Genomic DNA, 288,358 nt, shown 5'->3' on the forward strand with positions numbered 1-288,358 from the left:
ATCGCCCCATCTCCCTCCTCCCTTTCCTATCCAAGATACTTGAACGTGCTGTTCACCGCCGTTGCCTTGACTTTCTTTCATCTCAAGCTATTCTTGATCCACTTCAATGTGGCTTTCGCCCCCTTCATTCAACTGAAACAACACTTGCTAAAGTCTCCAATGATCTGTTCCTAGCCGGATCCAAAGGTCTCTATTCTATCCTCATCCTCCTTCTCGATCTATCTGCTGCTTTTGACACTGTTGATCACAGCCTGCTCCTTGATACGCTGTCCTCACTTGGATTTCAGGGCTCTGTTCTTTCCTGGTTTTCTTCTTATCTCTCCCAGCGTACCTTTAGTGTGTACTCTAGTGGATCCTCTTCTAATTCTATCCCACTGTCAGTTGGTGTACCTCGGGGATCTGTCCTGGGACCTCTTCTTTTCTCCATCTGTACTTCTTCCCTTGGTACTCTGATCTCATCCCATGGTTTTCAGTATCCTCTTCTTACGCTGATGACTCCCAGATCTACCTCTCCACACCAGAAATCTCAACCGAAACCCAGGCGAAAGTATCAGCCTGCCTGTCTGACATTGCTGCCTGGATGTCTCAGCGCCATCTGAAAATAAACATGACTAAGACTGAGCTTCTTATCTTTCCCCCTAAACCAACCTCTCCTCCTCCCCCATTCTCTATTTCTATGGATAACACTCTCATCCTTCCTGTCTCAGCTCGTAACCTTGGGGTCATCTTCGACTCCTCCCTCTCCTTCTCTGCACCTATTCAACAGACTGCTAAAACCTGTCGTTTCTTTCTCTAGAACATCACTGAAATTCGCCCTTTCCTTTCTGAGCACACTACCAGAACCCTCATCCACACTCTTATCACCTCTCACTTAGACTATTGCAACTTGCTTCTCACAGGTCTCCCACTTAGCCATCTCTCCTCTTCAATCTGTTCAAAATTCTGCTGCACGACTAATATTCCACCAGGGTCGTTATGCTCATATTAGCAAGTCACTTCACTGGCTTCCTATCCGTTTCCGCATACAGTTCAAACTCCTCTTATTGACCTATAAGTGCATTCACTCTGCAGCTCCTCAGTACCTCTCCACTCTCATCTCTCCCTACATTCCTCCCCAGGAACTCTGTTCACTGGGTAAATCTCTCTTACCTGCTCCCTTCTCCTCCACCGCTAACTCCAGACTCCGTTCCTTTTATCTTGCTGCACCATATGCCTGGAATAGACTTCATGAGCCAGTAAGTCAAGCTCCATCTCTGGCCGTCTTCAAATCTAAGCTAAAAGCCTACCTTTTTGATGCTGCTTTTAACTCCTAACCCTTATTCACTTGTTCAGAACTCTTATTTTATCATCCTCACTTTAATATGCCCTTTTCTCTTGTCTGTCCTAATTAGATTGTAAGCTCTGTCGAGCAAGGACTGTCTCTTCATGTTCAAGTGTACAGCGCTGTGTATGTCTAGTAGCTCTATAGAAATGATAAGTAGGAGTAGTATTGGTCCATGAAGTCAAACATACTAACAGCATTTTGTGCTACTTGCCTAAGCAGCCAGCAGATCCCAAAAACAAAAAGACCATTGTGTATTCCGTCTCTCAGACTTAAAAAGTAATGACAACTATGTCTAATAACAGAAGCATTTGCCAGGCCATATAGGTAATACACACAGAACTGAATAGCAACATCCTTAACGTGATAGCTGTAGATAAAGTTTTGCTAAATACAGAGGTGGTAATTTTCTGCAGACCTAAACTGCATGTATAGGTGCTACCAGTCCAGCCTTCCTCCACTGTATACACAATAATCAAGCACCTGAGATATTGTTTGAGCCTGGTACTTATACACATACTGGACCATATTAAGTGTTGCAGTAGATAACTGCTGCTGAAAATGCCCGGTTAGCGCCAAAAATGAAGCCGGTACCTTTGGGGGTATTCAGAGGATGTGACCAGTTATGTCCCGGTAGTCTGAACTTAACAGACCAGGCCTATCTTTGTCCATTAAGCCATGGCTTGGTAAGTCTGAATATCCACTTAACCAGTCATGTGCTGATCAGCATTGAAAAACTTGGATATTCAATGCTGCCAGCATTGAATGGTGGCAGCAAGCAGTCAGTGCTGCCTGATGCTGGCTAGCGGGAAGACCACTTTTTAAAAGATATAGCTAAGAAATTATACTTCTACTGGCTGCCAGTAAATTGATAACGTCCTTTAAAAATTGACCTGTTATTTGCCTGCTTGCACAGACCACATGCTTAATTGAGAGGAGATCATGTATCAAGAGATGGCCAAGACCAAATGAGCTTCAGCATGTACCATTTTGAAAATCAGATAAGCCTAGGCCTCAGGCACAGCTAGCTTAATACAGGCTCTAACACTAGAGAGAAAGGTGGCATAAAAAAAAGCATCCAATCAGGAAAGAGGTGAGAAAATATTCAGTGTAAAGTTGGAAGCATGATGACTTTGAAATGCAATGTGGTGAGAGTTTCCAGAGAAAAAGGCTACGCACCAAAATAATATTTTAGAATCATCTCTTAGCCCTTGAAATGAGCTATAAGGACTCAATCTTATTTCTGGGACTGGCCACGCTTCTGAGACAGGATACTGGGCTTGATGGACCTGCATCTAGGGCCTCTTTCATGCTAGCATTTTTAGTGCATGCTGAAAATTAGCATGTGCTTAACACTGACGCCCATCTTAGCGCACGTGAATTTTTAGCATGCTCTAAAAACGCTAGAACACCTTTGGAAAAGATCCTCCTAATGCTTAATGTTTCTGGCTCTAAAGGAGTTCGGGGCCATTATATAAATTATCTATCAAGGGTATGTAATGAAACAAACCCCTGAAAGATGTACAAGGGCAAAAGGTTTTAACTACACCCCTGTAATTCATGGTGTTTGTTAGAGTAAGAAATACAAAACTAGTTAAAATAAAACAGGAGCAAAAATGAGAACAAAACACAGAATGGAGGCATTTAGGGGTCCTTTTACCAAGCTGCTGGCATCGGCAGATGCTTTTGGTGCACACTAAGGCCCTTTTACCACAGCAGGTAAAAATTTTTTTAAGAAATGGCCATTTTGGAGGTGGGGGAGCACTTACCATTGAGGTGGACTTAAAAGGCTCCCACAGTAATCCAGTGGTTTACAAGCAGTGCCTGATTATCACCGAGTAAACACCAGCACTACAAAAATAAAAATAATTTTGGAGCACCGGAAGTGGCTCAGGCTGGAGTGGGAACTACTGCAGTAGCCCAGCTGTAGTTCCAGATTAGGGAGCCATAAACCTGCCTTGGGCTTAGATGGCAACTCCAGTAATCGGGAAGCAACGGGGTCTGGGCCCTGAATGTGGCAAGAAAAGATCAAGTATGCATATGTGGTATTGCATCATACTGTATGCTATGAGTTTATCTTGTTGTATTACAGCAAATAACACCAGGCAACTAGTACATAGTTAAACTACTTTTCAGTAATTAACTCAAAAATAGTTGGTAGTAGTTGCCCATTTTATGTAGTTATTTACTAAGTAGTATAGCTACATTTTAAGTAGTTAAAACAAACAAAAAAACATTTCAGTTGTGTTTGTAAGTTCTGTACAGTTTGCTTAGTGGCTTAACACCCCAGCTAGTGCAGTTGTAATATAATATATTTGGTTCCGGAGCAAGTGATTGGATAAAATGAGAAACTGCAATGTGATTGGATGGATATGAAGGAAGTACTAGTTTATGACTGGATACAATTTGAAACTACATTGCGGACATTTCTTATGGTTTATGTTGATTTTAGGACTTAATTACTGTTTGTTTAAATCGTTTTTATTATTGCTGAACTAAAAGTAATAGCATGGACACAGGCAGCGCCAACAAACATATCAACAGCAAAGGCATCCAGCTAAAGACTATAAACCCTGTAAACAAAGGAACAGCATATACAGGTAACTTCCCCAACCCTCCTCCTACCGCTCCCACTCAAAGATGATCCTGCAACAAAATAACAATTAATGAAGGTAGGACTGCAAGGTGAATAGAAAAAAAAGTGTTCAAATGTTCAGCAACCAGCTTCTGGCTTAAGACCTAAGTCTGCCAAAAATGCTTCCCAGACTTGGCGAAAGCAAATCCCCCTGTAATCTGAGATATCATGGACCTAAAGATGATCCACGCACAGTTATAGAGCATGTAGGAGCACTACTGTGGCCCAGATGCACCACAGGAGCCATCCAAGAAAACAAAGTTTTTATGGCCATCAAAACTGCCATTCGCAAATAGATATTGCAACCCGGCTGGACAGGGCCATCAAATATGTTGATATCAAACAAAAGTGGAGGTTGATGAACAGTAATGGACCACAATCGGTGAAACCCTGCTAATAGCTCTCCCCAAAACATGTGGCCCAATGTACTCAGCTGCCCACATTTTGGACACATCCCACTACATGCAAATCTCTCTCATGAATATTCATTGTGGGCATCCTGAAAACCCGACTGGCTGGGGTGCCTCCAGGACCAGGTTTTGGAACCATAAACGAAAGCTCTCTGTTCCAAGCAGCCACCACTGTATCGTAATTCATGTCAGCAGTGGTATCTGTCTGCCTAAGGGAAACCAATAATTTACATTCGGGAAACCAAAATCAGGAGGAAAACACCTTACTTTAAACCACAGGTTACTTTTTGAAGCCAAACGGCCAGAAGGAGGGGAATTTGAGATGCTTTCCTAAAATAAACTTCCTTCTTATTGTTGGATGTTGAAACAGATGAAAAGGGAGAGAGCTGAGTGGCTGAAGATGAATCCCCAGCAGCGGATGGCCCAGATAGGAACAGACAAGGAACTGAGTGACCTGCTGGACTTCAGTGCGATGTTTTCACCACCTGTTAATAGTGGGAAGACCAGACCTACTACTCTATGAAGCAGTCAGTTCAGTGGATCAGGATCATTAACTAATAGGAATTAACCAACCTGACGTGACGCACTCTGATGGGATGATGGCCAGTATTTAAGATCATCGCAACGTGAGCAACGCATGGATCAGAGTGGCTCGTGGTTGGACGGCACTGCCCCGCTCCTCATGCGGCCGATGGCAGACGGGAGCAGCCCGTGCCACCAGCGAAGGTGACCGAGGTTGGCCAGAGACGACGGGTTGCAGAGCAACAGAACAGAATGGAGCAGACTTGTGCCTGCACAGTTTCTTGCCACCAACCATTGTTACAGCTCTCAGAGTCACTGAGACCCTGCGCCATGGAGCAACACCTCTAATGCACCTGACTGAGTAAATTATCTGTATTTACAAAAAAATAGGAAAAAAACCAAAGATCCTAGTCCAACCACATACCCTATCGTGCACAGTATACCAGGAGCTTAACTTGAACTGGTACCAAAATGAATACCATCAAATTACTCCTAACAATTTACTCCATATCACTGATCCAACTAACACAAACTACCCCACTCACAGAAAGTAGCATCATCCCCATACTACACAATCACCAAAGACTGACTAGATACACCCCACCTCATCAGACAACAACCAAAACAAAGGAAAAACACCAACATGCTGACAACCCCAACAGAAGGGAAAGAAACCCTATAATAAACCCACAATAACAAAGGAACGATAACAGAAATACACACACCACCAAACACAGACAAATGGGCTACATCAACGCCAGATCCGTAGTAAACAAAACAACAACAGTAACAGACTGGATCACGTCAGAAAACCTTGATCTACTTTTCATCACTGAGACCTGGCTCCATGATCAAAAGGACCCCATAATCCTAGATCTCTGCCCCCCCAGGATACAAAATCGTTCACTGGACCAGAAAGGAAAAACGAGGTGGAGGCATAGCATTAATCTATCGATCACAATGTACTATCGAAACCACTGCCAAGTCCATAACACCCCGACTTGAAATTGCCTCAATCAGAATCCACAGCAAAACCCTGCTTGAATTGTGTCTTGTTTTATAGACCACCTGGTAATTGGAACGAAGGTCAGGCAATCTTCACTGATTTCATTTGAAACATATGGCAACCAACGCTAACATACTAATATTAGGAGACATCAGCCTTCACCTAGAAGACCCAAACTCTACAAACGCATGAGAATGCAAGGAATTCCTCTACTCATGGGATCTCAGATGGCCACAAATGCAAGCAACCCATGTCAAAGGGCATACACTCGACCTCATCTCACACAAACTGCCAACAGACCAGAACCTAACAATAACAGATATCAAATGGACAGAAACACCATGGACCGATCATTACAAACTAAACCTATCCCTAAAATGGCGGAAGAAGGGCTCAAACCGCACACAAGAACCTACAGCACCAGAGGCCAAATAGACCCAAAAACATTCTAGCTACCGATCTACAATAACGAATGGACAGTACAAACGGACTCCACACACTATCTCACAGAATGGGATAAAAGATGTAGAAGTATACTAGACAAAATAGCACCCATATGAACAAGAACCTCACGTAGGCATAACTCTATACCATGGTTCAACGATGAACTGAAAACATTAAAAACACAATCCAGGAAACTCGAACGAGCATGGAAAAAGATAAAAGATGAACACACAGTCAAGGCATGGAAACAGATACAAAGAAAATACCAATACGCAATAAGACATTCCAAAAGGACATACTATAAAATTAAAATACGGCCTGACCACAAAGACACAAAGAAACTATACCAACTCGTGAACAAACTACTAGACACTACGGCAGTCACCACAACCAATACGGACATTCCATCTGCAGATAAACTTGTTAAATATTTCGAAGAAAAAATTACAAACCTACGCAACACACTACCCCAGGACAATACCGATATCGAAAACTCATCAATCGCTGGAGAACACCCAGCTGACCGAACTTGGTCAAACTTCACTCTCCTTACCGCCGAAACAGTCACCTAGGCGATCAAAAGGTTCTCTAACACCCACTATAAATTGGATACCTGCCCCAGCTACCTAATAAAATCTGCCCCTGACCGCTTCATAACTGACCTCACATCCTACCTAAACTAAACTCTTCAACAAGGCCTCTTCCCTAAAGAAAACGGGAACATCCTACTCATCCCAATACCAAAAGAATCCAAGAAAAATACAAACGAAATCACCAACTACCGACCAGTAGCATCTATCCCACTGGTAATCAAACTGATGCAAAGCATGGTAACCAAGCAACTTACTGATTAAACAATTTCTCAATATTACATGAATCACAATCAGAATTTTGCCCCCTCCATAGCATGGAAACAGTACTAATCACTCTCAGCGAAATTCAAGCAAGAAATAGCAACAGGCAAAAGCATACTCCTCCTCCAATTCGACATGTCCAGCACATTCGACATGGTAAACCATAATATACTACTAGGACTCCTAGACTACTTCGGGATCGGAGGAAATATACTTAGCTGGATCAAGGGTTTCCTAACCACTAGAACATATCAAATGAAATCCAATTCAAACATATCACCGTGGAAAGCAGACTGCTGAGTACCTCAAGGATCACCACTATCACCGATCCTCTTCAATCTAATGAGGACCTCAATAGCCAAGTCTTTTTCCGACCAAGGTCTTAACCCTTTCATCTACGTGGACAATGTCACAATATACATTCCTTACAACCACGATCCGACAGAAATCACTAACAAAATTAAGCTCGGCTTGAACATCATGGACTCATGGGCTAACGCATTTCAACTAAAACTCAACACAGAAAAAACACACTGCCTCATCCTCTCATCACAATACAACATGAACAACCCCACAAATATAAACACCCCAGACTACACCCTCCCCATCTCAGCCTGAACTCCTTGGCGTTGCAAGTACAGCACCTGGACATCCAGATAAGTGATGACAAATTTCTCTGCTGTAACAAAACGTTAAGCACAGCCATAACATTGAGTGTACCGTCTGGTACTCGATCCTATATACAAATGAGTCAATCGATGTCTTGGAGTATAATATGAAGTTATGAGGTAATCATACCATTAAACACAAGAGATATACAAGTTTGAGAGATTTATAAAAATATATAAAAATCTTGCACAAAAAAAGCAAACACAAAAATCACAAATATAGGTAGGAAGGGGGTCAGTCGATGATTACAATTGTCACAAAACAGGGGTTCACCTATATTGGTGGGTCAAACTGCCCCAGTGACTCTATGAGACTTCCCCTTAGAATACTATAGTGTTATACATAATTAAAGACATTCGACACTCTGTTGGATATTCTACTATTTTTTGTATTGTACATTTGTTAATGGTAGCAGATCATCGCCACTAAGATTGACAGTTATTTCTAGGATAAGCAGCATAAAATGTATTGTACTGTTTTAGTATCTTCCCAGGTACTTAACCTGGATTGGCCACTATTGGAAACAGGATGTTAGGCTTGATGGACCTTCAGTCTGTCCCAGTATGGCAATAATTATGTACTTCCAACAGTGGCCAATTCAGGTCACAAGTACCTGACAGAATCCCAAACAGTAGCAAAATTAATTGCCAGAGAATGTGGTAAAAGCAGTTAGCTTAGCAGGGCCTAAAAAGGTTTGGATAATTTTCTAGAAGAAAAGTCCATAAGCCATTATTAAGATGGACTTGGGAAAATCCACTGCTTATTTCTGGGCTGGCATGGATACCGGAGATATAACTAAATGTTGACAAGTGAAACCTTGGAAGCACAAGAGATCCATAATCATATGAATGTGAAGTACAATAAAGAGGCTTGTAGCTTCCAGCAACATTAAGATGTTAATTATTTGCATTATAACCAAGTTTACTGCAATAGCGTTATAGTTTTTTTGAATTTTAGAACTTTAACAGTAGTGCACAAAAAAATACAAAAAAATGAATTGATGTGAGCACAATAGACATTTATATTTAAAACACAGCAATAGGAGATTCACTATAAGCAAAGAGTGTGCACTACTGGAGGTTGGGGGCAGTCTATGATTATATAGAGTCACAATTGCAGAGGCTTGATATAAGCATGACACAGAGTGCCTGCGTGACAGTATGAGACGACCCCCTACAAATAATATACTGCTGTTGGAGTAAATTGCTCTCCCTACTTATAGTTGTGTATTTTACAAGATTAATAAGGTAGAGCATTGCCATTTTTTCTATTTCTAGGATAAGCAGCATAAAATCTGTTTTACTTTTTTGAGATCTTGCCAGGTACTTGGGACCTGAATTGGCCATTGATAACGGGTTCAATGGACCTTTTTGTCTGTCTCTGTATGGCAACGCTTATGTTCTTATGATCATCATGTATACTCCCTGCCAGTAGATGAAGCCAGAGAAAAACAGCTCAGAAATGATTTCATTCCCTTATGGTGGGCTGGCGCTGCCTTCTGTTCCTGCTCCTTAGTATCATATACCCAGGGCCGGTCTTAGCAAGTGCGGGGCCCTATGCAGACCAATTTGGTGGGGCCCCATCCTAGCCCCACCCCCACCCCAGCTCCACCCCATTGATAAAATTATTCCATTTTTAGAACATTTTTTTATTTATGAAATTTCAAATAAAGACAAATGAAGCTAAACTTGTACAAAAAACTGATTGAAATAATAAGCACAATGCTATCAAGAAACCTCCCCTCCCCAGAAATTATTCAGTTCAAGTCCACTACAATTAGTAGTTACAATTCTCATAACAAAGGAGAATAAAGGAAAAATATTAAGAAAAGATTCAGTACTTTCAAATTCCCCTATTACTCTGTAACCCATATATGCAATAAAATAAAAATGAAATGAAAAGATATACAATAAAATTAAGTGATATGTAAAATATAATGTACAATATAAAAACATATAGACCACCAAGGTACTAAAATTGTTCTAAAATATATACCACAACTCTCTGACTCAAGAAGACTCCGACTCTGTCATCCATAATTGTCTGACAACACACAGAAAAAAATAAGTAAAAAAAAAAAATCACAATTAATACCTTATATACCAATATACCAGCCATACGGAAAATGCAGATTATCAACAATATGAAGCTAGCAAGGGATCATAATATCACAATTCTCATGTAGAGCCACAAAACACCCTTTTAGAGATAGTGTGTCATGATTTAGGCTCTACACCCTTTCCGATGTTTGGTGCTACCTTAGTAAGGCCAACACACAATCTCTCCACTGCAAAACACTATACACAAATGTGTGCAAAAACACACTCATAACCTTAACAAACCATAAACAGCACTAATTCCAAGGACAGGACGAGCTACAACCTTATGCGTGGCGTGGAAAGGCAACTGTAATTACACCGGGCTCTAAAACACCAGTGCACAACCTAGTGAAAAAAAACAAAACAAAAAGGGCTGCAAACTATACGCTAGCAGAATACTGCACCTTCCTTGATCACACCTGAAAAACACATGAATGCAAAATACTGAACTGGAAAGTTACCTCAAGAAGTCAGACTCAGCATGCAGCAATACTACAAAAATTAAAACTTACATGAAAAATATCACAGATGCACATTTCCAAAAACTAACATATTCCAATTAATAAATCCTGAATAAAATAGTTTTTTCTACCTTTGTTGTCTGGTGACTTTGTTTTGCTATCTGTCCTCTTAACTCCGTTTCCAGGGCTTCCTTTCCATTTATTTCTTTACTTTCCGCCTTTCTTCTTCATTTCTTGCTCTGGGTCCTCCGCAGACTTGACTGTCCAGTGGATCCAGCTTCTGCCTATTTTCTTCATCCATGTGCACTTTTTCTCCTCTCTTCCTTTTCCCTCACCTCATCTCCTTCCTCACTCTTCCCTCGCCTCCATCCATGTCCAGCATTTCTTCTCTCTCCTCCATCCACCCATGTCCAGCGACCCTCCTGTCCCCCCTGCCATCCATCTATGTCCAGCAACCCCCCTGCCCCCTCTGTCCCCCCAGCCATCCATCTATGTCCAGAAACCCCCCTCCCCTGCCACCCACTCATGTCCAGCGACCCTCCTGTGCCCCCTGCCCTCCCCTGCCACCCACCCATGTCCAGCGCCCCTCCTGTGCCCCCTGCCCTCCCTGCCATCCACCTATGTCCAGAAACCCCCCTCCCCTGCCACCCACTCATGTCCAGCGACCCTCCTGTGCCCCCTGCCCTCCCCTGCCACCCACCCATGTCCAGAAACCCCCTCCCCTGCCCTCCCCCCATGTCCAGCAACCCCCCCCCTGTCCTCCCCTGCCACCCACTCATGTCCAGAAACCCCCTCCCCTGCCCTCCCCCCGTCCAGAAACCCCCTCCCCTGCCCTCCCCCCATGTCCAGCAACCCCCCCTGTCCCCCCTGCCCTCCCCTGCCACCCACTCATGTCCAGAAACCCCCTCCCCTGCCCTCCCCCCATGTCCAGAAACCCCCTCCCCTGCCCTCCCCCCATGTCCAGAAACCCCCTCCCCTGCCCTCCCCCCGTCCAGAAACCCCCTCCCCTGCCCTCCCCCCATGTCCAGAAACCCCCTCCCCTGCCCTCCCCCCATGTCCAGAAACCCCCTCCCCTGCCCTCCCCCCGTCCAGAAACCCCCTCCCCTGCCCTCCCCCCATGTCCAGCAACCCCCCCCCCTGTCCCCTCTGTCCTCCCCTGCCCTCCCCCCATGTCCCGCGACGCGAGTCTCCTCGTTCCCCTGCTGCTCCTCCTCCCTCCAGCCACCTGAGACATCTCCCGTCTGACTCCCCCCCCCCCCCCCCCCACCTCACCTGACCCGACCCAGCATTTCAAAAAAAACCTCCACGCGGCGGTGCTGAGGGCAGAAAACTCGCTTGGTCGTTGGCCGGCCTTCCCTCGAGTCCCGCCCTTGCGGAAGTGACATCAGAGGGCGGGACATGAGGGAAGCGCTTTTGCTTCTTCTAGTCAGACGCAGGCAGACGAGCGCGTGGTCGGCGAGGCGCGCGGGGCCCTATGCGACCGCCTCTGCCTCTACCAAAGCTAAGGCACGTGGTCAGAGCCAACGTTCCACCCAGATCAGCCATCACAATTGAGCTCCTAGAGAAAGGCTGCAACACAAGTAAAAGCATGGTCCTCCCTCCAAAAACTCCAATACAACGAAATGTGCTCAGTCACTTTAGCAGGGGTTCAATAGCAACAGTATCCGCACTAGAGTCAAACTTTTCTACCAATTTAATTGGATCCCAGAGCCTAAGCATGGGCCATGTTTCGCAGGCGAAGCTGCATCAGGGCATCCTGTAAAGCAAATGAAACTCTTGTCTTGCACAAGACTTCCCCACGTGACTCAAGTAGATGGAGATCCTGACCGACGTGCAGGGCCAAGAGCAGCAGTTTGAGGCAGCGCTGCGAATACAGACTGGGTGAAAGCTGTGGGAGGGGAGTTATGCAGAGAGATAATGATGAGGACCTAGGTTGTGATGATATGTGAAACAAAAAAAGAGGCATCTAGAGGGTGCTATCACAAAGCTGACAGCCTGCTTTGGGAGAGACTATCAATTTCTGCAATTGATTAGCAGAGGTATCTTACGGAACTGATTTACTGAAAGTTTCTTTGCCCATAGACACGAAATAGGGAAAACAAATCTTAAGTAAATTTCTTAAAAGAGCCCAAAGACACCCTCAAAGATGCAAGGAAGCAGGCTGTGAGGGCCAAGGACTGGAGTTTGGGATGCAGAAGAGATCCCTTGTTCTACATTATGAGGGGTCAGAAAACACTCCAAGGTTCTTTGGAGGATAACTCCAGAAAAGGGAACCAGATCTGCCTGGGCCAATAAGGGGTGATCCAGATCATGGTTCTGTGGTCTTGGCTGAGTTTCAGCAAAGACTTCTCCATGAGAGGGATGGGAGAATATGGATACAGAAAGCAGTTCCCCTAATGGAGGAGGAAGGAATCCAACACTAGTCTATTGTGTGCCCTGAACCTGGCAAAGAGATCCACCGAGGGAGAGCCCCACATTCAGCACATCTCACAGCAATGCCCATGCTAAGTGACAATTCGTGCACTTGCATAACCCTGCTCGACCAGATTGTTGGATTTGCCCACAAGGTAGGTGGCTCTGAGAACTATCCCATTCTATATGGTCCATTGCCACTGCCAGACAGCCTCCTGCCACAAAGGATATGATCCAATATCCTCCTGCTTGTTCGTGTAATATGTTGCAATCGGTTCATTTGAATGAGTACAATTTCGTTGAACAACCAATCTCTGAAAGCCTTTAGAAAGTCCCAGATTGTCTATAGCTCCAGAAGGTTGATCTGAAGATCTGTCTCTTGAGCTAACCAATTACCCTGAGTGTGAAGTCCATCCAAGTGAACTACCCACCCCAGGCGGGATGCATCCATTGTCAGCATCTTCTGGGGCTGAGAATTGGATCAAATTGTCCACCAGAGGAGAGACTGAAATAACTCCAGTGTTACCCAGATGACATTGAGAAGCTAGGATCCACTGGGTGATTCTCATGTGAAGATATGTCAAGGTAGTGACTGCACGGTGGAGGCCATGTGGACTAGTAACCTCAGCATCTGCCAAGCTGTCACGTACTGGCTGGCTCGAACCTGAGTGGCGAGTGCGATTAGAGCATCCGCCCCTGCACAGGGAGAAAGGCTCATCCCTGCTGCATGTCTAGCAGGGCTCCAATGAACTCCAATTGCTGAACCAGGAGCAGATGGGACTTGGGGGTAGTTTAAAACAAACCCTAGTAGCTCTAGAACCCAAATAGTCCTGTGCATGGACTCCTGAGCACCGTCCTTCCACATGCTCTTCGCTAGCCAATTGTCCAAGTAGGGAAACACATGGAGTCCCAGTCTGTGTAGCAATGCTGCGACTACTGCCAGACACTTGGTGAAAACCCTGGGAGCCGATGCAAGGGCAAGCAGCAACACACGGTACTGAAAGTAGCGTGTTCCAACCTGCAATCTGAGATACTTCCTGTGGGCTGGAAGTATCAGGATATGAGTGTAGAGAGATGCATGGGAACAGGGACAGCTGGAATCCTGCAGTGACAGACCCAGGTCCTGCAGAGTTCCCTTCCCCTCCTCCACAAGTACCTCTATACACCCTGGTGGTCTAGTGGTCGCTTTGGGATGGGAGGGGGGAATCCCCATTCTTTCCTGCCCCACTGCTGCTAATCTATTTGCTGCCACCATTTCACTAAAATGGCTAAAGAAACTTCAAGCAGCAGCCTAGATTTCGGCAAGGCTTTTGACACAGTTCCCCACAGGAGGCTCTTGAACAAACTGGACAGGCTGAAGATAGGACCCGAAGTGGTGAACTGGATTAGGAACTGGTTGACGGACAGACGCCAGAGGGTGGTGGTAAATGGATTTCGCTCGGAGCAGGGAAAGGTGAGTAGTGGAGTGCCTCAGGGATCAGTGCTGGGACCGATTCTGTTCAATATATTTGTGAGTGACATTGCTGAAGGGTTAGAAGGTAAAGTTTGCCTTTTTGCGGATGATACTAACATTTGTAACAGAGTGGACACCCGGGAGTGGAAAACATGAAAAAGGATCTGCGGAAGCTAGAAGAATGGTCTAAGGTTTGGCAATTAAAATTCAATGCGAAGAAATGCAAAGTGATGCACTTAGGGAGTAGAAATCCACGGGAGACGTATGTGTTAGGCGGGGAGAGTCTGATAGGTACCGACGGGGAGAGGGATCTTGGGGTGATAGTATCTGAGGATCTGAAGGCGATGAAACAGTGTGACAAGGCAGTGGCCATAAGTAGAAGGTTGCTAGGCTGTATAGAGAGGGGAGTGACCAGCAGAAGAAGAGAGGTTTTAATGCCCCTGTATAAGTCGTTAGTGAGGCCCCACCTGGAGTATTGTGTTCAGTTCTGGAGGCCGTATCTTGCTAAGGATGTAAAAAGAATTGAAGTGGTGCAAAGAAAAGCTACAAGAATGGTACGGGATTTGCGTTACAAGACTTGCTGACCTGAACATGTATACCCTGGAGGAAAGGAGAAACGGGTGATATGATACAGACATTCAAATATCTGAAAGGTATTAATCCGCAAATGAACCTTTTCCGGAGATGGGAAGGTGATAGAACTAGAGGGCACGATACGAGATTGAAGGGGGGCAGACAAGAAAAATGTCAGGAAGTATTTTTTCACGGAGAGAGTGGTGGAGAGGAAAACGGTAACGGAATTCAAACATGCGTGGGATAAACAAAGGAATCCTGTTCCGAGGGAATGGATCCTCAGAAGCTTAGCTGAGATTAGGTGGCAGAGCCAGTGGTGGGAGGCGGGACTGGTGGTTGGGAGGCGAGGATATTGCTGGGCAGACTTATACGGTCTGTCCCAGAGCTGGTGGTTGGGAGGCAGGGATAGTGCTGGGCAGACTTATACGGTCTGTGCCCTGAAATGACAGATACAAATCAAGGTAAGGTATACACAAAAGTAGCACATATGAGTTTATCTTGTTGGGCAAACTGGATGGACCATGCAGGTCTTTTTCTGCCGTCATCTACTATGTTACAACTTAAATCTCCCAACGTCGGGATAACCCTAGTGAGTGTTGTGAAACGACAAACACACAAACGAGACACACGCTGTTCAAAATCTATTCACACCAATAATGATGAGCAACGGGCACATAAAAGGCTTCCTACTTCTCATAATGCTCCTAGCCCTTGTGATCTGTTCAACTGGTTTTCAAACTCAAGAAGGGTTAACAATCCCCATGCTCACTTCATCATGCCACATGAAAAACCACACCACACACAACACGAAATCAACCAGAGCACTCGATCATACAAAATCTGAATGGATATGAGGCATGAAAAAAGGTATTACAGGAAGAAAAAAAAAACACTCAAGGAAAAAGACACCTGATCCCAATTCAATGCAAAAAACAGTCGATCAATACCTACCAATCCCAATAGGGTATGCCATCAGATCCATATCAAACAAGACAAAAATCATTAAGGACTAGGTGGAAGAAGAGACAATAGGGGTCATGTTCCTCACTGAGACCTGGCTGAGAGACATGGAAAAACCCATCCTGAAAGAAATCTGTCCCCCAGACTACAAAAATCACACACATGGTCAGAAGCAAGAAGAAGGGAGTGGGCATAGCAATGATATAAAATCCTTCCTCTTGGTCAAGGTCATTTCTAAATACCACTCACCTCATTTTTTTTTGTTACATTTGTACCCCGCGCTTTCCCACTCATGGCAGGCTCAATGCGGCTTACATGGGGCAATGGAGGGTTAAGTGACTTGCCCAGAGTCACAAGGAGCTGCCTGTGCCAGGAATCAAACTCAGTTCCCCAGGACCAAAGTCCACCACCCTAACCACTAGGCCACGATTCAGGACATCACATTACTGGACCACCTATGCGGCATCCTTTGCTACCGACCCCCGAGTAAATGGTCAACGTCACAAATGGATCTCTTAGACTTCATCTTCAACGTATGCATGAACCACCCAATGTAATGCTAGTTGGTGACATTAATCTACATCTCAATAACTTGAAAGACAATGACACTAAATCGTTCCAAGACTTTCTACACCACTGGGCCTTCCTAACTGCAAACACAACAGCCACTCACATAAAAGGACATACACTAGACACAGTGGCCTACAGGCTCTCAGATGCCCAAGCTTTTGGCATTGACTGTATTAACTGGAAGGAGGTGCCATGGTCAGACCACTTCAGGCTGACCCTGACCATCAAATGGAAGAAGACCAGCAATGAAAAATTAACATACACCAGTTCACTTCAAACAACAGGTAGAGCAGATGGAAACCACTACTGGGTCCACCTATACAACAACCAATGGCCCCCAACACCAATTCCCCCAACTTCATATCAGAATGGGACCATCGGTCCTAGAAAGCACTTGATCTAATTACTCCAATGAAAACCAGAAGGTAGCCCCCTGGTTCAACACTGGGTGACTTGAAACGGGACTGCCGAAGATGGGAATGTCAATAGCGGAAAATTAAATCGGAGGCTAACAAAGAAACGTGGAAGACGACTCACAGGATATACAAGTCCGCCTTAAAACAAGCCAAATTCACTTGTTACAAAGAAAAAAACACGGCAAGGACTACAAAAACACAAACTGTACAATCTGGTCAATCTCCTCAACACTAAACCACTAACCACCAACAATGTCAAAGCTCCAACAGCAGACGAGCTAGACAGACATTTTGAGAACAAAGTACTCAACCTAAGGAGTGGTCTTATGGAAAAAGTTAGATACAGAACATTTCAAAGCACTGCACAGCGTAGGTACTATTGCTGCAAACTGGACCTGGACATGACAACACCCCAATCCCAAACAGTACAATATATGCTTACCAGATTCTCATCAGCCTACTGCATGCTAGACCCCAGCCCTAACTACATAACAAAAAAGATGCCCGGACCCAATTTGTACAACACCTAACAATACCTAGACTATGTTCTCCGAGGGGCTATACCCCTCAGAGAAAGGCAACATACTGCTAACCCCTATCCCCAGTGCATATTTTCTAGCGAAAAAGGTGCCGTTACTCAAATGGCAGGCCACCCTTCAGGGGTGGGAGTGATCACTGAGAGATCCACTCCACAATAGCCAGGCCCCCTGCAACCAGTAACAGAACCTATGAGAAGGTAGAATTGTTGTGTAAAGCCTGAGCTCTTTTATTAAAACTTGGAGACCATGGGTCAATTTTAGCAGAGAATGGAAAAGGTGCCGGTACTCAGTACTCCCTCAAAAAAAGCAACATCATAAACTACAGGCCGGTGGCATCAATCTCATCAATAGCCAAGCTCTCAGAAGGGATCATCACGGAACAATGAACTACCTAAACACTCACACGAGTCACAATCAGGTTTCAGACCCCAATTCAGCACCAAAACAATTTCAGGCAGGAGATAAGCAAAGGAAAAAAGATACTACTATTACAATTTGATATGTCCCCCCCTTTTGACATGGTAGACCATCAAATCCTGCCCAGTCTTCTAGATGAAATTGGTGGTATGATCCTCAGCTGGTTTCGGGGCTTCCTAATAGATAGTACTTACAAGTGAAGATGAACCAAACACTGTCGACACCCTGGAAAACAGTATGCTGAGTCCCACAACTCTCCAACTCTTCTGAACATAATGATGATCACACTGGCAAAATTCCTAAGGCCTACACCCTTTCATCTAAACAAATCTAAACAAAATAAAAGGAAAAATTAGTCAGGGGATCAAATCACTAGAAACCTGGGCAACCACCTTCAAACTAATAACAAACAAGGAAAAAACACAGTTCCTTGAGCTCACGTCCCCACACTGCAAAGATACCTACTCGAACATCGAGATAGATGGAACCGAATTCCCCATCTCAAGCAATCTAAATATTCTAGGGTTTACACAACTTACCAAAATCTCACCCTAAAAAAATCTGACAGGAACTGTTACAACCAAGATGTTTCAAACTCTCTGGAAACTTAGAAGGGAAAATTAGGTTCTTACCTTGGTAATTTTCTTTCCTTTAGTCACAGCAGATGAATCCATTAACTGATGGGTTGTATCCACCTACCAGCAGGTGGAAATAGAGAACACTGAAAAACCATAGTGCCTCTTGGACGGCTAGCCCCAACTGCCTCCAGTATTTGAGATTTCCAAAGCAGAGTGAACCATAAAGGTAGAATAACAAACTTTCCTCACAGCGAACAAACACCCCAGAACAGGCGCAATAACCATACAAAGGAGGGATGAACTCAACCTCCTGTAGTAGAACATCATGAAGAAATTTTGAGAACTGGTATCCAACTTCTCCCAATGAGATCTATATCTGCATGAAAGAACTGAACAAAAAACATGTCAGACAGGGAGGGATCATGGATTTATCTGTGACTAAAGGAAAGAAAATTACCAAGGTAAGAACCTAATTTTCCCTTCCTTGTCATCAGCAGCAGATGAATCCATTAACTGATGGGATGTACAAAAGCAATCCCTACTTAGGGTGGGAACAGACCACACCGCGAGCAAGCACTTGTGCTCCAAAAATAGCGTCCTGCTTCGCTGCAACATCCAGCCTATAATGCCGGACAAATGAGAGCTGAGAAGCCCAAGTAGGCGCACTACAGATCTCTTGAAGAGAGTGCACCCATTTCAGCCCACGAGGAAGAAACCGCTCTCGTGGAATGCGCCTTAAACGCTTCAGGTGGAGACAGACCTGAAAACAGATACGCAGCAAAAATGACTTCCTTGAGCCAAAGGGCTATAGTGGCCTTAGACGCCGGGCCTCCACGCCGAGGACCTGACAACAAAACAAAAAGGCGATCAGACGTCCTGAAGTCATTTGACATCTGTAGATACTGCAACAGTGCCCTGCGTACATCCAGAAGATGTAACTGCCCAAAGGAGTCTGGGAACTCTTCCCTAGAAAAGGAAGGAAGAAAAATGGCTTGGTTCAGGTGAAACACTGAAACCACCTTAGGCAGGAAGGAAGGCACTGTACGTACCCGTTACTCCGGACTCTGAAAATTGCAGAAAAGGGTCCCGACAGGACAGCGTCTGCAGCTCAGACACGTGTCTAGCCAATGTCATGGCCACCAAAAAGACTGTCTTGAGAGTCACATCCTTCTCCGAAGCTCGCTTAAGCGGCTCGAAGGGCGAACACTGAAGAGCCTTCAACACCAGCCCCAGGTTCCAGGCTGGACAGGGCAACTGGACGGGAGGATGGAGCCTAAGCACCCCTCAGAAATCGGGCAATGTCCGGATGAGCAGCAAGGGACAAGCCAGCGACTTTCCCTCGATAGCATGATAATGCTGCCACTTCCACCCCACAGGGAATTGTAAGCCCTCCTGCAAAAAGTCCAGCACTGTCGAGACTGTAGCCCGCGTGGGTGTGATTGCCTTTGAAACACTCCACGCCTTAAACTTGCGCCAGATCCGAGCATAAGCTGCGGAGGTGGACCGCTTGTGGGCCTGCAAGAGAGTGGAGATGACCTTGTTAGAGTAGTCCTTGTCTTTCAATTGCGCCCTTTCAATAGCCAGGCTGTAAAACCAAATCGACAGGGATCCTCCATAGACACCGGACACTGAACCAACAGGTTCGGCACCAGGGGCAAATGCACCGCAGCATCCACCAACACCCGGCGGAGATCCGCATACCACGGACACCTTGGCCAATCTGGAGCAATGAGAATCACCAGACCTCGGTGCTGTCGAATCCGCAGTAGGACTTGCTCTATCAGGGGCAAAGAAGGGAACACATACAGGAGCTCCGAGGACCAGGGTTGAGCCAGAGCATCCAACCCCGCCGAGTGAGGATATCTTTCTGCTGAAAAAGCGAGGTACTTTGGCGTTTGCACTTGACGCCATTAGATCCATTCCGGCAGCCCCCCATTTGGCACAAATCTGAAGAAAAACGTCTTCTGCCAGTTCCCATTCCGCCGGGTCTATTTCATGCCTGCTGAGAAAATTGGCTTGCACGTTGCTCTGACCTGCTATGGGAGCTGCCGACAGAAGCTGCAGGTGGAGCTCGGCCCAGTGGCAAATCTCGGCAGCTTCTTCGGCCAGGGCCCTGCACTGAGTGCCTCCCTGACGATTTATGTATGCTACTGCTGTTGTGTTGTCTGACAGAACCCAGACAGCAAGCCCCTTCAGAGTCTTATGAAAGGCCATAAGAGCCTGGAATATCGCTCTCAGTTCCAAGCGATTGATGGACCACCCCGCTTCCATGGGTGTCCACAGACCCTGAGCATAGCTTCCCTGGCAATGCACTCCCCAGCCTAGAAGACTGGCATCTGTTATCACCAGGCACCAAGAAGGAAGTGCAAGAGGCATTCCTTGGCGCAGCATCCTGTCGGAGAGCCACCACTCCATACTGAGCTGGGCTGCAGGGAGCCACATTAGTCTGCGTTGATATTCCTGGGACATCGGAGACCATTGTTGAAGCAGGGCAATCTGCAGAGGCTTCATATACACTCTCGCCCAAGGCACCACACCTCCAAGGTGGCCGTCATCGACCCCAGCAGCTGGACAAAGTCCCAAGCTCACGGGCGAGGCATCCGCAGGAGCAGACGGACCAGATTCTGAAGCTTGCACTGCCTTTGGTCGGGGAGAAAGACAAACCCTGATGCCGTGACAAACCGGACCCACAAATACTCGAGAGACTGAGAGGGGGTCAGGTGACTTTTGGATATACTGACCACCCAGCCTAGCGCCTGCAGGACCGCCACCACTCTGGCTGTGGCAAGAAGACGCTCGGTTGCCGAATCCGCTCTGATGAGCCAGTCGTCGAGATAAGGGTGAACTCTGATACCCTCTCGCCTGAGACAGGCAGCTACGACCACCATTACCTTGGAAAAGGTACGGGGAGCTGTGGCTAGGCCGAAAGGCAAGGCCTGAAACTGGAAATGCTTTCCCAACACCGCAAAGCGAAGGAACCGCTGGTGTGGAGGCCAGACAGAAATGTGCAAATAAGCTTCTTTTAGGTCCAGAGACGTGAGAAACTCTCCTGGCTGTACCGCCGCAATGACAGCGCGCAGGGTTTCCATGCGAAAATGTCGTACTCTGAGAGCCTCGTTGACTCTTCGTAAGTCGAGGATCGGTCTGAAAGACCCGCCTTTTCGAGGCATGACAAAATAAATGGAATAGCGGCCGCGGTCGGCACCGGGATCACCACTCCGAGGTGCAGCAAGACTTGTAAGGTCTCCTCTACCACCGCCCATTTTACGGCAGTGCTGCATCGGGACTCCACAAACACGTCTCTCACTGGGGCACCGAATTCCAGTCAGTAACCTTCTCTGATCAGGTCCAGGACCCACTGATCTGAGGTAATCTTGGTCCACTCCTCTAGAAAGAGGGAAATACATCCTCCTATTGCAGGCAAGGAGGGGTGAACCGGCATCCCATCATTGTGAAGGCCACCCCTGAACTCCTGGCCTTGAACTGGCCCCTGCAGAACGTTTGTCCGAGCGAAAGGAGTTCCTCTGCTGAAAACGAGCACGTTGAAAAAACCCAGCAGAGTGCCCTGGGCGATACATGTGAGCTTCACGGAAGCAAGCTCTGAAAGAGGAGGGAAACACAGAACCCTTGGAAGAAGGCCTCGGCCTATCCTCAGGTAACCGCTGGGGTTTAGATTCCCCCAGGTCTTTCACAATCTTCTCCAATTCCTCTCCAAATAACAGGAGGCCCCCGAAAGGGTAGCTCACCAGCCTTTGCTTAGAAGCCATGTCAGCTGCCCAATGCCGCACCCAAAGAAGGTGGCAGGCAGACACCGCCACAGACATCTGTTTAGCTGAAGCTCTGACCAGATCATAAACGGCGTCAGCCAAAAATGACAGGGCCGACTCCATCCGTGGGGCAACCTCAGAAAGGAGGCCCGCACCATTGGCGGGCTGTTCCACCGCCTGCTGTAGCCAGGAAAGACATGCCCGGGCTGCATAGGAACTGCAAATAGACGCCCTCAAGGCAAGGCCAGTAATTTTAAAGGACCTATTCAGCGCGGACTCCAGCCGCTGGTCCTGCATGTCTTTCAAAGCGACCCCTCCCTCTACTGGGAGAGTGGTCTTTTTTGTCACCGCCATGACCAATGCATCCACTTTAGGCATCCCCAAAGGGGCCAAGTGCTCCTCACGCAGAGGGTAAAGCTGACCCATAGCCCTGGCCACTTTCAAAGGCCCATTGGGGTTAGACCATTGAGCAGAAATAAGCTCTTGGATGGAGTCATGCACCACGATGAAGTTGCTGACATTTCTGCAGATCAACTGAAGAACCTTTTTCCAAAGACACACAGCCCTACGATATTAAGTAAACAGAGACCAGGCAGTGTACCAAGCATGGAGTTTAGTGGAATGGCGGGAGCAAAAGGTTTTGGGGGTAATCGTATCAAGACCTTGTTCTAAAATGGAATGTCAGGTATCAGTCTGATCATCTAAGGATTTAAAAGAGAAGTCAGGTGCTTGCATGTAGTCCCCCTTACCACTCTTTTCCAGCCTCCCTCCCTGCACTCCCCTTTTTTTTTTAAACTGCCCCCTCACCTCTCTCAAATTTTTTTTAGCTCCCTTCCTCCACCTTATTTACAGCCCCCACCTATCCACCCATATGCCATCTCCATCTTTTCCTCTTCATTTCTGCAGGTAACCACCCCAATGACAAACCCAGGGACGCATCCAGGTGATTAGGCCTACACATCTAGCTACAGCATCAGCCTAACCTCACCATCTGCTAGAAGCAGAGAAATGCTAAGAATTCCAGCAGGCACCAGCCCTTATACCGGTAATGTAACTGAAATAGTTTAGAATCTCTACCTCTGTCTGCTGATCGGCACATTAACTCACTGGAATGGACTGGTCTAGTCAGATGAAAAGGAATAAGTTTCTAAACATTCCTGGAGAAAAGGTCTATTATCCCTAGGTGTAAGGAACAAAGAATGATCTACTCTTTGGGGTCCTGTTGGGTACTTGTAACCTGAACTATGAGAAAAGATGCTGAACTTGATGGACCTTTGGTCTGACCCAGCATAACATTTCTTAAGTTCTCATGCAGTCAAAGAAAATCACACATATCTAAGTTTTAAATGCATTTAATAGTTTACGAATTGGTACAATAAGATTTTTTTTAATATGCAGAAAACATGAATAAATTTTGTTTTACACAGTCTGAGAGCAACAAATCTTACTGTAGAACACAGAGCGGTATTTATATACATTCCTTTACTGATTTGTTTCAGTATCTTCAGTTAACTCCTACAGTCTGGGAAGTGTTTTCTCCAAATGCAGCCTGAACATTGTTCTTATGAAATTGATGCTTGCCTTCATGTCAGTATATTTCAATGTGAAGATAGTGATAGCACCTTCAGCACTGACTTGGGGGATGCCTGAATAGGCAGGACAAGAAAGCAACCAATTACATGATACAGTGGAAAGATAAAAAGGCCAGTTACAGCCAGTTGTGGCTTGTAAATCTATCTTCCCCCCCCCCCCCCCCCCCCCCAAAAAAAAAAAAAAAAAACCCAACCCAAACACAATATAAAATTTTGCACCCTCTGGTTGCAGATTTATCTCCAGTTGAAAATGAATTTTGAAATATACCCTCCCAATATCTTTTTAATATAATGGATACTTTAATTACAGCTGGACAAGAGTATACTGTACCAGTTTGAGGGTCTTCTTGTTCCTTCATACAATTGAGTGGCATCTTTTTAAATTACTTGTTGAAGATTTAGCAAGCCACCACTGTTCAACAGAAGCAAAATATAAACTCTCTTTAAATAGCTTTGTCAGAGGAAAAAAGCTATTTAAATAGTAATATTTACTGATTAGTTTAGCTAAAAATAGAGGCAAACAGAAGTCAGGGGGAAGTGACAGTTGTAAGACTGGGCTTGGTAAGTCTACAGCCAAAGCTTTCGAAGGACTACAATGTTTAACAGCCCTTGGACAACTTGCTAGCAACTAGGGGATTTTTTTTTTTTTTAATTAGCGTCCAGGGCACATCATTGGTCACACCACACACAAAAGCAGGATGGCTCTATCTTCTAAAGTGCAAGACCCTGTAAGATATCAACATTTTTTTTTCCTTTTTAGCAAGGCAAACATTTTGCACTTGCTTTGGGTACACAGTAGGTGGCACAGTAATGTGTCTTTCTAGCTCCTGAAACTCAAAGCAAGTCCTGTATGATATTTCTGAATATCCTTCTGCTATTCAGATGTGAATTTTATATTCAAGTCAAATGCTCTAAAGACAACAGACAAGACAGCAGTGAACCACCAAGCATTTTCATTTCAAACCAGAACCCATATCAATACCACCACCATCTTCATAAAGGCGAAGGAGTGCATACTCAACAAGAGAAAACCATCTGCAGCAAATACACATCAGTATTATACTAACACTGAGTATCTGATTTGGGGGATGCAGGACACATTCATGCAAAATTATCCCTGAGATCAGTCCTCACTGCTCAAGGCATAAGTGTGTTCTCAGTTAATATTTGTATTTTTATTACAGCTTTCCGCAACCCCTACTTCTCCAAATACCTTCCCCTTGCTCTCATTCGTCATTAATGACACAAAGTACCACAGAAATCAAATTAGAATTAGGTTGATTTTATACATTTCGAACACACTTGTAGTTAAAGCCACAGCTAGTAATAATATCTGAACTTCTTTGTTGGGGAATAGTCTCTATTATCAGAGGTTCCCAAACCTGGTCCCGGAAGCATCCCAGACAGTCAGGTTTTCAGGATATCTGCAATGAATATTTACGAGGCAGTGCACGTAAATCTTTGACTGGCTGGGTTGTGTCCAGGAACAGATTTGAGAATCACTGCTCTATATGCTGTAGAACTGTTTTGGGGAAGGATATGGGTTAATCCCTGTTAGAGTCTTAAAGTCTTTTCAGCAAACACTGGCTGAGAGCAAAATTACAAAGTTGAAGCTTGAAGTTGGGACAAGAAAGCAAATTTGCTTCAACAGATTTTCAAGCTAAATTAACTGTACAAAGTCTTTTCAGACAAACGCCACACACAGAAAAAAAAAAAAAAAAAGGATAAATTTACCCTATATTAACTTTTATGATATTAGTAGGAACAGGCTGAAACTACATCTGGTTAAAGATATTTTCTTTTCCAGTGACAAAAACCATTTGAAGTGGACATTCATCAAGTTATCACAACACAAAAATAACCATAGCTTCATCTGTACTGCTCTTCAAGGCCAATTCTTAGAAAAGGCATACTATTTTTACATGAGACTTTTCCCACTTATTTCAATACACTCTAACAGACATCTAAGTTATACCATTCCCCAGTGGCACAGGCCTACTCAGCAGTGCTGTATCTTTGATGTGGCTGGTAGCTGAAGACTTCCAGCATCTTTCCCTCCCTCCCCGGTCTCTCAACTCCACCCCCTCTCCTCTATAACCTGTAAACGCCTAAGTTCTTCACCAGCAGTGAGCAACTTATACCCATTGCTCACGCCAGCCCAGCGCCTTCCTTGTGATGAAACTTCCTGTTTCCACACAAATAGGATTTCAACAGAGGGAAGACTCTGGGTATGAGTCACTGCCAGTGAAGAACAAAATTGGGGGGGGGGGGGGGGGGGGGAGAGGGAGTTGAGAGACATCCAACTGCCTGGGGACATGGTTCTCATGCCCACCCCCCCTTTGGACTCAGGCCCACCCATAATTGGGTGCCTGGCCCTGCTATCTCCATGTCCTGAAGAGTTAAAACTGTTTTATAACTTAACTGTTATAGATAAGGTGTTAAAATGACAAAGTAGTATTATATTTGAAAGATTATAATAACTTTAAGAATTATCACTGCAACCACCTACAAGGATGGATGTTCCTATGGGGAGGGGAATGAGAAGTTTGATACAGTATCCTAAATAAGAACCTTCTGTATGTTTTATAGTGTTGGATTAGTAGGAAGTTGACTTAACAGCAGACACAAAACTCAAGCCACATTAATTCAACTTTGCAAATGGAGTTCCATTTCTGCAGCAACATCAGAAGTCAGAGTTCCAACTGTTGCACCTCTTTTGTTACCAACCATGGGCACTCGGCTAAGAAGTTTGTTTTAAAAATTATGCATTTTAAAAAGATAATTACCAAAATTATCTCCTCTTATGGTATATTTTAGGGTTTGGTTAAGCAATGTTCTTAAAAACATGAACAGTGGTTCCCTTTTTAGTATAAAAGATCTATATTTGTAGTACTCAGCAAGGCCATCTTTAAGGAATGGTCCAAACACTCGCATGAAAAGGATGACTACTGCAATCTTTCTATCAGTACACATGATGTGCATCCAGATGCCATTCAATATGTTGCATTATTAATTTTTACCTTTACTTACAATGCTCCCCTCCTATATACTCAAAGGCAGCTGTGTTCAGAATAGTATCACAGACACCCACCAAATGGGACCGTTTCAGACTAGTTAAGATGCCACACCGATATGCACAGAAGGAATCAAATCTTGTACTGCCATAAGAAACTGACATTTAGTGATATAATTGCTCCTCCGAAATTCAAGGGAGTAGCAAGGGAATGGCTCAGAACAATTAAGCAGAGGACTTAAAAAGCAATTTTAACGAAAAGTGTTACTCTTGCTACTCATGTATACATCTGAGCTAGTGTGTGTGTGTGTGTGTGTATATATATATATATATATATATATATATATATATATATAAGCTAGAGACATTACATTAGAAAAATGCACCTGGACTAGAGAGAATTTTCTAACAGCACCATTAAATATTGTATAGGACAAAAAGTCCCATTTCCCCCACCACTTCCATGACACCTGCATACAGCAATAGTTTTTTTTATTTTAAAATGAAACTGAACTGAAGCAGGAGATAGTCTTACTGAGTTAAAGATCAGGCACATAGTTTGATTACTACATTCGCGTTCCTTATGTCACCAGTCTTCAACTATATACATACACAACCCTACATGTGGCTTGTATACACATACAACTGTTCTCCGTCTTATTTTGTGATAGATCATTTTAATCACAAATATTAAACTTTAAGGGATGTGCAAATCTTCACTGGCACAGTTAATTCAAGGTAGAAACTCCTCAATGAATACATGAAGCTTTATTCGCCTAACATTGTAATTGCTATGCTTCAGCAATTCAGTAAATGCTGGAAAAATTACAGAGCAAATAAGATTGAGACAAGTTTGTATCCAATATCAGATAGTACTTTTGGTGATACATCTTGGTGCTCATTATAAATATCAATACATTTCAAGCATTTCATATGAGCTTCTTTACAAGAACCTGTGGACAGAACATAAATGTGAATGTTCAACTAAAGGGAGTAAAGAAACACAAATACATTTCGATGCAAACTCTACTAAATCTTGTCATCTGTAAAACATCTTCCTCAGTTTCCAAAGCCCCCCCCCCCCCCCAAAAAAAAAAAAAGTGAAAAAAAACCTCCCTTCCCCTCCAAAATAAAGGAAACTTAAGTGTTTCAATTTCCCACCATCATTACTTAATGAGGCATTGCACATCCCTAATAAACCACATTAAAACCAAGTCATGGATTGTACCATGATACATTCTCAGAGAGAACAAACCATCTTTTCATATCACAAACTATGTATTCTCTTTCAATAAGGATTCAACTCAGAAAATCTCAAATGTGAAGCCTAAATAGTATCAGTATTATAGTGAAAGAGCTGACAGTGGGAACAAACACATTCCTAGTGTCAGGACTGGAATTTTGTTTTGGGTATTTTATGTTTGACATCAGTATTTGGTTTGTGTGCACTAAAAACAGAGAGTTAACAGCTGTCTGTTTTTCTCTATTTGAAAGGTGAAATTTCTGCAAATTGCCTATATGGTTCGAAAGATGCATTTCTGTTTTTGCTACAGGAGAGTAAGCACACTTAAGTGATATCACAGATATATTTTTCCATTCAAAGCCCTACAAACAGTTTTTAAAATTATTTTCAATGAGGCTATCAGTCCAGGCACCAAAAAACATCAGAAAAAAGTGGTGAAGAAACTGGACATAAAACATTGTCTGCCTTTCTGTTTAGTGCCCTGTTTCAAATCCCCAACCTCTGCCTTCTTAGGTCTGATGTGACCAATGCCAGCCCGTGTTCTTAAACCTATGGTACTTCTAGACAATGTATGTAAATTTACAGTATACAATTTGGATTCACCATGCATGAATACTTTTTGTGTAACATTTAATAAGCTCAATCTACATCCAGAATAATTTACATGAAAGGACAATAGTTATTTAAACAGAGCTTGATGGGTAATCATGGTATCCGAGTGCATCCAGAGGAGGAGGAGGAGTGGCGAGTCCAACATGAACTCTATCAACGGCACTCCCACACTTTCACTGTTTGATCTACACTTCCAGTGACCACATATGGTGCAGTCTTGTGGAAATCTGCATGGAGGCAAAAAAAAAAAAAGATTTAGAAGTAAACATTTTTTTTTTTTTAATATATTGATGACAATACAAAAGAACTCAACCACACTTTGAACACACAACATTGCAGGTAAGAAGGTTATTCAGTAATGGTAAAATAGTACATTCTGTCATCAAGCTTTTGCCACCCCCCCATACATTCTATGCAGCATTTTACATCCATTCCCTTGAAGAACTGTCAACTGTAAATAACTTGCTGAATAAACTACAGTCAGTCTTGAATCTCCTACTGCTTGATTCTTCTGCCTTAGTACTGAAGTTAAATGGAAGTAAACATTTTATAATTAAACAGACCTTAACTTACCATGTGTATTTTATTTAGAACTTGAAACAAAAGTGCTCACATACTGGTCCCCAATAGAACCAAATGTATGCTGACTACAGAAGTGTGTTTGGTGTAATCTGTTCCTAAAGCTCTTTTATGCTGCATAGCTAGACAGATTTGTGATTTCACCTACTTTAAAATAAGGAAGCAGTTGGGCCCAATAAACTGTTGAGAACAGATTGTCTTCTGACATACTGACATAGCAAGAGCGTCCTGCAATCCCCTCATTTAAGGGTGTGCTATGGCCCAGTAAATCAAAGATTTGCATACATCCCAGTAGTTTGGGAAGAGGTAGCTATAGTCTCCCCTGACCCCCAAGAGGCCACAAACTCGAAATACCTAACTACATCCACATGACTATCTTTCTACCACCAACTAGTTATACCCATCACTAACAGACTACTACTTGGAAACTTATGCCTAGTAAATACCAGGTCAATAAAAATAACCACTTTCACAGATAACAAATCTTGGGAATTTTAAGTTACTCACCTGAAGCAGGTGTTCTCCAAGGACAGCAGGAGGCATTCTCACATATGGGTTACCCACTGAGCTCGGCAAGGAGACGCTCCCAAGCATTTATTTACTTGCAGAACATTTTGGCAGCATCCACTGCATATGCACATGCCTTCTTGCCTGCCATCCACACACAGGACAAAGGCAGTCTAATGAAATAGCTAGAATACAACTCCAAGGGGAGATGGGCAAGCATTTGGGAACGTGTGTGCTGCTGTCCTCAGAGAACACTAGCTACAGGTAACTTCACGTTCTCAGAGGACAAGCAGATCATCATATACTCACAAGTGGGATACCCAAGCTACCAAAATTGAAAAAGGGTGGGGAGAAAAAGCAATGTGGGCTGCAACAAAGCAAGGTCCAAGTTTTTTTTGTGGGGGGGGGGGGGGGGGGGGGCACAGAAGAAAGAGTTTGATTCTGGAGCCCAAATAAATGATGTAGGCTTGTTTGACCAAGCTGGCTGTTGTATCAGGAATCATGATTAACATATTAATGATATGTGAATGTGTGGACAGATGACCACTTCGCAGCTTTGCAAATCTCAATGGAGGCTGATCTCAGATGGGATACTGACACAGACATGGCTCTAACGTTATGAGCTGTGACATGACCCTCTAAAATCAGTCCAGACTTGGCATGAGAGGAGAACATGCAGTCTGCTAGCCAATTAGATAAAGCGAATGCTACATACCTGTAGAAGGTACTCTCCGAGGACAGCAGGCTGATTGTTCTCAATGATGGGTGACGTCCACGGCAGCCCCTCCAATCGGAATCTTCACTAGCAAAAGCCTTTGCTAGCCCATGCGCGGCCGTCTTCCCGCCCGAAACCGGCTCGTGCCGGCCAGTCTCATATGTAGCAAGACAAAGAGAAGGGAAGACAACTCCAAAAGGGGAGGCGGGCGGGTTTGTGAGAACAATCAGCCTGCTGTCCTCGGAGAATACCTTCTACAGGTATGTAGCATTCGCTTTCTCCGAGGACAAGCAGGCTACTTGTTCTCACTGATGGGGTATCCCTAGCCCCCAGGCTCACTCAAAACAACAAACATGGTCAATTGGGCCTCGCAACGGCGAGGACATAACAGAGATTGACCTAACAACTTATCCAACTAATAGAAAGTGTAGCCTGGAACAGAATAAATCATGGGCCTAGGGGGGTGGAGTTGGATTCTAAACCCTGAACAGATTCTGAAGCACTGACTGCCCGAACCGACTGTCGCGTCGGGTATCCTGCTGCAGGCAGTAATGAGATGTGAATGTGTGGACAGAAGACCACGTCGCAGCTTTGCAAATCTCTTCAACAGTGGCTGACTTCAAGTGGGCTACCGACGCTGCCATGGCTCTAACATTATGAGCCGCGACATGACCCTCAAGAGCCAGCCCAGCCTGGGCGTAAGTGAAGGAAATGCAATCTGCTAGCCAATTGGATATGGTGCGTTTCCCCACAGCCACTCCCCTCCGGTTGGGATCAAAAGAAACAAACAATTGGGCGGACTGTCTGTTGGGCTGTGTCCGCTCCAGATAGAAGGCCAATGCTCTTTTGCAGTCCAATGTGTGCAGCTGACGTTCAGCAGGGCAGGAATGAGGACGGGGAAAGAATGTTGGCAAGACAATTGACTGGTTCAGATGGAACTCCGACACAACCTTTGGCATGAACTTAGGGGGAGTACGGAGGACTACTCTTATGATGAAATTTGGTGTAAGGGGCCTGGGCTACCAGGGCCTGAAGCTCACTGACTCTACGAGCTGAAGTAACTGCCACCAAGAAAATGACCTTCCAGGTCAAGTACTTCAGATGGCAGGAATTCAGTGGCTCAAAAGGAGGTTTCATCAGCTGGGTGAGAACGACATTGAGATCCCATGACACTGTAGGAGGTTTGACAGGGGGCTTTGACAAAAGCAAACCTCTCATGAAGCGAACAACTAAAGGCTGTCCTGAGATCGGCTTACCTTCCACACGGTAATGGTATGCACTGATTGCGCTAAGGTGAACCCTTACAGAGTTGGTCTTGAGACCAGACAAGTGCAGAAGGTATTCAAGCAGGGTCTGTGTAGGACAAGAGCGAGGATCTAGGGCCTTGCTGTCACACCAGACGGCAAACCTCCTCCATAGAAAGAAGTAACTCCTCTTAGTGGAATCTTTCCTGGACGCAAGCAAGATGCGGGAGACACCATCTGACAGACCCAAAGAGGCAAAGTCTACGCTCTCAACATCCAGGCCGTGAGAGCCAGGGACTGGAGGCTGGGATGCAGAAGCGCCCCTTCGTTCTGTGTGATGAGGGTCAGAAAACACTCCAATCTCCACGGTTCTTCGGAGGATAACTCCAGAAGAAGAGGGAACCAGATCTGACGCGGCCAAAAGGGAGCAATCAGAATCATGGTGCCTCGGTCTTGCTTGAGTTTCAACAAAGTCTTCCCCACCAGAGGTATGGGAGGATAAGCATACAGTAGACCTTCCCCCCAGTCCAGGAGGAAGGCATCCGATGCCAGTCTGCCGTGGGCCTGAAGTCTGGAACAGAACTGAGGGACCTTGTGGTTGGCTCGAGATGCGAAGAGATCTACCAAGGGGGTGCCCCACACTTGGAAGATCTGGTGCACCACTCGGGAGTTGAGCGACCACTCGTGAGGTTGCATGATCCTGCTCAACCTGTCGGCCAGACTGTTGTTTACGCCTGCCAGGTATGTGGCTTGGAGCACCATGCCGTGACGGCGAGCCCAGAGCCACATGCTGACGGCTTCCTGACACAGGGGGCGAGATCCGGTGCCCCCCTGCTTGTTGATGTAATACATGGCAACCTGGTTGTCTGTCTGAATTTGGATAATTTGGTGGGACAGCTGATCTCTGAAAGCCTTCAGAGCGTTCCAGACCGCTCGTAACTCCAGGAGATTGATCTGCAGATCGCGTTCCTGGAGGGACCAGCTTCCTTGGGTGTGAAGCCCATCGACATGAGCTCCCCACCCCAGGAGAGACGCATCCGTAGTCAGCACTTTTTGTGGCTGAGGAATTTGGAAAGGACGTCCCAGAGTCAAATTGGACCAAATCGTCCACCAATACAGGGATTTGAGAAAACTCGTGGACAGGTGGATCACGTCTTCTAGATCCCCAGCAGCCTGAAACCACTGGGAAGCTAGGGTCCATTGAGCAGATCTCATGTGAAGGCGGGCCATGGGAGTCACATGAACTGTGGAGGCCATGTGGCCCAGCAATCTCAACATCTGCCGAGCTGTGATCTGCTGGGACGCTCGCACCCGCGAGACGAGGGACAACAAGTTGTTGGCTCTCGCCTCTGGGAGATAGGCACGAGCCGTCCGAGAATCCAGCAGAGCTCCTATGAATTCGAGTCTCTGCACTGGGAGAAGATGGGACTTTGGATAATTTATCACAAACCCTAGTAGCTCCAGGAGGCGAATAATCATCTGCATGGACTGTAGAGCTCCTGCCTCGGATGTGTTCTTCACCAGCCAATCGTCGAGATAAGGGAACACATGTACTCCCACTCTGCGAAGTGCCGCTGCTACTACAGCCAAGCACTTCGTGAACACTCTGGGCGCAGAGGCGAGCCCAAAGGGTAGCACACAGTACTGGAAGTGACGTGTGCCCAGCTGAAATCGCAGATACTGTCTGTGAGCTGGCAGTATCGGGATGTGCGTGTAGGCGTCCTTCAAGTCCAGAGAGCATAGCCAATCGTTTTCCTGAATCATGGGGAGAAGGGTGCCCAGGGAAAGCATCCTGAACTTTTCCTTGACCAGATATTTGTTCAGGGCCCTTAGGTCTAGGATGGGACGCATCCCCCCTGTTTTCTTTTCCATAAGGAAGTACCTGGAATAGAATCCCAGCCCTTCCTGCCCGGATGGCACGGGCTCGACCGCATTGGCGCTGAGAAGGGCGGAGAGTTCCTCTGCAAGTACCTGCTTGTGTTGGAAGCTGTAAGACTGAGCTCCCGGTGGACAATTTGGAGGTTTGGAGGCCAAATTGAGGGCGTATCCTTGCCGGACTATTTGAAGAACCCACTGATCGGATGTTATGAGAGGCCACCTTTGGTGAAAAACTTTCAACCTCCCTCCGACCGGCAGATCGCCCGGCACTGACACTTGGATGTCGGCTATGCTCTGCTGGAGCCAGTCAAAAGCTCGTCCCTTGCTTTTGCTGGGGAGCCGAGGGGCCTTGCTGAGGCGCACGCTGCTGACGAGAGCGAGCGTGCTGGGGCTTAGCCTGGACCGCAGGCTGTCGAGAAGGAGGATTGTACCTACGCTTACCAGAAGAGTAGGGAACAGTCTTCCTTCCCCCATAAAAACGTCTACCTATAGAGGTAGAGGCTGAAGGCTGCCGGTGGGAGAACTTGTCAAAAGCGGTATCCCGCTGGTGGAGCTGCTCTACCACCTGTTCGACCTTCTCTCCAAAAATATTATCCGCACGGCAAGGCGAGTCCGCAATCCGCTGCTGGATCCTATTCTCCAGGTCGGAGGCACGCAGCCATGAGAGCCTGCGCATCACCACACCTTGAGCAGCGGCCCTGGACGCAACATCAAAGGTGTCGTACACCCCTCTGGCCAGGAATTTTCTGCACGCCTTCAGCTGCCTGACCACCTCCTGAAATAACTTGGCTTGCTCAGGAGGGAGCTTATCCACCAAGCCCGCCAGCTGCCGCACATTATTCCGCATATGTATGCTTGTGTAGAGCTGGTAGGACTGGATTTTGGCCACAAGCATGGAAGAATGGTAGGCCTTCCTCCCAAAGGAATCTAAGGTTCTAGAGTCCTTGCCCGGGGGCGCCGAAGCATGCTCCCTAGAACTCTTAGCCTTCTTTAGGGCCAAATCCACAACTCCAGAGTCGTGAGGCAATTGAGTGCGCATCAGCTCTGGGTCCCCATGGATCCGGTACTGGGACTCGATCTTCTTGGGAATGTGGGGATTACTTAATGGCTTGGTCCAGTTCGCCAGCAATGTCTTTTTGAGGACATGATGCATGGGTACTGTGGACGCTTCCTTAGGTGGAGAAGGATAGTCCAGGAGCTCAAACATTTCAGCCCTGGGCTCGTCCTCCACAACCACCGGGAAGGGGATGGCCGTAGACATCTCCCGGACAAAGGCCGCAAAAGACAGACTCTCGGGAGGAGAAAGCTGCCTTTCAGGGGAGGGAGTGGGATCAGAAGGCAGACCATCAGACTCCTCGTCAGAGAAATATCTGATGTCCTCCTCCTCCTCCCACGAGGCCTCACCATCGGTATCGGACACAAGTTCACGGACCTGTGTCTGAAGCCGTGTCCAGCTCGACTCCGTGGAACCACGGCCACGGTGGGAGCGTCGAGAGATAGACTCCCTCGCCCGCACCGGCAAAGCTCCCTCCGCCGAAGTCGTCGGGGAGCCTTCCTGGGAGGCGACCGCAGTCAGTACCGCAAGCGGCACCGATGTCGGAGACCTCACCCCGGGCAAGGGGCCAGCCGGCGCCTCACTCGACGGTACCGGTGGCGCAAGCACCCCCGGTACCGGAGGGGAAGGGCGCAACAGATCTCCCAGGATCTCTGGGAGGACGGCCCGGAGACTCTCGTGCAGAGCGGCTGTGGAGAAAGACGTGGAAACCGATGCAGGTGTCGATGTCAGAGTCTGTTCCGGGCTGTCCATAGTGGAGCGCATCGACACCTCTTGAACAGAGGGTGAGCGGTCCTCTCGGTGCCGATGCCTACTGGGTGCCGACTCCCTCGGCGACCCAGAGCTCTCGGTGCCGATACGGGAAGGGGACCGGTGTCGATGCTTCTTCGACTTTTTGGAACGAAGCATGTCACCGGAGCTTCCCGGCACCGACGAGGAGGACGTAGAATCCAGCCGTCGCTTCCTCGGGGCCGAGGCGAAGAAGGTCAGTCTCGGGGGGGCTGTACCGCAGGAGCCCTCAGGGTAGGGGGAGACCCACCCGAAGGCTCACCGCCACCAGCAGGGGAATGGACAGCCCTCACCTGCACTCCAGTCGAAGCACCACCGTCCGACGACATCAGCAGAAGAGGAGGTCCCGGTACCACCGACGCCGCCTTCTGATGTCTCAGCCCCGATGCAGAGGGTCGATGCCTCGATGCACTCAATGCAGTCGCGGCCGAGGACGGAGGTCTGGACGCTGTCGACGTCGATGCACTCGATACTCCCGGTGCCGATGAAGAGCCCGAGAACAAAACGTTCCACTGGGCCAATCTCGCTACCTGAGTCCGCTTTTGTAAAAGGGCGCACAGACTACAGGCCTGCGGGCGGTGCCCAGCCCCCAGACACTGAAGACACGACGCGTGCCTGTCAGTGAGCGAGATTACCCGGGCGCACTGGGTGCACTTCTTGAAGCCGCTGGGAGACTTCGATGACATGGGCGGAAAAATCACGCCGGCGAGATCAAAACTCGTGATTGCGTAAGGCACCAAAAAGAGGGGGAGAAAAAAATTTGACCCGAGGCCTCAAAAGGGCCTACCCCGAAGACGAAAAGAAACTTACCGGGGCAAAAACTGAAAATAGAGGAAAGGGAAAAAGACCGAAAAGGTCTTCTTCCGAAATCCTTTTTTTTTTTTCTTTTTTCTGTAGCGAAAAGTCAAAAGAGACGCGCGAGGTCAACTTAAGGGGCGCGAATGGCGTAACACGACTGTACCGAGCGCGGACAAAAGAAGACTGGCCGGCACGAGCCGGTTTCGGGCGGGAAGACGGCCGCGCGTGCGCATCGGCGCGCGAGGGCTAGCAAAGGCTTTTGCTAGTGAAGATTCCGATTGGAGGGGCTGCCGTGGACGTCACCCATCAGTGAGAACAAGCAGCCTGCTTGTCCTCGGAGAATATAAATACAAAAATATATTCAAAATACATTAATAAAAATAATTAAAAACAAGTTATAAAAACTTCTGCACTCACAAAATAAAGCGAGACCATGTATATAAAAACATTAGCATATGTTATCATGTTAATAGTACATAAGAATGTGATATGTTTGAAAAGCATATATTATCTTGCCAATAGTGCATAAAAAATAATGAACTACATGAAATATGATCCTTTGCTGTATAAAGCATGTTACCTTTTAAATTGAAAAAAACACTGTAAAGCAGTCTAGATAACAATGGAGACTTACATAAGACTTACATAAGATTAAGCTGAAAAGCCCTAGCCTTCTCAGCCTCTTTCCTATGAAGAGAGGCTGAGAAGGCTAGGGCTTTTCAGCTTGGAGAAGAGACGGCTGAGGGGAGATATGATAGAAGTGTATAAAATAATGAGTGGAATGGATCGGGTGGATGTGAAGCGACTGTTTACGCTATCCAAAAATACTAGGACTAGAGGGCATGAGTTGAAGCTACAGTGTGGTAAATTTAAAACGAATCGGAGAAAATTTTTCTTCACCCAACGTGTAATTAGACTCTGGAATTCGTTGCCGGAGAACGTGGTACGGGCGGTTAGCTTGACGGAGTTTAAAAAGGGGTTAGATAGATTCCTAAAGGACAAGTCCATAGACCGCTATTAAATGGACTTGGAAAAATTCCGCATTTTTAGGTATAACTTGTCTGGAATGTTTTTACGTTTGGGGAGCGTGCCAGGTGCCCTTGACCTGGATTGGCCACTGTCGGTGACAGGATGCTGGGCTAGATGGACCTTTGGTCTTTCCCAGTATGGCACTACTTATGTACTTATGTACTTATGTACTAATACTGCACAAATATAAGTGTAATTAAAGAAATATATTCAGAACTGAAACAATATGTACTATACTGATCCAAAAAGACCTCTTCATACCTCAAATGCTGCACAAAGATGTGTGCGCATGCAGATCGGGATGTCAGAAAAAAGGAAAGTAAAGATTATGCTTCAGTGTCAATTTAGCTCCACATCATTTAAAAACAAAAATTGTGCTGCGGTCTTGCAAAATACTCTTGAAATAACTGTGGTGGATTACCATACAGAACTAAAGTTATTGTCACAATCTTACTTATCCTTCCAAACTTAGTCTAAACAGCAGTGATCAGCATGATATAAATGTTGGTTTTGGTGCCAAAACCTCTAAACTAAATATAAAACATTAATATAATTGGAAAATGTTATTTTGGCTAAAAGTGGAAAATGTATACAGTAAAAACTCTATGATCCACAAACCTAATACTTGATTCGTAGAATATGAAAATATGTAGTTTCCAAAAGACACGTTAGTGAGCTCTTTGAAAGTTATAGCCTCGTGGATATAACCTATACCCTTGGATGCACTCATAGTCTAAAGTGATGAAATCTATATTCCAAAGATGTCACTCACCCATGCTTGAATCAGCCGCTGCTACTCTATGATACAAAAATCAGTCCAGAAAACCGGTGACGTAATTCATGCAAAACGTGTCAGAACATATCAAATTTAGATAGCTAAGCTGATGTAAACGTGACATGCAAATTACTTGAAATCTGAATGATATATGAATAAAAGTATTTAAAGACACATTTATCAGCTATTTACATTGACACCGCTGCATAATCATTACTTTCCTTTTTTCTGACATCCCGATCCATATGCACCACATTTTTGGGCGGCGTTTGATGTATAAAGGTCTTTTTGTATCAGTATAGTATACATTGTTTCAGTTCTGTATTTCTTTAATTACGCATATTTGTGCAGTATTGTTTAATCTTATGTAAGTTTCTGTTATCTAGACTGCTTTACAGTGTGTTTTTTCAATTTAAAACGCAAAGCAACTTAAAAGGCAAAGGGCTAGGTTTACTAAGTGGCGCTATAGGCGTGTGTTTTTAACGCACGTTAAATGCTAACATGCCCATAGAAATGTATAGGCGTTAGTGCTTCACACACCTTAAATTTACAGGCGAGTTAAAAACGCTAACGCACCTTAGTAAACACACCCCAAAGTGATTTACACAGCAAATGACTAATCTTCAGATTCAAAGCTCCTTTTTACCAACTTTGGCTTGAGAGGTACCTTGGTCTATTATTACTATGGGCACTTGCGTGGTTATCTTATTTCTCTCAAAGAACCTTATATTCATCCATACTTTTAAATCATGTCACTTTTTCCAAATAGATATATTTCTTTAAATAGATATCACATTTCATGTAATCCATTATGTTTCATAAACTACTGGCAAGATAATATATGCTTTTCAAACAGATATCAAATTCTATGCATTTTTTTATGTACTATAAAATATGTCAATGTTTTATATACATGGTCTCATTTAATTTGATTATTTTGTGGGTGCAGAAGTTTTTATTTTTTTATGATTTTATTGATTTATATTTTGATTGAATATATCTTTGTATTGTATTTATATTAAAATATGCAATCGTTAGTATATACTTCTAGTCATACAATTTTATCTTATCATCACTAGGCTTGTTGACCCCTGAGGCAGGCTCACAAGCAAAAACATGGCCGTGTCTGGTCCTTCCAATTGCTACAATAAAGGTCCTTGAATATCAGATATCCTCTTGGTATTCGCCTCTCTCTTTTGCTTGATGTTTACTCTCCCGTGCGGGTTCTGTTTCCTTTCTCTTTTTTTCCTCCAGCCAATATCAAAATACATGTAGACAACACAGAATCGCTTTGTAGTGTGAACACTGAGGCAGTTGGTGTCTCATATTAAAGTGACTTTTGATGATTTTCTCAATTATAACGACTGCCTAACGTACAGATATTAAATACCAGATACAATGGCTACAGAGGCAGGCATTTTATTGCCGAAACATGGTTCTGTGTTGGTCTACACATATTTCGATATTTGTTAAATAAAATTTGCTGTAATCAACTTCTGGATCTCTGTTTTATCGGTTGGCCTATGATCCTTCCCTACTACTTTGGCTTCACCTTTTAAGGTGCATCATTAGTACTGTGCTGACGTATCATTTATGCTATATGAATATTTTTTTTGTTACGTTTGTACCCCGCGCTTTCCCACTCATGGCCGGCTCAGTGCGGCTTACATATTGTATACAGGTACTTATTTGTACCTGGGGCAAAATGGAGGGTTAAGTGACTTGCCCAGAGTCACAAAGGAGCTGCCTGTGCCTGAAGTGGGAATCGAACTCAGTTCCTCAGGACCAAAGTCCACCACTTGCCCACTCCTCCACTGTTGCTACTATTTGAGATTCTACATGGAATGTTGCTATTCCAACATTCCATGTAGAAGTCGGCCCTTGCAGATCACCAATGTGGCCGCGCAGGCTTCTGCGAGTCTGACGTCCTGCACGTATGTGCAGGATGTCAGACTCACAGAAACAGAAGCCTGCACAGCCTTCTACATGGAATGTTGCTAGTGGAATAGCAACATTCCATGTAGAATCTCCAATAGTAGCAACATTCCATGTAGAATCTCCAACAGTAGCAACATTCCATGTAGAATCTCCAATAGTATCTATTTTATTTTTGTTACATTTGTACCCTGCGCTTTCCCACTCATGGCAGGCTCAATGCGGCTTACATGGGGCAATGGAGAGTTAAGTGACTTGCCCAGAATCACAAGGAGCTGCCTGTGCCTGAAGTGGGAATCGAACTCAGTTCCTCAGTTCCCCAGGACCAAAGTCCACCACCCTAACCACTAGGCCACTCCTCCACTGTTGTTACTATTTGAGATTCTACATGGAATGTTGCTATTCCAACATTCCATGTAGAAGTCGGCCCTTGCAGATCACCAATGTGGCCGCGCAGGCTTCTGCTTCTGTGAGTCTGACGTCCTGCACGTATGTGCAGGACGTCAGACTCACAGAAACAGAAGCCTGCGCAGCCTTCTACATGGAATGTTGCTAGTGGAATAGCAACATTCCATGTAGAATCTCCAATATTCCATGTAGAATCTCCAATAGTATCTATTTTATTTCTGTTACATTTGTACCCTGCGCTTTCCCACTCATGGCAGGCTCAATGCGGCTTACATGGGGCAATGGAGAGTTAAGTGACTTGCCCAGAGTCACAAGGAGCTGCCTGTGCCTGAAGTGGGAATCGAACTCAGTTCCTCAGTTCCCCAGGACCAAAGTCCACCACCCTAACCACTAGGCCACTCCTCCACTGTTGTTACTATTTGAGATTCTACATGGAATGTTGCTATTCCAACATTCCATGTAGAAGTCGGCCCTTGCAGATCACCAATGTGGCCGCGCAGGCTTCTGCTTCTGTGAGTCTGACGTCCTGCACGTATGTGCAGGACGTCAGACTCACAGAAACAGAAGCCTGCGCAGCCTTCTACATGGAATGTTGCTAGTGGAATAGCAACATTCCATGTAGAATCTCCAATATTCCATGTAGAATCTCCAATAGTATCTATTTTATTTTTGTTACATTTGTACCCTGCGCTTTCCCACTCATGGCAGGCTCAATGCGGCTTACATGGGGCAATGGAGAGTTAAGTGACTTGCCCAGAGTCACAAGGAGCTGCCTGTGCCTGAAGTGGGAATCGAACTCAGTTCCTCAGTTCCCCAGGACCAAAGTCCACCACCCTAACCACTAGGCCACTCCTCCACTGTTGTTACTATTTGAGATTCTACATGGAATGTTGCTATTCCAACATTCCATGTAGAAGTCGGCCCTTGCAGATCACCAATGTGGCCGCGCAGGCTTCTGCTTCTGTGAGTCTGACGTCCTGCACGTATGTGCAGGACGTCAGACTCACAGAAACAGAAGCCTGCGCAGCCTTCTACATGGAATGTTGCTAGTGGAATAGCAACATTCCATGTAGAATCTCCAATATTCCATGTAGAATCTCCAATAGTATCTATTTTATTTTTGTTACATTTGTACCCTGCGCTTTCCCACTCATGGCAGGCTCAATGCGGCTTACATGGGGCAATGGAGAGTTAAGTGACTTGCCCAGAGTCACAAGGAGCTGCCTGTGCCTGAAGTGGGAATCGAACTCAGTTCCTCAGTTCCCCAGGACCAAAGTCCACCACCCTAACCACTAGGCCACTCCTCCACTGTTGTTACTATTTGAGATTCTACATGGAATGTTGCTATTCCAACATTCCATGTAGAAGTCGGCCCTTGCAGATCACCAATGTGGCCGCGCAGGCTTCTGCTTCTGTGAGTCTGACGTCCTGCACGTATGTGCAGGACGTCAGACTCACAGAAACAGAAGCCTGCGCAGCCTTCTACATGGAATGTTGCTAGTGGAGTAGCAACATTCCATCTAGAATCTCCAACATTCCATGTAGAATCTCCAATAGTATCCGTTTTATTTTTGTTACATTTGTACCCTGCGCTTTCCCACTCATGGCAGGCTCAGTGCGGCTTACATGGGGCAATGGAGGGTTAAGTGACTTGCCCAGAGTCACAAGGAGCTGCCTGTGCCTGAAGTGTGAATGGAACTCAGTTCCTCAGGACCAAAGTCCACCACCCTAACCACTAGGCCAATATTATGCATATCATTTGTATTTTGCTGATATTTCTATTGTGCAAATGCTCTACTGTGCTGCTTTAATATGGATATTTTTGATACTGTACTACATCACTGCTACTACTAGGATTTAATATGAGTTAACCTTGAAGGCCAAGCTTTGTAATACAAATTTGCCTAACTTATGAGGAGAGACTGAGCACATGCTAATTTCTTTAAAACAAGCAGCATCTTACCCCAGCAGACAAGTTACACCAAACTAGGGGGGGGGGGGGGAGGTGGTGGAAGAGAGAAAGAGAAGGTTGTCAAGGGATAGAATCACCAAAATCTGAAAAGGTGAACAGCCAGAGTAATCCAAAAACCAGAGGACCCAGGAGAAACAGGAAGAGCCCTCCAAGTGAATACTAACCTCAACCTGGACTGCCAAAAAGGCCTTGCCCCACAATATGAAGGAATACCAAGGAGGCAATGCAGGGCAACAGGACATAAGGACATAAAAATAGACATACTGCTTCCAACAGTGGACAATTCAGGTCACAAGTACATGACAGAATCCCAGATAGTAGCAAGATTCATGCTACTGATCCCAGGGACAAGAAGTGGCTTTCCCCATGACTATCTCAATAGCAGACAATGGTCTTTTCTTCCAGGAACTTGACCAAACCTTTTTTTAAAGCTAGATACATTGACCACTGATATCACATCCTCTGGCAACGACTTCAAGAGCTTAACTATTTGTTGTGTGACCCGTCTCAATTTTTGAAAGAGTAAAAAAAAATTGATTTACATTTACCCTGTTAATGAATGTGACTGTTGGGCAGACTGGATGGACCGTTCAGGTCTTTATCTGCCATCACTTATTATGTTATGTTACCTGTTCTAAGCCGCTCAGTATTTTGTAGACCTCTATTATATCCTCTCTCAGCTCTCTCCAAACTGAAGAGTCCTAACCTGTTAAGCCTCATATGAGAAATTCCTTTCCCTTAATCATTTTGGTCGTCCTTCTTTGAACCTTTTCTAATTCTGCTATATCTTTTTTAAGAAACAGCGACCAGAACTGCACACAAAACTCAAGGTATGGTCGCACCATAGAGCGATACAGAGGCATATCATCATCGTTGGTCTTATTTTCTATCCCTTTTCTAATAATTTATAGCATTGTTTGCTTTTTTGGTCTCTGCCAAAAAATGGGCAGAAGATTTCAGTATACTGTCCATTACATCTAGATCTTTTTCTTGGGTGTCAACTCCAAGAGTGGAACCTCTAGCATCAAGTAGCTATGATTTGGATTATTCTTCCCAATTTGCATCACTTTGCACGTGTCCACATTAAATTTCATTTGCCATTTGGATACCCAGTTTTCCAGCTTCCTAAGGTCTTCCTGCAATTTTTCACAATCCACAGGCATTTTAACAACTTTAAATAGGTTTGTGGCTGCAAATTTAATCACTTCACTTGTCATTCCCATTTCCAGATCATTAATAAATATATTAAACAGAACCGGTCCCAGTACAGATCCCTGCAGCACTCCACTATAAAACTATTCTCCACCAAGAAAAATGACCAAATGGTAGATATGATAGAGATGAATACCTAGATGGTGTAAGTGCACAGGAAGCGAGTCTTTTTCAATTGAAAGAAAGCTCTGGAATGAGGGGGCATATGATGAAGGTTAAAGGAAACAGACTCGGAAGGCTTTGCTAAGATCTAAATACACCGCATCTAACACTCCCCCTCAATCAACTCACTGGTCATCCAGTTAAAGAAATGAATCAGATTTGTCCGACAAGAACTGTCTCTAGCGAAACCATGTTGCCTTGGGTCCTGTAATCATTGAATTCCAAAAAAAAAAAAAAAACAACTTTACTATTCTTTGTTTTAAAAGCATTCCCATTAATTTATTTACCACAGAAGTCAGACTTCCTGGCCTGCAGTATGGATGGGCAGACTGGAAAAGCCTCTGCTATCCTGTTTCTATGTTTCTCCCTGCTCCTACAGTAGGCTGCCCAGTATGAATACAGGAATGCTGGCTATGATCTCATGGAGGCAGTCAAAAACCTCATTCCTGGCTTTGGTCACAGAGCTGGTTGGGGCTTTTGGGCACTTTTATTTGGGGCGAGAGCAAGAATCTTGTCTTTCTTGGGATGCGCGAGACCGAGGATACATTAGCCACTGAGAGAAATAGTAACATAGTAGATGACAGCAGAGAAAGACCTGCACTGTCCATCCAGTCTGCCCAACAAGATAGACTCATATGTGCTACTTTTTGTGTATACCTGACCTTGATTTGTATCTGCCATTTTCATGGCACAGACCATAGAAGTCTGCCCAGCACTAGCCCCGCCTCCCAACCACTAGCCCCCGGCACTGCCACCCAATCTGCCACCCAATCTCTGAGGATCCATTCCTTCTGAAAAGGCTTCCTTTATGTTTATCCATTCTTTATGCATTTTTGCATTCAGTTACCGTTTTCATCTCCACCATCTCCCGCGGGAGGGCATTCCACGTATCCACCACTCTCTCCATGAAAAAATACTTCCTGACATTTTTCTTGTCTGTCCCTCTTCAATCTCATTTCATGTCCTCTAGTTCTACCACCTTCCCATCTTCAGAAAAGGTTCTTTTGCGGATGAATACCTTTCAAATATTTGAACGTCGGTATCATATCACCCTTGTTTCTCCTTTCCTCCAGGGAATAAATAAAAAATAGGATCTTTTCCTTCCATATTGATACCTTCTAGAAGAGAAGATTAGATTTGTAAGCCTGAAGAGTTTTAAGAGAAAACATTTTGCTCATAATCAGAGTCTCAGGAGCACTCAGTCAGACCCAGAAAGCACACACCACTGGAGAAGTCTCAGTCTCTGCTTGTCTTAACCTACTAAAATCAGTCAGGCCTTGGGTGTTGAGACACAGAGGGATCACTGATGCACAAGTGTCCTGCAAAACAGACTAGAAACAGATACCCATGTGGAAGATCTTGTTCCAAAGACCCTCTGAGGTCTCGGTGACTCTCTCCTGTAGGTAGTATATGGGTTTCGAGGACTGGATGGACATTTCTCTGCCTCAACATTGATGTGACTTTAGTGTCCGCCTGTTCCACCTGTCGCCTAATACACCCCCCCTCTCTGTCTGCTGCTCCACAGCATCGTGCTGGGGAAAAAAAAATTCCACTTGCCTCTCAAATTTCTTCACAAGCGTTTCCTTGAAACTTGGCATTGACAAAGGAGTGAGGAGTACAGTAGGTGTAGCCACATCCTCCAAGTCACCTAGGAATATTATATACAAGGTCTTAGGGGCATAGAGGCTGTCACCACATCTAAGATGTCACGGAGAATGCGTGTGTATGGGTGTGTGTGTGTGTGTGGGGGGGGGGGGGGGGGGGGGTTCTCAGTGTAGAACTCTAATGACACATGATGTTACCTTGACACTCCTCCTCCAGCCTTTCAAAATCATGGTCCGTTCACACTGATAAAGTCAAATCCTTCCTTTTTTTGGCCAGCATTTTGAAACGAATGATCCCAATGGCTTCAATTGATGCTAGACATTGAGAGTAATCAAGGCACTCTTGATGCTGCTATATCCCCTGTGTCTGCTGCAGCTCCAGAACCACGGAAACCAATACTTTAGATGCCGAAAAACGATTGAAAAAGCTAGGTAAAAGACGCTAACAGGAAAAAAAATGCACAACAGTGAAAAGACAGAAGAAAACCTACAAACTTCAAATTATTCAGAAAACAATATGTGACACAAACTCTGTTCACATGCACCCAACTAGCTCCACAGAAAGACAATGACTGAAGTCGTCCTGGGCAGCAATGGCAAGTGACATGCACATATGATCATCCTACTCATAATACAAACTAAGCTGGAGAAGCATTTCCTTTGCCAAGCTCTGTAGGTGACATTACCCATGTTGAGGACTTGCCATCCTGCTTGTCCTTGGAGAAAACTTTCTGAAAATGTTTTCCAAAGTAGTTATAATAAGCTGAAGACATGGTTTCTATTCTGATTTTACTATCATGACATGAAGTTCCTTTTGTTTTTCCACCCCTTTTTGGGGTATGAGAGATTTAATAAATCAAACCCTAAAAAACATTACATTATTCCATATTTCATATGTGATAGGCTAATTACAACCAGTTCCAGTGTGACCCATTTTCAACTGCTACAGTATGGCTATAGTATCCAGGAAATGCTCCATTATGAACTGTAGGAAGATACATACCCAAAGAGGTAACAAAGTGTTCATGCGCATTGAGTGTCTTCATGCATCGCTTGTTTTTGTAGTCCCACACACGGAGGGTCTTGTCATCAGCACAACTCAAAATAAATTTGCCTCCAGGATGGAACAGAACACCACGTACCCAATTATCATGGCCAACCTTATGAATAAAAACAGAACTAGTGTAGTAGGTCTATAATAAGCTTATTTCAGTGACAGTCTCCTAATCCATCTCAGTTAACACCTATATTGGAAAGCTTACAAACACCTCTACAGAGACAGCTATACAGGAATAACATGTATAGAATGTTTGTACGTTTGGGAAGCTTGCCAGGTGCCCTTGGCCTGGATTGGCCGCTGTCGTGGACAGGATGCTGGGCTCGATGGACCCTTGGTCTTTTCCCAGTATGGCATTACTTATGTACTTAATGTTTTCAAACAGTAGACAGATTATTTCCACTTAAGGCCTTTTATTCTTGGGTTTACTTCTGAAGTAATAACTATGATTTTATCAATACTCAAGGTATGACACAAGAACATAGGATGGGCTCAAGGGCTCAATAATAATGCTGAATGTTACCAAGCAGTGAGACTGGTTCACACTCCATGCTCAGCTGCTTCTGCTTGGTGCAACAAACTATGCAGCCACACTTTGGAAGCAAAGGGGAACTGGTATTACTTAAGTCTGATCTTTATATGCAGACTCTCTGGGACAAATTACATAGGGTTTTGAGAGAGCTAGCTTATCTCTTCGCTAGTGTGAAGCCCCTGCAATAATGTGACAAAGAGGGGCAAAGATCAGGACAAACAGAAAGGTTGCTGTGGCAAAAACAAAAGAATCAAACTTCAGTAAAAATACAAATAAGACTAATTTTGACATACTTACAAGTGTCATAAGGCACATGCCAGTACTAATGTCCCACATCTTAATGGTCTTGTCTCTGGATCCAGAAAGTAGAAAAGGTCCAGGTTTACCACTCTTCTTAGTCTGGGGAAGCAAAAAATATTAAAACTGGTTGCCAAGCAGTAAACAGCATTAACACCTTAACAGATTGCAATGACTTGTCCTTCAGTGACCAGCAATTATCAGTACAGTAATTGAACAAGTGGTACAAATCGCCTAGAAGGAACCTACACAATCAGTAACTTAAGAAATTCTCCTTATTATATTTATGCTATTTAGTCACTATAAACCAGTCTGTTCTCGTATGTGTTTGCCTAACAAATCATTGATAAAAGGTGTTTCATAATTTTTTTTACAAATAGCGAAAGCTACATACCTGTAAAGGGTATTCTACGAGGACAGCAGGCTGATTATTCTCACGATTGGGTGACGTCCATGGCAGCCCCCAGGATCGGAAGATCTTCCTAGCAATAAAGGTTTGCTAGCTCTTGCGTGATCCGTGCACATTGCGCATGCGCGACCGTCTTCCCGCTCGAACGCGAGCTTGCCTGCTAGTCAAATAAAAAACAAAAGACAAGGGAAGACACAATTCCAAAGGGGAGGTGGGCGGGTATGTGAGAACAGTCAGCCTGCTGTCCTCAAAGAATACCCTCTACAGGTATGTAGCTTTCGCTTTCTCCGACAAGCAGGCTGCTTGTTCTCACATGTGGGGTATCCCTAGCCCCCAGACTACAACAAACATTGGTCAATTGGGCCTCGCAACGGTGGGGACATAACTGAGATTGACCTAAACAACAACAACTAACAGAGAGTGCAGCCTGGAACAGAATAAAACATGGGCCTAGGAGAGTGGAGTTGGATTCTAAACCCCAAACAGATTCTGCGGCACAGACTGCCCGAACCAACTGTCGCGTCGGGTATCCTGCTGCAGGCAGTAAAGAGATGTGAATGTGTGGACTGAAGACTACGTCGCAGCCTTGCAAATCTCTTCAATAGTGGCTGACTTCAAGTGGGCCACTGACGCTGCCATGGCTCTAACACTATAAGCCGTGACATGGCCCTCAAGAGTCAGCCCAGCTTGGGCATAAGTGAAGGAAATGCAATCTGCTAGCCAATTGGAGATGGTGTGTTTCCCGACAGACACTCCCCTTCTATTGGGGTGAAAAAAAACAAACAATTGGGCGGACTGTCTGTGTGGGCTTGTCCGCTCCAAATAGAAGGCCAATGCTCTCTTGCAGACCAATGTGTGCAACTGACGTTCAGCAGGGCGGGTATGAGGCCGGGGAAAGAATGTTGGCAAGACAATTGACTAGTTAACATGGAACTCCGACACAACCTTCGGGAAAAACTTAGGGTGAGTGCAGAGGACTACTCTGTTATGATGAAATTTGGTATAAGGAACACGAGCTACCAAGGCTTGAAGCTCACTGACTCTACGAGCTGAAGTAACTGCCACCAAGAAAATGACCTTCCAGGTCAAGTACTTCGGATGGCAGGAGTTCAGTGGCTCAAAAGGAGGTTTCATCAGCTGGGTGAGAACGACATTGAGATCCCATGACACTGTAGGAGGCTTGAAGGGGAGCGTTGACAAAAGCAAACCTCTCATGAAGCGAACAACTAAAGGCTGTCCTGAGATCGGCTTACCTTCCACACGGTAATGGTATGCACTGATTGCGCTAAGGTGAACCCTTACAGAGTTGGTCTTAAGACCAGACAAGTGCAGAAGGTATTCAAGCAGGGTCTGTGTAGGACAAGAGCGAGGATCTAGGGCCTTGCTGTCACACCAGACGGCAAACCTCCTCCATAGAAAGAAGTAACTCCTCTTAGTGGAATCTTTCCTGCAGGCAAGCAAGATGTGGGAGACACCCTCCGACAGACCCAAAGAAGCAAAGTCTACGCTCTCAACATCCAGGCCGTGAGAGCCAGAGACTGGAGGTTGGGATGGAGAAGCGCCCCTTCGTCCTGTGTGATGAGGGTCGGAAAACACTTCAATCTCCACGGTTCTTCGGAGGACAACTCCAGAAGAAAAGGGAACCAGATCTGACACGGCCAAAAGGGAGCAATCAGAATCATGGTGCCCCAGTCTTATTTGAGTTTCAACAAAGTCTTCCCCACCAGAGGTATGGGAGGATAAGCATACAGCAGACCTTCACCCCAATCCAGAAGGAAGGCATCCGATGCCAGTCGACCGTGGGCCTGAAGTCTGGAACAGAACTGAGGGACCTTGTGGTTGGCTCGAGATGCGAAGAGATCTACCAAGGGGGTGCCCCACACTTGGAAGATCTGGCGCACTACTCCGGAATTGAGCGACCACTCGTGAGGTTGCATAATCCTGCTCAACCTGTCGGCCAGACTGTTTACGCCTGCCAGATATGTGGCTTGGAGAAACATGCCGTAACGGCAAGCCCAGAGCCACATGCTGACGGCTTCCTGACACAGGGGGCGAGATCCGGTGCCCCCCTGCTTGTTGATGTAATACATGGCAACCTGGTTGTCTGTCTGAATTTGAATAATTTGATGGGACAGCCGATCTCTGAAAGCCTTCAGAGCGTTCCAGACCGCTCGTAACTCCAGGAGATTGATCTGCAGATCGCGTTCCTGGAGGGACCAGCTTCCTTGGGTGTGAAGCCCATCGACACGAGCTCCCCACCCCAGGAGAGACGCATCCATAGTCAGCACCTTTTGTGGCTGAGGAATTTGGAAGGGACGTCCCAGAGTCAAATTGGCCCAAATCGTCCACCAGCAAAGGGATTTGAGAAAACTCGTGGACAGGTGGATCACGTCCTCTAAATCCCCAGCAGCCTGAAACCACTGGGAAGCTAGGGTCCATTGAGCAGATCGCATGTGAAGACGAGCCATGGGAGTCACATGGACTGTGGAGGCCATGTGGCCAAGCAATCTCAACATCTGCCGAGCTGTGATCTGGTGGGACGCTCGTACCCGGGAGACGAGGGACAGCAGATTGTTGGCCCTTGTCTCCGGGAGATAGGCACGAGCCGTCCGAGAATCCAGCAGAGCTCCTATGAATTCGAGTCTCTGTACTGGGAGAAGGTGGGACTTTGGGTAATTTATCACAAACCCTAGTATTTATCACAAACCCTAGTAGCTCCAGGAGTCGAATAGTCATCTGCATGGACTGTAGAGCTCCTGCCTCGGAAGTGTTCTTCACCAGCCAATCGTCGAGATAAGGGAACATGTGCACTCCGAGCCTGCGAAGCGCTGCTGCTACCACAGCTAGGCACTTCGTGAACACTCTGGGCGCAGAGGCGAGCCCAAAGGGTAGCACACAGTACTGGAAGTGACGTGATCCCAGACGAAATCGAAGATACTGTCTGTGAGCTGGCAGCATCGGGATGTGTGTATAAGCATCCTTTAAGTCCAGAGAGCATAGCCAATCGTTTTGCTGAATCATGGGAAGAAGGGTGCCCAGGGAAAGCATCCTGAACTTTTCCTTGACCAGATATTTGTTCAGGGCCCTTAGGTCTAGGATGGGACGCATCCCCCCTGTTTTCTTTTCCACAAGGAAGTACCTGGAATAGAATCCCAGCCCTTCTTGCCCCGGTGGCACGGGCTCGACCGCATTGGCGCTGAGAAGGGCGGAGAGTTCCTCTGCAAGTACCTGCTTGTGCTGGAAGCTGAAGGACTGAGCTCCCAGTGGACAATTTGGAGGCATGGCGGCCAAATTGAGGGTGTATCCTTGCCGGACTATTTGGAGAACCCACTGGTCGGATGTTATGAGAGGCCACCTTTGGTGAAAAACTTTCAACCTCCCCCCGACTGGCAGATCGTCCGGCACGGACACTTTGACATCGGCTATGCTCTGCTGGAGCCAGTCAAAAGCTTGCCCCCCTGCTTTTGCTGGGGAGCCGTGGGGCCTTGCTGAGGCGCACGCTGCTGACGAGAGCGAGCACGCTGGGGCTTAAGCCTGGGCCGCAGGCTGTCGAGAGGGAGGATTGTACCTACGCTTACCAGAAGAGTACGGAACAGCCCTCATTCCCCCCATAAAAAACGTCTACCTGAAGAGGTAGATGCTGAAGGCTGCCAGCGGGAGAACTTGTCGAAAGCGTTATCCCGCTGGTGGAGCTGTTCTACCACCTGTTCGACTTTTTTTCCAAAAATGTTGTCCGCTCGGCAAGGGGAGTCCGCAATCCGCTGCTGGATTCTATTCTCCAGGTCGGAGGCACGCAGCCATGAGAGTTTGCGCATCACCACACCTTGAGCAGCGGCCCTGGACGCAACATCAAAGGTATCATATACCCCTCTGGCCAGGAATTTTCTGCACGCCTTCAGCTGCCTGACCACCTCCTGAAACGGCTTGGCTTGCTCAGAAGGGAGCTTGTCCACCAAGCCCGCCAACTGCCGCACATGGTTCTGCATGTGGATGCTCGTGTAGAGCTGGTAGGACTGAATCTTGGCCACGAGCATAGAAGAATGGTAGGCCTTCCTCCCAAAGGAGTCTAAGGTTCTAGAGTCCTTGCCCGGGGGCGCCAAAGCATGCTCCCTAGAACGCTTAGCCTTCTTTAGGGCCAGATCCACCACACCAGAGTCGTGAGGCAACTGAGTGCGCATCAGCTCTGGGTCCCCATGGATCCGGTACTGGGATTCGATCTTCTTGGGAATGTGGGGATTAGTTAGAGGCTTGGTCCAGTTCGCCAGCAATGTCTTTTTTAGGACATGATGCATGGGTACTGTGGACGCTTCCTTAGGTGGAGAAGGATAGTCCAAGAGCTCAAACATCTCAGCCCTGGGCTCATCCTCCACGACCACCGGGAAGGGGATGGCCGTAGACATCTCCCGGACAAAGGCCGCGAAAGACAGACTCTCGGGAGGAGAAAGCTGCCTTTCAGGGGAGGGAGTGGGATCAGAAGGAAGGCCATCAGACTCCTCGTCAGAGAAATATCTGATGTCCTCCTCCTCCCACGAGGCCTCACCATCGGTATCAGACAAGTTCATGAACCTGTGCCCGACTCGACTCCGTGGAAACACGGCCACAGTGGGAGCGCCGAGAGGTAGACTCCCTCGCCAGCACCGGCGAAGCTCCCTCCACCGACATTGTCGGGGAGTCTTCCTGGGAGGCGGCTGCAGCCGGTACCGAAGCCGGAGACCTCACCCCGGGCAAAGGGCCAGCCGTCGCCTCGCTCGACGGTACTGGTGGAGAAGGGCGCAACAGCTCTCCCAGAATCTCTGGAATAACGGCCCGGAGACTCTCCTGCAGAGCTGCTGTGGAAAAAGACTGGGAAGCCGATGCAGGCGTCGAGGTCAGAATCTGTTCCGGGCGTGGAGGCGGTTCCGGGCTGTCCAAGGTGGAGCGCATAGACACCTCCTGAACAGAGGGTGAGCGGTCCTCCCAGTGCCGGTGCCGACTCCCTCGGCGGCCCAGAGCTCTCGGTACCGAGGCGGGAAGGAGACCGGTGTCGATGCTTCTTTGATTTCTTCAAGCGAAGCATGTCACCGGAGCTTCCCGGTACCGACAAGGAGGACGTAGAATCCAACCGTCTCTTCCTCGGGGCCGAGGCCGAAGAAGGTCGGTCTCGGGGGGGCTGTACCGCAGGAGACCTCAGGGCGGGAGGAGACCCACCCGAAGGCTCACCGCCACCAGCAGGGGAATGGACAGCCTTCACCTGCACTCCAGTCGAAGCACCACCGTCCGACGACATCAGCAAGAGCGGAGGTCCCGGTACCACCGACGTCAACGCAGCCTTCCGATGTCTCGGTACCGACGATGCAGAGGGTCGAAGCCTCGATGCCGTCGATGCCGTGGTCGAAGACTTCGATGCTGTCGACGTCGATGCACTCGATGCGTCCTGTGCTGTTGTCGTCGAAGAGCCCGAGAACAACACGTTCCACTGGGCCAATCTCGCTACCTGAGTCCTCTTGTAAAAGAGCGCAAAGACTGCAGGCCTGCGGGCGGTGCCCAGCCTCCAGACACTGAAGACACGAAGCGTGCCTATCAGTGAGCGAGATTACCCGGGCGCACTGGGTGCACTTTTTGAAGCCGCTGGGAGACTTCGATGACATGGGCGGAAAAATCACGCCGGCGAAATCAAAATTCACGATGATGAAAGGCACCAAAAATAAGGGAGAGAAAACCCGTATCGAGGCCAAAAAGGCCGATCCCGAAAGCGAAAGGAAACGTACGCTGGGGGAAAAAACTGGACACACGGGAAGGGACAAAGACCGAAATGTCTCTTTTTTTTTTAGCAAAAATCGCGAAGACGCGCGAGAGTCAACTTGAGGGGTACGAAATGGCGGCAAAACACGACTGTCCCGAGCACGGACAAAAGAAGACTGACGAACACGAGCCGGTTTGGGCGGGAAGACGGCCGCGCATGCGCGGTGCGCATGGGCGCGCAAGAGCTAGCAAAGGCCTTTGCTAGTGAAGTTTTCCAATTGGAGGGGCTGCCGAGGACGTCACCCATCAGTGAGAACAAGCAGCCTGCTTGTCCTCGGAGAAAAATCTTTCAACCAAGCACCTACCATAAATAAAGGATGGGCCCTGACATTTTCATTAGGAAGAGTAGCCCCGGGCCTTATACCACCGTCCCAGCCACCATGTCTGCCTCCAAGAAACGACTGAGCACGCAGGAAGCAACGTGACTTCTGAAAGCCAGCACACCTCGAATCACTGCCACATCCTCTACCAAACCTTAGACTCGCCTAGACTCTTGACCAACTTATCCAACTCATCTCCAAAGATCCTCGAAAGGGAAATTTACTGAGCTTGGACTTAGAAGCTGCATCCGCAGACCAACCACAAAGCCAGAGAGAACAAGCTGCCACACTTAAAACAGACTTAGCAGATGCCCAAAGCATATCAAAGCGCGTTGGACAAGAAGACTGATGCCATTTAAATCTAGCTACTTCCTGTTCCACCATGGAAAAATCATCCAAGACCCTATCTAACACCCTCTCACACTATATAAAGCACACTGTCCACCAAACCTCTACAGATGGCTGCTTGTACCACCAAAGCTGAAACATTGAATCAATGCTTCAAAAGCGTCTCCACACGGCGGTCCTGAGGGTCATTGATGGCCATGCCTGTCTACAGGCACTGTCGTCTTCTTAGTAACTGCAGAGACCACAGCATCCACTACCGGGGGGGGGGGGGGGGGGGGGGGGGGGGGGGGCTTAAGCAATTCCTTATCCTGGGCTGCACCAGATTAAGTCTAAACATGGAAAAGCTTGCTCATTGCACTGTCTCCTAAAGGCTGTTCCTCCAGATCCCCCAAATCAAACTCCACGGGAGCTTCCTCCTGCTCCTCTTTCCATACTGTATTTGGATGTTTGGAACCCAAGGGAGCACCTCTGGAAGGTCCCGGATGCACCTCCGACAGAGGTTTGGATTGCTTGAGCACAAAAACCTTGTATATCGCTAGACAAATTCTGGAGGAAATCCCCCCTTGGGGAGTCCTCCCTGCAGTTCAGAAGGGTCTGACGCAGAAGCAGCAGTCTGCTGCGAGAGCCACTCCCCTGCTGTGACTGGTGCATTCAAAATGGAGGAGTTTCCTGCCGAAATCTGACCTGCTATACTGAGAGAAGATGATCCTAAACCCAGACTCGAAACTACTCCATAGACCTACACCTTGAAGCTGAGATTGCAAGCTCCGAAGCTCCGGCTGACTCCGCACACCGGCGCAACTACTCCACAATAATGATACAGGCACCTGAAAACCAACCTGGGCCCAAGACCCTGCAGGGAGACAGCCATGAAAACCAGGACAATTGCAATGCTGAAAGAAACAGCGTTTCCAAGCTCAACTTTTTTTTTTTTTTAAACAGTGGCTGCTCCCCGCAGCTCTACAAACTCCCTTTCCTCGAAGGGGTTGAGGCCAGCAATGGATCTAAATCCACCCTTGGCCCATGGGCACTCAGAGAATGCTCGGGGATAGCACGTGGGAGGGACTCTGCCTCCAGAGTTTGGTACCCCCAAGGTACCAGAGAAGCCCCATGGGCCTCAGCTTTTGCCAGCAAAACCAACCTAATAGCACACAGATGCAAGAAAGAAACACTTAAGACAATATCTCTCTCTCTTTTTTTTTTCATAAATTAGAAAAAAAAAAGTAGAATCTCTGAGATCAAGGGGCTCACCACCTGCTACAGACTGATAATACTGAGGCTTTCAGGGGCTGAGCAGAGGTCTTCTCCACCTGCTGGTAGGTGTGTACAACATATCAGTCGTTCTGGGCCAGTCCGGAAGAACGCTAAGGAAGCTTAGGTTTGATTTCTTCCAATACTGATTTGTTTTTTAGGCAGTCTATGGTAGACACAGTATTCATTAACAGCACCATACTTTGCAGATACTGATTTTTCCTCATGTCTAGCTTCTTCGCTGTCCAAATTTAAAAATCATATAGTTTGAAAGGGAAAGGGAAATGGGACTTGATATACCACCTTTCTGAGGTTTTTGCAACTACATTCAAAGCGGCTTACATATATTCAGGTACTTATTTTGTACCAGGGGCAATGGAGGGTTAAGTGACCTGCCCAGAGTCACAAGGAGCTGCAGTGGGAATCAAGCTCAGTTCCCCAGGATAAAAGTCCACTGCACTAACCACTAGGCTACTCCTCCACTCCAACAAGTCCAATCTTTGTATGCAGAAACACATTTGAAGAAATTTTCTAGGTCATTCATCGGATTTCATGACTTTCATTACTGATCTGAGCAGGTTGAGATTATCTACTATTGATTTTACCTGTTGTCAGGATCTTTGCCTTCTTCATGTTAAGGCCTTTTTTGAGACTATGTACCTTAATGTTGATAAGCAGATGTTTCACACTGCCTTTAGTTTCAGTCAGTAAGGTTGCACAGATTGTTATTCTACAGCCTTTACCAGTTAATTTAAATTTTAAATGTAATCCAACATTTATATTATAGTTAAGCATCCCTATAACATTTTCACCATCCCCTCCAATGCATTTCCCAATGTCATAAATTAATATACAAAACCCAGCATTATCCAGATGTAAGCCTTTACATTAATAAAAGGCTCCCTAAATCTTTAAATTCATCCGTCTCTCTTGGGCTTCATCTCTATTGGCATCACAACTGGGATCTGACTTTGGGAACCTTCATTTGAAGGTACCTAGGGAATTTACCCCTATTTCGTAACTTCTGCTTAAACTCCCAGTCCCCTGAATATATCTAGTTAGGTTAGAGTATTGACAATATGTTGTTTGGAAGCCAAGAAGTTCCCTCCAACAACCAGGGAACAAGACACTGACTGAACTATGAACCTTCTATACAGTACTGTTACTGTCACTGAGCCACCTGGTCAGTTTTATATAAAGTTTTAATGAAGTAACTGGACTGCAAGTGCATGCTGCTCTGTAATGAATCTAAATCATAATGTTCTGTTGCTTTACATTACTGATCTACACTCATTTATGTAATTACTAGTAAAAAAAAAAAAAGCAGGCCTGTTTCTCACACAAATGAAACGGGCGCTAGCAAGCTTACCATGTAATGGCAATTATGTTTTCAAGGGAACAGTTAGGAGAAATGTTCTTGTCATGATAAGTAATAATTGGGAAGGGTGTATAATGAGTAATATGCTCCAGGGGTATGAGATACGGATTGTTTTATCTATGTTTTTTTTTTGTTTTAATCTTTCTTTTTTTGTGATTTTTATTTATAGTATTTTTTTTAAAAGATAAAGAGTACGCAGACTCCATCCACGTTCAGCATTTCTCCTCTCTTCCCTCCCCTCAATTCATGTCCAGTATCTCTCTCTTCCCTCCCCTCCATCCATGTGCATCTCCTTCCTGACTTCCCTCCCCTCCATCCATCCATGTCCAGCAACTCTCCATTCTCACCTGCCATCTCCTCCATCCACCCATATCCAGCAAATTTCCTCTCCCCTGCCCCCATTCATCCATCCTTGTCCAGCAATTCTCCTCTCTCCCCTGCCCCCCCTCCATCCATCCATGTCCAGCAACTCTCCATTCTCCCCTGCCCTCTCCTCCATCCATCCATGTCCAGCAACTCTCCATTCTCCCCTGCCCTCTCCACCATCCATCCATGTCCAGCAATTCTCCTCTCTCCCCTGCCCTCCCCTCCTGTCATGTCTAGCGATCTCTTCTCCCCCTGCCTTCCTCGCCAATTCCAGCCATCTCTTCTCTCCCCCTGCCCTCCCATCCATGTCCAGCGATTCTCCCTGCCCTCCCTCAACTCCCTGACAGCCCTCCTCTCCGTTCCTCCTCCCGCCCCCCGCGCGCGCAGCGACGGCAGTGAAGAGGACAACACAGCTTCTCCCTTCCCTCACACAGTGTCCCGCCCTGCGGAAACAGGAAATGCATCATCGCAAAAGGCAGGACACTGTGTGAGGGAAGGGAGAAGCGAGCCCGCTGTGTTGTCCTCTTCACTGCCGTCACTGCGCCTGAAAGTAAAAGGGTTAAACACGTGCAGGGGGGGAAAGGAACAGAGAGGAGGGCTGTCGATCGGGGAGCTAAGAGCAGGAAGGAGCAGAGGGACCGCCCGAGAGCTGCCTGACTGCAATGCCAGGCAGCCCTGTGTTTTTTTTTTGGGGGGGGGAGGGGGGGGGCAGCAACCAGGGGAAGGTCACGGTTGGGCTGGGGAGGCTTAGCCTCCCCAAGTCTCTTATACGGGGTGCCTATGACTGTCCTCCCATCCCATCCATGTCCATAAACTCTCCTCTGTCCTTCCTCCCTCCCCTCGATATCTCACGATTCTCTCCTCCTGACATGTCACCTCCAGCGTTCCCTTCCCCCTCATTGTTCCGCCCTCTGACGTCATTAAGTTTTGATGCGAGGGTGGGGCAATGAGTAGGAATGGATGTTACAAACCCAGGCATCCACACGTAGAATGTTGGAGGTGCAAATTATTATATAGGATTACATTAACCCTGACACATAACTATAGTAAGATCATTCAAATATCTGTTCTATAAGAAGTGCAAATTATTGCAATGCACAATCAAGTTAACTGACTGGATTTTTAACCATGTGGCTAACAAGTAAAGCCCTCACTACAATACTTCAGACTGTTTTCCGATTCATATAATCCAAAACCCTAAAGAGAATATATGTAGGCTTATAATCAACAAAGCATTTAGCGTCTAAACATTACCTCAGATCCTGTAGCATCCAATATATTGGAGTACGAGCTCTCAGGAGCCCAGGAAATGCATTCTACGACATGCTCGTGCTCTCGGAGTTCAGCTTTGCATTCCTTGGTTGCTGCCACCCACACACGCACTGTCTGGTCATTGGAACAGCTGGCAATCAGGGTACCATCCTGATTAGGCCGCACCATGCGTACCCATTCTCTATGTCCTGTGAAAGTCTTTACACAATACCTGAGAAAACCCAAACATCACTATTTATTTTTTCACATAGAAGCAGGAGTTGAGTCAGAAGAACAGTACCCTTCCCACTATAAAGCTGTCAATTTTAAGCAATTTTTTTTTAACTTTCCCCCTCTAGTATGAACTACCAAGATGTCAAATACTATACGTGCATATATTGACTGGGAAAGAAATTAACAGACTCTGGTATTTTCTTGTTCTATAGATAAAGCAAAGACACTTACCTGTAGCAGGTATTCTCAGAGGACAGCAGGCTTTATATTTCTCACACGTGGGTGACGCTGACCTGTCAAGTTAGGGCAGTCTAGGTTTCCTGAATGGAGGTATGGTGGTTAGGTGCTGAAGGCAACATTGAAGAGATGGGCTTTGAGTAAGGATTTGAAGATGGGCAGGAAGGGGGCCTGGTGAATGGTCTCAGGGAGTTTATTCCAAGCATGGGGTGAGGCGAAACCGAAAGGGCAGAGTCTGGAGTTGGTGGAGAAGGGTACTGAAAAGAGGGATTTGTCTTGAGAGCGGAGGTTAGGGGTAGGGACGTAGGGGGAGATGAGGGTAGAGAGGTAGGGAGGGGCTGCAGATCGAGTGCATTTGTAGGTTAGTAGAAGCTTGAACTGTATGCGGTACCTAATTGGAAGCCAGTGAAGTGACTTGAGGAGAGGGGTGATATGAGTATTTCGGTCCAGGCGGAAGATAAGACGTGCAGCAGAGTTCTGAATGGACTGAAGGGGGGATAGGTGGCTAAGTGGGAGGCCAGTGAGGAGTAGGTTGCACTAGTCAAGGCGAGAGGTAATTAGAGAGTGGATGAGAGTTCAGGTGTTGTGCTCAGAGAGGAAAGGGTGAATTTTGCTAATGTTATAGAGGAAGAAGCGACAGGTTTTGGCTAACTGCTGGATATGCGCAGAGAAGGAGAGGGAGGAGTCAAAGATGACTCCGAGGTTGCGGGCAGATGAGACGGGGAGGATGAGGGTGTTATCAACTGAGATAGAGAGTGGAGGAAGAGGAGAAATGGGTTTGGGTGGGAAGACGATAAGCTCGGTCTTGGCCATGTTCAGTTTCAGGTGGCGGCTGGACATCCAGGCTGCAATGTCGGATAAGCAGGCCGATACCTTGGCCTGGGTTTCCGCAGTGATGTCTGGTGTGGACAGATAAAGCTGGGTGTTGTCGGCATAGAGATGGTATTGGAAACCGTGAGATGATATCAGGGAGCCTAGGGAAGAGGTGTAAATTGAAAAAAGAAGGGGTCCAAGGACAGATCCCTGAGGAACTCCAACAGAGAGTGAGATGGGGGTAGAGGAAGAGCCATGAGAATGTACTCTGAAGGTGCGGTGGGAGAGATAAGAAGAGAACCAGGAGAGGACGGAGCCCTGGAACCCAAATGAGGACAGTGTGGCAAGAAGTAAGTTGTGATTGACAGTGTCAAAAGCGGCGGATAGGTCGAGGAGGATGAGGATGGAGTAGTGGCCTTTGGATTTACAAAGTTATAGCTAGAACAGTTTCCTGCTTATTCCTCCACTCCAATATTTAGCAGTTTCCCTCGACATAAATTTTTCTAGTTTGGTTATTTAACTTCCTGGCAACACTATATTGCATCTCTCTCACTCAGATGTATCCTGCCATTCTTTGGTGCGTTTTTAAAATGATTTTTTTTTTAATGTCACTCAATATAAAATGGAAAAGATTTGAAGGATTTCCACGGTGGAAAAAAGCAACATTTAAATTATTATTTTTTTTAAATGTATAATATTTATTAAAGAGCAAACAAAGAAGTTCACAACCACTCCACCACGAAGCCATAGGCCCCGTCTGCAGTATCACTACAGTTTACACAAACTCTAAACCATCAAAAACAATTTTATTTTTCCCTCCCCCCTTCCTTCAACCCTCCCTCCCTCAACTCGTATCGCCCCCCCCCCCCCCCCCCCCCCCCCCCCCCCCCCAGGAGTATCTTCAATTGAATCCACTCCCTAGCTTCGGGCTTATATTTCCCCTGCCTTTTGTCCATTAATTGTTCTAATGCAGACAGAACCCTCAATTTTGTCTGCCAATCATGAGTTGACGGTCCCAGTGTCTTTTTCCAATGCAAAGCAATTATGGACTTCACAGCCGCTAGGGCCCATCCTTTTAAGCCTGCGCTGCCACTTCTGATTACCCCAGCCCAACAAGCAACACTTAGGTTCACAGAGGAACACTTCCTCCAAAGCCTTAGTCATGTCCCCAGTTACTGCCTTCCAAAAAGTTCTGCAACTTGATGCACTCCCACCATATATGAAAGAAAGTTCCCTTCCCTGTCCCACATCTCCAACAGTTATCAGAGGACCCTGAGAACATGGCTTTTATTCTAACTGGCGTATAGTACCACCTGCTCATTACCTTATATGCATTTTCTTTAACCAACACACACACCGAGGCTTTCTTGGCCTCCATGCATACCCTCTTCCATTCCAAATTTGTTAGGTCCTGGTCCATGTCCTTCTACCATGCCAGCATATATTGAAATTCAATTGACCTCCGCCCTCTTAAATGCCCATAAATCCTCAAAATCCCCTTCCCTATCTATAACCCCCCAGATGTCCTCAAACCTTTCCACGCTAATAAGGTCCACCTTTGTCCATTGTTCCTTCAATATGTAATGTTTAACCTGTAAATAAGCATACCCATCCTTCTCCGAGATCCCGTAATATTCTTGAAGCTCCGCAAATGTCTTCAATCTTCCATCAGTGATAAGATCTCGGAACCGGATCAACCCCTTTTGAAACCAATCTCCATATACCTTACTTTCCCTCCCTGCAGGGAACCCTGGCTCTTGAGTCAACCAAGTGTACGATGATCTATTCCTTGTTCCCCTCAGTTTAAATTTCAAATTCCCCCACAGTGTCAGACGATGAGAGACAAAGGGATTCAAAGTTAAACTCTTCTAGGTTGGATTTGGAAGAGAAGCCCATAGCAACCCCTCCAATGCCCCCTCTCTAACAAAGACTTGTTCTAACCTGGAAATTGGGGAGAATTCTACTTTGCACCACAGTGCTATTTGCCGTATTTGGGCCACCCAATAATACCAGTATATTTGGCATGCTTCTCCCCCCTTCCTCAACCGTCCTGCACATGATCTGCCTAGACAGCCGGGCCTGGCGCCCTTCCCAAACAAACCACCCCAATTCTGATTGTAACCATAGAATCTCTCCCTTAGGGACATTTATCAGTAATGTCTGAAACAAAAATAGCAGCCTTGGCAAGATGTTCATTTTTACCGCCGCTATCCGCCCCCACCAGGATATCCACCCTGTCTGCTGTCTTTGCAAATCTCTCCATACTTGTCTGAATGGGGGGGGGGGGGGGGGGGGGGTATAATTTATTTAAATCTTTAGAGATCAAAATACCCAAGTACCGGACGCTCGTGTTTGTCACTCTAAAGGGAAATGCCTCCTGCACACTTTCTATTTCCTCCTCTGAGATAGTAATGCCCATTAATTCAGACTTATCATAATTTACTGAAAATCCTGATAAATGTCCAAACAGTTTAAGTTCTTTTACTAAACTGGGCATCGTCAGTAGTGGGGAAGAAATAAAGAACAAGATATCATCCGCAAATAGTGCGATTTTGTGTTCGTGCCCCCCTAACCTGACCCCCCCTTATATCCCTTGTAAGTCGAATTTTCTGGGCTAGGGGTTTAATGGACATCGCAAATAGTAAAGGCGATAGTGGGCAGCCTTGGCGTGTACCCCTTTGAATACTAAACTGATCTGAATACCCCCCATTAACTTTAATACGAGCTACGGGTGCCGCATACAGCCCCTTCACCCACTCCACAAATGCCCCTTCCAACCACATTTCCCTCATCACCTCCCATAAATATTCCCCATTCCACCCTGTCGAACGCTTTCTCAGCATCTATAGTGAGAAGCGCCAGTGAATCCCCCCTTCTCTGGGCCCCCCCACATAATATTCAGGTCCGACGGATGTTATCTGCTACCTGCCTGTTGGTTATAAAACCAGATTGGTCTTCATGGATAAGGTGAGGCAGTACTTTGCTTAAGCGGTCAGCCATAACCTTAGCCAAAATTTTTATGTCAATATTTAACAGCGATATGGGCCTATAAGACCCGCATACTGCCAGGTCTTTGCCTGGTTTTAATAATACTGAAATTCCCGCAGCATGCAAGCTCGGTGGCACCCCATTCCCCTCGAAACAAGCATTTCCCACCCTCACCAAAAGAGGCACTAGAGCATCCCCTAAGATTTCATAAAACTTCCCAGTAAACCCATCTAACCCCGGCGCCTTCCCCCCTTTTAGCCCTTTAATGACCCCTACTACCTCTTTCACTGTTATCATTGCTTCTAAATCCACCCTTTGGGCCTCTGTTACCCTCTTCAAATCCAGATCCTGCAAATAGTCTCTTATCGCCCCCTGGGGGACCCGGGCCCTTTTGGTATCTAATGTCTTATAGTATTGCACAAATTGGGCTCGAATATCATCATCTTGGTGGACGACTTTGTCCCCAGGACCCTTGAGTTTTGTTATTGTGTTCCTGATCTGCCTTTGCCTTAACCCCCTAGCCAATAAGTTCCCCACTTTATTGCTGAATTCAAAGAATTTTTGTTGCATCCTGGCATACTCCATCTTTCTCATTTGTATTTTGAATAGTTCCGCTCTGCACTTCTGTAGCTCCTGAAATGACAATGCATCCCCCATTTCCTGATGAGCGGCCTCTATCTTAGCCAAATTCTGTCTAATAGACACCTCATGCACTGCCCTTTCCCATTTGCGCTGAGCTCCCCTTTTTATGAGATGCCCCTGAACCACTGTCTTGAGGGCAACCCACAGGATCCCTTCTGTGACTTCTCCATTATCATTATATTCTAAATACCCTTTGATTATATTTCTCACCTCCTGATAATCTTTCTCCGCATATAGCAATGATTCATTGAGCCTCCATACTATATTTTTCAGAAATCCACCCAACCCCCCTCATTGTTACCCATACAGGTGCATGATCAGAAATGTGCATACTATCAATCCCCGAATCCCGCACCTCCCCCCACATGGAGCGACTACTCCATATCGCATCTATTCTGGTGTAGGTCCGCTGAGCATGGGAGTAGAACGAGAAAGTCTTCTGCCCCAGGTGCTGTAACCTCCAGACATCTACCAGATCTAGTTCTTTCATTAATTGGGAAAACTTCCCCCTTATATATTGTGTATCTCTATCCCGTCACTTGGAGTGATCCAACTTACCTGCCGAAAAATTAAAATCCCATCCCAAAACTATTTGAGTACCTTCAAACCGTGCTAAGTCAGATCTCAATGACTCAAAAAAGGCCCCCTGCCCTCCATTAGGTGCATAAACATTGATTTATTTATTGCACTTGCATCCCACATTTTCCCACCTATTTGCAGGCTCAATGTGGCTTACACAAACCTGTTATGGCATTGCCATTCCAGGGTGAATACATTTGGTGTTACAAAGGATAAAGATACAGTTGGTGTTCCACAAGATAACAAAGAGAACTAATCAAGCAGTTATATAAAGACTAGTAAAAATGGCCCATTTCTGAGACCCATGAAACGGGCGCTAGCAAGATTTTCTTTCGAATGTAGCCCTGTAAGGTTTTGCGACCCTAAATAGCCCACAGAAATGACTTCAAACGGCCAGGAGCCATTTCTTCCTGTTTAAATCACTTTCAATATTGGAACCTGAACTTAAGTGAATTGTGTAAATATAAGTTTGCTAGTGTGAAGTTATTTTTCTGTTTCCTGTAATATCTGCAAGTGTTTGTAATAAGAAGTGTGGAGGGGATTAGAAGGGTTAGGAAGCAGAGGAAAGATTCGTTTTATATTGATATATGACGTCCACGTGTTATGCCTTTAAGAAGGCAGTTGGTTTCAGATCTGCCTAACGAAGCATTTTGAAGGAGGAAGCGTGAGAAAAGCGTCCAGAAAAACGAAAGGTCGTCATGTGATCTGCTGCCTGCAAGGTTTGTGCTGAGGTGGTTCTGTTTTTGGAACGTGGCTAAAGATTATTGCACAATAAGAAGGGGGTTTGGTTCTTCTCAGTTCTCTAAACAGTCCTTGAGGCTGCACTTTGGAGCAGCCTGCTCAGTCATGAATCAGAGCAATTTGTCTTCTGGCACTGAACCGATTCCCCTCTGATTCGAACACCACCACCTCCTAACTCGCAGTTCCGTTCCTCCTTAAGGAGTCTCCGGGCTCTTGTTGCTGCCAAGATTCCCCTCTGATTCCAACAACAACACCTCGTAACTCGCAGTTCCGTTCCCCCTTAAAGCTTGTGGCCTCGGCTGTTGTCCCTTCCCCCAGCAGAGTGTTAGCATTGTTTCCAAGCCGTGTTTTCCTCTGATGCTGGCCTTTCTGACAATGTTGGATATGTTGGCAGCCGTCTGCAGTTTTGAGTGTTGTCGTTGTATACTTTTCCCATGTACGCAGTTCGGCTGTGACGTCATGACGGTCGACGCAAGGGCGTGCCCGACAGACATGGTGAGTAGAGAGGCTTTACCACCATGAACTTACGAACCATTAACGGACGTGGGCGGAGCTTGGGGGCATCATTCGAACGTTGGGGTTGCGAATTATGTCGGGATGGGGCGTAGCTGAGGCGTGTGTATGAGTGAGAGTCAGAGTGAGTGGTGCTGAGAGGCTACAACAGTGCAGGGCTTCAGTGTTTCCCTGCCACACTGTGAGCTTCAGAATTGGAGGTGAGAATTATTTATATAGAAGAGTTTCAGGGAAGGTTGGAGTGGTGAAGTGTTATAATTACGCTATGGATTCTTGGGGCAGGCTTTGTTGAAGAGGTATGTTTTCAGAGATTTGCGAAAGTTAGTTATTTCGTTAATTGTTTTCAAGCTAGTTGGTAGTGCATTCCACAGCTGCGTGCTCGTGTAGGAAAAGCTGGTCGCATGTGTTAATTTGTATTTTACTCCTCTGCAGCTGGGGAAGTGTAGATTAAGAAATGTGTGGGCAGATTTTTTAGCATTTCTGGGAGGGAGGTCTACAAGGTCTAGCATGTAGGACGGGGCAGCTCCATAGATAATTTTATGAACAATCGTGCAGATCTTGAACATGGTACGTTCTTTAAGTAGGAGCCAGTGTAGTTTTTTTCTTAGGGGTTTTGCACTTTCATATTTTGTTTTTCCAAATATGAGTCTGGCTGCAGTATTCTGAGCTGTTTGGAGTTTGACAGTCTGTTCTTTGTAGCCGGCAAAGAGTGTGTTACAATAGTCTAGGTGACTTAATACCAGTGACTGTAACAGGTTGCGAAAAATGGATCTTGGGAAGAAAGGTTTTACTCTTTTGATTTTCCACATGGAGTGGAACATCTTCTTGGTTATATTCTTCACGTGACAGTCGAGTGTAAGATTTCGATCAATGGTAACTCCCAGAATTTTCAGAGTGTTTGAGATGGGGAGGGAAACGTTTGGTGTGGTGATGGTAGAGAACTTACTAGTGTTATGTTGTGAGGTGAGTATAAGACATTGTGTTTTTTTCTGCGTTGAGTTTTAGCTGAAATGCGTCCGCCCAGGAGTGCATGATTTGGAAGCTTTGGATAATCTTCTTGGTGATTTCCTTTAGATCATATTTGAACAGGATGTAGATCGTAACATCGTCTGCATATATGTATGGATTGAGGTTTTGATTGGCTAGTAACTTGGCTAGGGGTATCATTAGGTTGAAGAGGGTTGGCGAGAGAGGGGATCCTTGGGGGACTCCACATTCAGGTGTCCATGGGGCTGATATAGTCGAGTTAACTGTTACTTGGTATGTCCTTGTGGTCAGGAATCCTCTGAACCAATTAAGAACGTTTCCTCCAACTCCAAAGTATTCTAGGATATGTAGTAATATTTCATGGTTGACCATGTTGAAGGCACTGGACATGTCGAATTGTAAGAAAAGTATGTTGTTGCCAGTTGCAATTGTTTGTTTAAATTTATTCATTAAAGTCACTAGTACTGTTTCAGTGCTGTGATTCGACCGAAATCCTGAGATTCATGAAGAATTGCATGTTTGTTTAGGTAGTTAGTGAGCTGTTTTCGTCACTGCGCCTTCCATAAGTTTGGTTATCAGTGGAATAGATGCCACTGGGCGGTAGTTGGTTAAGTCATTTGTACTTTTCTTTGCATCTTTTGGTAAAGGGGTAAGTAGAATGTTTCCTTTATCCTTTGGGAAGAGCCCATTTTGTAGCATGTAATTCAGGTGCCTCTGAGGTCTGCTTTGTGTAGTTGAGGGGCAGATCTTATAAGGTTATTGGGGCAGATGTCCAATTTGCATTGCGATGTGGCGTATCTTCCGAGCGATTGGGACATGTTGTCGATCGAGAGTATGTCAAAGTTGGTCCATGATCGGTCTGCTGGGTGTTCTCCAGGTATTGGGTCTAAACATTCAAGGAGGTTTGAATAATCAGGTGTGTTGATAGGTATCATGAGTCGTAGCTTTGTAATTTTTTCCTTGAAGTAGTTGGCAAGATTGTTTGCTGATGGGGTGTCTATGTTGTTAGATGTAACCGGTGTGGTATTTAATAGTTTGTTTACGAGCTGGAATAGTTTGTGTGTGTGTCCTTGTAGTCTGGTCCAATTTTGGTTTTGTAGTATGATCTTTTAGTTTGTCTGATGGTGTATTTGTATTTTCTTTGTAGTTGTTTCCAGTTGTTGAGTGCAGTCTCATCTTTTTTCTTATTCCATGCTCACTCTAGTCTTCTGACTTGTGTTTTCAATTCTTCGCTAAACCATGGTATTGAGTTTTTTCTGTGTGAGGTTCTGGTTTGGATTGGTGCTATATTGTCTAATATGACTTTGCATCTGTTGTCCCATTCCTGAAGAAATTGGGGTGAGTCTGTAGGTGTTGACCATTCGTTATTATAGAATTGTTGCCAGAATATTAGCGGGTCTATTTTGCCTCTCGTGGTGTAGGTACGTTGTTCTTGTTTATGTTGTGAATCTTTTGTTCGCCAGTGGAGGGAGAGGTTTGCTTTGTAGTGATTGGACCATGGAGTAGCTGTCCATTTTGTATCTGTTAGTTCAAGATTTTGTTCTGATGAGAATGTGTGTGATTATGTCTAGTGAGTGTCCTTTAATATGGGTGGGCTGCATAGTTGGCCAATGAAGCTCCCAGAGTTGGATGAAGTCCTTGCATTCAGATACATTTGGTAGGTTTGTATCCTCAAGCTGAAGGTTGATGTCTCCTGCTATAAGGAGATTTTGCATGGAAACACATGTATTCGAAATAAAATCTATGAAATGTGTTTGGCAGTCTTGCCAATTGCCTGGTGGCCTATAAAACAGGATACGGTTTAGGTGGTCATGTAGGGTTCCGGTGGTTGATTCTAACTGAAGCTATTTCAAGTTGGGGAAGTATGGATTTGGCTGTTGTTGTGACAGTGAATTGGGATCTATAGATTATAGCTATGCCTCCTCCTCTTTTTCCGTTCCTTGTCCAGTGGGTAATTTTGTACCCTGGAGGGCATAGTTCTAAGATTATGGGATCTTTGAGGTCATGGATCCAAGTTTCGCTAATTAAGAAATCGAGATTGTCTGTTGTGATCCAGTCGGATATTGTCGTAGTTTTGTTAACTACCGATCTGGCATTTATGTATCCCATTTGTATTAGTTGGTAGGGTTCAGTTGGGGTCGAGGCTGTCATAATTTTTATTAGTTGTCTATCCTCTTGATATTTAAGTTTGTTTGTCCCTTCTTTACTTCCTGTTGATTGTGTCCGTAGTTGGTAGGTTTTCCGTTCCATTTTTTTTATTATTTTTTGTGTGGGTGTGTTTTGTTCTTGGGTTGTGCGCATGGTTTATGTGTTGTGGGTAAATTGTTGTCTGTGAGAGGGGTTGTCAGTGCATGGTGGATTAAGGAAAGACAGTAAATGATTAGGAGTAATTTGTTGGTGTTCATGTTGGTTTAGTATGTGTGGTGCGGCAGGAGCGGATGTACGTTAGAGTTCAGCAGTGTAGTGTTGATTGATTGGAATTTACAGTCGATTGTGCAGTTCAGTTCCGTGTGCGCACTTGTAATCCGACGTTCAGTTCAATATATTACAATTTAGTATATTACAATTCAGTATACTAACAATTTACAGTCCTACAATTCATTATAAATGTAATGAGGTGCTTAAAAAGACCTAAAAAAGCATTGAAAACTTTAAAGTCGTTAAACACTTCAGTGATAAATAGGTTCTGTGATTTACCCTGCATGTACTACATAAAATAACCAGCATGTTAACTCAGGGAGCCATTCAGCATGCAGCAAGACAATAGAATTGGTTCAGTGAGACATGCACAAAAGCATCCAGCTTTCCCTAACCCCTTATATGTAATTAAGGATTCCTCCCACTTTCCTTATGTGAGTATCCTATAGCATTATCAAATCCCAGTTCATTCTACGTAATTCCTGAACAATACTCTGTTTCCCTGGGTTATTTAAGCCATTAACATTCCAGACCCCTATCTGCAACCCTCCCTCCCCCCTCCATCCATCCCTTCCCTCTCCTTTCTCTCCCCTCCCCCCGTTATCGACCCCTTCAACCGGCCTTTGTCCCTTCCAGCCAGTTATATCCCTGAGGAAGCGAGCCCCTGCCAGAGACCCGCTCATGCAATCCAGCCCTCCCGTGATCACACCCCTCCTCCCTTAGTTACCATCTTACCGTCCCACTCAAACATTAACCCATTGTCCTCTGGGCGCATATTTCCCTAATAATTACAGCCCTCATGCAGTGTTTTGAGATTGATAGGGTATGCAAGTCTACCCTCTCAAAGTCCATATCAGGTCACTTTCGACGGTGATCCTCTCCTGTCTCTTCCCGCTCTTTGCCATCCAGAGCGCTCCCTAGGGGTCAAGCCCTCCTTCTGAGGTTGCCTTTTATCCGCCTCGCTTGGAAGATCCGAGCAACCCATGTCTCTCAGCATAGTCCAGGCTCCCTCAGGTGATTGAAGTCTTCGAGTCTTGTCCCCCCCCCACTGCGATTTGTACTACTGATTGGGGACCTGAACCTACACCTAGAGGACCCCAACAATACCCACACTCAAGAATTCAAAGGACGTCATCTCTGTGACCTTGACCTCCCTCCTATACAACCTACCTACAACAAAGGTCACTCACTAGACATCATCTCTTACAAATTCTCCACAAACCAGAACGTCCACATCTCTGATAATAACTGGTCTGCCACCCCCTGGTCAGACCATCACAAAGCAACACTATCCCTACAATGGCAGAAAAAAGGTCAGCTTATTAAACAAGACCCAATGACAATCATCACTAGAGAACGGCTCGACAAGGAAAGGTTTTGGCAACCTAACTCATACCACTTTCCTCACTGAATGGGACAACAGATGCAAAACTATACTAGATGAAATAGCCCCATTACGTAAAAAAAACCTACACAGATGCAACCTTGTACCATGGTTCAATGACCTACTAAAAACCCTAAAATCACAAACCAGGAAACTAGAAAAGGCATGGAACAAATTTAGAGATACAACCACCTACAATACATGGAAACAGTCACACAGGAAATACAAAAATGCCATCAAACGAGCAAAAAGATCCTACTACACACAAACAATTCTAACCAGCGGCAAAGACATAAAAAAACAATACCAAATCATAAACAATCTTCTTAACACCAACCCAGTCACATCATCCTCCACAAACTGCCCATCGGCTGACCAGCTAGCAAATTACTATGACAAAATCACCAATCTTTGCAGCACAATTACACAAAACTATACTAACAATGATTCCTCTCTCAACGAACTGGACCCCTATGGAGACGAAATTCCAGCCGACCGTTCATGGACAAACTTCACCCTCCTTACCACGAAAGAAGTCTCTGTGGCACTCACCAAACTTTCCAAATCCCACTGCCAACTCGACCCATGCCCCAACTACTTAATGGAAGATGCCCCAGAATGCTTTATCATAGATCTCACCTCCCATCTAAACCTTCTGCTACAGCAAGGTTCATTCCCCACTGAACATTGCAAGATACTGCTTACACCAATACCGAAAAATCCTAAGAAACCAGCGAACGATGTCACCAACTACCGGCCCGTCGCCTCCATTCCTCTACTAATTAAATTGATGGAAAACAGGGTGACCTCTCAAATCAATGACTACATACAAATATTCTCCATTCTACATAAGTCACAATCGGGCTTCCATCCAGCCCACAGCACAGAAACTGTCCTACTCACCCTAATATCCAAATTCAAACAAGAAATTGCATTTGGAAACAACATCCTCCCTTCTACAATTTGACTTATCCACTACATTTGACATGGTAGATCACAACATACTAACCAAACTACTGGACAAACTTGGAATCGGCGGTAACATTATTAACTGGATAAAAGGATTCTTCACCTCAAGATCCTATCAAATTAAATCACCCACTGATATCTCACCGCCCTGGTCACCAATCTGCGGAGTACCTCAAGGATCCCCTTTATCACCAATACTCTTCAATCTAATGATGATCCCACTAGCCAAAGCCCTATTCAGACATGGTCTAAACCCTTTCATTTATGGTGATGACGTTACCATATTCATTCCCTTTAAATCAAACCTAACAGAAACCTCTTGATAGAATATCCATGGGCATGAACATCTTAACCTCCTGGGCCAACGCCTTTAGGATGAAACTGAACAAAGAAAAAACACAATGCCTAATCCTTTCATCTCAGCACTCCGCAATCCCCCCATCTAATCTCTCCACCTCCGGCACTACAATCCCCATTTCTGAAAACCTGAAAATCCTTGGAGTGACACTAGACAGCCACATCATTAAATGGATAAAAAGTTTTATCACCACCAGAATCTACCAAGTCAAATCAACCTCATCGATATCATCTGCGTGGTCCTCACAATGCGGAGTTCCCCAAGGATCGCCTCTATCCCCGATCCTCTTCAACCTCATGATGATCCCTCTGGCTAAGTCCCTATCCAAAGCTGGCCTAAACCCCTTCATCTATGCTGACGTCACCATATTCATCCCTTTCCAATCCAACCTTACAGAAATCTCTGATAAAGTAATCACTGGCATGAACATCCTAGCCTCCTGGGCCAATGCCTTCAAAATGAAACTGAAGAAAAAACTCAATGCATAATCCTCTCTTCAAGACACTCCACTCTACTCCCAACCACCCTAATCACCCCCAACGTTACAATTCCAATATCCGACAACTTGAAAATCCTAGGAGTAACATTAGACAACCATCTAACTCTAGAAACTCATGCAAAAGCCATGACGAAGAAGATGTTCAACATGATGTGGGTATTGAAAAGAGTAAAACCATTCCTCCCCCAAAAAACATTCCGCAACCTGGTACAATTCACAGTACTCACCCACGCTGACTACTGCAACAGTATCTACGTTGGATGCAAAGCTCAAATCCTAAAAAAGGTTCAAACCGCCCAAAACACAGCAGCGAGACTCATCTTTGGCAAATCACGATTCGAAAGCGCAACACCACTACGGAAAAAACTTCTTTGGCTCCCTATCAAGGAACACAAACTTCAACGCCCACACAATGATCCACAAGATCCTCAATGGCAAATCTCCAAGCTACATGTCCGACCTGATCGATCTTCCAGCCAGGAACTGGTCCAAATCTTCCCGAACATATCTCAATCTTCATCTTCCTAGCTGCAAAGGCCTCAAATACAAAACTTACTATGCATCCAACTTCTCTGTCATAGGCAGCCAACTCTGGAACGCCATACCTCGACATCCGAAAAACCACTGAACATACCCTTCCGAAAACTGCTGAAGACTTACCTCTTCAAACAAGCCTATCCAAATGACCCATCCTAACTCTCAAACCTAATTCCACACCACTAGTATTACCCATACTCCAATCCTTTCCCCATATCTCTTACTAATGTCCTACTCTATGCAATTATGTCATCTCTGTTATACTTGTTCCATACTTTGTATTATCTCTGTGATACTTTGTATCACACTTTGTAAGCCGCACTATCGAGCGGGAAAGAGCGGGGTATAAATGCCACAAATAAAAAAATTAAAAAAAACCTCTCCCTCAAAAATCACGCCACATCCACCACAAAGAAAATGTTCACAATGATGTGGATATTGAAACGCGTAAAACCATATCTACCTCAGAAAACATTCCAGAATTTAGTGCAATCCACAGTACTTACCCATGCTGATTACTGCAACAGTATTTTCTTAGGCTGCAAAGCCCACATCCTGAAAAAACTTCAGACTGCCCAGAATACAGCAGCGAGACATCTTTGGCAAATCACGTTTTGAGAGTGCAACTCCTCTCCGTGCAAGATTACACTGGCTCCCAATCAAAGAACGTATCAACTTCAAAACCCAGACTTTAATCCACAAGATAATACACGGAGAATCTGATCGACCTCCCAGCAAGAAACATGTCTGTATCCTCGCGAAAGTACCTCAACCTGCACTACCCCAACTGTAAAGGTCTCAAGTACAAAACTTATTATAGATCCAATTTTTCCTTCCTGGGCAGCCAACTCTGGAACGCTCTCCCTAGACCTATCTAAGCAATCCATGACCACCTACCGTTCAGGAAAACACTAAAAACCCATTTATTCAAACAAGCCTACCCAAAGGACCCAGATTAATCTTATGAACCCATCTACCTTACATATACCAAAGAGAAAATGACATTGACCCTGACTCTATCTCCCACCTTACCTTCCTCTCTATCACCTATCTCTATCTACCCATCCATCCTATTACTGTGTTATACTTAATTTCCTACTTTACATAACAAAATTCTGTGTTACCTATTACTATGTAAGTCGCATTGAGCCTGCTTTTAGTGGGAAAGTGCGGGATACAAATGTAATAATTAAATAATTTGTATTCCAAACGGGTATAGCCAACGGTATCTCAAGCCAGCCTTTTGCAAATACTGCGTGATCTCTTTGAACTCTCTTCTTTTCTGTAGTGTCTTGCTAGCTAGATCCTGAAAAACCATAGGTTTACAATTATTCCAGGTACAGTCTCCCATTTTTCTAGCTTTTCTCCATACTTCTTCTTTAATCCTGTAGTCGTGGAAGCAGGCAATGATATCTCTAGGCTGGTCTCCTCTCTGTGGGCCTAAGCTCCGGCGTGCTCTGTTCACTTTAACTCTGGTCAAGTTCTGTTGTTCACCTCCATTATCTGGCCCCAGAAGAAATACACACAGTTCTTGCACTACTTTAATCGAGTACTTAAACTGGTCTTCTTCAGGTATCCCTTTTGAAGCGCAAGTTGCAGCGGCGAGACCTGTTTTCCAGATCTTCCATCTGTGTCTCCAAGTCTATTCTCAGTTGTTTCTCTTTTTTGAGTGCCGCCTATAAGCTCTGCACTTCCACCTCCATGTTGTCAACCTTCTGCTTATTTTGAGGGGTAAGCCACTTAATAGCTCTAGCTTCAGCCGAGCTCCACTTTCAAGCGGCCATCTCTGATCGCTGACGTCACTTCCTCAACATTTAACTTATTTTGGCACACATAACCTAGAGATATCAGCATGCGTGTCAGCCACACCCACAAGCCTATCGTGGAAATTCCTTACCACCTTCATTTCCCTCCACTTGTTACTTGACTCTGTCACAAACTAAACTGGACTTGTTTTTCAGTTTGGTTATTTAACTTTCTGACAACACTATATTGCATCTTTCTCACCAGGAACTATTCTGCCATTTTTTGGTGCTTTTTTAAATGTCACTCAACATACAATGGAAAAGATTTTAAGGATTTGCACTGTGGAAAAAGCAACATTAACTCATTTTGGCACACAAGCCAGAAATATCAGGATACTTGTCAGCCAAACCACAAGCCCATCCTTCATTCCCTCCACATGTTACTTGGCTCTGTCACAAACTAAACTGGACTTGTTTAACATCTATAGGTCAGAGACAGTCATTTATTGGCAAACTATTTCATTATTAAATGCAAATGATATATAGAATGGATACCAAAATAAATTTGAATAGAATAAAAAAAGAAAAGCAATGTACTGGAACTCAGCAGAGGGCGCTCTAGATTTACCACTGGCAAGAAGAATGATATTCAAAATAAATGTATTTTCAATACCTTTAATGTTAACAGCTTTCAATTAAACTTGAAACACTTACCCAGTCTGCACTTCCCACATTTTTATGGTTTTATCCCTTGAGGCAGAAACTATATGATCTCCATTGGGCATGATGGCTACTGAGGACACATTGTGATCATGACCTAAAAAGAGGACAGGAGAAAAAGTTTCATTTTCATGTATTCCCAAATTCCATGCTTACAGGGCACAAATGGCTCAACACTGCATACTCTTGCATGTGTGGACATCTTCCCACATGAAGTTTTATTTCAATTAGGTTTTATTGAACGCTTTCAAAAAGGCAATAAACTGTTCAATAACAATTAACAAATATCACTTAACAACAAGTATAAGTAACAGTGCTCACGAAAAGAAGCCCCAGGCGTAACAAATACTTCACAGATTTTAGAATATTTTTTTCAATAACCCCCCCCCCCACCCAAAATGCAAAACTATTCTCTACAGTATCTCTCCCCCCCCCCCCCCCCCCCCCCCCCCCCCCCAAATGGGTACATCTGTTTGACCTTAAGATAAAGGAAAATTCTTTGAAGGACCCCACATTTTCTTCCATATGGGCATACAATTATGCCTCAGCCGTGAGCTGCTGCATCCTATAAATATAACTCAGTTTAGTTCTCCAGATATGCAAAGGGGGCAGTTTGACCTGATTCCAACATGTCACACTGGTCAGTTTAGCAGCATTAAGCAGGTAGCCAACCAGTTTCAACTGAGCCCACTTCAAACCCGGGAAGGCTTTATTAAATACTAGTAAAAAAAGGCCTGTTTCTGAAAGAAATGAAACGGGCGCTAGTGTCACGGTTGTGCCCATGTTTCTTGCTCTCAGTCACCTCGCCCCCCCGGTGGTTAGACCTGGTGGCTGCTATGGACTGACTTGCTTGCTGTTTCCCATGTTCCAGAAGATATTCCGGTCCGGATCTTCCAGCCTTGCAGATTGTTTTTGCAGTTTTTTGGAACTAAGCAGTACCCATACCTGGTGAACTACCTTGTATGTTGCCTTTATTAATCACCTGGGAAGCTTTCTAGTTTGCCTTGCAACAGAGGTCGTCTGATGAGTTTCTCGTCGGTGAGTGTTGTTGCAGTGCTACCGTGTGTTACTCTTATCCTGGCTTTGACCCTGTCTGGTTTCTGGAGTATTCTACTGCTTGCTGCTTGCCTTTGACCCTGTCTGGTTCCTGGAATATTTTTCTGCTTGCTGCTGTCTGGGACCCCGGTTTGGTTTCTGGAGTGTTCTGCTGTTTGCTGGCCGGCTGCTGAACCCTGCAGTTCTGACTTCCTCCTCGGTCTCTTAGTCCTGCCGGCCGCCTGCACCTGGGGGCTCAACTCCTAGGGAACGGCGGTCAAGCGCAGGTGAAGTTTGACTGATTTCCTGTCCTGCTTGCTCCAGCTTGCGTTGCCTCAGCTGCAGTTTTCATCTGGTAATTCCAGTCCTGGGTTTGTCGGTACGTCTGTTCTGCCTTGTCTTGTGTTTGGGTGATTCTCCTGCCGCTGCCACTCCTCGGCAGTGGTCCAAGGGCTAACTAACCCAGTGGTTCCGCGAGAACCCTGACAGCTAGCAAGGTTGTCCTCTAATGGCAATTATGTTTTTAAGGGACCTGTTAGGAGAGAGTATGTGTGACAGAGAGTATGTGTGAGAGAGTGAATGAGTATGTGTCAGAGAGAGAGAGAGCGAGAGAGAGGCAGAATGTGTGTGTCTGTGTGTGAGTGAGAGAGTGTAGTATGTGTGCACCAATTATGCTCTGTCCCCTCCATCCATCCATGTGCAGCATCTCTCCCCTGCCCCCTCCATCCATTGTGGTACAGCAATCCTCCTCTTTCCTTTGCCCTCCCTCCTAGCTCCAGGCCCACCTCCCTCCCTCCGAGTTCCAGGCCCTCCCTCCCCTCTCTCTCTCCTTTCCATCCCCCCTCCCTCCGAGTTCCAGGGCCATCCCTCCCTCTCTAAGTTCCAGAGCCGTCCCTCCCTCTCTGAGTTCCAGGGCTGTCCCTCCCTCTCCGAGTTCCAGGGCCGCCGTCCCCCCTCCGTCCCTCCCAGTTCCAGGGTCCACCCTCCCTCACTCCCAGTTCCAGGGTTCCCCCTCCCTCCGAGTTCCAGGATCGTCGTCCCTCCCTTCCTGTTGCAGGCTCCCTCCCTCCATTTTTGAAAACTCACCTTCACTTACCCCGTCGGGGTTACGGCGGCCGGCAGCAGTGGTACAAAGCGTGCAGGCTTTGCCCTTCTGTCTCTCTCAGCTCTGGTCCCGCCCTCATTTCCTGTTTCCGCAAGGGTGGGACCAGAACTGAGACAGAAGGGCTGAGCCTGCACGCGATGTATTGCTGCTGCCAGCCACCGTAACCCCGACAGGGTAAGTGAAGATGACTTTTCAAAATCGGAAGGAGGGGGCCTGGAACTGGAAGGGAGGGACGACGATCCTGGAATTGGGAGGGAGGGGGGACCCTGGGGTACAGGCATTAAAAGTTAGCTTGCGTCCCCTCCCTCCTTACTGTTATTCCGTACTTCAGCGCAATGCCCTGCACACCGGTAACTCTGGAGGGAGGCTGCTCAGTGTGTCAGTGCCGTCAGACAGTCTCGAGCGTTTTCTGTTTTTTTTTCTGTCAAATATGCGCCTGCCAGTTTTTTTTTTTTTTGGGGGGGGGGGGGGGGGGGGGGGGACAGTAGATCAGCTGTGAGGTCCCCCCCCCCAGGTTCTTGTCATAATAGGTCCAGTGACATCAGCCAGGGCTTCGGAGCCTAGCAGACCAAGTCTGAAGAAAGTCACGGACACAGGCAGCCAGACGCATAGAACGTTGGAGGTGGTAATTATTATATAGGAAGAGCATACCCGAATCCTAGGGCACCCAATGACCAATACAAAGATAAATCTGATACTGCACACTCTTCCAGAAAGCTTTAGGACATGACCACCAAATATGGTCTGGAGTACCCCTATGACCACAGAGCCAACAGCAGGCTGGTGAGGCTTCCAGAAACCAATGGTGGATCCTGTCCAGGGTCAAGTATCATTGATACATAATCTTCTAATTATTCTCCTGAGCAGCAACTGCAACAGTGGTGTGCGCTGCTTACATAGTGTCCCAGTCAGAAAACTTATAAGAAACTCCCAGTTCATGTTCCCATCTCATGCGGCATTACAAAGCTGGTGCAAGTCTCATGATACCTATAGAGAGCTGCCAAAAGATGTCTTGTAAACCTAAGCCTTCACATATATTCTCTAATTCAGTATATTCCCCAAACAAATGTGGCTCAACATGCTTACTCTGCAGAAAATGAATATTAAGCAAAATAGTGTTCCCCAGAAAACAAACTCCCGCACTAGGGTATCAAAGAGCACAAACTTATCCACAAATTGACCCGAGCCAGCCCGCTAGCTTCCCAGATCTTAAACATACCGTTGGTCATCCCAGGAGGAAAGAACTTGTGCCTGAGAGAAGTATACCTGGAGTTTGGAAAATCCTTGCGAGTACCCAAAGAATCCCATATCCTCAGTGTATATAAATAGCAGGACTAACAGAGTCCTCTAACACTCAGCTTCTTCTAGGCAACCACATAAGGGAACTCAAGGGAATTGCACCCACAAACTCCTGCTCTAGCCCTATCTACAATTTACAGGGGTGGTTCTAAAATCATTCTACAGCTGCTCAAGCTTGAGCCGCTTTACAGTACAATCCCCTATTTATAAAAAGGATCCTTCAAGTAAATCAAGGCTTCTGACCCCCACCCAAGATAAACTTTAAAAGAAGATCTTGCAATGTGTCCAGACACCTCCTAGGGATCTCTATAAGTAGGCCCTGAAACAGGTAAAGCTTTGGTCTTACTCATGTTAACCTCAAAACCGGAAGTTAGGGAGGAAAAAGCATATATTCAAACTGGGAAGGGATACTATCGGGTTAACGTAAGCAAAAAATCGTCAGCAAATAAGCTGATCTTGTATTCATAATGCCCTATACGAACATCACCCAACATCAGGATTAGTTGATATAGCAGTGGGGGGTAATTCTATCGTATTTTGAAGCTCTGCAGATAATACGCCGGTTGATATTGTATATCTGGATTTTCAGAAGGCGTTTGACAAAGTGCCGCACGAAAGACTCCTGAAGAAATTGCAGAGTCATGGAATCGGAGGTAGGGTATTATTATGGATTAAGAACTGGTTGAAAGATAGGAAGCAGAGAGTAGGATTGCGTGGCCAGTATTCTCAGTGGAGGAGGGTAGTTAGTGGGGTCCCGCAGGGGTCTGTGCTGGGTCCGTTGCTTTTTAATGTATTTATAAATGACCTAGAGATGGGAATAACTAGTGAGGTAATTAAATTCGCCGATGACACAAAATTATTCAGGGTCGTCAAGTCGCAGGAGGAATGTGAACGATTACAGGAGGACCTTGCGAGACTGGGAGAATGGGCGTGCAAGTGGCAGATGAAGTTCAATGTTGACAAGTGCAAAGTGATGCATGTGGGTAAGAGGAACCCGAATTATAGCTACGTCTTGCAAGGTTCCGCGTTAGGAGTTACGGATCAAGAAAGGGATCTGGGTGTCGTCGTCGATGATACGCTGAAACCTTCTGCTCAGTGTGCTGCTGCGGCTAGGAAAGCGAATAGAATGTTGGGTGTTATTAGGAAGGGTATGGAGTCCAGGTGTGCGGATGTTATAATGCCGTTGTATCGCTCCATGGTGCGACCGCACCTGGAGTATTGTGTTCAGTACTGGTCTCCGTATCTCAAAAAAGATATAGTAGAATTGGAAAAGGTACAGCGAAGGGCGACGAAAATGATAGTGGGGATGGGACGACTTTCCTATGAAGAGAGGCTGAGAAGGCTAGGGCTTTTCAGCTTGGAGAAGAGACGGCTGAGGGGAGATATGATAGAAGTGTATAAAATAATGAGTGGAATGGATCGGGTGGATGTGAAGCGACTGTTCACGCTATCCAAAAATACTAGGACTAGAGGGCATGAGTTGAAGCTACAGTGTGGTAAATTTAAAACAAATCGGAGAAAATTTTTCTTCACCCAACGTGTAATTAGACTCTGGAATTCGTTGCCGGAGAACGTGGTACGGGCGGTTAGCTTGACGGAGTTTAAAAAGGGGTTAGATAGATTCCTAAAGGACAAGTCCATAGACCGCTATTAAATGGACTTGGAAAAATTCCGCATTTTTAGGTATAACTTGTCTGGAATGTTTTTACGTTTGGGGAGCGTGCCAGGTGCCCTTGACCTGGATTGGCCACTGTCGGTGACAGGATGCTGGGCTAGATGGACCTTTGGTCTTTCCCAGTGTGGCACTACTTATGTACTTATGTACGCGCAGCAGTATTTTGGATCGTCTGTAATCGTTTTACATTAAGTTTTGAAATACCTGCGTAGACAATATTACAATAGTTTAATCGAGATAAAATATAAGCATAGGTTAGTGTACATAGTGAGTATTTGTTTATGGAATTCCGAATTGAACGTAATTTACGCAGATGATATAAAGATTTGTCAAATCAGATATTTGCTCACTAAAAGATACAGACGAATCAATAATAATACCTAAGATAATCTTGAAAGACTGCTCTATATCCCTGCACTATAGCTTCATTCTTAAGCAATTGTATATTCAGAGTCCAGTATTTATCCCTAGTGTCTTTCAAATCAAGCCAGCAAGGGGAATGGTCAGTGTAATGTGACTGATATCTGCACCTATCAGGAGTCCTCTTGGGGCCTTATCTAAAAAAAAGTGGTGTATTCTAGAATACATAAGATGTGCGGGTGAGTAAAGCGAAGATACTTGTGTTTCATGGGCATAACATGAACTGTGGAAGCCATGTGCCCCAAGAGTCTCAACATCTGCTGAGCTGTGACGCTCAAACCTTGAACACTAGGAACAGAAGGTTGCCTGCTCACGCCTCAGGGAAGATAGGCTTGAACTGTTCTCGTGTCGAGCAATGCACCAATGAACTCCAATTTCTGAATCGGAGTGAGATGGGACTTTCAATAGCCAATCGTCGAGATAAAGGTACACATGCAAGTTTCCACATTAGGAGTCACGGACCAAGAAAGGGATCTAGGTGTCTTCGTTGATATGTTGAAACCTTCTGCTCAGTGTGCTGCTGCGGCTAAGAAAGCAAATAGAATGTTAGGTATTAGGAAAGGAATGGAAAACAAAAATGAGGATGTTATAATGTCTTTGTATCGCACCATGGTGTGACCGCACCTCGAATATTGTATTCAATTCTGGTCGCCGTATCTCAAAAAAAGATGTAGTGGAATTAGAAACGGTGCAGAGAAGGGCGACGAAAATGATAAAGGGGTTGGGACAACTTCCCTATGAGGAAAGTGGCTAGAACTCTTCAACTTGGAGAAAATGCGGCTGAGGGGAGATATGATAGAGGTCTATAAAATAATGAGTGGAGTGGAACGGGTAGATGTGAAGCGTCTGTTTACGCTTTCCATAAATACTAGGACTAGGGGACATGCAATGAAGCTACAATGTAGTAAATTTAAAATAAATCGGAGAAAATATTTCTTCACTCAACGTGTAATTAAACTCTGAAACTGTTGCTAGAGAATGTGGTAAAGGCGGTAAGCTTAGAGGAGTTTTAAAAAAGGTTTGGACGGCTTCCTAAAGAAAAAGTCCATAGACCATTATTAAATAGACTTGTGGAAAAATCACTATTTCTGGGATAAACAGTATACAATGTTTTGTACTTTTTTGGGATTTTGCCAGGTACTTGTGACCTGGATTGGCCACTGTTGGAAACAGGATGATGGGCTTGATGGACCTTTTTGGTCTTTCCCAGTACGGCAATATTTATGTATTTATAACTCTTCTAGGAAATCCTCTTCCCGAAAAGAAGGAAGAAACAAGGGTTCATTGATATGAAACACTGAGAATCTTTGGAAAAACGGAAGGGACCATCCTCAGAGTGACGCCACACTCAGAAAATTGCAAGAATGGATTGTAACAAGACAGTGCCTGCAATTCCGAGACTCTCCTCACCAAGGTCATAGCCACCAAAAATACTGCCTTCAAGCTTTAAAGGTGCTTCTTGCAAAGCCTTAAGGACCAAATTCAAATTGCAGGTTGGGCAAGGCTGGCAGCCAGAGAGGAAACCAATACTCAAACCCAGGAAACAGGCCAAAGCCAGCCCCTTCTGTAACCCAACCTGCAAACAGACCAGGAGCTGTGCCACAGAAGCACTGAATGGAGATCAAGCTTGGTCCAACACACCACAAACAGGTGCCATACCCAGGCATAGGCTGTGGAAGTAGATCTCTTCCAAGCCTAAGGTAGCAATAACCTCATTCAAATAGCCTTTTGTCAAACACAATTGCTCAAGAGCCAGGCCGTAAGACCAAAGTGGTAAGGATCCTCTATCTGAACTGGAACCTAATGCAGAAGGCCGGGACTTACCGGAAGTCGAAGGGGACAAGGAAACGAACCAAGTCCGCCTATCACAGGCACCACAGCCAATCCAGGGCTACCAGGATGATCTGACTTCAGTTGACAGCAGAACCCTGCCTATCAACGGCCATGGAGGGAACAAGTAGAGAATGACCTACGACACTGCCAGCACGTCCAGGCACCTGAAAAAGACTGGCACCCTGGCATCGTCCCAGGTCGCCATCAGGTGCATCTCCATAACACCCCATTTTTGGCAAATCAGGTGAAAGGAGTCCTCGGATAATTCCCACTCCACTAGATCTAGGAGATACCAACTGAGAAATTCCACATGCACATTACATCGCCCCACTATGTGAGCTTCACTGCAGATGGGCTTTCACCTACTCTAGGAGGTGGGCTACCTCAACCGACAGACCCCTGCTCTGTCACCCAAGCGAATGATGTATGCCACCACCGTAATGAGCCAAGCAGAACCCGATAGACATAGGATGAGCTGAAATATGATGCCAGCTAGCTACATTCTGCACAAAGAGCTGAGCTGTGCACTACAGAACGCCAGAGGTGCGCTCCCTAGCTAGAACAGATTCCACAACAAAGTGGGAAAGTCAGATGACATCCAGAGATGCTGCTGCACCCCACAGCCAGACAAGGAGCAATGCGCCATAATCAGAGATCGAACTGAACTACAAATCCAGAGACAGAGGTTTGGATAACTCCAAGGATGAAGCTATGAGGCATAACTAGAGGAAGGATAAGGTCCACTTCCTGCAAGTGAAACCTTGCCTCAAACTCAGAGGTGGAGTTGGGCATACATGCCCATAAACCCAGGAGGAAGTTGTGTCCCATAGACAGAAGGAACCAACTGTACTGGAGCGATATAGAAGAAGCAGAGATAAAGACATGCTGTGCACCCAGAGATAGCGCCGTGCTCTACGTACAGAGAGGGAGTTGTGCACTAAATTCAGAAAGAGAATGTGTTTCGCTAGATAGATATGCATGACGGAGCTAAGCCCATTAAGCAGAGATGGAGCTGCGCCTAGTCATCAGAAATGGAACTGTGCCCCACAAAGGAGCCCACCAGGCACAGGCAGTTGTGCTCAAAGTCAGGATTAGGGCTGCGTTCCACTCAGAAAAAAGGAGGTGTTTGCTCCCCATTCAGATATGAAGCCATTCTAAATCGACAGAGGAAACTGGGAACAGTATCCCAAGACAGAACCAAACTGAGACTGGGACCACTGAAGCATGAGTTAACCTTGCTAGATACGGTGATGAGGCCACCAAGTGTAGCCAGAACCGTGCTCCACAGCCAAATACCGAGTAGTGCAGCATGTGGAAAGGGGAAGCTGTGCTGTATAAACAGTGGAGCCATGCTCCACACGTACCACCAGAAGAAGCTCAACAGCCACGAAAAACCAAATTCTACCAATACCATATAGAGCCATGAGCTAGCCAAGCAGCTGCAGCCATGAACTGAACTGAAGAAATCACTGAGAGGCAAAGGTTGACAATGCCCATAAGAATTGCTGGAAGTTGACCAGCTTGAGCTAACAGTGCCTACAGAAGCAAAAAAAAAAACAGACAACCACACTACATGCCCAGCAGAGAGAGGACACTCGAACCTAACAGTATGCAGTGGGTAGTGAGACCAGGCAACGTGCACTGCCCGACACAGAACAGCAGCCATGAAGAGGCCTGGTGCCACATACTGGCTTTCCCCCAATCAGCAGCAAACAGAAGGCTGCAACCTACCAGATGCCCAGGGTCATTCCACCCAGCACCTACTCCAAACCACAAGGCTACAGTGGCCCCAAGGCCCATAGTGCAAGCACTAAATAATCTGACGGGGAATCGCCCATCCCAAAATGGCCTTAAGATGGCTAAAAGTGCAGAAAGCTGCAAGATGGAAATACCGCCATATGCTGAAGTCGAAGTCTGCGAATGAAGTCAGGAACTGAAGGCTGACAATGCCGCAAGGGAACTACTCCAAGCCACAAGTCTACAGTAGCCCGAAGGCCCATAGTGCAAGAACTAAGTAATCTGAAGGGCAAACGTCCATGCTGAAATGGCCTTAAGGTGGCCAAAGGTACAGAGAGCTGCAAGGTGGAAATGCTGCTATATGCTGAAGTTGAAGTCCGCGAATACAGTCAGGAGCTGAAGGGTGACAATGCCGCAAGGGACCAAAAACAGGTCAGACAACCAGAAATCTAAGGCTCCCAAACGCCACATGGGACTGTTGCCTTAAGGAGGCCATGCCAGGATGGCCAACATGCCTCGAAGGCAGCCGCTTTAGCAACATCACTAGATGCTCATGCGGACACGAACTGATAGCTGCCCCTGCATCAGAGAGTAAAAAAATGTCAATTTCTCTGGAAGGAGAAAATACAGTCCAAGTAGTACAGTCCACAGCTACCAAAATAAGGAATTCTACAATTCAGTACCTGGAGTAAACACAGCAGAGGGCAGCAAATGCCCTATGCGAGGGCACAAGCCAAAGACTGTCCATGCAGCCAGGAAAGAGCAGACCAAGCAACCATGAGGACACGCTGCCCCTTAACTCGAAGCAAGAAAGGAATACACTCCCTCTAGAAAAAGAGGACAGCCTGTGCCAGCATAGTCGAAACCTCAGAAAGAGAAGTGAGCAGCAGACTAGAGAATGACACAAGGACGGGGAACCGCAGTAACCACGGGGATGGGGACAGGGGACAAACTTTGTCCCCGTGTCATTTTCTACTTTGAAGCCTATTAATGAACTGGACTGTTATTTATGTTTAAGTGATGCCTAAAAAGATATTTAGATTTTTTGGAAAAACAAGCAAACATACTGGCCACAACTAGCAAAATTTGCATGGGAGATCCTGTACATCCTGCTACCAACACATCTTCTAAGAAGACAAATTCTATTCCAGGAAGGACTGTGGAAGACAGGAGAACTAGATTGAATCCTGAGATTGTTGTTGATTTCTTATTTATCCACAGATTAAAAAAAACATAGTGCTTTATAGGGCATATAGAACGGGTTGTATTTTATACCCCTGGACATTTTAACAGTGTGACTTAGGATTCCTTGCTGTAGTAGAAATCACCTATTGTTGGGGTTGGAAGGGTAGAGGGTGGTGGTGGGAAGGAGGGTCATTATAGCTGCTCATTATTATTCTCTATTTGTAATTTATACACAACAGTTGCACAGCATATTGTTCCTTTTTATATTTTAATAAAAAGCTTTATATATAAAATCATAAGTGTTCGAGGCTTCTGCAGATGAGGACAGAGGCCATGGGGACGGGACGAGGACAGAGACAACCCTTGTCCCCGTGTCATTCTCTACAGCAGACTGAAAATGCAGCCAGGAGAAGACTGTCAAAGGGAAGGCTGCAAGGTAAGCCAAGAGTGTCCTGGGAGCAGCAAGGTCCAGGCTTCTGGCCTAGACCTCCCCAAGCTCAACTGAACCAGGGAGCCCAGAACAGGAGCCACAGTAGCAGGAAAAACCAGAAGCTTGTCAAACACCATCCACCGTCTGCTAGAGATAAAGAATACTGACTGACCAAGGAGAATATCGTGGAGAAGCCAGTGCAGTAGCCTAAGAACCTGGGTTCTTTTCCCACTGCAGCTCCTTGCGACTCTGGGCAAGTCACTTAATCCTCCACTGCACCAGGTACATAATAAGTAACTGTATATAATATGTAAACCACTTTGATTGTAACCACAGAAAGTCGGTATATCAAGTCCCATCCCCCTTCTCATATCCCCCAATGTGGTAGAGTTTAGTTTGGTACTTTATCACTACCTGCAGCTGAAAGGTCATAACCCGCAAGTCTCTGGATTCATCTGCTGCAGATGACCAGGACATATGGATTAAAATCAACTGGACAGCTTGAAGGCCAATTAATTTCATCCACCAAGGCTAGATTCACTTACTAGATTATTTCTGTGCCAAATCTCATTAAGTCCATGAGTTTGGTCACAGGAATAAGCTACAGTAAATGAATCTCGTCTCGGTGAATGAAATTAACTACATAGCTCAAAACTGACAAACAAAATGGATGGAGTTTTCAAAAAGTGTTCAATTGTTAGCAACATAGATTGCTTTAAATGAACTGATCCATCAGAAGACCAAAAAGTCACTTTTGTATTACAAATATCAATATTATAAACATGGAAACAAAGTGGAAATATGCTGGCATGCTTGACTAGGCAGTGGGAAGTACATTAAAAAAAAAATTGAAAATGCTAAGAAATAAAATAAAAAAAAGGAAGTGGAGATATCCGAACAGGAAATTAGTAATATATTTTATATGAAAACCTATATTTATTTGTTGCATTTGTATCCCACATTTTCTCACCTATTTGCAGGCTCAATGTGGCTTACATTGTTCCGTCATGGCGATCGCCATTTCCGGAGTGAGTGATACAAGTGGCATTACATTAGAGATCATGATTGGCATAGAAGATTAAACATTCAAGTATAAAGAGTTCATATTCGGATTTAGAGATAGAGTGGCACTGTGTTAAAGTTCATTCGAGGTAGAGTAGACTTTGGTAGTCAAGTATAGAGAGTTGGGTTTTATCTAGTTCAGGCTTGAGGTTCACTGTGGCATGCCTTTTTGAACAGGCTGGTCTTCAGTGATCTCCAAAAGTTAGTTAGGTCGCGGATTTTTCTCACGGCAAGTGGCAGTGCATTCCATAGCTACGTGCTAACGTAGGGGAAGCTGGATGCATATGTTAATTTATATCTTAGCCCTTTGCAGCTAGGATAGTGGAAATTCAGGAATGTGCGTGCTGATCTTTTAATGTTCCTGGGTGGTAAGTCTATGAGGTCAGACATGTAGCTTGGGGCCTCTCCATAAACGATTTTATGGACCAGAGTGCAGATCTTGAACGTAATACGTTCTTTTAGTGGGAGCCAGTGTAATTTTTCTCTTAGAGGTTTGGCACTTTCGTATTTTGTTTTTCCAAATATGAGTCTGGCTGCTGTGTTTTGGGCTGTTTGGAGCTTCTTGATTTGTTCTTTACATCCAGCATAGAGTGAATTGCCGTAATCTAGGTGATTTAACACCATTGACTGCACCAGGTTGCGAAAGATTTTCCTTGGGAAGAAAGGTTTTACTCTTTTGAGTTTCCACATTGCTTGGAACATTTTCTTTGTTGTATTTTTTGCATGGCTTTCTAGTGTGAGATTTTGGTCAATTGTAACTCTGAGTATTTTCAGGCTATCTGAAACAGGAAGGGTATATTTTGGAGTGTTTATAGTGGTGGGTTTGCTTGTGTTTGTCACTGCTCGAGGACCTTGGCATACTGTCAGGCTTCTTCCCCAGGAGCACTGGGTTCGTGAGCCCATGGGCCACTACCGTGGAGCGGCAGTGGCAGGCAAGATCACCTCCAAGGTAGAGATGAGACAAAACTGGACCGGAACCCCGGACTGGAGTTCTACACCGGAATACACGGAACTGGAACGCACCGGACGAGTGCGCACTGGAGTGGAGCCCGCTGGACTGGAACACACTGGACCTAGGCTTCACCTACGCTTGACCACCTTTCCCCGAGGGTTGAGCCCTCAGGTTCTGGCAGCCGGTAGGACTTACAGGAAAACCCGGAACTGGAACTTGCAAGCAGGAACAGCAGGAATGAAGATCCAGGAGTGCCCCCTGGCACCTAGGCGCAGGCAAGGCCGACAGGCAGGGACTGTCCGGGTTCTGGCAGTCGGCAGGTTTAAACACAATGACTAGTAAACTGTACCTAGGCTAATAGAAACGCTATACCCAGGCAAACCAGTCATACACAAGAAACATACACAGAGCACACTCAGGAGACTTGAAAGCTATACACCAGCTAACAACAAAGCTGTGCCCAAGCTAACAAGTCATGCACTGGAAACAAACACAGAGCACTAGCAAAGCTATACACAGGCTAACAAGCCACACGGTGCCTAAGCTGGCTAGTCTAAACAAACACAGAGCACTAGCAAAGCTATACACAGGCTAACAAGCCACACGGTGCCTAAGCTAGCTAGTCAAACATAGAAACTCACACAGAGCAAACACTGAAACAGTGTACAGAGCACTCTATACACCAGGGCCCTAGATGAAATGCAAAGGCCAGGGCTGTAGTCTCAAAGTGATTAATAAAGCCTTTCCACACCAGAGGCACAGCTGCAGCAATCACCTTGTATCCAAACAGAGGCTTGACACACAGAGAAGTCAGCCCAGCAGGAGCCATCTTGGATACTGGCATAGAGGAGTCGGCGGCAGCCATCTTGGAAAAGGCATAGCCCACACAGGTGAGGTTCAGTAGGGCAATCAGCACACAGAGCCAGAGAGAAACTAAGACAGAGACAGACACAGAGACAAGCAGAAGCCAGCACAGCCACTGACTCCCAGAAACAGGGTAAGTCTGAGGGTGGTCACGGCCACAGACGTCACAGTGTTGTGATGAGAGGATGAGGCATTGCGTTTTTTCTGCATTAAGTTTTAATTGAAATGCGTCCGCCCATGAGTTCATGATTTGGAGGCTGTGATTAATTTCATTAGTGATTTCTTTTAGATCTTTTTTGAACGGGATGTAGATCGTGACATCATCTGCATAAATGTATGGATTGAGGCCTTGGTTGGATAATGATTTGGCCAGAGGTATCATAAGGTTGAAAGGGTCAGTGAGAGTGGTGATCCTTAGGGTACACCGCATTCTGGTTTCCATGGTGCTGATGTATTCAAATTAGATATCACTTGGTATGTTCTTGCGGTTAGGAAGCCTTTGAACCAGCTGAGAACGTTTCCTCCAATCCCAAAGTATTCTAGGATGTTTAATAGAATATTATGGCTTACCATGTCGAACAAGCTGGACATGTCAAATTGTAGGAGAAGTACGCTGTTGCTAGTTGCAATTGCTTGTTTGAATTTGGTTAGAAGAGTGACCAGTACTGTTTCGGTGCTGTGGTTGGATCGGAATCCTGATTGAGAATCGTGTAGTATTGAGAATTTGCTTAAGTAGTCGGTAAGCTGTTTAGTTACCATACTTTCCATTAGTTTGGTTGCCAGGGGGATAGATGCTACCAGGCAGTAGTTGGTTATGTCACTTGTTTTTTTCTTTGAATCCTTAGGTATTGGGGTTAGTAGAATGTATCCTTTATCCTTTGGGAAGAGTCCTTGTAACATAGTTCAGGTGCATCATGAGGTCTGTTATGAATCGTTGAGGGGCGGATTTTTTTAGGTTATTGGGGCATATGTCGAGTTTGCAGTGGGACTTGGTGAACCTGTTGATCGCTTGGGAAATGGTATTGTCGATAAGTATGGTGAAGTTTGTCCAAATTCGGTCTACTGGCTATTCGTCGGGGGTTGGGTAAAGATAATCAATGAATTGTTCGTGATCAGTAGTATTGAGTGGTATCGTGAGTCATAACTTTATGATTTTCTCATTGAAGTATTTAGCAAGGTTGTCTGCTGATGAGGTATCTGTATTGGTTGTAGTCACCGGTGTGGTATCTAGTAATTTGTTCACGAGTTGGAAGAGTTTATGCGTGTCTTTGTAGTCTGGCCCTATTTTAGTTTTGTAGTATAATCTTTTGGTTTGTCTAATTGCATATTTTTTTTTTTTTGTTACATTTGTACCCCGCGCTTTCCCACTCATGGCAGGCTCAATGCGGCAGGCAATGGAGGGTTAAGTGACTTGCCCAGTCACAAGTTGCTGCCTGTGCCGGGAATCAAACTCAGTTCCTCAGTTCCCCAGGACCAAAGTCCACCACCCTAACCACTATTTGTATTTTCTGTGTGTCAGTTTCCATGCATTGAATGTAAAATAGTCTTTCTTTTTATTCCATGCCCGTTGAAGCCTCCTAACTTGTGTTTTTAGTTTTTTCAGTTCTTCGTTAAACCATGGTAATGAGTTGTATCTTCGTGAGGTTCTAGTTTGTAGTGGTGCTATGTTGTCTAGTATACTTCTGCATCTATTTTCCTATTCTAGGAGATAGTGTTTCGAATCTGTTTGTGCTGTCCATTCGTTCTTATATATTTGTTGCCAAAATGTTACTGGGTCAATTTGGCCTCTCGTGGTATAGGTTGAGTGTTCTTGATTATGGTGTGAAGCTTTTTTTCGTCATTGTAGGGTGAGGTTTAATTTGTAGTGGTCTGACCATGGTATGTCTGTCCATTTTGTATCCGTTAGTACGCGGTTTAAGTCAAAGGATAGTTGGTATGTGATGAGGTCAAGTGTATGTCCTGAGTCATTCTGTGTCAAGTGGACCAGGGGTCCCCACCTCACCATCTCAGATTTTGATGAAATTTGGTACATAGTTTCTTTATGATAAAAAACTAAGCTGTGCAAAATTTTAGTTCAAAAGACTACAAATTGGAGGTTCTAGGGGACCTCAAGTAAAGGGTTGCAAAATGTCGCCTGAGCAAAAATGACATTTTGGGCCAACTTCCAGAAGCTGTAAAACTGAAAGTTTTAGTAGTACAAGGGGGATATTTGGAGAACCTGCACTACTTTTAGGGCTTAATGAACTGGAAAAACCCCATGTTCCTAGTCCTCTTACATTTTGAATGGTTTAGGCTCAAACTTTGCCAAAAAAAACGGCAAAAATCAATTTACAGCGATGTTGAGGCTGCTGTAGTTTCTAAACTAGTTGGCCTTTCAGGTTGATTTTTGGTAGGTGTACTAAATGCACGGCTGTAATGAGGCATTCCAATTTGCAGCACTTTCCTTCAAGTGGTTGAAAATTTATAAGCGTTCAAAGTTGGTATAAAAAGCATTTTTCCCATTTTGGGCTATCTTTGATGCCCTTGATCTCCAGTGGGACAGCTTCAATATTCTTTCTTTTAGCACCATTAGAAAGAGCAGATTTCCTTCTATCAGAATATGTAGTTTTCATTTTGGATTGCCCTCAAATGTTTGCGGGCAGCAGCCTGTGACTTCTTCACTACACCCTTGATACAAGTGTAGTAAAAGTGATTCTTCTTTCAAAAAGCACCAATTTTTAAAAATAAAGAACACATTACGTTATAAAACTGTATTCAAGAAAACTAAAAAACAGGAATGTTTTTTAGGATGTGGAAGGATGAGGCCAGGTTTCATAACAGGTTTAAAGAAAACTGCAGTCAGTTAGGATGACCGACTTGGCCAATTATGATTGGTGGACCCTGTTGCAAGGCGTCTGAGTGTCTGTTGCTGGTGTTTCTTCACCCTTGCTACAGTTTGACCTCTTAGTGAACTGTAGGCATCAAAGTAAGCCTAGCAACAGACACTCAGGAGCCAGGAGGTACCAGAAGCATACAATTCTGCCTTGCAACAGGGTTCACCAATCATAATTGGCCATGTCTAACTGGCTAAAGAAGTTTTCTTTAAACATTATGTTATAAAACTGTGTTCAAGTAAACTAAAAAACAGGGTGGAAACCATTGTATACGTACTTCTTGTTGAAGAAACTCGCACCTGCACCGACAAGCTCATTTATATTGAATTAAATGCCACAAATGAAGATATTAATCACTTTAGACTGAAGTAAAATTTTACCCATTGAAAACCTGATTGCAAGAATAAATGCGTTTGTTGAACTGATGCTAATGGTCATCAATGGATCCAGAAAGATCAGATGAATTTCCACTTTGCTCAGTTGGCTGTTCAAGTACATCAGAGTGTCATTTACTGACATACAATAAAAATAAAGGTTTGAAATTAATTGAAGAGCTTCTGCCTGATCAACAGAAGTTGTTACAAGAACGTTCTGGTCAACTTTTCGATGCTGGATCAACTATTTGCCTTCATCATGAATCCTTACTGTTGAAAAAGTATGAATTTTTGCAAAGAACCTGCTGTAACCCATTTTCCAAAGGTGGTCATAATGCAAAAAGGGGCTTAAGAGTGCTGGATGACACACTAGCAGCCCAGCTAAAGGCCTTAACAAGCTAAATATTTGTGCCGGGTCAGAAACTATGTCCATCTTGTCGAAAAGACGTCAGTAACAGAGCTGCTGATTCTTTATCATCATCATCAACAGCAGATGATGAACACAGTGACATTTCTGGCAAGTTGAACACAAGTTTGACATCTCTTGGTATTTCTCCATTAAAGTTCAAAAAAGTCAGCAAGCGTGATGTACGAGGCTACACCAAGCGCAAAATCAGGCGAGTGCAAAATACTTTGAGTCATCATCTTGCAGTTGCTGGTGGCTTAGACCTAAATGAGTTTGAAACTCAACCTTCTACCAGTCAGAAATGTGACAAATGTTCTGATTATGATCACCTGCTAAACGAGTTGAAAAACAAAGTCCAAGTTTCTGCAAATCATGCAGAAAAACTGCAAATACTAACTTTAGCACCAAACAGCTGGTCTATTGAAAGAACTGCCTCAGAGGACAAGCAGGCTGCTTGTTCTCACGAATGGGTGACATCCATGGCAGCCCCCGAGATCGGAAATCTCCCTAGCAACAAAAGTTTGTTAGACCCTTCCATCTCGTGCGGGCATGCGCACCACGCATATCAGCTTCCCGCCCGTCGTGCGAGAGTCCCATCAGTTTTTTTCTTTTTCCACGGTAGACAGAGATTGTGTAGATAGCCGCCTCTCTCTGTGCCTGAAAAAAGCCTTCATTTTTAGCCGCGAGTTCGCGCTATTTTCTTCGTTCTCCTCTTGTAAAGTAAATATACATAAAAAAAATTTAAAAAAAGCTAGTAGTTCCCTTACTTTTCTAGTTGGGCCCTGGTAAGTTTTCTTTCAATGTCATTGCGGCTCCCTTTTGGGCTGCGCATTCGCGTTTCTCTTTTTGTGCCCTTTTTTCTTGGCACCATCGCAAATATTGACTTCGCCACCGCTAAATTTCCATCCATGACATCGAGGATTCCCAGCGGCTTCAAGAAGTGCGGTCGGTACAGCCGGGCAATCTCAGGTATTGATCCATATTCGTGGTGTATCCAGTGCCTTGGGCCCGCCCATCGCCCAGACGCATGTAAGTTGTGTCTTAGCCTTAAAAAGCGGACACAGGCGTTGAGACAGGCTCAGCGGGAACGTCTGTTTGGAGCCCTGCCTGGCACTTGTGTTGACATCTACAGCAGTACCCAGGACGACGGCGGCGGCACTGGAGATGGCATCGACATCGGGAAAGCAGGTAATACCTGTCCGGAGACCACCGCACGCTGGGAGCAGTGAGCCGTCGAGTGGGTCGCCACCAGTCTCGAAGGCTCCTGCTGCAAAGGCCCATCGGGACCGACCACTTTCGGACCCCACCCCGAGGAGGCGTGTGGATTCGACGTCCTCCTTATCAGTACCGAGTACCGATGCCGTGCATCGAGCGAAAGCTAAGAAGCATCGGCATCGATCTCCTTCCACACACAGTACCGAGAGCTCTGGGGCGTCGAGGGACTCGGCACCCGAGAAGCGTTGATGCCGGGAGGTCCGCTCGCCCTCCATCCAAGAGATGTTGGTGCGTTGCTCTTCGGACAGTCCGGTACTGCCTCCTTCCTCTGCACAGGCTCTGCCTCCAGTTCCCACACCAGCCCCACAGCCTTTCCCGGCAGACACTCTTGACGAGCGCCTCAGAACCATTCTTCCAGGTCTCCTGGAGGGGCTGCTGCGCCAGTCTGTTCCGGTACTGGGGGTGCTTGCGCCTTCGGTACCGTTGATGGAAGTGGCAGTGAGCTCTATGCCTGTGGTGCGATCACAGACACAGATGTCACTTGCGGCTTCGGCTGCCACCCAGGTCGACTCCCCGTCAACACCGCTGGAGGGAGCTTCATCACCACCAGCACGGGAGTCGACTTCTTGAAGTCATCATCGAGGACGTGGTTCCTCGGAGTCGAGACAGGCCCGGTTTCGGACTGCTGTTCGTGAACTCTTGTCAGACACCGAGGAAGATGCCTCGTGGGGAGAAGAGGAGGATCCAAGATATTTCTCTTCTGAGAAGTCTTGTGATCTTCCTTCTGATACCACTCCTTCGCCTGAAAGGAAGCTCTCTCCTCCGGAGAGTCTTTCTTTCTCCTCCTTTGTGCAGGAAATGTCAGTGGCTATTCCCTTCCCGGTGGTATCTGAGGATGAGTCCAGAGCCGAGATGTTTGAGGTCCTTGACTATCCTTCACCACCTAAGATGTCGTCCACTGTTCCTCTGCATAATGTCCTTAAGCAGACATTGCTGAAGAACTGGGCAAAACCATAATCTAATCCCACCATCCCCCAAAAAGATGAGTCCCAGTATCGAATTCATGGGGAGCCTGAGTTGATGAAGTCGAAGTTACCTCACGACTCTATGGTTGTGGATTCTGCTCTCAAGAGAGCCAAAAGTTCTAGAGATTTTGCCTCGGCGGCCCCCGGGGCAGGAATCTAGAACTCTGGACTATTTTGGGAGGAAGGCTTATTAGTGCTCCATGCTCATGTCCAAGATTCAGTCCTACCAGCTCTACACGAGCATCCACTTGCGGAACAATGTCAAGCAACTGGCGGACTTGGTGGATAAGCTCCCTCTGGAGCTCGCCAGGCCTTTTCAGGAGGTGTTCAGGCAGCTGAAGGCGTGTCGTAAATTCCTGGCCAGGGGTGCTTATGACTCTTTTGATGTTGCATCCAGAGCCGCTGCACAAGGTATAGAGATGCGCAGACTCTCATGGCTGCGTGCCTCTGACCTGGACAATAGGGTCCAGCAGCGGCTGGCGGATGTCCTTTGCCGGGGGGATAATATTTTTGGCGAGTAAGTCGAGCAAGTGGTTGAACAGCTCAACCAGCGGGAAACAGTTATGGACAATCTTTCCCACCAGGCGCCTTCAGTATCTACCTCATCAGGTAGACGTTTTTTCCGGGGAAGGCGAAATGCTCCCTATGCTTACAATAAGCGTAGGTACAATCCACCTTACCGACAGCCTTCTCAGGCTCAACCCCAGTGAGCTCGTTCTCATCAACAGCATGCGCCTAGACAGGCCCCGCAGCTCCCCAGCAAAAGCAAGGGACGGGCTTTTGACTGCTCCAGCTGAGCATAGCCGCTGTAAAAGTGTCCGTGCCAGACGATCTGCCGGTAGGAGGGAGGTTAAAGTTTTTTCACCAAAGGTGGCCTCTAATAACCTCCGATCGGTGGGGTTCTCCAAATAGTTCGGTTAGGATACTCCCTAAATGTGATCTCTATACCTCCAAATTGCCCACCGGGAACTCAGTCCTTCAGCTTCCAGCACAGACAGGTACTTGCAGAGGAACTCTCCGCCCTTCTCAGCGCCAGTGCGGTCGACCCCGTTCCACCAGGGCAAGAAGGGCTGGGATTCTATTCCAGGTACTTCCTAGTGCAAAAGAAAACAGGGGGGAAGCGTCCCATCCTAGACTTAAGGGCCCTGAACAAATACCTGGTCTGAGAAAAGTTCAGGATGCTTTCCCTGGGCACCCTTCTTCCCATGATTCAGAAAAACGACTGGCTATGCTCTCTGGACTTAAAGGATGCTTATACACACATCCCGATACTACCAGCTCACAGGCAGTATCTACGATTCCGTCTGGGAACACAGCATTTTCAGTATTGTGTGCTGCCCTTTGGGCTTGTGTCTGCGCCCAGGGTGTTTACCAAATGCCTGGCAGTAGTTGCAGCGTCGCTACGCAGACTGGGAGTGCATGTGTTCCCTTATCTCGACGATTGGCTGGTGAAGAACACTTCAGAGGCAGGAGCTCTGCGATCCATGCAGATGACTATTCAACTCCTGGAGCTACTGGGGTTTGTCATAAATTATCCAAAGTCCCATCTTCTTCCAGTTCAGAATCTAGAACTCATAGGAGCGCTGCTGGATTCACAGACGGCTCATGCCTATCTTCCAGAGGCGAGGGTGGACAACCTTCTGTCTCTTGTTTCCTTGGCCAGAGGGTTTCAGCAGGTCACAGCTCGGCAGATGTTGAGACTGTTGGGCCATATGGCTTCCACAGTCCGTGACTCCCATGGCCCGTCTTCAAAATGTGATCAGCTCAATGGACCCTAGCTTCCCAGTGGTTTCAGGCCACAGGGGACATCGAGGATGCAATCTAGCTACCCACCGAACTTTGCAATTCCCTTCAATGGTGGGCAATTTGATCCAATTTGACTTTGGGAGATCCCTTTCAAATTCCTCAGCCACAAAAAGTGATGACCACGGATGCATCTCTCCTTGGGTGGGGAGCCCATGTAGACGGGGGCTTCAAACTCAAGGAGCTTGGTCCCTCCAGAAATCAGGTCTTCAGATCAATCTTCTGGAGTTGCGAGTGATCTGGAACACCCTAAAGGCTTTCAGAGATCAGCTGTCCAATCAAATTATTCAAATTCAGACAGACAACCAGGTTGCCATGCATTACGTCAACAAGCAGGGGGGCACCGGATCTCGCCACGTGTCGGGAAGCCGTCCAAATGTGGCTATGGACTCGTGCTCATGGTATGCTTCTCCAAGCCAGGTATCTGGCAGGTGTAAACAACAGTGTGGCCGACGGGTTGAGTTGTCGCTAAACTCGGGCATAGTCCACAAGATTTTCCGAGCGTGGGGCACCCCCTCGGTGGATCTCTTTGCCACTCAGACCAATCACAAGATCCCTCAGTTCTGTTCCAGACTTCAGGCCCACGGCAGGCTAGCGTCTGATGCTTTTCTCCTTCATTGTAGGAGAGGCCTCCTGTATGCATATCCTCCCATACCTCTGGTGGGGAAGACTATGCTGAAACTCAAGCAAGACTGCGGAACCATGATTCTGATAGCTCCTTTCTGGCCGCATCAGATCTGGTTCCCTCTTCTTCTGGAGTTGTCCTCTGAAGAACCGTGGAGTGTTTTCCAACCCTCATTACTCAGAACGAGGGGGGCGCTTCTGCATCCCAACCTTCAGTCTCTGGCTCTCACGGCCTGGATGTTGAGGGCGTAGAGTTTGCCTCCTGAGTTTTGCTTGCTTCCAGGAAAGATTCCACTAAGAGGAGGAGGTTTGCAGTCTGGTGTGACAGCAAGGCACTAGATCCTTGCTCTTGTCCTACACAGACCCTGCTTGAATACCTTCTACACTTGTCAAGAGTCTGGTCTAAAGATCAACTCCGTAAGGGTTTATCTTAGTGCAATTAGTGCTTATCATCAACGTGTAGAGGGTAAGCCTATCTCTGGACAGCCTTTAGTTGTTCGCTTCTTGTCAAAGCCCCCCTGTCAAACCTCCACCAGTGTCATGGGACCTCAAATTTGTCCTCACTCAGCTGATGAAGCCTCCTTTTGAGCCACTGAATTCCTGCCATCTGAAGTATTTGACCTGGAAGGTCATTTTCTTGGTGGCTGTTACTTCAGCTCATAGACTCCGTGAGCTTCAAGCCTTGGAAGCCCATGCTCCTTATATCAAATTTCATCATAACAGAGTAGTCCTCCGCACTCTCCCTAAGTTCTCGCCGAAGGTGGTGTCGGAGTTCCATCTGAATCAGTCAATTGTCTTGCCATCATTTTTTCCCCATCCTCATACCCGCCCTGCTGAACATCAGTTGCATACATTGGACTGGAAGAGAGCATTGGCCTTCTATGTGGAGCAGACAAGCCCCTTCAGACAGTCCCGCCCAAATGTTTGTTTCTTTCGACCACAACAGAAGGGGAGTTGCTGTCAGGAAATGCACCATTTCAAATTGGTTAGCAGATTGCATTTCCTTCACTTACGCCCAAGCTGGGCTGACTCTTGAGGGCCATGTCACGGCTCATAGTGTTAGAGCCATGGCAGCATCAGTGACCCACTTGAAGTCAGCCACTATTGAAGAGATTTGCAAGGCTGCGACATGGTCTTCAGTCCACACATTCACATCTCACTACTGCCTTCAGCAGGATAGCCGATGCGACAGTTGGTTTGGGCAGACGGTGCTGCAGAATCTGTTCGGGGTTTAGAATCCAACTCCACCCCCCAGGCTCATTTTTGTTCTGTTCCAGGCTGCACTCTCAGTTAGTTGTTTTCTTTGTAGGTCAATCCTTATGTCCTCGCGGTTGCGAGGCCCAATTGACCTTTCTTTGTTCTTTTGAGTGAGCCTGGGGGCTAGGGATACCCCATTCGTGAGAACAAGCAGCCTGCTTGTCCGCGGAGAAAATGAAGATATATACCTGTAAGCAGGTATTCTCCGAGGACAGCAGGCTGATTGTTCTCACATACCTGCCTGCCTCTCCTTTAGAGTAGTCTTTCCTTTTCTTTGCTTATCATCAAACTGACGGGACACTCACGCGACGGGCAGGAAGCTGATGACCGCGCCCATGCGTGATCGAAGGCTCTAGCAAACTTTTGTTGCTAGGGAGCTTTCCAATCTCAGAGCCTGCCGTGGACGTCACCCATTCGTGACAACAATCAGCCTGCTGTCCTCGGAGAATACCTGCTACAGGTATGTATCTTGTCTATTTGTAGTGTACAAGTGAATTCCTGCTGATATTTAAGGACCCCCAGACGCAGGCTGAATAGCTGAAACACGGACCATGTCAGGTCTTTGTCAACATTGTACTTCAGGACCAATAAACTTTCTTGTTCCAGCTTGACATTGTGTGGCATCTTCCATTCCTGTGTTGCTGTTGTGTGGAAGATTGTTTCTTCTCTTTTTTTGGTGGGGAAGAAATACACATTACAACACTAGATAGAGACCCAACCCTTTCATTTTGGTTTTGGAGAAAGTTGTATATCCTTTTTGATTATGGAGCAACAGGGGGCAAAAAAAACTTGCATCAAAGAAGAAAAAAAGTTTTTAATGATATTGGCACCTTACTTACAATATCCACCCATAGAAAACCAGAAGCTTGGTAATAAATAGTCTTGGGTGAGATTAACAGGAAAGACAGGAGAATGGAGTTTGTTCCTTGAAGGAGAGAAGTATGGAGTTTGAATAATGAAATGGATTAAAGATGAAGGGGGCAAGGAATCTTGGAATGCAGAGGAAGGCAGCAGGTAAGGGAGGTTATGGTAAGGTGGGGGGTAAGGAAGGATTATAAAAAAAACAGATCCTTCACACAGTAGTAACAAACAGAACCAAAGCACTGGCGGGTGGGAGTTGAGGATAGATTTATAATCTAAATGGCTCTTTATACATTTTTGAAATGCTGGAGGTATAATAGTAATGTTTTTATTGAAATCAATATATAACAAAAACATATTTCTCGCAATCTGCTTATATAAATTACTGACAGAACAAAAATGGTGCATCTGTAAAAGGAGCTAACAAGTTGAAACAGTATGTCAGCAGATACATTTGTCCAATTTCACAGATTCAATTTATGAGAGAGATTTCATGCTATGCAGCATCTAGATAACCATATCTGGGCATTCTCCTAATGGTCAAGCATATTTACAATTGTTCCATGGAGTAGAAAAACCCAAATTTTTGTCAACCATTCAGCATCACTGGCATAGCATATTAATTCTCTTACTTTGTTTCTTAAATTCTCTGGATTAAAACCTTCCTACCCTTTCATCTTCTGGATTGCTGACTGATCCAATGACATCTGCCCTCTTACCATGCATGGTTCTGATGCATTCAAAGCCTTGGAAGTCCCAGAGTTTTATGGTCATATCAGCAGAGCAGGAAGCCAACAGTTTGCCAGAGTGGTCAAAGGATATATCCTGTACAGAATCTGTGTGTCCTTTAAGTGTGCGTTCAAAATCTCCTGTCTCATAATCCCACACCTGCCATATGGAGAGAAAAAAACCACTTAGTGGAAAACACTTGACACATTCTGCAGTCTTAAATTTGAACTTGGCAAGCCAGTCTAGCACCTCCCTTAATAATTAAGACAACAAAGGGCTGTCCCAGAAAATCCCAAAGCTGGGAGAAGAAACTAACCATGTTTGAAATCTAAATTGGCATTCTGTGCAGGTTTCAAAAACCTAAGTTATTACATGAGGATATATTCTCTAGGGCAAGGTGGTCTGAAACTTACTGGCACAGTAAAAACCTCATGTTAAAATCAAAACTTCACCTTTCCTGTCAGTGCCTGAGCAGTGATTGGCTCAGGCACCGACAGGAATAACAACATTTTTTTTTTAATGTTGCTAGCAGGCTGCACCTGCCCAGTCCAATAGTCTGCTATTGAGACAGTAAATGGAGAAGTCACTATCATTTCTGGGACTGGTAGCATGGAATTTTGCTACACATCAGAAATTATTATTTTTTTAAGTCAGTTTGGTCAGGAGGGAAACAACTACACAGATATAGATAGACAGACAGACAGATAGATAGATAGATATAAATTGGGGTGGGAGGAAAGGGGGAAACACTGGGGAATTTTTTTTTTATTAACAGCTTCATTAACCTCCTCACTTTTTAATCTCAGCTGTAGCATTACATCATTAATATCCTGCAGATGCCATCAAGTTGCATAGCACTTTTCCTTTAAAATAATAAAAGCTAAAAGGTCTCAAATTTTAATTAATGTGGGGAAGCTCAATTTACTCTGCTTTCAATTAATTTTAAACATGTTCTTTGCACAAAACTAATTAGACTGCTGTGGGGAGCTTGGGGGGCTCGAGACTCTAGGTTACCTGTAAGATTTCATCCCCCCTGATTTCAAGCCTTGCTAATTAGATCAGGCTGCAAGGTGGCCTTTTGGAAATTGTGACAGGACAGCCATGTGACCCCCACACTCCTACACTCTCCTCTGGACCTAAAAACATATTTATGCATTTAAGACTTTTATTGTGAATTTTGTTACAAGCTTTTAGAAGATAAGTAAATGCATATAGAATGGTCCCATGTAATTAACACAACTTGACCCGGACTCAGCATCTTGGCCGGAACCGCAACTTGACCCGGACTCAGCATCTTGGCCGGAACCGCAACTTGACCCAGACTCAGCATCTTGGCCGGAACCGCAACTTGACCCAGACTCAGCATCTTGGCCGGGACTGCAACTTGATTCGGACTTAGCATCTCGACTGGAACTAGAACTCGGCTTGGACTCATCAGCCTGGCTGGAACTGGAACTGAGAGAACTCAGCATCTCGGCTGAACTCTGACTGAACTCAGCATCACTGCTGGCACTGGAACTTGGATTGGATTCGGCATCTTGGCTGGCCTCCGCACTCGGTGTAGACTCGGCACTCAGCGTGGACTCAGGATCTCAGCTGGCTCTGGAACTTGGCAGCGGCTTGGCTAGCAGGGCCACTCGAACTGGCATCGGAGGCTCGGTCAGAAGCGTCCCTTGGACTGGACTCAGGGGCTTAACTGGCCGTGCCACATGAACTGGGACCGAAGGCTCGGCCAGAAGCGCCACTTGAACAGGAATCGGCGGCTCAATTAGAAGCATCCCTCGGACTGGACTCAGGGGCTTACCTGGAGGCGTTACTTGAACTGGGATTGGAGGCTCGGTTAGAAGCGCTGCTCGGACAGGAATCAGAGGCTCAATTAGAAGCGTCCCTCGGACTGGACTCAGAGGCTTGACTGGAGGCGCTTCTTGAACAGGGATTGGAGGCTCGGTTAGAAGCGCTGCTCGGACAGGCCTCCAAACCTGGCTGGAATTGGGCCTCGGCTTGGACTCAGCATCTGGGCTGGAACTCAAAACAGACTCAGGCACTGGGAAGGAACTCAGTGTGGACTCAGAAGCTTGGCGGGCAGAGCCCTTCAGGCTGGACTCAGAAGTTTGGCGGGAAGAATCAGGAAGCCACCTTTTTTCAGCTTGGGCTTCAGGAGTATCTCGCAGGGCTGGATCCGAGAGAAGCTGGAAGCGATAAAAGAAGAGCTTGGTAGAAGGATCAATAGCAGAAACTGGGTTTTCTAAGAACCCAAGCCAAAAGACACGCTTTCTCTCCGCTGCAGCTTCAGGAGTACCCGTCAAGGCTGGATCAGATAAAAGTGTGGCACGGTAATCACGGAGCGTCATAAGCGGATCCAGATCAAAAATGGGGTTGGAACTAGGAGGCTCAGTTGACAGCCCCACTCGAACTGGACTCAGCCTCAGCACACCAAGCCTCAAATTGGCACCAAATCCTGGCATAAGCCACGGAAGTGGAACGCTTGCAGCCTGTAGGAGTGTAAATGACTTTACTGGAATATCCATTGCCTCTCAATTGCGCCCTCTCAATAGCCATGCCGTAAGACCAAAATGGCAGGCGTCCTCCATGGTCACCGGGCCCTATGACAACAGGTGTGGTACCAGAGGTAACAGCAGGGGATCCTCCACCAGCATCCGCCGGAGGTCCGCATACCACAGCCTCCTGGGCCAATCCGGGGCAATGAGAACCACCTCTCCTTGGTGGAGCCGAATCCGCAGGAGTACTCGCCCTATCAAGGGCCACGGAGGGAACACATACAGGAGGCCCTGAGGTCAAGGTTGAGCCAAGACATCCAACCCCGCTGAGCGAGGATCTCTCCGTCTGCTGTGGAAGCATAGGACTTTGGCATTTGTGCTTGATGCCATAAGATCCATTACGGGCTTTCCCCATTTGACACATATCCGCAGGAATACTTGTGTCTGCGAGCTCCCACTCCGCTGGGTCGATTTGATTCCTGCTCAAGTAATCAGCTTGCACGTTGCTCTGACCTGCAATATGAACTGCTGACAGAAACTGCAGATGAAGCGCGGCCCAGTGGCAAATCTGTGCGGCCTGCGCTGCTAGTGCAATGCATTGTGTGCCTCCTTGGCGATTTATGTAGGCCACTGCTGTCATGTTGTCCGACAGAACTCTGACAGTCAATCCTTCCAGGGTCAATTGAAAGGCCAGAAGCGCCTGGAAAATCACTTTCAACTCCAAGCGACTGATGGACCACTCCGACTCCTAGGGTGTCCAAAGACCCTGGGCATGCCTTCCCCGGCAATGGGCACCCCAGCCCTTCAGGCTGGCATCTGTTACCACCAGGCACCAATCGGGGAGCGCTAGCAGCATTCATCGCCGCAGCATGCTGTCTGAGAGCCACCATACTGAGCGGGGCCGCAGGGAGCCACGTGAGTCTGCATTGATATTCCTGAGATATAAGAGACCAACGTTGAAGCAGGAAACACTGTAGAGGTCTCAGGTGCGCTCTCGCCCAAGGCACCACCTCCAAAGTGGCCGTCATCGACCCCAACAGCTGGACTATGTCCCAAGCTCGCGGGCGAGGCATCCTCAGGAGCAGACGGACCTGGTTCTGAAGCTTGCACCGCCTTTGCTCGGGTAGGAAGACCATCCCCGAGGCTGTGTCAAACCGGACCCCCAAATATTCTCTGAAGGGGAATCCACCCTTCTGCGCTTGTCTTGCAGCCATATGTCAGGGGACAACGCGCCTGATGGTAATCCAAGGCCAGACTCCACTGGAAGGGATGCAGAAAGCAGGGCCGCAGGGACCCCTGTGGAAGAGCTCTTTTTAACATGTATGCATTATGCAGCAATAAAACAAATTCAGGGGAAAATGACTCACCCTGGCCTCCCGGTTCCAGTCTGGGGGAAACAGCTCTTTTATCAGCCTCTACTCGAGGCGCCCCTCCAGGCTCAAACCCCTCCGCCTCAGTAAGGTCGCGCCATGCTGTTCCAAAATGGCGCCCGCTGCCAACTCCATGGAGCGGGAAGGAACATCGCTCACCATGCTCGGACCGGCTCTACCGTCTGAAAAGCACACCTTACAGAGCCCCACTGCAGATTTGCGCTTGCCACAAACGGAACAGCGCTTTACTTTCTCAGCAGCCATCGCCGAAAACGGCGGAAATTCAAAATGGCGGATTCGCGGCAAAATCGTCCCGAATGCGGGCCCTCCCCGGAGGAGCTACAAAATGCTCTTACCTCACCAAACCGAGTCTCCAAGCTCCGGTCACGCTGCACAATCAGAAGAAAGTCTCTTTTCTGGGATTGCAGCACCAAAGCGCGACGCAACTTTTTTTTTTTTTGTTACATTTGTACCCCGCGCTTTCCCACTCATGGCAGGCTCAATGCGGCTTACATGGGGCAATGGTTAAGTGACTTGCCCAGAGTCACAAGGAGCTGCCTGTGCCTGAAGTGGGAATCGAACTCAGTTCCTCAGTTCCCCAGGACCAAAGTCCACCACCCTAGCCACTGGGCCACTCCAGTGGCTAGGGTGAGGAAAGTTTGAGGCAACAGCGAAAGAGGCAAATTTCCGACTCCGGAGGATCAGCAGCGTGGGAAAGGCAGGGAAAGGGCGAACCTATGTGCCTGCATCCACAGCGTGGGCAAAGACAGGGACAGGACTTGCCTATGCCTTTAAAGTGGGCACCATCAGCCACAACACCCCTGCTACAACTGGCAAAAGCACAGGAGCCACCCCAGGCAGATTTTCTGAAGGAGCTTGAACAAGCTGCAACCACCCTGCTGGGGAGATAGAGAATACTGAAGAGGCGGATGGAGCTAGCTGGCCATGAGGCACTATGGTTTTTCAGTGCTATCTCCTGCTAGTTGATGGACACACCCACTCGTAATGGATTCATCTGCTTGATGACAAGGAAGTGCACTTTGCAATGGAATTGTATTAATACCAAAAGGTAGTGTTAGTGGCTAAGAAACAATATTTTGGTAACATGGTTTCAACTTCTATAACGGAGTCTAAAGATCTTTATTCGGTGGTGAAGTTAACTGCTGTTGTACATACCACAAAACTAGGAATTTAGGCTGAATTGTTTGCAGATGTTTTCCATTCAAAGGTTTTAGACATTGCTCAAAGGTTTGTAGGATTGCCTTTACCCCAATCAGAGGCAGATGCCGCAGAGTCTACTTTTGGAACCATTTGGGAGGAATCTGCATCAGTGTCCCTGAAGCAAGTGTTGAATATAAACTCAAAGTTGAATAATACTTTTTGCAAATTGGATGTTTGTTCTGTCACCATTTTTAAGGCTATAAGAGGCTATGTGGGAGTAAATAGCAAGTTAGTAAAGAGGTTGCTGGCTGAGGGAGTTGTGTCTTTGGCCCTGAAAAGGGCATCAGTTACCCCATTGTTTAAAAGTAATAAGTTGGATGCATAGATGCCAATTGTAGTCCAGTGCCTTCGATTCCGTTTTTGGATTCAAGCCAAAGTGTAGTACAGAAACTTAACTCTTTATGTGATGATAGAAAGCAGTATTTTATGGTTACGTTATATGACTCGGCAGAATTTGATACTATTGACCATCAAGTGCTGCTTAAGAGGTTGGACAATGTTGGGTTGAGCAAAGTGGTGTTAAGCTGGTTCCAGTCATTCCTGAAGAACAGTGTGTTTCAGGTTAAGACAGAATTCAATACTTCAACTTGGAAAGCAGTTTTGTCAGGTGTACCACAAGATTCAGCTTTATCTTGTGTTGTTAAATTTATATATGACACCTATTTGTAAAGTGTTGGCAGGTCTTGGATTGCACTAAAGACTTTATGCATATGAGTTACAATTTTTCTTCCAAGCTGAAAGTACTATTGAATCCTCTCTGGTTCATCTATCGCATAATTAAATTGATTCCGAAATGGATGAAAGAAAATAGATTGCAATTAAATGTTTTAAAACACAAATTTTGTTGCTGTCAAGGCTGGGGATGACAAATTGTCCTTTCAATTTTCAGACTGATGGCTGTATGATTTCTATTTTGAAAGAAACTAAGTATCTGGGGGTTTGGTTGGACATTACTGTCCATGAAGTTTCATATTGGCTATGTTAAGGCAGTGTTTTTCAAATTGAGATTACATAGGCTGCAGGATTTGTTTTCATCTGGGAATTTTCAGTCAGTTTTGCAAGCCGTGGTTTTTCCACATTTTGATTATTGTAATGCGTTGTTTGGTTTACATGGATATATGTTGAAAGCACTCCAGATTACTCAAAATGCGGTGGTGCGGGTGCTTGTAGGTAAATCAATTAGGGAGCATATTACAGCTACTTTAGCATCACTGCACTGGTTACCGATTGCGTACAGGATTGAATTTAAAGTACTCACACTGATTTTTAAAGCATTGAGAAATGTAGGTTCCCCTTGGCAGGCATCAGCTCTGACAAGGTACAGGCCCTACTTGTTCTTTAAGGTCTGAGAATAAGTGTTTGCCTGATGTCCCAAGTTTTCGATCTGTTGGTTTTATTAGGTCTTTGCGCTAACACTTTTCAAATTGCAGGGCCTAAGCTCTGGAATACTAGTGGAAATGCATAAAGATGAAACACTGCTCAGCTTTAGAAAGCAATAAAAACATTGTTATTTTCAAAAGCATTTGAGGAAATGGGGGGTTTCACGTGTTTGTGAGGTGGAGAGGCAAGTACATGCATATGGAAAACTTTTGTTATTTATGATGGTAAAATTATGTCTTACCTGATAATTTTCTTTCCATTAGTCCCTCAGATCAATCCAGAGACTTGTGGATTATGTCCCTCCTCTAGCAGGTTAGATAGAGAGAACTCCGAAGTTTGCCACAAAAGGGCATGTGCAGCCAGTCTAACTTCAGTATAGCGATACCAAAGCAGTATTAAACTTCCACTGAACTATAAAACACTCTCCTGCCTCTGCAAAAGCAGCATAAACGTGGGAGAAATTCTCCGAGTTGCCATAAAATAGGCAATGAACATATAACACACAAGAACATCCTATGACCGTTCTAACCAAGGAATGTGAACAGAACCAACTGAATCATAATGAATCCGAGCAGACCTTATCACAGCGAAACCCAGGGAGGGTCTCTGGATTGATCTGAGGGACTAATGGAAAAAAATTATCAGTAAGATAATTTTACCTTCCATAGCGTCCCCAGATCAATCCAGAGACTTGTGGGATGTACCAAAACAATCCTCATCAAGGGTGGGACCGGACAATCCCGGCGGACAAAACTGAAGCCCCAAAAGACGCCTCCCGACGCGCCGCCACATCCAGCCGGTAATGCTTCGCAAACTTATGCAAAGACGACCAGGTCGCCGCCTTACAAATATCCTCCAATGGCACCAAACAAAACTCCGCCAAGGAAGTAGCCTGAGCTCTAGTAGAATGTGCCCGAATGTGGAGAGGAGAAAACTTTCCCATCACAAGGTAAGCTGACGTAATCGCCTTTCTAAGCCACCGAGTGAATGTGGCCTTAGAGGCCATGTTCCCCTTCTTATGACCTGCAAAAAGCACAAAAAGATGATCTGATTTCCGAAAAGAATTAGTTGCCTCCAAATAACAGAGTATCGCTCTCTTAACATCCAGACACCGTAGAGCTTGAAAGTTGTATGGATAATCTTCTCCCTTGAAAGATGGCAAAACTACCTTTTGGTTAATGTGAAACCATGTGACAACCTTTGGAATAAAAGAAGGCACCGTCCTCACTGACACACCCGCTTCCGAAAAGCGGAGAAAGAGATCCCTGCACGAAAGTGCCTGAAGCTCAGACACCCTTCTAGCTGAAGCCATTGCTACCAAAAATACTGTCTTCAACGTAAGGTCCTTCAAGGAAGCTTTTTTCAAGGTTTCGAAAGGAGGCCGTTGTAGGGCCTTCAGGACCAGGTTCAAATTCCACTGCGGTACCACCTGAACTCGAGGAGGTCTGAGATGACCTACCCCTCGAAGAAATCTTACTACATCCGGATGCGAAGCTAAAGAGTGTATCCCCAAACGACCTCTAAAGCACGCCAAGGCCGCTACCTGAACCTTTAAAGTACTTAACGATAGCGCCTTATCCATTCCCTCCTGCAAGAAGGCCAAGATGGATCCGAGAGGAGCTGATTGTGGAAGGACGCCTGCCGAAGAACACCAAGCAACAAACGTCCTACAAACTCTAGAATACGCCGCTGAAGTAGAGCGTTTACAAGCCTGCAACATTGTCCTAATAACTGCCTCCGGGTAACCTTTACGCCTCAGCCGCGACCTATCAATAGCCAGGCCGTAAACCCAAACAGGGCATGATCCTTCATGACCACCGGACCCTGATGGAGGAGATCCAGTAATGGAGACAGATGAATCGGCTCGTCGACCAGGAGGCGAATCAAGTCCGCATAGCAAGGACGCCTGGGCCAATCCGGCGCCACAAGTATCACTGTACCCGGATGCCGAGAGATTTTGCTGACTATTCGACTGACCATCGGCCACGGAGGGAAGACATACAGAAGTTCTAACGGCCACGGCTGAAGAAGAGCGTCTATTCCTTCGGACCCGAACTCCCTGCCTCTGCTTAAAAAACGAGGCACTTTGGCATTGGAGAAGCGGGCCATCAGATCCATCACCGGGGTCCCCCAGCGACCTGAAATCTGACGGAACGCCTGCTGAGAGAGTTCCCACTCCCCGGCATCCAAGTGATTCCGGCTGAGAAAGTTGGCCTGAACATTTAGCACTCCTGATATGTGAGCGGCTGACAAGAGGACTAGATGCGTCTCTGCCCACCGACAAAGAATGGACGCCTCTTCCGCCAGAGGAACACTTTGAGTCCCCCCCCTGTCGATTGACGTATGCCACTGCTGTGGCATTGTCAGAGAGAACTTGAACTGGATGATCTCTCAACAGATCTACGAAAGCTAGGAGAGCTAACCGGATCGCTCGAAGCTCCAGAAGATTGATTTGCAAGCTGGACTCTGCAAGAGTCCAACTGCCTTGAGCTGAGTGTCCGAGACAAAGAGCTCCCCAACCTGACAGACTCGCATCTGTCGTTACTACGCACCAGTCCGGTGTAGCCAGAGGCATGCCTCGAGTCAAGTTCTCCAACTTGAGCCACCAACGGAGAGCAAAACGAGTTCAAGATGTCCAGAGAAGTCGAATCGCGTAATCCTCGGAAAGTGGAGACCACTGGCTGAGCAGATGCCATTGCAGAGGACGCATATGACTCCGAGCCCAAGGAACAACCTCGATTGTTGCCGCCATTGACCCCAGTACCTGAACATAATCCCATGCTGACGGGGTCGGCCTCTGCAGGATGGAAGAAATTTGCTTCAGCAGCTTTACTCGACGGTGATCTGGAAGAAAAACTCGACCCTGATTGGTATCTAACAGTACCCCCAGGTACTCCAGAGTTTGAGTTGGTACAAGATGACTCTATTGAAAATTTATCACCCAACCCAAAGACTGTAGGAGATCTATCACGGCCTGAGTTGCCTGAACACATTGCGCGTGCGACTGAGCGCGAATCAGCCAATCGTCGAGATAAGGATGAACTTGCCATCCCCTTGCTCGCAGAAAGGCCGCCACCACCACCATCACCTTGGAAAAGGTGCGTGGCGCCGTGGCCAGACCAAAGGGCATGGCTCTGAATTGGAAATGCTGTCCTAGCACGGCAAAGCGGAGGAACCTTTGGTGCGGAGGCCAGATAGGAATGTGCAAGTAGGCCTCCTTCAGATCCAGTAATGCCAAGAATTCTCCCGGCTGAACCGCCGCCAGCACCGACCGAAGCATTTCCATGTGGAAATGTTGTACTTTCAAGGCTTTGTTGACCACCTTGAGATCTAAAACTGGTCGAAAGGACCCTCCTTTCTTTTCCACTACAAAGTAAATGGAGTAGCGACCTCGACCTACGTCGTCCACAGGAACGGGTATCACTGCCTCCAGACGCAGCAATTCTGCCAAAGAGTCTCTCACCGCTGCTCTCTTCACCACAGATTTGCAAGGAGATTCGAGAAAACTGTCTCCTAAGGGACGAGCAAATTCCAATTTGTATCCGTCTTGAACGATGTCTAGGACCCATTCGTCTGTAGTTACCCTGGTCCATTCCTCCCCGAACTGAGACAACCGTCCTCCTATCGGCGGAGAGGCCTGGACCAGGGCCCCCATCATTGTGTACCTCTGGCTCCCTGCTGACTTCTGGCAGCTGGGGAGGAAAGTCTGTGTTCTGGACGAAAGGACTGCTGTTGCTTTTGAGAAAAACGTGGCTTTTGAAAACTGCCTACCCTCCCAAGTCTATATCGTTTTGTATCTTTAAAGCGCGGACGAAAAGATTTCATCTGGGATTTAGACTTGTCTTCCGGCAAGCAACCTTTAGAGTCCCCAAGGTCTTTAACAATCTGAGCCAATTCCTGACCAAACATGAGTTTCCCCTTAAAGGGAAGCCAGGCCAATCTGGACTTAGAAGGCAGCTCAGCAGCCCGATGCTTTAACCAGATCCAACGTCGAGCAAAAACTGCCAACGACACTCCTTTAGCAGAAGCCTGGAGAATATCATATAAAAGATCCGCCAAATAAGCCAACCGGACTCCAAAACCAGAAGCACATCGATTAACTCCTCCGGCGAAGATGCCTTTTGAACCCAAGAGAGACAAGCTCTGGCCGCATATGAGCCGCAGACCGAGGCCTGTAACGTCAAGGCTGCTACTTCAAACGAAGCTTTAACCGCAGTTTCAAGCTTCTTCTCCTGCGGATCTCTTAGAGCTGCGCCTCCCTCTACGGGCAATGCGGTCTTCTTTGCCCCACTGCAGAGATAAGAGAATCTACCACCGGGAGACGCAATGAATCCAAATCTTCCTGCCTCAAGGGACAAAGTTTGGCCATTGCTCGAGCCACACGAAGGCTGGCCTCTGGGGAATCCCATTGAGCTTGAATTAGCACCCGCATTGCCTCATGAATATAAAATGCCTTTGAGGGTGCTCAAGTTCCAGACATAATGGAAGAGCTTACCGCGGGTGGGACCGCGGATTCTGGGGGAGACAAATTCAGCACTTGCAAAGCCTGAATAATGAAGGGAATGAGCTCTTCCCTTCTAAATAGTCGTGCTACGGTGGGGTCATCCCCCTCACCTGCAGGCAACTCCCCCTCTTCCAGCAAATCTGGTAAGGATTCCCCTGAACCTGGGACCCCATCAGAATCTGAATGTTCGGAATCGACCCCCCCCCCCCCCCCCCCCGGGCTCCTCTAAATGAAAACGGGACCTCTTAGCCGGCCTCTGAGACAACTCAGAACAGGAGGGAACGGGGCTATCCAAAATGGCCGCCGACTGACCCTCTCCCTCTGAACGCATCAAAAAGGTTTTGTGCATAAGAAGCACAAACTCTGGAGAAAAGCCCATATTCGCTCTATCCGGGAGAGAAGAACCTAATTCGTTATGTTCGGATACGCTCCCAGCTGATCCAGCCGCTGCAAAAACTTGAGAAGGCGGCAGTAAATTGAAAATGGCGCCGGCGGAGACACACGCTGCACTTGACACAGATTTTCCCGCCAAACGAGACTCGCTACCCTGAGACGGTTCACCGCTCGACCCGCGTTCTCCCTGTTCCGAAACCGGTTTCCCCACCGCAGAACAAGCATCGCAGGCTCCAGACGCCGATCTCCGTGTCCCGCAGCGTGAACAGCGCTTAACCGCTTCAGACGGAACAGACATGGCACCCCAACAAAAAAACTCCTACCTTCGCTTCAGCACAGCCCTGCTCACGTTCCCAGCATGAACGGAGAAAGCTTTCAAGACCAATTAAGTCACACACGGGCTGAAGCGGAAGTTGTGCCTGCAGAAACTGTCTGGTTTTTTTTAAAGAGGCAGGAGAGGAATACAGTGACAATCCTCCACACAGGCTGACAGGGGGAGAAGGGTAGGGACCTGGCACCACCAGGTGTATCCCAGAATGCGCTCCAGCACCTCAACCCCAACTAAGGCTTAACACACCCGAGGGAACGGGATAGGAGCCTCAGACTACAGAGCTGCAAGTTATGCACTCCTTCTACCTGCTAGATAGAAAGAATACTGAAGTTAGACTGGCTGCACATGCCCTCTTGTGGCAAACTTCAGAGTTCTCTCTAACCAACCTGCTAGAGGAGGGACATAACCCACAAGTCTCTGGATTGATCTGGGGACGCTATGGAACTGAGGTTTGTGATGTATTTTATTACTGTGTATGTAACTTTTGTAATCTGCCAAGAACGCAGGATTGTGTGGAATAGAAATTTGAAATAAATAAATATTATATTGCTAGTAATTTGCCAAGAACGCAGGATTGTGTGGAATAGAAATTTGAAATAAATAAATATTATATTGCTAGTAATTTGCCAAGAACACAGGATTGTGTGGAATAGAAATTTGAAATAAATAAATATTATATTGCTAGTAATTTGCCAAGAACACAGGATTGTGTGGAATAGAAATTTGAAATAAATATTATATTAGTTTTAAGGGAAACAAGAAAATGGAAGAACCTTTAACTAAGATAGCTTGTTGGTAACCCTTCCCTGTCCCACAGACTTTCAGAAGTTTACCATTCTCAGGTAGGAAACTTGGCAGGCATGAATATCCTCTCTTGACTTTGGACCCTAAGCATATGCCTTGTTTCCCTATGAATTAATCCTTCCATAAAAAGGAGTTTTGTGCGCAGTTAGCTAAGTTAATGTAACAACTCAACTGAAGACTAACATTTTTAACCCAAGCTAATATCTCTAGGAGCAGTCAGTATGCTTCTTCTGCCCAATTGCAAATGCTGGAAACATCAGGAGAGAAATTTCAGGGGAAAAAAGTTGATAAAGTATTACACAATTCTAAGTGGGGAATTACACAGTGGAAGATGAATTGGAGTTATACATCTAATATGTACCTTTATTGTGGCATCCTCTGAAGCAGAAACCATAACACTGAAAACAGGATGGAAAATGACACGAGTGACAGGACTCCTATGTCCACTCAATGCATACTTTTCTGGAGGACGAGGGATCCATTCTTTAGGGTCTCGTTTCTGACCAAGGGGTCCACCTGAAGTAAATTCTTCCTTAGCTTCATTTAGCTTTGATTCTAACTCCATAACCTAACAACAACAAAAAGGAGTTACTGACTCAGGAGTTGAGCCCTCAGACATTAACACTACTCATTTATGCATCTTTACTGATGAACGATGAGCAATGTTATTTTCAAAAAGACAGTCTAGACCAGTGGCTCCCAAACATGGTCCTGGAGGCACCCTAGGGCCAGTCAGGTTTTCAGGATATCCACAATGAATATTCATGAGAGATTTGCATGCAGTGAAGGCAGTGCTTGCAAATCTCTCTCATGAATATTCATTGTGGCTATCCTGAAAACCTGACTGGCTGGGGTGCCTCCAGGATCAGGATTGGGAACCACTGGTCTAGACATTTCAAAAGTTATCATTAATTTTTACAGACATGAGACTGCATGTTAGAGTTTATACTGAATACTGTAAATTGAGAAATATTAAACAGAAATTTTTCTTCTATAAACTAAAGGACCAAATATTCAAATTAAGCTCAGCTCCTAAATTTAGGCCCACAAGTTGGGCTGAAAATAGGGCACACATTTAGGAACTTTTCAACTAAAAAATCATTTTCATTTAGCAGCTTAAAAATTATGCTTATAAAGTTAGGCCTGCCATTCAGCCTGATCAGTCTAGTGCTAAAAATCAATGCTAAGCTCAATCTTTTTTTCACAAATTTATTTAGAAATTACTATACCGCAGATCAAGAGAGCCATCTGAGCAGTGTACAAAGCAAAAAAAATAGAGGGAACAGAGAATAGAAAAACAGGAAAAACGTCAAGAGAAGAAAGAGAGGCATAATATAGTGAACTACAATATGTGATAGGAAAGGAAAGAGGGTACAGTGAGTCAGTAGGGAAGGGAAGGGAAATGGGACTTGATACACCGTCTTTCTGAGGTTTTTGCAACTACATTCAAAGCGGTTTACATATATTCAGGTACTTATTTTTTGTACCAGGGGCAATGGAGGGTTAAGTGACTTACCCAGAGTCACAAGGAGCTGCAGTGGGAATTGAACTCAGTTCCCCAAGATCTAAGTCCGCTGCACTAACCACTAGGCTACTCCTCCACAGTAGGGAAGGAAGCAGTAGTTATGTACGGCAGGTCTCTCGAAGGAAAGATCCATCACGTGCCTAAAGTTAAAGCATCTGCAGAGAGATTTTTAATTGGGATTTAAAGTTCTGCAGATAGTTGAGCTGGAATAAGTAGAAAGGAAGCACGTTCCAGAGAGTGGGGACTAACAACTGAGAAAATGGACAGATATGTAGTTTTATGGGTTATCTGCCTGAAAGACAGAACAACAAAGAGGTTAAGCTGGGAAGAATGAGGGGTTCTAGAGGGGGGAGTATGGTGTCAGAGAAAGTGAGTAAAAAAAAACCTGGGAGGCCAGTATTCCTTATTTTAAAAACTGAAGAATTTGTAAATACAATGGGTTGTGGGGGAGCCAATGTGCATTTCTAAGAAGAGGGGTGACGTGATCAAAATTTCCTTGAGCCTGTAATCAACTTGAAAGATGTATTTTGGATCAGCTAAATGCGGTGAATGTCAGGCATTTGCATAGTGAGTTGCAGTAATTTACCTGAGACTAGTGTTTCAAGGGCTGATTACTGAAGAAGAGATCTGTAAATCTGCCCCTTTTGCCACCCATTTTTTATGCTCTTAAATTTAAGTTAGGTAATCAGCCCTAATGAATTTTTCAAAGGTGCCAATTTAGGAGCACAAACCTCAAAATTAGAACATAAATCATTTTGAATATCAGCAAGTAGGACCAACTGTCTTACCTGATAATTTTCTTTAGTCGGCATCTCTGTTCTGAGCCGTCAGGGTGTTATCCCTCCCCACCAGCAGATAAAGGTAGAGAAAATTTAATTCCACCAGTGACATCAGCTATAATGTGTGGTGCTCTCTGGAACAACCCAGTATGCATTTACCCAAGCAGCAGGTGGTCCCTTTTTGTAACGCACCCAGCCCCATCAACCACTGCAGCTGCAACGATAAGCAAGCGAACAAAACACCACAGAATGGCACTTGCTACCCAGCAAATACAAGGGAATAGCCATCTCATGGGAACCCTGTATGGCTGCCAATCGTAATCCAATCCTTTTTTATTTGTATTTAATGCTAATAATAAATAAATAAATAAATAAATAAAAAGACAACGTACCTAGAACCCTGGCCTGAGGTCTTCCAAGGGCAGGATTTCAGAACACCAACACTGACTAAAGAAAAGAAAATTCAAATAAGAGAATTTCTACTTTCTTAGCGTCAGCTTACACTGTTGTACAGCAGGATGTACCAAAGACGACCTAATGAATAGGGGGAGGCAGTGCTCCCTGAATGACTGCTCTGCCAAAGTCCAAATGGAACCTCGGCAGAACATCCAGCCTGTAGTGCTTAGCTAAAGAATGCAGTGAGGACCATGTCGCCACAATGCAAATCTCTGCCCAGGATGCTGCCTGAGCCTTGGTCAAGTTGGCCTTCAGTCTTTGAGACACCGGATGACCCAAACCAATATAAGTGGACTCAACAGCTGCCTTAAATCCACCTCACAATAGAAGCCTTAGAGGCCACTAGTCCATCCAAGGGCCATGAAAGAGCACAAACAGGTGGTGATCAGAGAGACAACACTCATTGAGTGGCCCAGTGGTTAGAGCACTGGTCTTGCAATCCAGAGGTGGCCAGTTCAAATCCCACTGCTCCTCCCTGTGATCTTGGGCAAGTCACTTAACCCTCCATTGCCTCAGGTACAAACTTAGATTGTGAGCCCACCTGGGACAGAGAAATATCCAGAGTACCTGAATGTAACTCACCTTGAGCTACTACTGAAAAAGGTGTGAGCAAAGTCTAAATAAAATAATTTGTCTCCTTCAGGTATCAGAGAAGCATCCTCCAGACATCTAGTCTGTGGAGCCTCCAGTCCACAGGTGACAAACCCCCTCGTCATGAAGGCAGACAAACACACCTCCTGATTCATATGGAACGGAGACACCACCTTCGGCAGAAAGGATGGGACTCTATGCAAGAACATATACAGGTCCCAGCATGATAGGGCCTGAAGTTCCAAGACCCTCTGAGCAGAGGTGATCGCCACCAGAAATATCGTCTTGAACATAAGGTCCTTGATGGCAGCCGAATGCAAGAGCTTGGAATTCCCAACAATGTCCAGAGAACCAAACTGAAGGCGCAAGTGCGTCACCCTTTCAAGAATCGAGCCACCTCCCTGTGCACAGCCAGAGATGTATCCCTAAACTTTCCCCATAATCTGGAAAGTGTAGTCACTTGGACTCTCAGGGAGCTCAATGCGAACCCCTGCTCCAGGCCCTGCTGCAGGAACCCTAAAATATCAGGAACCTGAGTCCTCCAGGAGGATAGGGACCATTCCCTGCACAAGCATTCAAAAATCCTCCAGACCCAGACATAAGCAGATGGTCGCCGCATCTCAAGAAAGATATAGTAGAATTGGAAAAGGTGCAGCGAAGGGCGACTAAAATGATAGCGGGGATGGGACGACTTCCCTATGAAGAAAGACTAAGGAGGCTAGGGCTATACAGCTTGGAGAAGAGACAGCTGAGGGGAGACATGATAGAGGTATATAAAATAATGAGTGGAGTGGAACAGGTGGATGTGAAGCGTCTGTTCACACTTTCCAAAAATACTAGGACTAGGGGGCATGCGATGAAACTACAGTGTAGTAAATTTAAAACAAATCAGAGAAAATTTTTCTTCACCCAACGTGTAATTAAACTCTGGAATTCGTTGCCGGAGAAAGTGGTGAAGGCAGTTAGCTTAGCAGAGTTTAAAAAGGGGTTGGACGGTTTCCTAAAGGACAAGTCCATAAACCGCTACTAAACGGACTTGGAAAACTCCAAAATTCCAGGAATATGTATAGAATGTTTGTACGTTTGGGAAGCTTGCCAGGTGCTCTTGGCCTGGATTGGCCGCTGTCGTGGACAGGATGCTGGGCTCGATGGACCCTTGGTCTTTTCCCAGTATGGCATTACTTATGTACTTATGTACTAAGCCAGGGGACGTGGAGGTCTTACTGAACCGCAACAGAGTAGAAATCACTGCAGGGGAAACCCACGCCTCTCTGAACACCGCCTTTTAATGGCCGCACTCTAAGCCAGAAGGGATCTGGATATTCTATGTCTACCAGCCCCTGTGCAAAGGAAAAGTGATGCTTACCAACAGGCTCCAGAGATCCATGTACCAAGGTCTGCAGGGCCACCAGCAATGAGGATGACGCAAAATTCTGCTCACCAGAAGCCACGGAGGAAACACAGCACCTCCACCACCAGCCAAAGCTGAACCAGTGCATCTATCCCTATCAACTGAAGCGCTTTACCTTTGCAATGGCTCAAGAAGCCATCAGGTCGAACTGAGGAAATCCCCAGCAATCCACTATAAGCTGAAAGGCCAGATGTCACAGCTCTCCGTCGGCCGAAGTGCTTCACCTTCGCACTGGCTCAAGGAGCCATCAGGTCAAACTGGAGAAGCCCCCAGCAATCCACTATAAGCTGAAAGGCCTGCTGCCCCAGCAAACACTCTCCCAGATCAGGCCGAGTGCAATATGAACCACTGAAAGACTGCAGATGTACTTCTGCCCAGCAGCTGAGGTTTGTTGCATTCAGGGACACCGCCTGACCTCGGGTCCTGCCATGTCTGTTGATGTACACCACTGCCATTGCGCTGTCTAACATCACTCTGACTGCATTCCCTTCCAGGAGTGGTTGAAGCTCCAGCAGAGCCAATTGACCGCCCAGGTCTCCAGGCAGCTGATGGACCAGGACGCTTCCTAGCTGGACTAGATGCCCAGTCTTACTCGACCAAGGAAGTGAGCTACACAGCTGAAAAGACCCACATCTGTGGAGACCAGGACCCATTGAGAAGGGTCCAGAGAAAACCCCCTAAAAAAGGTTCACCGCACTGCATCAGGCCAAACTGAGCCTGGCCTTGGGCGTGAGCGGCAGCAGAAGAGCAAAGTCCTGAGAGGCCGAAGCCCACATAGACAAAAAGGGCCCACTGCAGAGGACACATATGAGCTCTTGCCCGAGTTACCACCTCTAGAGTAGCTGCCACAGAGCTCAGGAGCTGCAAGTAATCCCAGACCGTGGGCTACAGGTTTGCACAACCGGTGTTTCTGCACCCACTACCTTCTCCATCCACAACTCTGGGAGATCTACCATTCCCTGACTTGTGTCAAAGTGAACTCCAAGGTACTCCAGAACCAGAGACAGAAACAGACGACTTTTGGGACTATTCACGACCCAGCCCAGGCACTCCAGGAGGGAGACGACATGATCAACAGCCTGACTGGCCTCTACATAAGTACATAAGTACATAAGTAGTGCCATACTGGGAAAGACCAAAGGTCCATCTAGCCCAGCATCCTGTCACCGACAGTGGCCAATCCAGGTCAAGGGCACCTGGCACGCTCCCCAAACGTAAAAACATTCCAGACAAGTTGTACCTAAAAATGAGGAATTTTTTCAGTCCATTTAATAGCGGTCTATGGACTTGTCCTTTAGGAATCTATCTAACCCCTTTTTAAACTCCGTCAAGCTAACCGCCCGTACCACGTTCTCCGGCAATGAATTCCAGAGTCTAATTACACGTTGGGTGAAGAAAAATTTTCTCCGATTCGTTTTAAATTTACCACACTGTAGCTTCAACTCATGCCCTCTAGTCCTAGTATTTTTGGATAGCGTGAACAGTCGCTTCACATCCACCCGATCCATTCCACTCATTATTTTATACACTTCTATCATATCTCCCCTCAGCCGTCTCTTCTCCAAGCTGAAAAGCCCTAGCCTTCTCAGCCTCTCTTCATAGGAAAGTCGTCCCATCCCCACTATCATTTTCGTCGCCCTTCGCTGTACCTTTTCCAATTCTACTATATCTTTTTTGAGATACGGAGACCAGTACTGAACACAATACTCCAGGTGCGGTCGCACCATGGAGCGATACAACGGCATTATAACATCCGCACACCTGGACTCCATACCCTTCCTAATAACACCCAACATTCTATTCGCTTTCCTAGCCGCAGCAGCACACTGAGCAGAAGGTTTCAGCGTATCATCGACGACGACACCCAGATCCCTTTCTTGATCCGTAACTCCTAACGCGGAACCTTGCAAGACGTAGCTATAATTCGGGTTCCTCTTACCCACATGCATCACTTTGCACTTGTCAACATTGAACTTCATCTGCCACTTGCACGCCCATTCTCCCAGTCTCGCAAGGTCCTCCTGTAATCGTTCACATTCCTCCTGCGACTTGACGACCCTGAATAATTTTGTGTCATCGGCGAATTTAATTACCTCACTAGTTATTCCCATCTCTAGGTCATTTATAAATACATTAAAAAGCAACGGACCCAGCACAGACCCCTGCGGGACCCCACTAACTACCCTCCTCCACTGAGAATACTGGCCACGCAATCCTACTCTCTGCTTCCTATCTTTCAACCAGTTCTTAATCCATAATAATACCCTACCTCCGATTCCATGACTCTGCAATTTCTTCAGGAGTCTTTCGTGCGGCACTTTGTCAAACGCCTTCTGAAAATCCAGATACACAATATCAACCGGCTCCCCATTGTCCACATGTTTGCTTACCCCCTCAAAAAAATGCATTAGATTGGTGAGGCAAGACTTCCCTTCACTAAATCCGTGCTGACTTTGTCTCATCAGTCCATGTTTTTGTATATGCTCTGCAATTTTATTCTTAATAATAGCCTCCACCATCTTGCCCGGCACCGACGTCAGACTCACCGGTCTATAATTTCCTGCTGAGTCTGCCCAAACCAGCCAGTTGTCCAGTACGGGTGAACCCGAAACCACAGGTGCCAAAGATGCACTGCTGCCACCATCACTACCGTGGGAAAGTATGTGGTGTGGTGTTGTAGACAGGCTAAAAGGTAAAGCACAAAACTGAAAATGCGTACCCAGCACACAGAAGCACAGATATCTCCAGTGATGATCCACAATGGGGACATGTAGATTAGCTTCCATGAGGTCCAGGGAAGTCAGGAACTCTCCCAACCATACCTATGCTATGACTCAGCACAACGCCTCCATTTGAAAGTGTTGGACCCTGAAACAAGTGTCGACACTTTTGAGGTAGAAGATGAGATGAAAGGAGCCACCTTTCTTTGGAACATATATGATACAGTCCCAGTCCATGCTCTTCTGGAGGCACAGGCTCCACACCTCCAAGAATGTACAAGTTCTGCAGGGTTCCTGCAGCAGGGCCTTGATAGGGTATTTATAGTATCTGTTTCAGAGCTCAGCCGCAGGGCAAGGCCATGAAGGCGTCAGACACAGGATGGGCTAACTCCAGAAAATACTCCCTTCCAATCACATCCAGAAGTGATATACTGATCTGAGATGTGGGCCCACTCGTCCCAGAAGAGAGACAGCCTGCCTCCTACCAGCACAGCCTGGTGCACCCTCATGGGGCAGATCAGGGGGTCGCAGTTCCACCAGAGCCAGCAGAACCGGCTCTTTTGGGGCCTCAAAAGGAACTCTGCATAAAGGACCTGCCCTGACCATACCCCTGAGACAGAGTGGTGGACATGCCAAAACTGCCCTGGCCTAGTGAGCCCTTTGGAAATCAGGAAGCCAGAGAGGCGTGCCTCCCACATGTCCTTCACTAGCTTCTCTAGGTCCTCTCCAAAAAGCAACCATCCCCCTAACATCCAGTAATCTTGAATACTCTGACCCATAACCCTCTCCCTGGAAGGAAGGCAAATAGACTGATTCAGGTGAAAAGAAGAACGCACCTTAGGAAGAAAGGAAGGAACAATCCTGATAGATGCACCTGCTTCAGAGAAACGCAGAAAAGGATCTCTGTAAGGTAACGCCTGAATCTCAGAAACCCTCCTTGCAGAATTATGCTACTAGAAACACTACTCCTGCTGGAATTCTGAGCAACTGCACAGCACAGAATTCACACAGCATTTCCCAGCCACATAGAGTTTGGCCTTTTTGCGCAGAATCAAACCCCCTTAGCCCACGGTGAAGGAAGGCGTGAAGGCTGGCTGGCCCCCTCTAGGCCTACCTTAGAACTCCCTGGTGGTCTAGTGGCCTCTTCGGAGGTAAGATAGAAACCCACTCTTTCCTACCCGCTGCCGCTACTCTGGCCAGTGCTCCACTTCTTCAAAATGGCCGCTGAGACCTCAAGTGGTAATCTCGCGAGGCTGACAAAGGAAGTCTCGGTGGTCATTTGCAAGAAGTGGTAATACGGGGCCAGAGCAGCATCGGACAGGAAAGAGTCAGGTTCTTTCCTGCCCCAAACAGGTACTTCCAATGCAACTCCTAGTTCCCTGGTGAGTGCAGATGTGGCAGGAAGCGGCTGTGAAAAAACTACGGATGGTGTGTGGGTGCGGGAGGGGGACTGGAAAAAAGGTGGATGCTGTGGGTGCTGGGAAAAATATGAATGGTATCTGTGCAAAGGGAGGGGGCTGTAACATTGTTTAAATTATGACAAACTTGCAGAGTTTGCTAATTTAATGTAAGGTCCTTGATCATATTAGAGAGGTTCAAAAGGACACTTCTGAATAGCTTGTAGAACCCAGACAAGGTTTTTGAATAGGAGGACAAAATGATTTACCTCTTGAGAAAATGAACATCAGGATGACGGCAACAGACATTCAACAGCAAGATAGAGCTGCTACCTGAACTTTCATGGAATTAGGAGCTAGACCCTTTTTAAAACCTTCCTATAGAAATACTAGGATTTGAGGCCAGGTGGCGTTGAATTTCATTTCTCTTTGGACCATCCTTCAAAGACTCTCCAGATTCTGGCATATGCTGAAGTGGTAGACCTCTTACAAGCTTGCAGAAGAGTTCATCGGCTTTGCTTTCCTTTGAATTATTGGAGTTCTTTTCTTGACTTTTTTTTTTTTGCGTTACTTGTAAACGGCTTTGGTTTGTGTTGTGAAAGACAGAATACAAAATATCAATAAACTAAATTTGTAATAACCTCCTGCAAATGATCTTTCTTCCTCAGACATGACTTCTCAATAGCCAGGCTGAAAGACCAAACGGGGACGGATCCTCTATAAAAATTGGACCTTTGGTTTAACAGGCCCTTCTGACGGGTAGGCGCAACAGTGGTGTGACCAGAAGACGGATTAGTTCCGCATACCATTCCGGGGCCACTAGGACCACTTGACAAAGATGATGAGCAATGCGCCGAAGAATCCTGCTGATTATTGGCTATGGGAGAAAAACATACAGAAGGTCTTATGTTGGCCAAGTCTGAATCGAGCATCTATGCCCAGAGAGTATCCTGGTTCTTTTCGACTGAAAAACTTGCTCACTTGAGCACTGGACTTGGCTGCCATCAGATCTAGAAGAGGAAGGTCCCAGCAAGATGTGATCAGACTGAAGCCATCAGCTGAGAGTTGCCATTCTCCTGGATCCAGAGACACTCTGTTGAGGAAATCCATTTGATTGTTCAACTTTCCTGCAATATGCATTGCTGAAAGAGGAATATGCAATTCTGCCCACTGAAAAAGCAGCTCTGCCTCTTTGGCCACATGGACATTCTTGGTTCCCCCTTGTCTGTTGATGTAAGAAACTGCAGTCATGCTGTCCGAGAATACCTGGACTGGTTTTGTGTATAGCAGAGAAGCAAATGACAGAATTGCCTTCCTGATGGCTGAGTTCTAGCTGATCGACTATGATGTTTCTGTCGCAGACCATTGATTCTAGGCCATCTGATGAAGGCAATGAGCTCCACCACACACCAATCCTGAGTGTGTAAGGGAAGAGCTACTTGTAGATTTGGAGAACTGAGCTTGACTTGAGTCCACGAGATGCAAACATCGTAATCCTCTGAAACTGGAGACCAGTAACTTAGAAGAAAAGACTGAAAAGGTCTGGATTTAGAAGCTAAATCTGCTGTCCAGTGTCTTGACCATATCAATCTTCTTGCAAGTGAGCAATGTGCCAAAGAATCCTGTTGATAATTGCCCATGGAAGAAAAACATACAGAAGGTCTGATGTCGGCCAAGTCTGAATCAAGCATCTATGCCTACAGAGTATCCTGGTTCTTCACATCGACTGGAAAAAAAAAAACTTTCCGTTTGGCTGATGCTCTGAGCAGATCATACAAAGCATCCACTAGGTAAAACAGGCCTGCTTCCAAAGAAGGAAGAAATTCTGGAGAAGGAAGGGTAGATAGTTGCTGAGCCCAAGATAAGCATGCTCTGGCAGCATAAGATCCACAGATAGTGGCTTGCAGACAGAATTGAAACCTGAAATGAGAGCTTTAAAGGTGACTCCAGTTTTTGGTCATGATCATCATTAAGAGCCGTGTCCCCTTCAACTGGAATAGTAGCTTTCTTGGTAACAGCTACAATCAGGGCATCTAGGTAAGGCCAACCTCTCCACCTGGGATAAAGGTGTGACCTTGCTACCTTAAGGCTAACATCAGTGACTTCCCATTGAGCTGAAATGAGCTCTTGAATAGTTTCATGAATATGAAAGAACTTTGGAGGTTGCTTAGTACCTGACATAATGGACAGAGTGACAGAAAAGCACTGAGAATTTGGAGAAGAAATATTAACCACTTCAAATGCTTAATTAGTAAAGGCAGTTCTTCCCTTAGGAAAAGCCTGGCAGTTGTGGGATCATCTCCTTCAGCACCAGAAAATTCTTCCTCACCTATATCTTGAGACCGAATGGTCTGAAAGAACAGATAAATCCCGTTCTGAGCCATGTGGAGATGGCAGAGACATTCCAGAAATTTCTCAAAGTATCTAATCTGTGCTTTTTAACACTATGCTACTCATAGAGCTTCTGGGGAGAAACTGCATCAGTATCAGGCTGTGCAAACTTCAGCATAAAAGCCTGATGCAGTAAAAGCACAAATTCTGGGGGAAAAGGCACTGAAGATATACAGTGTAAGAGTCTCTAATCCCTTTTATGAGGAAAGATGAGAAATTTGTTCTAGCTGGTAAGAATGGTGAATATTGAGGAATAAGCCTAATATGGCCGCTACAGAACCGCTTTCGATGGCTGTGCCTACCAACTCCAGCGCTACTCTCCTCATCTTCCCGTGAACTAGGTCCCAGTAGGCGGTCTAAATTTAAGTATCTGGCTTTCTGAAGGCGGAACACACAGAGCACTGCACCGAAGCTTTTCCGACATCGCGACGAACAGCTGATTCCAAAAACAAAACCGGCGCTTTAACTAAACCGCAAAGAGCCGCTTAAGAAAACCAAAAAACAGCTGTGCTGCAAGTAGCGAACCTAACAGCCCGAATCGCAAGACCTTGGGCTTTTTTTTTTTTTAATGCAGCTGCCTCTCCCTTGCTCTCAAAAGCTCTTCTCACGAAGAGTTTGAGGAAAGTTTTGCTTAATTCTTTTTCTTAATAAAATGCTGAGCCAATACAGCCAAAGCAAAAAGGGAGGGAAAGGGGGGAGGGACTCGGGCCACCCGAGTATAACACCACCAAGGCACAAACAGACCCCCAGGGGCCTCAGCCTCTATAAAGCAGGTTTTTTAAATTTATTTTGAAGTGCACAGAAATTAATAGAAGAAACCTGTATACACAATAGAAAAAATACAGAATAGAGAAAGAATGAGACTGATGGGCTTCACCACCTTCTACCTGCTGGAGACTGAGATTACTAGATCTTTCTCTAGCTGGCAAGGGCTCTTATTGACTCTCTAGTCACAGTTTTTTTCTCAGTCTCCACCTGCTGGAAGGCGTACACAACCCATCAATCACATTCTGGGCCAGTCCAGACGGACACTAAGGAACTGCCAGTTATTTAGGTCAAAGGCACATGTGCAACACAAGAGAAATCGTCCCCAATTAGAGAGCAAAGTTACTCTAAAAATATGATTTCTCTTAAAAAAAAAAAAACAGGAAAATTGATGGGGCCTGTCTAAAATATGCTCCTAATGTTTCCTATCGACATTGTATTTGGGATTGTCCAGGAATTCAACCTTTTTGGAGAGCCTTGTGAGTCCATCTTAGTAAACTTTACAACTGGCAGTGGGATGCCTCTCCTAGGATGAGTCTGTTGAATGACATGTTAACTGCTGTGGAGGGTACCCAAGTTTCTGCATTATTTTTAAGCAAAGCAACACTAATTGCCAAGAGGTATATTTTGCTTCAATGGATTCACCTTGACCCCCCACTACTCTGACACACTGGTGCTATCAGATGTGCACTCCTTAACATAAAATGTATATTGGAAGAGGTTAAAAGTGCTAAGGCGGGGAAAAAGTTTCTTCAAACACATGGTCTCCTCATATGCATACCCTCTCAACTAGAGTGCACTCTGCTCTCCTGAATGCTTTGAACTTTAATTTGATTGCTGGACATTGTTAACAGATATGATGTGGGGGCAGGCTAGGTTGGGATTGAATTTTGTACTGTGTTTGGAGGGGGGGAGGATTTTTGGCAGGTTCTCCGTGGATCCGATACTGGACTCAACCTTCTTAGGGATGGTGGGATTAGTTAAGGGTTTTGTCCAGTTCCTAAACAATGTCTCCTTCAGGACATTATGCAAAGAGCAGTGGACGACTCCTTAGGTGGCGAAGGATAGTCGAGAACCTCAAGCATCTCAGTCCTAGGCTCATCCTCAGTAACCACCGGGAAGGGAATGCCCACAGACATTTCCCAGACAAAAAAGGCAAAAGAAAGGCTCTCCGGTGGAGAAAGCTTTCTTTCCGGTGAGGGAGTGGTGTCAGAAGGAAGACCACAAGACTCCTCGGATGAGAAATACATGGGATCCTCTTCCTCCTCCCACGAGTCCTCCTGCTCGGTATCGGACAAAAGCTCTTGAACAGCAGTCCGTAACCGTGCCCGCCTCGATTGCGAGGAACCATATCTCTGATAGTGTCATCGAGAGGCCGACTCCCTCGACGGCAGCGATGAAGCTCCCTCCGACGACGTAGAGTCGACCTGGGTGGCAGCTGAAGCCGATGCCGCAAGCGGTACCGATGCCAGAGACCTCACCGCAGGCAATGAGCCAGCTAGCGCTTCTGTCGACTGCACCGAGGGCGCAAGCACCACCGGTGCCGATAAAGACGGGCACATCAGCCCTTCCAGGAGACCAGGAAGAATGGCTCGGAGGCGCTCGTCCAGAGTCTCCATCGGGAAAGGCAGGGGAGCCGGTATAGGAAACGGAGGCAGAACCTGAAAAAGGACGAGGAAGCGGTACTAGGCTGTCCATCGACCGACGCATCGACAGCTCCTGAATAGAGGAGGAGCGGTCCTCCCGGCGTCAACGCTTCTCGGGTGCCGATTCCCTCGACGCCCCGGAGCTCCCGGTACCGTGTCGAGAAGAAGACCAATGTCGATGCTTCTTGGCCTTCAACCAAGGCTCGGCATCGATACTCCTCGGTACTGACAAGGAGGACGTCTAATCCAAACGCCTCCTCGGGGTCGGGTCCGAAGATGGTCAGTCCCGATGGGCCTGCGAGACAGGTGGAGACCCACTCGACGGCTCACTACTCCCAGCGTGCAGTGGTCTGCGGACAGCCATCACCTGCACTCCCGAGTTCGATGCTTGGTCCGGTGCAGACATCGACACCGCCAAACTCGGTACCTTTGTCGACGCCGAAGTACCGGGCAAAGCTCCAAACAGACGGTCCCGTTGAGCTTGTCTCGCCGCTTGTGTCCGCTTCTTGAGACTAAGACACAATTTGCAGGCGGCTGGGTGATGTTAGGGCCCAGGGCACTGAATGCACCACGCGTGTGGATCAGAACCCAAGATTTCCCGGCTGCACCAAATGCACTTCTTGAAGCCGTTGGGAATTCTCGATGTCATGGACGGAAAAATAGCGGCAGCGAAGTCAAAGTCGGTGATGGTGCCAAAAAGAACACACAAAAAGGGAGAAAACCGAACGGGCAGCCTAAGCAGGCCACAACGGCGGCGAAACGAAACTTAAACCGGCCAAAACTAAAAGTGTAAGGAAAAAAAATTGTTTTTGTTTTTTTTTTTTTTACCAAATAGCTCAACAGAACCTAAGAAGGAAAGAAAAGAGAAAAAAAAAAAAAAAAAGACACGAAAATCACAAAAAGAGAACCGAAGGCTTCTCAGGACACAGAGAGGGACGAAAACACCATCTCTCTCAACCGCAGACAAAAAGAAACTGATGTCCCCGCGCGATGGGCGGTGCGCGCGACCAAAGGCTCTAGCAAACTTTTGTTGCTAGGAAGATTTCCGGACCTCAGGGCTGCCATGGGCGTCACCCATTAGTGAGAACAAGCAGCCTGCTTCTCCTCAGAGAACTGGACTTACACAGCAGCATCCCATTCAAACTTGACTCCAAAACACTTTTAAACTTATATACAGATACCTCTGCAGAGAAAAAAAAATCTAAATACCAATTTTTGAATGGTATTTCTAGCTAAAAAGGAATTTGAATTTACCCATGGCAATCAAAACACCTCTACAGACCTCTCTTCCTTATTTAAAATTTCCAGATGCAGACTTTACAAACCCCAAGCCAGTAAGCCACTGCCCTTTTACCAATGCAAACAAGTGAATGAAATTTTTTTTTTGTTTACTTATGGTATTTAGAAGAAAAAAAAATCAATAGTGATCAATCAGGAAAACAAGTGGACAGACTAGAATGACAAGGTGGTTTCAATTTTCCCCGTTTATTGTCAAAGCTTAAGTTGCAACAACAGACGGTACTGTTCACAAATTTCAAATGTGTGTCAAGTCAACCCTTTTGTGTCACTCTGTGTATGACAGCTTTCAAAGTAGAAAGGACAAAAAGCACTTTATTAACACTGTCTTATCACAATTAGGTAAACAAAGTGACTAATCCACGCCAAGCAACTCACCTTCTTTTGTAATCTGATAACAGATGTCCATTTCTTTTCCAAAAGTCCAGCATACTTCTTATCTAATTCTTCATTCTGAAAAACATGAATATCAATTTGAAACAGTATGAGTGACTCTGTGCCTCTATGTACAGCCACAGTCCCTTTCAATAGTATCCATTTTTTAGCTTTCCAAAGCCCTTTAGACATTAATGGCAGAGTAACAACAAAATGCCATGGAGAGGGTCAAAGTATACAGCATAAGCAGTCCAAAACGAAGCACAAAAGGCTCTGGAGAATGGAACAAGTACTCTTTTATTAATGACGTTTTTTCTTAAAAATGGAATAAGGTAAAATTATGTATCTTACCTGATAATTTTCTTTCCATTAGTCTGTATAGATCAATCCATAGACAAGTGGGTTATGTCCATCCACCAGCAGGGGAGAGAGAGAGCAAACTTTGACTCCCTATATATGGTCACGTGCAGTCACCAATTCCTCAGTATGTCGATACCAAAGCCCATGGACCTTGAGAAATTCTCCTGTGGCTGCGACTCATTAATCCTATAACCGCCGCAGCGGGAGGAACTGAATTGATTAATTAGCCCTGCCACCGCAAAAGCGGGAGGAACTCAACAGCTCACTGAAACAGATTCGCCCCAACTCCAGGCAAATCAGGGAACTTACACTTGTTGAAGTTGAACCTGACGGAGAAGTTGAAGGTGCCTCTAAAAAAACCATAAACACAAGTAAACCAATACACCACCGTTTTCTGGGCGGGGCTATGGATTGATCTAGACCAGTGATGGGCAACCTTTTGAGCTTGGTGTGTCAAAATTCGCCAAAAAACCGAGCATAACTCGGGTGGTGTGTCACTTCGAGAAAAAAACCATAATTTCGCGATATTTATAGTTTAAATAACAAAAATGTATAATTGTAATATAACTGTATTTAATAAACCAAAACCTAATTATTTAACTTACCTGCTTAGTGACTTCTTTGTTCATCTGTCAGTTGGTTTCTTTTGTTGGTCTTGATATTATTTAACTTGTGTGGGGTGCCGTGAACTAAGATAAGTGAGGGGGAGGGGGAATTCTTTAACTAATCTGCCTATTAGTGACATTTTTGTTGCTGAATTTCATTGGCTAAATCTTCAATTGAAGGTTGGTATTTTGTACACTTCAAGCCCAAGCAAGCGCTACTAACTTCATCTTTCAATCTGTTTCTTTTGTTGGTTTTGATATTATTTAACGCTGAGAATAAGGTTTCACAAAAGTACGTAGAGGGAAAAATTGTGAGTAAAGCCACTGCTATATTTTTCAGGGTGCTAAAAGTGTCTGGTAATCGGATCCAGGCACTCCAAATTTCCTGGTAACTCAGATATTCTCTTAATAATTGCATCTTTATTCTGCATATCGTGAAATAGAACTGGTGCACATCTTAGGAGAGTTTCTTTAATAAATCCTCCCTCACTGAGTGCTTTTCCATGCTGAGCTATGGAGTGAGCAATGCTCAAACTTGCAGATGTTAAATTTGTAGAACCTTTTACAAATGTAAGGATGGAATTAGATTGGCTCTTATAAAAGTGTAGCTGCCTGGAAATGTATTCCTTCCTTTCATCCTCACTTTTTTTCAAGAGCTGGGAATGATTAGTTTCAAAATGTCTATTTATATTCCACGTTCTGCTTACTACCGTTTCAGTACATAGAATGCAAAATGATCTGCCATTTTTTTCTATAATGCCATACATCTCGGTCCATGTCTCTTGAAAGGGTCGGCTACTGCTACTACCACTTCCTTTACTTAACCTTGGTTTTTTATTTTTTGGGTTCTCCATCAGGGGGGCAGTGACAGAAGATAGAATTATAGATAGCCTGTTAGCCCTGCAGGCAATTAGGGGTTAACTAGCCTAACTGACCACCTTATGTAAATTAAGACGGCTGCCGCTATTTCTAATGGCGGGAAACGGCACCCATAGCACATGCCCTCGCCTCTCCCAGCCTCCCCCTCACCTATCTCAGTAATGATGGTCAATTAGAAATCCACGACACCCCAGAACAGTAGATTGGATGATGGTTGCTGTGGTTATGTGGTTGCTGGTAATGGCGATCACAGGGCCCTCAGAGATGCGTCCCCCACGGCATTCCGCTGCTCTCTGCTCTGCCGGCCGGAAGTGAGGTCAAACGGCCGTGCAGGAGCCGGGGCAGAGAGAGCAGCAGGGAGGGAACGAGCGGAGGACTCGGGGGGAGCCAATAGGAGCGCACACAGGTAAACATGCACCGGGGGGGGGGGGGGGGGGGGCTCATCGGCGATCCGCCCGGGTGTCAGCAAGGAACGCCGCTGCTTCTCTGTATGCGGCCACGTCATCGAAAATGGCTACGCGTGTCAGTACTGACACGCGTGTCATAGGTTCGCCATCAGGGATCTAGACAGACTAATGGAAAGAAAATTATCAGGTAAGATACATAATTTTACCTTCCATAGCGTCTGATAGATCAATCCATAGACAAGTGGGATGTACCCAAGCAGTACTTACCCAGGGTGGGACTCAGAAATGCCAAACAGCAACACCGAGGCGCCGAACGCCACATCAACCCCTTGCGGCCCTGTCCAGGTGATAGTGTTTGCAAGAGGTATGAACTGAAGATGAAGACGCCGATCTACAAATGTACTCCAGAGAGATCGATCTCAATTCTGTCACAGAAGCCGCCGAGGTTCCCATAGAATGAACCTTCAGATGCACTGGCGGTAATTTCCCCGAAAGAATGTATGCTGAATCCATAGCTTCCTTGACCCCACGATCCACTGAAGGGCTGGAAGACTTGTGACCTTTGTGAGGCCCAGCAAACAAAACAAAAAAGATGATCCGCCTCCCGGACAACATTTCTCACCTTTAAGTATGTGACAACACTCGCTTAACATCCAGGCATTGAAGGACGAAAAACTCCTACGTTATCATCCTCCGCTCGGCACGAAGAGAGGCAGAGTTGTTAATTCACATGAAAATAAGACACACCTTATTCAAAAAGGAAAGTACTGTGCGTATAGAGACCTCCGCTGCCGTGAACTGCAGGAAGGGACTCTACCAGACAAGGCTTGAAGTTCTGACCCTCTTCTCGCCAAAGAAAGTGCAACCAGAAACCCAGACTTCAGTATCGCAAACTTCAGCGAAATTCGAGAAAGAGGCTCAAAAAGAGGCTTCCGTACTGCTCGCAGGACCAAGACAAGATTTCACGAAAAGATGATCAAGCTTGGGGGAGGTGCCAACTGGTTCACTCCCCTTAAGAAGCACACCATAACATGGACGAGAGAGAAACCCTTCACCCGTCCTCTAAAGCAGGCCAAGGCCGCTACCTAAAGTCTAAGAGAACCCAGAAACAGTCCCCTTGGAGGCCCTCCTAAAGGAAGGTCAACCTGACAAAGTGGCATCCGCTGTGACTACAAACCACGCGAGCGTTGTCCGGGGCATGCCCAGACCGAGAGAGTCTGTTTGCAATACTCCGACACTGGCGACCAACGGCTGAGCAGAGAATGCTGTACTGGCCTCCCAGGTTCGAGACGCTGACTTGGGAAACAAGTTGGAGCCCTAAGCCTGCAACTACTACTTCCCCGCCTCTGGAAGACAGACTCTGCCTACCTGAGAGTCGAAGATCACTCTTAGGCACTCCAGAGAGTGTGAAGGACTTAGCCGACTCTTCTCCAGATGGATAATCCAACCCAAGGATCGCAGTAGGGAGAGAACCCTAACCATGGCTCTCACACCTTCCTCAAAAGATGGTCCCGGACCAGCCAGTCAAGTAGGTAAGGGAGCACTGCCTTGACTTGCTGAGAACAACCGCCATGACGACTATCACTTTGGAGACGATCCGAGACGCTGTTCCAGCGCGAAAGGGAGGCCCTGGAACTGAAACATGGGGTCCGGACTGCAAGTGGAACGCTGAAAAAAGAAATGTGCAAATAGGCCTGTGCTTGACCAGAGCCGACAGAAATTTTCCCTTTCCTTACGGTGGCCAAGACCGACCGGAGGTACTCCATCCTGAAGTGACTCACTCTCAAGGCCTTGTTGATTCCCGAAATCGAGAATAGGCCGAGAGGAACCTCCTGTCTTTGGTAACCAGCAGCGACCTATGCCACCTTGTATCACCGGAAAGGGCCCGACAGAAAAACTGTCCAGAGACCGCTGGACTGCCGCGAACTTGTGCAGCGACTTGCAAGGAGAGGCCAAGAATAAATGCTTCAGTTGTAACCGTTCCGGATGACTCCGAGGAGCCAATCGTCCATAGCTACCCTGACCCACTCACCCAGGAAGGAAGACAGCCGTCCTCCGATGAAATCCAGGTAATGAGCCAGGTCCCCCAAAAAGGCCACGAGCCCTAGAGGTAGTTCAGGTAGCATTACCGCCGAAGCGATGGTCTCCACGAAAAGCCTGCTGGCTGACGCTGCTAGAAATAGAGCATTATCCAGACGATACCAGAGGGCTCCTCGAAAACAGCCCCTGGAAGAGACCATACGAGAAATCGCCCTGTTCCTGACCTCTGGGAGCCGCTTGATTCCTTTGGAATCTCCCACCTCCGACACTATCTTATCCAGCTCGACTCCGAAGAGGAGCTTAACAGTGAAAGGTAACTTGCCTACAGCCCTTATAAGTCGTGTCAGCTGCCCCATGGCAAAGCGAAGGCCAACAGCGGGCAGAAACGACTAAGAAAAGTTCCTTAGTAGCAGCCCGAAGGCTACTATAGCTGATCCGCCACATAGACCCAACCAATTCTAAGGTTGGACAAGCCGCTATTAGCTCTCACAGCGAGGAAGCTGTTGCAAGGGAGTAAGGCTAGGCCCGACCACGTAGGAGCCGCAAACAGCCGCCTACTACACCAGGAGGCTGTACAAAGACCCATTGCAATGCGGCTTCTAACCTCCTGAGAGCGGTGCTGCCTTCCAACGGGCAAAGCCATTCTTGGTCCATGTATGACAAGAGGTTCCACGGTAGGAAGGCGGGAAGACTCGTGCTATCCCTCAAGAAGGGGAACAAGCGCTGCATGACCTTCGCGACCCGAAGGGCAGCCTCCTGAGAAACCCCAAAGCCTCGCCATAAGAGCCTTCAGTGCCTCGAAAGGAGGAAGGCCCTAGGTGGGCGCCTGGTGCCGATACAAAAGGCGGCAACTACTACTTCCCCATAGTAATAGGGGGAATCGAACCAGCCACCTTCTGATTACAAGACCTACCGAGGAAGACCCACCATGAGGTGCTGAGATTCCCAGATTTTTCAAAGCCCGCACAAGGCGAAAAAGGTGGGCAGGAGCGGAAACCTCTGCTCCATCTGAGAAGACCTCACGTCCTCCTGCATGTACACCTGAGCGCTGGGAAACCTAGACCTGCTGCCCACATCTACCTCAAAAACCGCAGACTCCAGGTCTAGATACAGGGGAGCTACCCTGGGGTGCTTGTGAGGCCCGCAGAGCTCCTATCAGCCCGGGGAGACCCAGCCCTTAAAGGCGAAAAACCTGGTGCCTAAAGGCACGAAATCTGGGTAAAAGAGCTTCATGCTCTGCACCCACAGCAACACCGTCTCTGAAACAGCTGAAGCAGCAGAGACATGGAGGTGCGCAAAGCCAAGATGGCGCCCGCTGCTTCGGTCCGAGAAGGCACCATGCGGGAAGCAAAAGCGCTCCTGTTTAAATTAGGAGCTTTTCCTGAGCCGCCCTGCTCCGAAAATTAGCCATCGCGAACTGGGAAAAATACATTAGAAGTCGCCATCGAGAGACGGGCGGCTATCGCGGAAGGAGCTCCGCAACTGGCGGCAAAAGGGCGGGAAAGGCGGGCAATGCCGAAAAAAGGCAGCGCTTCTCCCGTCGGCACTTGACCGAGGATACAGGCGCCGCACCATACCTTCCGGAACCCCCTCCTGCTTAAGCTTTCCGTACCTGAAAATCCGGAGCTGCAACGAATCTGCCCGAGTGAGCAAACAGCTGTTCCTCAGTTTCTGTGGTTTTTTTTTTTTTTTACACTTCAACAGGAGAAAATTCACGTTGCGCTGGCTCCAGCGGGAGGGGGGAGAAGGGAGGGACCTGGCATCACCAGGTGTCACCGCTCGATCCCAAGCCTGGGAGAGCCCTCAACCCCGGGGGTTAACTCAACTACACCTGCAAAACAGGAGAGGAGCCCAAATCCAAGCTCAACTACACCTACAAAGTAGGAGAGGAGACCAAAGCAGAGCTGCTGAGTCTTGTGACCATTCCCTGCTAGATAGAATACTGAGGAATTGGTTCCACGTGACCATATATAGGGAGTCAAAGTTTGCTCTCTCTCCCCTGCTGGTGGATGGACATAACCCACTTGTCTATGGATTGATCTATCAGGCGCTATGGAAGAACTCTTATTGATGTCCCGACATGGGCCATGTTTCAACAAAAACAGGGTGCACAAACTCTGCAGTAATCATACCCAAGTATTCTACTTTTCTAAAATACAAGCATAAAAGCTTATTAAGCAGTTAAATAAAAATTAACACAGTTAAAAGTGATTCTGAGGGGCAAAGGACCAAGCTACTGCCTCACTTTAACTTCTACTTGAAGTATTCAGATATTGAAAATTAATTTTACAAAATAAACGCTTTCCTTCAGTTGTAGTATTCTAATCACTCAAACTATCAAAAACACTTTTTAAGAACACAACTCGTTGATATTCAGCCAGAAGCAGTGTTATTTTTTAAATGCTGACCACTTCTGGCTAAATTAGGCCCCAATATTCAATGCAGGGCCAAGTCCAGACACTGGTATTGAATATCAATGGCTCACCAGATCCTGCTGGCCACCAGAACTTAAGCAGGATCCGGCTGAATATCTGCTGGAACGTGTATTAACATTTAAAGGGGTCTTCGCCCCCTCCCACTGAATCTCCCCTATACACATTTTGCATTTGCTCCTGCCCAAATTGCTCCAGCGGGAGAGATGGGGGCAGGAGCAAATTCCACTCGCTCCTCCCTCTAGCGGTTCCCTCAACAAAGGGAAAATTAGGTTCTTACCTTGGTAATTTTCTTTCCTTTAGTCATAGCAGATGAATCCATTACGAGTGGGTCGTGTCCATCAACCAGCAGGGGGAGATAGAGAGCACTGAAAAACCATAGTGCCTAATAGCCAGCTAGCTCCATCTGCCTCTTCAGTATTTGAAGCTTCCAAAGCAGTGTAACACTGCAAAGCATAATAACATGAACTTTCCTCACAGCGGATGAATGCCCCAGAACAAGAGCAACAATTCAAAGGAGGGACGAACTCAACCTAGGAGTGGCCCAGCGGTTAGGGTGGTGGACTTTGGTCCTGGGGAACTGAGGAACTGAGTTCGATTCCCACTTCAGGCACAGGCAGCTCCTTGTGACTCTGGGCAAGTCACTTAACCCTCCATTGCCCCATGTAAGCCGCATTGAGCCTGCCATGAGTGGGAAAGCGCGGGGTACAAATGTAACAAAAAAAAAAAAAAAAAAAAAACCTCCTGTAACAGAACAGAAATCCTGAAGACTGTTTTCCAACTTCTCCCAATGAGGGAACATATCTAGAGGAAAAACTAAACATAAAATAAACATTAACCACATAATGAACCACTGAGGGAGGGCTCATGGATTCATCTGCTATGACTAAAGGAAAGAAAATTACCAAGGTAAGAACCTAAATTTTCCCTTCCTTGTCATCAAGCAGATGAAGCCATTACATATGGGATATAACAAAGCAATCCCTATATAGGGTGGGAACAGGTCACACCACGCGCTAGCACTTGTGCTCCAAAACGCGCATCCCTCCTAGCAGCCACATCCAGCCTGTAATGTCGGGCAAAAGAGAGCTTAGAAGCCCATGTTGCTGCACTGCATACATCTTGACGAGAGAGTGCTCCAGACGAGAGAGTGCTCCAGTTTCAGCCCAAGAGGAGGAAATTCCTCTAGTAGAATGTGCCTTAAAGGCTACAGGCGGAGACCGGCCAGCAAGCAGATAAGCTGAAAAGATAGTTTCTTTGAGCCAGCGGGCAATAGTGGCTTTAGACGCTGGAGACCCTCTGCGAGGACCTGATAGCAAAACAAACAGATGATCATAGATCCTGAAAGAGATAGTAACTCGCAGATACTGCAGCAGAGTCCTGCGCACATCCAACAGGTGCAACTGCCCAAAAGATTCTGGAAACTCCTCCTTATCAAAGGAGGGCAAGAAAATAGGCTGGTTTAGGTGAAACGCTGAAACCACCTTAGGCATGAAGGAAGGCACTGTCCGAACCGTGACCCCGGACTCTGAGAATTGCAGAAATGAGTCTCTACAGGACAGCACCTGGAGCTCTGACACCCGTCTCGCCGAAGTAATGGCCACAAGAAAAACGGCCTTTACTGTCAAATCTTTCTCCGATGCTCGCCGAAGCGGCTCAAAAGGAGTAGCCTGCAGGGCCTTCAAAACTAGCCCCAGGTTCCAAGTTGGACAGGGTGCCTGCACGGGAGGACGGAGCCGAAGCACCCCACTAAGAAACCATGCCACATCTGGATGAGCAGCTAAAAGACACGCCTTCAACCTTACCACGAAGGGAGGCCAACGCTGCCACTTGCACCCACAGGGAATTATAGGCCAAGCCTATTTGTACACCATCCTACAAAAAGTCCAGAATCAGCGAGACAGGATCCCGCATGGGTGTGATCGCTTTTGAAGCACACCAAGACTCAAACTGGCACCAAATCCTGGCATAAGCCACGGAAGTGGAACGCTTGCGGACCTGCAGGAGAGTGGAAATGACTGTGTTTGAATAGCCTTTGTCCCTCAATTGCACCCTCTCAATCGCCATGCCATAAGACCAAAGAAGCAGGCGTCCTCCATGGCTACTGGGCCCTGTGACAACAGGTTCGGTACCAGAGGTAAAGGAAGGGGAGCCTCCACTAGTATCTGTTGGAGGTCCGCATACCAAGGCCTCCTGGGCCAATCCGGGGCAATGAGCACCACTTCTCCTGGGTGCAGCCCTATCAAGGGCCACGGAGGGAACACATATAGTAGGCCTGGAGGCCAGGGCTGAGTCAAGGCATCCAACCCTGCCGAGCGAGGATCTCTCCGTCTGCTGAAGAAACACGGGACTCTGGCATTTGAACTTGTTGCCATAAGATCCATCACGGGCTTGCCCCATTTGGCACATATCTGCAGGAATACTTAGTCTGCTAGTTCCCACTCTGCTGGATCGATCTGATGCCTGCTTAGATAATCGACTTGCACGTTGCTCTGACCTGCAATGTGAGCTGCCGACAAACTGAAGATGCAGCTCGGCCCAGTGGCAAATCTGTTCGGCCTTGTCGATTTATGTAGGCCAGTGCTGTCGTGTTGTCCGACATCACTCTGAAAGCCAATCTTTCCAGGGTCAATTGAAAGGCCAGAAGCGCCTGAAACACCGCTTTCAACTCTAGGCGGTTGATGGACCACTCCGACTCCTCGGGTGTCCATAGACCCTGGGCATGCTTCCCCTTGCAATGTGCGCCCCAGCCCTTCAGGCTGGCATCTGTCACTACTAGACACCAATCGGGGAGCGCCAGCGGCATTGCTGTCAGAGCCACCACTCCATGCTGAGTCGGGCTGCAGGGAGCCAAGAAAGTCTGCATTGATAATCCTGAGAAACTGGAGACCATCTTTGAAGTAGGGAATACTGTAGAGGTCTCAGGTGCACTCTCGCCCAGGGTACCACTTCCAATGTGGCTGTCATGGATCCCAGCAGCTGGACAACGTCCCAAGCTCGCGGGCGGGGCATCCTCAGGAGCAGACAGGCCTGATTCTGAAGCTTGCACCGCCTTAGCTCGGGTAGGTATACATAGCCCGAGTCTGTGTCGAACCTGGCCCCCAAATATTCTAGAGATTGCAAGGGGGTCAGGTGACTTTTGGCATATTGACGACCCAGCCTAGAGAATGAAGTACTGAGACCACTCTGGCTGTAGCTTGATAGCTCTCTGTTACAGAGTCTGCTCTGATGAGCCAGTCGTCTAAGTACAGGTGAACCCTGATACCTTCTCGCCTGAGCAAAGCAGCTACTACCACCATTACCTTCTAAAAGGCACGGAACTGGAAATGTTTTCCCAACACTGCAAACCTCAGAAACTTCTAGTGAGGGGGCCAAATTGGTATGTGCAAGTAAGCTTCTTTCAGGTCTAGAGACATGAGAAAAACTCTCCTGGCTGTACCGCAGCAATGACAGAGCGCAGGGTTTCCATGTGGAAATGCCACACTCTCAGGGACTTGTTTAATTCTTTTAAGTCCACAATAGGGCGAAAAGACCCACCTTTTCGCGGCCCCACAAAGTAGATGGAGTATCGGCCGTAGCCGTGTTCGGCGGTAGGTACCGGGGACACGGCCCCTAACTGAATCAGACCTTGCAAAGTCTCCTCTACCGCCGCCCGTTTGGCTGCAGAACCGCATCGGGACTCCACAAACATGTCTCTTACTGGGGCGTTGAATTCTATTCTGTAGCCATCTCTGATCAGGTCCAGAACCCACTGATCTGAGGAAATATTGACCCACTCCTCGGCAAAGAGGGAAAGACGTCCTCCGATGACAGGAAGCAAGGAGGGGGCCGGCGCACCACCATTGAGAGGGTCGCCCCTGAACTCCAGGGCTAGAGCCGGTGGCTGCAGAACGCTTGTCCGAGCGAAAGGAGTTCCTCTGCTGAAAAACAGGCACAAGAAGTGAACCCAGCAGAACGCCCCGGGCGGTACCTTCTAGCTTCACGGAAGCGAGGTCTATAAGAGGAGTGGACCGCCTGGCCCTTGGAGGAAGGCCTCGACCTATCTTCGGGCAAGCGCTGGGGTTTAGGATCTCCCAGGCCTTTAACAATTTTTTTTTTCCAACTCCTCACCAAATAGGAGAAGGCCTTGAAAGGGCAACTTCACCAACCTTTGCTTAGAGGCCATGTCCGCTGCCCAATGTCGTAGCCAAATAAGACGGCGAGCCGCCACTGCTACTGCCATTTGTTTAGCTGAAGCTCTGACAATATCATAAAGGGCATCAGCCAACATGGACAAGGCCGACTCCAGCCGCGGAGCTACATCCGAGAAGGACTCCGCTCCACCTCCGGGCTGTTCCACTGTCTGTTGCAACCACGCCAGGCAGGCTCTAGCAGCATAACAACTGCATGCAGACGCCCGAACAGTAAGACCTGCAATTTCAAAGGACTGTTTAAGTGCTGCTTCCAGCCTACGGTCTTGTATATCCTTCAGGGCAACTCCTCCTTCCACAGGGAGGGTAGTTCTCTGTCACCGCAGTGACTAGGGCATCTACTTTAGGCATTGCAAAGCAAGCCAAATGCTCCTCACGCAGAGGGTATAATTGCCCCATAGTCCTGGAAACTTTCAAAGGTCCCTCGGGGTCAGCCCACTGAGTGGAAATAAGCTCTTGGATGGAGTCATGCAAAGGAAAGGCTCGAGCAGGCTTTTTGGTACTAGCCATCCTAGGATTCACAGAGGAGGCCGTGCCACTGTCAGGCTCTTCAATAGAAAGGACCTGTAGGGCATCTGAAATAAGCGCTGGCAGCTCATCACGGTGGAAAATCCTCACCGCACAGGGATCATCCAGATCCTGTGGTAATTCTGCACCTGACTCGAGCTCCTCAGACCACGAAGGCCTGACAGAACTCTCCGAATCCTCACAGCCCGACCACGGGGGGGGGGGGGGGGGGGTGGTGCACCACAATCTGAAGGGGAATTATCCCTTCTACGCTTTTCTTTATGCCAATTATCAGGGAAAATAGCCTCAGTGGGCAGTCCCAGGCCAGAATCCACCAGGGGGGAGAATAGAAGGGGCCCTCAGACGACCCTTGAGGGAGAGCTCTTTTCAGCATGTATGCTTTATGCAATAACAACACAAAATCAGGGAGAAAAACTCGCCCTGGGCTCTCAGATCCCGTCCGGGGCTAGCCGCTCCCTGAATAGCCTCAATTCGAGGGACATCAAAGCATATCATTGATATTCTAACAGGGTGGGTGTGGATAGGTGAGGGGAGGGTGTTAGAATATCAATGATATGCTTTGATGTCCCCATGCATACTTCCTACCCACCCCCCTCCTCCCACCCTGTCAGATTGTCATAATAATGCTTGAATGCCTTCACTTATATACACGGTCAGCTAGCACATTTGCTTATTTCCGATCTGAGGAAGAAGGGCAACCTTCGAAAGCTAATCAAGAAATGTATTAAGTTATGTCCAATAAAAAAGGTATCATCTTATTTTCTTTTCCATGTTTTATTTTGTTTGATTTCTATTGATAACCTTCAGATGGCAGGAATTCAGTGGCTCAAAAGGAGGCTTCATCAGCTGGGTGAGAACGACTTTTGAGATCCCATGACACTGGTGGAGGTTTGACAGGGGGCTTTGACAAAAGCTAACCTCTCATGAAGCAAACAACTAAAGGCTGTCCAGAGATAGTGCTTTTCATTATCGTGTACAGGGTAGGCCTAATTGCACTAAGATGAACTCTTACAGAGTTGGTCTTGAGACCAGACTCTGACAGGTGTAGAAGGTATTCAAGCAGGGTCTGTGTAGGACAAGAGCGAGGATCTAGGGCCTTGCTGTCACACCAGACGGCAAACCTCCTCCACTTAAAAGAGTAACACTTGTTTGTGGAATCTTTCCTGGAAGCAAGCAAGACTCGAAAGACACCCGCAGAAAGACCCAAGGAAGTGAAGTCTACACTCTCAACATCCAGGCCGTGAGAGTCAGAGACTGGAGGTTGGGATGCAGAAGCGCCCCCTCGTTCTGAGTGTTGGAAAACACTCCAATCTCCATGGTTCTTAGGAGGACAACTCCAGAAGAAGAGGGAACCAAATCTGATGTGGCCAAAAGGGTGCAATCAGAATCATGGTTCCGCGGTCTTGCTTGAGTTTCAGCAAAGTCTTCCCCACGAGAGGTATGGGAGGATATGCGTACAACAGGCCCTTCCCCCAATGAAGGAGAAAGGCATCGGGGACCTGACCACAGGCACGGAGCCAGCCGCCGCTTCCATCGACGGTACCGAGGGTGCAAGCACTCCCGGTACCAGAACAGACTGATGCAGCAGCCCTTCCAGGAGACCTAGAAGAATGGCTCGAATGCTCTCCTCAAGGATCGCTGTCGAGGAAGGCTGTGGGGCCGGTACCGGCGAAGTGAGAATCTGCGAAGGCCTGGGAGGCGGTACTGGGCTGTCCGAAGATCGACGCACCGACACCTCTTGTATGGATAAGTGAGTTCCGGCGTCGGCGCTTTCCGGGTGCCGAATCCCTCGACGCCCCAGAGCTCCCGGTACCATGCCTCGAGGGAGACCGGTGCCGATGCTTCTTCACCTTCGCTCGAAGAACGTCACTGGTACTCCTTGGTACCGAAGAGGACGTGGAATCCACATGCCACCTCGGTTTCGGGTCCGACATCGGTCGGTCCCAGTGGGCCTGCATAGCAGGAGCCTTCGAGACACGTGGAGACCCAGTCGATGGCTCACTACTTCCAGCTACAGGGGAAGTTTGGAAAGCCATTACTCCCGATGTCGATGCCATCCCTGGTGCCGATGTTGACAGACACTGAGGAATTAGTCGGAGCTTCCGAAAAGGCGGTCCTGAAGAGCTCTTCTCGACGCCTATGTCCGCTTTTTCAAGCTAAGACACAACTTGCAAGCGTCTGGGCGATGGTCGGGCCCAAGGCACTGAATGCATCAGGAGTGCGGGTCAGTGCCCGAGATCGACCACTGGCACCGAGCACACTTCTTGACGCCGCTTGAAGGCTTTATTGACGACAGCGGAAAAATCGCAGCGGCGAAGTCAAACGGCTCGATTGTGCCAACTCAGGGCACAAAAAAGGGAACCGCGGACAGGTGGTCCAAAAGGCCGCGACGGAACCGAAAGGAAACTTAAGGCCAAAAGCTAAGGGAAAAAAAAGAGGGATTTCATTTTTTTTTTTTCCTAGAAAAGAAAAAAAGAAAAAGACGGCAAACAGCACGCAAAAAGGGAGCCTAAGTTTTTCCTGGGACCTAAAAGAGACCGACAAGCAGCAACTCTCCACCGCGGAAAAGAAAAAACTGAGGCGGGAACAGACGTGTGCGGGAAGATGGCCGCGCATGCACAGTGCATCCATCCCGCGCTTTATAGCAAAGCTCTTTAGACTTTACTAGAAAAATCTCCGCTCCTGGGGCCGCCGACCCATATGTGACTACAAGCAGCCTGCTTGTCCTCTGAGAAAGCAAGGAAACGCTTGACAGTCCATTAATTGTTTAGCTACTAGACCTTCCATGACCTTTATGAACTATAGAGGCCACTAGTCTGTAATTCATCACATCATTCTGTTTCCCAAATTGAGTTAGGAAATCCTTTCTCCATAGGGAAGGAACTATTCTATAGCTTAGAACATATGCATTAATGGAACATACTGATGAAAAAGTCTGGAACTTTTGATAGGATATAGCTGGGGCATATGTCTAGTGTACAATGAGAATGTGAATATTTATTTAGAAAGGTTTTTAACTTCCATAATGGAACGAAGGTTAAAACAAGACCAAATCCTATCAGCTATAATACCATCATTTTGATGAAGGATGATGTTCTGGGGTTGATCAAAGTTATAACAATGATTACGTCCTATCAGATTAGCTCTTATTTTGGTAGTTTAAAGTTTATTTTAGACTTTCTATACCGCCCATACTGACATGAACAGGGCAGTGTACAGTTTTCTAAACACAATTTACAGTGGGGGAAATAAGTATTTGATCCCTTGCTGATTTTGTAAGTTTGCCCACTGACAAAGACATGAGCAGCCCATAATTGAAGGGTAGGTTATTGGTAACAGTGAGAGATAGCACATCACAAATTAAATCCGGAAAATCACATTGTGGAAAGTATATGAATTTATTTGCATTCTGCAGAGGGAAATAAGTATTTAATCCCTCTGGCAAACAAGACCTAATACTTGGTGGCAAAACCCTTGTTGGCAAGCACAGCGGTCAGACGTCTTCTGTAGTTGATGATGAGGTTTGCACACATGTCAGGAGGAATTTTGGTCCACTCCTCTTTGCAGATCATCTCTAAATCATTAAGAGTTCTGGGCTGTCGCTTGGCAACTCGCAGCTTCAGCTCCCTCCATAAGTTTTCAATGGGATTAAGGTCTGGTGACTGGCTAGGCCACTCCATGACCCTAATGTGCTTCTTCCTGAGCCACTCCTTTGTTGCCTTGGCTGTATGTTTTGGGTCATTGTCGTGCTGGAAGACCCAGCCACGACCCATTTTTAAGGCCCTGGCGGAGGGAAGGAGGTTGTCACTCAGAATTGTACGGTACATGGCCCCATCCATTCTCCCATTGATGCGGTGAAGTAGTCCTGTGCCCTTAGCAGAGAAACACCCCCAAAACATAACATTTCCACCTCCATGCTTGACAGTGGGGACGGTGTTCTTTGGGTCATAGGCAGCATTTCTCTTCCTCCAAACACGGCGAGTTGAGTTCATGCCAAAGAGCTCAATTTTTGTCTCATCTGACCACAGCACCTTCTCCCAATCACTCTCGGCATCATCCAGGTGTTCACTGGCAAACTTCAGACGGGCCGTCACATGTGCCTTCCGGAGCAGGGGGACCTTGCGGGCACTGCAGGATTGCAATCCGTTATGTCGTAATGTGTTACCAATGGTTTTCGTGGTGACAGTGGTCCCAGCTGCCTTGAGATCATTGACAAGTTCCCCCCTTGTAGTTGTAGGCTGATTTCTAACCTTCCTCATGATCAAGGATACCCCACGAGGTGAGATTTTGCGTGGAGCCCCAGATCTTTGTCGATTGACAGTCATTTTGTACTTCTTCCATTTTCTTACTATGGCACCAACAGTTGTCTCCTTCTCGCCCAGCGTCTTACTGATGGTTTTGTAGCCCATTCCAGCCTTGTGCAGGTGTATGATCTTGTCCCCGACATCCTTAGACAGCTCCTTGCTCTTGGCCATTTTGTAGAGGTTAGAGTCTGACTGATTCACTGAGTCTGTGGACAGGTGTCTTTCATACAGGTGACCATTGCCGACAGCTGTCTGTCATGCAGGTAACGAGTTGATTTGGAGCATCTACCTGGTCTGTAGGGGCCAGATCTCTTACTGGTTGGTGGGGGATCAAATACTTATTTCCCTCTGCAGAATGCAAATAAATTCATATACTTTCCACAATGTGATTTTCCGGATTTAATTTGTGATGTGCTATCTCTCACTGTTACCAATAACCTACCCTTCAATTATGGGCTGCTCATGTCTTTGTCAGTGGGCAAACTTACAAAATCAGCAAGGGATCAAATACTTATTTCCCCCACTGTATAAAACGGAAAGGAAAAAGAGCTACAATAAATCACAGGACAGAGAAAACCAGTCACTCCAAAAAGATAAAGAGCAATCAATAACCAAATAGAAAGCGTTGTTAAGACATCATTAAGGAAACTTCAGGGATAAACAGTCAAAATAATTTTTTGTTCAAAGAACTTTGCCAAGTCCTCAGCTGAGGGTGCAGGTTCATTTGAGGATTGAAGATCTTCGGTGTTAATTAGGTTATTAACTAATTTAAATAGTTCAGTTGTGGATTTTTGACCATCACCAATATATGTTCATAAAGCAAACAGTGAGCAAATAGTGTTTGTCAGTGGTATTATCAGTACTGTCTTAGGTTTGGAACAGGATTTTGAAATACTAAGCGTACATTCTATTAGAAAAAAAATCGAAGTGAAGGCATGTCTCCATTTCAACACATCTTCGTTAGTGATGCATGCAAAATAATTTTACAATTTAAAAGAAGTTCAGTAATTTGAACTCACCATATCTAACTCTGCCTCCTTTTTAAAAACTGAATAGGCTTCTTCATAGCCATTAGACCTCAGGTAATCTGCTATTGCTCGATTTCTGAAAGAAAAAAAGTTATTTAAAATGCCATTTGTTCTGTATTCCTTTCAGATATTGCACACATTTATTCTATTGCCACAGGTACAGACAGACTTCAAAGCTCAGTAGACAGGAAAATACCTACACCTCAACTTAATTTACCTTGAGCTACTACTGAAAAAAGGTAAAAGCTAAATCCGACTAAAACTAATTTGTTAATCTAAACAAAGTTCAAGGCAATAAACAGCACTAAAAAAATTTTTTAAATACACAAAAATGATAAACCTAACAAAACAACGATAAAAAAGTGCCCCTCCACACTACAAATAGCTCCATTCTCAAAAGCTACCCCTCCCACACACACTACATTCCCAACATCCCGCAAAGTGCCAACTGCCCTTGCAAACTAAGACATTACCCCTAGCTTTGCAGCACACACAGGATTACAAAATTCCCTGTGATCAACTGCACTAATTTAATCCAGACATATTTCATTTCCTTGGTAATGCACACTGACAACTATTACTACTCCTCTTGGAATTCTGACAAAAATATTCAAAATTCTGCAGAGTTGTCATAATTTAAATATTACAGCCTCCTCCCTGTACATATACCATCCATATTTTCCCAGCACCCTCCCTCGCCACACTGCATCCACCTTTGAGCCCCCCCCCCCCCCCCCACATTACATCCAAATTCTTTTTTTTCCAGTCCCCCCCCCTTCACACAATCATACTCCCATTTTTTTCAAGATCCCCCCACCCCCACAGGTCCAGTTACTGGAGAAGAGGAGGAGATACATCAGGAGTACCTCTTAAGTTCCCCAAATGGTCATCGAGACTTCCTGCAGCAGCCTCACTAGATTATCGCTTAAGTCTTGGTGGCCATTTTGAGAAGCGGCGGCACTGGCCAGAGTGGTGGCAGCGGGCAAGAAAGAGTTGGGTTCTTACCTGCTCCTGAAGAGGCCACTCTTCTGTGTTAAGTTAGGCCCAGGGAGGGCCCACTAAGCCTCGGAGAGTGGCAACCAGCTTTCCTTTACCGCGGCCCATTCCTACATCATTTTAATGCCCCTCAAAGCGCAGATTCTGTGCAAAAATAGTGAACCCTGCGCAAATTCTGCACTGTGCAGTCAGGCAGAACTCTGGTAGAAGTATAATATCTGTTTCTAGGAACAGGGCAAGATGAAACACAAACTAGCAAGTAAATAGAGCCCAAAATTTAGGAGGGCACTATGTGCCTTCAAAGTGAAGCTGCTATAGCCTCTAACACCCCAGCTAACAACTGGCAAGCCAGGAGCCACCCCCAGACAGATTTTTGATGGAGCTCGAAGAAGCTGCAGCCACCCTGCTTGGGGAGATAGAGAATACTGAAGAGGCAGTGGAGCTGGCTGGCCATGAGGCACTGTGAAAAGTTGAGTGCTCTCTATCTCCCCCTGCTGGTTGATGGACACAACCCATACGTAATGGGTTCATCTGCTTGATGACAAGGAAAGTACTGCTACCTAAAATGCATATCTAGTTGCATCCATACCGGTTCCTGTGCCTTATCAGTTTTTACGAAACCTGCATAGATGTGTTTTCCAGTTTATATGGAAGGGGAAACCACTAAGGGTGCAGAAACAGATGCTTTTTCAACATTGGGAAAGAGAAAGGATGGGGGTGTCCAACTTCAGAGCCTACTATTAAGCTGCCCAACTTAAATATTTGGTCAATTGGCAATGTAATCGGCATAAGTATAAATAAGTATAAACCTTCAACCTACATCCCAAACCACTCTCTCCCAATCTCGGATAGCTTAAAACTGCTTGCCGTCATAAATGACCGCAATCTGACACTTGAAAGTCAAGTAAATTCAACTACAAAGAAAATGTTCAACTCAATGTGGAAATAAACAATAAAACATTTCTTCCCTCGAGATGTATTTCGCAACCCAATGCAATCAATGGTACTAAGACAGTTAGATTACTGCAATGGAATCTAAGCAGGTTGTAAAGAACAACTGACAAAGAAACTTCAGAGCGCACAGAATACAGCAGCCAGATTGATATTTGGAAAACCAAAATTTGAAAGTGCCAAACCCCTTCGCGAAAACCTGCATTGGCTTCCCACCAAAGAACGAATTGCCTTCAAGGTTTGCACTCTTGTACACAGGACTATTTACGGTGAAGTTCCTGGATACATGTTGGACCTCATAAAACTTCCACCCAAAAACAGTACCAGCTTATCCCGAACTTATTTAAATCTGCATTACCCAGATTGCAATGGACTTGGATACAAATCAACTTATGCACCCACCTTTTCGTACTTAAGTACACAACTGTGGAACACTTTGCCCAAAACCGTGAGATCTATCCACAACCATCTTAACTTTAGGAAATTACTGAAAACCAACTTGTTTAAGAAGGCCTACACCCAAGACCCAAACTAATCCTCTACTTCCGCAACACAGGAAAATATGGACTGTACTAGACTTCTATCATCATCCCCTCATTGTCGCTCTGTTGCCTATACTAATGTTATTACATGCCTATGAATTTACTATGTACTTATATTATTGAACCGGAGCCTACTGCTACAGTGTTGTGTAAGCCACACTGAGCCTGCAACTAAGTGGGAAAATGTGGGATATAAATGTGCTAAATAAATACATGGGTCAGAATGGAGCAATCCTATTTGGAAGAAACCCCGATATGGGCATTGTCCTGGCTGTCGGCAGGGCTTTTAGGCAAGCTTATATGCACTAACCAACCCTATAATTTCCCAGGATCTTAAACTCTGGTGAACGGCACACAACTGTCTCCTCCCGGGACGACCTTATTTTTCTGCTACCCCCATATGCTTTACAAGAAGATGGAGGAGGGAGTACAGGTAGATTTCCCAGATTTGAAGGAGGAATATGGGCTGGGGAGGGATGCTTTCCCATATTGGCGATTGATTTTAACCAGCTTCATGCCAGGGAAGGAACTACAGCTCTCAATCACACCACTTGAACAAGCAATGCACGAGAGTAGTGGCAGGGGATGTATATCAAGTTTTTTACAGGGTCTTACTGGACCAGCTGCCTCCTCCTCTAAAATATGTTAGACAATTGGAGGAAGACCTGGGAATCCACCTCACTGAACGGGAATGGGAGGGGATATATAAAACTCTTCTGAGTATCTGTATCTAGTAGTTTAATACAGAATAGATATAAACTGCTGTATCATTGGCACCTCACTCCTGTGTGCTTGAAAGCTATTTATTGGAATGGATCTGATAGGTGTTGGCATACATGCGGGGGGGGGTCAGGGCACCTCTATACATATATGATGGTCTTTTCCCAAAGCACAACACAGTATTGGGGAGCAATAGCAGGCTGGGTGTCAGAGGTTTAGGGAGCTTGGGTAAACCCAACTATAGCTAGCTTTTTGCTCCATTTCGGACCCAATGAATTACGTGTGAATAATCGCAGACTGGCACATCACATATTCACGGCAGGTCGCCTGCTACTGGCGACAGCCTGAAAGCAGCAAGAAGTGCCTTCACTCCTTCAGGTCCAGAACAAGGAAAATTTTGCACATCTTATGTCTAAGCTCACTAACCTTCGCAGAAATAGGTTAATGCAATTTAATAATACATGGCAGGCCTACATTTGCTGGCTTGAGAGGTTACCTGCACCGCCTTGAGCGAGATGTGTCCCCTTTGAATGGGGGGGGGGGGGGGGCTTGTACTACTCACATGGGACTAGTTTTGTTATGCTGGAAACAGTAATAACATGAGCGAGGGGGGGGGGGGGGGGCAAGGGACCAGGGGTTATAACGGGAATTGGCGGTGTGAGCCATGTACTGAAGAATGACAGTATGTTATCAGCTATCTTCCTGTGCAGGTTTGGGATTGAGACATTTGTTGGTTTTTATGTTCATGTTCTATTATGTTTAAAGTTTAATTAAAAAAATAAATCACATTCTCAAGTCAATAGGCAAAGAACTACACAGTAACGAAGCAGCCTCAGTAATTTAGCAGCTTAATAGTAGTTCTAACTCACATGCTATTATTAATTTTCTGCATTTATATCCCACATTTTCCCACCTCTTTGCAGGCTCAATGTGGCTTACAAATACCGTAGTGGCGATCACCATTTCCGGAATAAGAAATACAGAAGAATGTTCCAATCAGAGTATCTAGAGTACACAGTAAATCAGAATAAAATCGGTAATCAATACATTTCAGGTGCTGAAATCAAGGGTAGTGAAAAGCGTTCAATAATGACGTGATAAAGTAACCAAAATAAGAATAATTCAATGTTAACTAATTCTGGTACAGTTCTGATGTCCTGTTTTTTAAGAAGGGTCCTTTTGATAAGTCTCTCTGAACAGGTTAGTCTAATAGTTTCCAGAAGGCTGCCAAATCATGTGTTGTTTTTATGGCATTCGGCAGGATTGGCGGATAAGAGTGCACAATTTTGCAGCATTAAATGGGAATTGTGTTGAGATTGTAATCAAAAATTAAAAAAATATATAGGACAAATGCCATGCATTATTTTAAAGGCAAAATAAATTGTGTGCTTTGGCAACCAATGCAAAATATGAAAGAATGGTAACAACTTTTTTTTTTTAACCCAAGAGAGCAACACAATTCTGAATTGACTGCAACTTCATTAATGCTTTTTTTTTTTTAAGACCCAAAATACAAAACATTGCAATAGTCCATGGGCAATAAAACTAAGACAGACTAATTTCTGATCATCATCTATGGAAAAAGAAGGAAAGATCTATTGACATGTCAAGCTTACTGTAGGTCAATTTAACTGCTGGATATGACTTTCAAAAGTCAGAGAGGAATCAAAAATACCAAGGTTATGAAAGAGAAATTATGTCTTACCTGATAATTTCATTTCATTTAGACAGCTGCACCATTCTTAACATGTGGGTGTTATCCCCTCCTACCAGTAGATAGAGGTAGAGAAAAAAAAAAAAAAAAGCTAGGCTTTTCCAGTGAACTTACTGGTATAATCTGCTGGTGCACAGGGAAAGTTCCAGAATGTGTCTGCCAAAGCAGAAGGTCCCCTTCTAATGCACACTCATGCCCCATCAACCACTGCCGCTACAAAAAAAAGTATGTGAGGATACCACCACAGAGTGGCATTTGCTACCCTTTATCTCAGAGGACAGCCTCATTACCTCTCACATTATCTTATCTCAACTAATTCTTTTTTTAATGTAAAGAAAAGAGTAGAACACACACAAAAAAGAGCCAGAGGTTTTAGTATTCAGGGAGCAGGCTTCTGAACAGTACATCAAACTAAAGGAAAGGAAATTATCAGGTAAGAATTTCGCCTTCCATGTCGTCAGAGGTTGAGAAGATTAAAGAGTCATGGGACAGAGGCAAGGGAAAATTAAGTTCTTACCTTGGTAATTTTCTTTCCGTTAGTCATAGCAGATGAATCCATTACCAATGGGTTGTGTCCACCTACCAGCAGGGGGAGATACAGAGCACTGAAAAAAATAGTGACTCTTGGCCAGCTAGCTATCTGCCTCTCAGTATTTGAAGCTTCCAAAGCAGTGTTATACCGCAAAGTAGAATAACATGAACTTTCCTCACAGCAAACGCCCCAGAACAGGAGCAGTAATTCAAAGGAGGGACAAACTCAACCTCCTGTAACAGAACAGAAATCCTGAAGACTGTTTTCCAACTTCTCCCAATGAGGGAACATATCTACAGGAAAAACTGAACCCAAAACAGCAATCAATCAATTAGGGTGGGCTCATGGATTCATCTGCTATGACTAAAGGAAAGAAAATTACCAAGGTAAGAACCTAATTTTCCCCTTCCTTGTTATCAAGCAGATGAATCCATTATGAACGGAATGTATCAAAGCAATCCCTAGATAGGGTGGGAACAGGCCACACCACACGCCAGCACTTGTGCTCCAAAATGCGCATCTCTCCTGGCAGCCACATCCAGCCTGTAATGTCGGCCAAATGAGAGCTTAGACACCCATGTCGCTGCACTGCATATCTCTTGAAGAGAGCGTGCTCCAGTTTCAGCCCAAGAAGAGGAAATCGCTCTCATGGAATGTGCCTTAAAGGCTTCAGGCGGAGGCAGCCCAAACAGCAGATATGCTGAAAAAATAGCTTCCTTGAGCCAACAAGCCAGAGTAGCTTTAGATGTTGAAGACCCTCTGCGAGGACCCGACAACAAAACAAAAAGGTGATCAGAGCTCCTGAAAGGATTTAACATGCGCAGATATTGCAACAGAGCCCTTCGCACATCTAGAAGGTGCAACTGCCCAAAAGATTCCAGAAAATCTTCTCTAGAAAAGGAGGGCAGGAAAATAGGATGGTTTAGGCGAAACGCTGAAACCACCTTAGGCAGAAAGGAAGGCACCGTACGTACCATAACTCCGGACTCTTGAGAATTGCAGAAATGGGTCTCGACAGGACAGCGCCTGGAGCTCAGACACCCGTCTCGCCGATGTAATGGCAACCAAAAAGACAGTCTTTAAGGTCACATCCTTCTCCGAAGCTCGCCTAAGCGGCTTGAAGGGCGAACACTGAAGGGCCTTTAAAACTAACACCAGGTTCCAGACCAGACACGGAGCCCGCACGGGAGGACGGAGCCGAAGCACCCCTCTAAGAAAACCGTGTCACATTCGGATAAGCAGCCAGGGAGAGGCCAGCCACCTTCCCTCGAAGACATGCTAAGGCTGCCACTTGAACACTCAGGGAATTATAGGCCAAGTCTTTTTGTAAACCATCTTGCAAAAAGTACAGCGAGACAGAAGCCCGCAGGGGTGTAATCGCTTTAGCAGCACACCAAGCCTCAAACTGGCGCCAAATCAGAGCATAGGCAAAGGAAGTGGAACGCTTGCGGGCCTGAAGGCGAGTGGCGATGACCTTGTTGGAATAGCCCTGGTCTCTCAATTCTGCCCTCTCAATAGCCATGCCGTAAGACCAAAGCGGCAGGCATCCTCCATGGTCACGGGCCCCTGTGACAACAGGTTCGGTACCAGAGGAAAAGGAAGGGGAGCCTCCACCAGCATCTACCGGAGGTCCGTATACCACAGTCGCCTGGGCCAATCCGGGGCAATGAGAACCATCTCTCCTTGATGAAGCCGAATCCGCAGGAGTACTCGCCCTATCAAGGGCCAAGGAGAGAACACATACAGGAGGCCCTAAGGCCAGGGTTGAGCCAAGGCATCCAAACCCACCAAGCGAGGATCTCTCAGTTTGCTGTAAAAGCACGGGACTTTGGCATTTGCGCTTGACACCATAAGATCCGCTACGGGCGTCTCCCATTTGGGACAGATCTGAAGGAACACTTCGTCTGCCAGTTCCCACTCCGCTGGGTCGACTTGATGCCGGCTTACATAATTGGCTTGCACGTTGCTCTGACCTGCAATGTGAGCTAATAGAAACTACAGATGTAGCTCGGCCCACTGGCATATCTGAGTGGCCTCTGCAGCCAGTGCTTGGCACTGAGTGCCGCCACGTCGATTTATGTAGGCCACTGCTGTCATATTGTCCGACAGAACTCTAACAGCCAGTCCCTCCAGGGTCGTCTGAAAGGCCAGAAGCGCCTGGAATATCGCTTTTCACTCCAAGCGATTGATAGACCACTCCGACTCCTCGGATGTCCAGAGACTCTGGGCATGCCTTCCCTGGCAATGCGCTCCCCAGGCCTTCAGGCTGGTATCTGTTACCACCAGGTACCAATCGGGGACCACTAGCAGCATTCCCCGCCACAGCATGCTGTCTGAGAGCCACCACTCCATACTGAGTCGGGCTGCAGGGAGCCACATAAGTCTGCGTTGATAATCCTGAGAAATTGGAGGCCATCGTTGAAGCAGGGAACACTGCAGAGGTGTCAGGTGCACTCTCGCCCATGGCACCACTTCGAAGGTGGACGTCATCGACCCCAACAGCTGGACTATGTCCCAAGCTCGCAGGCGAGGCATCCTCAGGAGCAGACGGACCTGGTTCTGAAGCTTGCACCGCCTTTGCTCGGGTAGAAAGACAAACCCAGAGGCTGTGTCAAACCGGACCCCCAAATATTGTAGAGATTGAGAGGTGGTCAGGTGACTTTTGGCTATATTGACAACCCAGCCCAGAGACTGCAGTACTGAGACCACTCTGGCTGTTACATGATGACTGTTCTGCAGAGTCCGCTCTGATGAGCCAGTAGTCGAGGTACGAGTGAACCCGGATACCCTCGCGCCTGAGAAAGGCAGCTACTACCACCATTACCTTGGAAAAGATTCGGGGGAGCTGTGGCGAGGCCAAAAGGCAAGGCCCGAAACTGGAAATGTTTTCCCATCACCGCAAAACGCAGAAACCTCTGGTGCAGGAGCCAAATTGGTATGTGAAAGTAAGCTTCTTTCTGGTCCAGAGACATGAGAAACTCTCCTGACTGTACCGCCACTATGACAGAGCGCAGGGGTTCCATATGGAAATGCCGCACTCTCAGAGACTTGTTGACTTCTTTTAAGTCTAGGATAGTCCAAAAAGACCCTCCATTTCGCGGCACCACGAAGTAAATGGAGTAACGGCCAGAGCCACATTCGGCGGGAGGCACAGGGGAAACCTCCCCTATGTGAATCAAGTCTTGCAAGGTCTCCTCTACCGCCGCCCGTTTGGCGGTAGAACCGCATCGGGACTCTACAAATATGTCTCTTATCGGGGCATTGAATTCTATTCTGTAGCCTTCTCTGATCAGGTCCAAGACCCACTGATCTGAGGTAATCTTGGCCCATTCTTCGAGAAAGAGGGAAAGTCGTCCTCCTATCACAGGAATCGAGGAGGGGGCCGGCGCACCATCATTGAGAGGGCCGCCCTGAACTCCAGGTCTTAAGTCTGCTGCTGCGGAACGTTTGTCCGAGCGAAAGGAGTTCCTCTGCTGAAAGCGGGCACGTGAAGTAAACCCAGCAGAATGCCCCGGGCAGTACCTTCTAGCTTCACGGAAGCGAGGTCAGGAAGAGGAGGGAACCACCTGACTCTTGGAAGAAGGCCGCGGACTATCCTCGGGTAAGCACTGGGGTTTGGCATCCCCCAGGCCTTTTACAATTTTCTCCAACTCATCACCAAACAGGAGAAGGCCTTGAAAGGACAACTTCACCAACCTTTGCTAAGAGGCCATGTCCGTTGCCCAATGCCGTAGCCACAGAAGACGGCGAGACGCCACCGCTACGGCCATCTGTTTAGAAGCTCTGACCAGATCATAAAGGGCGTCAGACAAAAAGGACAAGGCCGACTCCATCCGCGGTGCCGCCTCCGTAAGGGGCTCCTCTCCATCTCCGGGCTGTTCCACTGCCTGTTGTAACCAAGCGAGGCAGGCTCGGGCAGCGTAGCAGCTGCATGCAGACGCCCGTAAGGATAGGCCTGAAATTTCAAAGGACCGTTTCATAGCTGCCTCCAGGCGATGGTCCTGCATTTCCTTCAGGGCAACTCCTCCTTCCACTGGGAGGGTAGTTTTCTTTGTCACAGCCGTGACTAGTGCATCCACTTTAGGCACTGTTAGGCGCGCCAAATGCTCCTCACTTAGAGGGTATAATTTTCCCCTAGCCCTGGCGACTTTCAAAGGCCCCTCAGGGTCAGCCCATTGAGCCGTGATAAGCTCTTGGATGCAGTCATGCAAAGGAAAGGCTCGAGCAGGCTTCTTAGTACTTGCCATCCTCGGATTACCGGAGGAGGTCTCAGTACTCTATAGAGAGGACCTGCAAGGCATCAGTAATAAGCGCTGGCAGCTCATCGCGGTGGAAAATCCTCACCGTGGAAGGATCATCTGGATCCGGTGGCAATCCTGCACCATCTTCTGGCTCTCCAGACCACAAAGGCTTGCCAGACCCCTCAGAGTCCTCACATCCAGACCACGGGGGGCAAAAAGGGGGTGCGCCACCTCTGAAAGGGAATCCACCCTTCTGCGCTTGCCTTATGGCCATCAGTCAGGGGAAAACGCGCCTGACTGTAATCCAAGGCCAGACTCCACTGGATGGGATACAGAAAGCAGGGCCGCAGGGGACCCCTGTAGAAGAGCTCTTTTTAACATGTATGCATTATGCAACAATAAAACAAATTCAGGGGAAAATGGCTCACCCTGGCCTCCCGGTTCCAGTCCGGGGGAAACCGCTCTTTTATTAAACTCTACATGAGGCGCCCCACCAAGCTCAAACTCCTCCGCCTCAGGCGGGGGTCGCACCTTCCAAAATGACGCCCGTTGCCAGCTCCACGGAGCGCGAAGGAACATCGCTCGCCATGCTCGGGCCGGCTCTACCGTCTGAAAAGCACGCCTTACAGAGCCCCGCTGCAGATTTGCGCTTGCCACAAACGGAACAGCGCTTAACTTTCTCAGCAGCCACCACCGAATGCGGCGGATTCGCACCAAAATCATTCCAAACGCGGGACCTCCCAGGAGGAGCTACAAAATGCTCTTACCTCACCAGACCGAGTCTCCGAGCTCCAGTCACGCTGCACAATCAGAAGAAAACCTCTTTTCTGGGATCGCAGCACCAAAGCGCGACGCGACTTTTTTTTTTTTTTTTTAACGCTGTGAGGAAAATTTGAGGCAACAGCAAAAGAGGCAAATTTCCAACTCCGGAGGATCAGTAGCATGGGAAAGGCAGGGAAAGGGCGAACCTATGTGCCTGCATCCACAGCGTGAGCAGGACAGGGCTTGCCTAATTGTCTACTTCCACATTGGGGGCTGGGTAAGGCAGGGAAAGGGCTAACCTATTTGCCTTTAAAGTGGGCACCATCAGTCACAACACCCCTGCTACAACTGGCAACAGCACAGGAGCCACCCCAGGCAGATTTTCTGAAGGAGCTTGAACAAGCTGCAACCACCCTGCTGGGGAGATAGAGAATACTGAAGAGGCAGATGGAGCTAGCTGGCCATGAGGCACTACGGTTTTTCAGTGCTCTCTATCTCCCCCTGCTGGTTGATGGACACAACCCACTCGTAATGGATTCATCTGCTTGATGACAAGGAAGAGACATTGCAAAGACCTTAGGAAATTGGTAAGACTGGGCATCTAAATGGCAGATGAAGTTTAATATGGACAAATGCAAGGTAATCCACATTAGAAAGAAGAATCCAAATCATAGCTACCTGATGCTAAAGGTGCACCTTGGGGGTCAGCAACCAAGAAAAAGATCTCGGTGTCACTGTAGATAATACCCTGAAATCCTCTGCTCCGTGTACGGCAGCGGCCAAAAAAACAAACAGCATGGTGGAATTAGGATAGGGATGGTGAATAAGACCGAAAATACTATAATGCCTCTGTATTGCTCCATGGTGTGTCCGCACTAGTATTGAGTTCAGTTCTGGTCGCCGTATCTCAAAAAAAGTTATAGCGGAATTAGAAAAGGTTCAAAGAAGAGCGACTAAAAGAATGGAAGTCTCTCATATAAGGAAAGGCTAAAAAGGTTAGGACTCTTCAGCTTGAAAGAGACAGATGAGGGGAGATATGATTGAGGTCTACAAAATCCTGAGTGGTGTAGAACGAGTAGAAGCAAATCAATCTTTTTTACTCATTCCAAAAGTACAAAGACTAGGAGACACTCGAGGAACTTACACGGAAATACTTTTAACAAATAGGAGAAAATATTTTTTCATTCAACGAATAGTTAAGCTCTGGAACTCTTTGCTGGAGGATGTGGTAACAGCGGTTAGTGCATCTGGGTTTAAAAAAAGGTTTGGACAAATTCCTGTAGGAAAAGTCCATATTGAGACAGACATGGGAAGCAACTGCTTGCCCTGGGATTTGTACTATGGAGCGTTGCCACGATTTGGGTTTCTGCCAGGTACTTGTGACCTAGCTAAGCCACTGTTTGGAAAACAGGATACTGGGCTAGACGGACCACTGGTCTGATCTAATATGGCTACTCTTAAGTTTAAGCTGTCACTGACTGGGAGGAGAGACAACCAAGTCAACCAAGATTGCCATGCCAGAGTCCAGATGGAAAACTTCTGGAGACTCAAGCAAGCTGTAACTGTTGCTCCTTCCGCTTCTCACGAAGGTCATGGAGAGCAATACCTCTCTGTACAGGGACAGCTGTCTTTTTTGGCAACAGCCATGACCAGCATTGTCCACCATAGGGCAGAGCCATTGAGAGGGGGGCAGGGGACGCAAAATTCCCCAGGCCCAGGAAGAGAGGGAGGGGAACATGGGCTATAGGACTATAAAAACCTCCAGAGATGACCTCATGAAACTGGGACTGCCTGGGAAGCTCTACTGGGAGCCAGCTGACCAAATGGACCAGGAGCAATCTATCCAGAGCTAAGGACTGAAGCTATAACCATTAACCTACTGGAGACAGAAATACTGAAGGCTGAGCTATCAGACCAGGGTTATATAATACAGCTCACTTCTGTGTTCTCTATCTCCATCTGCTGGTCGATGGACATGACTATCCCACAAGTCACATACAATTCTCACCCATTCTAATCTAGAATAAACTGTCATTAACCAAGCAAATGTTTAGTCTTTCAACTCAGAACAAAACTAGTTATTTTTTTGCTACAAGCTGTTCTAAACATTTTGAAGAAGAAAGGAGACTTACAGTTCATCTCGTTGTCTTTGTGACAGTACCATGATGGCTAGGATATCAGCTTAATACAGTACTGTTGCCTCCTTCAGGAGATCAGAAATTATAATGAACCCTGGATCAGCAATCAAATCTGTCACTGAATGGCTTCAACCAGAGGAAAAATGCTTCACCCCAACTGAAATCCCCACAGGAAACTTGATGGCATTTAATGAGGAAGGTTCATTCCTGCTGAAGAAAAAGAAATGTTAGCTTTTATTAATGTTTTTATGAACTGCATACTTCAAACACAACACGTTACACATCAAAACATTAAGAGAAAAGTCAAAATTAACAGCTATGAGAAGGGGGCAGGTCGCATTGTTTCTAAAAATTTGGCAACCATATGAGCTTATGAGGGAAGAGCTGTTATCTTTCCCGTAGTGCCTGAGGGAGGGAGGGAGGGATGGGAGAGGGTGGGCAGGGGATATATGTTTGAGCGACTAAAACAATGTTCAGTTAAGCTTTGGAAAGATGTATGATGAGCTATGGCTATGGTTTGTTTTGTATTTAAAATTTCAATAAGACCAGACTCTGATAAGTATAGAAAGTATTCAAGCAGGGTCTGTGTAGGACAAAAAAGGGGATCTATGGCCTTGCTGTCACAACAGACGGGAAACCTCCTCTATTTAAAGGAATAACACCTCTTAGTGGAATCTTTCCTGGAAGCCAGCAACACCCGGAAGACACCCTCCAAAAGACCCAAGGAAGCGAATTCTAGGCTCTCAACATCCAGGCCATGAGAGCCAGAGACTGGAGGTTGGGATGTAGAAGCGAACCTCGTTCTGCGTGATTAAGGTTGGGAAACACTCCAAACTCCACTGTGTGTCGGAGGACAATTCCAGAAGTAGAGGGAACCAAATCTGACGCGGCCAGTAAGGTGCGATCGGGATCATGGTTCCACAGTCTTGCTGGAATTTCAACAAAGTTTTTCCAACTAGAGGTAGAGGAGGATACGCATATAGAAGGCCCCCGTTCCCCAATGAAGGAGAAAGGCATCTGACACTAGTCTCTCGTGGGCCTGAAGCCTGGAACATAACTGAGGGAAATGAAGCAAACTGGTGAAGTAAGACTTCCCTTGGCTGAACCCATACAGACCGTCCCATTAAACCATGTTTGTCTACGTATTCTATAATTTTATTCCTTATAATAAATAGTTTCCACTACTTTACCTGGCACTGAAGTCAAGCTTACTGGTCTGTAATTTCCCAGGTCACCCCAGAACCCAACATGTTACAGATCACTAACAGCAGATTAGCAATTTCATCGAGTTCTTTCGGTAACCCTGGGGTGTATGCCATCTGCGCCAGGTGATTTATCACTAACTTGTAGAAAAGGGGCATGATTGATCAGTACGGGAATTCACAATGAACGAATGTATGTATTTTATTTAAAAAAAAAAAAAACGTATGCACCACTTATACCTAAGCAGTTTACAATTTAACACATACAGATCCACATACAGTCACAATATCAGACTACTACAATAATGTGCCCACTCTCTTAAAACAACCTACCACGTACCCAATAAAGCTCTATATTGTCAAACTACTCAGTAGGGAAAGCCTGAGCAAAAAATAATGTTTTCAATGGTCTTTTAAACTGCTGCAAACATGTACTCAACCTTAAATAACCAGGCAGATTATTCCTAAACATTGGTACCTTTTATTGAAAAATCAGCAGCCTTTGTTTCTGCATAGTAACTATGTACCAGTGATGACCTCAATGCTTTTGCTGATTTATAGAGCCGGATAACCTGATCCAAATATAAAGGTACAGACAGCAAAATCGATTTACAGACTAGTGTCAAGATTTATAAGCAATCCTACTGACCAGGAACAAATGAAATCAAATGAGCACTGTTCCTAACATTTCCAGTTCCTGCAAACATGCCATCAGGAGACCATGGTTGAAAAGATCAAAGACCACAGAAAGATCAAGTCCACAACAGCTTTGACTGCATCCAGATGAAGTCACATAACCCCAGAGGACAATAGGCAAAATACCTCACCCATTCCCTACTCTAACTCACTAAAAGCAGAAAAACAACTCACAGGCCCAAGCCCTATACAAAAGGTTTCCCTTCTAAGAAGCCACCTGTGCATGAGAAACCCATAAGCCCACTGCAAATCATCCCTCCAGCTGAAAGTTGACCTGGATATGCCATGCAAATGGAGTAGCCATGTACCTAGTGATGCTACCTAGGGTCATTACCCCTATTTAAGGCAACTTTAACGCATGACTATCACCATATGCGCTGACTCCCCCAATAACTGAAAACGACTGTACTTTTACAGTAAATTTTTAACAAATTACAAAATTGTGTCAGGAGCATGAAGGACACCTGAATTTGGGCCAAAACCTACTTGGCACGCTCCCATCTGTGGGACAAATCCAAGTGGTTCAAAAAGTTAAAATGGGGATAAAGACACAAAAGTTATGTACAGACTTATATAGTCTAAAAAAGGAAGCCACGCGAAGTGTGGAGATGCACTTAATCCCCACGAAACATAGAGAGAAAAGGAGAAGAGTGGGGGAAGATAGGCTCTTTCCAATCAATTGGGGAGATGTATATTTCAAAAAAGGATAATATTTATTGTAACAGGTTGACTCAACACAGCAGTGTTTCTGCACCGTAGCGCCTTCTTCGAGAGTCTTCCAAAGGTATATCGAGTTCTTGAATGATTAATACTCCAAGAGAAACCAATTTCAAAGAAATGCAGTTCCTTTTTTGGACGTGTTACTATGGCCACGCTTGCTGTATGCATCTCCGCCACTGCCCTGGAAGAGAAGGAACTGCATTTTCTTTGACATTGGTTTCTCTTGGAGTATTAATCATTCAAGAACTCGATATACCTTTGGAAGACTCTCGAAGAAGGCGCTACGGTGCAGAAACACTGCTGTGTTGAGTCAACCTGTTACAATAAATATTATCCTTTTTTGAAATATACATCTCCCCAATTGATTGGAAAGAGCCTATCTTCCCCCACTCTTCTCCTTTTCTCTCAGTCTTATATAGGCAACTTGGAAAGGGCAAGTACCTTGTTTTTACCTCTTAAGCCATCAGGCTGTATTTTGTAGTGTTCATCAGACCACAACAGCAAATACAGATCTGAAAAATACAATACCATGACAATGATGGAACATTTGTAATGCTACAACCATACCTTGGCATACTGTACCTCTTACAATGTACTCCTTCCATAATGGAAGGTCACCATGGAGAGCCAATTCTACCAGAAGAATGCAAAATAGATTTTTTTTTTAAAGGAGGAGAGGGTATTTATAAACTGGAACCAGAGCAGCGATAGTGGTGCACCACCACGAGCAGTACAATGGTTCAATTCCCAAGTCCAATCCATTACTCCCCTAGGCAGGGTGAGAGGATCCCAGTCACAAAGCACAAAAGGAGGAAACCACCACTGGGCCCAAAAGAGATTACTGTATTTTTACACAAAAAATGCACACTACATAAGTTTATATTTCTAAGGCACACTAACTGCAGAATTAAACACATTTAAGAGTTTTTCTTTGAGCCTTTTTGCAGGTGTATTTGTGCAAAAACCTGCAAAATATGTTAAAAGGAAAAAAGACCTTAAAAACAAAATGTGCCAATTTTGCAATTTATTTGGATTTTGCTCACACCTTTTCAGTAGTAGCTCAAGGTGAGGTATATTCAGGTACAGTGGGTATTTTCCTGACCCAGGAAAGCCTACAATCTAAGTTTGTACCTGAGGCAACAGTGAGTTAAGTGACTTGCCCAAGATCACAAGAAGCAGTAGTGGGATTTGAATCAGCTACCTCTGGATGTCAAGACCGGTGCTCTAACCGCTAGGCCACTCCTCCATTCTTAGTCTAAATACGCTCAAGGGGTAGGTATGGTTTGTAAAAACATACAATACATATGTTATAACCATAAAAATATGGTACCTCATGTTTATTATGTATTTTCTTTGGAACAAATCAGTGAGCAGTTTCACAAAAAAAAAAATAAATAAAGCTCATACACAATCACAATACCTAAACCAGAGCGCAACAAGTTAAGGGTGCCAAATTGCAATATTAACCACAAACTCAGGTTTCCAAGACCACAAGTTTAACACTCATGGTTATGCCCCTAAAATCAGAGTGCATGAATTAGACAGACAGCAGTGGAAACAGGATTGAAAGGTTTGTAAGTGTACGAGTTGAGATCTGGTGCAGACTAAAGTACAGAAATGAACAGGGTCAGCCCAGGGGTACCTGCCACCCTAGGCCAGGGTGAACAACCTCGGTTCTCAAGGGCTGCAACCCAGATGTGTTCATTTCCTCAAAACATGTGCATATGATCTATTGCATGCACTGCCTCCATTAGATCTCATGCATATTCAGTGGGGAAATCCTGAAAATCTGTCTGGGTTGTAGCCCTTGAGAACTAAGGTTGCACATGCCTGCCCTAGGTGTGCACCACCCTCCCCTGGAGTGGCTTAAGGCTCTAAACCAGCAACCCCCAAGTGGCCAACAGATCCTTTTCCACTATTCAGTATCCTATCTCCAGTATTCCCTCCCCCCACTATTCAGAATCTCATTTCCTCTACCCCCACCCTACCTATTCCTTGGCCCAAGTCGCACATAAAGCGCCTGTGCTCATGCACTGCCATATCTTGCTCTCTCTCTCCAACAGTGTCCCAAGAGAAAGACTGACCTTGCAGCACATGAGCACTGGTCTGCTTTTAAAGCCCCATGCTGATACTTTGTCTACCTATGACTTGGGCCAAGGAATAGGTAGGGCAGTGGCAGCAAGGTGGGGGTGGGGGGGAGAAATGCTGGACACAGGAACAGATAAGTGGGAAAGGGGAGAGAAGAGGAGATGCTGCTCGCCTGCAGCCCCAGACAGATACCTAGTATGCCTAGAGGAAGGGTCAGACCAGTCATTTACCAAACCAGAGCGGAAACAACTTGGCAGATTGGATAAACTGATCCTTTTCTGCTGTCATTTATAATGTTACTGTGTATAAAAATTGATAATTTCAAAGCAAGCACCCTAATCTTCAAGATACTATTTGGCATGATACCAGACTATATGCTTAACATGTTTGAATTATCCTCAAGAATTGCCTGCCCAGAAAACAGAAACTACCATCTACTCAGCAGGATTTAGCTACCTGGGTTCCAAAATGGTGGAACTAGATAACAAAAACCATAAGCAGCATCACAAATCTCCTCCAATTCAGAAAAGAAATTAAAGCCACCTCTTCAAAAAAATTCTACAGCTAATCACAAAGGTACCATCGCCTTCCTTTCAAATCTACCTCTTCAAAAAAACTATATCACATCACCAAAACTACAACTGAACACAAAAGCTACCACTACCTTTTCCACATCAAATCTCTCTTCAAAACTCTATAACCACATGGATTATAGATGCCCTCTCCACACTGTACAACACTACTATAACTCCATCAAAATGTAAATTGTAAGCCACTTTGAAAATAAACTTGTTTTTGGATAATAGTGGGATACAAGAATGAATGAATAAATAAAAGCAAAGTGGGATGAGGTAGAAGGTAAAACCAGGCGTACTAGAATTCTCAGAATGAGGAAGATATCACCAAACTTTATCAATAGTATGCAAATTATAAAATGCCTCAAGACTAAAGTTCTACAACCCTAATTAGTAATTATTCCTTATTCTTCATAGCTTTAAAGATATATAAATTGTCAAATCATCAGTACATGGGGCCCCTCACAGCCCTTAATTTAAATATTAATGCATGTTTTTCAAGTGTCTGATGCAAAAGTGTCTACAAAAATGATAGGTATTACTGTTGTAAGGCCAACCTGCTTCTGTTGTTCACCAAAAAGTCCTCAGAGACAGAAACCATGCTCTACACATATTTGAGTTTTTAATAGCACCCTAAGGGTCAGATTCAGTACACTGCTTCAACCCTTCACATCTAACTGGAAGCAATAAGACCCTCAAGACAAAAGATTCATGATTACACCACAGGATAGGGTTAATCAAATGGTATCTCTATACAGTGCCTAACCCTTTGGGTGTATCACCTCCACAACTGCATTACTCTTTAACAAGGGATAACAGGGCACAAATACCCAAATAGCATTTTAAAGATACCCATTCAAAATCATAATTATATACTCATTACATTCTCTGTATGGCTAATAGATTCAAATATTAACTACATCAGATGACATTTCAAATGATTATCTTCAACAAGAGAAAAACCCTAGAGACTGCAAGCATTGTTTCCACGAACCTCTTATAAACACCCTCATAAACACATTTGAGCATCACTATATTGTAAATGATGCAAGAATCAACAAGTAGAACTAAAAAAAAAAGAAGAAATCACCACTACCACCCCCCCCCCAAACACACATACTGCTTTATCATTTATGAATTATCACTTTTTACAGAACCCCACCACCAATAAGGCTTAATTCTATACAATCCCCACGACTATATTTTTTCTACAACGATATATTGACATTTTCTATCATAAAACGGGCCGAAAGTTTAAAAATGATAGTGCAAAACAAGGCATCTCGTCGTAGCCTCAGCCTCCTTACTCCACCCAGTCTTCCCTGCTCAATAGCTAGACGCAGCATCAAACATCTCTGCACAAGGACAATGAAAAAAAAAAACAAAATTGAACAGAACTAGATTTTGAAAGAGAAAATAGTTAGTTATGAACAAGTATTAATCCAAGTATGACCTTTCCTAAAAACAGCTCCTGATCTTCAGACCAATACATAACAAAGTGACATTCTAATAGGAGACCCTCCCTCCCTGACGCCAATCTTGAGCTTATTAAAGAAGAAATCATTTTCTGCTTGCAACTGGCACGTTTCTCCTCCACATCACGGAAATCAGAAATTAAATGAGGTCTAGGCAAAAAAAAAAAAATCATCCATCAGCTCCTCTCCTTTCAAAATAGTCACCCTGTACCACCGTTTGAATGCAATATTCTCACGCTCTGTTTAACGAGCGATTTGATGCAGAGAAAACGTAGCAAATTGCTACAATGAAAGTGATCGGTGCCGACGGGGGGCAAAAGAAAGGCAAAGAGAGTGCTCTGCGCTCATTCACAATAAGCTCTATGTAAGGGGTTGATTTAATTCCACCACAACCCATTGAGAGAAAGAAAATAAGACCACTGACCTGCCAGACCCCAACCCAAGGCAGATCTCCCTGGCAAGGTTTTGTACAAGAAAGACCCTGTGGGGAATGAACGCCGGCCGGCGTCCGTTGGCACCAACAGTAAGAGGCACCATCGAAAGACAGGGGGATCTTCCAGCCAAGACCCTGCAACTGAGCTCGGAGACGAACCTTTGCTCCCAATGTGGGGCGATCTCACCAACGGCCAGCCGCCATTTTGAGACGGAGGAAAAGAAGAAGAGGGGGGGGGAGGGGTAACCCAGGGCGGAGGAAAAGAGGAGGCGGCGCAGCAACAACAGCCACATCGTCAATTCCGAAGCGAACTCTCCCCTCAACCAACCTTTTTTTTTTTTTGTTATATAGAAATGATAGTGCAGTAGGCCTCTAAGCCTCTCGTCTCCTGCCTCCCCTCCCCCCCCCCCGCACTTACCGATAGGAAGCGCGATCTTCCGCGACCGCTCCCACTGACTCAAGTCCGCCTACGGCGGCGAGGGGAGATTTCGTCACCGACAACAACAACAAAAAAAAAGAAAACCGCGCGTCTGCGTTAGTAGAAACAAATGAAAAGGGAAGAGAAATCCCCAAGTCCCTTTTTCACCTTCGCCTTTCTTGACGCCGGTCTCTGGGTTTTCTCACTGGCAGCTCACCGACGCGGTGACGTCATGTCAACCGCTGAGGCACGAAAGCAGTGCTCCGAGGCCCCGCTGCGCAGGCTCGAGGAAGGGGCGGGGCGCCAGTGGGCTCCCTTCGACGGAGGGTGGCTGACGTGAGAGCGAGACTGCGGGAACGGTGTGCGCATGCGCCACGTTTGCACTACAGTAGACAGATGTCTTGACAGGAAGCGGATCGAGTGTTTCGTGTAGTGTTAATGGAAACTGGAGTTGGGGAGGAGACAGAGAGACAGCGAGTAGAAAATTGGTAACTCGTGCCAATGATTTTTTTCTTGGAAATCTCTTTTACCGATATGGACTAGATAACCATTACGTTCTCAAGGTTGCCAGGTTGAAAATTTTTTTGCCGCCCAAAGGAGCCCAAAATCCAGCCCAAAACCCGCCCAAACTCAAACCCCACCCCTGACGCCGTCATCAGCCCCGCCTCCACGTCACTAACCCCGCCCAAAAACGTCACTAACCCAGCCCACCGCGGCCGAAAAAGCCGCCCAAAAAACCGCCCTGAAGCCAAAAAGCAGCCCAAAAAACCGCAACACGCCATGGGCAAAAATTTCCCGCGGCGGGTCGCGGAAAACCGCCCACCTGGCAACACTGTTCTGAACCTGTGCAGGGGCGTAGCCAGACAACAGATTTTGGGTGGGCCTAGGCAAGAAGTGGGTGGGCACCAAGTGTTCTCTCCCCCCTCCCCTCAACCACCACCCAAAAAATATCTCAGCTGCTGAGAAAACACTTCTTCAATACAGAAGAAACCTGTCTTCGCAAACAACAACAGTAATCAAAAACAGCGAAGATGACGCAGAAAAAAATAATAAAACAAAAGAGAAAAAAACGACAAAAAAAAGAAAAAAAAAAAAATAATAATAATAATAAAAATAAAAAAAATGAGTATATACAGACGAAAAAGGAAAAACTTGAAAAAATGAAATGATAAGTAAAATATAAAAATCAAAAAAAAGGGGGACAACACAAGCAGAATAAAAATTGAATAGATTTATTGAGGTGATATGACTCGACACAGCTGTGTTTCGGCCCAACTGGCCTGCGTCAGGAGTCTGTTACACCATATATGTGCTCTCTGGCAATAATAGTCCTTGTAGAGTATTCAAATAAACACGCCTTTATTCAGTAACACTCTACCTTTAAAAAGGCTGTGTGCACAGTTTAACAAAGTTCGTTGTGGAGGACTCTGATGTTGGAAATATATATATATCTCTCATCAAAAGAAGTTCCAAAGATACTTGCGTTCGCTGTGTCGAGTCATATCACCTCAATAAATCTATTCAATTTTTATTCTGCTTGTGTCGTCCCCCTTTTTTTTTGATTTTTATATTTTACTTATCATTTCATTTTTTCAAGTTTTTCCTTTTTCGTCTGTATATACTAATTTTTTTTATTTTTATTATTATTATTATTATTTTTTTCTTTTTTTGTCGTTTTTTCTCTTTTGTTTTATTATTTTTTTCTGCGTCATCTTCGCTGTTTTGATTACTGAGAAAACACTTCTTTCCATCTTGGCAGTCTGCAGCATGACCCAGCAGGAGAAAATATCTCTCTCCCACCCCAAATCCCCATCTCTTCCCCCTCCCACAAGGTATACAACCATCGGACCCCCACCCTGAACCCCCCCATCCTCTTCTATACATATCCCTCAACTATACACATCCAAAACCTCCCCGTGCTCCCCAAAATCTCCACCCACATTTCACAATCATATCGCATCAACCCCCCCCCCAACTCATATGCTCAACAAAAGTTCAAAGTAAGTTGCTAGTGTTCGTTCCAGAAGACCTTTATAAAAGCAGAAGGCTGCAAATCATGCCCCCTAGAAAGTAGCTTGTCTCATTGATACAGATGTAGGAATTCAAGATTCCCCAACCACTGACAAATTCTGAGACATTGACTGTTCATCCTCAGATGACTCGTTATCTGATAAATGCTCCCCGCTGTCAGCGAGCGACCAGGCAGGGTTCTGAGCATGCGTAGGTGCCGTTATTGTGGAAAGTAGTGTGTTTGTTACCATCAGGGGGAAGTCTTCAGCTGGCGGAGCTTGGGATCCCCACCAGCTACCACTAAACGTGTGCTACTGTTGGGTGGGCCTGAGCCCTAAGTGGGTGGGCCCCGGCCCACCCAAGCCCACCTGTGGCTACGCCACTGCATAGTTAAATGTTTTATATTTTGCTGACATGGCTGTTGCATAAGTAACTTTTATTGCTACTCTGCAATTAGAAAAACAGAGCAGATGAGGACCATTTAGTCTGTGTAGTATTGTTCATGCTAGTGTCCTAGATCCTAGTTGACTTCTGGCTCTCCCTTCACTTTTTTTATATTAATGATTTTATGTTATTTTATTTTTATTAGGATTTATTTATCACCTTTTTGAAGGAATTCACTCAAGGCAGTGTATAATGAGAATAAATCAAACCTTAGACAATTACAGCAGTAAAAATATTCAAATAATAGTACAAACTGGCAAAGAGGCATATTTTCAAAGCACTTTGGGAGGCTAAGTGCTTTGAAAATGAGCCTCATAGTATAATACTTTAACAATAACTGGAGAACGCAAGCTCTAAATAGATTACTACAACCTGTTCAATGAAGCTTGAAGTAGAAATGTAGTAAGTTTTGAAGTGTCCCTTAAACAGGAGGAAAAAACTCCAACCAATACAAACTTTATCTAACAAATGGAACCTCAAACCTCCAACAAGGGACCATGCCTAAATGCTTATAACACCTTGTATATACAGGAGTAGATTACTATCATAGGTTCCTACTAAGAAAGGAGAAGAGAAAAAAAGCCCAAACGAAAAAACTCATCTACAATGAGAAAACCGTATGGGTTAAAAAACTGTCCTCCCTTCTTGTAAAAATTTAAAGACACTGTAAAAGGAACACCAAAACCACACCTACCTACGCTAACCCCAACCCAGAACCAGACTACCTATTAGGAGACCCCTCGGGAGAAGAGAGCCCCACGGAAACTAACTCAAGCACTAAAGCAGTAGGAGAAAACCCAAACCTGCCCGCTGTTTAGTAAACTTAGAAGCCCCCATGGCCAAGCATCCAAAGTGAAAAAAGTTCTTATACTTAGCTTAGTCCCAACTTGGAAACTTCAAAAAGAACCTGCATAGATGCTTTGTGAGGAATGCTGGCCACTAGCGATCTGTATTGGTTGGAGTTTTTTCCTCCTGTTTAAGGGACACTTCAAAACTTACTACATTTCTACTTCAAGCTTCATTGAACAGGTTATAGTATAATACTTACAATATCAACACGCTACATAATAGAACATTTTAATTGAAAGTGTAGGGTATACCTAAATCTCTACTACCCAAGCTGTAAAGGACTAAAATATAAATCAAACTATGCATCCAGCTTCTCCTACATAAGCACACAACTATGGAATGCAATACCAAACGTCATGAAAACAATGCACGACCTATCAAACTTATGGAAGTTATTAAAAACCTACTTGTTCAAAAAGGCATACCATAACGATCCAACTTAAACACCTGAACCCTGCAACACAACAAAACCTATACCAGAACTGGACAAAACTTAACTCTTCCTTCCTATTTTCCTAATTTATTCTGTCACTCATGAATTCTAACGCAATACCACTCTGTATTTCTCACACCGGAATTGGCGATTGCCATCACGGTATTATGTAAGACACATTGAGCCTGCAAATAGGTGGGAAAATGTGGGATACAAATGCAACAAATAAATAAAAATAAGCAAAGATGGAACATATAGGGCCCCTTTTACTAAGCAGTGGTAAGCCCAGCGTGGACTTACCACTCGCTAAACACGTATATGCTGGAAGAGAGGCGGGCGAGAGGAGACATGATAGAGACGTTTAAATATCTCAAAGGCATTTATGTACAGGAGGTGAGCCTTTTTCAACTGGAGAGCTCCGGAACAAGGCAGCATGCGATGAAGTTAAGAGGGAATAGGCTTAGGAGTAATCTAAGACAGTATTTTACGGAAAGGGTGGTGGAGGCGTGAAATGGCCTCTCGGTGGAGGTTGTGGACTCAAGGACTGTGTCAGAATTTTAAAAGGCGTGGGATAAGCATGGGGGATCGCTTAGGAAAAGGAAGAGTTAAGGGTTACAGAGGATGGGCCATATGGCCTTTATCTGCCGTAATGTTTCTATGTTTCTAAACAGGAAGTACCACCAGGCTACTGCAGCAGCCCCGGTGGTACTTCCCACCCCTAGCGCGCTGTCATATCCGGCGCTACAAAAATATATTTTTGCAGTACTGGAATGTACCTGGCGGTAATCGTGCAGTGCCGTGTGCTGCCCGGTTACCACCGGGTTGGCGGAGCCCTTACTGCCACCTCAATGGGTGGCGGTAAGGGCTCCCCCCCCCCCCCCCCATTTCCTAAACAAGAGAGAGACTTCCATTTTACCCACTGCGGTAAAAGGGGCCTCGGCACATGTGAAAAACATGCACCAATGCCAGCTCAGGCCCCCCCTTTGCTGCAGCGTGGTAAGAGGAGTTAGAAAGTAAGGTGACTAATTTAAAGAAAGTTGCACATGAGGTCAGAGAGATGGTTAACATATATATATGTAAGAAAATAAGGTGATTAATTTAAAGAAAGGTACACATGAGGTCAGAGAGATGGTTAAATTTTATCTCAGCTAGGGTAGGAGTGGATAAATATATCCTGCTGCAGTATGTGCAGCCCCTGTCACTCATTGTGTGTGTGAGTGAGACTTAAGTTAGTTATGTTTTCCATTAAAGGCCTGGTTGAAGAACCAATCTTTCACCTGCTGCCTGAAGTAGAGATAGTCTTGTGTTAAGCGGAGCCTTTCAGGGAGTGCATTTCAGAGTGTGGGGGCTACTCCAGAGAAGGCTCGCTTGTGGGTATCACATTGGATTTTGCTCGCACGTTTTCTAGTGGCAGCTCAGGATGGATTATACTGAGATATAGAACATATTTCTCTGTCCCTAAAGGGCTAAACATTTATAAAGTTTGGGTTTACAAAACTGTGCTACCCTTTTTGTAAGTGGTGTTGATTATAGCTCTCGTTTCTTAAAAAGAGACATGTACAACTGAAAGGAAACTCTAGATTGAAAGGGCATAAGATAAAAGTGAAAGGGGTTGACCTCAGGAGTAATCCAAGGAAATACTTCTTTACAGAAAGGGCGGTGGATGTGTGGAATGGCCTTCCAATGGAAGTGTTTTGGACAAAGACTATCTGAATTCAAGTAAGCATGGCACAAGCACATAATGATCTATTAGGGAGGGGAAGAGATAATAAATTGCCATATGGCCTCTCTAATCTGCCCATCCATACCCTTTATCTGCCATCACTTTCTATATTTCTATCCAATAAACTTTATTATGTAGTTGTAGCTTACGATTTTACAGTAGTAGCTTAAAGTAGGTTCAAGGCTTGTCATCTAAGAATCTTATTTACTAAGCACGCACAATAGGATAAAAACCTTAGTAAATGATTCTTATGGAGTCCACATGGGAGAGATTTAAGTCCATGTAAAATACAACTGTTATCAGCCTAGTTTCCACTCAAGTAAGTGAAAAAATCATTGGTACCAATGTACCAGTCATTTAAATGATGCATTGTGCTTACCACTGAGAGATATCTGATATCAAGAAGACTCATCCCCCCATGGTGAATGGGAGTCTGCAGCACCGCCAAGAGCAAACGAGGCCTCTTACCCCTCCAGAGATAATGTTGCAGAGCCCGACTCAGCTTACAGCCATCGCATCACAGCCCTTCAAAAACAGTGGAACTAATTGAAACACATATTATCATTTAGATGCTAATATATTAAATAGGCGTAAACAGAGGGGGGCACTCATTTGTACCTTCTAAGATGGAAGGGATTTTACAATCATAGAGTGTTAAGATCTGCTGGTAGGTAAATACCTAAACATTTCAGTTTTTCGTCCTCCCACATCAAGGGAAAGGGGCCCGCCCAACAATCCTTTAAATCTCTGCTCACTGGCAATGCTTTTAATTTTTGCAGATTCAGCGCAAGTCCAGAAATTTCACCATAGCGGTCAATCAGAGTTAACAGGACCCATAAGGATTCCAGGGGATCTGTCATAATGACCAAAAGATCATCCGTGAAGGCCAGACCTTTAATAATGACATTCTGGATTCGTACTCGCCTGATGTGTGTCGCTATTTAACAGACGAAGCAAAGGTTCCAGGGAAAGTATGAATAGTAGAGGAGACAACGGATAGCCCTACCTCATTCCCCTAGCGATCTGGAAGAGAGATGATCACACCCCATTCACTAGGAGTTTTGCCTGGGGATCTTGTTAGAGTGCCTGAATTGCCCTAAGGAACCAACCCCAGAAGTCAAAGCTTGACAGCACTGTAAAAAGATATGACCAATGCACTTTGTCAAAAACCTTTTCAGCGTCAAGGCTGACTACTGTCATGACTGTGGTCGTGACTCCACGCTCAGTCTCACCTTGCCTTACGGTGGTCAGCTTCAGAGCTGGCTCCAGTCTTTTTTTTTCCTTTGCATTGTTGCCTCTGCTGCCACTTCCTGTGTGTTTCAAGCCTCTTTCCTGTAGTGCTTCCAGTTCCTGTGTGTTCCAAGCCTCACTCTGGTGTTCAGTGTGTTTCAAGCCCCTTTCCTGTAGTTGTGACATCATCACTGAAGGCCCTCATAAGGAATGTGAGGACATTTATTCAGGGCCTTTGCAAAGCCAAAGGTCTACAGGTTTGTTGGTGTGCCTGTGTAGTACTTCTGCCCTGTTTCCTAGTTGGTGTGCTTGTATAGCACTTCTGTCTTGTTTCCTAGTTAGTGTGCCTGTGTGGCACTCCTGCCTTGGTTCTTTCTGTCTGTCTGTGTGCTAGGGTTAGCACTTCTGCCTTAGTTCTTCTGTTGGTCTGTGTGCAAAGGTTACCACTTCTACCTTAGTTCTTCAGCTTATCTGTGTGCAAGTGTTAGCACTCCTGTCTTGGTTTTTGCCTGTTTGTTCTGTTGTGTGGCCATGTGGCCCAGCCTTGAGCTCTGCCTAGTCTTTTGTCGCCTAGAGCTCTGCCTAGTTTCTTCTTCCTTCTGCTGTTGTGTTTGGGTTCCTGTTCAGCCTTGCAGCCCGCGTGAGAGAGCTCTGTGTGCATCGGTTCCAGGTCGGCCTTGCGACCCATTTGAGTGTTTTCTCCTTGTGACTCTGGGCAAGTCACTTAACCCTCCATTGCCCCTGGTACAAAATAAGTACCTGAATATATGTAAACCGATTTGAATGTAGTTGCAAAAAACCTTAGAAAGGCGGTATATCAAGTCCTATTTCCGTTCCCTCTTCTGGCTTTACTTTGTTCTCTCCCTGTGTTCCCTGCCTAGTCCAGTCCTGGTTTGTGTCTTAGTACAGCCTGTGTACTCCATGCGCTTCTGGTCTGTTTCTGCCTGTGTGCTCATTGCACTTCTAGTCTGCTCTGTTCCTGCTTGTTTAGTCCAGTCCTGGTTGGAGGGTTTTGCCTGCTGCTGCCACTCGTCGACAGCAGCCCAAGAGCTCACGTTGTTCCTCAGTCCGTGACAGTTTGCTTAGAGCCTGGGATCGTGACAACTACTATGGCCGGGATCCCCTGTAATTTACAATGTGTCATCGCCAGTAGAGCCTTCCTCACATTGAGGACCGACTGGCGCCCCTTAACAAATCCAACTTGGGATTCTGCTTTCAGCCCTGGCAAAATATCCTCTAGTCTAGTGGCCATGATTTTGGACAACAGTTTAAGGTCAACATTTAGGAGCGAGATGGGTCTATAGAACTCCACTTAGTAACATAGTAAATGACGACAGATAAAGACCTGAACGGTCCAGCCAGTCTGCCCAACAAGATAAACTCATTTTACATGGTATGTGATACTTTATATGTTTACCTGAGTTTGATTTGTCCCTGCCTTTCTCAGGGCACAGACCGTAAAAGTCTGCCCAGCACTGTTCCTGTACTAAATGTTTTGAAGCCTACCTCGAAGACCCTTAAAAATTACACTCCAGTCCATCCATATCTATTCAGCCACGATCAGCCATTTGGTCTCTAAGTTTCGGAATGAGGGTGATTAATGTCTTTTATAGAAAACCCATCAGGACCCGGCACCGAATGAGATTTAAGGGAATTTATCGCTTTTTGTAACACTTTTGCTTGAATTGGCTTGTTAAGGGTCAATAGAGCTTCCTCTGTCAGGGATGGCAAGGAGGCTTCCCTCAAAAATTGTTGGAGAGGCTCACCCTGCATGCCCCGTATCCCACTTCCATAAAGGGAGGAAAATTAGTGAAGAGCTGGACTATACACCCATGTTCCCCTGTGATGACCCCGAGGGACTCTTGGATGGCAGGCACTTCCCGCGATCCCCCCCCCCCCCCTCCATGTTTTCACTAGCTTCGTTAACAACGCCCCTGTCTTATTCCCATACTTGTAAAAATAAAACTTCCTGTATAAAAGCGACCAAGTAGTGCACTCGTATCATTGTGTTAAGCGCTATCTGTGTGGAGTGAAAAGAGTTTCGGTTAGCTGCAGTTGGCTCTCATATTAACTCCCTTTTTATTCGGGATAGCTGACGCTCCAAACAAACAATGCTAGAAGCTATGCGAGCATTTTGCACATTAATATAGGCTATAATTTCCCCTCCATCGCTGCCTTCGCAGTTTCCCAGAACAGTGCAGGGTCGTCTGTGTTGACTCTTTGTTACTGTAAAGAGTTCCCATTTATCCCATGGGAATTTGAGAAAATCTGGATCAGTGGACAGATAAGCTTGGAAACACCAGTGTCTGCCTGACGTGCACGTGTGTGGAGGATCTAGGTCTGCGCACACTAGAGAATTGTCAGACACACCCCCAGGATCCACCATCGCTGCCGAGACCCTCTGAAATAAGTCTTTATTATTCCGGGGTGGAAGAGGTGCCATGCGTCTACCAGATCCAGATCTGCAGCCACCAGTTGGAGTATCCCATCCCCAGGCTCTTTGGGCCCCCTCTGCCCATTTGCCCCTCCAGACACCTACTGCTGTCAAGATTTTTTTTGATGATAAGGAAGCAATTGGTTCACTAATCTGGGATACAATTGAGCTTCAAAAGAAGTAGGGCCGGTCAAGATGGCGTCAGGAACGGAAGTGAGGCACCTTAGCTCCTGAGACTCGAAAAGGCTCTGGCGCGAGGACTGATCTTCCCGATTTTATTATGGGGAAGAGAAAGGGGAAAACGACGGTTCCTTCCTCCGCGGTTCCGCCGTCAACCCCCGCCACTCGCCAGATGACCTTGGAGAGCTTTCGAATGGTGCCTCTTGGAGAACAAATGCCCACTTCGATTGGCTCGGTCTCTCACGGTACCGAGCACAGCATAGAAGGAGTGACGCTAAGTCCTCCTTCCTTCACTGCACCTCCGCGACCCGGAGGCGATTCTTTGCTCGTGGGGTCACGACAACCTGAGGTTCTGGATTTACCCAGACCGGTGGTACTCGTAGAGGGAGGACCTATGAGCACTTCAACCCCGGGAAAGGAAACAACATTACAGGACTCAGTGCAGGCCGCTGTTCCTGTCCTTCGGGAGATTGCAGCCGCGTCTATCGGAGCTCTAAAGAGACCAGCAGTGGTAACTATGAATACACTTTGGGATGCCATTCAGGCAATGAACAATACTTTACTCTTGATGAATAACTCAGTTAAAAGTGATATAAGGGACCTGAAACAGGCCAATCAAACATTGTTAGCTCAAACTCAGGAGCAGCAAGTTAAAATTATGAAAATAGAAGGAGAGGTTGAAAAACTACAAAATATTTCCTCAGTCTTGATTAAAGAAAGAGAAATCCAAGATAGAAAAATGGAATATCTTGATAACAATGCGCGCAGGAACAATTTGAGACTTTTGAATTTTCCGAAATCACCATTGATAAATCCTACAGATATGCTTAAGAGATATTGTACTGAGGTATTGGGGATTCCAGTGGAAGGGTTTCCCCCCATAACGAGAACCCAATACATAATTGGTAGATCTGCTCAATTAAACGAACAACCTCAAACAGCTCCTGGCACTACATTAAATTTAACAGAATTCTTGGAGATCTCTCTCGAACTGATATCTGAAAGAACTACATTGCTGGTAACTTTTGCCCTAGAGTTTGACCGAAACAATATTCTTCGGTTATATTTTCGACATATTAACGATTCTTTCATGGGACAAAAGATTCAAGTGTTCCCAGATTTAGCAAGGGTCACACAGAAGAGGAGAAAAGAATTTCTTTTGTATAAATCTAGGGTGTTAAAATTAGGAGGCACATTGGTGCTGAGATTTCCTTGTAAATGCTGTATTTCAATTGATCTGGTGAACTATGTCTTCTTTACTCCCAAGAAGTTATTGGAGTTTATTGAATCAAGGGAAAAGGCTGTTCCTACCGTGGAGGCACGCCCTTAGTTTAAATATGCTGAATATCGGCTGTGTACATTTGTTACTCCCATCTGTTAGTAAATTGTTAATTTACCATAATTTTCCATTTGAACTATTTCTTAGTATCTTGATCAAATAATTGTGGACAAATTATATAACAATTTTTTTTCCTTATTTTGCTGAATGATATAAAGTATTATGTCATACATTTTATTATATTTCTGATATTTCAATGCATTTATGTTTGATGATATAAATGTTAAAACTTATAAATAAAGAATTTAAAAAAAAAAAGAAGTAGGGCCATAGACCAGCAAGTGATGCCAAATTCCTTGTATCCAAAGCCAAAGCAACAAATGTCTACCCCTGTGTCCTTTAGGAGCAACTCTGCCTTACAACTGAGAGACTTAAGCAATAAGACTGCTACCCTACCATGTCATCCCCCAGATGAAGCATAAAAAACCTTACCCACCCCATCGTTTCTTCCTCTTCAACATCAGCAAAATTCGCTCTTTCCTCTCTGACCAACCACCCCAACTCTCGTCCACGCTCTCATTACCTCTCGCCTTGACTACTGCGACTTACTCCTCACTGGCCTCCCATTCAGTCATCTATCCCCCCCTTCAATCTGTTCAGAACTCTGCTGCACGTCTTATATTCCGCCAGAACCGATATACTCATATCACCCCTCTCCTCAGGTCACTTCACTGGTTTCCAATCTGATACCACATTCAGTTCAAGCTTCTCCTTCTTACCTACAAATGCACTCAGTCTGCTGCCCCTCACTACCTCTCTACCCTCATCTCCCCTTACGTTCCCGCCCGAAACCTCCGTTCACAGGACAAATCCCTCCTCTCAGTACCCTTCTCCACCACCGCCAACTCCAGGCTCCGCTCATTCTGCCTCACCTCACCCTGTGCCTGGAACAACCTTCCTGAGCCCTTACGCCAAGCCCCCTCCCTGCCTATCTTCAAGTCTTTGCTTAAAGCCCACCTCTTCAATGCTGCTTTCGGCACCTAACTCTTACCTTCAGGATATCCAGACTGCCCCAATTTGACTGCGCCTATCGAACTGACTATTCACTTGTCCTTTAGATTGTAAGCTCTTTGGGCAGGGACTGTCCTTTTAAGATAAATTGTACAGCGCTGCGTAACCCTAGTAGCGCTTTAGAAATGTTAAGTAGTAGTAGTAATAAGCTTTTGATGCTCTGTATCCGTTAGTCTGGTCTGCAGGCACGCAACGTCCACTTTGTGGCATTTCAACATAGTCAAAAGTTTAGTCTGCTTTATGGGGGAGGTAATAATGGGGCTCATTTTCAAAGCGCTTAGCCTTCCAAAGTTCAATAGGTTTCTATGGAACTTTGGAAGGCTAAGTGCTTTGAAAATATGCCTGATTGCTATTTTTCCAGCTACCAGTGGCACAGTGGCAGCAAATTCCAGTGTTATGTGCAGTTCGGAGCTGATTCTGGGATGTTAATGTAATAGGGGGTAGTTTGTAGTGTAAGTGTTTGTGGGATAGTTGGACTTATAAGGTGCTCACTTTTGTGTAACTGTTGGGAGTGGCTTTATGTGGGGGATGTTTAGTAAGGTTCGCTATGGCGCTATTGGTTTTGTGGGGGGGGGGGGGGATTGGTCAGAGCAGTGAGATGGGCAGGCTGTTTTGTCTGTCCTCTGGGGTCCCCTTGAGTCTCTGGAGGGGTTTCTGTTGTTGATTGGGGGGGGAAGAGTTGACCTCTGCAGCTTAAATGGAGTGGAGGGTAGTGTAATGAGTTATTTCTTACCTTGAGGTTTGTCTCTTTTCTGGCTTGATTTTGAGTAGCATGTTGAATGTCAAGGATCTGATTCCCTGGGCAAAAAGTGGCGTCTTCTTGAGGAATTGGGACATCTCATGGCACAAGTTGTTTTACCCTAGGAGACTCACTTTATTAAAGGTTACAAGTGACTCCTGCAGGACAACCATTACCCTGTACCCCCTGTTTGCTTCAGATAGTTCTGGGAAAGTAAGAGTGTATGAGGACACAGATGGAACAACGAGGATCTATTGGTCTCTGATTAGCGATGCTGGCAAACCGCCGCTGCGTTTCTCATGAGTTGTTCAGTTTTCTCCCTGTATTGTCTTTCGGATCTGAAGAAGGGTTACCTTTGAAAGCTAATCAAAACATTTATTGTCCAATAAAAAAGGTATCAGCTTATTTTCTTTTCTGTGTTTTGATTAATTTCTATGTATTACCTAAAGTGTTGGCCAATTATGTAAAATCTGAAAGACTCAATATCAACCTGGATTCAAGTCTTTTACCTGCAGATACCAGATTGAGATTGGCACAGAACACCTTGCTTCAGCATTGCTTTAATGCTGCTAAGCTGTTATCAGTTAGTGCCTGGAAATTTGAGGGGGTCCCACTGCATCAAATATGGTGTGGAGAGCTGGGGTACTGTCCAAAAATGGGTCAAGATTTGGAGACCAATTCATTTGCATTATCTGATTTGTTTATTGCAGGGGCGTATCTGTGTGGGGCCACAGGGGCCTGGGCCCCCGCAGATTTTGCCCTGGCCCCCTGGCGTACAACGTGCTGCGACGTCAGACTCTGAACTGGATTCAACGAATCAGCAGCGTTACTTACAGCATGGCCACGGAGGAGTCGGAGGAAGACGAAATATGAAGACTGCGGGTCGGACCTCGGCTGGCAGGGGTTGGGGCCCCCCGTCAGCAAAAGTAAGCAGCGGGGGAGGGTTGATGGCGGGGGGGGTGGAGAGTAGTGGCGGCGGGGTGGGGGGGAGGGAGGCAAAAATGTGCCCCCTCTCTCTGGCTCTGGCCCCCCCTACCGCCGGATTCCAGATACGCCCCTGGTTTATTGCTTGAATTTCAGTCATTTTCTTTGAGGGGGGAGATGGATTAACAGTAGGAAGGAGGATGAGATGGATGAGATATGGGGAGGCGGGGCTGAGGTACAAAAAGGGGTTAAAAGCTTTTACTGTCAATGGCAGTATATTAAGCTTTGTTCTTAATGTCTGATTTGAAGTGTTCTGTAAGTTATGGTTTATTATATGGTCTGGGCTTTGACTCTACAGTTTTTCCATTAAAAAAAAAGTAGGAAAATATTTTATCACACACATTTAGGGCATAAAACAGAATCCAACATGAATTGTTTCCCATATAATTCTTCTTGAACTATTACCCACCATTCCACCGTGTCTCATACCATCTTTTGATCCAGAAAGGGTATAGCCACTCCTGCTTTTCTACTCATTAGCACCATTGAGTAAAACATTTATCCACCTACTGTAATTCCTCTGTATTGCTCCATGGTGCAACCTCACTTTGAGTATTGCGTTCAATTCTGGTCGCCGTATCTCAAAAATGTTATAGCTGAATTAGAAAAAGTTCAAAGAAGAGCAACCAAAATGGTAAAGGGGATGGAACTCTTCCCATATCGGGAAAGGCTAAAGAGGTTAGGGCCCTTCAGCTTGAAAAAGAGATGGCTGAGGGGGGGATATGATTGAGGTCTACAAAATCCTGAGTGATGTAGAACAGGTAAAAGTGAATCGATTTTTCACTCTTTCAAAAAATACAAAGACCTAAGGGCACTCAATGAAATTACATGGAAATACTTTTAAAACAAATAGGAGGAAATATTTTTTTCACTCACAGAATTAACTCGTTGCCGGAGGATGTGGTAACAGCGGTTAGCATATCTGTGTTTAAAACAGGTTTGGACACGTTCCTGGAGGAAAAGTCCATAGTCTGCCATTTAGACAGACATGGGGAATCCACTGCTTATGCTGGGATTAGTAGCATGAAGTGTTCTACTAACTGGGTTTCTGCCAGGTACTTGTGACATGGATTAGCCACTGCTGGAAGGAGGATACTGGGCTAGATGGACCATTGGTCTGACCCAGTATGGTTATTCTTATGTTCTTTTTTTTTTTTTATTTAAACAAGAATCTTTATTGAACAAGTAAGGCAAAATGTGAATACAACCAAAACATTGAGCCCGCAGGCTCTAGTATATACTATAAAACTGGGACCTTGTTTCTTCAATACTCGTCCAGTGAGTAATAAAGCATTCAGTATTCTTGTTATTTTACAGATTTTTCTCACCCTTCTTCCCCTTGTACAGTTTGCACCAAGACATTTCCACGTTATTGATCAAATTCCCATCCAAACCCCCCTCCCCCTTACAGTATCTAAGGTAACAACAGTAATTCAACATAGCAGATGTTTCTCTATAGCTCATTAAGTCTTCGGTATACCCAAAGGTTCCCAGATCTTAGTCCATTTCGACAACTGGTGTCTCTCTTTTGCCATCTATCGTTCTCTCTCTGCGATGTTCCGCAGTAAGGTCATCCATTGGACTACAGACGGGCTATTTTTTTGCTTCCATGAGCGAGCAATAAGTAATCTGCACGCACATAAGCAATGTTTGATTAACATTTGACCATAGTCATTCACCCCCAGAATAGTTTTATGAAACAGAAATACAGCAGGGTCATATGGTATCTCAACTCCCACCCAATATCCAATCCGGGCCTAGACAGCTTTCCAGAAGGCTTTTACTTTGTAACATGTCCACCAAATATGACCTAATGTACCACGTTGACCACATTTACGCCAACAGGTCGGGGAAGCCGATCCAAACATATGATTCAACCTTACCAGGGTTAGATACCAACAGTATAATACTTTTGTTAAATTTTCTTGAATATTTACTGCTGGAGATATGCGTACGGAGCGCCTCTCCAATCTTCCGGTACCACGCTCGATTTTAAGGATAAGTTGCATATCACTAGCAGTAGCTCCGCAAGCTCGTTTTTCAGTTCTATCAGTACTCTAGGATGAATACCATCCGGTCCAGGAGATTTGCTACTCTTCAGTTTGCCGAACTGCCCCATTACGTCCTCCAGGTTTACCGTGAAGTCAGTAAGTTTCTCCGACTCGTCCGCTTGAAATACCATTTCCAACACCGGTATCCCACCCAAATCTTCCTCGGTGAAGACCGAAGCAAAGAATTCATTCAGTCTCTCCGCTACGTCTTTGTCTTCCTTGATCGCCCCTTTTACCCCTCGGTCATCCAGCGGCCCAACCGATTCTTTTGCCGGCTTCCTGCTTTTAATATACCGAAAAATTTTTTACTATGTTTTTTGCCTCTAATGCTATCTTTTTTTCGTAATCCCTCTTGGCCTTCTTTATCTGTGCCTTGCATTTGCTTTGACACTCCTTATGCTGCTTCTTGTTATTTTCAGACGGTTCCTTCTTCCATTTTCTGAAGGCGTTTCTTTTAGCCCTAATAGCTTCCTTCACCTCACTTTTCAACCAGGCCGGCTGTCTTTTGGAGTTCCGTCTTTCTTTTCTAATTCGCGGAATATGTATGGCCTGGGCCTCCAGGATGGTATTTTTGAACAGCGTCCACGCCTGTTGTACAGTTTTTACTCTCTCAGTTGCCCCCCTAAGTTTTTTTTTTTTTTACCGTTCTTCTCATTTTATCATAGTCTCCTTTTTTAAAGTTAAACGCTAACGTATTTGACTTTCTGTGTAGTTACTTCAAGGTCGATATCAGTACAGTTACTTCAAGGTCGATATCAAAACTGATCATATTATGGTCACTGTTATCAAGCGGCCCCAGTATCATAACGTCCCTCACCAGATCATGCGCTCCACTAAGGACCAAGTCTAGAATTTTTCCTTCTCTCGTCGGCTCCTGCACCAGTTGCTCCATAAAGCTGTCCTTGATTTCATCAAGGAATTGTATCTCTGTAGCGTGTCCCGATGTTACATTTACCCAGTCTATATTTGGATAATTGAAGTCACCCATTATTATCACATTGCCCATTTTGTTCGCGTCTCTGATTTCTTTTATCATTTCTGCATCTACCTGCTCATCCTGGCGAGGCGGATGGTAGTACACTCCTATCACCGTTTTTTTCCCTTTTATACATGGAATTTCAACCCACAATGATTCAAAGGTGTGATTTGTGTCCTGCTGAATTTGTAATCTATCTGAGTCAAGGCTCTCGTTAATATACAATGCTACCCCTCCACCAGTCCGGTCCACCCTATCACTACGATATACTTTGTACCCCGGTATGACAGTGTCCCACTGGTTATCCTCCTTCCACCAGGTCTCAGTAATGCCTATTATATCCAATTTTTCATTTAGTGCAATATATTCCAACTCTCCCATCTTATTTCTTAGACTCCTAGCATTTGCATATAGACATTTCAGAGTATGTTTGTTGTTCTTATTTGCATGATGCTTAGTACCTGACACTATTGATTTGACATCTTTTGTCTGATCTTTAGTTGTATTTAAGGGCACCTAAGTACATAAGTAGTGCCACACTGGGAAAGACCAAAGGTCCATCTAGCCCAGCATCCTGTCACCGACAGTGGCCAATCCAGGTCAAGGGCACCTGGCACGCTCCCCAAACGTAAAAACATTCCAGACAAGTTTTACCTAAAAATGAGGAATTTTTCCAGTCCATTTAATAGCGGTCTATGGACTTGTCCTTTAGGAATCTATCTAACCCCTTTTTAAACTCCGTCAAGCTAACCGCCCGTACCACGTTCTCCGGCAATGAATTCCAGAGTCTAATTACACGTTGGGTGAAGAAAAATTTTCTCCGATTCGTTTTAAATTTACCACACTGTAGCTTCAACTCATGCCCTCTAGTCCTAGTATTTTTGGATAGCGTGAACAGTCGCTTCACATCCACCCAATCCATTCCACTCATTATTTTATACACTTCTATCATATCTCCCCTCAGCCGTCTCTTCTCCAAGCTGAAAAGCCCTAGCCTTCTCAGCCTCTCTTCATAGGAAAGTCGTCCCATCCCCACTATCATTTTCGTCGCCCTTCGCTGTACCTTTTCCAATTCTACTATATCTTTTTTGAGATACGGAGACCAGTACTGAACACAATACTCCAGGTGCGGTCGCACCATGGAGCGATACAACGGCATTATAACATCCGCACACCTGGACTCCATACCCTTCTTAATAACACCCAACATTCTATTCGCTTTCCTAGCCGCAGCAGCACACTGAGCAGAAGGTTTCAGCGTATCATCGACGACGACACCCAGATCCCTTTCTTGATCCGTAACTCCTAACGCGGAACCTTGCAAGACGTAGCTATAATTCGGGTTCCTCTTACCCACATGCATCACTTTGCACTTGTCAACATTGAACTTCATCTGCCACTTGCACGCCCATTCTCCCAGTCTCGCAAGGTCCTCCTGTAATCGTTCACATTCCTCCTGCGACTTGACGACCCTGAATAATTTTGTGTCATCGGCGAATTTAATTACCTCACTAGTTATTCCCATCTCTAGGTCATTTATAAATACATTAAAAAGCAACGGACCCAGCACAGACCCCTGCGGGACCCCACTAACTACCCTCCTCCACTGAGAATACTGGCCACGCAATCCTACTCTCTGCTTCCTATCTTTCAACCAGTTCTTAATCCATAATAATACCCTACCTCCGATTCCATGACTCTGCAATTTCTTCAGGAGTCTTTCGTGCGGCACTTTGTCAAACGCCTTCTGAAAATCCAGATATACAATATCAACCGGCTCCCCATTGTCCACATGTTTGCTTACCCCCTCAAAAAAATGCATTAGATTGGTGAGGCATGGTCTGTTGTGTAACCTCACTATCCAGAAACCCTATCTTCCCTGTTTGTGAGGTATCTTTGCAAGATACCTTTTCTCGAACCATGCGCTTTTGAGCGACTGTCGGCCTTCCCCCCATTTCTAGTTTAAATGCCGACACCAGCAGCCTGGTCCCACCCTGGTTAAGGTGGAGCCCATCCTTTCGGAATAGGCTCCCCCTTCCCCAGAATGTTGCCCAGTTCCTAACAAATGTTGCCCAGTTCCTAACAAATCTAAAACCCCTTACTTTTTGTATTGACCTTGGATCCGTTGCTGCGGGAGATACAGCATAATCCAGACATTAAGGGGGTGGCAATCGGAGAATACGCATTTAAATCGGCTGCTTTTGCAGATGATTTACTCCTAGTCACGGAGCCGCAGCAATCCCTACCATCACTCATGGAAAGCTTGACGGAGTACGGAGACTTCTCTGGTTTTGGCTTGAACCTCATGAAGTCAGAAGCTCAGGCAAGCTCGGACCAATTAAAGCGGTTTTGGGGGGAGGGATTCCCTTTGCGCTGGGCCGATGAATCATTCAAATATTTGGGGATCAGGCTACCTATTGATACTACACGGCTATATAAGCTCAATATTACCACTTTACTGAGGGAGACAAAAGAGAAATTGACACACTGGACGGCATTGCCTTTAACCCTTTTAGGCCGGATACATCTTTACAAAATGATGATCTTCCCCAAGTGGTTGTATTTGCTTCAGACCCTGCCTCTGTGGTTGCTCAGGAAAGATCTACTGGCGCTGCAGAGGTTAGTGGGGAAATTTTGCTGGGGGGGGAAGGAAACCAAAGCTAAGGTGGCCTTATTTGGTGGGGGAACAGAAAATAGGAGGATTGGGGCTCCCAGATATCCGGAGATATAATCAAGCATGCTTGCTTCGTCACTTGAGGGAGTGGATGCTGGGTTCGCGCATCTATACAGATCTAGGTCTAGAAAGGGCCTTTTTTCGGCCCTGGCAGCCAGTGGCGCTGCTTCATGTTTCAAGGGGAGATATACCTGAGCGTTACCGAGGTAGTCTTCTGCTTCACCCACTTTGGCGCTTATGGAGAGCGGTGCTCCCAATGTGGGGGCAAAACCCGGGCAGTAGTGTGTGGCTTCCATTACAAGGGAATGTACAATTCAGGCCGGGTGACGAGAATGGGACTTTTCGTGTTCTGGCTGTAAAGGGAGTAAACAGTCTAGAAAGTTTGGTGCAAGAGGATGGGACTTTAATGGCCTATGCAGAATTTGAACAACAATGTGGGCAAGGCCTTTCCACATGGTTGGCTTACAGACAACTAGCGCATTATGTAAAATCGTTCCTGGCGAGCAGTTTGCGGTTACGGTTCGGTAGGCAACTGAGAGAGTTACTGGAAGGAGACGCCGCAGGGCAAATTTCAGTCTCATGGTTCCATGGGGCCTTAAATAGGCTAGATCATGAAAGGGATCTGTGGAAGGTAGCAGAAAAGTGGAGTACAGAGTCCAGCAGATGTATTTCAGCGAAGTTGCTGATTACAGCGCTCCGAGCTGGGCCTCAGTTGGTATACAGTGCGGAGTTGCAGGAGTGCAACTATCGGACAGTGTACAGGGCATACTTCTCTCAGAGACAAGCCTTTCATGCGGGGGCAACAGGGATATTGAATTGTAGGAAAAGTGGGAGGACAGAGGCTACGCTTTACCATGGATTTTGGTCCTGTAGGTGGATTCGTTCGTTCTGGATGCGGATTGCTCAATATCTAAGCGAGGTGGTGGGTGAAAGGGTAGTTTTAACCTTTGAGAGGGCTGTGTCCAGTACCTTGGGCCAGTGGTCTGTTGGATCTAAGGGTGCCAAACAGTTTTTGAGTAAGGTATGCATATTAGGTAGGAAATGTATCTTACTTTATTGGACGCAGGATCACCCACCTTCCTTCTGGCATTGGAGGAACAAACTGCATGAGCTGGTGACATGGGAAGCCAGAGGAGCAGGTGGGTCTCTGGGAGGACAGCGGAGGTTCTTAGCAGTTTGGGGATCCTACATAGACACAATTTCTCCTTGGGCACGCAGCCAAATTCTGAACAAATGGCCTAGAAGTAGATAGTCCACCAATTCCACAGGCAGTGCTCGGGGCAAGGGGGGGGGAGTGGGGAGGGGAGGAATGATGTTATTACACTGTTAATATAAGAAATAGGGAATTTTAGGTTCTGATGTGCCATGGTTGTTGCAGTTTATGATCCTTAAGGTCTCCGTAATTGGGACTCCGGAAAGGATCCCAGACAGTTCTCATAGATATAGGTATAGAAGTTGTTCAAGTACGTTATAACGTTCAAGGAGATGTAGGGATGGATATAGGAGAATGAAAAGCTGTTTATGTGTTAGTCCTACTTCTATATTCCTGGTATAGCCAGTGGAGGAGTGGCCTAGTGGTTAGGGTGGTGGACTTTGGTCCTGGGGAACTCAGGAACCGAGTTCAATTCCCACTTCAGGGTTATCAGCAGGACAGGTTTGGGATGCCCTAACCTGTCCTGGTGATCTCCCACGTGTAATACTTCAGAAACATACATGCAACCCCTGTAGAGTGGATGGCCTAACAAAATAGTTCTATCACCTGGATTGCACAATTGCTTTCGAAATGTGGTGGCAACAATTGTATTTTTATTATTACTGTTGCAGTTAACATACATTGAAGCACAGAAAAAGCAAATTATCTAACCACACAACATCACAAAAAGTCAGTTACAGAGCGCAGAGTTGGAGTCACCTTCACACCCCTCTACAGTCTGACATCAGGTTTCAGGCTAAAAATACGAACACAGATTGAGGGCCAGTAAGAAACAAGTAGTTTAGAACTAGTTGGGGGGGATCCTATTAAGGGTCTGTTTTGTGGGAGGTAGGAAGGAGGTAAGGCAATGGAAGCAGTCGACCTCTGATGACCTCTGGCATTCTAGCAAATTGAAACCTGCTTTAACCCAGCTGTGTTTTAGTTGTGATGGGAGGAAGGAGTCTGGAGCTAAGGGCATCCTAAGGCCTTCATTTGCAACAGCTGCTGACCCCCCCCCCCCCAATTCCTTCTTCTTCATTCCTAGGGCACTGCAGAAGCTGAGGAGTACAGACCATGGTTTCCTTCAGAGCTGTAGCTTTAAGTAGCTCGGCAAGAGTCACTTAAGCAACAAAGTCATATCATCAGCAGGAAAAATCAAGTATAAGCGATTCTTCACAATGATGATCTCTTATCAGGCTGCGAAAATCTGGTGCACTCTAATGACATCAGACTGGATTCTCTCATTATCTAACCTTTTGCAAAAAAATATAAAACTTTTTATTTGACAATTGTAACTTTTCCCCATGACTAACTGGCTTCTTAAAACGGTCTGTGTTCACATTGTTGCGCTACCATCGCTGTAAGTTTGCTTGAATAGATACGCTAGAGATTCTACAAGTGGCTGTTAGTAGGATCACTGAAGGGAGTAGTCTGTTCCTATTTGCTGCTTTTACTCTCTAGAGCATTACGACTATTGGACCCCTGAGGCAGGCGCTGTTCTGCCGAAACAAGGCCTGTGTCATAAGTACATAAGCATTGCCACACTAGGACAGACCAAAGGTCCATCAAGCTCAGCGCCCTGTTCCCAACAGTGGCCAATCCAGGTCACAAATACCCGGCAAGATCCCAAAAAAGTTCAATACATTTTATGCTGCTTATCCCAGAAATAAGCAGTGGATTTTCCCCAAGTCAATTTAATAATGGTCTATGGACTTTTCCTTTAGGAAGCCGTCCAGACTTTTTTAACACCCCGCTAAGCTAACCGCCTTTACCACATTCTCTGGCAATGAATTCCAGAGTTTAATTACACGTTGAGTGAAGAAATATTTTCTCCGACTCATATTAAATTTACTACTTTGTAGCTTCATCGCATGCCCCCTAGTCCTAGTGTCGGGTCTTTATGAATAAATTGTCTCCAGTCTTGAAGGCCCTTGTGTACTTTTTTCTTTCAATGAATTACAGAATGTAAGAAATGTATTATATGGTGGTAATTAATGAATTGATATATGATGCATGGGCATGTGCATGCTTTATTGTTTCAGAGGGGATGATTTCTGTTTAAATTTTCTCCCTTTATTTTTCTTTTATTTTCTATTTTAGCATATACACACAAAACAAATACTTCAGCATGATCTTTTTTTTTTAGTTTTGAAAAGAGATACACTTGTGTCACTGCATTTTATATTTTGATTCTGAACAGATGCATAACCCATATTGTAATTGGGTCTGACCACAGGGACTGTTTCTTCTTAGTGAGTCAATTTTTGGAGCAAGTCCACTGGTCACAGGAATGTTTATGTTCAGAAACCTGAGTCTCAGGGCCAGATTAATTTTATTTACTCGCACAAGCCTGGTTGTTTTATGTAGTAGAAAAGTCCTCATCTCCATGTCAGTAATCAGTAGCAGAAAGAACTGAGCTTTCTTGGAGTAAGAATCTGAGCCAATATATTTAAGTAGTCAAAATTAGGATATTTTATGGTTATTTTACTTAAACTATATTAGGCCCAAGCTCTCAAGTCCATACTGATAGAAAAAAACTGTTCTGCCCCCATATTCATGGAGAGGCATAATCGAACGGCGCCGGCCAAATAGGGGGCTGGCTCCGCAAAGGGGCGGAGCCAACTGTATTTTCAAAAAAGATGGTCGGCCATCTTTTCTTTTGCTAATACGGTTGGGGCCGGCTAAATCTCAACATTTAGAGATGGCTGGCTTTGGTTTTTGGCCGTACTGGAAACCGGGCCCGGCCATCTCGAACCCGGTGAAATGCAAGGTATTTGGTCATGGGAGGAGCCAGCATTTGTAGTGCACTGGTCCCCCTCACATGTCAGGACACCAACCGGGCACCCTAGGGGGCACTGCAGTGGACTTCACAAATTGGTCCCAGGTGCATAGCTCCCTTACCTTGTGTGCTGAGCCCCCCAAATCCACCCCCAAATCCACTCCCCACAACTCTAGACCTTTAGCCTCCCCAAACAGTTGGGCCACCGACCTCCTATGTATCTAGCTGCTGCAGGTCCTGGAACCTCTGTGTTTTCTGTTTGGAAACATGGGGTTCTCAGTGAGTTTGAGCTGCTTACTGCCCAAACTCCTGTAGTAGTCACCCAGTTTTGCAATAATTTGAGGAGTGTTAAACTCATTATGAGCTATGCAGGACAGAGCTGAAAAGTACAGCCATTCTAGCAATGGTGGCTAGAGCAGGACCAGGGTTCAGTGGCATAAATTCCATCCAAGACATACTCCAATGTCAATACAGAAAGAACAATTTTTTTTAATTTATATTTTCCAACGTCAGTACAGAGAGAAAGAATTCAGAAAATGTATAAGTCATCATCAAGTAACACTGTAACATCCTACAGGATTAATGCAATTAAACAACGCATTTAGTGCTCCCATATTGACTTTTTCATTTCTATGGAACATTTAGATTTCCCTTCCCTTTCATCCACTTGCAACCCAAACATCCATATCTAAATGAGACGACAACTAGCATACAACCACTCACTCATCATACTCCTGTCCCCATCCTATCCCCCCCCCCCCCCCCACTCAACCACATCAGTCTTGTGGTATCCAGAAATCATTGCCAAAGAAGGGCATATTGTCTGTTATTCACGTTGGAAGAGCGGCTGTAGAGCATACTCTCATAGCGAGCCACTTCTAGTATTCTTGTTACCCAACATGTAAATGGTACAGGCTTCTCAGTTGGCCAGAACTGTAAAATTGTTTTTTAACCACCATAGTTGTCATGTTTATGAATCTTCTCTTGGGTGGGGATAGGCCCTGGGAGACCAGGAGGGACTGCTCCCCCGGGAGTAGTGTAGCATAGGATCAACTCTACTGTAGATTGGAGCAGCTAATTGAGGACAAGAAAGACTCTGTTCCAGATAGTCAATTTTGGGCACTCTAGAAAGGCATGGAGGAGAGTTCCGGGCCCTACATGACATTTATGGCACAAGGCTGAATCCCACATCTTTAGTTTAACCCCTTTTGCCCTGGATATGTAAGCTCTATGTAAAATTTAATATTGGGTCTCTTGCAGATCTGCTGACTTAACCATTTCATGGAGTGTCGTGAACAGCGTGCAAAACTGAGAGTTGAGAGTACTGGGCTTAGATTATTTTGCCATTACATATTCATCTTAAACAAATTACTTAACCTGCCTTCTTATGTTTAACATCTCCTTCTGCTTCTCAAAGCCTATCCCTCACTCTATCTTGACAAATTGTGTTAATACATAAATAATTGTTCAACAGTTTTCACTCTTGAGGTGGCTGCATAAGGCACTTAAAATGTAGTTCAGGATGCCATTTATTTATTTTACTTTGTTAAACACAATTAGCTTCTTTTCTGGATAGGCATCTTTCTGTACAATTACAAATGTTTCATTTTATAAGCTGGGATTAGAACAGTGCTCCCAATCACTCACTTGGAGTATGTCTCATTTTCTGGAACAGCACAATCTTTTAAACAAAGCTGCTTTCTAAAACCAATCAAGTCCCTTTGGTCTCTACCCCCTAGCGTTACTAACCAAATCATAGCATTTTTTTTTTAATCCAAGAACAAATGCCCTGTTTGCTGTGGCCATGAATTGGTCCCTTTGTTGACTCAGATGTCCGTAATTTTAATTGCAACTAATGTACCAGTAATTTCAGGAAAGAACAATTGCAACTTAGAATAAGAAGCAATTAATCAAGCATGTACCATGTAAATTAGCTTATTTGTTAAGGATATTTGAGCTGGAAGGGGGGGAGGGGCGAATGGGGTTTGAAGCTGTCTAAAAATCTGACCCGAATTTTATTTGTTGAGCAGTGGAAAAACATTGTAGTAGTGAGTTATTACCAAATACAGTGTTTCTCTTTTTCAGTTATTAGCAAAGACCTAGATTAGTTTTGAGAATACATAAAATGTTCATTTTGCATAAGATCTGTTGGCTACTGCAGTGGCTCAGCGACTTCATTCTACTACACAGAAGAAGCTTGATGCTTGGGCTGCTCCCAGTACCAGCTGTGGCCAGCAGAGATCAGAGGATGGGGGGCAGATGGGAGGGGGGAGAGCATCAGGTGCCTTGAAAACTGCTAAATGGCTCCACGCTGGGCTGTATGATATTAACATATGGAACTAAATAAGACTGCAATCTCTTTCAAGTAGGTATTCTTAGAACTGCCTCTTTTAAGAATTTTTACAGGCATATTTTACCCAATGCATTTCCATCGGCATCTCAGAAAGCAGTTAACATTTGAAAATGCTTTTATTTTTATAACATGTATATCCTGTCTATATTTAGTTTATTTGGAATTTGCTATACCGCTTTTTGCAAACAAGTATTGCAAAGCTGGTTACAATTTCAATCATTACAATGGACAGTGAACGTAAAATTTTACAGTTTAAAACATATGCTTTGGGAACTTAAAGATTGGGGTTTAAAGGAGGAATTATAGGTTAGTGATAGGCAAAATAAAAATATGAAAAGCAAATTTCATCAACTAATCTCCATGGTCTTTTCCACTTAGTTTTAAAAACTTTGTACCACAGCATTAACAGATAGAATCTAGCAGGCACTGCAGGATCTAGTTTAGTATTAAGGGGGAATAAAAAGAGAAAGAGAGGGAAAAGCAAGCAGGACCTAGTTGTCAGGTTTTCAAGGTAGAAACTAGGTTCGTGAGCCCTTGGGCCACTGCCGTGGAGCAGCAGTGACAGGCAAAACCACCCCACACCAGAGACAAGGCAGAACTCTGACAGGAACAGCTAGACTGCTGCACTTGACCGCCGTTCCTCAGGAGCTGAGCCCCTGGGTGCAGGCAGCCGGCAGGACTTACTGGACAGGGCAGGAACTGAATTCCAACTAGGCTGAACAGAGACTGAGGGTCAGAGGGGAAAGGAATATACATGGGCAGCAAGGCAGAAAATTGGGCTAGGACTCACAGACAGACAATACTACACAAAGCAGGAAATGGACAAGCTAAAGGACAGGAACTGAAAGCTGACAAGCAGCCACTGAAACAGGGTACAGACACTGACAGAAAAGAGACAAGACTGAAAGCTGCCACGCAGCCACTAAGAAAGAGACACAGACAAACAGAAACTAGGCCAGGAAGACAGACCAGAAACAAGACTAGGAAAATGAGCAATAAAACCAAAGCTAACAACACACAAACAAACTAGAACTGGACAAGGCAGAAGTGCACAAAGCACACCCACATACCAGGGCTTTAGACAATGCAAAGGCAAACACAGAAGTTTCCAGCAGGTTAATAAAGCCCATCAGCTGCTGAAGTTCAGCTGCAGGAATCACAAGGCAGCTACGGGTGCTGTTCAGGCACAAACAAGAGAAGCAAGTCTGGCAGCCCGAAAGATCCGGACAGGACTGGGCTGAAGTCTGGAATGGGTGACAGTTCATGGCAGCCACCAGTTCTGGCCACCAGGGGGCGAGGTGAACACAGACAAGGAAACGGTCACGAACGTGACACTAGTTTAATATTAAGGGGGGAATAAAAAGAGAGAGAGAGAAAAGCAAGCATTATTAACTAGTTGCCGTAAAGGGGCATAATCGAACGGGGCGCCCAAGTTTTCCTGAGGCCATCCCCGCAGGACGGCTCCGTGAAGGGGCGGGAAAACCGCTATTATCCAAACAAGATGGGCGTCCATCTTTCGTTTTGATAATATGGTCGGGGATGCCCAAATCTCAACATTTAGGTCGACTTTAGAGATGGTCGACCTAGAGATGGTTGTCCCTGGTTTTCGGCCATAATGGAAACCGAGGACGCCCATCTCAAAAACGACCAAATCCAAGGCATTTGGTCATGGGAGAAGCCATCATTTGTAGTGCACTGGTCCTCCTCACATGCCAGGACACCAACCGGGCACCCTAGGGGGCACTGCAGTGGACTTCACAAATTGCTCCCAGGTGCATAGCTCCCTTACCTTCAATGCTGAGCCCCCCACCCCACCCCCAAAACACCCATTCCCCACAACTGTACACCACTGCCAAAGCCCTAAGGGGTGACGGGGGGCACCTACATGTGGGTACAGTGGGTTTCGGATGGGTTTTGAAGGGATCACATTTACCACCACAAGTGTAACAGGTAGAGGGGGCATGGGCTTGGGTCCGCCTGCCTGAAGTGCACTGCACCCACTAAAACTGCTCCAAGGACTTGCATACTGCTGCCCCTGTGCTACCTTGGAGAAGGGAGGTCTCCTAGAAGGAGAGCATCACCCTGGTAAAGTAGGAAGTACTCCTGTAGCCAGGACCTGCCCACCAGGGGATGTACTATCCTCTCGCACTGAGGATATGTCTCCAAGTGCTGCCCGGAAAGGTTAGGACAGCTGTTGTAGTTGGTGATTCGATCATTAGGCATATAGATAGCTGGGTGGCTGGTGGACGTGAGGATCGCCTGGTGACTTGCCTGCCTGGTGCGAAGGTGGTGGACCTCATTCGTCACCTAGATAGGATTTTAGATAGTGCTAGGGAGCAGCCGGCTGTCTTGGTACATGTGGGTACCAATGACATAGGAAAATGTGGGAGAGAGGTTCTGGAAGCCAAATTTAGACTCTTAGGTAGAAAGCTCAAATCCAGATCCTCTAGGGTAGCATTTTCTGAAATGCTACCCGTTCCACGCACAGGGCCCAAGAGACAGGCAGAGCTCCGGAGTCTCAATGCATGGATGAGACAATGGTGCAGGGAGGAGGGTTTTAGATTTGTTAGGAACTGGGCAACATTCTGGGGAAGGGGGAGCCTATTCCGAAAGGATGGGCTCCACCTTAATCAGGTTGGGACCAGGGTGCTGGCATCGGCATTTAAAAAGGAGATAGAGCAGCTTTTAAACTAGAAATGGGGGAAGGCCGACAGTCGCTCAAAAGCGCATGGTTCGGGATAAGGTATCTTTCAAAGATATCACCAAAACAGGGAAGATAGGGTATCCCGATAGTGAGGTTGCAAAAGAGACCGTAGTAGATCAGGTGTCCTTAAATAAAAATAAAAATCACACAGAAGATTGCAAATTAATACTGTCAAGTACTAAGCATGATGTAAATAGGAACAACAAACATAGTTTGAAATGCCTATATGTGAATGCCAGGAGCCTAAGAAATAAGATGGGAGAGTTAGAATATATTGCACTAAGGAAAAGGATAGTGATAGGAGTGTACTACCGTCCGCCTGGCAAGGATGAACAGACGGATGCAAAAATGTTAAAGGAAATTAGGGACGCAAACAAACTGGGCAACACAATAATAATGGGTGATTTCAATTACCCCGATATTGACTGGGTAAATGTAATATCGGGGCATGCTAGGGAGGTAAAATTCCTTGATGAAATCAAGGACAGCTTTATGGAGCAGCTGGTACAGGAGCCGATGAGAGAAGGAAAAATTCTAGACCTAGTCCTTAGTGGAGCGCATGATCCGGTGCTGGGGCCGCTTGATAACAGTGATCATAATATGATCGGATTTGATATTAGCTTTGAAGTAAGTATACATAGGAAATCAAATACGTTAGGGTTTCACTTTAAAAAAGGAGACTATGATAAAATGAGAAGAACAGTGAAAAAAAACTTAGAGGAGTGACTGCGAGGGTCAAAAATTTACATCAGGCGTGGATGCTGTTCAAAAACACCATCCTGGAAGCCGAGGCCAAATATATTCCGTGTATTAAAAAAGGAGGACGGAAGACCAAACGACAGCCGGCGTGGTTAAAAAGTGAGGTGAAGGAAGCTATTAGAGCTAAAAGAAAATCCTTCAGAAAATGAAAGAAGGAACCAACTGAAAATAATAAGAAATAGCATAAGGAATGTCAAGTCAAATGCAAAGTGCTGATAAAGAAGGCTAAGAGGGACTTTGAAGAAAAGATTGTGTTGGAGGCAAAAACACATAGTAAAAATTTTTTTAGGTATATTAAAAGCAGGAAGCCGGCAAAAGAATCGGTTGGACCGCTACATGACCGAGGGGTAAAAGGGGCGATCAGGGAAGACAAAGCCTTAGTGGAGACATTAAATGAATTCTTTGCTTCGGTCTTCACCGAGGAAGATTTGGGTGGGATACCGGTTCCAGAAATGGTATTCGAAGCTGACGAGTCGGAGAAACTTAATGAATTCTCTGTAAACCTGGAGGATGTAATGGAGCAGTTCTACAAACTGAAGAGTAGCAAATCTCCTGGACCGGATGGTATTCATCCCAGAGTACTGATAGAACTGAAAAATGAGCTTGCGGAGCTATTGTTAGTAATATGTAATTTATCCTTAAACTCGAGTGTGGTTCCGGAAGATTGGAGGGTGGCCAATGTAACGCCGATTTTAAAAAAAAAAAGGTTCCAGAGGAGATCCGGGAAATTATAGACCGGTGAGTCTGATGTCTGTGCCATGTACAATGGTAGAGACTATTATAAAGAACAAAATTACAGAGCATATTCAAAAGCATGGATTAATGAGACAAAGTCAACATGGATTTAGTGAAGGGAAATCTTGCTTCACCAATCTATTACATTTCTTTGAAGGGGTGAACAAACGTGGATAAAGGTGAGCCGGTTGATATTGTGTATCTGGATTTTCAGAAGGTGTTTGACAAATTACCTCATGAAAGACTCCAGAGGAAATAGGAGAATCATGGGATAGGAGGTAGTGTTCTATTGTGGATTAAAAACTGGTTAAAAGATAGAAAACAGAGATAGAGTTAAATGGTTAGTATTCTCAATGGAGAAGGGTAGTTAGTGGGGTTTCCCAGGGGTGTGTGCTGGACTGCTGCTTTTTAACATATTTATAAATGACCTAGAGATGGGAGTAACTAGTGAGGTAATTAAATTTGCTGATGACACAAAGTTATTCAAAGTCGTTAATTCGCGGGAGGAATATGAAAAATTACAAGAGGACCTTACAAGACTGGGCGTCTTAATGGCAGATGACGTTTAATGTGAGTAAGTACAAAGTGATGCATGTGGGAAAGAGGAACCCGAATTATAGCTACGTCATGCAAGTTACCATGTTAGGAGTCATGGACCAAGAAAGGGATCTAGGTGTTGTCGTTGATGATACGTTGAAACCTTCAGTGTGCTGCTGTGGCTAAGAAAGCAAATAGAATGTTGGGTATTATTAGGAAAGGAATGGAAAACAAAAATGAGGATGTTATAATGCCTTTGTATCGCTCCATGGTGTGACCGCACCTCGAATATTGTGTTCATTTCTGGTTGCCGCATCTTTAAAAAGATATAGTGGAATTTAAAAAAGGTGCAGAGAACAGCGACGAAAATGATAAAGGGGATGGGATGACTTCCCTGTGAGGAAAGGCTAAAGCGGCTAGGGCTCTTCAGCTTGGAGAAAAGGCGGCTGAGGGGAGATATGATAGAGGTCTATAAAATAATGAGTGGAGTGGAATGGGTAGATGTGAAGCGTCTGTTTACGCTTTCCAAAAATACTAGGACTAGGGGGCATGTGATGAAGCTACAAAGTAGTAAATTTAAAACAAATCGGAGAAAATGTTTCTTCACTCAACGTGAGTGGAGGACTGGCGTAGTGGTTAGGGTGGTGGACTTTGGTCCTGGGGAACTGAGGAACTGAGTTCAATTCCCACTTCAGGCACAGGCAGCTCCTTATGACTCTGGGCAAGTCACTTAACCCTCCATTGCCCCATGTAAGCCACATTGAGCCTGCCATGAGTGGGAAAGCACGGGGTACAAATGTAACAAAAAATATAAATAATTAAACTCTGGAATTCGTTGCCAGAGAATGTGGTAAAGGCGGTTAGCTTAGCGGAGTTTAAAAAAGGTTTGGGCGGCTTCCTAATGGAAAAGTCCATAGACTATTATTAAATGGACTTGGGTAAAATCCACTATTTCTGGGATAAGCAGTATAAAATGTTTTGTACTTTTTTGGGATCTTGCCAGGTATTTGTGACCTGGATTGGCCAGTGTTGGAAATAGGATGCTGGCCTTGATGGACCTTTGGTCTGTCCCAGTACGGCAATACTTATGTAGTTATGAAAAGCGTATTAAATTTGCTGCCTAATGTTGTAGAGCGGAGGGTCGCATAATACATGCCCGATGTCCAAACTGACTGACTAATCAACAAGAGAGACAATGAAGACTGACAAAGAACCACAATGATTATCTTTGATTATGTGGTGAAGTGGGGAGGGGAGGATAATGAGGAAAATAGGGAAAGAAGAGACTATTGCATGTCCATCTTGTCCAAGACTTTCTTGAATGCTCCACTAAAGTAAATGTTGTTAGGACATTTTATGAGAACACCATCTTTATTGAACTTATAAATAACTTGCAATAGGAAGTCTCTGTTCACAATAATGCAGGTTGTGAGTTCCAAAGGGAAGGTACCTGCTGCTAGCCTGCCTTGCCATGTGAAGTCATTCAAAATATCATCAATAAGCATTTCACAACACACAATATCCATGGGGTTCAGAAATCAATAAAACAGCTAAACTAGGCTTATAATTCAATACACACTAATAAGCAGGAAAACCTACCTTCCAACTATTCCCTTAAACTGGGCTAAACAGATATATTTTTAATGCCAACTTAAAAGGTAAGAGCTTTGACAAAAGACGCACCGAGTGGGGTAAATTATTCTATTCTACTAGCGTTGCATAAGAAAAGGCACCATGCAGGCTTTAGATGAACTCAGTAGCTGCTAATGAAATTTCTTCATGAAAGTGTAAGGAGCACATAGGTTCATAGCTCTAACAATAAAGCCATTAAACTCCTCCTATCATATTTAGGTTCTGGAAATCCATAGCCAGGGTCTTAAATTTAACTCCTTGATGGACTGGTTGCTTATAAAGAGTGTGAAACAGTAGTAATGTGATCTGTCAAGCGTCACCGTATAGCTGTCAATCTGTGGCATTCTGAGCTATCTGTATCCACCCTGTACCTCATAGTGGCAAACGCAGGTCCAGAGCGTTGCAGGAATCTTGTCACTACTAAAGTAAAAATGATTTAAAATTTGTATCTGTGCTAAGAAATGTGAAGCATAACCAGGAGTGGGCAAGCTCTCGCTATCCAGTCATCACACCACCTGCTTATTTGATCAGCAGAAAAATTCTAATTGTTAACAAGCGAAGATCTTCTTTTAAAATATATTCACAACTGGATGTATGATTTATCAAGAACTTAATCCAATATAATGTCCCTTTCTCAATACTGAATTGAATATAATAAATGTGTAGTTATCTTTGGAATTTTGTGCTATTTCTTGTAATGATTGTATAATGATACAGCTTCAATAAAAAATAAATGAATCCCCCCTCCCATAAGTACATGTCTTCTTATGCATGGTTTTCCCCATGGGATTATTTTATGAGGCATTTTACATGCTTATTCTGTCATACGCACATGAAACACCTATTATAAATTACCGCCTTAGAGGGCAGTTCTAGAACATTGTGCCTATATTTAGGGGCTTCGAGGGGGCCTGTTTTGTAAAGGAAGTAGGTACCTACTATCCTCTTTAAGAGGCCCTTTTACTAAGTGGCGGTAAGCCCACCGCAGGCTTACCATATGCCGTTGACAGTACAAAAGTACATAAGCATCGCCATGCTGGGACAGACCAAGGGTTCATCGAGCTCAGCACCCTGTCACCGACAGCGGCCAAAAGAACAAGCAATTTGTCCCGCCCATCCTAGAAATACTGTATTATTCCCTCGTCCATTCAATAACATTCTATGGCTTTTTTCCTCCAGGAGCTTCATATTCAAAAGGTATTTCCACAGGGGGTTACCTGGCGGTAATTGGGCTGTGGTCTTACTACTTGGTTGCCACCAGGTTAGCACGGGAGCCCTTACCGCCATCTCAATGGATGGCGGTAAGTGCTCCCTTCGCATGACCACATGGTAAGAGCAATCTTACTGCATGGCCATGTCATTTTCAGCCTTTTTACCCGCTGTGTTTAAAAGGGCCTCAGTGCGCAGCAAAAATAGCCCCCGCTGCTAGTGCAGGGCCCCCTTTACCACAGCTTAGTACAAGGGCCCCTAAAGTATTAGTGTAAGAGGTAAACTACATGCCTATAATTTTAGGTATGGACATTTAAACCAGCCATAAAGCTGGTGTCTGTGCTTGCAGATAAATGTTGGAGATATGTGTATAACTTATAGAATGCTATAAGATATGCCCCTGATTCTATATATGGTGCTCCATATTAAGCATCCTGTTCGCTTTTTTGGCCACCGCCACACACTGAGCAGAAGATTTCAGCGTATTATCTACAACGACACCTAGATCTGTTTCTTGAGTGCTAACCCCTAAGGTGGGCCCTAGCATCAGGCAACTATGATTTGGATTATTTTTCCCAGTGTGCATCACCTTGCATTTGTCCATATTAAATTTCATCTGCCATTTGGATGCCCAGTCTTCTAATTTCCTAAGGTCTTCCTGCAATATTTCACAGTCTGCTCATGCTTTAACAGCCTTGAATAGTTGCCATCTGCAAATTTAATTACCTCACTCGTCATTCTGATTTCCATATCATTTATAAATATGTTAAATAGCACCAGTCCCAGTTCTGATCCCTGCGGCACTCCACTGTTCACCCTCCTTCATTGTCAGAAATGACCATTTAACACTCTGAGGTCCTTTTACTAAGGCGCACTGAAAAGTGGCCTACAGTAGTGTAGTGCATGTTTTGGGTGTGCGCAGAATCATTTTTCAGCGCACCTGCAAAAATGCCTTTTAAAAAATTTTGCCAGAAATGGACGTGCAGCAAAATGAGAATTGCTGCTCGTCCATTTTGAGTCTGAGACCTTACCGCCAGTCATTGACCTAGCGTTAAAGTCTCATGTGATGACTGGGCGGTAATGACCTACGTGCATAAAATGCCATTTGGCGCGCGTCCGACAAGTGCGTCTGAAAATAAAAATTATTTTTCGGATGTGCACCAAAAATGAAATTACCGCAAGAGCCATGCAGTTGCCAGGTGGTAACTTCATTTTGGCATGCGTTGGGCACGTGTAGACGCTTACGCAACTTGCCCCTCTGTTTTCTGACCAATAACCACACCAGAACCTTGCCTCCTATCCCATGACTCGTTAATTTTCTCAGGAGTCTCTCATGAGGAACTTTATCAAAAGCTTTCTGAAAATCTAAATACGCTACATCAATTGGTTCACCTTTATCCACATGTTTATTCATGCCTTCAAAGAAATGAAGCAAATTGGTGAGGCCATGCTGTCTTTGCCCCATTAAACCATGTTTGTCTATGTATTCTATGATACTACAGATTGTATTGTCTTGTTACTATGTAAGCCGCATTGAGCCTGCGATGAGCGGGAAAGCACGGGGGTACAAATGTAATAAATATTCTGTAATTTTATTCTTTATAATAGTTTCCACTATTTTTCTCATTACTGACGTCAGGCTTACTGGTCTGTAATTTCCCGGATCACCCCTGGAACCCTTTTAAAAAATCAGCATGACATTGGCCACCCTCCAATCTTCAGGTACTACAGACAATTTTAATTATAGGTTACATATCACTAACAGCAGATCATGCCTGAGTTTTTTTGATTACCCTTGGATGTATGCTATCTGGTCCAGGTGATTTACTACTCTTTAATTTGTCAGTTTGACTCAGTACATTTTTCAGGTTCACCGAGATTTCTTTCAGTTCCTCCACATCATCACCCTTGAAAACCGTTTCCGGTACAGGCAGATCTCTTACATCTTCTGTAAAGTCCGAAGTAAAGAATTAATTCTGTCTCTCCGCTATGGCCTTGTCCTCCCTGAGTGCCCCCTTTGCTCCTTCATGATCTAACGGTGTCAAGGATTCCCTCGCAGACTTTCTGGTTCTGATGTACCTGAAACAGATACTGTTTTCGTCTTCACCACTTCCACCGGGAGTCTGTTCCATGAATTCACTACCCTCTCTATGAAGAAGTATTTCCTCAGGTTATGTCTGAGTTTATTCTCTTTCACCTTCATCCTATGCCCCCTCATCCCAGAACTTCTTTTTAATTGAAAGAGACTCACCTCCTGTGCATTTATGCCACATTAGTATTTAAATGTGCTTGTATTCTTTCAGTAGAATAGTAATATTGCATTTGCCTATGATTATTGCAGGTTTTGTGAGACTCGGAATTACAAATCTGAAAGGGTGTAGACAGAAGTAGTTTAAAGAATCATTTCTTCACACAAAGGGTCCATTCAATGCAACAAAAATCAAATCAAAGAGCGGTGGATGTATGGAAAAGTCTTTATATAGAAAATTCAAGACAGCATAGGACAAGCACAGAAGATCCTTAGTGATTGGCTGAGTAAGGGTTTTGCGTTATTACAACAGAAAGTGAAAATGGGCAGACTTAGATCTTGCCTCTATATTCTGCTTTTATGAGTCTTATTGAAAAAGGACTTTTTCCAGTCCTGTGCCTATTGGAAAAATGTTTGCAATTTAACATAGGGCCTTATTAAATAATCATGAGACGCCTGAACATTAGTCAAGTGTAAATATTACATTCTGAAACCTAGTTGTGTGAGGAAGATGTGTGTTGGAGGGCACCCTTGGGAGGCCAAGCTCAGAGACAGTAAGAGTAAGTACGTTGAGCATTTGTAGCCCTGAAGCCTCCCCGAATTTCCCAAAGCATGTCCGACTCCAGAGATTTTCTTCCCAGGGGAGAACTACAACTCAAAACTCATTAGAAGGCATCATGAAACACAACATAGAGAAGCAATGATCTGGATCAAGTGCAAGATATTTTTCTTTTTAGCCCAAAGACAGTAAGGAAGGTGACTGTCTTTTCCAGAGCAGAGCTGTTATGATGCTATTGTAAAAGATCCAGGGACAGGAAGCCAACAGCTGAACTGTCATGATGATAATGAAGGTTGAGAATGTGACAGACCGTAGAGTCCAGGCAACTGCAGATAAAGCGGATAAGTCAGAAAAGATGACCATAATAACATTCTGGTAATGACCAGCAGTTGATCATCCTAAATGAACATAACCAATGATGGGGAAAAAGTAGAAAGAAAAGGAAGCATTTAAGTGAAAAACAGGCTTATATTAAATGTCAACCACAATCGGATACTAAACAAAGAAATGTTGAAAGAAGATAAAATACACTTTGGACCCCGATGCTGAATTAATTTTAATTTAAAATGAATATTTATATTCCACTTAACAAAATGTTCTAGGTAGATTTTAAGGTTCAATCCATTTTCAAATCCATTGCTTAACATAATGTAATATACCAAAAACGAGATTATCCACGTATAAACTCTTTTTCTCCCTGATGTGGGCTGTTAATAATCTATCTATCTATATATATAAAAGGCAACCCCAACGTTCTGAAGCCTCCACGGAAGTTGAGGTGCCCGAGATATCCGGTGTGCCCTGGAGTGTCTGCACCGCCCTCGTGTCAAAACGTCATGACGCGTCAAAACGTCATGACGTCGAGGGCGGAGCTATTGACACTCGAGGGCCGAAACGGCCCACAGCGAACAAGGCAAGTAGCTTCGAGGGACGGAGGGAGGGGGCCCCTTGCTAGCGCCCGTTTCATTCCGCTCAGAAACAGGCATTTTTTCCTAGTGCCTTGATATTTCATACTACTCATTGTCTAGTTTCAGATAATCATGTTTATTGCTTAGTATTCTTCTTCTGTTTATTGGGAACTGTAACATTTCTAAATGCAAATTAAAAAACAAAAATGAGATTATCCAAAATATACAGGACACAGCTTAATTAGTATTACTGATTATTATTAGAAATGTCCTCACTAATAGTTATTAGACAAGGGAGCTAATATTTATGTTAAATTCTTGATATACTGCCTTTCTGTAGTACAGCCAAAGCAATTTACATATTAGATCCAGGTGCTTTCTCTGTCCCTAATGGGCTCACAATCTAAGATAAAAACAAACTGAAAACCCATACAGAATTGCAGACTCTCTAACAGAGTTGATTACTTGTAACTCCCTACCTCAACACGGGTTAATAGTCACTTATCTGTAGTCCCATCCAAATGCATTTATTGCACATTTAGGGCTAGATTCCATATATGGTGCCAAAAAAAATCAGTGCTGAAAAGAGCGCTATTCTATAAGCCATGCTTAAAGTTAGGCATGGTTTATAGAATAGCGCTTATGCTCAGGAATCATGCCTAACTTTAGGTGCCGCCATTTGCATCAACTGAAACATGGTGCAAATATATGCGCCTATATTAGGCATGTATCCCCATTATTCTATAACAACATGTGTTAATTTTAGGAATTTCCCCATTACGCCCATACTTCTTCAATTTCCACACCTCATACATAAGTACATAATTATTGCCATACTGGGACAGACCAAAGGTCCATCAAGCCCAGTATCCTGTTTCCAACAGTGGCCAATCCAGGTCACAAATACCTGGCAAGATCCCAAAAAAGTACCAAACATTTTATACTGCTTATCCCAGAAATAGTGGATTTTCCCCAAGTCCATTTTAATAATGGTCTGGACTTTTCCTTTAGGAAGCCGTCCAAACCTTTTTAAAACTTTGCTAAGCTATCCGCCTTTACCACATTCTCTGGTAACGAATTCCAGAGTTTAATTACACGTTGAGTGAAGAAACATTTTCTCCGATTTGTTTTAAATTTACTACTTTAGCTTAATCGCATGCCCCCTAGTCCTAGTATTTTTGGAAAGCATAAACAGACACTTCACGTCTACCCGTTCCACTCCACTCATTATTTTATAGACCTCTATCATATCTCCCCTCAGCTGCCTTTTCTCCAAGCTGAAGAGCCCTAGCTGCTTTAGCCCTTCCTCATAGGGAAGTTGTCCCATCCCCTTTATCATTTTTGTCACCTTTCTCTGCACCTTTTCTAATTCCACTATATCTTTTTTGAGATGCAGCGACCAGAATTGAACACAATATTCGAGGTGCAGTTGCACCATGGAGCGATACAAAGGAATTATAATGTCCTCATTTTTGTTTTCCATTCCTTTCCTAATAATACCTAACATTCTATTTGCCTTCTTACCCGCAGCAGCACACTGAGCAGAAGGTTTCAACGTATGATCGACGACACTTAGATTCCTTTCTTGGTTTATGACTCCTAATTTACTACTACTATTTAGCATTTCTATAGCGCTACAAAGCGTATGCAGCGCTGCACAAACATAAAAGAAAGACAGTCCCTGCTCAAGGAGCTTACAATCTAATAGACAAAAATAAAGCAAGCAAATCAATTAATATGTAGAGGAAAGAGGAGAGGAGGGTAGGTGGGGGCGAGTGGTTACAAGTTAAAAGCAATGTTAAAGAGGTGGGCTTTCGGGGGAGGAAGTGACGTCACGAGATTAGATGGCTGCCTAAAACTCTTGCTCCTGCACTTCCCCGCTGAATAGAGCTGTTTTCTGTGGTGCCCCATCACAAATCAAGTGCCAAAGCGGGTGGACAGGGTTGGAATAACCCGCTCCACATAATGAGCAAAATCACGACTTCGCAGACGCGGGAGGGAGAGCGCCACTCGACAAGGCAGACGGCGAAAGGCCTGTCGCGCCATGCTTCTCCGGAGCAGCGGCAATCATCAGACTCTGACACTGCGTCTTCCCACGTGGACCGGCGAAGTTCGGCGCTTAAAAAGAAAAGTTACCCTAAAGATCTAGCGAAATGCCTTGAAGCAATACGCGAAGAAATTAAGGCATCCAGGGTGGAAATTCTGGAACACGTGGACTCCATTAGCATGGATCTACGGGAGCTGGGAGGCCGCGTGGTGACACTAGAAGAGAGAGCCGACGAGCAAGCAGAGGCTAACGCGGCCATGGACGCACGCATCGGTCAACTGGCTGACCAGGCTGAGGAGCTACAATATAAGCTGGATGATTTAGAAAATAGAGGGCGCAGACACAATTTGAGATTTCGGGGAGTACCTGAAAATGGCGGCGGCGAAGATATCCCAACTGTCGTGCGAACTCTCTGCGAGCACATCATGGGAGAGAGCTACACCCCTGGAGAGTTGGAGATAGATCGTGCACACAGGGCACTGGGTAAAACAATGGCAAACAGGCCTAGAGATATAATTGTGCGCTTTACATCATTCACATTTAAGGAACGGGTCTGGCAGCGGGCTCGCCAACTGACCACGCTAGAATATAAAGAAGCGCGGATTACAGTGTTTCAAGACCTTTCATTATACACGCTGGCTCAAAGGAGGGCAATGAAACCAGTCCTGGAGATCCTAAATAAAGAAAAAATTGCATATCGCTGGAGCTTTCCCTTTGCTGTATGTTTTGAATTAAAAGGCAAACAGCTCCGGCTTCGCCGGGTCTCTGAAGCATGGCAGATCTTACACGAAGCAGGCCTGACCCCGACACCTGCGCTGCCAACAGAGATAGCGCCTTCCACGAAAGCTCGCTTGCAGAAATGGAAGCGTGTGGGTCAGAAGAATCAGAAATAAAGGAACTGAATTGGTTTGTACACTGGTAAACTCTGTTATAAGTACTGATGTCTGCATAAAGGGACTTATCAAAATATCTGGAAGTGGGAAAGTTTTCAAGTGATATATGCTCCTATAAGGGGTGGGTGTGCCACGGATGAATAGCATCATGAGTAATAAATCTAAAGAGAGGGGGAGCTGTGTTTTGTAGGGGAGGGGGAAGGGTAGCCAATCTGATCGGAGAGGTTTCTTTCTCTGATAACCCATTCGGTGCCTAAGGCACTGTCTGGTGGGGGGATGGAATCAGGTAGACCTGGTGGGAATGGGGGAACGAGGAGGGAATTTAAAGGTTGGGAACAAAAAGGGAGGGTAGGGAAGGGGGGAGAACAGTGGGAGGAGGGAGGGAAGCGATTACGAAAGGGATCTTGGGGCAAGGTTAAAGAAGGGGGGGATGGGGTGACTGAAAGGAACTTATGTATAGACTGTACTATATGCTGGGAGACTGAAATGTTCTTACGCTTATATTGTGGTACAAACTGGACTGTAAAGCTGCTGTTAATATCAAAGTTGCATACTATCTACACCTTGAACAATGAGTACTGAATTAAAAATAGTATCCTATAATGTCAAAGGTTTGAATATGCCCCAAAAGAGGCAGAAGCTCTATAAAGAGCTGCAACAATTGAAACCACATGTGGTTCTCCTGCAGGAGACGCACCTCCGAAGCAAGCATGAAAAACTTCTCTCCTGCTCGGGATACCCTGGGGTCTATTGTGCTTCATCTGAGGCCTCCAAAAAAAGAGGGGTGGCTGTAATGTTCCACTCAGCAGTAGCGGTAAAGGTGCTACGAATAAAAAAAGACCCGGGAGGGCGGTTTATATTCTTACATGTCCAAATAGACCAGGTTGACTTAACAATAGCATCTGTATATGCCCCCAACAGTGGGCAGGCAGAGTTCTTTACTAGAGTGAAGAATTTGCTAGCCTTATTTGTGCAGGGCCCTTTAATAATGGGGGGTGACTTTAACGCAGTCCTTAACCCAGAATTGGATAGAACGGGACCTACCAATACGGAGGGGAGAAGAGAGGCTTTAGCACTGGCGTCACTGGCACACTCCCTAGGTACACTAGATCTATGGAGATTGACACATGTGGCGGACAAAGACTATACATATCACTCCCCAGTGCACAATTCTTATTCTCGTATTGACCATATTTTTGTTGATGTTTCGCTGGTAGAGCAAGGTCCAACGGCTGGAATAGGTAACATAACGATCTCCGACCATGCACCTGTATGGGTCACCTTGCCGAATATAAAATTGGAAATAAAGGATAGGAGATGGACACTGAACACGAGCTTGTTGCTAGAACAGGAGGTGGAAGACGGCTATAGAAAGCTGTTGAAGGAATACTTAGAGTTCAACCTTAATTCAGGCCCATCCTTAGCTACTGTGTGGGATGCAATGAAGGCAGTCTCAAGGGGTTATTTCTTAAAACTAGCAAGCACGCGCTCGCGGGCACGTAAACTCCAAATAGCGGGATGTATGGACCGGATACAGGTGCTGGAGGACCAACACAAAGCTAATAAATCACCTCACATATTGACCCAACTGCGTGGAGAACGGATGAAGCTGGACTCCATTTACACAGAGCAGCTTAACATGGGCCGAGAGAGGTTAAGGGCTGGAGTATACGAATTTGCCAATAAGGCCGGCCGGCTCCTGGCTATTAAATTAAAGAGACAAAAAGTTGATCGTACAGTAAAGCAGGTACGTGATGGCACAGGATCCATAATATATAAATCAGACCTTATTCGTAAACGCTTTAGGGAATTCTATCAAACATTGTATACACAAGAGATCACACCCACCTCGGAATCCATCGATACCTACCTGGCTGAAAGTGAGATTTCAAGCCTAACACTCCAACACCGAGAGTTGTTAGATAAACCCGTTACTCCACTTGAGGTACAGAAGGCAATGCGCGGCATGCCCTCCTGTAAGTCGCCTGGATTGGATGGCCTTCCGAATGAATTTTATAAGAAATTTGCAATAGAACTGGCCCCACTTCTCGCGGACCTGTTCAATCAGGTGGGAAGGGGGGGGAAGTTGCCTACCTCAATGATGGAGGCATGGATTGCAGTATTACCTAAGCCAGATAAAGATCCGGTTGAATGTGGTTCTTACAGACCTATCTCAATCTTGAACTCAGATGTTAAAATACTGGCTAAAGTACTGACAAACAGACTGGCACCATTGATGCCGACACTCATACATCCCGACCAGGTTGGGTTTGTGTCGCATCGTAAAGCTACAGATAACATCAGGCGTACCCTGGACCTTATATACCTAGCAAAAAATACTAAACGGCCTCTGTGTCTACTTAGCTTGGACGCAGAAAAAGCTTTCGATAGGGTCCATTGGCCCTTCATGTATAAAGTTCTGGAGGCCATGGGATTTGGAGCCCAATTCAGGAAATGGATCCAGGCACTATATGATTCTCCCCAAGCGTGTGTTCGGGTCAATGGGAGTAATTCAGATCTGTTTGGACTTCAAAGGGGAACTAGGCAGGGATGCCCTTTGTCCCCCCTTTTATTTGCAATGGTTATGGAGCCATTTGCTTCAAAACTAAGGTCAGATCCGGGAGTGTATGGGGCCCGTGTAGCGGACAGAGTACATAAGGCAGCTCTTTTCGCGGATGATATTTTATTATATATTACTCGTCCTGAGCCCACCTTCCCTAACCTTCTGTGTCTTATAGAGGAATATTCAGCAGTTTCTGGCTTCAAGGTCAATATGACAAAGTCGGAGGCTTTGAATGTTTCACTTCCCGAGGATATAGTAGAAACACTGAAGGCACAACACCAGTTCCGGTGGGCTACAAAACACATCAAATATCTGGGGGTTAATATCACTTCCAATCTATCTGAACTAACCGAGGCCAATTATAAGGGGCTGACCCGCACCATCAAGCTAGACCTAGAGCGTTGGGGAGATCAGGAGGTTTCGTGGTTCGGAAGGATAGCCATTGTTAAGATGAACGTGCTACCCCGTCTGTTATATCTATTTCAAGCGCTACCTGTAATGCTGCCCAGGCGAGTCCTTGCATCCATGCAAGACTCTATTATGCGATTCGTCTGGGCGGGTAAACGTCCACGTTTAGCGCGCCAGTTGCTCTACCAAGTTAGGAGAAAGGGAGGATTGGGTGTCCCAAATCTTCTATGGTACTACAGGGCCGCTCAGGGGAAAGCTGCGATTGAATGGCATCAGAATTACCCTGATAGACAATGGGTGCATATTGAACAACATTCCTTGGGGACGAGGCCTTTGGGATCGCTTGTGTGGCTTCCTAAGCCTTTCAGAGTGCTGAGGGAGGGTATGTGTCCGTCCATATGTGTCACTCTCCACTATTGGGATAGCATGTTTCCAAAAGGGCGTTGTATACTAACACGTATGGCCCCTATAGCATTTAATCCCATGTTTTTACCTGGGAACGAAACGGGGGTTTTTCAGCGGTGGCATATGGAGGGCCTGAGCAATTGGGGTCGGATGTTTGAGGAGGATTCTCTGATCCCGTTTGAAACCCTGAAGATCAAATACTCCATAGAGGATGGGGATGAATTTGCCTATTGTCAATTAGCACATTTCCTTAAAACTGAGGCTGTACGTAAGGTCATAAAAAGGGAACGGTTATGCCTAGAAGACATATGTGAGAAATTTGCCTTCTCACGGGGATTGATCAGTCGATTATATCACAGTATCGCTGCACAAGTACCTAGCTATACTCTACATAGGAAGAGTTGGGAAAAAGAGACTGGAATGGCCCTGGGGGAGACTGAGTGGGAGAGAATAGAGCGACATGTGGCCGGAGTGTATAGCCATGTCCCATTTAAAGAAAATGCAATGAAAGTATTATACAGATGGTACCTCACTCCGGACCGCCTTCAGCGCATATTTCCGGATTCTTCCGGGCTGTGCTGGAGGGGATGCGGACAAAGAGGGAATATGGGTCATGTGTGGTGGAGATGTGTAAAAGTTCGGGCATTTTGGAAGTCAGTACATGCTCGGTTACAGCAGTGGGTGGGATGTTCAATTCCGTGGACTCCTGAGCTCTTTCTCTTTTCAGTAAAGCCACCAGGACTAAAGAAGCCCCAACAAATCTTGGTGCAGCAGGCACTGGGGGCTGCCAGAGTCACCATAGCTTCCCATTGGAAACAGACAGGGGTCCCGCCAATCAAAAAATGGCATAACAAATTGAGCTATGTGTGTGAGATGGAGAGGTTGATAGCAGTTAGAAAACGCCAGATGAATAAATGGCAATCGATATGGAAACATTTCTCTGATCGCTATGCAAACTCTGTAGTGTGATGTTATCATGACAACAGCCTGTACGGTTACATCGCTAAATTAAATGGGAGGGAGGGAAGGGGGGGAAAATGGGAAGGGGGGGGGCGGGTAGGACACAGGGGGGATAATTAGCGAATATTGAAAAGTTTAAGAAAAATAATTTGAAGTCTACTAAGGTTTGGATTTGAATGTTACAGTTATATACGAAAAGTGTATTGGCTTTACCTATGTTTATGTAAGATTTGTGGACAGGTGCATCATTTTTATTGTATCGCAGCAAATCTGTATTTTTGAATTGCACAATAAAGACTTCTTATAAATAAAAAAAAAAAGAGGTGGGCTTTCAATCTACATAAGTACATAAGTACATAAGTAGTGCCATACTGGGAAAGACCAAAGGTCCATCTAGCCCAGCATCCTGTCACCGACAGTGGCCAATCCAGGTCAAGGGCACCTGGCACGCTCCCCAAACGTAAAAACATTCCAGACAAGTTATACCTAAAAATGCGGAATTTTTCCAAGTCCATTTAATAGCGGTCTATGGACTTGTCCTTTAGGAATCTATCTAACCCCTTTTTAAACTCCGTCAAGCTAACCGCCCGTACCACGTTCTCCGGCAATGAATTCCAGAGTCTAATTACACGTTGGGTGAAGAAAAATTTTCTCCGATTCGTTTTAAATTTACCACACTGTAGCTTCAACTCATGCCCTCTAGTCCTAGTATTTTTGGATAGCGTGAACAGTCGCTTCACATCCACCCGATCCATTCCACTCATTATTTTATACACTTCTATCATATCTCCCCTCAGCCGTCTCTTCTCCAAGCTGAAAAGCCCTAGCCTTCTCAGCCTCTCTTCATAGGAAAGTCGTCCCATCCCCACTATCATTTTCGTCGCCCTTCGCTGTACCTTTTCCAATTCTACTATATCTTTTTTGAGATACGGAGACCAGTACTGAACACAATACTCCAGGTGCGGTCGCACCATGGAGCGATACAACGGCATTATAACATCCGCACACCTGGACTCCATACCCTTCCTAATAACACCCAACATTCTATTCGCTTTCCTAGCCGCAGCAGCACACTGAGCAGAAGGTTTCAGCGTATCATCGACGACGACACCCAGATCCCTTTCTTGATCCGTAACTCCTAACGCGGAACCTTGCAAGACGTAGCTATAATTCGGGTTCCTCTTACCCACATGCATCACTTTGCACTTGTCAACATTGAACTTCATCTGCCACTTGCACGCCCATTCTCCCAGTCTCGCAAGGTCCTCCTGTAATCGTTCACATTCCTCCTGCGACTTGACGACCCTGAATAATTTTGTGTCATCGGCGAATTTAATTACCTCACTAGTTATTCCCATCTCTAGGTCATTTATAAATACATTAAAAAGCAACGGACCCAGCACAGACCCCTGCGGGACCCCACTAACTACCCTCCTCCACTGAGAATACTGGCCACGCAATCCTACTCTCTGCTTCCTATCTTTCAACCAGTTCTTAATCCATAATAATACCCTACCTCCGATTCCATGACTCTGCAATTTCTTCAGGAGTCTTTCGTGCGGCACTTTGTCAAACGCCTTCTGAAAATCCAGATATACAATATCAACCGGCTCCCCATTGTCCACATGTTTGCTTACCCCCTCAAAAAAATGCATTAGATTGGTGAGGCAAGACTTCCCTTCACTAAATCCGTGCTGACTTTGTCTCATCAGTCCATGTTTTTGTATATGCTCTGCAATTTTATTCTTAATAATAGCCTCCACCATCTTGCCCGGCACCGACGTCAGACTCACCGGTCTATAATTTAAAGATGGTCAAGGATGGGGAAGCTTGCATGACGTAGCTATAATTCGGGTTCCTCTTTCCCACATGCATCACTTTGCACTTGCTCATATTACTACTTATCATTAAAGCGCTACTAGACGTATGCATCTGCCATTTAGACTCCCAGTCTCATAAGGTCCTCTTGTAATTTTTCACAATCCTCCCGCGATTTAACGACTTTGAATAGCTTTGTGTCATCAGCAAATTAATTACCTCACTAGTTACTTCCATCTCTAGGTCATTTATAAATATGTTAAAAAGCAGCGGTCCCAGCACAGATCCCTGGGAAACCCCACTAACTACCCTTCTCCATTGAGAATACTGACCATTTAACCCTACTCTCTGTTTTCTATCTTTTAACAGTTTTTAATCCACAATAGAAAACTACCTCCTATCCCATGACTCTCCAATTTCCTCTGGAGTCTTTCATGAGGTACTTTGTCAAATGCCTTCTGAAAATCCAGATACACAATATCAACCGGCTCACCGTTATCCACATGTTTTTTCACCCCTTCAAAGAAATGTAATAGATTGGTGAGGCAAGATTTCCCTTCACTAAATCCATGTTGACTTTGTCTCATTAATCCATGCTTTTGAATATGCTCAGTAATTTTGTTCTTTATAATAGTCTCTACCATTTTGCCTGGCACTGATGTCAGGCTCACTGGTCTATAATTTCCCGGATGTCCTCTGGAACCTTTTTTAAAAATCGGCGTTACATTGGCCACCCTCCAGTCTTCCAGTACCACACTCGATTTTAAGGATAAATTACATAATACTAACAATAGCTCCGCAAGTTCATTTTTCAGTTCTATCAGTACTCTGGGATGAATACCATCCAGTCCAGGAGATTTGCTACTCTTCAGTTTGTAGAACTGCCCCATTACATCCTCCAGGTTTATAGAGAATTCATTCAGTTTCTCCGACTTTTTCCAATCTCCCTTAAATTTTAGGTGCAAACCTGCGCCTAAATTTACATGCGAGAATGCCAATTAAATCTAATTAGTGCCAATATTTTATTGTTTAAAAACAATTATTGGGGCTAATTGGCTCATTATTCAATTAAATTGTGTGCAAAATTTTTGGTGACTTGTATAGAATTAGGCAGTTAACCTCTTGTAATTCTTAACATGTCTAATATCCTGAGGTAGAGAGTTCCACAACTCTGAGCCCTTGCCTAGTATATAGTTCTATTACGCATTGTAACTAATTGGCATAATTGTTTTTGTTGGAAGAGCTCTTGATGAGATCTTCATTTCTGTGAAGAACAATATAGTGTGGCATAAGCTGAGCACAATCCATACAATATCAGACGTTTAAATTCTATTCTTGCTCCTTGTTCAAGCGTGTTCAAACCTCTTACCCCTTAAGAGTAACATAGCTGCTGCATTTTATACTATTTGCAATTTGTTTTTTAAGTTTGTAAGGAAGGCCCAGTTATACAATATTATAATGCTCTGTGGGCCCCTTTTACCAAGCTGCGGCAAAAGGGGGCTTGTGCTGGCATTGGCGTGTGTTTTTGATATGTGCCGAGGCCCCCTTTTACCACAACGGGTAAAAAAGTAGGTATTTCTTTTCTGCAGGAAACGGCCGTGTGGCAAGTAAAGTACTTGCCGCGCGGCCATTTCAGGGGGAGCCCTTAATGCCACCAAATAGAGGTGTAAATGTCTTACTACTACTACTACTATTTAGCATTTCTATAGCACTACAAGGCGTACGCAGCACTGCACAAACATAGAAGAAAGACAGTCCCTGCTCAAAGAGCTTACAATCTAATAGACAAAAAATAAATAAAGTAAGCAAATCAAATCAATTAATGTGAACGGGAAGGAAGAGAGGAGGGTAGGTGGAGGCGAGTGGTTACAAGTGGTTACGAGTCAAAAGCAATGTTAAAGAGGTGGGCTTTCAGTCTAGATTTAAAGGTGGCCAAGGATGGGGCAAGACGTAGGGGCTCAGGAAGTTTATTCCAGGCGTAGGGTGCAGCGAGACAGAAGGCGCAAAGTCTACTACTATTGGAGATTCTAGATGGAATGTTGCTACTATTGAGATTCTGAGATTCTACATGGAATGTTGCTACTACTACTACTATTTAGCATTTCTATAGCGCTACAAGGCGTATGCAGCGCTGCACAAACATAGAAGAAAGACAGTCCCTGCTCAAAGAGCTTACAATCTAATAGACAAAAAATAAATAAAGTAAGCAAATCAAATCAATTAATGTGAACGGGAAGGAAGAGAGGAGGGTAGGTGGAGGCGAGTGGTTACGAGTCAAAAGCAATGTTAAAGAGGTGGGCTTTCAGTCTAGATTTAAAGGTGGCCAAGGATGGGGCAAGACGTCTTAGCCGTTAGTCTTGTTGTATTTATTTATGTTTTAACTATTATTTTGCATGCTTGTGATTCTCCTAGAACAGTGAATGGGCAAAACATAAATCTTTTAAATAAATACATAAATAAATAAAGTCCATCTGAGACCAGATGAGCTAGATAATTCCAGCCTGTCATATATATACTTCCTTACACTGCATAAACTAAATTTATACAACACAAAGGGACCAATGTAATAAAGTGCAGGAGGCTTAGCACACAGTGTAGTTCAGGTTCTGCTTTAAAGGCATTGCAGAATTATTCCTCCATAACTCTTTGGGATTCTTAACTGCCAGGAGCTCCATAATTTAAGCTGAGTTACCTGAGGAAATTGAGGAAGATGTCCTCATACAGATCATTTTAAGCTCTGTTGGCTAATAAGCGTGGGGTCAGATGTGCTGGACATCCTTCATTGCACCACCTCATTTCAGCCGACTTTTCCAGATTTATTTCACGTAGTCAGGGGTGGCAAAACTTGCTCTCTAGCTATGTGTTTCCAGAGTTCAAGGACAAACGCAGGCAGAAGACAGAAGAATTCTGTGTAGTCCTCTCAGGAATTTCTGCTTCTTACCTGCTTTACACACAGCCAGATTCAGTATCATCCAAGCTAAGATAGTATTTTGTAAAAGGCATTCTGCATGGAACATCTTTCACAGCAGTGGTTCCCACACCTGGGCCTGGAGGCACCCCAGTCACGATGAATATTCATGAGAGAGATTTGCATATAGTGGGAGCAGTGTATGCAAATGAATCTCATACATATTCATTGTAGATATCCTGAAAACCTGAGTGGCTGGGGTGCCTCCAGGACCAGGTGTTGGAACCACTGCTTTACAGAATGCCAGCTTAGCACACATACCATCCTTAACTTTGGACACAAGCGCTTACGTCTACCAAAAGCTGTTCTTAATGCTTACGTCCAACTGACGACATTTAGGCACGTCAATGAGGGTATTCTATAACATGGAGCCCAATTTCTGGGAATGGCCCTGACCTGCTCATGCCCCTTCACATGGTCACAGCCCTTTTTTGAGTTGCACGCTATGAAATTTAGGAGAATCATTTTTGGCGGTTCATTGCAATCAGCCGTTACCTTCATAAACGTTCGGTACAATCTGCTTTGTAAAGTCTTTTAAAAGAAAACTTGAGTCCCTTTTTTACTTTAAAGGACATTGGTGTGACCCCTGAGGCAGGCGCACGTTTGTGCCGAAACATGGCCCGTGTCGGGTTTTATCACACTAAAGATTGTTCCAGCTTTGGAGGCCCTTGTGTGCTTTTTGATTTGATTGTCCTGAATTGTGTACTTCTCTACCATCTCTTTTGTTACTTTACTGTGAAATTTAGGAGCGCATGTTATAGAATAGACCTAATTACTGCCAATTAAGGGCTTGTTAACTCCAATAACTGATAGTTAGCACCTGACTGACTAATTAGATAACACGCAGATCTGGGATCCCTGCCCAAATTTGGCCAACCTATACAGAATTCAGAGGAGAGATACTAGATATTCTATATCAGTGTTTCTCAAGCCAGTTTTGGAGTAACCCCTAACCAGCTTGGTTTTCAGGATATCCATGATGAATATGCATGAGATTGATTTGCATACACTGCCTCCATTGTATGCAAATCTCTTTCCTGCATATTCATTGTGGATATCCTGAATGCCTGACTGTCAGGGGGGTACTCCAGGACTGACTTGGGAAACATTGCTCTAAATCAGTGAAATAAAAAACAAACATATCGTCACCGTGGAAACCAGGCTGCGGAGTACCGCAAGGATCACAAATATCACTGATCCTTTTCAATCTCATGATGACTCCACTTGCCAAGACCTTATCCACCCAAGGCCTTAACCCATTTATCTACGCTGACGACGTAACATTATACATCCCCTACAAACATGACCTGGCAGAAATTACCAGTGAAGTCAAGCTCAGCTTAAACATCATGAACTAATGGGCAAATGCATTCCAACTAAAACTCAATACAGAAAAAACACACTGTGTCATCATCTCATCGCAATACAATACATACAAATCCACAAACATCAACACCCCAGGATACACCCTCCCAATCTCAGACAGCCTGAAAATTCTCGGAGTAACAATCGACCTATCACTAGAGACCCAAGCAAAATCCACCATAAAGAAAATGTTTTTCTCAATGTAGAAACTCAAACACGTGAAACCATTCTTCCCAAGGGAAATATTTCATAATCTGATACAATCAATGGTACTAAGCCATGCAGACTACTGTAATGGAATCTATGTGGGATGCAAGGATCAAATCATAAAAAATAACGCCAGACTGCCCAAAACACAGCAGCCAGGCTTATATTTGGAAAAACGTGTTTTGACAGCGCCAAACCACTCCGAGAAAAACTGCATTGGCTACCAATCAAAGAACTTATCACTTTCAAAATCTGCATGACTGTTCACAAAATTATTTATGGCGAGGCACCAGGATACATGCAGACCTCATAGACTTGCCAACCAGAAATACCACAAAATCTGCACGATCATACCTAAATCTCCACTACCCAAGCAACAAAGGACTCAAATACAAATCCACCTATGCAACCAGTTTTTCATACTTACGCGCACAACTGTGGAGTGCACTGCCAAAAGCAGTAAAAACTACGCTCGACCACCTACATTTCCGGAAAGCACTAAAAACAGAAGTGTTCAAAAGAGCATACCCCACCGACCCAACATAAAATACCTGGACACCTGCGACACAATGTAACCAAAGATCGTAATGGACATTACCTGACTCTTTCTCCCCTTTCCCTAAGTTCCCCCCAACTGTACCTACCGTATATGTACCTCATTCTACCACAATATTGCTTTGAATTAATCCAAACCATGTATTTGTTCAGACCGGAATCAGCTAACGCCGTTAACGGTAAGTAAGCCACATTGAGCCTGCAAAAAGGTGGGAAAATGTGGGATACAAATGCAACAAATAATAATAATAATTCTATTCATCCCACTTTCCAAAATGAATATGGAGAGGATATTTGCATACACCGGAGACCCAGCAGATATGCAAACATATTTCTGGCATATTCAATGTGCATGTTTGGGAAGTCTGAAAGAGCTGTGAGGTGAACAGTACTGTGAGGTGAACTGCTAATAATACGTAGAATTGCCCCTAGGAAATAGCAGTGAAACACAGAGAGGAAATAATACGTGTCATTCCGATTGGACCCCAGGATGTACTCTTATCAGCTGACACATTGACGTGCAACCTGCACATCACTGCTTTGCTTGTATTTATGAGGAGGCTGAATAAGGTAGTCGTAATGAACATCAATCAGCAAGTCCCTGGCTACGTTCCATCTCGTATTTATTTTCTGTATGCTTTTATAAAGGCAAACACAACATAACAATTATATTTATATAAAAGCCACAGATAGTGAAATATCTCCAGGGCTCAAGAGCCAATCTCCCTTTGTACACTGTTTTCATTTTACGTATCTTTTCACCATAAAACGGTGATGAATCGGGCCCCATGGCTTTAGAAGTGCTACCGTGTGGGAGACCCAGATTCAAGATCCAGACCCAGTTTTTACTCCTCAGGCCAGCAGGGGCAGGAGGTGTCTGCAGAGGTACTAACTAGTTCAGGGGCAAGGTTACAAATAGATCGGTCCAGTCCTGGTTTTACGCCATTGCATAGATACACAAGTAGCCGACACAAAGCAGAGATAGTGCAGGGAAAGGAAAACCAACAGTCCAGCTTGTTGCCGAGATGATTTCTCACTCCGATTTGCAGGTTCTTTTGCTACATTCCTTTTAAGGTACCTTTATTGATTTTTATTTCCAAAGGACTTATTACAGCCTCCTGTTTGAACATTAGATAGATTCAAGGCTGCACACTCAAACAGGAAGCAGCCTGTGTTTTTCATATTTATTTATTTCATTTATACCCCGCCTTTTGCCACATTTTGCAGCCCCAAAGCGGCTTACAATGAACAATAAAATAGGTAGTTACAGTTACATTTCAAAATTTAGAGCAGAAGAACAGGATAAGAAGGGAGAGGTAAGGGAGACAAAGATGGGCAGCAGGCCCAGGTAGACCAAGGAGAAGTATAGAAATCCAGTCTGATGTGAACAGGGCCAGCACGGCGAATGAAGCTCTGGAGTAACAGCAGCTGCATGCAAAGGCAGGACGAAGTCGGAGGCAGACATCCTCTACAATGGAGTCAGCGGCACAGGATTCAAAATGGCAGACCAAACGGTCGTCCTCTACATCCCCAACCGTCAGAGCCAGAGTCCTCCTCCACGGACGAAGGGTCGACTCTGGAGAAGCCCGCAGAGGACGGCGATTCCAGCAGGGATATGCTAATGAAGAATTGTTTCTTTGACCCCTGATTAAGCAGTGAGTGCTGAAACTTGGCTGTTGGTCATTTTTTCAATAAACCTATTTGTGGCTCAGGGCTCTACCATGGGTATGGAATTCGCTCCTTAAGAAGCCTGTAGCGAAACGGAAATTTTCTGTGGAGTGTGCCCAGCCGCAGTGGTCTTTAAAAGCCCAGATAAGTACCGTTGATACTATAGCTGTAAATGTATATAGGTCATCGGAATAAGTACATAAGTAGTGCCATACTGGGAAAGACCAAAGGTCCATCTAGCCCAGCATCCTGTCACCGACAGTGGCCAATCCAGGTCAAGGGCACCTGGCACGCTCCCTAAACGTAAAAACATTCCAGACAAGATTATACCTAAAAATGAGGAATTTTTCCAGTCCATTTAATAGCGGTCTATGGACTTGTCCTTTAGGAATCTATCTAACCCCTTTTTAAACTCCGTCAAGCTAACCGCCCGTACCACGTTCTCCGGCAATGAATTCCAGAGTCTAATTACACGTTGGGTGAAGAAAAATTTTCTCCGATTCGTTTTAAATTTACCACACTGTAGCTTCAACTCATGCCCTCTAGTCCTAGTATTTTTGGATAGCGTGAACAGTCGCTTCACATCCACCCGATCCATTCCACTCATTATTTTATACACTTCTATCATATCTCCCCTCAGCCGTCTCTTCTCCAAGCTGAAAAGCCCTAGCCTTCTCAGCCTCTCTTCATAGGAAAGTCGTCCCATCCCCAATAGATATAGCAAATGCTATTATTACATATTTGGAGGTTTTTTAAAGACTAATGAGGAGCTCAAGCACTGTCCACAAGGGAGCATTTCCCAGCAAGTAGTGGATATAAGCCTTCAATGGTTCATTGTTCAAAGGAGCAAAGACCGTTGAGCATCTGAAGTCTTTTTCCTCCGTAACAAAAAACTGAGAGTTAGACTTGTTTATTTAGATACTAAACTAGAGTTAACTAGCAGGTGCCATATCAAGTTTGAATTATAATATACCACTGCAATCCACAAAACAAAAGAAGCAAGTTCCCACATGCCATCTTTTTCTTCTGATGTAGGCAGAGGAAAAAAAGATGTTAAATTCTTCCAGGTCGCAACCTAATTAATGTTTTTTTTTTAATTGTACTTATAAATAGTAAGTCTGATTGTTAAGCACCTGAGTCTCATAACATGATGTCTTTTTTTGTGACCCTTTACTAGCTGAACACATCTCTGCACAAATACAAGCAGTACCTATAACCAGCCCCTCCAAATGACACAATGATTTACAATTTACAACTAATTACTCAATACTTCCCCTGTGTATATCCGCATGCTGCAAAGCCGGCATGTTTGAAATTATAAGCGACCGCGCAGGCTTCTGTTTCTGTGAGTCTGATGTCCTGCACGTGCGTCAGGCCTGTGCGGCCGCATTGCTGATCTGCAAGGGCAGGCTTCTACAGGGAATGTTGCTAATGGAGGAGTAGCCTAGTGGTTAGTGCAGTGGACTTTGATCTTGAGGAACTGAGTTCAATTCCCACTGCAGCTCCTTGTGACTCTGAGCAAGTCACTTAACCCTCCATTGCCCCTGGTACAAAATAAGTATCTGAATACATGTAAACCACTTTGAATGTAGTTGCAAAATACCACAGAAAGGCAGTATATCAAGTCCCATTTCCCTTTCCCTTGCCATTTTTAGGACATAGACGGTGGAAATCTGTCCGACACTGTCCTTGTTCTAAAACTTCTGAAGTTGTCATTGAAGCCCCTGAAAAGTTCCACTCCTGCCCATCCAATTTATTTTTATTTATTACCTTAGAAAAGCAGAGAACCAGTGTAAAACAGTCCCACTTCCAATAAAATTTAAACAGCAAAAGGTTCTGCTCAACATCAAACGTAGCAGAAAGATCCAACTGCTCCAAACAGCAAGTTGCCCAACCTTCGAAAGCTAATCAAGAAATGTATTAAGTTATGTCCAATAAAAAAGGTATCATCTTATTTTCTTTTCCATGTTTTATTTTGTTTGATTTCTATTGATAACCTTTAAGAGTGGACTAACACGGCTACCACACCCCTTTTTTTTGCTATAGATGTATATTAGACCTAATCAGTTTCTTCATTCAATGCAATTTCTGTACAAGATTTGTTTTCTTAGTTTATTGGGAAAATATCATTTAAAAAAAAAAAAAGAAAATTTCTCTCATGCACAGCTCTGTCCTTATGCTGAAGACATTACAATGCGAAGGCCTTTATCTTGCAATTAATACTGGCATCTGTTGGATATAAAACCTGGATAAAACACCCTGAGCAGCCCTTAGCTTTATTTATATCTGGACTGGTGCCTAACTGGGGGGAGAGGGGGAAGAGGTTTGCATAGAAAGGCCATGTTATTCACTAGAAATCAGCATTGCCATCATAGAGCAGTAAGCTGGAAATAATTTACACGATGATTAATATTATATGATAGGAAAACATATCGAAATCCATCAATACTAGACAATGGGCTGGTGCCACCTTAAAGGGGCACCACACACAGAGCTATTACTGGTCTCTTTCCACTTTCCACCTGTTCTGCACAGATGTTCCAGGCCTCACACCCACTTACCTTCCTGAATACTGAGCGGTAGGATTTGGCAACTGAATAATGAAGGGTGTTTTTTTTTTTTTTAAAGAACACAAAGACAGATTAGGCAGCCTTCAGCCAGCGAGAGACTGCAGTGGCCTTGGAACAGTTTGAGTCAGTCGCTGTTGAGTCCTTAAAACACAGAGAACAAGACATAGTATAGACAAAACACTGAAGCACTAAGTATAAATACGTGATCGCTGTATTATCTTGTGTAGAGAGATATTCAGTTTATCTTCCTTGCCTTGGATTTAAACTCCTGCAAGCAGGAGGGCAAAGTTTACCGCTTTAGAAAAAGACTTTTAAAAATGATAAATTTGCCTTTTTAGTCCACCTATCCATATAGGGCTAGATTCTATTTATCACACCTAAACAAATCGGTGTACTCCATAAAGTACACCTATATTTAGACATACTGTATAGAATATGTCTAAGTTTCTGTGCGGTTTATAGAATATATCGAGTGTCCATCCACACGATTAAATTTAGTTGTGTGCAGTGTAAATCCTGATGCCTAAATTAGGTGTGGATCGGGTGTATTCTATAACGTGCACTGATTTTAGAAATGCCCATGACTTGCCCATTCCACGCCTATGGCCACGTCCCCTTTTCAATTATGCAACTTAGAATTTACGTGCATCACATTACAGAATATGCTTAGACAGTTCTGCATGTAAATTCTAATTAATGCCAATTAGTGTGAATAATTGGTTGTTAATTGGCAATTATCGGCGCTGATTGCCTTGTTAACTAATTAGAAACATAGAAACATGATGACAGATAAAGGCCATATGACCCATCCAGTCTGCCCATCCTCTGTAACCAGTGGTGTGCTGGAGCAGGCTCTCACAGGCTCTCGAGAGCCGTTAAGTTTTTAAGAATTTTGAGAGCCGGTTCTCCATGGCTACTTTAACAAATGAATCCCAAAATTTGGGCTTGGGCCCCTCCTGAATTCTCTTTTACTTTGCTGGCGAGAGAGAGCCCCCTGTTAACAATTTACCAGCACACCCCTGTCTGTAACCCCTAATTCTTCCTGTTCCTAAGAGATCCCACATGCTTATCCCATGCCTTTTTAAGTATGGAACCGTCCTCGACTCCACCACCTCCACTGGGAGGCCATTCCACACCTCCACCACCCTTTCTGTGAAATAATCCTTCCTTAGGTTACTCCTAAGCCTATTCCCTCTCAACTTTGTCGTATGCCCCTCATTCCAGAGCTCTCCTTCATTTGTTGCATGTGCAAATCCAGCACCTGAGCAGATTTGCACTCGAAACTTAAGTCATACTATATAGAATCCGGGGGATAATGCTTATGATGGCTTACAGCATTATTCAAATGCAAGTAAAAATAAATTCCTGCCGAAAAGAGCTCATGGTCTAAGAATGCAATTTTCTAAAGAATGCCCAATGGGAATCTGTGAAAGAAGTGGTAAAACCCATGGTGCTGATTGGTATTCTATAAGGACATGTAAGCAGTTTTGTGCCATTGTAGAATACAGGCATAAGGTGCGATGCATTTGGGAAAGAGGAACCCGAATTATTACATTTACATCATGCAAGGTTCCACGTTAGGAGTCACAGACCAAGAAAGGGATCTAGATGTCGTTGTTGATGATACGTTGAAACCATCTTCTCACTGTGCTGCTGGCGGCTAAGAAAGCAAATAGAATGTTAGGTATTATTAGGAAAGGAATGGAAAACAAAAATAAGGACGTTTTAATGCCTTTGTATTGCTCCATGGTGTGACCGCACCTCGAATATTGTGTTCAATTCTGGTCGCAGCATCTCAAAAAAGATATAGTGGAATTAGAAAAGGTGCAGAGAAGGGCGATGAAAATGATAAAGGGGATGGGACAATTTCCCTATGAGGAAGGGCTAAAGAGGCTAGGGCTCTTCAAATTGGAGAAAAGGCAGCTGAAAGGAGATATGATAGAGGTCTATAAAATAATGAGTGGAGTTGAACGGGTAGATGTGAAGCGTCTGTTTACGCTTTCCAAAAATACTAGGACTAGGGGGCATGCGATGAAGCTGCAATGTAGTAAATTTAAAATGAATCAGAGAAAATCTTTCTTCACTCAATGTGTAATTAAACTCTGGAATTTGTTGCCAGAGAATGTGGTAAAGACGGTTAGCTTAACGGAGTTTTAAAAAGGTTTGGACGGCTTCCTAAAGAAAAAGTCCATAGAGCATTATTAAATGGACTTGGGTGAAATCCACTATTTCTGGGATAAGCAGTATAAAATGTTTTGTGCTTTTTTGGGATCTTGCCAGGTATTTGCGACCTGGATTGGCCACTGTTGGAAACAGGATGCTGGGCTTGATGGACCTTTGGTCTTTCCCAGTATGGCAATACTTATGTACTTATGAGTATGTAGACACCAACACATTTTCAACAGATTGAGAATACCTGTCTTGCAGCATTCTGTAAGTTACGTACGTGTGTATCTGGGAGACCCATCCTCTGCTCACCTAAGCTCTGCCCTTGTACATGCCCCACTTCCACATTGCTCCAAAGGCACTACCCTGTGTAAGTTACAGAATCCTAACTAGCATACGCAGCGCTGTACATTTGAACATGAAGAGCTTACAATCTAATTAGGACAGACAAACAAGAGATAAGGGAATATTAAAGTGAGGATGATAAAATAAGGGTTCTGAACAAGTGAATAAGGGTTAGAAGTTAAAAGCAGCATCAAAAAGGTGGGCTTTTAGCTTAGATATCTGGCTTACTCTTGCTGTACATTGCCTTGGGTAAATTTCTTCAAAAAGGTGGTAAATAAATCCTAGTAATTAAAATAAATAAATACATGAAGAGAGGTTACACTGAGGATAGGATTAGAAACAAAGTGAAGCTGGGGAGATTGAGATTAGACATTAGGAAAATTTTGCTGACTGTAAGGGAAGTTAAACCCTGAAACAACCTATCAGGAGAAGTGGTAGAATCTTTCTCACTGGAAGTTTTTAAAGTTACATTAGATAACCATTTGTCTGCAATTTCTGAGATAAGGTGGATCTGGACTGAAGACTATCCAGCTGAAATTTAAAACTATTTAACTAGCCAGGAACGGCTCCTGGCCGGTTAAATAGCCTTAAGCTGGCTAAATGATGATATTCAGCATGAGATAGCTGGTTATCTTGGCTGAATATTACCACTTAGCGATATAGCTGGTTAACGCAATATTCATTGGCTGACTAGCTAAGTTTAGCATCCAGATAGACCTACATAAATAGCAGGTCTATCTTTGGTTGCTATAACTTACCAAGCTGTAGATGTGCCCAAACTGGAGATATTCAGAAGAGAGGTATTAAGCGCGTCATAGGTGTGTACATCTGGCTCCATGTTTGATATTCCAGGTTCGTGACACTACAGATGACATGCATGAAAATTGCAGTTGATGAACTTGGTTTTCAGGCTTTGGGTGGCCAAGTGCATAGTTGTCTCCATCTGACCCTCCCTGTCCAACTCCATGTCCTCCCAACTATTGAGGTCTTCCTTGAAAGTTTTTAGGTTATGTTTCAGGGTGCCTTTGAGTCTAAGGTGTGGTCTTCCCTGTGATTTGTGCCTATATTTCAGTGGATCATGGAATGCAAATTTGTGAATTATGGAGGCTCATTTTCAAAGCACTTAGCCTCCCAAAGTTCCATAGAAACCTATGGAACTTAGCCTCCCAAAGTGCTTTGAAAATATGCCTCATAGAGGGGCATAATGGAACAGAAACGCCTATCTCCATGGGCGTTAATCTCCGAAAACGGGTCCGTGAAGGGGCGGACCGAACCGTATTATCGATAAAAAATAGACGCCCATGTTTTATTCGCCAATGTGTGAGCTGGGCGTTTTTGCTTTTCAGCGATAATGGAAAAGGAAAGTGCCCAGCTCAAAAACGAATAAATCCAAGGCATTTGTTCGTGGGAGGGGCCAGGATTCGTAGTGCACTGGTCCCCCTCACATGCCAGGACACCAACCGGGCACCCTAGGGGGCACTTTTACAAAAACAAAAAAACAGGTAAAAGAGCTCCCAGGTGCATAGCACCCTTCCATTGTGTGTTGAGCCCCCCAAATCCCCCTCAAAACCCACTGCCCACAAGTCTACACCATTACTATAGCCCTAAGGGGTGAAGAGGGGCACCTACATGTGGGTACAGTGGGTTTGGGGGGGTTGGACGACTAATAAGCATTAAGCAGCACAATTGTAACAGGTAGGGGGGATGGGCCTGGGTCCACCTGCCTGACGTCCACTGCACCCCCTAACAACTGCTCCAGGGACCTGCATACTGCTGCCTGGGAGGAGGGTATGACATTTGAGGGTGAAAATAAAAAGTTGTGAAACATCATTTTTTTGTGGTGGGAGGGGGTTAGTGACCACTGGGGGAGTCAGGGGAGGTCATCCCCGATTCCCTCCAGTGGTCATCTGGTCATTTAGGGCACTTTTTGGGGCCTTATTCGTGAAAAAACAGGGTCCAGGAAAAGTGCCCTAAATTCTAGCTACAAACGCATCCATTATCGGCGAAGGGCGCCCATCTCTGTTTGGGTGATAACCACGCCCCAGTTCCGCCTTTGACACGCCTTCGACACGCCCCCGTCCACTTTGTCCGCATCCGCGACGGAGTGCAGTTGAAAGCGTCCCAAATTCGGCTTTTGATTATACCGCGTTATTCGTTTTTATGAGATAAACGCCCATCTCCCGATTTAGGTCGGAACTTGGGCGTTTTTCTCGTTCGATTATAAGCTGGATAGTGTCCTCCATTCTTATGATATGGCCTCAGGGTAGGCTCAAGAGTTTGTGGTGGTCTGAGCTAACATTTGCTTCAGCATCACCCCTCCACCCCACATACATCAGTTCCCTTCTAACCTGTCAGCCTGCTCACATAACTTTGACTCACCCCAGAGGTCCCGGGGCGATAGGGGCAGAATAAATTCCCCTTTGCTCCTGCCTGGCAGCTGCCTTCTTCAAAAAAGTGCCACTATGAGGTTCAAGCTTTACTTTACTTTACATCAGGCTTATATACCGCTCTGTACCAGATGGTTCTAAGTGGTTTACAATAAGAAAAAAGAAAACAAGGAAGGACGTTGAGAAGTTAACATACTTTTCAAAAATTTGCATAGCAGTATATAACATACAGAGTAGTCTACACTTATTAACATATACTAACATATACAAAATACACAAAGCGGTAAGGAAAAGTACAGAGTAGCATGCAATTACTAACATATACTAACTAATCCAAGGATATGCAGAGTCGTATGTAAAAGTACAGAGTAGTATGCGATATACCAACAATTTTCATCAACTTTTGTTTGAATATTAGCTGTACAAATTTACTGAGTCTAGAAATCTCTTGAAGAGTAACATTTTCAAGTTTTTTTCTAAACAGTACCAGGGCTTTTTTTGAGGGGGTACTTGGAGGTACTGAGTACCGGCACCTTTTCTATTGTGTAGTAAAATTGACCCATAGATCCCAAGTGTTAATGAGAGAGCTCAAGCTCTACACACCAATTCTGCCTTGTCACAGATTCTGTGACTGGTTGCAGGGGACCTGGCTATTGTGGGGTGGATCCCTCAGCGATCACCCCACCCCTAAAGGGTGGCCTAGCATTTGAGTACCGGCACCTTTTTTGCCAGAAAAAATGCACTGAGCAGCACTTAGAAAGAGAACTGGTTAAAACAAAAGATACCTGCTTCCAGATCCTGATTGTTTGCACAGCAAGTGGTCTATCGTCAATGGAGAATCTTTCTATACCTTTAATAGGAAGTTAAGTAAAAGTAGGAAGACCTGCAGATTCTCCAGACCTGTTAAATTTACAAAATTCAATAAGAGAGACCAAGTAGTCTGGACAGCCTCCTGATAAGATTTTGAAGAGCATACAACATAATTTAAAATGAATTCTAGCCTCTATGGGCAGTCAGTATAGTTTCAGATAGTAAGCAGAGATCCTATCAAATTTTTGCAAGGAGAAGATAAGCCTTACCATGGTGTTCTAGATAGTTTGCAGTTTTTGGATTACATGCTTCGGTGAACCCAAGTAGATCAAGTTGCAATAATCTAGTTAAGAGAGTAATAAGGCCTGTACTAATGATCTAATTTGCTCTATTTCAAAGAATCTCTAATTCTCCATAGTCTCCTTATTAACAGGAAAGAGCCCTTGACTAGGGTGTTTACATGATGGTCTAATGAGAATGTCTGATCCAAGTGATCTCCCAAAATTTTAATTGTAGAGCAAAGAGAATATTTAGTTTGGTTGATGGAGATGCAGTCAGGGTTTTGAACTGGGTTGTTGTCAAATAATCTAAATTTGGTTTTATCAGTGTTGAGTTTTAGTTTGAATTTGCTCATCCAACAGCTGATTACATGTAAGCAATCTTGCACCTTGGGTAGTTCTTGTGTCACGGTGGAAGTTACAGGTATAGTGATTGAAATGTCATCAGCATAGCTGTAGATTGAGAAGATGGCATCGGTAAGGGCAGTGCCCAGGCTATGAAGATAAATGTTAAATAGAACTGGAGATAGAGGTGAGCCTTGTGGAACACCACAAAGGTTATTCCAACTGTATGCAAGTTCTCTCCCTTGTTGGACTTTATAAGTTCTTTTTGTCAGAAATCCTTTAACCCATTTCAAGACATTGCCATCGATTTTGATCTTATTAAGCTCTCCAATTAGTAGATTATGATCCACCAAACTGAAAGCTGATCATAAGTCAAATTGTAGCAAGAGTACTTTATGGTTCTTGCATAGAAAGGATCTTATTTTATCTGTCAAGGATATTAATACTGTGTCTGTGCTGTAGTTAGATCTGAATCCAGACTGGGAGAAGTGCAAAATGTTATGTTTTGTTAAATAATCATTAAGTTGGTGACAGATTAATCCTTCCATAATTGTTGTGGACAGTGGAATGGATGTGGTAGTTGGATGGTGAGGTAGAAGGTTGTTTAGAGGCTTTAATAATAGGTATGAATATTTTGCCTAATTTCTCATCAAAATGCCTAGTCAGATTAAAGACTGGATCCAGTCAAATAAAAGGTTCAGAAAAGTAGTTGGCGGAGCAGAAAAAAGATATGGTGGCCAGGGATCCAGAATACAGTAAGTCTTGGAGTATTTGTGAAACAAGGAATAAAATAAGTCCCAATTGACGGGCTTAAAATCTAGCCAGAATTTGTTCACAGGAATTGTATCATAGACTGATGGTGATTTAAAGTAGTCATCATTGATAAGAAGATCTAATATCAGATATTTTAGAATGGAAAAAATTGGCTAGTTGAGTAGCTGAGGGAGGGTTGTTCAGCTGGGTAAATTTGTTTGTTTCCATTATTCTTCAGACCAATTGAAAAAAAAAGGTTTTATATTGGAGATATTAGATCCTATTTTCTTGCTTTCCTCATAGAATCTAACGCAGCCTTATAGCTGTATTGAGTTGTTTCCAGATCTTCTTTATGTTTAGATCCTTGGTTCTTAACCAAGCTTTCTACAATTTTCTACAGGCCTGCTTTAATAGTTTTAGTTCAGAGTCAAACAAGGAGTTACTTTCTCTTATAATGAGGGTTTTCAAACATTCAGAAACAATCTGGTCTAAAGTTGTTTTACAGATTTCAAGTCAGCTATAGTTGAATTGAGGAAGGTCAACAGAGATGAAGTTTTGTTGGAAAAGGTCCGAAAAGTAGTCTACATTTATCTTACCCCTAGATCGGAAGGAGATCTTAGGTTTTATAACTCATTTACTGACTTGTTCCCAGTTGAGGGTGAAATTAATCAGGAAGTGATCAGACCAAATGACTGGAGACCCTGATACTTCAGAGATGCTGATTGGAGAAGATTGTGAGGTATTATCCTGACAGTAGGCCAATAAATCTAATTGGTGTCCTCTATCATGAGTAGGTTGAGAATATGGGAAGATATAATTCAGAGCAGATAGAAAGAAGAGCAGATTTTTGTCTGCAGGGTCTTCCTTATTGTCTAGATGAATATTAATGTCCCCTAGCAGAAGATTATGTTGGGAATGCAATGAGTTTTTGAAGAGAAAATTATAGAACACATCTTTGATTTTAGTCCAGTTTTCAGGAGGACGATAAAAGATAAAACAGGTGAGTTCACACCCTAGTATTTCATCTTTGAGATGGCAAACTAGAATTTCTAAGTCTGAATCTGCGTATGAATCCAACATGGTAGCAGTAAAAACATCTCAGAACCATTTATAAGTGAGATCTTGTAAATTTTCAAAAAATAAATAAAGTATTAAAATAAAAAACATCTCAGAACATCAAAGCAACACCTTCCCCTTTTTTATTTTACCCTTTCTAGGTAGTGAGACAATCTTATACCCAAACTGGGCAGATATCATTGATAACTGGGTCCAACTTAGAATGGAGCCAGGTTTCTGTTAAAAATAACCCGGTTTCGTGACTTCTAGTCAGTTTTTAGAAGATGAGTTTTGTTACAAATAGAATGAGCATTTATGTAAGAGCAAAGAACAGCAATTTGAGGATTAACAATTTTTGATAATAGATCAATCTTTTTTAAGTTATGAAAGGAGCGAGATCTGGACCTAGGTTTGTGATCACCTCTGAAACATCTTCGGTAATAAGAAATCACTTCTATTGCTTGTTGCATATAATTGGCACAATCCATGAGATATAGATATTCATTGAATGTCACATCTCCAATCTGTTGTTGAGGTAATAAAGTCGGGGAGGATAATCAAGCATATTCAGGGCTATAAAAAGCCCTTGATACACAGCTCCAACACAGTAGAAATAAAAAGACATAAGTAGACTGATAGGCTCTCTCCATGTTGAATGTAATTACAGTTACTACTGGTAAGTTTATTATCGAAAAGACTTCAGAAGCTCTGCCGTCTCATTGCACTATGTGTATAGAGAAAAGGCAGGTTGCTGTGTTTCCCATATTGATTACTCAATTGTAATTCTTGAATACACTTTGAGCTCGTCATTAGTCAAAAACCTCCGGTGAGAAGACTATTTCTGCCTCCTAACCACTACAGTGTGTCTGTATGTTATTATGTTCTCTCAGGTAGGATCACCACTTATCTGAATTTTATCTGAGATATATGGGAACGCTCTACAGAGAGCCCCTGCTTTGCTTCTGCTTCTTAAGGAGCTGAACCCTCGGCTACTGGTATCTCCTACAACAAGAAAAATACAATGTTCTGAGAGTGGATCTGGAAGGATGTTTAAAGGTTTGCCTATTGCAGACACTAATGATTGAACCTACCTTATCCGGAGCCCGTCTGATTTTATCTGCAGGACTCTGTGTGAGACAGAAATAGTCTCCTCACCGAAGGCTTTTGACTAATGACGAGCTCATAGTGTATTCAAGAATTACAATTGAGTAATCTATACGGGATACACAGCAACCTGCCTTTTCTCTATACACGTAAAGCAATGAAAAGGCAGAGCTTCTGAAGTCTTTTCCTCCATTAAAGATAGAAGCTTATCGTTGAGAGTAATTCTTGCAATTTATAGAAGTTACTACTGGTAAGCAATTAAGCAAAAAAACTCCTCTAGCGACATACAATATTTCCTATGAAATTGCATAGGATGGGACACTTGTCTTTAGAGCCCTTGTGCTGTTGCAAGAGATATCGGAGATTCTGTAGAGGTGCCACAATGGAGGAGTAAATCAAAGACAAGTTCAAACCAAGATGCTCAGTGATAGCTGTCCTTGTATCTATCACTCTGTGATCTCTCTGCTGCTCATGGGGTCAGGGATGCATCACTGGAAGGTGAAAAGTAATGTTGAGGCTGCAAAATCGCTTCGCAAAGATAAGGACAGAGGAAAAGCTGGAGAAGACAAGATGGCGGCGCCGGCGAGCCCATCGAATTTGTCGGTTAGCTCTGCATGGACCACCGAAATAGTGGGAGAGGTTACAGCAGCCCTGGAAGTTATTTTCGACAAGAAATTGCAGGGACTGGACTCCAGACTAGCAGGCTTGCAGAGCAACATGACGCAGCTTACCCAGGATATGGCAGGCTTTCAGCAACGAATGGGGGCCCTACTACTACTACTACTACTACTATTTAGCATTTCTATAGCGCTACAAGGCATACGCAGCGCTGTACAAACATAGAAGAAAGACAGTCCCTGCTCAAAGAGCTTACAATCTAATAGACAAAAAATAAATAAAGTAAGCAAATCAAATCAATTAATGTGAACGGGAAGGAAGAGAGGAGGGGGTAGGTGGAGGCGAGTGGTTACAAGTGGTTACGAGTCAAAAGCAATGTCAAAGAGGTGGGTTTTCAGTCTAGATTTAAAGGTGGCCAAGGATGGGGCAAGACGTAGGGGCTCAGGAAGTTTATTCCAGGCGTAGGGTGCAGCGAGACAGAAGGCGCGAAGTCTGGAGTTGGCAGTAGTGGAGAAGGGAACAGATAAGAAGGATTTATCCATGGAGCGGAGTGCACGGGAAGGGGTGTAGGGAAGGACGAGTGTGGAGAGATACTGGGGAGCAGCAGAGTGAGTACATTTATAGGTTAGTAGAAGAAGTTTGAACAGGATGCGAAAACGGATAGGGAGCCAGTGAAGGGTCTTGAGGAGAGGGGTAGTATGAGTAAAGCGACCCTGGCGGAAGATGAGACGGGCAGCAGAGTTTTGAACTGACTGGAGAGGGGAGAGGTGACTAAGTGGGAGGCCAGCAAGAAGCAGATTGCAGTAGTCTAAACGAGAGGTGACAAGGGTGTGGATGAGGGTTTTGGTAGAGTGCTCGGAAAGAAAGGGGCGGATTTTACGGATGTTGTAAAGAAAGAAACGACAGGTCTTGGCGGTCTGCTGGATATGAGCAGAGAAGGAGAGAGAAGAGTCAAAGATGACCCCAAGGTTTCGAGCTGAGGAGACAGGGAGAATGAGAGAGCCCTAGAAGACCAAGTTACAGCCATGGAACAGAGGTATGGTAAACTGCTGAAAACGGTGGAAACACAAGCCGAGAAGATAGAAGACCTGGAGAACAGGTCTAGACGCAATAATTTGCGTTTTGTCGGGCTGCCTGAGGATCTAGGGGAAAGGGAGCTTCGCCCTTTCCTGGAGAAGTGGCTAGTGAAAGAACTAAAGCTGCAATCAGAAATGGGGCCCCTAATTATTGAGAGAGCCCACCGAGTAGGCCCCATGCGACAAAGTGCGGGTAGACCCAGAATAGTGATATGCCGGGTACTTAACTTTGCCCATAAAACTGCAATTATGTAAGCTATACGCGGTGGAGCGGCGTTGACTTACAACAATCAAAAAATCCTCTGTTTCCAGGACTACTCAATTGCAGTTGCCGCACAGAGGAAGGCTTTTTCACCGACCTGCTGACAACTAGTGCAGCATAAGATCAAATTTGCGCTGTTGTATCCAGCAAAGTTAAAGATCTTTTACCAATCCTCTGTTAAAATTTGTGAAACGGTTCCTGAGGCTCAACAATATGTAAGACAAATATTGAGTACAGGAGACGAATGACTAACACTTGGTGCGGTGACTGGGAAGGTCATGGAGCATATACAGTTGAATACGTTGGATTTAAATTACTGACAATGTTAAACTATTTGAGTTAAGGAAGTTGAAAACCTTTGGATAAAATGACCTCAATGGTACATTGCGACACCCTGAATTTGGCTTGATTAAGGCTGTTTGGGAAAATTGGAAACCCCAGTAGCCAGACTCTGGGGACATGGCAAACATTGGAACCGAATGAATATCTGACCAGTTTTAGATCCCGATGGAGGCTCAGGGACGCATGTCAACGGACATTCATGAAAGAGACTAAGATTCTTTCATTTATTTTTTTAATTTTTTTTTTCTTTTATCTCTTCTTTTCTTTTTCCTTTTGGTACAATTTGTGAATCGGTCCCAGAGGCCCAACAATAAGTACGAGACAAACTAAAAACAGGACATGAATGACTCAAAGTGATCGCATAAGCTGGATCCGTTGAATAATGCAGGCAACTGGAGTGTATTGGATTACAAAATTGAAAATTAAGTGACAGGTGAAATGCGAGTTGAAACTTTCAGGAAGCTGATTGCTGGAGCCAAGCGCCCTTGAAGACATGAATCGGGGTAGATCATGAAAGGCTGCAACTCAGCAAAGTTCCCATGACCGAGGCTTTGACAACAACTATGCACTGCAGAAGAAGCTTATCGGACTATAATAAGAATAGCAGGATGATGAGACATCTCGATCAGCTGCTTCCATGACTTTGGATTACAATTGCTGATTGGATAGGACGGGAGCCAAAGCAGGCACCTACAGACAATATCACTAACCAACCAGAGCGGAGCTTTGGATATCTCATAGAGTTCGCATTGGACGAGTTACTGCTGGACTACCTGACAAGCTGGAATTGAACGCTTATGAGGACAACGCTTAGCAGATACAGGACCTTATTCCTCTTCTATGACAGAGAGGAGGGAAGAGTTGGTAATGATATATATACAGGTTATGGAATGACATTAGACTAACTAATGGAGTCATAACGTTATTTGTTAATGTTGGAGTTACTACATATAATATATAAGGTTCCCATTTATAGGAGATGGCATTGCCTCATTGTAGAGAATACTGAGTAAAGTTATTTAGAAATGATAGACCAAATGACTAAGAGAAGAGGTACACTTGAATATGAGGAGAGAGAGGATGGAGAGGAGAATTAAATATAAGGGCTCACCTAAATAAGAGGGAAGCAAACTTTGTTATATTTACTCAATTATATGGAATGTAGAGAGGGGCGTAAACGTGACTAGTCCCATAAATAGGGACGAAGCACAGAGGGATAACAGGGGGAATTGGAGGAGGGGCAGTAGAAGGGAGGGATGGGAGGATAAGGGGGGGGACGAGTTGGGGAGGGATAGGGTTCATGGAGAAGCAAATAGACTCAAGCAAGACAAAGAATAAGGAAGAGAAAAATGGTACTATGGAGCATAGGAGAATATGTGGGGACTACATGATAAGAGGGGGGAACCATAGGCTGGGGTGGTTACTCCCGGAGGATAAAGAACTTTCGTGGGTGATCAGATGCCAACACAACCCATGAAAGATGGTTAAAATAGTGACCTGGAATGTGGAAGGCATCGGATCACCAGTGAAGCGCTCTAAGATACTAAAATATCTACAGAGAATCAGAGCGGATGTTGCTCTATTGCAAGAGACGCATCTGAATGAGACAGAACATGATAAGCTCAAAAAATGGTGGGTAGGAGAATGCATTGGTTCACCAGCAAGAGGGAGAAAAGGCGGAGTGGTCATCTTAATAAGGAAGGGGGTGGTGGACAAGATTTGTAATGTAATTAAAGATCCAGAGGGAAGATACATTTTTTGCAAGGTACTATTGGCAAGGAGACAGATACTATTGGGTAGCATTTATGCACCAAATCAAATGGATACCAAATTCTATGAAAAGCTAATAGGGCATTTAATAGCAGAGGACTCTTCCCAATTAATTTTGGGAGGAGACTTTAATACTGTATGGAACCCGCAGATAGACAAATCGAATGCTACACATACACCAACTCACTGGATGTCAAAGGGGCTACCGAACTTATGTTCCCTTCTGGACCTATTGAACATCTGGAGAGTTCTACATCCACAAGATAGAGATTACACACATATGTCCAGAGCACATAACACACAATCAAGGATAGATTATCTGCTGATGTCACGCACATTAATGGGAGAAGTACAGGAGACCCAAATAGGACCGTATGGAATATCGGATCATGCGGAAGTTTGGGCGAATTGGAACCCTGGGGAAGCGGGAGGTAAATTTAAGCAATGGACATTCCCAAGCTATTTGATCCATAATGCGGGATTTCAGGAACATTTGTTGAATAGTTGGAGGGAATATAAACGTTTTAACGAGAACACAGCCTCCGACTCAATAGTATTCTGGGAGGCGGCAAAAGCGGTCCTGAGAGGAGAGATCATTAGCTATGTAAGCCAATTTAAAAAAGCAAGAGATAGAGAGATACTGAGACTAGAGAAAGAAATTGTAACATTGCAGAGAAAGAAATTGTAACATTGCGGAAGAAATATGACAGGTCTTCCAGTGCTCAAATGAGGAAAGAACTTGTGTCAGCTCAAGTGGCTTTAAATACCCTTATCCATGAGAGAGAGATGAAGTCACAAGCTTATTATAAATTCCAATTATATAAGCATGGTAGTAAGGGCGGTAAGTTGTTGGCTAGACTAATTGCTCGTAAACAGATATCGAGAAGGGTTATAACTTTAAAGGATGGGACGGGCAAAATGTGTTATACAGATTTGGAAATCCAAAATATTTTTAAAACTTTCTATCAGAACTTATATACAGAAGAAAATGAATCAGGTCTTCCGCGCAAACTATACTTAGAGGGGGTAACCCATCCAGTCCTCTCGGAAAGGGATCAAAAAGCTTTAAACGAACCAATAAGTATTGAAGAAGTACACTGGGCAATAGCTAATAGCACACCAGGGAAAGCGCCGGGACCGGATGGTCTAAGAGTAGAATTTTACCAACTATTAGGGGAAGACATACAACCTGCTTTGGTAGAGGTTTTTAATGGGTGGGTAGAAAGAGGATTTCATCCCAGACAACTGAACATGGCCCAAATTATTTTGATACCCAAACCCAAGAGAGATCTTACCTTGCCGGAGTCGTATCGACCCATTTCCCTGCTGAACTGTGAAATGAAGATATTTGCTAAGATATTGGCAGGGCGTATGAGTCGCGTATTACCAAAATTAGTGCAGGAGGGACAGGTGGGATTTGTTAAGGGAAGATCAGTTGCTAAAAATTTAAGGAGAATCATCACAGCGCTGGAACATGTAAAGAGGGAATCAAAGCCAACATTGATGATCAGCTTTGATGCCGAGAAGGCATTTGATCGAGTTGACTGGAGTTACATGTTTGCCACGCTAAATGAATATGGATTTGCAGGGTGGTTCATCAAAGCAATTAGAACACTATATACATCGCCTCAAGCTAGAATAATGGTTAATGACAATTGTTTGGAGGACTTTGAAATAAAAAGAGGAACTAGGCAGGGGTGTCCCCTGTCGCCACTTCTTTTTGCATTATATTTAGACCCATTGGTTAGAGATATTATCGAGATGCCAGCCATAAGAGGAGTGGTGATTGGGAAACAAGAATTCAAATTAGCTGCCTTCGCAGATGATTTGTTAGTTATGCTCACAAACCCAGAGGAGTCCTTGCAAGCACTACTGGAGGTGTTTAAAGAGTTTGGAACCTATTCTGGGTTTAAACTAAACCTGGAGAAATCAGAAGCATTGGTTAGTAATATACAGAATACAACGTCCTGGCCGGGAACGTTCCCATTGAGAAGAGCAACCAATTCGTTTCGATACTTGGGTATAGAGCTGACGCCAGAAGTGGTAGAACTATATTCACTTAACATTAAGATGCTGTTGACTCAGACTCGACAACAATTGGAGAGTTGGAGACAGCTGCAACTGCCGCTGATGGGTTGAAAATACCTAATTCGTATGGTGATCCTACCTAGGTGGTTGTATGTCATGCAGACCATACCTATATGTATATTGTGGAAAGACCTGAAAATATTCACTAAGCTGGTAATGAAATTTTGCTGGGCCAATAAGAAAGCTAAGATGAAACAACAGTTCATGATGGGCAATTGGCAGCAGGGAGGGCTAGGATTACCAGACTTGAAGTTATACAATATGGCCTGCTTAATGTGGCATGTGAGGGATTGGATATTTGGAACAACGTATTACACACCATTAGAACTAGAACAGGAATATTTTGAACCGCTGCGACTGAAATCCCTAATACAATTAAAATCGACGCAGGTTCCCGAGATACACAGGGACAATTTACTGTTAAAACCGCTGAGGAGAGCATGGCAATTCTTAGGGAGCAGATTGAAGATGGGGAGAGGGGTAACAGAACTACTAACAATCAGAGGGAACCCAACCTTTAAAGCAGGTATAGAAAACCTAGTCTTTCAGTGATGGGAAGAAAGAGGTTTGGAATGTCTGGAAGATGTAATAGGTGATCTGCAAGGGCCGACTTCTACATGGAATGTTACTAGTGGAATAGCAACATTCCATGTAGAATCTCAAATAGTAGCAACAGTGGAGGAGTGGCCTAGTGGTTAGGGTGGTGGACTTTGGTCCTGAGGAACTGAGTTCGATTCCCACTTCAGACACAGGCAGCTCCTTGTGACTCTGGGCAAGTCACTTAACCCTTCATTGCCCCATGTAAGCCGCATTGAGCCTGCCATGAGTGGGAAAGCGCGGGGTACAAATGTAACAACAAATTTATCGAGCAGGTTTGAAGTTTGTGAAGTTCAGAAGGTTTTTGAAAGGGTGTGTAATGGAGCAGAGGTTTTAGTATTGAAAGGTAGTACATGTTCCATTTGCTTGTTATTTTGTCCCCTGCAGATCTGTGGACTGTATTGGCTGTGAAATACTATAAGGAATATGGAAACCTACAGATAAATATCTAATTTCTATCAGCACTAGTGTTAAATCAAGTAGCAGTTTGAAATGCAATGCTCATGTAAACAGATATCAGAATCAACAGGTTTTTAAATTGCATTGCACAGTTTTAGAGCAAGAAGAAAAGAGTTTTTGTTGGGGGGGGGGGGGGTTTCTGAGAGAAGGACATTTGCCTTCTCCCATCCTCTGCATAGGTACCTAGTGCATTGTTTCTACCACCCTGTTGCTTGGTAGTGCTAGGTCAGAGAGAAGTCCTCCTCCATTGTGCCAATTTCTAAGCCTCGGGGACCCCACCATTCTAAGATTGTACCTTGGGGACTGATTTTCCAAATCACTAACCTTCATCAGGAACTTCTGAATATACATTCTGCTTGAACCCGTTTCTTTTTTTCAGTATGTGGAGTTCAACCTCCATTGTGGAAATTCTCTGCTACGCCCTCTCCTTCCTCCTGTGTAACTCTGTGAACATCATACCCAGATCTGCTTGTTTGTGATTCAAATTATTATTGCTAATCATGTTACCCAGTGGGATCTCTGTCAGCAGGATTATCATAGTGGTTTTTGGCTGTGGAGTCTGCTTGCAGTGAACAGGTTGTGTTTAAGCGAGGTGATGATCCTAGAATTATTGCCAAGGCCCCAGTGCCATCTTGAAGGATGATACACTTTTTTATTGTTTACTGCCTGATCGGTTTAGTGCTTTTTGAGGCCCAAGATGACTTTTTCCCTTTTGTTTTAGTAGACATAGGATTTGAACACTGGAAGAGATCCTCAGATTCATAATTAGATATTGTAAATCTCAAGGAGCAGAGCATGTCCTGCTCTCAGGCCAGCCTCAAATGACTCCCTAGTCCCTATATTTCTGCTGCTGTTTTGCTCTGGTTTAAGCATTCCTGATCTGTCAGATCTACTCAGTTTCACAGAGTAGGTGTGTTTAACCCTCGGAGCACAGGATGCTACCTTTTATGGCAAGATAGTTTTTCATGAAATACAAGGATGGTGGAGACTGGGTTTGCACACACATTTGCTTATAAAAACTGCAGGACATTTATTCATTAAATATTTTGTGTTGCAAGCCAAATTGCTCTAAGCACTCAGGGCTTGGTACAACTTGAACCTAGATAAAACATTTCAAATATAATGAGAATGAGAAAATAATTATGTATTTCATCATCAAATTCTAGATTCTAAACAGAAAATATAAATATAAAAATTAACATAAGATCTAAAATCTTAACTCATATTCCATCCCAGTAAACAGAGATAAAGAACACATTTGATATATAAATAAGCCCCTCTTTCCACTCCCCCCCCCCAACCCATGCAACAACCAAGGCAGCAAATATTAAAAGCACTGTTAAAAGTCAGGTCTTTAGTAGCTTGTGAAATTGAAAATACTCCCCTACTATTTATTTAGATTTTGCTCACAGCTTTTTCAGTAGTAGCTCAAGGTGAGTTACATTCAGGTACTCTGGCTATTTCTCTGTCCCAGGAGGGCTCACAATCTAAGTTTGTACCTGAGGCAATGGAGGGTTAAGTGACTTGCCCAAGATCACAAGGAGCAGCAGTGGGATTTGAACCCGCCACCTCTGGATTGCAAGACCGGTGCTCTAATCACTAAGCCACTCCTCCACTTGTTATTCTTTAGGGTTCTACATGGAAAGTTGCTACTGTTTGAGATTCTGCATGGAATCTTGTCACTCTTTAGGATTCCAGAATCTTGATATTCTTTGGGGTTCTACATGGAATCTTGTCACTCTTTAGGATTCCAGAATCTTGCTGCTCTTTGGGGGTTCCACATGGAATGTTGGTATTCTGTGAGATTCTGAATGGAATCTTTATTTAATTATTTAGATTTTGCTCACAGCTTTTTCAGTAGTAGCTCAAGGTGAGTTACATTCAGGTACACTGGATAGTTCTCTGTCCCAGGAGGGCTCACAATCTAAGTTTGTACCTGAGGCAATGGAGGGTTAAGATCACAAGGAGAAGCAGTGGGATTTGAACTGGCCACTTCTGGATTGCAAGACCTGTACTCTAAGCACTAGGCCACTCCTCCACTAGTTGCAACTGAACTGGAAGCGCATTCCACAGCGGTTGAGAGGGAAAAATAACCCTTTCTTTCAGCTGGCAGTTGATCTCACCTCTTTCATCCCTGGACTGCAAGACATGCTGAGAGACCTGCAACCCCAACTGATTTCCGATGTAGTTCTCCCCAGAACTAATGCTTTGATGAACAAAGAATATATAAGTTAATCAGACTTTATATAGAGACCCAATGTAGTGGTACAGACATGGTTTCATGGAGTTCTGGGGGCTACAATCTACCAAACGTTGAACTGCAGCATTTTGAATCAATTGCATGAGCCTAAGATTTTTTTTTATGTGGGAGATCTAAAAAGAAGGCATTGCAGTAATCTATCTGTGACGTCATATTCGCTTGAAGTAAAGTAGCTAGATCTCAATGATTAAACCACAGCTTAACCTTATGAATCAGGCACGGATGGAAATACCCCTTAAAATATCAAATTAAAAGTTGTGTACCCCTTTCTTTATAGGCAAACAGGTCCTATTGAATGACACAGAACAGAGGCAAATAGCAACACAAACCAGTCGTATAGCAAAACAGTGAAGTGGGCCACAGATGAAACAACCAGAATGAGCCAAATCATTAGAGGAAGCAGATTTTATTACAGGACCCGACATGGCCTGTGTTTCGGCAAAAGCCTGCGTCAGAGGTCAAGACTATGCATCACAGTAGCACAGTGCTCCCTACATAAAGTCTTCTATAACTGTTAGGAAGAACCAAAATGTAACTTCTTGCTGCTCACACGCAGAAGTGATAAAATCGCCAATCAAAACGTCCTGACACAGGCTTTTGCTAAAACATGGGTCCTGTAATAAAATTTGCTTCCTCTAACAATTTGGCTCAGTCTGGTTGTTTCACCTATTGAGTGACAGCCAGATTAGGGCAATCGAAGGAGTTTGCTGGTGGCAGACAAACAATTCCGATTTACTGAACTTTAACTCAAGTCCAATTCCACACCTCTGCCATGCATGCATGTAGAATTTGCCCTGACTTATCCTATCAGCCTCCAGAGTAACATACAGCTGGTGTAGAAAGTCAGTCTTGCTGGGCACTGGGATTTTCCTTTCCCTTAATGATCCCCAGTTCTTTTTAATTGCTGCTGGACAGAACATATACATGTTAAGTTCTCTGCAGACCTGCTAGAAGTGTTTGCAGCTTCCCCATTTTCAGTCTATTACTCCCTAGATTCCCTGTAGTCAGCTTCTCTCACTATACCTCTGAGCTTGGAGCAATGAAACAAATCACAATCATTGTCCCACTGGCTTCGGTATTAGTTCAAAATTCCACAGCCAGAAGATGAGCAAAATCTTAACAAATTCTCAGATAATATTAATTGTTCAACTTCCTCAAGCCTTGAATCGCAGCTGCTGCATGTTTTACTCTGGGACTTTTCTGACAAACCTTCTCAGTTTTTACCTCACCCCACTGTAGCAGACCCTCAGTCTACAGGGCCTCTTTAAACTTCATAGTCTCCCAGTAACATGGAGCAAGCCATGTAAACGTTTGGTTTTTTTCAGTTTCTGCCTCCCCAAATGTGCGGCTCATTGGGACCTCTTAAACCTTACCCTCTTCATTCCAGATGCTGCAAAGCCCTGCCAGTTTCTTCTGAGTCAAACTCCATTACCATTCACAGATTAGCTCCTGAGATATCTCACAACAGCTGCTTATTTGTAACACACTGTCCCCCTTTCTCTGTTGGAAGCATCTGTTAAGCCATCAGTTTGCTCTTACTGGTCCCTCCCTGAGGCAACACACCTGTGTGTCTCTTCTTTTTTTTCTGGTTTGGAAATGTCCACTCCTCCTTTCTTTAGAGAATCCTTCTTCAGAATCCTCTCCACACCTTAATGTAACCCATAGGAGTCAACTTTTCAGAAATATTGGGGTGCTAAGCCCAATGGAAATAACTCCTTTCTGGACACATACAAGGAATTCTCTCAATATTGGGGGTGCTAAAGCACCCACAGAACCAGTTTCTACGATGTAACCTGACATCAGCAGAAAGTTTGCTGGGATTTGTAGTCCACTGCTATTTCTGCTTGTTCTGATGGATCTCCTTGAAGGTGAATCCTTAGTTTTGCATCATTCCTTCCGTCCTTCCTCTGACCTCTACTTACTTCCGAGCAGCATTTCCAGCATCCTTGCTTTGGTTGTGGTGGATCTGGCACAACATGTCCTCCATCCCCTCATCCCTCCCCCTACCCAGCAGTAGACCCCCTTTCATTTTCACCACCATCCCTTGCCCAATATCTTCTGGCACTATATCAGATCCTATCCCCTTTCCCTTTGTCTTTCTCCCCATCCTCACTGTGCTCAGCTCATCACCACTGTTGTGCATATGTGGATACGCTCCTTTAAGTGAGCAAAGGAGGCAGGGCTGGCTTAAAGGACTGAGGCACCCTAAACTAACTTTTGCATGCAGTGGGTGCATGCAAATCTCTCATGAATATTCATTGTGGATATCCTGAAAGCCTGACTGGCTGGGGTGCCTCCAGGACCAGGTTTGGGAACCACTGTCCTAGAGGTTTCCAGCAGCAGTGATTCATAAATGCTGCTTATAACCAGCCCTGAAGCTTTCCCTACATTGAGCCCTGCTAGAAACAGGAAGTTGCATCAGAGGGGCCAGGATGTGGCAGGGGGAATAATCCGGGTAACTGCAGGCAGTATATGTGAACAGGGCCGCTGAAAGAGGGGGGTGCAGGGAGGACAAAATTCCACGGGCCTTTGCCTCCAAGGGGGGCCCGGCGCCGGGGTCTCTCTCCTTCTCCTGCTCCCAGGCCGCCAGCGCTGCAGTCCCCGGTCTCACCTGCCCACCCTCGGCTCCGTCGAAAATCCCCCTCCGTCCGCCACCGTGACTGGGCCCCCTGCATTCAAATCGGCAGCGCCTCACCTCCGTGTGAAGGCAGCAGATCGCCTCCCTTCGGGCCCTCCCTCGTTGTGCCCCACCCTTGCGGAAACAGGAAGTGATGAGAGTTGGACACAGTCCCTCTTAGCCTTCCTTATCAGCGCTTTCCATTTGACTTGACATTCCTTATGCCGTTTCTTATTATTTTCAGTCGGTTCCTTCTTCCATTTTCTGAAGGATTTTCTTTGAGCTCTAATAGCTTCCTTCACCTCACTTTTTAACCATGCCGGCTGTCGTTTGGTCTTCCGTCCTCCTTTTTTAATATGCGGAATATATTTGGCCTGGTCTTCCAGGATGATGTTTTTGAACAGCATCCATGCCTGATGTAAATTTTTGATCCTTACAGCCGCTCCTCTAAGTTTTTTTCACTGTTCTTCTCATTTTATCATAGTCTCTTTTTTAAACGTTAAACGCTAACGTATTTGATTTCCTATGTATACTTACTTCAAAGCTAATATCAAATCCGATCATATTATGATTGCTGTTATCAAGCGGCCCCAGCACCATTACCTCCCGCACCAGATCATGCACTCCACTAAGGACTAGGTCTAGAATTCTTCCTTTTCTCGTTGGTTCCTGTACCAGCTGCTCCATAAAGCAGTCCTTGATTTCATCAAGGAATTTTACCTCCCTAGCATGCCCTGATGTTACATTTACCCATTCAATATCGGGGTAATTGAAATCACCCATTATTATTGTGTTGCCCAGTTTGTTTGCGTCCCTAATTTCTTTTAACATTTCTGCATCCTTCTGTTCATCCTGGCCAGGCGGACGGTAGTACACTCCCATCACTATCCTTTTCCCCGTTACACATGGAATTTTAATCCATAGTGATTTCAAGAAGTGTTTTGTTTCCTGCAGAATTTTTGATCTATTTGATTCATGGCTCTCATTAATATACAATGCTACCCCTCCACCAATTTGATCCACCCTATCAGTACAATATAATTTGTACCCTGGTATGACAGTGTCCCACTGGTTATCTTCCTTCCACTGGGTCTCAAAGATGCCTATTATATCTAATTTTTCATTTAATGCAATATATTCTAACTCACCCATCTTATTTCTTAGGCTCCTAGCATTCACATATAGACATTTCAAACTATGTTTGTTGTTCCTATTTACATCATGCTCAGTACCTGACAGTATTAATTTGCAATCTTTTGTCTGTTTTTTATTTTTATTTAAGGACACCTGATCTACTACGGTCTCTTTTGCAACCTCACTATCAGGATACCCTATATTCCCTGTTTTGGTGATATCTTTGAAAGATACCTTATTCCGAACCATGCGCTTTTGAGCTACTGTCGGCCTTCCCCCATTTCTAGTTTAAAAGCTGCTCTACCTCCTTTTTAAATGCCGATGACAGCAGCCTGGTCCCACCCTGGTTAAGGTGGAGCCCATCCTTTTGGAATAGGCTCCCCCTTCTCCAGAATGTTGCCCAGTTCCTAACAAATCTAAAACCCTCCTCCCTGCACCATCGTCTCACCCACGCATTGAGACTCCGGAGCTCTGCCTGTCTCTTGGGCCCTGTGAGTGGAACGGGTAGCATTTCAGAAAATGCTACCCTAGAGGTTCTGGATTTGAGCTTTCTACCTAAGAGTCTAAATTTGGCTTCCAGAACCTCTCTCCCACATTTTCCTATGTCATTGGTACCCACATGTACCAAGACAGCCGGCTCCTCCCCAGCACTATCTAAAATCCTATCTATGTGACGAATGAGGTCCGCCACCTTCGCACCAGGCAGGCAAGTCACCAGGCGATCCTCACGTCCACCAGCCACCCAGCTATCTATATGCCTAATGATCAAATCACCAACTACAACAGCTGTCCTAACCTTTCCCTCCCGGGCAGCACTTGGAGACATATCCTCAGTGCGAGAGGATAGTACATCCCCTGGTGGGCAGGTCCTGGCTACAGGAGTACTTCCTACTTTCACCAGGGTAATGCTCTCCTTCTAGGAGACCTCCCTCCTCCAAGGTAGCACAGGGGTTAAAAGACTGGAGGTGGGACATCTCTACAACATCCCTGTAGGTCTCATCTATTTACCTCTCTATCTCCCTCAGCTCCACCAAGTCTGCTACTCTAACCTCAAGAGAACGTACACGTTCTCTGAGAGCTAGGAGCTCTTTGCATCAGGCACACACATATGACATCTCACCAACTGGGAGATCATCATACATGTGACACTCAATGCAAAAGATTGGATAGCACCCCTCTCGCTGCTGAACTGCTGACTCCATCTTAGTGTTTTTGAGTTTTTCAATCATTTAAAACTTGCTACAGTATTAAGGATATTAGCCTAATATAAAAATATCTTTTAGTTTATATAGTATATTGTATGATTTATTTAGTGTTTTCTTCTTAGATGTTAATGAAATGTATTTAAAACTCTGTAAGAGCACTCCTTGCTTGATACCCTAATTACAATAACTGACTATAAATGAAGAGTTGTCCTAGGGGTGGGAAGACTAAACTAGATCCTGCAGTGTCTGCTAGATTCTATCTGTTAATGCTGTGGTACAAAGTTATTAAAACTAAGTGGAAAAGACTATGAAGATTAGTTGATAAAATTTGCTTTTTATATTTTTATTTTGCCTATCAGTAACCTACAATTCCTCCTTTAAACCCCAATCTTCAAGTTCCCAAAGCACAAAGCAAAATAGCGTTCACTTACCAGAGAAATGTCCTCTTCTCTCAGATCTTCTCTAGTAGTTTCAGAAAGAGAGGAGTACCAGACTGCAGGCGAGGGGGGGGGGGGGTGAAGAGAGATTTGCCGGACCACAGGAGGCCTATAGGGAACAATAAATTTGGTGCCATTTATCACTGGTGTCCTAAGCCAGTACCTCACCTGGTCCATAGGTTAAGCCAGCTCTGAGAGAAGAGGTGACTCTCTTTCCTATTCTTACTTCTTATCACAACTAACTTTTCATTTCTTTCTTCCACAGCATCTTTTCTTTTGCCTTCTTCCATAGCATCCATGCTTCTTGTCTTCCCCAGCATCTGCCCATTTTTTCTTCCCCTGTTCCTCCAGGAACTACCATTACCTCACCACTCCTTCCCTCAAGATCTACCCTGTCTCTCACTCTTCCCCAACATTTCCTCATTGGCTCTTCTCCTCCCCCAATTAGCAACTGTCCTTCTCTCTCCTCTGTCTATCAAAATCTGCCTTGCTGTCACGCTACGCGCCTGTCACGAACAGTGAGCCCTTGGAGCACTACCGACGGCCGGCAGTGGCAGGAGAACCCTTCAAACAGGCAGCAAGACACAGACCGGACTGGACAGGACAGAAGAAGCAGCAGAGGCAACTCAAGCCGGACCAGGCAACGCAGGAGCCCTAGACTTCACCTGCGCTTAGCCACTATTCACCAGGAGCTGCAGGCGGCCGGCAGGACTTACCGGACAGGGCAGAGCTGGACTGGAACAGAAACACAGGCAGCGAGCAGGAGAAAAGTCCATGAATCAAACAAGGTCTTGGGCGGGCAGCAGCAGTAGAATAATCCAGTGAGCAGGCCGGGTCCTGGGCAGGCAGCAAGCAGAGGAAAAACCAATAAACAATCCGGGTCGGGGCAGGCAGCATGCAGAAGAAGAATAAATCAGAAAACAAGCAAGGTCTAGCTGACATGAAAAGTAGCAAAGTAGCACTGCAACAAAACTCTCACAGACTAAGACTCCACTGAGGACCTCTGTTGCAAGGCAAACTAGAAAGCTACCAGGTGGCTAATAAAGGCAAACAACAAGGGCGGTCACCCGGTACGGGTACTGCTTAGTTCCAAAAAGTTCCAAGACATACTGGAGGGCCGGAGTAACCTCTGGAGCATGGGAAACAGCCAGCAGTCAGTCCATGGCAGTCACCAGATCCAGCCACCAGGTGGCGATATGAATGAGAGCAGGAAGCATAGGCAATATCGTAACACTTGCCTCCCCCTGTCCCCTACATCTGCCCATGCCTCTCCCCACATCTTCCTAAGCCCCCATCCACAAAATCCATCATCCTCTGCTTGTCCTTCTCTTTCCTCTTGTAATATCTGTTCTGTGCCTCCCTCCCTTAGCATCTGGCTTCTACCATATTCCTTTAGGTCTCATGGTTTAATTGAGCAGTGAGAGCCTGTGCTGCCGTTGCAGACCAGCATGTCTCGATGCTAACCTTACAATGCATGAAATTAGCATCCAAACATGTTGGCCTCAAGCATGCATTTTGAATGTGCTCAGAATGCCTGCAGTGAAGAGCAGGAAGAGCGGTGGAGAGCCACATGCTGGGGCCTAAGGGAAAAATTTGGAAGAGGATCCCCGAAGCCCACTAACAGGCTGCATCTCCTTCAGATTTACATGGGCTTCAGGTCCCCTCTAATACGGGGGCCCAGGACAACTGCCCTGTTTGCAGTGCCGTAGCAAGGGCGGGGCGGTGGGGTGCAACCATCCACCCCCCCCCCCCCGGTGCAGCGCCTCCCCCTGACATAGTCCCCACCTGCCTAAGAGCTCCGTCCATCTGCAGACGAAGATGGCACCCCCCCACCGGCGTGGACCCCCCCCCCCCCGACACGGTCCCCACCTGCCTACAAGCTCCATCCATCTGCAGCGCTGCTGTAAAGAAGAAATCGCTTCGTCGGCCCTTCCCTCACTCACTGTGTCCCACCCTCTGACGTAACTTCCTATTTCCTCAAGGGCGGCACAGTGAGTGAGGGAAGGGCCGACGAAGCGATTTCTTCTTTACAGCAGCGCTGCAGATGGATGGAGCTCGTAGGCAGGTGGGGACCGTGTCGGGGGGGGGGGTGACACTATGCCGGGGGGGTCCACGCCGGTGGGGGGTGCCATCTTCGTCTGCAGATGGACGGAGCTCGTAGGCAGGTGGGGACCGTGTCGGGGGGGGGGGTGACGCTATGCCGGGGGGGGTGCCATCTTCGTCTGCAGATGGACGGAGCTCGTAGGCAGGTGGGGACTGTGTCAATGGGGTGGCGCTGCGCCGGAGGGGGGGGGTGCCGTGTTGATCTGCACCCGGGGGGGGGGTGCAGTGGCGATCCGCCCCGGGTGGCAGCCGCCCCCGCTACGCCACTGCCTGTTTGCAGCTCTGAAACACCAGCACTAATTGTAGGGGGAGATAACAGAGAAGTGATAAGGAGGATAGTCGCACTCTTCCTGATTTGTCATTCACTGCCAGCACACACTTGCCTTTCAGTTCTTCATATGCCCCTAAAGGACTTTGAGAGAGATTCTATATATGGCGCCTAAAAAGAATTGGTACTGAAATCAGTGCTGGCTAAGCATCAAACATATAAACGGCGAGTGACCGTACTCACTCGCAAATGCGCAGTAGAGACCTTCTCTGCCCCGCCCCCACGTCAATACGTGATGACGGGGGGCGGAACACAGAGGGTCTGTACTGCGCATTGCTGAGGGAGGGACACCGCCATCTAACGCTCCCCCCACCCACCTTCTACCCGGTCGAGCCCTCGCTCCACTATTGAAACAGCGAGGGTCCGGGAACGCAGCACTGAGCTCTGCTGAGCTGCCGACATCGCCCTTCCTTCTTCTTCTCTGCCTCTGTCCCGCCCTCGACGATGTTACGTCACACGAGGGCGGGACAGGCAGAGAAGAAGAACGAAGGCCGACGTCGGCAGCTCAGCAGAGCTCAGTGCTGCGTTCCCGGACCCTCGCTGTTTCAATAGCGGAGCGAGGGCCCGGCTGGGTGGAAGGTGGGTGGTGACGGCTCGGTGGGGGGCGCAAACTCGGAGGGGGAGGGGCAGCAGCGAACTCGGCGGTGGGGGGGGCGGGCCTTTCAACCCCCCCTTCCTATAATAGCCCGTTTTTACGGGCTCAAAGTCTAGTATTCTATAAATGGTGTCTAGATTTAGGCGCTGATTATAGAATATGCTTAGTTAATATTTATTTAATACATTTGTATCCCGCACAATTCCCACTCATCGCAAGCTCTATGCGGCTTATATAGTAACAAATCACACAAAATCATGAAGTTAACAATGTTTTAAAGTATTATATAAAAATAAAACATAATTAGAGTATGGGGAGGGGGGTGGTTGGGTGTGGAGGGATTTGGGAGGGGGGGTTGGATAAAGGATCTAACAAAGTAAGTTGAAAGTAGAAGGTTCAAACTGGTTGTTGTTTGAATATGATGGGACTTAATGATTGGCTGTATTGATTACATTATATACTATTGATAAAAGTGTATACCGTTTTTCATAAAACTGATGAAACATAAGTTTGTTGGGTAGGGGGGTATTGTATTGGGAAACAAAATTAACAATTTATACAAGATTATGGTTGTATTATTTTATTGATGTTTAATAAAAATTGTTTAAACATAAAACATAATTAGACTAAGGTAGGTAATAAGGAGTGGAGAGATAGTGAGGCAGGGAAGAAGAGGGGAGAGAAGCAGGGAAAAGGGGAGGAGAGAGGGGAGTAGGAAAGGGTACAGGGAAGAAGAAAGGGGAAAGAAAAGTAGGGAAATGGTATGGAAGAAATCAGATAGTAAAGGATAAAGGGGACGTCAAAGGTAATTGACTATTAAGTGAGTGAATGTTTAAAGTAGACAACCATTGAGTTGAATAAACTTGTTTAAATATCTCAGCAGCTAAAACTACGCTCATCCATTTATACTAACGAAAACATGGCGTAAATCCCAGCTGGTAGATTTAAGCACACTGGGCCATATTCTGTAACTACACACGCAAATTTCAGAATGCCCACAAGACGTTCAATTCCCTGTCCATAACCATGCCCCTTTTCGCCTGCACACATTTAGAAGTTCGATGCACTTCGTTACAGAACACGCTTAGCGAGTTGTGTATATAAATTCTAATTAGTGCTTATTATTGCTTGTTAAGTGCTCATTAGCTTGTTAAGCTTGTTACGTTACACACATTGCTATAAAATCCGCTTGGATTTTGGTGCAGATCTCTAGGCGCACTATATAGAATCTGGTGGGTTTGTGCCTTGGGTGACTGTCCTACTCACCTGCTTCTAATTATGATCCTGGCTGTGATTATATTATGAGAAAGGCACCCACCGAAGGTGGAGGTGCACTCGTTTTGGTATCTCTCAATAACGATTTGGTCTCATATATACGTCTCCCTCGTTGTTTGGAAAGAGCCAGCGTGCCCTACTCCTTTTTTCCTGCTGTGATTATATTACAGCAGGAAAAGTGGAACCCAAATGGAACAGTTTAGCAGATCACTGTTTTGATGACTGAGTCTGAAAAACAGCTCTGTCATTTTCACAATGGAAGATGAGAGATATGGTCAGGCAAGATACCATCAGAAGGCAGATACTGTAAAGTGCACTGCAGCCCTCATTATCATAATTGCTTTTCTGACTCACAAACTAGGACAGTGTAGACTTTTAGATGCTCTGTGTGAATATTTTCTTAGGTTTTTACCATCCAAATATCTGCATGATTGCACGTTATCTTAGAAGGCAGCTGCCAGGGAAATAAATAGGTCAAAACTGACAGTAAATGTTACTCCATTTTGACAGCCTTAGCAGAGGGGCCAAGTAATGACTTGTAAGTAGCTACGTATTCTGTCACTCCCAAGAGACAGAACGAAGCAGCAGAGGGAAACTTGCAGTTCTCATGCAGTATCTCTCTGGCAGAATAGAACAGTCCTAAAGCATTTCATATTCCATATTTCTACATATATTATACTAGCAAAGAAAAATGCTCTGATTCCAGCACAAAAAAAGCCACAAGAAACAAGAATAGACTTGGCAAACCTGTAAAAGTGGGGGACTAGCTCACGTGGAGGGGCATAATCGAATGGGGCACCCAAGTTTTCCTGAGGGCGTCCTCGCAGGACGTCCCGTGAAGGGGCAGGGAAACCCATATTATCGAAACAAGATGGGTGGCCATCTTTCATTTCGATAATACGGTCAGGAATGCACAAATCTCAACATTTAGGTCGACCTTAGAGATGGTTGTCCCCGATTTTCGGTGATAATGGATGCCCATCTCAGAAATGACCAAATCTAAGGCATTTGGTCATGGGAGGAGCCAGCATTTGTAGTGCACTGGTCCCCCTGACATGCCAGGACACCAACCGGGCACCCTAGGGGGCACTGCAGTGGACTTCAGAAAAAGCTCCCAGGTACATAGCTCCCTTACCTTGTGTGCTGAGCCCCCAAAACCCACTCCCCACAACTGTACACCACTACCATAGCCATTAGGGATGAAAGGGGGCACCTAGATATGGGTACAGTGGGTTTGTGGTGGGTTTTGGAGGGCTCACATTTACCACCACAAGTATAACAGGTAGGGGGGGATGGGCCTTGGTCCGCCTGCCTGAAGTGCACTAGAACCCACTAAAACTGCTCCAGGGACCTGCATACTGCTGTCATGGAGCTGGGTATATTTGAGGCTGGCATAGAGGCTGGAAAAATATTTTAAATTTATTATAGGGTGGGAGGGGGTTAGTGACCACTGGGGGAGTAAGGGGAGGTCATCCCTGATTCCCTCTGGTGGTCATCTGGTCATTGAGCACATTTTTGTGGCTTGGTCGTTAAAAAAAAAAAGGACCAAGTAAAGTCGGCCAAGTGTTCGTCAGGGACGCCCTTCTTTTTTCCATTATCGGTCGAGGACGCCCATGTGTTAGGCACGCCCCAGTCCCGCCTTCGCTTCGCTTCCAACATGCCCCCGTGAACTTTGGTTGTCCCTGCAATGGAAAGCAATTGAGGATGCCCAAAATTGGCTTTCAATTATGCCAATTTGGGCGACCCTGGGAGGACGCCCATATCCCAATTTTTGTCGAAAGATGGGCGCCCTTCTCTTTCGAAAATAAGCCTGATAAAGTGATGATAGTGGTTGCGAACTGTGTTCATTGATTAACACAGAAAAGTAAAGGTAGCCTTCTTTTTCTCTCAACAGGTGTTATTGAAATTTGTGAAATGTGTGAAATATTTTGTAGACACCATGGAGCGTTTTTTCAAAGCACTTAGGGTCGTTTACTAAGGTGCGCTAGCATTTTTAGCACATGCACAAAATTAGCGCACGCTGTTTAGGTGTCATGTTTTCAAAGCTGGAACTGGGTTTGTGAGCCCTTGGGCCACTGCCGAGGAGTGGCAGTGGCAGGCAAAACCACCCCACGCTAGAGACAGGGCAGATCTCTGACAAACAGTTAGGCTTCACCTGCACCTGGCCACTTTCCACCAAGAGTTGAGCTCAAGGCTTCAGGTGGCCGGCAGGACTTACTGGACAGGGCAGGACTGGATAACAGCTAGGCAGCACAGGGACAGCAAGGCAGGGAAAGAATAGGCTAAAGGACAGGACTGAAAGCTGCGAGCAGCCACTGAAGCAGGGAACAAACACAGATAAACCCAAAACTAGACAAAGACATACAAACAAGACATAAGACTAGGAAACAAGCAATACCCTAAACTAAACATAGACTAACTAGAGCAGGCAAGACTTCAGGCAAGAACTAGAGCAAGGAAACAAACTCAGGCTGAAGTGCAAAAGCACCAACATACCAGGGCCTTAGACACAATGCAAAGGCAAAGCAGCACGGTTTCAGAATGGCTAATAAGCCCAGCAGCACCTGCAGCTCAGCTGCAACAATCACCAGGAAACCACGGGTGCTGTGTAGGTTCAATCTAAGCAAGCAAGTCTGGCAGCCCAGAAGATCCGGACCGGACTCGGCTGAAATCTGGAACGGGTGACGGTCCACAGCAGCCACCGGTTCTGGCCACCAGAGGGCGAGGTGAGCACAGACGTAACATTAGGTACCCATAGGAATATTGTGGACGCCTATACAGTTAGCTCACACTAATGGTTAGCGTGCACTAAAAACGCTAACATGCCTCTAGTGCAGCTTAGTAAACAGGGCTTTTAGACTTACAAAGTCCTATGTAACTTTTTAAGAAGCTACTCAAACAGAACTATCTTCTTCATTTTGTCAGGTATGAATGTGATCCAGTAGGAAATCATTAATTATAAAGCTGTGGCAGGAAAATATTTGCAAGTGCAATTTTATTATGCAGGCCAACACTACACAGCCAAAACACAAAACAGCAAGCAGCACACTATTAACCGCCTAGTTCGTACAAAAGTTAATTACTTTCAGTGGAAAATAAATCTGTTGGCTGCCTGCTATGTGAATATTCCATCACTGTTTCTTTATTGGTACCAATCATTACATATTTTGGGCATTTGCTTTAAACTTTGATGGTCTTCATTTGTTTATCCAGACCTTACATGCACATGGTATTGCTTTTTAAACCCAAAGGCAAATCCTAAGGGTGGCTGAATAATTAGATATAAACTGTTGTTACTGACTTTACTTGTTTTGGACTGCTTTGTACATTTGCTGTCTAGAATTCTGGAAGATGGAAATGAGGAAATAAAAAAGTTTTAGATGTCTTCCATAGAAGTTGTTGTTGACTTTTGCAATGTGTGTATGGATGCCTGTGTGCATGTGATAATATTTGAATAACTGTCTATATTCTGAACATCCAGCCTCATTAACGGACAGACTTTTAAATGCCTAGTTGGGTGTATATGCTAATCTCATCTTTGTTAAATGTTTCAGGCATATCCATCTACATGCTCCCATGATGTTACTGAATTCTATTATTCTATCTCATTATATTTTCAAATGTAAGCCACATTGAACCCAAATTTGCTTGGAATAATGTGGGCTATAAATGTTAAAAAAAATCCTTTATCTTCCCACCTTTTAAAGTACTACCTATTCAACTGGATGGTGATGGCACAAGGCAAGCAAGTTTGGTTCAGTGAAGACTAACTCAAAATAAGCTGTTTCTTAGCTGGGCTCACCTTTGTGGTTATGTTCCACTAATAAGTGAAACAATTTACTGGCTTTCTTGAAAGTATTACATAACCTTTGGATGCATGACTAGGCACACAAACACACTTATTTATGCAATATCACAATTCCTCATGTACAGCCACAAAACAACCTTTTAGGGTGGATAGTGTTCACAATGAGCTCCTTTTATTATCCACCAGAAAGAAGAGATAAGAGTTTTCAGTTTTGGAACAATGTAAGTCATCACAAGAACAAAGTATAAGAAAACCAATGGACTGCATCAGGGCTCATAGCCCATTTAGTTATGTTTAAACAAATGAGAGATTTGCATGAAACAAAATATTTATTTTCATTATTTTGACTTATAAAACCATTTATTTGTTCCTGAAACATGCTCAAAACAGAATAATCCATTTGTGTATCTACAATGTAAATTTCTACAAAACAGATGAAGTGATGTGATGCTATGTACACCAATGAAAGGAGAGTTTAATTTTACTTCCATTTAATGTCAACATATTCAATTTTTATAATATCAGGCATCCCAAGGAAGATTATAACAACAGTTAAGATGAACCCATCAGAAAACAGGATATCCTCACTGAGGTTTGGCCATTTATTATTGCACTATATAGAACAGTGTAGAAAAATGAGCACAAAATACATAGTTTATCTGTTCTATCACCTATAATAAGTTGAATACTGTTTTATTTAGTGAAGTTCAATTTTATTTCATAGGCGAAAACATAGCGTATTTTGGATCACTGAATCCCCCTGATAGAGCCTTCATGATCACCTAAGATGAGTACTTGTATAATTCTGAATGGTGACAAGTACATGTTGTGGACACTGAAAGAGAGAGAGAAATAATGTACAAGAAAAAGGAAAAGCAAACAATTAGAAAATACATTTGAGGAGGTGGATGCAAAAAGCTCATTGCTTTGAAGTTTTCTTCAGTGAGTGGCACCGCTGAGGTCAGTGATTAAACATACAGTTGACAGGAGGTAATAATTCAAATCTCCTGATTGAGACTAGTTTTATGACATATATCTACATGTCTCGTTTTAATCTCCTCACTATCAAACATATAAATGGCGAGTGACCGTACTTACTTGCAAATGTGCAGTAGAGACCTCTGCCCCGCCCCCACGTCAATACGTGATGACGGGGGGGCGGAACACAGAGGGTCTGTATTGCGCATTGCTGAGGGAGGGACACCGCCGTCTAACGCTCCCCCCACCCGAGTCGCCGCCGCCACCCACCTTCTACCCGGTCGGGCCCTCGCTCCACTATTGAAACAGCGAGGGTCCGGGAACGCAGCACTGAGCTCTGCTGAGCTGCCGACATCGCCCTTCCTTCTTCTTCTCTGCCTCTGTCCCGCCCTTGACGACGTTACGTCACACGAGGGCGGGACAGGCAGAGAAGAAGAACCAAGGCCGATGTCGGCAGCTCAGCAGAGCTCAGTGCTGCGTTCCCGGACCCTCGCTGTTTCAATAGCGGAGCGAGGGCCCGGCCGGGAGGAAGGTGGGTGGCGGCGGCTCGGTGGGGGGGCGCGAACTCGGAGGGGGAGGGGCAGCGGCGAACTCGGCGGTGGGGGCGGGCCTTTCAACCCCCCCCCCCTTCCTATAATAGCCCGTTTTTACGGGCTCAAAGTCTAGTGTAATCCATAACCTGAATTGTAACAAATTGTATTCTCATTATTCATAATGGTATTGTAAGCCACACTGAGCCCGCAAAAAGGTGGGAAAAATGCAATAAATAAATAAAAATGGAAAGCTTACAAATAAATAAATTAAAAAAAATCTGTCAAATAAATAAAACAAAAATCCTGTAATAGCTTTAGACTTTTTACTGCCTAGACAGTCCTTTATTTCTAATGTGTTTCCTATTGATTTGAGTGAGTCAATGTGGCGGCAAGCTCCGCCTACTGGCTTCAACCAGAGAGGCTCATGCCGTCTCTGGTTCTTTCTCCTCCTGACTGTGCTGAACTATTGGAGGAAGGAGAAGGCGGTACTTTGACGTCTTCTTAGAACACCCCGGGTAGGTAGTTGATCACTGAGAGACTCCTGCAAACGCCCTTCTCTGACGTAGCTCTCGCTCTACTTCCACGTTCCAAGCGAAGTCGAACGCCCCGCCCACAGCTTCGCCCCGCCCTCCCTGACGCAACTCTTTTAAATCCCCAGCGTCCTGGCTTCGCAGTTTCCTATTTCCGGGGAGGCGGGCAGACGACGTCACAGAAGTCAAGTGGACGGTGCATTGGAGAAAGAAAGTTTCAGGTAGTGATGAGTGATATTTCTGTATTTATTTGTTGCATTTGTTTCCCACCTCTTTGCAGGCTCAAAGTGGCTTACAACATGAGTAGTATCAGGTATGAGGTTGAGGGAGACACATGTTGGATCGGGGAGAGAGGGACAACTGGTACACGAGGAGGGTAGGTTGGTCCCCCTCCCCCATGGTATCTCTGCCCAAAGGAGCCAACTCTGCACCCCCAATATTGAGAAAATTCCTCGTACTTGTGTCCAGGGAGGGGTTATTTCCATTGGGTTTAGCACCCCCAATAATTTTGAAAAGTTGGCTCCTGTGGTTTTCCCTACATCACTATTACAGGAGCTGATCGCCTACAGGATTGAGCTGTGCCCTTGTGGGATGGTAGGGATTGTTCAGAAAGAGACCGATGAGTAAACATAGTAAGGTTCAGAGCTACTCCCTGGAATATGGGTTTTCCCTACATCACTATTACAGGAGCTGATCGCCTACAGGATTGCGTTGTGCCCTTGTGGGATGGTAGGGATTGTTCAGAAAGAGACCGATGAGTAAACATAGTAAGGTTCAGAGCTACTCCCTGGAATATGGGTTTTCCCTACATCACTATTACAGGAGCTGATCGCCTACAGGATTGAGCTGTGCCCTTGTGGGATGGTAGGGATTGTTCAGAAAGAGACCGATGAGTAAACATAGTAAGGTTCAGAGCTACTCCCTGGAATATGGGTTTTCCCTACATCACTATTACAGGAGCTGATCGCCTACAGGATTGCGTTGTGCCCTTGTGGGATGGTAGGGATTGTTCAGAAAGAGACCGATGAGTAAACATAGTAAGGTTCAGAGCTACTCCCTGGAATATGGGTTTTCCCTACATCACTATTACAGGAGCTGATCGCCTACAGGATTGAGCTGTGCCCTTGTGGGATGGTAGGGATTGTTCAGAAAGAGACCGATGAGTAAACATAGTAAGGTTCAGAGCTACTCCCTGGAATATGGGTTTTCCCTACATCACTATTACAGGAGCTGATCGCCTACAGGATTGCGTTGTGCCCTTGTGGGATGGTAGGGATTGTTCAGAAAGAGACCGATGAGTAAACATAGTAAGGTTCAGAGCTACTCCCTGGAATATGGGTTTTCCCTACATCACTATTACAGGAGCTGATCGCCTACAGGATTGAGCTGTGCCCTTGTGGGATGGTAGGGATTGTTCAGAAAGAGACCGATGAGTAAACATAGTAAGGTTCAGAGCTACTCCCTGGAATATGGGTTTTCCCTACATCACTATTACAGGAGCTGATCGCCTACAGGATTGCGTTGTGCTCTTGTGGGATGGTAGGGATTGTTCAGAAAGAGACCGATGAGTAAACATAGTAAGGTTCAGAGCTACTCCCTGGAATATGGGTTTTCCCTACATCACTATTACAGGAGCTGATCGCCTACAGGATTGCGCTGTGCCCTTGTGGGATGGTAGGGATTGTTCAGAAAGAGACCGATGAGTAAACATAGTAAGGTTCAGAGCTACTCCCTGGAATATGGGTTTTCCCTACATCACTATTACAGGAGCTGATCGCCTACAGGATTGAGCTGTGCTCTTGTGGGATGGTAGGGATTGTTCAGAAAGAGACCGATGAGTAAACATAGTAAGGTTCAGAGCTACTCCCTGGAATATGGGTTTTCCCCATAGGAGCCGACTCTGTGGGTGCTTGAGCACCCCCAATATTGAGAAAATTCCTCGTACTTGTGTCCAGGGAGGGGTTATTTCCATTGGGTTTAGCACCCCCAATAATTTTGAAAAGTTGGCTCCTGTGGTTTTCCCTACATCACTATTACAATAGCTGATCGCCTACAGGATTGAGCTGTGCCCTTGTGGGATGGTAGGGATTGTTCAGAAAGAGACCGATGAGTAAACATAGTAAGGTTCAGAGCTACTCCCTGGAATATGGGTTTTCCCTACATCACTATTACAGGAGCTGATCGCCTACAGGATTGCGTTGTGCCCTTGTGGGATGGTAGGGATTGTTCAGAAAGAGACCGATGAGTAAACATAGTAAGGTTCAGAGCTACTCCCTGGAATATGGGTTTTCCCTACATCACTATTACAGGAGCTGATCGCCTACAGGATTGCGTTGTGCCCTTGTGGGATGGTAGGGATTGTTCAGAAAGAGACCGATGAGTAAACATAGTAAGGTTCAGAGCTACTCCCTGGAATATGGGTTTTCCCCATAGGAGCCGACTCTGTGGGTGCTTGAGCACCCCCAATATTGAGAAAATTCCTCGTACTTGTGTCCAGGGAGGGGTTATTTCCATTGGGTTTAGCACCCCCAATAATTTTGAAAAGTTGGCTCCTGTGGTTTTCCCTACATCACTATTACAGGAGCTGATCGCCTACAGGATTGAGCTGTGCCCTTGTGGGATGGTAGGGATTGTTCAGAAAGAGACCGATGAGTAAACATAGTAAGGTTCAGAGCTACTCCCTGGAATATGGGTTTTCCCTACATCACTATTACAGGAGCTGATCGCCTACAGGATTGCGTTGTGCCCTTGTGGGATGGTAGGGATTGTTCAGAAAGAGACCGATGAGTAAACATAGTAAGGTTCAGAGCTACTCCCTGGAATATGGGTTTTCCCTACATCACTATTACAGGAGCTGATCGCCTACAGGATTGCGTTGTGCCCTTGTGGGATGGTAGGGATTGTTCAGAAAGAGACCAATGAGTAAACATAGTAAGGTTCAGAGCTACTCCCTGGAATATGGGTTTTCCCCATAGGAGCCGACTCTGTGGGTGCTTGAGCACCCCCAATATTGAGAAAATTCCTCGTACTTGTGTCCAGGGAGGGGTTATTTCCATTGGGTTTAGCACCCCCAATAATTTTGAAAAGTTGGCTCCTGTGGTTTTCCCTACATCACTATTACAATAACTGATCGCCTACAGGATTGAGCTGTGCCCTTGTGGGATGGTAGGGATTGTTCAGAAAGAGACCGATGAGTAAACATAGTAAGGTTCAGAGCTACTCCCTGGAATATGGGTTTTCCCTACATCACTATTACAGGAGCTGATCGCCTACAGGATTGCGTTGTGCCCTTGTGGGATGGTAGGGATTGTTCAGAAAGAGACCGATGAGTAAACATAGTAAGGTTCAGAGCTACTCCCTGGAATATGGGTTTTCCCTACATCACTATTACAGGAGCTGATCGCCTACAGGATTGCGTTGTGCCCTTGTGGGATGGTAGGGATTGTTCAGAAAGAGACCAATGAGTAAACATAGTAAGGTTCAGAGCTACTCCCTGGAATATGGGTTTTCCCCATAGGAGCCGACTCTGTGGGTGCTTGAGCACCCCCAATATTGAGAAAATTCCTTGTACTTGTGTCCAGGGAGGGGTTATTTCCATTGGGTTTAGCACCCCCAATAATTTTGAAAAGTTGGCTCCTGTGGTTTTCCCTACATCACTATTACAATAGCTGATCACCTACAGGATTGAGCTGTGCCCTTGTGGGATGGTAGGGATTGTTCAGAAAGAGACCGATGAGTAAACATAGTAAGGTTCAGAGCTACTCCCTGGAATATGGGTTTTCCCTACATCACTATTACAGGAGCTGATCGCCTACAGGATTGCGTTGTGCCCTTGTGGGATGGTAGGGATTGTTCAGAAAGAGACCGATGAGTAAACATAGTAAGGTTCAGAGCTACTCCCTGGAATATGGGTTTTCCCTACATCACTATTACAGGAGCTGATCGCCTACAGGATTGCGTTGTGCCCTTGTGGGATGGTAGGGATTGTTCAGAAAGAGACCAATGAGTAAACATAGTAAGGTTCAGAGCTACTCCCTGGAATATGGGTTTTCCCCATAGGAGCCGACTCTGTGGGTGCTTGAGCACCCCCAATATTGAGAAAATTCCTCGTACTTGTGTCCAGGGAGGGGTTATTTCCATTGGGTTTAGCACCCCCAATAATTTTGAAAAGTTGGCTCCTGTGGTTTTCCCTACATCACTATTACAATAGCTGATCGCCTACAGGATTGAGCTGTGCCCTTGTGGGATGGTAGGGATTGTTCAGAAAGAGACCGATGAGTAAACATAGTAAGGTTCAGAGCTACTCCCTGGAATATGGGTTTTCCCTACATCACTATTACAGGAGCTGATCGCCTACAGGATTGCGTTGTGCCCTTGTGGGATGGTAGGGATTGTTCAGAAAGAGACCGATGAGTAAACATAGTAAGGTTCAGAGCTACTCCCTGGAATATGGGTTTTCCCTACATCACTATTACAGGAGCTGATCGCCTACAGGATTGCGTTGTGCCCTTGTGGGATGGTAGGGATTGTTCAGAAAGAGACCAATGAGTAAACATAGTAAGGTTCAGAGCTACTCCCTGGAATATGGGTTTTCCCCATAGGAGCCGACTCTGTGGGTGCTTGAGCACCCCCAATATTGAGAAAATTCCTCGTACTTGTGTCCAGGGAGGGGTTATTTCCATTGGGTTTAGCACCCCCAATAATTTTGAAAAGTTGGCTCCTGTGGTTTTCCCTACATCACTATTACAATAGCTGATCGCCTACAGGATTGAGCTGTGCCCTTGTGGGATGGTAGGGATTGTTCAGAAAGAGACCGATGAGTAAACATAGTAAGGTTCAGAGCTACTCCCTGGAATATGGGTTTTCCCTACATCACTATTACAGGAGCTGATCGCCTACAGGATTGAGCTGTGCCCTTGTGGGATGGTAGGGATTGTTCAGAAAGAGACCGATGAGTAAACATAGTAAGGTTCAGAGCTACTCCCTGGAATATGGGTTTTCCCTACATCACTATTACAGGAGCTGATCGCCTACAGGATTGCGTTGTGCCCTTGTGGGATGGTAGGGATTGTTCAGAAAGAGACCGATGAGTAAACATAGTAAGGTTCAGAGCTACTCCCTGGAATATGGGTTTTCCCTACATCACTATTACAGGAGCTGATCGCCTACAGGATTGAGCTGTGCCCTTGTGGGATGGTAGGGATTGTTCAGAAAGAGACCGATGAGTAAACATAGTAAGGTTCAGAGCTACTCCCTGGAATATGGGTTTTCCCTACATCACTATTACAGGAGCTGATCGCCTACAGGATTGCGTTGTGCCCTTGTGGGATGGTAGGGATTGTTCAGAAAGAGACCGATGAGTAAACATAGTAAGGTTCAGAGCTACTCCCTGGAATATGGGTTTTCCCTACATCACTATTACAGGAGCTGATCGCCTACAGGATTGAGCTGTGCTCTTGTGGGATGGTAGGGATTGTTCAGAAAGAGACCGATGAGTAAACATAGTAAGGTTCAGAGCTACTCCCTGGAATATGGGTTTTCCCTACATCACTATTACAGGAGCTGATCGCCTACAGGATTGCGTTGTGCCCTTGTGGGATGGTAGGGATTGTTCAGAAAGAGACCGATGAGTAAACATAGTAAGGTTCAGAGCTACTCCCTGGAATATGGGTTTTCCCCATAGGAGCCGACTCTGTGGGTGCTTGAGCACCCCCAATATTGAGAAAATTCCTCGTACTTGTGTCCAGGGAGGGGTTATTTCCATTGGGTTTAGCACCCCCAATAATTTTGAAAAGTTGGCTCCTGTGGTTTTCCCTACATCACTATTACAATAGCTGATCGCCTACAGGATTGAGCTGTGCCCTTGTGGGATGGTAGGGATTGTTCAGAAAGAGACCGATGAGTAAACATAGTAAGGTTCAGAGCTACTCCCTGGAATATGGGTTTTCCCTACATCACTATTACAGGAGCTGATCGCCTACAGGATTGCGTTGTGCCCTTGTGGGATGGTAGGGATTGTTCAGAAAGAGACCGATGAGTAAACATAGTAAGGTTCAGAGCTACTCCCTGGAATATGGGTTTTCCCCATAGGAGCCGACTCTGTGGGTGCTTGAGCACCCCCAATATTGAGAAAATTCCTCGTACTTGTGTCCAGGGAGGGGTTATTTCCATTGGGTTTAGCACCCCCAATAATTTTGAAAAGTTGGCTCCTGTGGTTTTCCCTACATCACTATTACAATAGCTGATCGCCTACAGGATTGAGCTGTGCCCTTGTGGGATGGTAGGGATTGTTCAGAAAGAGACCGATGAGTAAACATAGTAAGGTTCAGAGCTACTCCCTGGAATATGGGTTTTCCCTACATCACTATTACAGGAGCTGATCGCCTACAGGATTGCGTTGTGCCCTTGTGGGATGGTAGGGATTGTTCAGAAAGAGACCGATGAGTAAACATAGTAAGGTTCAGAGCTACTCCCTGGAATATGGGTTTTCCCTACATCACTATTACAGGAGCTGATCGCCTACAGGATTGCGTTGTGCCCTTGTGGGATGGTAGGGATTGTTCAGAAAGAGACCAATGAGTAAACATAGTAAGGTTCAGAGCTACTCCCTGGAATATGGGTTTTCCCCATAGGAGCCGACTCTGTGGGTGCTTGAGCACCCCCAATATTGAGAAAATTCCTCGTACTTGTGTCCAGGGAGGGGTTATTTCCATTGGGTTTAGCACCCCCAATAATTTTGAAAAGTTGGCTCCTGTGGTTTTCCCTACATCACTATTACAATAGCTGATCGCCTACAGGATTGAGCTGTGCCCTTGTGGGATGGTAGGGATTGTTCAGAAAGAGACCGATGAGTAAACATAGTAAGGTTCAGAGCTACTCCCTGGAATATGGGTTTTCCCTACATCACTATTACAGGAGCTGATCGCCTACAGGATTGCGTTGTGCTCTTGTGGGATGGTAGGGATTGTTCAGAAAGAGACCGATGAGTAAACATAGTAAGGTTCAGAGCTACTCCCTGGAATATGGGTTTTCCCTACATCACTATTACAGGAGCTGATCGCCTACAGGATTGCGTTGTGCCCTTGTGGGATGGTAGGGATTGTTCAGAAAGAGACCAATGAGTAAACATAGTAAGGTTCAGAGCTACTCCCTGGAATATGGGTTTTCCCCATAGGAGCCGACTCTGTGGGTGCTTGAGCACCCCCAATATTGAGAAAATTCCTCGTACTTGTGTCCAGGGAGGGGTTATTTCCATTGGGTTTAGCACCCCCAATAATTTTGAAAAGTTGGCTCCTGTGGTTTTCCCTACATCACTATTACAATAGCTGATCGCCTACAGGATTGAGCTGTGCCCTTGTGGGATGGTAGGGATTGTTCAGAAAGAGACCGATGAGTAAACATAGTAAGGTTCAGAGCTACTCCCTGGAATATGGGTTTTCCCTACATCACTATTACAGGAGCTGATCGCCTACAGGATTGCGTTGTGCCCTTGTGGGATGGTAGGGATTGTTCAGAAAGAGACCGATGAGTAAACATAGTAAGGTTCAGAGCTACTCCCTGGAATATGGGTTTTCCCTACATCACTATTACAGGAGCTGATCGCCTACGGGATTGCGTTGTGCCCTTGTGGGATGGTAGGGATTGTTCAGAAAGAGACCAATGAGTAAACATAGTAAGGTTCAGAGCTACTCCCTGGAATATGGGTTTTCCCCATAGGAGCCGACTCTGTGGGTGCTTGAGCACCCCCAATATTGAGAAAATTCCTCGTACGTGTGTCCAGGGAGGGGTTATTTCCATTGGGTTTAGCACCCCCAATAATTTTGAAAAGTTGGCTCCTGTGGTTTTCCCTACATCACTATTACAATAGCTGATCGCCTACAGGATTGAGCTGTGCCCTTGTGGGATGGTAGGGATTGTTCAGAAAGAGACCGATGAGTAAACATAGTAAGGTTCAGAGCTACTCCCTGGAATGTGGGTTTTCCCTACATCACTATTACAGGAGCTGATCGCCTACAGGATTGCGTTGTGCCCTTGTGGGATGGTAGGGATTGTTCAGAAAGAGACCGATGAGTAAACATAGTAAGGTTCAGAGCTACTCCCTGGAATATGGGTTTTCCCTACATCACTATTACAGGAGCTGATCGCCTACAGGATTGCGTTGTGCCCTTGTGGGATGGTAGGGATTGTTCAGAAAGAGACCAATGAGTAAACATAGTAAGGTTCAGAGCTACTCCCTGGAATATGGGTTTTCCCCATAGGAGCCGACTCTGTGGGTGCTTGAGCACCCCCAATATTGAGAAAATTCCTCGTACTTGTGTCCAGGGAGGGGTTATTTCCATTGGGTTTAGCACCCCCAATAATTTTGAAAAGTTGGCTCCTGTGGTTTTCCCTACATCACTATTACAATAGCTGATCGCCTACAGGATTGAGCTGTGCCCTTGTGGGATGGTAGGGATTGTTCAGAAAGAGACCGATGAGTAAACATAGTAAGGTTCAGAGCTACTCCCTGGAATATGGGTTTTCCCTACATCACTATTACAGGAGCTGATCGCCTACAGGATTGCGTTGTGCCCTTGTGGGATGGTAGGGATTGTTCAGAAAGAGACCGATGAGTAAACATAGTAAGGTTCAGAGCTACTCCCTGGAATATGGGTTTTCCCTACATCACTATTACAGGAGCTGATCGCCTACAGGATTGCGTTGTGCCCTTGTGGGATGGTAGGGATTGTTCAGAAAGAGACCGATGAGTAAACATAGTAAGGTTCAGAGCTACTCCCTGGAATATGGGTTTTCCCTACATCACTATTACAGGAGCTGATCGCCTACAGGATTGCGTTGTGCCCTTGTGGGATGGTAGGGATTGTTCAGAAAGAGACCGATGAGTAAACATAGTAAGGTTCAGAGCTACTCCCTGGAATATGGGTTTTCCCCATAGGAGCCGACTCTGTGGGTGCTTGAGCACCCCCAATATTGAGAAAATTCCTCGTACTTGTGTCCAGGGAGGGGTTATTTCCATTGGGTTTAGCACCCCCAATAATTTTGAAAAGTTGGCTCCTGTGGTTTTCCCTACATCACTATTACAATAGCTGATCGCCTACAGGATTGAGCTGTGCCCTTGTGGGATGGTAGGGATTGTTCAGAAAGAGACCGATGAGTAAACATAGTAAGGTTCAGAGCTACTCCCTGGAATATGGGTTTTCCCCATAGGAGCCGACTCTGTGGGTGCTTGAGCACCCCCAATATTGCGAAAATTCCTTGTACGTGTCCAGGGAGGGCTTATTTCCATTAGGCTTAGCACCCCCCAATCGTTTTGAAAAGTTGGTTCCTATGTCATCTTGCAGCACAACTTTGGCAACTGGTGCCAGAGAGCAGAATGAATAAGTGACATTCTGCATTGGTATTTATGTCACATGCTTTTCAGACCTGAAGAGGCATTCCTTGTTTGCTGTCTGAGGCCCTTTTACTAAGCTGTGTGGCAATCTGCAACTACTGCAGGCTCAGCTCGGGTGCTGGCTGTAGTTCTACCCCCAGCGCGTGGCATTTCTGCAGCAGTTACCTGGCAGCGCTGCCCGCTTACTGCTGGGTTAACGCTGGAGCTCTCAGGGCTGGTGCTTGGGTCTCTGACACCCCCTGCAAACTATCAGTTGGTGCTCCTCCCCTCCCCTCCCTGTCCAGCATCTCCTTTCTCTCATCCTTCTTCCCCTTTCTCCCACATCCCTTTTCAGCCCAGTGCCTTAAAAGGTGAAGACCAAAAGTTTTTTTTTGTTTTTTACTCTACAGCTTTTTAATTTATTTGATCGCTTCCCATATGTAGATATAAATATGAAATAAAATTGAATATCACTAAAACTGCTTAAAAACGTATTGTAGCTGGTGGAAACAACACTAATAAAGGCTATAGTGTTCCTTTTTCTACACTGTTCTATACAATACAGTAATATATGGCCAAATGCCAGTGAGGATATCCTGTTTACTAATGGGTTCATTTTAACTGTTGTAATGTGCGTTGGAAAACCTGGTGTTATAAAGATTGGAAGTAAAATTAAACTCTTCTTTCATTGGGGCACATGGAATCACACCTAATCTCATTTGTACAAATGAATTATTCTGTTTTTGAGCATGTTTCGGGGACAAGTCAACATAATAAAAAAAAATGTCTTTCTTTAAGCCCCTAATGCAGTCCATTGGTTTCCTTATATTTTGTCCTTGTGATGACTTATACTGTGCCAAAGCCTGCCTCCCCACCACCGCTGCAGTAATGTCTCCATCTCCCCTCCAGCATATTAGAGTCCTACAGTAGTGGCCCCCTGCGGGGACAGAAAAGAATCCCACTCTCACCTGCCCACTGCTTCTACTCCGTCTCTGGCGCTCTCCGCTTTTTTCTACTTTGTTGTGGGCACCACTGTGTTTTCCCAAAATGGCTGTTGAGACTTCGGCGGCAGTCTCGGCAGCCATTTTTAAAATACAGCGGGGCTGTCCGTGGCACAAAAAAGCGGAGAGCGCCAGAGACAAAGTAGCGGCAGTGGGCAGCCGCAGAGACTACTATACCACCAGGGCGGATGGGGTCATTGCTGTGGTGGGTGGGGGGATAAGCAAGTGTAAGCATAGCAATCTCTGGTGCCCCCTGAATGTTGGCACCCCCCCTGCCATTCATACCTGCTTACTGCGTTCCACCGGCCCTAGGAGCCCTTACCGCTACCTCAGTGGGTGGTGCCAAGTGATCCCCCACCCCCTGGCATAGCCTCATTGGGTTTTTTTTTAAATGTTTTTATTAATAAGAGTAACAGACTTCCATCTTACAACCATTTTTCCGCTCAAAGGCACACTGCCAATGTAGAGCGTACATCAACTAGATTTCCAAGTACATTACCAAAACTATACATAACGTATGTAGTACAGAGTATTTAGCCTCATTGTAAGTGCAATCTTACTGCATGGCCATTTCTTTTTTCGGCCTTTTCACCCGTAGCGGTAAAAAGGTCCTCGGTGTGCAGCAAAAACAGCCACTAGTGCACGACCCCTTTTACTGCAGCTGAGTAAAAGGGCCACTGAATTCTTCAGTGTTGTCAGTGCACTCAGCAGGCCTTGTGATAGGGTACTGTTGGCTACTGATATCAGTTTTATGAAGCATAACCTTTTGTTGTATTTTACAATCAATAAATATGATTTTTTTTTTCTTGTAATAAATAATGGTAGCTTGGGAATATATAGATCTTGTAACTCAGAAATGATACTCAACATTTAACGCAGTAGATGACAGTAGATAAACACCAGTATCTACTGTTTAGCCGGTGGTGGGAGGCAGGGCAGGTGGTTGGGAGATGGGGATAGTGCTGGGCAGACTTATACGATCTGTGCCAGAGCTGGTGGTGGGAGGCGGAGATAGTGCTGGGCAGACTTATACGGACAGTGCCAGAGCCGGTGGTGGGAGGCGGGCGGGTGGCTGGGGGGCGGGGATAGTGCAGGGCAGACTTATACGGTCTGTGCCCTGAAAAAGACAGGTACAAATCAAGGTAAGGTATACACAAAAAATGGCACGTGAGTTTATCTTGTTGGGCAGACTGGATGGACCGTGTAGGTCTTTTTCTGCAGTCATCTACTATGTTACTATTTAGTCTGCCTAGTAAAGTAGATTTGTGCCTCCTGCTCTGTGTAGGTTGCATCTCTCTGTGCCTCTTTTTACGGTTATTGCTGCTGCTCTATGTAACCTATACTGCTCTATGTCTTTTTTTTTTTTAAGTGTGAAAGACTTGTAAGTTTTGTTTTGATTCTGTCCCCTTGCTCTATGGGGATCCTCTGTTTATCCCACACCTTCTTGAATTCCATCACTGTTTTTTTGCCTACCACCAGGAGGGCAATCCAGGCATCTACCACTCCTTTCCTTTTTTTTTAAATTTAATTTTAATATTTATTAAATCTGAAAATATACATTCAAGAGAAATCCTTCAAGTAAGAAAAGTGGCCACATTGAAATAAGAACAGCAAGAACATAAATGTTAAAAAAAAATCATTACATGCCACTCATTACTATTGAGAGGAGGAGAGAAGAGATCAAACAATTTAAGGAAAAAATAACAATCGTTATAAAGTAAAAACTACAAAATATAAAAATACAGAGCAATAAAAAAGTTACAGTATTCAATCATCAAAACAGTATTGAAATAAAATAGTTTTAAGGAGTTTTGTAAACCAGGGCAAATAATTTTCTATCCTTAGATTTGTAGGCAAAGAATTTGGGGTGCAGCCTCAAAAAACGAGTTCATTACTGGTTACCCAAGAGAAGGTAGACGAGCTCTTTCTTGATGTTCAATGCAAAGTACAGTAATTGAATTGCGATATTAGTTGAGCCGACAAATAGGACTAGCACCGTGCAATATTTTAACTGAACATAGTAACTTAGTAGATGACGGCAGAAAAAGACCTGCACGGTCCATCCAGTCTGCCCAACAAGATAAACTCACATGTGCCATTTTTTGTGTATACCTTACCTTGATTTGTACCTGTCTTTTTCAGGGCACAGACCGTATAAGTCTGCCCAGCACTATCCCCACCTCCCAACCACCAGCCCTGCCTCCCACCACCGGCTAAGCTTCTGGGGATCCCTTCCCTCTTAGGAGGATTCCTTTATGTTTATCCCACGCATGTTTGAATTCCGTTACCGTTTTCCTCTCCACCACCTCCCGCGGGAGGGCATTCCAAGCATCCACCACTTTCTCTGTGAAAAAATACTTCCTGACATTTTTCTTGTGTCTGCCCCCCTTCAATCTCATTTCATGTCCTCTAGTTCTACCGCCTTCCCCTCTCCGGAAAAGGTTTGTTTGCGGAAAAGCACAGCAACTTATTTACTTGTTACATTTGTATCCCACATTTTCCCACCTATTTGCAGGCTCAATGTGGCTTACATAGTACCGTAAAGGCGTTCGCTAATTCCAGTATGAACAAATACAGTAATGTTGTGGTAGAATAAGGTTTGTGTGTACAGATACATTAGGGAATTGTAGAGAGGAAAAGTTATATGTCCGTTACGAGCTTTGGTTTCATTGTGTTGCCAGGTACAGGCATTTAAGTTCGGTTGGTAGGGTATGCCTTTTTGAACAGGTTAGTTTTTAATGATTTCCGGAAGTTTAGGTGATCATAAGTTGTTTTCACGGCTTTTGGTAATGCGTTCCTTAGTTGTGTGCTTATGTAGGAAAAGCTGGATGCATAGGTTGATTTGTATTTGAGTCCTTTGCAGCTTGGGAGCCCACCATGTGCACTTGCCAATCTAGCATTTCCCTCCCTCCTTCTTTCCTTGACTAGTTGCTATTGAGTAACACGGTGCACCCCTGATCAGCAGCAGCCGCCGTTGGCACTTCCCGAGGCTTGCTTAGTCTCGTGATTGTCAGCCGGAGCCGCCAACGACCGCAGGACGCCGCGAGACGGAAAAGCGGAGCAGGGACTGGTGCTGTCTCTTCTGCTCCAGCCATGCCCACTATCCTGGTCACCACGAGGCAAATTCAGAATTCTCATACTGGGATAGATGTCTGTCCCGGAGTATGAAGAGATTCGTGGGAAGATGATGTCTGGCCATGTAGAGTATCGTATTCTGGTGGTTCGCTGCATTCAAATCTGCAAAGCACAAGCCCGAAGATGTGGTTCAGTTTGTGGTCTCTAAAAAGTATAGTGAGATTGAAGAGTTTTACCATAAACTGGCTTCTCATTATCCACATATATCTGTTCCACCAGTACCAAGGAAAGTATTATTTGTTGGAGAATCTGTTATCAGAGAGCGAAGAACAGCATTTGATGAGATCATGAAGTTTATCTCCAAGGATAAGGATCTTGCGACCAGTTCCCTATTTCTAGAATTCTTAGGGTCCAAATCTACAAATATCGTTGATGCAAAAAGTAAAAATATTTTTGACAATGAGCATGAGGAAGAAGAGAAATAAAGTGAACCCTTGGATTTTTTTCAAAGAAGATAGTACTCCAGATATGGATCCTTGATTTAAGACATTGACAATCCCAGGACCCAAAAAAACAGAGGACCAGAAGGTGGAAGAGGAGGAAGAAGAAGCTTTGGATCCTCTTGGAATCATGAAATTATAAATGGCCGTTGACATCCTGGGCCCGCCGGCATTGTCCGCCTCCAGCTGCTGTCGTCTGCCTCTGGTGATCACTACCACTCTCCTGGCCGCATACTACTGTTTCTTCTGCGCTTCGTCTTCACTTGCTACAGTTTCCCAATTGTGGATTGCCTTGCCGAGAACTGTTCGAGCCACTCTGGTCCATCTCAGCATCTGGATTTCCACTGTCCATGTTAGTCTCTCTTCCCTCTTCCTTTTCCTTCTTACCCTGTTCCTTCTCCTCTATCTAATGTAATTGTAATTGATTCATCTGTGCATTGTAAGGCACTTTGAGTCTGCATCATGTGGGAAAAAGTGGGGTATAAATGTTCATAAATATACATGCCTTAATTGGTAATCGGTGCAAGGATTTAAGCAGTGGAGAAAGCACTGTTGTATTTGTTTGCCCACTATTACCTTAATAACATAATTATGGTTTATTTACAATTTCTGTTCTGGATCAACTGGAGCTTTGTCAAAACCTTCTTTGGGATAGCCAGGTATAATACATTACAGTAGAGGTTCTAAGCCCACTCCTCAGTACACACCGTTCCAGTCAGGTTTTCAGGATAATTACAATAAATGTGCATAAAATAGATTTGCAAACTATGAAGGCAGTGGATGCAAGTTTATCTCATGCATAGTCATTGTAGATAACCTGAAAACTTGAGTGGCTGGATATGCCCTGAGGACTGGGTTGGGACCCCCTGCATTACAGTAATCGATACACAATATTATAAACACTGGTTTCCGGAGGTCATCTAACAAAAAAATATGCCTGAATTTGTTGGAGCATTTTCAAGTTATTAAAGGTTAACCTGGCTACACGATTAACCTGATTCTTGAAGGGCAGATGAGAATTGAGAATAACACTTTAACTCATGAATAAACTATATTGCAAAGTTATTTCGTTACCTCCTAGTGTAGGATTCTTCTTAGGAATTGGGCGATTCTGAGCTCCTATCAATGGGATCGCAGTTTTATTCACATTGAACTTAAGCCAATGTCCTGCATGCCCAATGTAAGATGTCTTAGTTGTATTGCGACATTGTTTTCCCATGCTATCTATTGTGGTATTCTGATATTTATCATATTTCTGTTACATGATTGCTGTGCGGCTTAAAAAATTGTGAGTTAAACTGTACTTGTACGCTTCCTTGGTTGGTAAGAGCTTTGGGGTAAAACCGATATAGGTAGCTAAAAGTTAGTTGCCAAAAAAAACTGGGCATAGAATTCTGTAATGGCATAGCTAGATGCCAAATCTTTTAACAGAATACTAACGCAAGTCCAGCGTTAAGTGGTCACACCTAAAGGGGGTATTTTACTAAGCCGTGGTAGAAATCAGCTGGCAGTAAATGCCGAGACGCTCATAGGAATATAATGGGCATCTCGGTGTTTACTGCCAGTTGATTTCTACCGTGAGCTAAAAATGCTACCACGGCTTAGTAAAAGACTACTACTACTTATCATTTGTAAAGCGCTACTAGACGTACACAGCGCTGTACACTTGAACATGAAGAGACAGTCCCTGCTCGACAGAGCTTACAATCTAATTAGGACAAACAAGAGATAAGGGAATATTAAAGTGAGGATTGATAAAATAAGGGTTCTGAACAAGTGAATAAGGGTTAAAACCCCTCAAAGTTTGGTCATAACACCATGTCTATGGCTGGCATAATCAGTGATGCCTAAATGTGGCAGTTGGTCACCTAAATGCAACTCTTCCATAAATTGCACGCGAGATTAATCAAAATGCCTCTGACATGCTCATTAGTTGCGTGTGAGAGAAGTTAGGTGCTCAGCTAACAGAACAAGGACATAACTAGTGCTTAATACCAATTATCGGTACTTATCTGCAATTAAGTGCCAATTAGTTAATTATGTTACACTTGTAACTGGGTGCGCAATTGCTGCCTAACTTTAGGCTCCATTTATAGAATTTAACTGTTGTTGCGTGTGGCCTTCGGCTTGCAGAACCATTTTTCACTTTCTTCCCTTTTAACATATATTTTTGATAGTTAGACGTTAGCTGTCAGTTTCAGGAAGCTTCCTTGTGTTTTCCGGTAGTTTCTTTTACTGCTTGCTTATTTTTTTCATATTTGTAGGATGGCTCTTAATAAGTCCATGCATCCAAGAAATCGATACAAGGATAAACCACCCGACTTTGCACATTTGGCTACAAAATACCCTGAATTTAGACAGCATGTGCAGGCAAACCTGTCTGGAAGATTCAGGTAAGTTCTTGGAAAAATAAAAGCTTTTATCGGAACTCTGTACTTCTAACATAATATATAATAGTAGTCGTTATTCTTTCTTAGTTAAAAGATTTGCAGATAAGTTTATTTTTGAAATGCCTTTAAATTGCATCTATTTTTTTTCCCTGAGCCAATGGGGGCAGCTGAGTTCAGGGGACTTTAGTGGGTTCATATGGTATGTGTCAGGCCATTTTTGACATTCTAAGTAATGTCAAACAATTGGAACCTGTGGATTTGACTGTTTTTTGATTCCCTTACCCACATCTCTGTTCTCCAGATATTTAAATGAACATATGCAGGCAGCTGAAAGAATTACAAAAGGGAAATAGAATGGGACTTGATCTACCGTCTTTCTGTGCTTATAAACAAAATGGTTTACATATGATATACAGGTACTTATTTTGGAGCAGTGGAGGGTTAAGTGACTTGCCCAGTATCACAAGAACCTGCAGTGGGAATCAATCCCGGTTCCCCAGGTTCTCAGTCCGCTGCACTAACCACTAGGCTACTCCTCTGCAATAAAAAGTTGATGCGTGCAAAAGGCACAGATTCAATTCTGGTTTCCTGAGCTATCTGGGGATACTACAGAGACCCTGGGGGTGGGGGAGTCTCGGTTCTTGCTTAGTGGTGACACCTGTGGCCCATGGCCAACGATTATCACAAAATAGTTGTAATTGAAATTTCAATACAAGTCAGTTCAGATTGAGTTGGAAACCCAAAGAAGGGGGGGGGGGCAACGGTCAATATGATAAAAAAAAAATTTACATACAGCGAAGACTACTAGTACTTAGATACTTTTGAAATACCTATCAAGTGTATCATTTATCTTGTGAATTGATGCTTTGTCTGTGAATAGCATCCAGAATTATATGCAGCATACCGAGTTTAATTACTGAAGTCTGTGCCGGGTCTGTTCCGATTATATAAAGGTAGATATTAAGTTGACTCAGCATGGTTTATGTACATTGTAATAAGTTTTGACTCTGCCAGACAAATAGAGAAATCTATTTTTTTCAAACTCACCTAAAGTGGTCCATTCCTCTTTCTGCTGTAATTATTCATTGTGTCTAGGAGATTTGAGCACAGCACAATTGCTGCAACTGGAGCTGCTGTTAAATAGGGAGCCTCTTGAGTGATTTGGTAAGGCATTTAATCAAACTGAAATAAATAAAATCCAGACAAATGTATGGCTACTGCTGTTGATCCCTTCCTTTTGTTTTCACAGGACTGTCAAAACTAATTAGTGGATATTTAAAGTGTTTGATTATGATATCCATTTTCCCCCTTATATAATCCAGGATTTTCTTAAAAAATTATATATCCCATTGACAATGTTGGCCAAACCTAGGGAGGACAAAAAAACCCCACAAAAAGTATTGTTGAGCAAGATATATTTAACAAACTTTGAGATAAGGGTCTGATGTTTACTCACAGAGAAACATAGATACATGATGGCAGAACAAGGCCAAATGGCCCATCCAGTCTGCCCATCCTGTGAAACCCCTAATTCTTCCTTTTCCTAAGTGATCCTACTTGCTTATCCCATGCCTTCTTAAATTCTGACACAGTCCTCGACTCCACAAGCTCCACTGGGAGGCCGTTCCATGCTTCCACCATTGTCTCTCTCTGAAATATTTCTTTCAATGGAGGAGGGTGAACAGTGGAGTGCCGCAGGGATCTGTACTGGGACTGGTATTATTTAACATATTTGTAAATGATAAGGAAATCAGGATGACGAATGAGGTGATCAAATTTGCAAATGATATAAACTATTCAAGATTGTTAAAACACATGCAGACTGTGAAATATTGCAAGAAGACCTTAGGAAATTGGAAGACTGGGCATCCAAATGGTAGATGAAATTTAATGTGGACAAATGTAAGGTGATGCTGGGGTCAGCGCTCAAGAAAAAGATTTAGGTGTCATTGTAGAAAATACGCTGAATTCTTCTGCTCAGTGTGCGGTGGCGGCCAAAAAAGCAAACAGGATGCTAGAAATTATTAGGAAAGGGATGGTGAATAAGACTGAAAATACTATAATGACTCTGTATCGCTCTATGGTGGCCACCGTACCTTGAGTATTGCGTAGTTCTGGTCACTGTATCTCAAAAAATATATATAGTAGAATTAGAAAAAGTTCAAAGAAGAGCAACCAAAATGATAAAAGGGGATGGAACTCCTGTCATATGAGGAAAATGAAAGAGGTTAGGGCTCTTCAGCTTGGAGAAGAGACGGATGAGGGGAGATATATGATTGAGCCCTACAAAATCCTGAGTGGTGTAGAATGAGTAGAAGTAAATTGATTTTTTTACTCGTTCCAAAAGTACAAAGACTAGGGGACACTCAAAGTTACATGGAAATAATTTTAACACAAATAGGAGGAAATATTTTTTCACTCAATGAATAGTTAAGCTCTGGAACTCTGCTGGAGGATGTGCTAACAGCGGTTAGCGTATCTGGAATTTAAAAAGATTTGGACAAATTCCTGGAGGAAAAGTTCATAGTCTGCTATTGAGACAGACATGGGACGCAACTGCTTGCCCTGGAATTGGTAGTATGGAGAGTTGCCATGATTTAGGTTTCTGCCAGGTACTTGTGACCTTTCTTGGCGTCTGTTTGGAAAACAGGATACAGGGCTAGATGGGCCATTGGTCTGACCCAGTATGATTACTCTTATGTTCCATATGAAGGAGATGATGCATTGGTGTCATGAAACATCTAGCCACTCGCCTGGGATTAACCCTGAGGCCACTTAAAGGGTCTATCCCCAGCCCAGCTCAGGTCCGCCTGCACCTGGGCATGTGCTCTACGCTAGTGCCCTCCTTCCACCAACTGGGTCCCAACCACCTCTGGGTGGTTCTCCTGCTCTCAAGTTATCCCTGGTGATTTCCCAATGGTCCCACAGTTCCTAGAAAGCACTCACAGACCCAACACACAAACCACTACTTAGTCATTTGGGATTGTTTGAATAAAGACTTTTTGAACTTTATAGTATCTGCTCTGGTGTTGCTTCTCTCTATTGTTGCAAGACACTCTGTGCCTCTTTTTTGATCTGCTTTTGTGCCTGGGAAGTACAGGAAATATAGCTGCTCACAGGTTACAGTATATCTGCTCACAGGGTTTCAGTAAAGAGGTCTTTCTCGCTGTACTTCCAAACTGAGACTGGAGAAAAATCCAGTATTTCCAGACTGAATTTGAGCTCCTGGACCAATCAGAGCCCAGAACATTTTTTTAAAAGTAGCTGGCCACATCACTGCAGGTTGTTACTTCTTTGTGTTAAACTAAAGAAGGAACAGTCATTTCTCTGTAACAGCTTTAAACATACACCACCTGCTGCCCAAACTAGAGAAATACACTTTAAGAAATAATCAATACAGTTTACAGGCCTACAAACCATGTTTTGTGACAATTTGTTTCATCCAAAGTGATGGATGTATCCATTGCAACAAAATGCAGCGTTTTGCCATCAAGTAAGCTTTTTGCACAGAATACCTGCTTCTCGCTGGGCAATTCAAGATCGTCATCCAGGTCCATTGAACATAATTTTGGGATTCTGGATACAGTATGGTGGAGAAGTCTCTCAAGATGGGTCCAGAGCACCTTCCAGAAACAGAAAATCTTCAAACAAGACCACCAACAATGAATATAAGTAACTCTCTTGGGCATGCTTAGGTCAATCAGCAGATCTAGCCAGCCAGATTTTATGTACTCGACTGGGGCTCATGTAAAGGTGATGTAAAGTCTTCTACTGAGTTTCCTGAAAAGAGAGAGACTCGGTCAATTCTAGTGCTCCAGTTACTCCTTGCTTTCATTTTTTTTTAATCCAACCTCCGATGCTGGGATCTCTCGAAACTGTCTCTTGAGATTTGCCGTTTTGCAACCTGTCTACTGCTTCTAATTTTTCCTCCATTGTATATGAACACTCCGGTGGTCATTTGGTCAGTTCGGGCACCTTTTCACGGCTTGGACCAAGTAAAGTCGGCCAAGTGCTCGTCAGGGACGCCCTTCTTTTTTCCATTATCGTCTGAGGATGCCCATCTCTTAATCACGCCCCAGTCCCTCCTTCGCTATGGTGCCGACACACCCCTGTGGTCGTCCCCGCGACGGGAAGCAGTTGAGGATGCCCAAAATCGGCTTTCGATTATGCTGATTTGGGCGACCCTGGGAGAAGGATGCCCATCTCTCGATTTGTGTCGGAAGATGGGCGCCCTTCTCTTTCGAAAATAAGCCTGATAGTGGAATTAGAAGAGGTACAGAGAAGGGTGATGAAAATGATAAAGGGGATGAGAGGACTTCTCTATGAGGAAAGGATTAAGCAGCTAGGGCTCTTCAGCTTGGAGAAAAGACAGCTAAGGGGAGGTATGACGGAGATCTATAAAATAATGAGTGGAGAGGAACGGGTAGATGTGAATTGCTTGTTTATTTTTTCCAAAAATACTACTACTACTACTTAGCATTTCTATAGCGCTGCTAGGGTTACGCAGCGCTGTACAAGTTTAGCATGGGGAAGGACAGTCCCTGCTCAAGAGAGCTTACAATCTAAAGGTTACAAGCTATGTAGTCAGTGTAGGTAACTTACAACTTAGGTAGTCAATGTAGGTAGCTTACAAAGAGTAGGGGGCCCTGGAACTCGAAGGGGAGGGGGTCCTGGAACTCGGAGGGGAGGGGGGTTGGAACTTGGAGGAGAGGGAGGGGGGCATGGAACCTTGCTAGTGCCCATTTCATTTCTATCAGAAACGGACCTCTTTTACTAGTTTCTAAGATAAGCAGCATAAAATGTGTTGTACTGTTTTAGGATCTTGCCGGGTATTTGTAACCTGGCTTGACCACTGTTGGAAACAGGATGCTGGGCTTGATGGACCTTTGGTCTGTTCCAGTATGGCAATACTTATGTACTTAAGCAGACTGAGAATAACAGGCATCCTGTAAGCTGCAGATTCAACAATAGTTTAAAAACATTCCATGATGTGCCTTGTGCACCTGATCCACCATCATTTGCTTCGTTGCCTTCTGCAGCTACTTTGTGAATTGTAGTAACAGAGTGACTAGTCATCCATGAAACTACAAGTGATCCATCTTACAAGTACAGGACTTGCAGAAGAAAAGGACATTCTACTTCCATGGACATTCATTTTTTGTCATTTCACTTTATATTAGGTTGCTTATGAAAGCTGTGCTTATTTAATGTTTGCATTGCTGATTTATTACTATCGGTACCAGTATGTGATGTATTAGCTTGACTTCTATTTGCATATCCATTTATTACTGTACTTGTTTCTTGCAAGTATCATTGTATCATTAGATATTATACATTCATTGTTTGTATTTTATGCTTGTTATATACCTAATTCATGGTTGTAATATGCATTTCTTTTCTTTTGCTACGGTTCATTCTTTGCCATAGGTGGTTTTCAACTCTTGTTGTATTCTTCCATGCCATCAGAATGGACCTAACGTACACACACAATATAATTTAGATAAGACCTGAGGTGCAATTGCCTGTTTCTGACTTAAGAGAGGGAATTGTTGAGGGGGGGGGGGGGGGGTTGGCTCCCCCCCGGGTAGTGTTTCACAATCTTTTGGCATGAGTTATACACACACACTTATGCGATAAAAGCAGTTTCTGATAAACCCTGTCCTGGAAAGTTACAGCTCAGCTCTGCTTTGCATGGGAAGTGTGTGTCTGAAAATAGCTGTCTGCCATCTCCGAATAAACCTCGGGCTCAAGAAGAATCTGAGCAAAGTATGTAGGAACATCCAAAGAATGCCACAGTGACATCAAATATATTCCTGTGCTCAGCATATCTCTCTAGAAATCAGATCTAGACCAATCACAGATCAAGATGTTGCCGTCATTGAAAGGTCACCACTGATAAACCAGAGGCTAAAAGACAATTGGAAGAGACAGAGGGTCTGGAAGTTGGAGAGATCACAGAAATTGCTTGAGGACTGTGAAAGACACTTTCCTTCTTCCCTACTTTTGAAGGATCACTCACCTACCAAGGCTGTATATTTACTTTGCTAAAAGACTGGGGGGGGGGGGGGGGGGGGGGGATGATTCAACTGAGATTTGTGTGTTTCCTTTTCGGTTATTTTGTGTATATGAATAGGAATTTTCTTTTCTTCTGTTCCATGTTGTATTAATGGTCTCATTTTCAAAAGAGAACTGCCCAAAAAGTAGCATAAACCGGTAGATGAATATTTTTCTTGCAAGAACACCCAAATATTTTTTGAAACCTATTTTTTTTAGCCATTTTTCTATGCTGTTCATCCAAATCACTAGGGGGCGTGTCGGGGGGGGGGGGGGGGTGTTAAAGGAAAGGTTTGGATGTTTTTCTGCCATAATGGAACGAATCAAAAATGTCCAGGGCTTAAAGTTGATCATACACACCAGCTTTTTTAAACTGAAAATGCTCTACTTTGTTTGCCATCTATTCACTATTGGTTCTCTCCTGTTTAGACTATTACAATGCACTGCTGCAAGGTGCTCAAAAGAAAGTCATCCAGCACCTACAACTAGTCCAGAATGCAGCTATTTTCCTCTTAACTGGGGCAAAACGATTTGACCATGTTACTTTGCTTCTTCGAGAAGAGCATTGGCTCCCCGTTGCATCCTGAATTTTGTACAAAATACTCCTGCTGGTTCACAAAATTCACTATTCCGGTCAACCTCCCTACTTGTTCCAATACCTAATCCCCTACTGCCCTCCTAGGGCATTCCATTCCTCACAGGATCACCTATTACAAGTTCCCTGTCTCCATTCCATCAATCTGTCCTCCATGTGCTCTCAGATATTTAGCATAATGGGTCCCTCCCTTTGGAACACTATCCCCTTAGTCCTCTGGCTGGAACCCACTTTATCTATTTTCAATGCCCAACTTAAGGTCCACTTATTTATTATGGCTGGCTTACGATTCCTGCAACAGTTCGCAGGCCGCTGGCTCAACTGAGGCTTCATAATGGCGTCTCTGAATACTTAATTACTTTTTTGATACTGCGTTCTCTGTTTTTTAGCTCTATTTTGCTTTTGTTTTCCTGGCCTCAGTGTAGTTCCTCTCTGTTAGTAGTTTTATTTTATTTTTTTTTTTTATATCTTATTGTAAACTAGTAAAAGAAGCCGATTTCAGAGCAAATGAAACAGGCCCTAGCAAGGTTTTCGTCGCCAACACCCCCCTCCTCCCTCCCTGCCAACCCCTTCGTTGTTCTGCCATTGCTCCACCCTCGAGGGCGGGGCCCGGAGCGATTTCCCACTCCCTGCCTCCCTCTCTGCCAACCCCTTCGTTGTTCTGCCATTGCTCCGCCCTCGCTGGAGCGATTTTGGTGGCTTCACCACCACGAACCTTCAAACCTTTTTGAAGGAAGTCAGAGCTTGGCTTCACTGACGTCAGTGTCCTCAGAACGTTGAGGGTGAGTTTTATTATAGTAGATAGCCTTGACGGAACCTTTCCTAGGCAGTAAGTACTAATAAAACTTATTATTAAAACAGGTCTAGAACAAAAGTTTCAACTAAATCACAAAAAAAGTGCTCTAGATGACCACTGGAGGAATAAAAGAATGACAACCCCTTATTCCCCCCGTAGTCACTGACACCTCACTCTACAACCCTTGAAAGATGGGAATGAAATGGTAATATACCATCCTCTGTGACTGCTTCAGATGTTATGGTCAGTCCTATTAGAGCAGCAAGCAGTTCCCTGGAGATCCTAGTGGACGGTGCAGTGTACTGTGGAGAAGGGGGGTCCCTTACCACTTTGTTACACTTGTGGTGGAAAGTGTCAGCCCCCCCAAACCCACCAAAAACCTACTGTTCCCATATAAAGGTGTCATCTGCAACCATAAGGGTTATTGTAGTAGAGTGTATAATTGGGTTCAGTAAGGTTTTGGAATGTGTACCAAAGATTTTTGTGTGGCGTTCACTGCAGTGCCCCACAGCTCTGCTGAAATGTCTGTCGCTAGTGTACTAAGAATGCTGGCTCCTCCTACAACCCAATGGCTTGATTTTTGTGCATTTTTCACTTGGATTTTTTTTTTTTAAATGGTCCAAAAAGATAGATGCACTAAGCAGAAAATGTCTAGGAAATGGCCATTTTCAAAGAAAAGAGAGATGTTTTTCAGCTTTGAAAATGGTAATGTTTGCTAACTGATTTTTATCCACAGCGTTTTTTGAGCGAATGTGCACTACCTACATCAGAGACCCCTGAGGCAGGCGCTAGTGTGCCGAAACATGCGGCCCGTGTCGGGGCTATCTTTTAATAAAGGAGGACTTTGCTTATCCCAACCCTGAAGGCCCAGTGCTGCTTTTTTTGTTTCTAACTGGTTTTTGCAATATGATTTAGGTGTCATATTGAAAATGCCCCTCCACGTTTGCCTTTGTAAATAAAATTCTACTTTTGTTTTTCATTATGATGTGAATACTGCTTATCAATATAGCAGGAGGTTGAACTCAAATCAGCTAAAAAGGAGGGGTGTTAACATCCACAGTGCATAACATAGCATAACGTAATTTAGTGCATAAGTATTGCCATACTGAGAAAGACCAAAGGTCCATAAAGCCCAGCATCCTGTTTCCAACAGTGATCAATCCAGGTCACAAATACCTGGCAAGATCCCACAAAAGTATTTAAATGCTTTACTTTTTGTCTATTAGATTGTAAGCTCTTTGAGCAGGGACTGTCTTTCTTCTGTGTTTGTACAGCGCTGCGTACACTTTGTAGCGCTCTAGAAATGTTAAATAGTAGTAGTAGTAGTAGTAGTAAAAGTACAAAACATTCTATACTTCTTATCCCAGAAATAGTGGATTTTCCCCAAGTCCATTTAATAATGGTCTATGGACTTTTTCTTTAGGAAGCCATCCAAACCTTTTTTAAACTCCTCTAAGCTAACCGCCTTTACCACATTCTCTGGCAACGAATTCCAGAGTTTAATTACATGTTGAGTGAAGAAAAAGTTTCTCCGATTCGTTTTAAATTTACTATATTGTAGCTTCATTGCATGCCCCAGTCCTAGTATTTTTGGAAAGTGTAAACAGACGCTTCACATCTCCCCGTTCCACTCCACTCATTATTTTATAGACCTCTATCATATCTCCCCTCAGTCGCCTTTTCTCCAAGCTGAAGAGCCCTATCCGCTTTAGCCTTTCCTCATAGGGAAGTCGTCCCAACCCCTTTACTATTTTCGTCGCCCTTCTTTGCACCTTTTATAATTACACTATATCTTTTTTGAGATACGGCGACCAGAATTGAACACAATATTCGAGGTGCGATACAAAGGCATTATAACATCCTCATTTTTGTTTTCCATTCCTTTCCTAATAAAACCTAAAATTCTATTTGCTTTCTTAGCCGCAGCAGCACACTGAGCAGAAGGTTTCAGTGTATCATCAATGACGACACCTAGATCCCTTTCTTGGTCTGTGATTTCTAACATGGAACCTTGCATGACGTAGCTATAATTCAAGTTCCTCTTTCCCACACGCATCACTTTGCACTTGGTCACAATAAACATCATCTGCCATTTAGACGCCCGGTCTCCCAGTCCTGTAAGATCCTCTTGTAATTTTTCACAATTGTCCGGCGATTTAACGACTTTGAATAACTTTGTGTCATCAGCAAATGTAATTACCTCACTAGTTACTCCCATCTCTAAATCATTTATAAATATGTTAAAAAGCAGCGGTCCCAGCAAAGACCCCTGGGTAAACCCACAAACTACCCTTCTCCATTGAGAATACTGACCATTTAACCCTACTCTCTGTTTTCTATCTTTTAACCAATTTTTAATCCACAATAGAACACTACCTCCTATCCCATGACTCTCCAATTTCCTCTGGAGTCTTTCATGAGGTACTTTGTCAAACACCTTCTGATAATCCAGATACACAATATCAACCGGCTCACCTTTATCCACGTGTTTGTTCATCCCTTCAAAGAAATGTAGTAGATTGGCGAGGCAAGATTTCCCTTCACTAAATCCATGTTGACTTTGAGGCTTATTTTCAAAGCACTTAGCCTCCCAAAGTTCCATAGAAACATATGGAACTTAGCCTCCCAAAGTGCTTTGAAAATATGCCTCTTTGTCTCATTAATCCATGCTTTTGAATATGCTCTGTAATTTTGTTCTTTATAATAGTTTCTACCATTGTGCCCGGCACAGACGTCAGACTCACTGTTCTATAATTTCCCGGATCTCCTCTGGAACCTTTTTTAAAAATTGGTGTTACATTGGCCACCTTCCAATCTTCGATTTTAAGGATAAATTACATACTACTAACAACTCTGCAAGTTCATTTTTCAGTTCTATCAGTACTCTGGGATGAATACCATCCGGTCCAGGAGATTTGCTACTCTTCAGTTTGTAGAACTGCCCCATTACATCCTCCAGGTTTACAGAGAATTCATTAAGTTTCTCCGACTCGTCAGCTTCGAATACCATTTCTGGTACCGGTATCCCACCCAAATCTTCCTCGGTGAAGACTGAAGCAATGAATTCATTTAATCTGTCCACTATGGCTTAGTCTTCCATGATTGCCCATTTTACTCCTCGGTCATCTAGTGGTCCAACTGATTCTTTGGCCGGCTTCCTGCTTTTAATACCTAAAAAAAAATTTTTACTATGTGTGTTTGCCTCCAACGCAATCTTTTTTTCAAAGTCCCTCTTTGCCTTCCTTATCAGTGCTTTGCATTTGACTTGACATTCCTTATGCTGTTTCTTATTATTTTCATTTGGTTCCTTTTTCCATTTTATGAAGGATTTTCTTTTAGCTCTAATAGCTTTCTTCACCTCACTTTTCAACCATGCCGGCTGTCGTTTGGTCTTCCGTCCTCCTTTTTTAATACGTGGAATATATTTGGCCTGGGCTTCCAGGATGGTGTTTTTGAACAGCATCCATGCCTGATGTAAATTTTTGACCCTCGCAGCCGCTCCTCTAAGGCTTTTTTTTTTCCTCACCGTTCTCATTTTGTCATAGTCTCCTTTTTTAAAGTTAAACGCTAACGTATTTGATTTCCTATGTATACTAATATCAAATCTGATCATATTATGATCACTGTTATCAAGCGGCCCCAGTACCATTACCTCCCGCATCAGATCATGTGCTCTTCTAAGGACTAGGTTTAGAATTTTTCCTTCTCTCGTCGGTTCCTGTACCAGCTGCTGCATAAAACAGTCCTTGATTTCATCAAGGAATTTTACCTCCCTAGTGTGCCCCGATGTTACATTTACCCAGTCAATATCAGGGTAATTGAAATCACCCATTATTATTGTGTTGCCCAGTTTGTTAGCGTCGCTAATTTCCTTGAACATTTCTGCATCCGTCTGTTCATCCTTTCCAGGTGCACAGTAGTATGTCTGTATTCTACACTGTCCATCATTGTCATTACTGGTTTACTTCTACAGGTCCTGCCCACTGTCCTGCCCACTACGGATAGGTGCTGATTTTTTGCAATTACAATCTGAAGTTTTTGTTGTTCGGGAGATGATGGTGACATTTTCTCTAGTTTACTGTGCCTTGTTTTATTAAAGAATAAAATTAATAAAGACTGGGATCATAATGTGTTTGGTAAAAAGATGATTTCTTACAGTACTACTACTACTTCTTAACATTTCTAGAGCACAACTAGGGTTACGCAGCGCTGTACAGTTTAACAAAAAGGACAGTCCCTGCTCAAAAGAGCTTACAATCTAATGGGCAAAATGTCAAGTTGGAGCAGTCTAGATTTCCTGAATAGAGGTATGGTGGTTAGGTGCCGAAGGCGAAGGCGACATTGAAGAGGTGGGCTTTGAGCAAGGCTTTGAAGATGGGCAGGGAGTGGGCCTGGCATATGGGCTCAGGGAGTTTATTCCAGGCATGGGGTGAGGCGAGGCAGAAAGGGCGGAACCTGGAGTTGGCGGTGGTGGAGAAGGGTACTGAGAGGAGGGATTTGTCTTGAGAGCGGAGGTTACGGGTAGGAACGTAAGGGGAGATGAGGGTAGAGAGGTAAGGAGGGGCTGCAGATCGAGTGCAGGTTAATAGGAGAAGCTTGAACTGTATGGGGTACCTGATCGGAAGCCAGTGAAGTGACTTGAGGAGAGGGGTGATATGAGTATATTGGTCCAGGTAGAAGATAAGACATGCAGCAGAGTTCTGAACGGACTGAAGGGAGGATAGATGGCAAAGTGGGAGGCCAGTGAGGAGTAGGTTGCAGTAGTTAAGGCGAGAGGTAATGAGAGAGTGGATGAGAGTTCGGGTGGTGTGCTCAGAGAGTACATGCAAAATGTAATTCCTGCAATGACTTTGAATTTATAAAGGGATTGGAATTTAATTTTTGATGAGAGAATGTATTCCAGTTAAGTTCATGCAGATTTATTACGAGCCACATTTACAAAGGAAATGGAGAGTGAAATTGAGATGTGCAGGTTGCAATGTGCTCAGTTGTGGTGGCATTTTAGAAAAGGATCTGTAATGCAGAGCCTTTCTAAAACACCTAGAGGAGTGCACATGCATTTGCCAGCAGGAGCAGCCACTTTGCAAATAAATATATGTTGAAAAAATGAACATTACAAATCTGGCAGCTTTCCCATAGAGGTTTTGCAACATTATCATTTCCACATGTAAGTGGTACCATTTGTACTTGTAGCTGCCCCTTTTTAACTTACACATATAAGTTTTGTCAATTTAGTGAGGCGGCAGTTTTAACTTGATTTTATTTTGGAGGTAGAAATAAAGAATGGGGGTATTAAGGAGGAGAACGATACACTTAGTTCCTTGTTTAAAGTAAATCAACTGTACTGGTGAGTCAATAACCAAACAAAATGCATTCTCGGCAATCCAAACAGACAAAAACAAATAGAATATTTCTTTCAATTTCAATAAAGATTAATAAACAAACCCCCATGTTTACTAAGCCGTATGACAATACCAACACAGCCTATTCAAAGTGAATGGACTGTCAGCATTAGCGCAGGGCAGCTGCTAACGGGGGGGGGGGGGGTGTCTCCCCTGCTTTTGACATATCCGCTCCCTCTTCCCCCCCCCCCTCCCCCCGCCCAGTGTCAAACCAAAGAAAACTTTTATCACCATCAGCCTGGTTTCTTATGGCTTTCTGGGACCAAGAAAACAAGGTAATGCAGAAAGAGACATAAGAGAATGCAAACTTAGTTCTAAGTTTGCACTGTCTGTTTGACTTGGAGATCAGCAGTACTTAGTTCTACCGCTGATTTCCAAGTCAAACAAAGTGTTTAAAAGGAGACTCCTACCCTGGGGTGTCATGTGTTGAATATAATTATCCCAAATGATCAGAAAACATTTTGTAAGTTTAAAGGAGCTACGTTCCTCCCAAACAAGCAATTGATGGGACCTGATTTTTCTATTTCCAAGAGGTAGGCGGTTCACGACTACAAAATACATTTTGGGGCTACTAGGCACATTTTACAAACTAGAATTGTATCCCTTCTAGAGCTCCCCCTATTAGTCTCTGCTTTAGCCAGAAGAAGATTTACGGGTGAATTTAGTAGGGTTTTATCTGTTAGAGCAGAGACATACTGAACTATGGCAGTCCAAAACTGCCTAATGTGAGAGCAGGTCCAGAAGGAATGTAGCAAATTGTTATCTGAACTTAAGCATTTACCACAGACATGAAATTGTGACCAAATTTATATAATTGTACTTGGGTGACGTAGGCTGTATGCAGAGTACAAAAGTAACATTCTCTAAGATCTGCATTGGAAGTTAATCCTGGAATACCCTTACTATTATTAAGCATCACCCAATCTTCCAAATCTTGACCATTATCATATTCCCATCTGTGCCTAACCTCGCTCATATAATTAGCAGCATCCAATTTAGTAAGCACCTTATGAAAACTTGAGATTGAGACCTCCTCTTCCGATACTCCATGGAAAAAGTTTGTAATTTATTGCCAACTCGGAAAGTAAGAAAGCGCCAATCTGAAGAGAGTACATAATGTTTTAACTGACAGTAGGAAAATCTAGTCCCCCAGTGCTCTCCTATACGTAATTGGATTTCCTCAAAAGGAATAAGAGATGTGTCTCTTACAATTATATGATCCAACAAGGTAATGTCTGCTGTTTCTCAAGCTAAAAATACTGTGTTGTCTAGACCTGGTTTAACTTAGTTTCTTATTTAAAGTCCTTGCCAAAATAAGCAGTTAAAAAAAAATCCAAACAAACTTATAGTGGTCACGTGGTGCCATGGAGTGGAGAGGATGTTGACTGCCCTGTTCCCACTCACCCCACACTAATTGGCTAAAAGTAGAGGAGTGGCCTAGTGGTTAGGGTGGTGGACTTTGGACAGAGGAACTGAGTTGGATTCCCACTTCAGGCACAGGCAGCTCCTTGTGACTCTGGGCAAGTCACTTAACCCTCCATTGCCCCATGTAAGCCGCATTGAGCCTGCCATGAGTGGGAAAGCGTGGGGTACAAATGTAACAAAAACATGGCTACTCGGTACCCCTGGGCAGTGCCTCTCCGTAACACTTCGGCAAAAGTTATTGCGTCCCATCTCATCCATATCTTTTGCGAGGTGAGTTTCCCGAGAGAGGTGCTTACAGACAGGGGTACAAACTCTCTCACGCACCCTAATGCAAGTATGGGAGGCGTTTGGGATTCATCACCTCCGGACAGTGGCGTATCACCCTCAAACAAATGGCCTGGTTGAATGATTCAACAAGACCTTAAAGATGTTGTTGAGAAGGGAGTTAGGGTGTTGTCATGAAGAGTGAGATTTATTGCTCCCTTTCGCTGTTTGTCGTGAGAGCGTTCAGGCCTCCCTGGGTGTATTCCCATTTGAATTGATGTATGGGAGAGGGCCCCAGGGAGGTGTTGGATGTTCTAAGAGAACAGTGGGTGCCTCCGGAGGAGCAGGATAGAGGGGTGGCCAGCTGCCTGGTGGATTTAAGGGAACAATTGAGTAGATTGAGTAAGTGTGCTCAACAGCAATTGGAAAAGAGTCAGGAATCTCAGAAGGCATACTATGACAGGAGAAGTGCAGAGAGGACGTTCAGAATAGGTGATAAAGTGTTGATATTAGTGCCTGACTCCCCGTATAAATTTACTAGTAACTGGAGGGGTCCGGCTACTATAGAGAAACAGCTGGGGCCAGTAACCTACGCAGTAAAGAATGAGCAAGGGAGGTTACAGACCTATCACATTAATGTCCTGAAGCCATGGCAGGAGAGGAAGGTGTTGTGGAGTCAGGAGATAGAGGAGTTGGAGGAGGACCTGGGTCCACAAATCACAGATTTCTTTTAAAATCAGTGAGCCCCAGATTGACACTACCCTTAGTGACGCTCAACGGCAGGAACTTTTGACTGAGTTCCAGGATGTGCTGACCCCCTGTCCGGGGAAAATGGCCCTTATAAGGCATGACATCATATCGGCACCAGGGAGGGTGGTGAAGCAAAGACCCTACCGCCTCTCACCTCCTAAGTGGCAGAAGGTAATTAGACAGGTTAAAGAGATGCTAGTCTTTGTGGTGATTGAGGAGTCATTCAGTCCTTGGTCAAGTCCCGTTGTGCTGGTTCCTAAATCAGATGGTACTTGGCGGTTCTGCATTGATTTCAGGCAGATCAATTCTCTGTCAGTTCCGGATGCGTATCCGATGCCGAGAATTGATGAACTGCTGGATCGGTTAGGAACCGCTAGGTATCTGTCGACACTGGACCTGACCAAGGGGTTCTGGCAAATCCCCCTTACTGAGGAGGCCAGGCCTAAAACCGCTTTTTCTACACCTTTGGGTCTATATCAATTTAAGAGGATGCCTTTTGGGCTTAATTCTGCTGCAGCGTCATACCAACGATTTCTAGATAGAATACTACGTCCGCATCAGGAATACGGGGCCGCATATAGTGATGATGTGGTTATTCACAGTGAGGACTGGCCGTCTCATGTATTGCGAGTCAGAGAAGTGCTCAAGGCATTCAGGCAGGCAGGTCTGACTTTGAACCCTCAAAAATGTCACTTTGGTCAGCGGAGAGTGAAGTATTTGGGATACATGGTGGGGGATGGGCACATAACAGCCCTGTGTGACAAGGTAGTGAGCATTAAAGACTTCCCGTGCCCTGTGAATAAGAAGGGGTTGAGGAGATTCTTGGGGATAGTAGGATGATATCGCAGGTTCATTCCTTATTTTGCCTCCTTAGTGGCTCCTTTGACTAACAGGCTTAAAAATACAGCTCCGAATACCCTTCAGTGGGATGGGGAAGGAGGAGAAGCCTTTGATAGATTAAGGTTAATTCTGTCAAGAACCAGTGTTAAGGGCAGTGGATTTTTCCAAGCCTTTTGTGCTGCAGGCGGACGCCTCAGGAGTGGGGCTGGGGGCGGTATTATCTCAGCTACATGAGGGTTACGAACGTCCTCTCATGTATCTGAGCCGCAAGCTACTGCCTCATGAAACGCGATACTCCACGATAGATGGCCATTAAATGGGCTATCCAGATGTGCCATTTTTATTTGGATGGCCGCCGCCCCTTTACTTTAGTGACTGATCACACCCAGCTAAAATGGTTGGGACACATGAAAAACAGCAATGCTCGTCTCACACGTTGGTATCTAGCCCTGCAGTCCTACCGGTTTCGCATAGAGCATAGGGCAGAGAGATTGTTGGCGAATGTCGATGTTTTATCCCGGATTGCTAGTGAGGAGATAGAGGACCCTAGCAATCACTTAAGCAGGGGGGGGGTATGTAAGGAGTTGGAAAAGAGCCTGACTAAAAGAGGGCTGAGGCAGGGGCTCGAGGAAGAGGTTTTCTTAAGAAAGAGAAAGTTTCACTCACTGGACATTAGATTCGCCCCCTAGTGGTCAAGAGGCCAGTCAGAATATTGACTAGGGGTAGGAACTACCATCCCCAGAATCCATCACTTCCTATGCAAGACTCTCAGGAATTGAAGGGCGGGGGAGATGATTGGGAAATGGTCTCTGATCAGGGTGATGAGAAGCAGCTGGGGGAGCCCTGTGGGGAGGAGGCTATGGATGTTTGTAAGGGACCTCTTGGCACAGCAGGAATGGAGGAACTGACTGGGCCACAATTCCTGTTCCTCTGTAGGATTCCTTTACTATAGACAAGTGAAGCTCAAACCAAAAAGTCTTTTATTGACAAAACTCAGGGTCCATACTTCTGGTATAATGCTGGTTTACTATTTCAGACTCAATTCCAACAGCAGCTCCACTCAGTTCTGATGAAACCACATAGAACTCAAATATTTTATCTCTATCAGGTTTCACTAACTGGCAGCACAAAGTCCTCTTTTGGTAACAACAGGAGGGCTCAGTGCTTCAGAGAGTCCCACTCTGTTGCACTCCAGTCCTGCTACTTTCTGAAGCTCAGCTGCATCAGTTGCCTTTAATTGCTTCCGTCCTGGTAACTGCGCTCTGATCCTTCTTCAGGTAACACCCCCTCCCCCATCAAAACACACATACAAAACTTTTAACCTTTAGGCTGTTTGCCTGTTTTCTGGTGGGCTCCTCCCACTGACTCCACTTATTAGACGCTACACTAACAAACATTTATCATTTTTAACGTCCAGGCTCTTTGCCACCAGCAGACTTCTCACACTGCAACTTCCCCAGAGTAGCATCTCCTTGGTTCAGCTTTCTGGATTTTTCACTAGCAAAAACATGTACAAGATTTGTTTGGATTTCTGCTCTGACCTGGCTGGCTAGTTCCCTCAACCGTCATCCCATTCAAATGTGGCAGCACATCTTTAGCCCCCATTTCCAGACTTCCCTTCTGGAGTTGGGAGGCTCCCCCCCCCCCCCTGCTAAAAAAAACCTCCAAACAAATACAATCTGGGAACTCCTCTTCCTCCCCAGCTGTATTCCTGTGCCACTGACTCTTTTGTACTTTTCAAGGTTCATAACAGGTCATAAGAACCATACCAGCTGCTTGCTCAGGGGCTTCTGAGGCTCTCTAGAATATGCCTCTACATTACTGACCACTCTTCCTTTTCTAGGAGACTCTCTCTCTCCCCAAGATTCCCTCAGAAGGCTCTTAACTTTAGAGTCTGTCCCTCTAGGTCTCTCAGCCTGCTTATTTCACCTTCTAGGGTGTTCTCTTTAGGGTCCTCATTCCTGGGAGACCATGCCTCCTGCCGATAAGCACCTTCTGGACATGTGCTGACTCGTTTGAATGGGATGAATGTTCTTTGAGAGAAGTAGCCAGCCAGGTCACAGCTGAAATAGATTAGCAGAAGAAGACCGCAAGGAACAGCCAAAGTAGTTTACATATTATATACAGGTACTTATTTTGTACCTCGGGCAATGGAGGGTTAAGTGACGTGCCCAGGGTCACAAGGAGCTGAAGTGGGAGTTGAACCCAGTTCACCAGGATCACAGCCTGCTGCACTAACCACTAGGTTACTCCTCCATGGTTGATGAAAGTGTACAAAGGACCTAGGTCATTCCAAGATGGCGTACTGAACGCACATACCTGAGTTTGCTCCACGGAGTTGTTG

General features: G+C 45.0%; 3 protein-coding genes across 8 annotated transcripts in view; 2 read left to right on the forward strand and 1 right to left on the reverse strand.

Moving 5' to 3' along the window:
- Nucleotides 1–27,374: 27,374 nt before the first annotated feature.
- PAFAH1B1 (platelet activating factor acetylhydrolase 1b regulatory subunit 1) lies at nucleotides 27,375–164,468 on the reverse strand. Of its 6 annotated transcripts, none has more exons than XM_030185587.1 (11): nucleotides 164,343–164,468; nucleotides 156,562–156,774; nucleotides 143,963–144,047; nucleotides 127,202–127,276; nucleotides 112,208–112,414; nucleotides 99,336–99,504; nucleotides 74,576–74,678; nucleotides 58,221–58,449; nucleotides 47,114–47,215; nucleotides 46,231–46,387; nucleotides 27,375–28,793 (listed from the first exon to the last, which is right to left on the reverse strand). In XM_030185587.1, the coding sequence occupies exons 2-11, from the start codon at nucleotides 156,591–156,593 to the stop codon at nucleotides 28,720–28,722; spliced, it is 1,233 nt and encodes a 410-aa protein (XP_030041447.1). In that variant the 5' UTR covers nucleotides 156,594–156,774; nucleotides 164,343–164,468; the 3' UTR covers nucleotides 27,375–28,719. The 6 variants fall into 6 exon arrangements, with proteins under 6 accessions (XP_030041447.1, XP_030041446.1, XP_030041442.1 ...); XM_030185586.1 differs by having other exon boundaries at nucleotides 156,562–156,777; XM_030185582.1 differs by lacking the exon at nucleotides 164,343–164,468 and adding an exon at nucleotides 164,175–164,331.
- Nucleotides 164,469–253,606: 89,138 nt separating this feature from the next.
- The window catches only part of METTL16 (methyltransferase like 16), a 137,785-nt gene continuing 103,033 nt past the window's right edge, over nucleotides 253,607–288,358 (forward strand). The window contains exons 1-2 of the mRNA XM_030185901.1: nucleotides 253,607–253,773; nucleotides 269,763–269,891. Of these exons, the coding sequence (XP_030041761.1) occupies nucleotides 269,764–269,891 (128 nt within the window). The 5' untranslated portion in view covers nucleotides 253,607–253,773; nucleotide 269,763. The remainder of the gene's footprint in view (nucleotides 253,774–269,762; nucleotides 269,892–288,358) is intronic.
- On the forward strand, nucleotides 266,872–267,627 carry LOC115456672 (HCLS1-binding protein 3-like). Its single transcript, XM_030185902.1, is given in 3 exon segments — nucleotides 266,872–267,075; nucleotides 267,077–267,145; nucleotides 267,147–267,627. Coding segments are annotated over 3 exon segments (465 nt in total). The 5' UTR covers nucleotides 266,872–267,016; the 3' UTR covers nucleotides 267,484–267,627.

Source organism: Microcaecilia unicolor, chromosome 13 (genome assembly GCF_901765095.1).
Source record: "Microcaecilia unicolor chromosome 13, aMicUni1.1, whole genome shotgun sequence".
Taxonomy (NCBI): Eukaryota; Metazoa; Chordata; class Amphibia; order Gymnophiona; family Siphonopidae; genus Microcaecilia; species Microcaecilia unicolor.

Excerpts from the sequence above, each read along its gene's own strand:
- PAFAH1B1 (XM_030185587.1), bottom strand. The coding sequence starts at position 156,593 with ATGGTACTGTCACAAAGACAACGAGATGAACT. Across the intron at positions 99,505-112,207 it reads CAGAGGATGCCACAATAAAG|GTGTGGGATTATGAGACAGG; the intron begins GTACATATTAGA and ends TCCATATGGCAG. Across the intron at positions 47,216-58,220 it reads TGGATGCTACAGGATCTGAG|ACTAAGAAGAGTGGTAAACC; the intron begins GTAATGTTTAGA and ends TTGCTTCCCCAG.